Consider the following 230,241-nt stretch of genomic DNA (forward strand, 5'->3'; position numbering starts at 1 on the left):
CCACCTACATCACATGTCTGCCCGTCCTACTTCCACCACCCATTACCACCCTGACTACCCAAATACACCACCTGTCTGCCCGTCCTACTTCTACCATCCATCACCACCCTGACTACCCAAATACACCACCTGTCTGCCCGTCCTACTTCTACCATCCATCACCACCCTGACTACCCACCTACATCACCTGTCTGCCCGTCCCACTTCTACCACCCATCACCACCCTGACTACCCACCTACATCACCTGTCTGCCCGTCCTTCTGTCTTCCACCACCCATCACCACCCTGACTACCCACCTACATCACCTGTCTGCCCGTCCTACTTCTACCACCCATCACCACCCTGACTACCCACCTACATCACATGTCTGCCCGTCCTACTGTCTTCCACCACCCATCACCACCCTGACTACCCACCTACATCACCTGTCTGCCCGTCCTACTGTCTTCCACCACCCATCACCACCCTGACAACCCACCTACATCACCTGTCTGCCCGTCCTACTTCTACCACCCATCACCACCCTGACTACCCACCTACATCACATGTCTGCCAGTCCTACTTCTATCACCCATCACCACCCTGACTACCCACCTACATCACCTGTCTGCCCGTCCTTCTGTCTTCCACCACCCATCACCACCCTGACTACCCACCTACATCACCTGTCTGCCCGTCCTACTTCTACCATCCATCACCACCCTGACTACCCACCTACATCACCTGTCTGCCCGTCCTACTGTCTTCCACCACCCATCACCACCCTGACTACCCACCTACATCACATGTCTGCCCGTCCTACTTCTACCACCCATCACCACCCTGACTACCCACCTACATCACATGTCTGCCCGTCCTACTTCTACCACCCATCACCACCCTGACTACCCACCTACATCACCTGTCTGCCCGTCCTACTTCTATCACCCATCACCACCCTGACTACCCACCTACATCACCTGTCTGCCCGTCCTTCTGTCTTCCATCACCACCCTGACTACCCACCTACATCACCTGTCTGCCCGTCCTTCTGTCTTCCATCACCACCCTGACTACCCACCTACATCACCTGTCTGCCCGTCCTACTTCTACCACCCTGACTACCCACCTACATCACCTGTCTGCCCGTCCTACTTCTGCCAACCATCACCACCCTGACTACCCACCTACATCACCTGTCTGCCCGTCCTACTTCTACCACCCATCACCACCCTGACTACCCACCTACATCACCTGTCTGCCCGTCCTACTTCTACCACCCTGACTACCCACCTACATCACCTGTCTGCCCGTCCTACTTCTACCATCCATCACCACCCTGACTACCCACCTACATCACCTGTCTGCCCGTCCTACTTCTACCACCCATCACCACCCTGACTACCCACCTACATCACCTGTCTGCCCGTCCTACCTCTACCATCCATCACCACCCTGATTACCCACCTACATCACCTGTCTGCCCGTCCTACTGTCTTCCACCACCCATACCACCCTGACTACCCACCTACATCACATGTCTGCCCGTCCTACTTCTACCACCCATCACCACCCTGACTACCCACCTACATCACATGTCTGCCCGTCCTACTTCCACCACCCATTACCACCCTGACTACCCAAATACACCACCTGTCTGCCCGTCCTACTTCTACCATCCATCACCACCCTGACTACCCAAATACACCACCTGTCTGCCCGTCCTACTTCTACCATCCATCACCACCCTGACTACCCACCTACATCACCTGTCTGCCCGTCCTACTTCTACCACCCATCACCACCCTGACTACCCACCTACATCACCTGTCTGCCCGTCCTTCTGTCTTCCACCACCCATCACCACCCTGACTACCCACCTACATCACCTGTCTGCCCGTCCTACTTCTACCACCCATCACCACCCTGACTACCCACCTACATCACCTGTCTGCCCGTCCTACTGTCTTCCACCACCCATCACCACCCTGACTACCCACCTACATCACCTGTCTGCCCGTCCTACTGTCTTCCACCACCCATCACCACCCTGACAACCCACCTACATCACCTGTCTGCCCGTCCTACTTCTACCACCCATCACCACCCTGACTACCCACCTACATCACATGTCTGCCAGTCCTACTTCTATCACCCATCACCACCCTGACTACCCACCTACATCACCTGTCTGCCCGTCCTTCTGTCTTCCACCACCCATCACCACCCTGACTACCCACCTACATCACCTGTCTGCCCGTCCTACTTCTACCATCCATCACCACCCTGACTACCCACCTACATCACCTGTCTGCCCGTCCTACTGTCTTCCACCACCCATCACCACCCTGACTACCCACCTACATCACATGTCTGCCCGTCCTACTTCTACCACCCATCACCACCCTGACTACCCACCTACATCACCTGTCTGCCCGTCCTACTTCTACCACCCATCACCACCCTGACTACCCACCTACATCACCTGTCTGCCCGTCCTTCTGTCTTCCACCACCCATCACCACCCTGACTACCCACCTACATCACCTGTCTGCCCGTCCTACTTCTACCATCCATCACCACCCTGACTACCCACCTACATCACCTGTCTGCCCGTCCTACTTCTACCATCCATCACCACCCTGACTACCCACCTACATCACCTGTCTGCCCGTCCTACTTCTACCACCCATCACCACCCTGACTACCCACCTACATCACCTGTCTGCCCGTCCTACTTCTACCACCCATCACCACCCTGACTACCCACCTACATCACCTGTCTGCCCGTCCTACTTCTACCACCCATCACCACCCTGACTACCCACCTACATCACCTGTCTGCCCGTCCTACCTCTACCATCCATCACCACCCTGATTACCCACCTACATCACCTGTCTGCCCGTCCTACTTCTACCACCCATCACCACCCTGACTACCCACCTACATCACATGTCTGCCCGTCCTACTTCCACCACCCATTACCACCCTGACTACCCAAATACACCACCTGTCTGCCCGTCCTACTTCTACCATCCATCACCACCCTGACTACCCAAATACACCACCTGTCTGCCCGTCCTACTTCTACCATCCATCACCACCCTGACTACCCACCTACATCACCTGTCTGCCCGTCCTACTTCTACCACCCATCACCACCCTGACTACCCACCTACATCACCTGTCTGCCCGTCCTACTTCTACCACCCATCACCACCCTGACTACCCACCTACATCACATGTCTGCCCGTCCTACTGTCTTCCACCACCCATCACCACCCTGACTACCCACCTACATCACCTGTCTGCCCGTCCTACTGTCTTCCACCACCCATCACCACCCTGACTACCCACCTACATCACCTGTCTGCTCGTCCTACTGTCTTCCACCACCCATCACCACCCTGACAACCCACCTACATCACCTGTCTGCCCGTCCTACTTCTACCACCCATCACCACCCTGACTACCCACCTACATCACATGTCTGCCCGTCCTACTTCTATCACCCATCACCACCCTGACTACCCACCTACATCACCTGTCTGCCCGTCCTTCTGTCTTCCACCACCCATCACCACCCTGACTACCCACCTACATCACCTGTCTGCCCGTCCTACTTCTACCATCCATCACCACCCTGACTACCCACCTACATCACCTGTCTGCCCGTCCTACTGTCTTCCACCACCCATCACCACCCTGACTACCCACCTACATCACATGTCTGCCCGTCCTACTTCTACCACCCATCACCACCCTGACTACCCACCTACATCACCTGTCTGCCCGTCCTACTTCTACCACCCATCACCACCCTGACTACCCACCTACATCACCTGTCTGCCCGTCCTACTTCTACCACCCATCACTACCCTGACTACCCACCTACATCACATGTCTGCCCGTCCTACTTCTATCATCCATCACCACCCTGACTACCCACCTACATCACCTGTCTGCCCGTCCTACTTCTACCACCCATCACCACCCTGACTACCCACCTACATCGCCTGTCTGCCCGTCCTACTTCTACCATCCATCACCACCCTGACTACCCACCCACATCACCTGTCTGCCCGTCCTTCTGTCTTCCACCAGACCACCACCCATCACCACCCTGACTACCCACCTACATCACATGTCTGCCCGTCCTACTGTCTTCTACCACCCATCACCACCCTGACTACCCACCTACATCACCTGTCTGCCCGTCCTACTTCTACCACCCATCACCACCCTGACTACCCACCTACATCACCTGTCTGCCCGTCCTACTTCTACCACCCATCACCACCCTGACTACCCACCTACATCACATGTCTGCCCGTCCTACTTCTATCATCCATCACCACCCTGACTACCCACCTACATCACCTGTCTGCCCGTCCTACTTCTACCACCCATCACCACCCTGACTACCCACCTACATCGCCTGTCTGCCCGTCCTACTTCTACCATCCATCACCACCCTGACTACCCACCCACATCACCTGTCTGCCCGTCCTTCTGTCTTCCACCAGACCACCACCCATCACCACCCTGACTACCCACCTACATCACATGTCTGCCCGTCCTACTGTCTTCTACCACCCATCACCACCCTGACTACCCACCTACATCACCTGTCTGCCCGTCCTACTGTCTTCTACCACCCATCACCACCCTGACTACCCACATACATCACCTGTCTGCCCGTCCCACTTCTACCATCCATCACCACCCTGACTACCCACCTACATCTACCACCAATCCCTACCCACCTACATCACCTGTCTGCCTGTCCTACTTCTACCACCCATCACCACCCTGACTACCCACCTACATCACCTGTCTGCCCGTCCTACTTCTACCACCCATCACCACCCTGACTACCCACCTACATCACATGTCTGCCCGTCCTACTGTCTTCCACCACCCATCACCACCCTGACTACCCACATACATCACCTGTCTGCCCGTCCTACTGTCTTCCACCACCCATCACCACCCTGACTACCCACCTACATCACCTGTCTGCCCGTCCTACTGTCTTCCACCACCCATCACCACCCTGACAACCCACCTACATCACCTGTCTGCCCGTCCTACTTCTACCACCCATCACCACCCTGACTACCCACCTACATCACATGTCTGCCCGTCCTACTTCTATCACCCATCACCACCCTGACTACCCACCTACATCACCTGTCTGCCCGTTCCTTCTGTCTTCCACCACCCATCACCACCCTGACTACCCACCTACATCACCTGTCTGCCCGTCCTACTTCTACCATCCATCACCACCCTGACTACCCACCTACATCACCTGTCTGCCCGTCCTACTGTCTTCCACCACCCATCACCACCCTGACTACCCACCTACATCACATGTCTGCCCGTCCTACTTCTACCACCCATCACCACCCTGACTACCCACCTACATCACATGTCTGCCCGTCCTACTTCTACCACCCATCACCACCCTGACTACCCACCTACATCACATGTCTGCCCGTCCTACTTCTACCACCCATCACCACCCTGACTACCCACCTACATCACCTGTCTGCCCGTCCTACTTCTATCATCCATCACCACCCTGACTACCCACCTACATCACCTGTCTGCCCGTCCTACTTCTACCACCCATCACCACCCTGACTACCCACCTACATCGCCTGTCTGCCCGTCCTACTTCTACCATCCATCACCACCCTGACTACCCACCCACATCACCTGTCTGCCCGTCCTTCTGTCTTCCACCAGACCACCACCCATCACCACCCTGACTACCCACCTACATCACATGTCTGCCCGTCCTACTGTCTTCTACCACCCATCACCACCCTGACTACCCACCTACATCACCTGTCTGCCCGTCCTACTGTCTTCTACCACCCATCACCACCCTGACTACCCACATACATCACCTGTCTGCCCGTCCCACTTCTACCATCCATCACCACCCTGACTACCCACCTACATCTACCACCAATCCCTACCCACCTACATCACCTGTCTGCCCGTCCTACTTCTACCACCCATCACCACCCTGACTACCCACCTACATCACCTGTCTGCCCGTCCTACTTCTACCACCCATCACCACCCTGACTACCCACCTACATCACATGTCTGCCCGTCCTACTGTCTTCCACCACCCATCACCACCCTGACTACCCACCTACATCACCTGTCTGCCCGTCCTACTGTCTTCCACCACCCATCACCACCCTGACTACCCACCTACATCACCTGTCTGCCCGTCCTACTGTCTTCCACCACCCATCACCACCCTGACAACCCACCTACATCACCTGTCTGCCCGTCCTACTTCTACCACCCATCACCACCCTGACTACCCACCTACATCACATGTCTGCCCGTCCTACTTCTATCACCCATCACCACCCTGACTACCCACCTACATCACCTGTCTGCCCGTCCTTCTGTCTTCCACCACCCATCACCACCCTGACTACCCACCTACATCACCTGTCTGCCCGTCCTACTTCTACCATCCATCACCACCCTGACTACCCACCTACATCACCTGTCTGCCCGTCCTACTGTCTTCCACCACCCATCACCACCCTGACTACCCACCTACATCACATGTCTGCCCGTCCTACTTCTACCACCCATCACCACCCTGACTACCCACCTACATCACCTGTCTGCCCGTCCTACTTCTACCACCCATCACCACCCTGACTACCCACCTACATCACATGTCTGCCCGTCCTACTTCTACCACCCATCACCACCCTGACTACCCACCTACATCACCTGTCTGCCCGTCCTACTTCTACCACCCATCACCACCCTGACTACCCACCTACATCACCTGTCTGCCCGTCCTACTTCTACCACCCATCACCACCCTGACTACCCACCTACATCACATGTCTGCCCGTCCTACTTCTATCATCCATCACCACCCTGACTACCCACCTATATCACCTGTCTGCCCGTCCTACTTCTACCATCCATCATCACCACCCTGACTACCCACCTACATCGCCTGTCTGCCCGTCCTACTTCTACCATCCATCATCACCACCCTGACTACCCACCTACATCACCTGTCTGCCCGTCCTACTTCTACCACCCATCACCACCATGACTACCCACCTACATCATCACCTGCCTGTCCTTTCTACTACCCACCTACATCACCACCCTGACTACCCACCTACATCACCTGTCTGCCCGTCCTACTTCTACCACCCTGACTACCCACCTACATCACATGTCTGCCCGTCCTACTTCTACCATCCATCATCACCACCCTGACTACCCACCTACATCATCACCTGCCTACCATTTCTACTACCCACCTACATCACCACCCTGACTACCCACCTACATCACATGTCTGCCCGTCCTACTTCTACCACCCATCACCACCCTGACTACCCACCTACATCACCTGTCTGCCCGTCCTACTTCTATCACCCATCACCACCCTGACTACCCACCTACATCACCTGTCTGCCCGTCCTACTTCTATCACCCATCACCACCCTGACTACCCACCTACATCACCTGTCTGCCCGTCCTTCTGTCTTCCATCACCACCCTGACTACCCACCTACATCACCTGTCTGCCCGTCCTTCTGTCTTCCATCACCACCCTGACTACCCACCTACATCACCTGTCTGCCCGTCCTACTTCTACCACCCTGACTACCCACCTACATCACCTGTCTGCCCGTCCTACTTCTACCAACCATCACCACCCTGACTACCCACCTACATCACCTGTCTGCCCGTCCTACTTCTACCACCCATCACCACCCTGACTACCCACCTACATCACCTGTCTGCCCGTCCTACTTCTACCACCCTGACTACCCACCTACATCACCTGTCTGCCCGTCCTACTTCTACCATCCATCACCACCCTGACTACCCACCTACATCACCTGTCTGCCCGTCCTACTTCTACCACCCATCACCACCCTGACTACCCACCTACATCACCTGTCTGCCCGTCCTACCTCTACCATCCATCACCACCCTGATTACCCACCTACATCACCTGTCTGCCCGTCCTACTGTCTTCCACCACCCATACCACCCTGACTACCCACCTACATCACATGTCTGCCCGTCCTACTTCTACCACCCATCACCACCCTGACTACCCACCTACATCACATGTCTGCCCGTCCTACTTCCACCACCCATTACCACCCTGACTACCCAAATACACCACCTGTCTGCCCGTCCTACTTCTACCATCCATCACCACCCTGACTACCCAAATACACCACCTGTCTGCCCGTCCTACTTCTACCATCCATCACCACCCTGACTACCCACCTACATCACCTGTCTGCCCGTCCCACTTCTACCACCCATCACCACCCTGACTACCCACCTACATCACCTGTCTGCCCGTCCTTCTGTCTTCCACCACCCATCACCACCCTGACTACCCACCTACATCACCTGTCTGCCCGTCCTACTTCTACCACCCATCACCACCCTGACTACCCACCTACATCACATGTCTGCCCGTCCTACTGTCTTCCACCACCCATCACCACCCTGACTACCCACCTACATCACCTGTCTGCCCGTCCTACTGTCTTCCACCACCCATCACCACCCTGACAACCCACCTACATCACCTGTCTGCCCGTCCTACTTCTACCACCCATCACCACCCTGACTACCCACCTACATCACATGTCTGCCAGTCCTACTTCTATCACCCATCACCACCCTGACTACCCACCTACATCACCTGTCTGCCCGTCCTTCTGTCTTCCACCACCCATCACCACCCTGACTACCCACCTACATCACCTGTCTGCCCGTCCTACTTCTACCACCCATCACCACCCTGACTACCCACCTACATCACCTGTCTGCCCGTCCTACTGTCTTCCACCACCCATCACCACCCTGACTACCCACCTACATCACATGTCTGCCCGTCCTACTTCTACCACCCATCACCACCCTGACTACCCACCTACATCACCTGTCTGCCCGTCCTACTTCTACCACCCATCACCACCCTGACTACCCACCTACATCACCTGTCTGCCCGTCCTTCTGTCTTCCACCACCCATCACCACCCTGACTACCCACCTACATCACCTGTCTGCCCGTCCTACTTCTACCATCCATCACCACCCTGACTACCCACCTACATCACCTGTCTGCCCGTCCTACTTCTACCATCCATCACCACCCTGACTACCCACCTACATCACCTGTCTGCCCGTCCTACTTCTACCACCCATCACCACCCTGACTACCCACCTACATCACCTGTCTGCCCGTCCTACTTCTACCACCCATCACCACCCTGACTACCCACCTACATCACCTGTCTGCCCGTCCTACTTCTACCACCCATCACCACCCTGACTACCCACCTACATCACCTGTCTGCCCGTCCTACCTCTACCATCCATCACCACCCTGATTACCCACCTACATCACCTGTCTGCCCGTCCTACTTCTACCACCCATCACCACCCTGACTACCCACCTACATCACATGTCTGCCCGTCCTACTTCCACCACCCATTACCACCCTGACTACCCAAATACACCACCTGTCTGCCCGTCCTACTTCTACCATCCATCACCACCCTGACTACCCAAATACACCACCTGTCTGCCCGTCCTACTTCTACCATCCATCACCACCCTGACTACCCACCTACATCACCTGTCTGCCCGTCCTACTTCTACCACCCATCACCACCCTGACTACCCACCTACATCACCTGTCTGCCCGTCCTACTTCTACCACCCATCACCACCCTGACTACCCACCTACATCACATGTCTGCCCGTCCTACTGTCTTCCACCACCCATCACCACCCTGACTACCCACCTACATCACCTGTCTGCCCGTCCTACTGTCTTCCACCACCCATCACCACCCTGACTACCCACCTACATCACCTGTCTGCTCGTCCTACTGTCTTCCACCACCCATCACCACCCTGACAACCCACCTACATCACCTGTCTGCCCGTCCTACTTCTACCACCCATCACCACCCTGACTACCCACCTACATCACATGTCTGCCCGTCCTACTTCTATCACCCATCACCACCCTGACTACCCACCTACATCACCTGTCTGCCCGTCCTTCTGTCTTCCACCACCCATCACCACCCTGACTACCCACCTACATCACCTGTCTGCCCGTCCTACTTCTACCACCCATCACCACCCTGACTACCCACCTACATCACCTGTCTGCCCGTCCTACTGTCTTCCACCACCCATCACCACCCTGACTACCCACCTACATCACATGTCTGCCCGTCCTACTTCTACCACCCATCACCACCCTGACTACCCACCTACATCACCTGTCTGCCCGTCCTACTTCTACCACCCATCACCACCCTGACTACCCACCTACATCACCTGTCTGCCCGTCCTACTTCTACCACCCATCACTACCCTGACTACCCACCTACATCACATGTCTGCCCGTCCTACTTCTATCATCCATCACCACCCTGACTACCCACCTACATCACCTGTCTGCCCGTCCTACTTCTACCACCCATCACCACCCTGACTACCCACCTACATCGCCTGTCTGCCCGTCCTACTTCTACCATCCATCACCACCCTGACTACCCACCCACATCACCTGTCTGCCCGTCCTTCTGTCTTCCACCAGACCACCACCCATCACCACCCTGACTACCCACCTACATCACATGTCTGCCCGTCCTACTGTCTTCTACCACCCATCACCACCCTGACTACCCACCTACATCACCTGTCTGCCCGTCCTACTTCTACCACCCATCTCCACCCTGACTACCCACCTACATCACCTGTCTGCCCGTCCTACTTCTACCACCCATCACCACCCTGACTACCCACCTACATCACATGTCTGCCCGTCCTACTTCTATCATCCATCACCACCCTGACTACCCACCTACATCACCTGTCTGCCCGTCCTACTTCTACCACCCATCACCACCCTGACTACCCACCTACATCGCCTGTCTGCCCGTCCTACTTCTACCATCCATCACCACCCTGACTACCCACCCACATCACCTGTCTGCCCGTCCTTCTGTCTTCCACCAGACCACCACCCATCACCACCCTGACTACCCACCTACATCACATGTCTGCCCGTCCTACTGTCTTCTACCACCCATCACCACCCTGACTACCCACCTACATCACCTGTCTGCCCGTCCTACTGTCTTCTACCACCCATCACCACCCTGACTACCCACATACATCACCTGTCTGCCCGTCCCACTTCTACCATCCATCACCACCCTGACTACCCACCTACATCTACCACCAATCCCTACCCACCTACATCACCTGTCTGCCCGTCCTACTTCTACCACCCATCACCACCCTGACTACCCACCTACATCACCTGTCTGCCCGTCCTACTTCTACCACCCATCACCACCCTGACTACCCACCTACATCACATGTCTGCCCGTCCTACTGTCTTCCACCACCCATCACCACCCTGACTACCCACCTACATCACCTGTCTGCCCGTCCTACTGTCTTCCACCACCCATCACCACCCTGACTACCCACCTACATCACCTGTCTGCCCGTCCTACTGTCTTCCACCACCCATCACCACCCTGACAACCCACCTACATCACCTGTCTGCCCGTCCTACTTCTACCACCCATCACCACCCTGACTACCCACCTACATCACATGTCTGCCCGTCCTACTTCTATCACCCATCACCACCCTGACTACCCACCTACATCACCTGTCTGCCCGTTCCTTCTGTCTTCCACCACCCATCACCACCCTGACTACCCACCTACATCACCTGTCTGCCCGTCCTACTTCTACCACCCATCACCACCCTGACTACCCACCTACATCACCTGTCTGCCCGTCCTACTGTCTTCCACCACCCATCACCACCCTGACTACCCACCTACATCACATGTCTGCCCGTCCTACTTCTACCACCCATCACCACCCTGACTACCCACCTACATCACATGTCTGCCCGTCCTACTTCTACCACCCATCACCACCCTGACTACCCACCTACATCACATGTCTGCCCGTCCTACTTCTACCACCCATCACCACCCTGACTACCCACCTACATTACCTGTCTGCCCGTCCTACTTCTATCATCCATCACCACCCTGACTACCCACCTACATCACCTGTCTGCCCGTCCTACTTCTACCACCCATCACCACCCTGACTACCCACCTACATCGCCTGTCTGCCCGTCCTACTTCTACCATCCATCACCACCCTGACTACCCACCCACATCACCTGTCTGCCCGTCCTTCTGTCTTCCACCAGACCACCACCCATCACCACCCTGACTACCCACCTACATCACATGTCTGCCCGTCCTACTGTCTTCTACCACCCATCACCACCCTGACTACCCACCTACATCACCTGTCTGCCCGTCCTACTGTCTTCTACCACCCATCACCACCCTGACTACCCACATACATCACCTGTCTGCCCGTCCTACTTCTACCATCCATCACCACCCTGACTACCCACCTACATCTACCACCAATCCCTACCCACCTACATCACCTGTCTGCCCGTCCTACTTCTACCACCCATCACCACCCTGACTACCCACCTACATCACCTGTCTGCCCGTCCTACTTCTACCACCCATCACCACCCTGACTACCCACCTACATCACCTGTCTGCCCGTCCTACTGTCTTCCACCACCCATCACCACCCTGACTACCCACATACATCACCTGTCTGCCCGTCCTACTGTCTTCCACCACCCATCACCACCCTGACTACCCACCTACATCACCTGTCTGCCCGTCCTACTGTCTTCCACCACCCATCACCACCCTGACAACCCACCTACATCACCTGTCTGCCCGTCCTACTTCTACCACCCTGACTACCCACCTACATCACATGTCTGCCCGTCCTACTTCTATCACCCATCACCACCCTGACTACCCACCTACATCACCTGTCTGCCCGTCCTTCTGTCTTCCACCACCCATCACCACCCTGACTACCCACCTACATCACCTGTCTGCCCGTCCTACTTCTACCATCCATCACCACCCTGACTACCCACCTACATCACCTGTCTGCCCGTCCTACTGTCTTCCACCACCCATCACCACCCTGACTACCCACCTACATCACATGTCTGCCCGTCCTACTTCTACCACCCATCACCACCCTGACTACCCACCTACATCACCTGTCTGCCCGTCCTACTTCTACCACCCATCACCACCCTGACTACCCACCTACATCACATGTCTGCCCGTCCTACTTCTACCACCCATCACCACCCTGACTACCCACCTACATCACCTGTCTGCCCGTCCTACTTCTACCACCCATCACCACCCTGACTACCCACCTACATCACCTGTCTGCCCGTCCTACTTCTACCACCCATCACCACCCTGACTACCCACCTACATCACATGTCTGCCCGTCCTACTTCTATCATCCATCACCACCCTGACTACCCACCTATATCACCTGTCTGCCCGTCCTACTTCTACCATCCATCATCACCACCCTGACTACCCACCTACATCGCCTGTCTGCCCGTCCTACTTCTACCATCCATCATCACCACCCTGACTACCCACCTACATCACCTGTCTGCCCGTCCTACTTCTACCACCCATCACCACCATGACTACCCACCTACATCATCACCTGCCTGTCCTTTCTACTACCCACCTACATCACCACCCTGACTACCCACCTACATCACATGTCTGCCCGTCCTACTTCTACCACCCATCACCACCCTGACTACCCACCTACATCACCTGTCTGCCCGTCCTACTTCTACCACCCTGACTACCCACCTACATCACATGTCTGCCCGTCCTACTTCTACCATCCATCATCACCACCCTGACTACCCACCTACATCATCACCTGCCTACCATTTCTACTACCCACCTACATCACCACCCTGACTACCCACCTACATCACATGTCTGCCCGTCCTACTTCTACCACCCATCACCACCCTGACTACCCACCTACATCACCTGTCTGCCCGTCCTACTTCTATCACCCATCACCACCCTGACTACCCACCTACATCACCTGTCTGCCCGTCCTACTTCTATCACCCATCACCACCCTGACTACCCACCTACATCACCTGTCTGCCCGTCCTTCTGTCTTCCATCACCACCCTGACTACCCACCTACATCACCTGTCTGCCCGTCCTTCTGTCTTCCATCACCACCCTGACTACCCACCTACATCACCTGTCTGCCCGTCCTACTTCTACCATCCATCACCACCCTGACTACCCACCTACATCACCTGTCTGCCCGTCCTACTTCTACCACCCATCACCACCCTGACTACCCACCTACATCACCTGTCTGCCCGTCCTACTTCTACCACCCTGACTACCCACCTACATCACCTGTCTGCCCGTCCTACTTCTACCACCCTGACTACCCACCTACATCACCTGTCTGCCCGTCCTACTTCTACCAACCATCACCACCCTGACTACCCACCTACATCACCTGTCTGCCCGTCCTACTTCTACCACCCATCACCACCCTGACTACCCACCTACATCACCTGTCTGCCCGTCCTACTTCTACCACCCTGACTACCCACCTACATCACCTGTCTGCCCGTCCTACTTCTACCATCCATCACCACCCTGACTACCCACCTACATCACCTGTCTGCCCGTCCTACTTCTACCACCCATCACCACCCTGACTACCCACCTACATCACCTGTCTGCCCGTCCTACCTCTACCATCCATCACCACCCTGATTACCCACCTACATCACCTGTCTGCCCGTCCTACTGTCTTCCACCACCCATACCACCCTGACTACCCACCTACATCACATGTCTGCCCGTCCTACTTCCACCACCCATTACCACCCTGACTACCCAAATACACCACCTGTCTGCCCGTCCTACTTCTACCATCCATCACCACCCTGACTACCCAAATACACCACCTGTCTGCCCGTCCTACTTCTACCATCCATCACCACCCTGACTACCCACCTACATCACCTGTCTGCCCGTCCTACTTCTACCACCCATCACCACCCTGACTACCCACCTACATCACCTGTCTGCCCGTCCTACTTCTACCACCCATCACCACCCTGACTACCCACCTACATCACATGTCTGCCCGTCCTACTGTCTTCCACCACCCATCACCACCCTGACTACCCACATACATCACCTGTCTGCCCGTCCTACTGTCTTCCACCACCCATCACCACCCTGACTACCCACCTACATCACCTGTCTGCCCGTCCTACTGTCTTCCACCACCCATCACCACCCTGACAACCCACCTACATCACCTGTCTGCCCGTCCTACTTCTACCACCCATCACCACCCTGACTACCCACCTACATCACATGTCTGCCCGTCCTACTTCTATCACCCATCACCACCCTGACTACCCACCTACATCACCTGTCTGCCCGTCCTTCTGTCTTCCACCACCCATCACCACCCTGACTACCCACCTACATCACCTGTCTGCCCGTCCTACTTCTACCATCCATCACCACCCTGACTACCCACCTACATCACCTGTCTGCCCGTCCTACTGTCTTCCACCACCCATCACCACCCTGACTACCCACCTACATCACCTGTCTGCCCGTCCTACTTCTACCACCCATCACCACCCTGACTACCCACCTACATCACCTGTCTGCCCGTCCTACTTCTACCACCCATCACCACCCTGACTACCCACCTACATCACATGTCTGCCCGTCCTACTTCTACCACCCATCACCACCCTGACTACCCACCTACATCACCTGTCTGCCCGTCCTACTTCTACCACCCATCACCACCCTGACTACCCACCTACATCACCTGTCTGCCCGTCCTACTTCTACCACCCATCACCACCCTGACTACCCACCTACATCACATGTCTGCCCGTCCTACTTCTATCATCCATCACCACCCTGACTACCCACCTACATCACCTGTCTGCCCGTCCTACTTCTACCATCCATCATCACCACCCTGACTACCCACCTACATCGCCTGTCTGCCCGTCCTACTTCTACCATCCATCATCACCACCCTGACTACCCACCTACATCACCTGTCTGCCCGTCCTACTTCTACCACCCATCACCACCATGACTACCCACCTACATCATCACCTGCCTGTCCTTTCTACTACCCACCTACATCACCACCCTGACTACCCACCTACATCACATGTCTGCCCGTCCTACTTCTACCACCCATCACCACCCTGACTACCCACCTACATCACCTGTCTGCCCGTCCTACTTCTACCACCCTGACTACCCACCTACATCACATGTCTGCCCGTCCTACTTCTACCATCCATCATCACCACCCTGACTACCCACCTACATCATCACCTGCCTACCATTTCTACTACCCACCTACATCACCACCCTGACTACCCACCTACATCACATGTCTGCCCGTCCTACTTCTACCACCCATCACCACCCTGACTACCCACCTACATCACCTGTCTGCCCGTCCTACTTCTACCACCCATCACCACCCTGACTACCCACCTACATCACCTGTCTGCCCGTCCTACTTCTACCATCCATCATCACCACCCTGACTACCCACCTACATCACCTGTCTGCCCGTCCTACTCCTACCACCCATCACCACCCTGACTACCCACCTACATCACCTGTCTGCCCGTCCTACTTCTACCATCCATCATCACCACCCTGACTACCCACCTACATCACCTGTCTGCCCATCCTACTTCTACTACCCTGACTACCCACCTACATCACATGTCTGCCCGTCCTACTTTTACCATCCATCATCACCACCCTGACTACCCACCAAAATCACCTGCCTGCTCTTTCTACTTCTACCATCCATCATCACCACCCTGACTACCCACCTACATCACCTGTCTGCCCGTCCTACTTCTACCACCCATCACCAACCTGACTACCCACCTACATCATCACCTGCCTGCCCTTTCTACTACTCACCATCATCACCTGTCTGCCCATCCTACTTCTACCATTCATCATCACCTGCCTGCCCTTTCTACTACCCACCTACATCACCTGTCTGCCCATCCTACTACCCATGTACATCACCACCCTGACTACCCACCTACATTACTTGTCTGCCCGTCCTTATACCCACCGTCATCACCCATCTGCCTATTCTACTACCCACCTACATCACCTGTCTGCCCATCCTAATACCCACCATCATCACCCGTCTGCCTATTCTACTACCCACCTACATCACCTGTCTGCCCGTCCTAATACCCACCATCATCACCCGTCTGTCTATTCTACTACCCACCTACATCACCTGTCTGCCCGTCCTAATACCCACCTACATCACCTGTCTGCTCGTCCTAATACCCACAATCATCACCCGTCTGCCTATTCTACTACTGTATATCACCTGTCTGCCCATCTCCCAGGCATTTCTCAGAATATTCATAATTGTCAATAGGCTATTTGAGGGCTCCTGCATAGAGGACATGGATGATATGGATGGATCATCTTTTGAATAATTCCACTAGTTTTTGTTGGTTGAACAAAACAAAACTGACAGCTCCGATCGGAGCCGTTGTACTAACTATCCAACGTTAGTACAGAGATCTCCCCCGCTGAGCTGTTGTGTTCCCCTGCCAGGTCACTCTGATCAGCTCTCTCCATCCACTATTGGCTGAGAGCACTGATTGGTAGCAGGTTGGCTGCTGGTTTTCCAGCATGCACGTCCGACCGAAGCCAGCCAAACAGCTGACTTCTGTTGCAGAGGGTGTATGAGGCTTTAAAATTCCATGTTTTGATCTTTCATATTCAATCTAACATTTATTATCACCACCATTAGCAAAGCCATCTAATCTGTAGACTTCGAGTTGCCCTGGATTGTGAAAAACATTTTATTCTTTTTGGAGGTCCCTGACCCCAATGCTTTTGATCTTAACTTAACACCTTTGTCGTTGATCATCAGATACTTCATCTTCTGATTAAGGAATTTAGATGACCTTTTTGCTTGAAGGACCACTTCATAGCTTAAAGCGGAGGTCGACCTATTTTTCTTTTTTATAAAGTCAGCAGCTACAACTACTGCAGCTGCTGACTTTTAAAATAAGGACACTTACCTGTCCAGGGTGCCCGCGATGTCGGCACCCGAAGCCGATCTCTGTTTCGGCTCTCGGGTGCTGCCGCCACCATCTTCGGAAAGGGAATAAGGAAGTGAAGCCTTGCAGGACTTGGCGCCGGCGCCAGCGTCCTGTTTTTTCACCCTAATGCATCCTAGTGCCAGGCGCCTGCAGAGGTGGGGGCACTGAAGTGCCAGAGTTCTCCCCTCCCTCCTTCCCTCCTTGTTTGTGTCCGTCCAGAACTAGTGTTCTGAGCATAGGTGTGTGTCCGTCCAGAACTGATGTGTGAGCATAGGGCAGCCCGTCCAGCCTGACAGTGCTCGGAGTTGGGGCTGCTCCTCTTCCTGACACAAGAGTTCTAGTTTTCAGTGGCTGCTGATGTGTAGGAATGAATTCCTCACACTGGGAGTCATGGATCCTGCACTGTCTCCACCAACTCCAGTTGGAATGCCTCCCCCTCCCATCTCTATCTTGGGCTGCACAGAGAGAGAACCGAGGTGAGTCAGAGTGTATAGTGATGGAATCCCCAGCATCCCTTTACACGTGCTCTGTGCTGCCCCCTGCTCTAGATGTTTTATGGCATGATAGATTGCATAGGATGCACAGCCCCTGGCTGCCCATCTCCTGTACTACGTCTGCAGTCTCTGACCATCTCCTGTACTATGTCTGCGGTCTCTGACCATCTCCTTTATTATGTCTGCAGTCTCTGACCATCTCCTGTGCTATGTCTGCAGTCTCTGATCATCTCCTGTACTGTGTACGCAGTCTCTGACCATCTCCTGTACTGTGTATACAGTCTCTGACCATCTCTTGTATCAGTTCTGCAGTCTCTGCCCATCTCCATCTCCTGTATCATGTCTTTAGTATGTATGGGGGCTCTTTCTAACAGACTCTCTAACAGAAGCCCTCTCTGTGTCCATCAGAGAGGCCCCCCTCCAGGTCCCAATAAAGTACTCTGCTTCTCTTCCTGTATTTTGTTTATTGTTAAAGAGGAGTTCCACCCAAATTTGGAACTTCCTCTTAACCCACTCCTCTCCCCCTTACATGCCACATTTGGCATGTAATTTTTTTGGGGGGGGAGTGGGGGCTTCAGCACGAGTGGGACTTCCTGTCCCACTTCCTCCTTCCTGTAGGCGACTAAGCTTAGTCGCCTTCAGGAAGTGGCTGCTGTAGGCGATCGCCTAGGACACGTCACAGGTCCTAGGCGATCTCCTGGCCAATTACACGGCGCCGGGCCGCGCCGCTCGCGCATGCGCAGTGCCGCTCGCGCATGCGCAGTGGGTGCCCGGCCGTGAAGCCGAAAGCTGTCACGGCCGGGTGCCCACACTGAAGATGAAGACGCCGGCCGGGGAGGGGGGGAGAGGAGCGGAGACCCGGCCGGCGCGTCGCTGGAGCGCTGGAGCAGGTAAGTGCCTGTTTATTAAAAGCCAGCAGCTACACTTTTTGTTGCTGCTGACTTTTAATAAACACACAAATGGCTGGAACTCCCCTTTAAGAGATCATGTAAGGATCCTGGCTTAATGAAGACTTTGTTGGGAAGCATCTCTGGTTGAGTCATTGCCACAGAAACATTTGTAAAGGGGAGGAGTTAGTAACATGACCAAGACCATGTGGGGGCCCCAGAAATATTTCTACACCCAGGTGCCTGTGACCCTAGGATCGGCCCTGTGCAGTGGTTCTAAACTCTTGTTCTCAGGGCCCACTAACAGGCCAGATTTTAAGTATTACCTTGGGGAGATGCAGACAAGAATACTGCAATCACTGAGCAGCAAATGATATCACCTGTGATGTATTTCAGTTATCTTACAAACCTGGCCTGTTACTGGGTCCTGAGGGCAAGGAGTTGAGAACCACCCACCTAATGAGTTTTTTGGAGGTGGTTGAAGACTCAGATCTTTGATGACCTTCTCCATACATCAACAGCAAGAGTGTCTCAAAAATTACTATGAGAAACATCACTAAAGCTGATCATTGAAGAATTTCGAGTTTTTGCAGCATCTTGTATTTTTCCAACGTGCAAGGTTTTGTAGGCAAAATATATGATAAAAGTACAAAGTATAAGGGATATATGATATTCGATATCCTCCTCCCTTTAAGGGGTTGTAAACCCTCCTGTTTTTTCACCTTCATGCATCCTATGCATGAAGGTGAAAAAACTTCTGTCAGTCATCAGCCCCCCATTTTACTTACCTGAGCCCTGGAATGTCCCACGGTGAGTATGCGCCGTCTCTCTGCCTGGGGTTCCTGGCTCTTGATTGGATAGATTAATAGCACCCCAGCCATTGGCTCCCACTGCTGTCAATCAAATTCAATGACGCTGGCGCCGGGGCCAAGTCCTGCATTCGGCGGCTATTGACGCCAAATGCTGGACACGGGAGCACGCCCGCAAGGTAACCCCCCGGGAGAGCGCTTCTAGGGGGTTATCTGATGTGGGGAGGAGCTACCAGCGCCGCCAGGGGACCCCAAAAGATGGCGTTCGGGGCTACTCTGTGCAAAACTAACTGCACAGTGGAGGTAAGTATGACATGTTTGTTATTTATTTTTATTTTTATTCAAACCTTTAGTATCACTTTAATTATAATTTTTTTTAACTTCCTCTTTTATTTTAATTTAGTTATTGATATTTACTTAGTTATTATAAAACTGTCTAAGTAGAATGCTGGCCATACACTAGTAGATTTTTGTTTGAGAACATTCGGATGAAAAATTCTTTGTACATTCAATTTTAAAATTAATGTAATTTCTTAGCGTAAATCACATACAGTATCTGCAAATGTGTTCCATCGAGAAAAAATTTGCATCCTGCTCTTTTGAATTTTTCCATCACCGTAGTGGAAGATGAATGTCGATTTGACCCCATTAACGTTTAGAAAATCAAACGAATAGTCTTAAAGTGAAAAATTTCAAACAAAAATCTATACGTGTTTGGCCGGCATAACTGGTGACAGAGGAACATGTTTCTTCTTCCACCTTCACTACAGAGGCCCCTCTGCAACTCTCTTTCTTTTTTTTTCTTTTTTTTTGATATTTTTATTAGGTTTAAGACAAACCAACAAACAGAAAAACATACAAAGAAAAAACACCACCAGACAACCTGGTCATAAACGTCAGGCAATACACTCAAACACAGAAAAATAAACTGACATCAATGCAAAATATAAAGTAGGCACAGTGGTAAAAAGCTCAGGTATAATACCTGGATATAGCAAAAGTGGAGGTCCAGACATTAGAGATCCGTGAGGCACGGCCCATCAATGGTCAAGCAAGAGTAGTACAATCAGTGCTGGGAGACACACGGTTAGCGGACTAGCCAATCATCTACCCCAAATTTTGTGGAAGGTTTTGTTCCGTTTCCGTAGTTCAAGAGTAAGTTTATACAGTGGGATAGCGTCATTAATACGTTTTAACCAGAGGGATTTCAGAGGTCTGTGTGCCCTTCCAGGACAGTAAAATAGCTTTTTTAAAATAGAAGAAGAGTATACGGAGCAGTCTCTTGGCATGTGATCAGTGCCGATCCTGACCTCCCTGGGGCCCTAAGCAAAATGACATGGCACATTAAAAATGAGAATCGGGGGGGCGCTGACGACAGTGACATGTCACATTAAAGAAAGTTGAGAAGCGGGGTGAGGGGGTGTTCTGCTGTCGGAAATGACTCAGCCAGCGAGTTTAGAAGTGGGGTGAGGGGGCGAAAATTACTTCTCACCAGGCGGGGCCTCTAGTAATTTGGGGGGCCCTTTGCAGCTTTGCGGGGCCCTAAGCGGCTTGCATAGTGAGCCTATAGCGAGGATCGGCCCTGCATGTGATGATAGGTGTAATTCGCCAAAGATGCCTAATAGGCAGTTCTTGGGGTGAATTATGTTTGGGAGGCCTAGCGCCGATGAGATGAAAGCACCCACTTCTTCCCAGAAGTCCTGGACTACCAGGCATGACCAGAAGCAGTGTAAGAAATCGGCCTCCCGGCCACAGCCGCAGAAACAGGCAGCTGAGGGCAGGAGACCCATCCTGTGTAACCTAGCCGGACTGAGGTGGGTTTGATGGAAAATTTTGACCTGTATGATGCGGTCCCGGGAAGCAATAACAGAGGTTTTATACGTATCACTAAATTCTGACCAGTCCTCGTCTACCAGGGAGATGTCCAGAGAGGTCCATTTTACCTGAGATTTGTGAAACCTGGGGTTAAAGTCAGTCATTAGGGCTGCATAGTAGGTGGAGACAAGTTTAGTGGGATCTGGCTGTCTGAGCAGTTTTTCCAATGGGGGCAGGTCAGTGGGATCATCTAGGGAGCCAAACTGGGCACAGATAGCGTGCCTGAGCTGGTAGTAATAAAATAGGTACGATCTTGGTAAATCGAAATCTAAACGTAGCTGAGAAAAAGATTTAAAGCCTTGAGCATTGTACAGGTGGCATAAATATTTAACCCCCTTGGAGTACCAGTGATTGGGATCAGGAAGGGAGTATAGTTCCTGCAGATTGGGGTTAAACCACAGAGGGTTGTTGGGAGATTTCAGCCAGGTGTGCCTGGATATTTTAGTGACAATATAACGAAAAGAGGAAAGGGAAGTGGCAAGTAGGGAGGTTCCGGGGCGATCGGAGACCGGGTCTCTGTAGATAATATTATGTAGGGTTTCCAGAGAAGATGCGATGGCTCCCTTCATGGAGGTACAGGCATTGGCCGGAACCGGGCACAGCCAATCGTGGATGTGCACCAACTGGGATGCCAAATACTGTAATATAGAAAGAAGTTGGGAAACGCCAGGCCTGCCAAGTGCGCTAGCAACCGTAGTGTTTCAAGTGCTACCTTGGGGAGCCACCCTTCCACAGGAAAGTAGTACATATTGAATCTATGCGTTTAAAAATAGATTTAGGTATTTTGCAAGGGGAATTGGCAAGGATATAGAGTAATCTCGGTAGGTAGATCATTTTGAGGACGTTGGCCCTCCCCATAAGATCCAGAGGCAGATCTTGGTCTGCTCCCGAAGGTGGATCAATAGAGGATCTAAGTTATTGGCGACATATAAAGATAAAGGGGTCTGCACCAGAACCCCAAGGTACCTAAAGGAGGATACCACTTGAAGCTTGGAATCCGGGTGAATCAGGGGAGGCTCAGCCACATCTAGGAGGAAAAGACTATTATCCCAACTCACCCGGAAGCCAGAATAGTCTCCAAAGGTATTCATCTCCACCATGCAACCCTCTTTCTCTGACTTATTGGCCACACTGGGGGTGCTAATGCATGAGATGGGAAAGGCAGAACAACACTCCCCCACTTTACATAGAAATCAATTGACTGGCCTGGGCTCAGTGGAAGACCAACAGCCTAACAGATGTTTCCTCTTCATCCAGTGCTGAGAAAAGTGCTGTGTTTACATCAAAAGCCTCGTACACAGGAATATATTTTTTTCTTCCATTCAACCGAGAGGGCTGAACAAAAAAAACCTGACAGCTACAAGTCGGAGCCGTTGTACTAACAATCCAATGTTAGTACATCAATCTTTCCTGATGTTCTATTGTGTTCTGACAGGGGGATGCCCCCGCCAGAACATTCTGGCCAGCGCTCTCCGTCACTGACCGGGAGCTGATCGGCAGACCTTTCTCAGTCATGCACCTCCGACAGAAGCCAGCCAAATGGCTGGCTTCTGTCTGACCGGTTGCAGCACACACAGTCCGAATGTCACCAGACATTCGGCCTGTGTGTACTAGGCTTAAGTGTGTCAAGACAAGCTGAGCAGTAAATGGCTGAATTGGGACAAAAGCTTTTAGACAGTTCACCATTCCCTTGGCTGTTACCTCCTGCCTAATGCATCTTGAGAATGCTCCAACTTTGCCAGCTCACAAAGCCATACCACCTAACCGTCCCACACAGCCACTGGAAGGGGACTGCCATTGTGAGAGCACATTCCTCATGGCTAGGGATGAGCCGAACACCCCCCCCCCCCCCCCGTTCGGTTCGCACGTTAGAATTCAAAAGTGCTGATTTTAAAGCCTAATATGCAAGTTATTGTCAGAAAACGGCTTTGAGAACCCGGGTCTTGCCCCAGGGGACACGTATCAATGGAAAAAAAAGTTTTAAAAACGGTCGTTTTTTCTGGAGCAGTGATTTTAATGATGCTTAACCTCCTGGGCGGTGTTCCCGAGTCTGACTCGGGGTGAGATTTTTGGGCTAGGATCGGTAACCCCGAGTCAGACTCGGGCTCGCCTCGCTGGATGTACAGGGAGTTTTACTTACCTTGTCCCTGGATCCAGCGATGCCACCGCGCTGTGTGAGCGAGCAGGACCTCGCTCGATTCACACAGTGCCTCCGTGTGACGCCGATCTCCGTTCCCTGCGACGTTACGACGCACGGGGACGGAGAACGGCGCCAAATTCAAAAAAGTAAACAAACACTATACATACAGTATACTGTAATCTTATAGATTACAGTACTGTATGTAAAAAAAACACACACCCCTTGTCCCTAGTGGTCTGTCCTGTGTCATGCATGTCATTTTATATAATAAAAACGTTTCTTTCTCCCTGCAAACTGTAGATTGTCCATAGCAACCAAAAGTGTCCCTTTATGTCAAAAATGGTTTTAGATCAGCTAAAAAACAGCGATAAAAAATTATAATCACTTGCAGAATTGTGCGATAGCGATTTGTGGGGAAATTCGTCATAAAAAAAAAAAATAATGACAGCAACAATTCTGCAACTGAGCAAATTTCAGTGATTTTGATTTGATTACATTACTGAATAATTTTTATTATAATTATATTATTATTTGTTATAATTATTTATAATTATTTATTATATTATAATTTATAATTTTGTTTTTAAAAAAATGTCATACCCGGGATGCCTATTAGAAGCTTGTTTGGTCAGATTTAAGTGAGTTATTTCTAAAAATGACAGACCTACAATATAAAACGCCAAATTTCCTTGCAAATAATGGTACCGCTTTCAGCATGTTTTTTCTGAAAGAATCATACCGCCAGGGAGGTTAAAGTGAACAAAAAAAAATCTTTAAATATTGTACCTGCTGGGTGTCTATAGTATGCCTGTGAAGTGGCACGTGTTTAGACCTGTCCCTGCACAAAATGAGATTACTATAAGAAAAAAGTACACACACCCCGTAGCTTTAGGTGCACACTGCAGAGGACACAGGCAGTACACACACCCCGTAGCTTTAGGTGCACACTGCAGAGGACACTGGCAGTACACACACCACGTAGCTTTAGGTGCACACTGCAGAGGACACTGGCAGTACACACACCAGGTAGCTTTAGGTGCACACTGCAGAGGACAATGGCAGTACACACACCACGTAGCTTTAGGTGCACACTGCAGAGGACACAGGCAGACGATACGAGCCAGATTAATTGAATCTATATACAACTAATGATTCTCCCTACCTGTTTTCACTGAAGCTTATGCAAATTATCTTTCAGATACTCTGCAGTTGGAACCAGCAATAATTAGGTTTTCCTCCATGGCTGCAGCCAACTTTGGTTTCCCTTCTCTTATCTAATCTTATCTCCTTTTCTATAGTGGCTTGAGCCCCTAGGAGGTCAGGGAGGTGAGCCTATCTCTTTTATACAGCTAACTGTTTCTATTTGGGATTTCCCAGCAAGAGATAGACACCCTTCCTTAACCACTTGACGTCCGGACTGTCTTTAAATGTTTTTTTGTTATACAGTATGTATTGTCCTTTTTGTGTATGTGTCTGTGTTGACCTGTATAACGTCTAGACTGACACAGGTCCCACGGTAATTGTTTTTACCCCTTTATCATATACTAGCTGAATACCCGGCGTTGCCCGGTCTTCCTATCTTAATCTTTTGGGGAGGAAAATCATAGTAATATAAATATACCCATCTTTTATATAAGGGTGTAGGTAAGGGTTAATTTAACTGTCATATATTTTTATTTGGCATATAAATAATATGTGTACCAGGTATTATTGAAATATCTCCAGGCGTACAGAAGTTATGTGGGAACATACATTTCCCATTGATTTGCATGGGACTTTAAACAAAAACCCTGACCCTCACAAATGGGGGTAGTTAAGGGATAAATTAACTATCCTATAGTTTAAGTGGACATATAAGTAACATGTGACCAAGTGTTATCGAAATATGTACAGCCGTTTGGAAGTTATGAAGTAACATGTATTTCCCATAGAGTTGAATGGGACTTTAAAGAAAAACCCCGACCATGGCAAATGGGGGTGGGTAAGGGTTAAACCACCTATCCTATGTTTGTTGCTGACATATAAGTAACATGTGTGCCAAGTTTCATGTTAATATCTTTAGCCGTTTGGACGTGATGCTGGAACATACATACACACACATGTTGAGTTTTATATATATAGATTTATCTTTTCACCTATCATGTTTTGTATAATAAATATTACAAATTTTTGATTAACCCCCTTGGCGGTAAACCCGAGCGTGACTCGGGGTAGGTTTCCAATGTTAGGATCGGTATCCCCGAGTCACGCTCGGGGTAGCTGTGCAGAGTGTGCAGCGGCGTGGCTTACCTTCTCGCTGGATCCACAGGCAAGTTACTTACCTTGTCCCTGGATCCAGCGATGCCACCCCGCTGTGTGAGCGAGCGGGACCTCCTCGCTCGATTCACAGTGTCCCCGTGTGCCGCCGATCTCCGTTCCCTGCGACATTACGACGCACGGGGGCGGAGAATGGCGCCAAATTAAAAAAAGTAAACAAACACTTTACATACAGTATACTGTAATCTTATAGATTACAGTACTGTATGTAAAAAATACACACCCCCTTGTCCCTAGTGGTCTGCCCAGTGTCCTACATGTTCTTTTGTATAATAAAAACTGTTCTTTCTGCCTGCAAACTGTAGATTGTCCAAAAGTGTCCCTTTATGTCAAAAATGGTTTTAGAGCAGCTAGAAAACATCGATAATAATTTATAATCACTTGCAGAAATGTGCGATAGCGATTTGTGGGGAAATTCGTCATAAAAAAAAAATAATAATGACAGCGACAATTCTGCAACTGAGCAAATTTCAGTGATTTTGAGTTGATTACATTATTGAATAATTTTTATTATATTTATATTATTATTTGTTATAATTATTTATAATTATTTATTATATTATAATTTATAATTTTGTTTTAAAAAAAAAATCATACCCGGGATGCCTACAAGACTCTGGTTTGGTCAGATTTAAGTGAGTTATTTCTAAAAATTACAGGCCTACAGTATAAAACGCCAAATTTCCTTGCAAAATAATTGTACCGCTTTTGGTACGTAATTCCAGACAGAATCATACCGCCAGGGAGGTTAACTACGTAGTCAGTGTGTCCATAATAGTCCCTCTTGTTTCCAGTTCTCTATGATTGGAATATTTGTTTGTAGAGGACACAGGCAGTACACACACCACGTAGCTTTAGGTGCACACTGCAGAGCACACGGGCAGTACACACACACCACGTAGCTTTAGGTGCACACTGCAGAGGACACGGGCAATACACACACCACGTAGCTTTAGGTGCAAACTGCAGAGGACACGAGCAGTACACACACCACGTAGCTTTAGGTGCAAACTGCAGAGGACACGGGCAATACACACACCACGTAGCTTTAGGTGCACGCTGCAGAGGACACAGGCAGTACACACACCACGTAGCTTTAGGTGCACGCTGCAGAGGACACAGGCAGTACACACCACGTAGCTTTAGGTTCACACTGCAGAGAACAGAGGCTTACACACACCACATAGCTTTAGGTGCACACTGCAGAGGACACAGGCAGTACACACACCACGTAGCTTTAGGTGCACACTGCAGAGGACACAGGCAGTACACCACGTGAGAATACTGCAGCTAGCACAATCGCCTGCCTGCCTGTCAGTAAATTAGGAAGAGCGGATCTAGCTAAACTATACTGTGTATAAATATATATACAACACCTGGAATGCATATACAGTTGTATTCAAAATTATTCAACCCCCACTAAAATTGATTGTTTTGCCCAGTTTGACATTGATTTTGATCATTCAGTCATCCTGCTTACAATTAAATCAAAGAGGCACGTGTAGGTCAGATAAATATAACATAACATTTATAATGAAATAACCACAAATGTCTTTTCTGTGCTCACATCATTATCAGTTTTATTCAACCCCCAAGTGACATTCAATCTTAGTACTTAGTACAACATCCTTTTACAGTTATAACAGCTTTTAAACGTAAGGCATTGCTTGACACAAGTGTCTTGCAGCGATCTACGGGTATCTTCGCCCATTCGTCATGGGCAAAAGCCTCCAGTTCAGTCACATTCTTAGGCTTGCGCACTGCAACTGCTTTCTTTAAGTCCCACCAGAGGTTCTCAATCAAATTTAAGTCTGGTGACTGTGATGGCCACTCCAAAATATTCCAGCCTTTAATCTGCAACCATGCTCTAGTGGACTTGGAGGTATGCTTGGGATCATTGTCCTGTTGAAAGGTCCAACGTCTCCCAAGCCTCAGGTTTGTGACGGACTGCATCACATTGTTATCTACTATCTCCTGTTACTGAAGAGAATTCATGGTACCTTGCACACGCTGAAGCTTCCCTGTACCTGCAGAAGCAAAACAGCCCCAAAGCATGATTGACCCCCCGCCATGCTTCACAGTAGGTGAGGTGTTCTTTTCATCATAGGCCTTGTTCTTCCTCCTCCAAACATAGCGTTGATCCATGGGCCCAAACACTTCTAATTTTGTTTCATCAGAACACAATCCCAAAACTTCTGTGGTTTGTCCACATGATTTTTGCATACTGCAGTCGACTCTTCTTATTCTTTGGAGACAGCAAGGGGGTGCGCCTGGGAGTTCTGGCATGGAGGCCTTCATTACGCAGTGTGCGCCGTATTGTCTGAGCAGAAACTTCAGTACCCACATCTGACAACTCTTTTCTCAGTTCCTCAGCAGTTCCTCAGCTTCAGGTAGCGCACAGCAGTCGAAGTCAGCATCTTCTTTCTGCCACGACCAGGTAGCGTTTCAACAGTGCCCTTTGCCTTGAATTTGAGAATGATGCTTCCTATGGTGTCTCTTGGTATGTTTAACATCTTTGCAATCTTCTTATAGCCATTGCCCTTCCTGTGAAGAGTAATCACCTCTTCTCTTGTCTTCCTGGACCATTCTCTTGACTTCACCATGTTTGTAACCACACCAGTAAATGTCTAGAAGGAGCTGAGTATCACAGTCATTTTAAAGCTGCCTGATTGGTGCTTATTAGGCTTTATTGCTGCTCCCTGACATCCACAGGTGTTTTCAATACCTGATTGAAAACACTTTAATGAACCTCTGTTCTTCAGAGTGGTAGTCTTTAAGGGGTTGAATAATTGTGTAAATGAAGAATTCACAAAATAAACATTTACTACTGTATTACAAAACCAATTGATGTCATTTTAGTTGGTTCTTTAAGAAGTCCTTGTAGGATTTCATTCTGAATACAATTACAAATGTACACTAAATTCCCTAAAACCCTTTACAGCATTGGGGGGTTGAATAATTTTGAACACAACTGTATATCCTCTACACACTTTAACTGACTAGCCTGCCTGCTGTATCTACCTACAATAAATGACTCTCTCTCTCTGTCTTCTCTCTTTTAACCACCACAACACACTACACAAGGCCGACCTGCAGGCGGCCTTTTATAGTGTGGGGCGTGTACTAAACCCCCTGAGCCATAATTGGCCATAGCCACCCTGGCTTTGGCCAATTTTGACTCTCCGTTTTTTGCAAGCTGTGATTGGCCAAGCATGCGGGTCATAGTGCATGCTTGGCCAATTATCAGCCAGCAATGCACTGCGATGCCGCAGTGAATTATGGGCCGTGACACGCCACTCGAATTTGGCACGAACGGCCCAAAACTTTCGCAATTCGACAAACGATCGAACATACAATGTTCGAGTCGAACATGAGTTTGACTCGAATACGAAGCTCATCCCTTCTCATAGCCAGTACCGGGACAGGTTTGTCTAGTAGCCATGGCAAGGATGTGGAACTACACTACCTCTCCCACTGTTAATACATGCAGGAAAATGGGTTTACTGTCCAGGGTATGCATTTTTTTTCCCTTGCTTCATGCTCTGTGACCAGGGCAGCTTCCCCTCCTGCATACCCATTGTCCCAGTCCTGCTCATGGCTACCTCACTGCCAGCACACCCATCTCAGCTAGCAAGCCTGCACTGTTGGCAGGAGAAGGAGATGCAACGGTGCCTTCAGCCCCTACGTAGCACATCCCTCCCCAGCTGCCTTACCCCCACATTGCAATTCACCCCTTTGTTTCGCCCCACCATCACAGCACATCCCTTCCTGGCCATCTAACTTTGTTCCATCAAAGTGCATCCTCCCAGCAATTAGCATTCCCTCTTCACTCACAGTGCTTTCCTGGCAATGTGCACCTCACCAAATCAGTACATCCAGAGCTTTTTTTCAGGGGGAACTTGGTCTACCTCTGGCTTAGACCCTTTGGTTTTTGCTCACCACAATCACTTGTAAACACAGAAGTCTGGTTTCTGTGTTTACAAGCGACAGCTGTGCCCTCTGTATGTAATGCAATCCTGGCATTTAATGCCCCTTTAAGACCCTCCTACTGTTTTCGTGAAATTTGACTGACCACACCCACTATTTAATGTGATTGGGAGTGTCTGTGTAGGGGGAGGGGTTTTGTGGGGCAGTGGTTAAGTTCCAGCACCTATTGTTTGAGAAAAAAAGCCCTGAGTACATCCCTCCCTGTCCACCATCAAAAGACATCCGCTTCCACTCACAGCCCATCAATCCCGGCAATCTGAACCCCTTCTGATCACTTTAACCCTCTCTGGCCACTTCATCCTCATTCAGGGTACATTTCCTGGCACTTCTACTTTTACTTTTCATCATAATGCATCCTTACCAGCCACTTCTCCACCATCGCAGCCAGGCCCGGATTTACTCCCTTTGCCGCCCCAATGCCGGGTCCTTCAATGCCGCCCCCCCATTAAAGGGGGGGGTCGACGCGCAGGGGTAAGCGATTTTTCCCAGACAATGACTGGTGTTAGTGCTTCAATCATCCCGGCACCATGGTTGTTATGGTGTCAGGATGATTGAAATGCATTATTTCTATCATTACATCGTAATATAAAATGAAATAGTTAAACTCAACATAAAGCAGAATGAGTGGGAGCCCTGAGCGTGTCACTTGCCACCGTCGCTTGTCACCAGATGGCAATTTTACTTGCCACACTGCCTGCCACCAGATGGAGATGTCACTTGCCACGCTGCCTGCCACCAGATGGTGATGTCACTTGCCACGCTGCCTGCCACCAGATGGGGATGTCACTTGCCACACTGCCTGCCACCAGATGGGAATGTCACGTGCCACAACTGCCTGCCACGAGATGGGGATGTCACTTGCCACACTGCCTGCTAGCAATTGCCACAGTTACCTGGCTGCCACTCAAAAAGTATCAGTTTGTCACTAATTGCATGTAAATTCAAGCCCCCCTCCAGCATTGCAGAGTACTTGCAGCCAGGTACAATGCTGTCAGCCTCTCCTCTCCCACGCGGGGAAACTAGCTCCAGGTTAACCGTGAAACAGAGGCACATGAGACTCGAGTGAGAGATGAGAGTGAGGGCGGGCGGTGAGAGATGATGTAATTGTCTCTCTTCTGTGTCACGCAGCCTGTAAGTAAGGGTGGAAGTTGGAACAGCAGTGCGAACAATGAGAGAAGATGTAATCTCTCTCCGCCACCGCGCGGCCCGCACCGCTGAAAAAATTCCTTGTCTCCTCCGCCGCGCGGTGCCGCCCCTGCACACAGTGCCGCCCCGAGACCTGGCCTTGTGGGAAATCCGGCCCTGATCGCAGCACATCTCTCCTTGGTCAATTCAAATCCCACTGTAGTGCATCTCTTCCCAGCTATTTCCCCTACCCATTGTGGTACATCTCTCACTAGCAACCTGATTTGCCTCCCACTCACATTACATTCCTGCAACATGTTTTCACCACAGCTCACAGCTTATCCCAACTTGAAACATGCATTCATCTACCCACTCCCAACAATGCATCTCTCCCACCATTGCCACCAACATGCATTCACCCCCACTCATAGCTCTAGCCACCCAACAACCACAGTTGCCCCCTGCTAACAGTTTATCCCTCGCACAAACCTACATTAACTCCAAAACCTGCAAGCAAAAAAAAAAAGGTTTTGTTTCCTTTCTTATGTTTTACACTTTAGGAATAACCTAGTTATTACTAACTTTTTCTGTGCTGGTAGAGACACACATGTTGCTAGTATTATGTGTGCATCAGGGAACACAGGAATCAAACATGGATCTCAAGATTCACAAAGCCTAGGAATAAAAGGTACTCAAGACACCGAAAAGTAAAGTAGTAATTAGCAAGCACAAAGTGAGAGTCTTGTCTCAGGACTACCCCTCATTCTGCTTACAACCTCTCAGGGGTGGCACGAGGTGGGTGCTAGAGGGTGCTTGTGCTGATGCACAGCCAAAAATTATTTAAAGGGGTTGTAAAGGTTCGTCTTTTATTTTCTAAATTTGTTCCTTTAAGCTAGTGCATTGTTGGTTCACTTACCTTTTCCTTCGATTTCCCTTCTAAATGTTTTTTTTCTTTGTTTGAATTTCTCACTTCCTGTTTCTCCTCAGTAAGCTTTCCACCATCATCCGAGCGGTGGAAAGTCATTTAGAACAGCTTACTGAGGAGGAACAGGAAGTGATAAATTCAGACAAAGAAAATAAAGAAAAAAAACATTTAGAAGGGAAATAGAAAGAAAAGTTAAGTGAACCAACAATGCACTAGCTTAAAGGAACCTATTTAGAAAATAAAAAACGAACCTTTACAACCCCTTTAAGCACCCCCAAAATTTACACACTTGAATTTCCAATATAACGTCACACACTTTTTTTTTTGGCCATCAGTGCCCATCAATTCCACCTATCAGTACCCACCTATCAGTGCTGCATATCAGTGCCCTTCAGTGCCATCTCATAAATGCCCATCAGTGCAGCCTATTAACCTCCCTGGCGGTATGATTCTGTCTGGAATTATGTACCAAAAGCGGTACAATTATTTTGCAAGGAAATTTGGCGTTTTATACTGTAGGCTTGCAATTCTTAGGCCTCGTACACACGGACGGACTGTCCGCTGAAAACGGTCCGCCGGACCGTTTTCAGCGGACATGTCCGCCCGGAGATTTCTGTCTGATAGTTGTACACACCATCAGACAGAAATCCGCGCGTACACGATACGCGGTGACGCGGTGGGGCGTGTACTAAACCCCCTGAGCCATAATTGGCCATAGCCACCCTGGCTTTGGCCAATTTTGACTCTCCGTTTTTTGCAAGCTGTGATTGGCCAAGCATGCGGGTCATAGTGCATGCTTGGCCAATTATCAGCCAGCAATGCACTGCGATGCCGCAGTGAATTACGCGATGACGCGGTGACGTGGCCGCGCCGTCGGCGCGGCGACATGCGCGACCCTGGAAGTTCAATGCTTCCACGCATGCGTTGAATCACTTCGACGCATGCGAGGGATGGCGGCCGATCGGACATGTATGGTGAGTCTGTACAGACAACCGAACATGTCCGACGGACAGGCTTCCAGCGGACATGTTTCTTAGCATGCTAAGAAACATTTGTCCGCTGGAAAACGGTCGGCTGGACAAATGTCCGCTGGAAACCTGTCCGGTCGGCCGTACACACGACCGAACATGTCTGCTGAAACTGGTCCGCGGACTGGTCCGCGGTCGTGTGTACGGGGCCTATGGAATAACTAATTTAAATCTGACCAAACAAGAGTCTAGTAGGCATCCCGGGTATGAACTTTTTTTAAAAACAAAATGATAAATTATAATATAATAAATAATTATAACAAATAATAATATAATTATAATAAAAATTATTCAATAATGTAATCAACTCAAAATACGCTCAAAATAGCTGATGTCGCCCTTCCTTCTAAATTACAGCCCTGCTCTGCGCTTAAGATGCAAACTGAGGTAATATTGGGCACAGGTATTCAGATAGACAAATAAGATAAAAGCTGCTGCTTAAAACTGGAAAACAATGTAAAATGTACAGTAGATATAAAACTTCTAAAACCATAAAGGCCCAAAGTTCAAATAAAACACTGTAGCAGCGCTATTCCCAGACCAGCGTCTGAAACACTTCTATATGTCCATAATATATAGGAAATCAGATGATAGTGCTGATAGATAGGCAGAGAAAATCTTCAATTAATGCTTCCTTCACCAAAGGGGGCGTTCACCACGTGAGGGGATAAACCCCTTAAGGGGATGCACTCACCACAAGTAAGTAAAAATAAAGCCTTGAACATATGTCTCTCTGTATCTCCTGGATGTTGCACTCTCCACCAGCCAATGTGTTTATGTTCAATCAAATCGCCATCACATGGAAACAGAGGGAACTCAAATAGTGTGATATTGTTTTAAATAAATGTAAGTTTTATTGAGCCCCAAACACATCCCTTAATACATTCAGCGTACCATAAATATAAAAATGACAAGCATAGATAACAAATAGATGCCAGTACTGTGCCTGTGAGTCTTTCTGGCCGGACAGCGCAGTGTGCTAAGAGCAGACTTTTTTCTCCTGTTCCTGGTTCCAAAAAAAGGCTGTACACAGTGTTAGGTCATTGGATTAGCGTCACGCCCTGACGTTTCGTCCTTAATTGACTTCTTCTGAGGGCGTGACTAGGCTAATCCATGACCCAGTATTAGTATCCCCCCGTGGAGCGCATCTCTGCTCTCATTGGCTCTTTAACGGTCACGTGTGCGTGTCATGTTGCACATGCGCACACGCGATCCGTAACTGCAGCCTGGGAGGAGGAGTGGTTTGACCAGCAAGTGGAGCGTGTCTCCTCTCTTACTGGCCAACTCCAATCACGTGCGCGCGTCATGTCGCACATGCGCCCTACGCGACCGGAGCCAACCCAGGGCGGAAGAATAGCCTCAACAAGTGAAGAGCATCTCCTCGTCCATTGGTCGGAACGGGCCACGTGAGCGCATCACGCCGCGCATGCGCGCTCTCACTTAATTCTATAAGTCATACAGTTGAGGGGCTAAAACATTTATACACCCCACATTTTCAAGGATATACATTAATATTGATAAAGCATAGCGGTACTCTAAACCTAATGCCTTTACATCTAACACCATCTTGGTTATAATACCGTGGGTATATTTATACACAGCAACATTTCAAGATATGATGATAAAATCAGCTTATAAAATATGATGACATTATTTAAAATATATCATATTGTTAAAAAAGAGAAAGAATAACACCATTTAAGAAAGGATAAAATACACCATGAGAGTTACAATCAACGCACATGACTAAAAAGTATACTTAAAATGGTGTACTTAAAATGGTGTATAAATGAAGGACCATGCATAGCATGCATTATAAAATCAGAAAATAATAAATATTATATATATTGTATATAAAATATATAAAAATATATAAAATCAATGAGAAAAATATATAAAATCAATGAGAAAAATGAACCTGAGCCTGAGAAAACTTATTAAGCGTTACTAATAAAACAATTAATGTCCAATTCTATATTGAGGCCTTTGGGCGCTAAAACATCAGTAGAAAAAATCCAACGAGTTTCCCGTTTGGACAATTCACGTACCCTATGTGAGCCTCTCCAATTTTTTTCGAGGTGCTCCACACCCCAAAATTGAAGCCCAGAGGGATCTTGCTTGTGTTTAAGCTTAAAGTGCCATGACACATTATGGTCCTTATAGCCTGACCGAATATTGTTAATGTGTTCTAAAATACGTACTTTCAGCTTTCTTTTGGTGCGACCAATATAAAGGAGGTCGCATGGGCATTTTAAAGCATACACCACATAGTCTGTATTGCAGGTCATAAATTGTTCTATTTTAAATTCCTGGTTATTAGATGGAGACAGGAATCTATCTATTCCCCTTAATGGTCTTGATATGGACTGACATGCTTTACATCTTTTGCAGGCAAAGAAGCCATTCTGGTCCCAAAAGGACTTTGGTTTAGCAGGGGGATCCAGAACCTTTTTAACTATCCGGTCTCCATGGTTGGTTGATTTCCGGTAGATGAATTGAGGGTTTTGGGGAAGAGCATTCCCTATTTTCTTATCCAACTTTAAGACATGCCAATGTTTATTAAATATCGCCTCTACTTCTTTATATTGCATATGATACTGTGATATAAACCCCCATTCTTTACTATTTGTAATACTAGTTTCAGAAATAGGTTTTGGTTGTAAACACTTATCCCTTGGTATAGCCAATATATCTTCAACCAATTTTTCCATCACTATCGGTTTATATCCTCTGGCTTCAAACCTATCTGTCAAAGTCTTTGATTGTATCAGGAAATTGGAATCTTCAGAGCAATTCCTTCTTACTCGCATAATTTGTCCTTTGGGAATATTCCGAATCCATGAAGGATGATGACCGCTGGAAATGGGCAAATAACTATTCCTATCGGTTGGCTTGAAGTAGACTTTCGTTTGTAGTTTCGTATTCTGGCGATATATTGTGACGTCCAAAAAATTTATTTCTGTTTCACTAAATTCCGATGATAATTTAATATTATTTTCATTGTTATTTAAAACAATTAAAAATTCTTCCAGAGAACTTTGGGGGCCAGTCCAAATAAAAAATATGTCATCGATAAAACGTTTATAAAATAGAAGCTCTGATCTTTGATTGTTAAAAATCACCTTATCCTCCCACTCGGCCATAAAAAGGTTGGCGATGCTGGGAGCAAATCTAGCTCCCATCGCAACGCCTCTTTTCTGTGAATAAAATTTACTATCATACCAGAAGTAATTATGTGATAAGCAAAAGTTCAATGCATGTCCTAAGAATACCTTCTGATTATGTGGCAGATCTTCTCTACCACTTAATGCCCAATTTAGGGCTAAAATCGCATCGTCATGCTGTATTACTGAATAGAGAGACGCCACATCTGCTGTTACTAGTATGATAGGTTGGTCAGTAGTGAAGACTAGATCTTGGAGACAAATTAAAAGATCTTTAGTGTCTTTAAGGTATGACTTAGTGGTTTTAACGCTTTTCTGTAAGAAGGTATCTAAATATTGTCCTAATCGTGACGAAATTGAATCAATGCTATTCACTATTGGCCTAGCTGGGGGATTCATGGGGTCCTTATGGATTTTTGGCAAAGTGTATATCGTTGGGACTTTGCTACTCGCAGGTATCAGGTATTTACGTTCTTTTGGAGTTAGTACTCCTGATCTAGAGCCAATGTTGATCACTGTTTCTAGTTGTCCTGTATACGCCGTTGTTGGGTCCTGTTTTAATGTTGCATATGTGTCTTTTTCTGCTAGCATTTCTGTGATCTGGTTGTGGTAAAATTCTTTGGTGAGAATTACCACACCTCCCCCTTTGTCCGCCGGTCTGATAATAATATCATTCCTCTCTTCGAGTTTATCAATCCCTTCTTTTATATGTTTAAAATTCACATTTTTTGCAGGCTTCAGTTCATCTAAGTCGCGCAGTACTAGACTTTTAAAAACCTCTATTTGGTGATTCGGGTTGTTCAGCGGATTAAAGAGAGATTTGTTTTTCAAACCACTGTTCTGTATACCATTTGTTGGCGTTGGTTTATCATTTGTACACATGCTGTTCCCCGCAAAATATTTTTTTATATTCAACTTGCGAATATATTTATGCACGTCTATGAAAACGTCAAATTTATTTACAGGCCTTTTCATTCCACATTTTAAGCCTAGATTAAGAATATTGATTTCTTTATGTGTCAACTCTACCGGGCTTAAATTAAAGATCCCCCCTATTCCTGATTTCTTCTTCTTTTGTTGAGTCTTCCTTCCGGCTCTACATCCTCTAGTACTTCGTGCCTTGGCTGGGGCACCTGTTCTCTCTCCCATTGGTTCAATGGTGGTAGTTCTCGTGGGTTCTGATCTCTGAATTGGGGTGCAGGGTAATACTGGGGTTTCCCCCTGCGAGGTGGATAGCCTCTCCCTCTCCTCGGTGCTCCTCCTCCTCCTCTTCCTAAAAAAGGACGCTGTGGGGGAGCATTTTCATAATAATTTTGTTGGTATGTCTGTAATGGTTGGAATTTATTGTATGTTGGAACCTGGTAAGGTCCATTTTGTTGCACTTGGCCCTGATTCCCTCTAGGGTTTGGGCCTCTTGTTTTTCCACGGCCCCTCTTAACTGGTGTAGAGAATCGTGTTGGTGTGCCATAGCTCGCATCTCCGACTGCGTATGTATTAGCCGGTTCTCTAATCTGGGGTTGAGGTGGTGCAATTTGTATTAATTCATTCTGCTGTGGTCGTACCAATGGACGAGGAGATGCTCTTCACTTGTTGAGGCTATTCTTCCGCCCTGGGTTGGCTCCGGTCGCGTAGGGCGCATGTGCGACATGACGCGCGCACGTGATTGGAGTTGGCCAGTAAGAGAGGAGACACGCTCCACTTGCTGGTCAAACCACTCCTCCTCCCAGGCTGCAGTTACGGATCGCGTGTGCGCATGTGCAACATGACACGCACACGTGACCGTTAAAGAGCCAATGAGGGGGGGGGCGTGACCGGAAGCCGAGCTGGACGGACGTGCTGCCTAGGAGCTCCACACCAGCCCGCAGCATTTAGGCCGATTTCGGGGGAAATCTTTTAAATTTCATGAGCTCCTCCCGCACCACCAGATCCTCCACGTCCAGAGGACTCTCCCTGCCGTTGTCCGGAGCCTCCACGTCCTTCAGGGACTATTTTAAGATCCCCGACATGCCGCCGGGTAGCCATAGCAAGATGGCGCCGGACGCCGAGGCCTGTCAGCACCGCGGCCTCGCCCCGCAGCACGGGCAGAATACAGCTCCGCCACAGGCCCCCAGGGATCCACCGCCATCCCCGCAGAGGACATCGGACCCCGATGGGTCCCAGCAAGGGGTGAGTGACCGAGGCCATCAGCCTCAGATGCCGCCCGTGCGGCGCGGCGACCAGGCCGCAACGCATCCTCCGTCGCAGTTGCGGCAGAACGCGGAGACCACCCCCGGATCGAACCAAGCGGCGCAGGCCGTGGGGTCACAGGACACTGCCACCAGGCCAGCCTCCCCCCCGGATCCACTTCTGGACTTCCCGGCCCTGCCAAGCCCATCGCACCCCCCCGCGACGGTGCGGCCTAGCTCACCCCAGGCGCACAGCTTCACCTCTGTGTGGGCCCCGGATCCACCGCAAGCCCAGAGAACCTCACGCTCTGCAGACCCGCTCCGGACAGGGGCTCAGACAGCATATCACCCCCTCCTCTCCTATGCCCAGATGACACAGGCCAGCATGCCATCCCAGGGGGACGTACCCCCGGGGTCCACCCTACAGCCCCCCCTGACCATGCCATGGACTGACTCGGGGGCTCCCCCGTCCAAACACCCCCCGTCCCGAACCAAGAGCCCCACCGTTGGGCCCCATTGTCACACAACCTCTACATCCCCCCACCAGCCGTGGGGCCCGGATGGAGCCGAGCAGCCCTCCTGGCAGACCTATTTGCAAGCCTTCCCCACAAAGGAGGACTTTAAGCAACTGATTGCGGATGTAAAAGACACTTGCCGGACTGAAATTCAAACCATTCAAGCAGGCCTTAAACACCTGGCCGATAGAGTAGAGATGGCTGAAGAAGAGATACAGGAGACTAAAATGGCCGTACATAGGACCCAACTTCAGGGCTCTGAACACCGCCTTATGCTACGGGACATGCAGCGCCACTTGGAGGACCTGGACAACAGGGGGCGCCGCAATAACATTAGAGTGCGAGGCCTCCCTGAGGCGGATGAAGCTGAAGATTTGCAAAAAACGCTCCAGACGATGTTTAATGACCCCACAGGGGCTCCCCTGGACAAACACATTGAAATAGACAGAGCTCATAGGGCCCTGCGCCCGAAAGGCCCCGCCTCTAAACCACGGGACGTTATTTGCCGCATACAATCATATCCGCGGAAGGAGACCATCATGCGCAAAGCCCGCGCTGTCCGTGACCTAGTGTTCGACAACTCCCCGATACAACTTTATCCAGACCTCTCATGGATCACGCTCCAGAAGCGGAGACTCCTGCAACCACTACTACGCTCCCTGCAAGAACGGAACATTCTTTATAGATGGGGCTTCCCCTTTAGCTTAACGGCTAAACATCAAGGGAGATCGGCGATCCTGCGATACCCCGAAGACCTAGACTCTTTCTGTGACGCCCTGGACATCCCTGTCCCTCAACTACCTGATTGGGACCTGGTGGCCACTCCCCCTCCACCCCCGGTGGTCTGGCAGAAGGTTCCACCGAATAAACGCTCCAAGGGCCCGGAGCCCTCCCGCCGATCCCCCAGGCACAGATCCGAAGGCCCTGGTGTTGGAAGGCCCTTCCCCCTGATGACCAGCTGATCAAATGGCGAAACCCGACCTGTCCGGCCGGACACCACGAAGCACTGATCTGTACTCCCCCTTCCCTTTTTTTTTCTTTTTAGATTGGTTCTTTACTATCTGTTTCGTGCGATGCAAGTTCATGACTGTCCCCTTCTCTTTTTTTTGGAAGCTCAGGTGCTCCAAATCCCTGCCTCTCCCCCGAAGGCCCTCGCTACATTTTTGTTTTCTATTTAACGGGCTGCCCTGAGGCGCCCCTGTCTGGACTGACCGGATTTCTGGATGCTGATCCCCCCTAGTGGCTACCCGCTAGAGAGTTCCTCCCTGGACTTCGGTCCCTCCGAGTCTCCCCGGCCCGGACATCTTAAATCTCCCGGCCGGGGAGTCCATTTGGAACTTATATGGCCCGTGACCCCTTGGTCACCCAGGGCATGTATGAGAATGTTTATCGTGTTTACTCTGTGTGTTCTTACTCTTTTTTCTTTCCCCCTTTCTAGAGCTCCCTGCTCCTGCTCTCCGCAGCCTGTGCCTCGTCCCCATTGGCCCCCGGCCTTCCTCGCGCTGATGTCACGCTCCTTGACCTGGACTCGTCGCCTGCTCCACCAGATAAGTATACGAGTAGCGCACCCCCTCCTAGGCTATGGCTAGAATTTTTTCATTAAATGTACATGGGCTAAATTCCAACAAGAAACGACACCTGGCGCTCCGAGAGTTTAGGCAATCAGGGGCAGATATTATCATGGTGCAGGAAACCCACTTTGATAGGGCTGACTCTTTTACATTTGCAGCCCGACACTTTCCCCAGGTATACCAGGCTTTTGGACCAAACAAGAAGGCGGGCGTAGCCATCCTCTTTAAAAAGGGGTCCCCTTTTACATGCTCCTCCACATATTTAGACCCTCGGGGACACTTTCTTATCCTCAGGGGCCTGTGGCAGTCACAGGCCATTACCCTCTGCGTAGTCTACGCTCCCAACACACACCAGCACCATTTCTTAACCAGGGTTCATGCCCGACTTTTCCGAGAGTCCCATGACATACTGGTGATCGGAGGAGACTTTAACCTGGCACACTCGGCTACCTGGGACCGCCTAGTGGCAAACACCCAGACCTCACAAACCCGGGCCCTAAGGGATTCAAAGTTGTTTCGCCAACTGACTAGGAAACACGCACTCTTTGATGCCTGGCGAGCCCTCCACCCAGGAGATCGCCAGTATACATTTTATTCGGCCCCACATCGCACACACACGCGGATAGACTACTTTTTCGTGAATAACAACACACTTCGGATTGCAGAAGCGGCTAGTGTCCTGCCCATCTCCTGGTCGGACCATGCCCCCATCACACTGTCCCTGAATTTAACCGCGCCCCTCCGCCGGCCCTATAACTGGAGGCTTAATGACTTCCTTCTGCAACACGCCCCCTCGAAACAGGAGCTAGAAGAGACCCTTCAGCACTACTTCGCTGAAAATGACACACCAGATGTTTCCACTTCCACCCTGTGGGCCGCCCACAAGGCGGTCCTGAGGGGAAAGTGCATGGCCCTCTCTTCGGCCATGAAGAAAGATGCCGGTGCTGCTAAAGCATTGGCCGAACGACAGTTGAAGGCCCTGGAGGCTAAGCTCCTGCAAAACCCATCCACCGCACTCCTTAAACGGATTGTCCAAACGCGCACGACACTGCGAGACCTCGCTTTAGGCAAAGTAGAAAAGGCGCTAACCCGCCTGAAGCAACTTTACTATGACAAGGGCAACAAGGCGCAGGCTCTCCTGGCCAGGAAACTGGCAGACCAAGCCCTTACCTCTACCCCACACCAGATAAAGAACAGGGGGGGCGATCTCGTAACACATCCTAGGGACATAGCGGCAGCCTTCGCGGACTACTATACGGACCTATATAATAAACCGGAAGTACCACACGATCCCCCTTCTCCCGACCTGAAGGCCCGAATGACCCAATACTTGGAACAAGCAGGTCTACCCCGACTTCAAATAGCAGACTTACAGGGCCTGAACGCTCCTATATCAGCGGAAGAGTTAGCAGACACTGTGAAAGGCCTCCCAGCCCATAAATCCCCTGGCCCTGACGGTCTACCGTACGAGTACTACAAGGCCTTTCTCCCGTTACTCAGTCCCCACATGACCACACTATTTAACGCCTTCCTCCACCAGACCCCAATCCCGAGTGACATGCAAGGATCCTTCTTGACCCTCATACCTAAACCGGATAAAGACCCAGCCTCTTGCGCTAGTTACAGGCCCATAGCGTTACTTAATTCAGACCTCAAAATATTCACCAAACTTCTATCGATTAGGCTGAACATTATTCTTCCCTCCCTGATCCATAAGGACCAAGTAGGTTTTGTGCCGCTACGCCAGGCAGGGGACAACACCAGGAAGATCATCGACCTGATTGATGTAGTCAATAGGGACGGTGCGGAGGCTCTCATACTGAGCCTAGACGCCGAAAAGGCCTTCGACCGCCTAAGCTGGCCCTTTATGTTCGCTACCCTGCACCACATGGGGTTCAAAGGTCCCTTCTTGCGGGCGGTACAACACCTATACTCAAACCCCACCTCCCAAGTTAAAACCCCCTTTGCCACATCCTCCCCCTTCCAGATAGCCAACGGCACGCGCCAGGGATGCCCACTTTCACCTTTGCTCTTTGCCCTATGTGTCGAGCCCCTGGCAGCATCCATACGGGGAAATCCGGACATTAGGGGCATCTCGGTACGGGGAAGGGAATTTAAGACATCCTTGTTTGCGGACGACATTATTCTTACCTTGACCCAACCCAGAATCTCCCTGCCCAACCTCCATGTTGAACTAGATAAATACGGGTCACTGTCGGGGTACAAAACGAACGCGTCAAAGTCAGCGGCCATACCGATCAACATTGCGGAGGCTGAGGTCCACCACCTACAATCGAACTTCCCCTATACCTGGGAGAGTTCATCCCTTAAATACCTTGGGATCCATATTACACCATCCTTCAGCTCCCTGTATCAGGTCAACTTCCCTCCCCTATATCGAACAATCAGAGGCCTTCTCCAAAAGTGGAAGGCACATCATATCTCGCTCCTAGGCCGAGTGGCGGCCATAAAAATGGTTATCCTCCCCAAACTCCTTTATCTGTTTCAGACGCTACCCATCCCGATCCCGTACGCCCACCTCCGCAAGCTTCAGGGTGATATGCTGAAGTTTGTTTGGAACTATAAAAAACATAGGATTCCTAGGTCGGTCATGACAGCCTCACGAGGAGACGGGGGCCTGGCTTTCCCCAACCTTGTTAAATATTACCAAGCTACCCAGTTACGTGCAGTGGTCTCCTGGTTTCCCCAAAGGTCCTTTAATAAGTGGACGGAGATAGAAAAGATATGGTTAGCCCCGGTCCACCCAAATAGCCTGTTATGGGATGCCGATGTGGGAGTGGGGCCTGACCGTTTGTTAGGCTCGATGTCTTTGCTCAGAGGACTCTGGCGTAAGATATCCCGAGAAGTGGGGCTTAAGTCCGAATGCTCCTTACTAAACTCTTTTGTTTGCAACCCCAAAATACCAAATAGCTTGACCCACCAGATGTCTTGGCCCTGGGCTTCGCGAGACCTATTCCATTTTGGACACTTGGTGGACCCCAGGACCCGTAGGCTGCTGACATTCTCGGAGCTCCAGGTGAAACACGACCTGCCCAGACAGGTGTTCTATAGCTACTTACAAATAAGACATTATGCCCAGACAATAGCCCCAAAGCTCCAATTTTCGCAACCGTCCCCATTTGAACGTATTGTCCTGGAGGGGCGCCATAGACGGGGGCTGATCACGGATATCTACCAGCTATTGAACGCATATGATTGGCAAGGGCGGGGGAAGCATGCATATATGCTGAAATGGGAGAGAGAGCTGGAGGAGCCACTGCCGATGGAGGCCTGGCAGGCCGTCTGGAGGCAGGCTGCCAAATCGTCCCTATGCACCCTGTATAAGGAAAACTCATACAAAATTTTGTATTTCTGGTACCAAACCCCGGACATACTCCACAAAATATTTCCATCCACCTCTGACCGATGCTGGCGATGTCATCAGGCCAGAGGCTCTCTCTTCCACATCTATTGGACGTGCCCCCTTATCACCCCGTTCTGGCAGTCCACGCACCAGCTGCTTACCCATCTTTTTGAGGCGCCAATCCCCCTAACCCCTAAACTATTTTTACTAGGCATCTCCCAACCCCGCCTGGCCAAGCCATATAAAAAACTGCTTAGGCACGTGCTAACGGCGGCTAGATGCCTGATAGCCCTTAATTGGAAAAAGACCACACCCCCGTCCCAGGAGGCCCTTTACGCTAGGGTCAAGGACGTGGAGCTGATGGAGCGGATGACAGCCAGGATACGTAATCGCATGGATGCCCACGACGAGGTCTGGAGTGAGTGGCACCGGCGGGAGGACCCGCCGGGGGCGGACGAGGTGGCAGGCGCGGTAACCTAAATCTCCTTTCTCTCTCTTTTCCTCTTTCTTCTCTTGACTCTCCTTTTCTTCTTATACAACTTACTGTTTCGGTGTCACCGTTGACGCCAGAGTATAGAAAACGGTTTGAAATGCATAAGTTTGTTGACCTGACTGACGGTAGAGCCAGCTTTTGGAATAGGGCCCCTAGGGCCGGAATCTCAACTCCCCCTCTACCCATAAAGGGCGAGGGTAATATCAGTACTCTTGGATAAGTGTATGATTTGGCTACTGTTATTACCTGCATTTATCTGTATCTTGTGAACCGATTTATACCAATAAAAAAAAAATGTTAATTGGAAAAAAATAAAGAGCCAATGAGAGCAGAGATGCGCTCCACGGGGGGATACTAATACTGGGTCATGGATTAGCCTAGTCACGCCCTCAGAAGAAGTCAATTAAGGACGAAACGTCAGGGCGTGACGCTAATCCAATGACCTAACACTGTGTACAGCCTTTTTTTGGAACCAGGAACAGGAGAAAAAAGTCTGCTCTTAGCACACTGCGCTGTCCGGCCAGAAAGACTCACAGGCACAGTACTGGCATCTATTTGTTATCTATGCTTGTCATTTTTATATTTATGGTACGCTGAATGTATTAAGGGATGTGTTTGGGGCTCAATAAAACTTACATTTATTTAAAACAATATCACACTATTTGAGTTCCCTCTGTTTCCATGTGATGGCGATTTGATTGAACATAAACACATTGGCTGGTGGAGAGTGCAACATCCAGGAGATACAGAGAGACATATGTTCAAGGCTTTATTTTTACTTACTTGTGGTGAGTGCATCCCCTTAAGGGGTTTATCCCCTCACGTGGTGAACGCCCCCTTTGGTGAAGGAAGCATTAATTGAAGATTTTCTCTGCCTATCTATCAGCACTATCATCTGATTTCCTATATATTATGGACATATAGAAGTGTTTCAGACGCTGGTCTGGGAATAGCGCTGCTACAGTGTTTTATTTGAACTTTGGGCCTTTATGGTTTTAGAAGTTTTATATCTACTGTACATTTTACATTGTTTTCCAGTTTTAAGCAGCAGCTTTTATCTTATTTGTCTATCTGAATACCTGTGCCCAATATTACCTCAGTTTGCATCTTAAGCGCAGAGCAGGGCTGTAATTTAGAAGGAAGGGCGACATCAGCTATTTTGAGCGTATATTTGTTTTTATTCTCAGCAGCTATGGATGCTTTGAGGTTCTTGAGCAACAGGAATTTAGATATGAATACACTATTTATCGATGATGAACCTACCACCGCTCAAGTAAATTATAACAATATTTTATCAGGACTGGGCAATATCTTAGAGAAACAAGTAAGAACTTGGTGGGACATTTGTACCCTAGAACAATATATTAAAAATAAAATTATCATTAGAAGTTTGAGGTGGGATGTTACACCGCAAGACGGTTTGGACGATCAAGGATCTATTCAAGAGTGGTATGATTTTTTCATAGGGGTGGGGTTCAAACTACAAGAGCTCATTCTCCAGAGAAAAAAACGCAAAATGACACGTCTTGAATCTAAGATCAACGAATTACAACAGCAATTAGATCCAATAAAGGAAAGCCAACAGATCACTGAATTTAATAGTAGAATGAATAAACGGCTTGAAAAAGTCGATAAGGACACACAAAAAAAGAAAATAAAAAAGTATCATAGAGATATGGGGGATTTTAAAGCAAACACTATTTTTGCATGGCAACAAAATCTACCAGACACAGTAAATATGGTAGAAAAAGTACGACCACAGCAGAATGAATTAATACAAATTGCACCGCCTCAACCCCAGATTAGAGAACCGGCTAATACATACGCAGTCGGAGATGCGAGCTATGGCACACCAACACGATTCTCTACACCAGTTAAGAGGGGCCGTGGAAAAACAAGAGGCCCAAACCCTAGAGGGAATCAGGGCCAAGTGCAACAAAATGGACCTTACCAGGTTCCAACATACAATAAATTCCAACCATTACAGACATACCAACAAAATTATTATGAAAATGCTCCCCCACAGCGTCCTTTTTTAGGAAGAGGAGGAGGAGGAGCACCGAGGAGAGGGAGAGGCTATCCACCTCGCAGGGGGAAACCCCAGTATTACCCTGCACCCCAATTCAGAGATCAGAACCCACGAGAACTACCACCATTGAACCAATGGGAGAGAGAACAGGTGCCCCAGCCAAGGCACGAAGTACTAGAGGATGTAGAGCCGGAAGGAAGACTCAACAAAAGAAGAAGAAATCAGGAATAGGGGGGATCTTTAATTTAAGCCCGGTAGAGTTGACACATAAAGAAATCAATATTCTTAATCTAGGCTTAAAATGTGGAATGAAAAGGCCTGTAAATAAATTTGACGTTTTCATAGACGTGCATAAATATATTCGCAAGTTGAATATAAAAAAATATTTTGCGGGGAACAGCATGTGTACAAATGATAAACCAACGCCAACAAATGGTATACAGAACAGTGGTTTGAAAAACAAATCTCTCTTTAATCCGCTGAACAACCCGAATCACCAAATAGAGGTTTTTAAAAGTCTAGTACTGCGCGACTTAGATGAACTGAAGCCTGCAAAAAATGTGAATTTTAAACATATAAAAGAAGGGATTGATAAACTCGAAGAGAGGAATGATATTATTATCAGACCGGCGGACAAAGGGGGAGGTGTGGTAATTCTCACCAAAGAATTTTACCACAACCAGATCACAGAAATGCTAGCAGAAAAAGACACATATGCAACATTAAAACAGGACCCAACAACGGCGTATACAGGACAACTAGAAACAGTGATCAACATTGGCTCTAGATCAGGAGTACTAACTCCAAAAGAACGTAAATACCTGATACCTGCGAGTAGCAAAGTCCCAACGATATACACTTTGCCAAAAATCCATAAGGACCCCATGAATCCCCCAGCTAGGCCAATAGTGAATAGCATTGATTCAATTTCGTCACGATTAGGACAATATTTAGATACCTTCTTACAGAAAAGCGTTAAAACCACTAAGTCATACCTTAAAGACACTAAAGATCTTTTAATTTGTCTCCAAGATCTAGTCTTCACTACTGACCAACCTATCATACTAGTAACAGCAGATGTGGCGTCTCTCTATTCAGTAATACAGCATGACGATGCGATTTTAGCCCTAAATTGGGCATTAAGTGGTAGAGAAGATCTGCCACATAATCAGAAGGTATTCTTAGGACATGCATTGAACTTTTGCTTATCACATAATTACTTCTGGTATGATAGTAAATTTTATTCACAGAAAAGAGGCGTTGCGATGGGAGCTAGATTTGCTCCCAGCATCGCCAACCTTTTTATGGCCGAGTGGGAGGATAAGGTGATTTTTAACAATCAAAGATCAGAGCTTCTATTTTATAAACGTTTTATCGATGACATATTTTTTATTTGGACTGGCCCCCAAAGTTCTCTGGAAGAATTTTTAATTGTTTTAAATAACAATGAAAATAATATTAAATTATCATCGGAATTTAGTGAAACAGAAATAAATTTTTTGGACGTCACAATATATCGCCAGAATACGAAACTACAAACGAAAGTCTACTTCAAGCCAACCGATAGGAATAGTTATTTGCCCATTTCCAGCGGTCATCATCCTTCATGGATTCGGAATATTCCCAAAGGACAAATTATGCGAGTAAGAAGGAATTGCTCTGAAGATTCCAATTTCCTGATACAATCAAAGACTTTGACAGATAGGTTTGAAGCCAGAGGATATAAACCGATAGTGATGGAAAAATTGGTTGAAGATATATTGGCTATACCAAGGGATAAGTGTTTACAACCAAAACCTATTTCTGAAACTAGTATTACAAATAGTAAAGAATGGGGGTTTATATCACAGTATCATATGCAATATAAAGAAGTAGAGGCGATATTTAATAAACATTGGCATGTCTTAAAGTTGGATAAGAAAATAGGGAATGCTCTTCCCCAAAACCCTCAATTCATCTACCGGAAATCAACCAACCATGGAGACCGGATAGTTAAAAAGGTTCTGGATCCCCCTGCTAAACCAAAGTCCTTTTGGGACCAGAATGGCTTCTTTGCCTGCAAAAGATGTAAAGCATGTCAGTCCATATCAAGACCATTAAGGGGAATAGATAGATTCCTGTCTCCATCTAATAACCAGGAATTTAAAATAGAACAATTTATGACCTGCAATACAGACTATGTGGTGTATGCTTTAAAATGCCCATGCGACCTCCTTTATATTGGTCGCACCAAAAGAAAGCTGAAAGTACGTATTTTAGAACACATTAACAATATTCGGTCAGGCTATAAGGACCATAATGTGTCATGGCACTTTAAGCTTAAACACAAGCAAGATCCCTCTGGGCTTCAATTTTGGGGTGTGGAGCACCTCGAAAAAAATTGGAGAGGCTCACATAGGGTACGTGAATTGTCCAAACGGGAAACTCGTTGGATTTTTTCTACTGATGTTTTAGCGCCCAAAGGCCTCAATATAGAATTGGACATTAATTGTTTTATTAGTAACGCTTAATAAGTTTTCTCAGGCTCAGGTTCATTTTTCTCATTGATTTTATATATTTTTCTCATTGATTTTATATATTTTTATATATTTTATATACAATATATATAATATTTATTATTTTCTGATTTTATAATGCATGCTATGCATGGTCCTTCATTTATACACCATTTTAAGTACACCATTTTAAGTATACTTTTTAGTCATGTGCGTTGATTGTAACTCTCATGGTGTATTTTATCCTTTCTTAAATGGTGTTATTCTTTCTCTTTTTTAACAATATGATATATTTTAAATAATGTCATCATATTTTATAAGCTGATTTTATCATCATATCTTGAAATGTTGCTGTGTATAAATATACCCACGGTATTATAACCAAGATGGTGTTAGATGTAAAGGCATTAGGTTTAGAGTACCGCTATGCTTTATCAATATTAATGTATATCCTTGAAAATGTGGGGTGTATAAATGTTTTAGCCCCTCAACTGTATGACTTATAGAATTAAGTGAGAGCGCGCATGCGCGGCGTGATGCGCTCACGTGGCCCGTTCCGACCAATGGACGAGGAGATGCTCTTCACTTGTTGAGGCTATTCTTCCGCCCTGGGTTGGCTCCGGTCGCGTAGGGCGCATGTGCGACATGACGCGCGCACGTGATTGGAGTTGGCCAGTAAGAGAGGAGACACGCTCCACTTGCTGGTCAAACCACTCCTCCTCCCAGGCTGCAGTTACGGATCGCGTGTGCGCATGTGCAACATGACACGCACACGTGACCGTTAAAGAGCCAATGAGAGCAGAGATGCGCTCCACGGGGGGATACTAATACTGGGTCATGGATTAGCCTAGTCACGCCCTCAGAAGAAGTCAATTAAGGACGAAACGTCAGGGCGTGACGCTAATCCAATGACCTAACACTGTGTACAGCCTTTTTTTGGAACCAGGAACAGGAGAAAAAAGTCTGCTCTTAGCACACTGCGCTGTCCGGCCAGAAAGACTCACAGGCACAGTACTGGCATCTATTTGTTATCTATGCTTGTCATTTTTATATTTATGGTACGCTGAATGTATTAAGGGATGTGTTTGGGGCTCAATAAAACTTACATTTATTTAAAACAATATCACACTATTTGAGTTCCCTCTGTTTCCATGTGATGGCGATTTGATTGAACATAAACACATTGGCTGGTGGAGAGTGCAACATCCAGGAGATACAGAGAGACATATGTTCAAGGCTTTATTTTTACTTACTTGTGGTGAGTGCATCCCCTTAAGGGGTTTATCCCCTCACGTGGTGAACGCCCCCTTTGGTGAAGGAAGCATTAATTGAAGATTTTCTCTGCCTATCTATCAGCACTATCATCTGATTTCCTATATATTATTATGGACATATAGAAGTGTTTCAGACGCTGGTCTGGGAATAGCGCTGCTACAGTGTTTTATTTGAACTTTGGGCCTTTATGGTTTTAGAAGTTTTATATCTACTGTACATTTTAAATCAACTCAAAATCACTGAAATTTGCTCAGTTGCAGAATTGTCGCTGTCATTACTTTTATTTTTTTATGACGAATTTCCCCACAAATCGCTATCGCACAATTCTACAAGTGATTATAATTTATTATCGCTGTTTTCTAGCTGCTCTAAAACCATTTTTTACATAAAGGGACACTTTTGGTTGCTATGGACAATCTACAGTTTGCAGGCAGAAAGAACAGTTTTTATTATATAAAAGTACATGTAGGGCACTGGGCAGACCACTATGGACAAGGGGGGTGTGTACTTTTTACATTACTGTAATCTATAAGATTACAGTATACTGTATGTAATGTGTTTGTTTACTTTTTTGAATTTGGCGCCGTTCTCCACCCCCGTGCGTCGTAACGTCACAGGGAACGGAGATCGGCGCCACACGGGGACACTGTGAATCGAGCGAGGACCCGCTCGCTCACACAGCGGGGAGGCATCGCAGGATCCAGGGACAAGGTAAGTAACTTTGTCTGTGGATGCTGCGAGCAGGTAAGCCGCGCCGCTGCACGCTCTACACATCTACCCCGAGCGTGACTTGGGGATACCGATAGTAGCATAGAAAAACCACCCCGAGTCACGCTCGGGGATACCGCTAAGGGGGTTAATGCCACCTATCCATGCTGCCTATCATTGCCGCCTATCACTGCTCATAAGTGCTGCATAACAGTGTCACCTATCAGTGCCCATCAGTGCTGCATATTAGTGCCTACTCATCAGTGCCCATTAGTGTCACCTATCCGTGCCACCTATCATTACCCATATGTGCCACCTATTAAGTGACAATCAGTGCCACCTATCAGTGCCCATCAGTGCTGCATGTTATTACCTCTTCATCAGTGCCATCTCATCTGCACACATCAGTGCTGTCTCATCAGCACACATCAGTGCCACCTTATCAGTGGAAAGAAAAGTGCCCTATCTTAGGAGTAATGTGAAGGAATATTGCCTCATTGCTGATGTCAGTAGCAGGAATATTGTCCCATTATTGTCAATGGAAGGAAAAGTGCCCCAAGGGCCAGGTAAAGGCAAGCAAAACGCTGCAGTTTGTTCTCAACTGCATAAGGAGCTCAGGGAGGAGAAACAGCAGTGCACTGATCTTTCCAGTGAATGGCTTTGCAAGGGGGTGGTGGGGAGGGGGGTCATGTCTGCTGAACTTTTATCATTGGAGGAGAGCAGGCTGCCTTCCAGCACAGATAGAGATCTGACCATGCTGTGCTCTCCTGCTTAGTGTGATCAGTTTTTATTAGGATAGCAAAGGGACTGGAAGGAACACAAGTAATTTCACACAAAGCAAGTAATACCAAGAGAAGAGCATAAGATACAGCAGTCCCATATCAGGAATATAAAATGATGGGTTTACATATTCTTTAATGTGAAAATTATCACCTGGAATAACTAATGTTTGGTAAATGGGTTTCATGTTGTAGAATAAAAATGTTAATCTAAAGCACTATATATAAATGATGACACCAAAGTAAATGTTTGACTTCCATTCATAACATGATTTCCGTGAAACCCATTGAGTTTGTAACGGAAAATACAGCTATAAATATTCCCAGAAAGAGGCTATTATAGAGCGGTGGGAAAGCTGCGGGTGCGCAACAATAGAGCACGCTTCCCTATGCGGGGATCTCATGAATGGAAATACATGGAGATGCAGTGTAGATAATAGAAAAGGATGACGTCACTGAAGCAGTTGTCGTGACAACGCGGCCTACTCAGCATGAGTCACGCTCCGTATATTGCTCAGATCACTTGACAAGCCCTTTGTCATCTCGGTGTAATGAGAATTTGTTGTGGTTCTCCTTTCCTTGCTAGATATCGAATATGACAAATGTGATGCTAAGACAGCGAGATTAATATGTGTAGGAGGATCAGAAAAAAGGTTTGGAGGAAGGAATCCCTTCTAAAAATGTATCTTATAAGGACTCATCCTATAGTGTGCCACCCAACACCCACGTACAGTGAGTTTGCAAGAAAGGAGCTTCCTTCTGAAATTCCTCATAAAATGTTATTTTGTATTCTCCTTTTATCAAAGGAGAATTCACAACGAAATGAGTTTATTAACCACTTGCCGACCGCCGCACGCACTTTTACGTCGGCAGAATGGCACGGACAGGCAAATGGGCGTATATATACGTCCCTTTAAATTTGCCACTGTGTGGGTGCGCATGCTCTGCCGGTGGCGTGCACACGCCCCTGCCACAAGCTCCGTGATCGTGCCCGCTGATCGCCACCATTACTAATAAAAATAAAATAACAATAAAAATGCCATAAAACTATCCCTATTTTGTAGATGCTATGGGGCAGATCCACATACATCGGCGCATTTTTGCGTCGGGCGTAGCGTATCTAAGATACACTACGCCGCCGTAACTTACTTTTTTTTTGGAATCCTCAAAGAATTTGCGCCGTAAGTTACGGCGGCGTAGTGTATCTTTGGCGGCGTAAGGGCGCACAATTCAAATGGATGTGATGGGGGCGTGTTTTATGTAAATACATCGTGACCCGACGTAAACTACGTTTTTTTTTAACGGCATGCGCCGTCCGTGGGCGTATCCCAGTGCGCATGCTTTCGAAATTAAACCGGAACAAGCCAATGTTTACGACGGTGACGTCATTCTACACAAATCCCTATTCGCGAACGACTTACGCAAACGACGTAAAAAATTAAAAATTCGACGCGGGAATGACAGCCATACTTAACATTGAGTACGCCTCATAATAGCAGGGGTAACTATACGCCGGAAAAAGCCGAACGCAAACGACCTAAAAAAATGCGCCAGCCGGACGTACGTTCGTGGATCGCCGTAACTAGCTAATTTGCATACTCAACGCGAAATTTTACGGAAACGCCACCTAGCGGCCGGCGGAAAAATGCACCTAAGATCCGACGGAGTACTAAGACGTACGCCTGTCGGATCGATCCCAGATGCAGTCTTATCTTGTTTTGTAGATACAAAACAAAGATACGACGCGGGAACTTTAAAATTACGCGGCGTATCAAGAGATACGCCGGCGTAATTCTTTTGTGGATCTGCCCCTATAACTTTTGCGCAAACCAATCAAGATACACTTATTGCAAAAAGAATTTTACCAGAAATATGTAGAGGAATACACATCGGCCTAAACTAAGATTTTTTATTATATATATATATATTTTGGGATATTTATTATAGCAAAAAGTTAAAAATATAGCTTCTCTTTTCAAAATTTTCAAAAATTTTTTTGTTTATAGCGCAAAAAAATTAAAACCACAGAGGTGATCAAATACCACCAAAAGAAAGCTCTATTTGTGGGAAAAACAGGACCTCAATTTTGTTTGGGAGCCACGTCGCACGACCGCGCAATTGTCAAAAAAGCGAAACGCAGTGCCGAATTGCAAAAAGTGGCCCGGTCATTTGGCAGCCAAATCCTCTGGGGTTGAAGTGGTTAAAGAGATTGTAAACCCCCATGCAAAACAAAATAAACAACCTACAAGTCAAAGGCATAATGAGCTAGAAGTGTTAATCGTTTATTTTTATCAATTAATAAAATGGAAAGTAAGTGAACAGAAGAGAAATCCAAATCAAATCAATATTTGGTGTGATTATTACCCTTTGCCTTCAAAACACCATCAATTCGTCTAATATGACCAATAACTATACCTTGCCTCTTCTAAAAAGAACGCAAATTTGATTAAACTTTACTAGTGCACCTAACACTACTTCCTGTTCCTCTCCCGAAAATTGACAATAATCCTCCATTCAGAGTGGAGAACGTCCTAAAACAGGAAGTGTTAAAGGGGTTGTAAAAGTACAATTTTTTCCCTAAATAGCTTCCTTTACCTTAGTGCAGTCCTCCTTCACTTACCTCATCCTTCCATTTTGCTTTTAAATGTCCTTATTTCTTCTGAGAAATCCTCACTTCCTGTTCTTCTGTCTGTAACTACACACTGTAATGCAAGGCTTTCTCCCTGGTGTGGAGTGTCGTGCTTGCCCCCTTCCTTGGACTACAGGAGAGTCAGGACACCCACAAACACACAGCTCCTTTCTCTATCTGCATCCAAGAGAGCGTCCTGACTCTCCTGTAGTCCAAATTGTACCTTTATATACTACAAAATACTACAAAAGAAACAAATGCAGCCAAAACATTTTAAGAATTTATATGCTGCAATATATTCATTTTAATATATATTTTTTAAAAGAAGTGGAATTTGTACAAAAAAAAAATAAGGAAGGGAAAGAACAATACTTATTAACTGTGACCTAATTTACATGGGCCAACCAAATGATATATTTCTGTTTCAATGGTTTTTATTCGTTTTTCAAGTAAAGAATATATACGCCAACAAAGAGAGCAGCGAACAATCCTCGCATGCTCTGCACATATTAAGTGTAATAAAAAAGGGAAAAAAATAAAAATAAAAAATAAAACAAAAAAAAAGGGAAAACAAGCAGAGGAAAAAAATAAATAAATAAAATAAAAACAGGGGGGGGGGGGGGGATACATAAATTTTTAAAATAATCAAACATAACATAACATAACATAACAAAAATAAAAAGTGAAATGATACTGGTTAACATAGGAGCAGGCATCCAAGCATAGAGGCAATACAACAACGCAACAAATGATTGCTATGCTAAATATAAAACCCAAATTATATATTTCCACATTCCTTCTTGTGCTTCGGTCAGCTTAGGCCTCGTACACACGATAGGTTAACCAGAGGACAACAGTCTGATGGACCGTTGTCCTAGGTTAACCGATGAAGCTGACTGATGGTCCGTCGCGCCTACACACCATAGGTTAAATAACCGATCGTGTCAGAACACGGTGACGTAGAACACAACGACGTGCTGAAAAAAACGAAGTTCAATGCTTCCAAGCATGCGTCGACTTGATTCTGAGCATGCACGGGTTTTTAACCTTTGGTCTTGCCTACTAACGATCGGTTTTGACCTATCGGTTAGGAATCCATAGGTTAATTTTAAAGCAAGTTGTCTTTTTTTTAACCTATGGGGCCCACACACGATCGGTTTTGACCGATGAAAACGGTCCTTCAGACCATTGTCCTCTGGTTAACCTATCATGTGTACGAGGCCTAAGGCAGGGGTGTCCAAACTTTTTTCAAAGAGGGCCAGATTTGATGAACTGAACATGCATGAGGGCCGACCATTTTGCCTGACATTCTGTGAACCATTAAAATTTAGTCTAAGGCCCCATACACACGAGAGGATTTATCCGCAGATACGGTCCAGCGGACCGTTTCCACGGATAAATCCTCTCAAAGATTTCCGCTGATTTCGATGGGATGGAGTGTACACACCATCGCATTGAAATCCGCGCGGAAATCCTCTGCCGATGACGTGTCGCGCCGTCGCCGCGATTATGACGCGGCGACGGGCGCGACGCTGTCATATAAGGAATTCCACGCATGCGTCAAATCATTACGACGCGTGCGGGGAATCCCTTTGGACGAATGGATCCGGTAAGTCTGTACAGACGAGCGGATCCATCCGTTGGAATGGATTCCAGCAGATGGATTTGTTTGGCATGTCAGCAAATATCCGATCTGCTGGAATCCATCCCAGGGAGATATATCCGCGGAAACAGATCCGCTGGCGTGTACACACCATAGGATCTATCCGCTGAAACCCATTTGCTGGGATTTATCTGCGGATGGATTCTATCGTGTGTACGGGGCCTATGTGTGTTTGTTCGAGCTCTAATACACTGCCCAACAAGAATTTTCTTCCCTTTGTGGCTGTGTGTGGTGAAGAGATGATCTGCAGCATTGGAGGAGACAGATGGGGGGTGGGATGAGCGCCGACAGACATACAGGAGAATTTCCTGTTTTATCGAAAGTCCCGCCTCCTGTGAGGGACAGAATAATGGCAGCGCAGGAGACAGGACTATCTTTTACACAGGTCGACGTGTAAACAGGAAGTTATCCTGTATGCACGGCGCTCGTCCCGCCTCCTCCAAGGCAACCAGCATGTATTTATTTTGTGGCCCCCGGCGCTCAGAGATTCGTTGGGGGGCCACAAAAGACATACATGTCAAAATGACTAGGCGGGCCGTCCGAAACCGGAATGTGGGCCGCGATTGGCCCACGGGCTGGACATGCCTGGCCTAAGGCCTCATTCACACAGGCGGACTCCATCGCTACGGAGTCCGCCTGCTCCTGTCAGCTCAGTGGGAGATCAGTCCGCAGATCTCCGCTGAGCCGACGGATGACAAGCTCCTCTCTGCTCACTGAGCAGGGAGGGGCTTGTCGGGCACCGCTGTCTCCTATGGAGCGATCTGATGAAAACGGACAGCATGTCTGTTCTTATCAGATCTTACCCGATCCGATCCGCATGGACGGATAGGGACGTGGCCCCCATACGTCTGTTTTTAGCGGATCGGGTCGGATGTCAGCGAACATGACTCCGCTGACATCCGACGCTCCATAGCGATGCATGGAGCGGCCATTCAGATCCGTGACAGACGGACCCGCACGGCCCGTAGTGTGAATGAGGCCTAAGAGACAAGAAATTGTAAGAGAGAGAGATTTACTAAAGTATTAGCTATCAATGGCAATTTTTATATAATAATAATAATAAATAAATAAAAAACAAAAAGAGGAAGAAAAGAGATAAGCTGACCATAGTCCAACCTCTGACCTTAAAGGGGTTTTCCACCTTTTTTTTAAGTTTATTAAAAGTCAGCAGCTACAAAAAGTGTAGCTGCTGGCTTTTAATAAACTGACACTTACCTGCTCCACGGCTCCAGCGACGCGCCAGCCGGGGCTCCGCTCCTCGCCCCCCCTCGCCGGCCGGCGTCTTTATTCTTAGTGTGGGCACCTGGCAGTGACAGCTTTCGGCTTCACGGCCAGGCACCCACTGCGCATGTGCGAGCGTCAGTGCTCATGCGCAAGCGGCCCGGCGCCGTCCGATTGGACAGGCGCTCGCCTACAGGGAGGGGCTGTGAAAAGGCGATTAAGCTAATCGCCTTTCCAGCCCCTCGGCGGAAGGAGGAAGTGGGACAGGAAGTCCCCTTCTCCTGAAGCCCCCACTCCCCCCCCAAAAAAATTACATGCCAAATGTGGCATGTAAGGGGGCGAGGAGTGGGTTAAGCGGAAGTTCCACTTTTAGGTGGAACTCCTCTTTAACATGAAGGATAATTCTTGATTTCCAGCCTCACATAAGTATAACAATAATTTATCGGGTCATTGAACAGTTAACTATCAGTGGGAGTTTTGATGGAGTCAGTCTTCTGCAGGGGGAATACAATGTTTGCTGTTTTCAGTAAGTACAAGAATGACAGTTTGGATTCTAGAATGTTGAAAAAGAACAATGGCTTTCATTGTAAAGTTATAAAAGATCTTTGTCCTACGAGGAACATAATAATAATAATAAAAATAGTGATTAATTTCTCTTTAACCACTTCAGTTCTGGAAGGTTTTACCCACTTCCTGATCAGGCCATTTCTTGCGATACAGCACTGCATTGCTTTAACCACTTCAGCTCCGGAAGTATTTACCCCCTTAATTACCAGGCAATTTTTTGTGATACGGCACTGCGTTGCTTTAACCACTTCAGCTTCAGAAGTATTTACCCCCTTAACCACTTAAGACCCAGACCTTTAGGCAGCTAAAGGACCTGGCCAGTTTTTGCGATTCGGCACTGCGTTGCGACGTGGCTCCCAAACAAAATTGGTGCCTTTTTTTCTCCACAAATAGAGCTTTCTTTTGGTGGTATTTGATCACCTCTGCGGTTTTAATTTTTTTGCGCTATAAACAAAAATAGAGCAACAATTTTGAAAAAAAATCAATATTTTTTACTTTTTTCTATATTAAATATCCCCCAAAAATATATAAAACATTTTTTTTCCTCAGTTTAGGCCGATACGTATTCTTCTACCTATTCTTGGTAAAAAAAATCGCAATAAGCGTTTATCGATTGGTTTGCGCAAAATTTATAGCGTTTACAAAATAGGGGATAGTTTTATTGCATTTTTATATATATTTTTTTTTTTACTACTAATGGCAGCGATCAGCGATTATGGCGGACACTTCGGACAATTTTGACACATTTTTGGGACCATTGTAATTTTCACAGCAAAAAATGCATTAAAAAAGCATTGTTTACTGTGAAATTGACAATTGCAGTTTTGGAGTTAACCACAGGTCGGCGCCGAAGTGGTTAAGTGTGACCTCATCTGTGTTTCTAACTGTAGGGGGGTGTGGCTGTAGGTGTGACGTCATTGATTGTGTTTTCCTATATTAGGGAACACACGATCAATGACAGCGCCACAGTGAAGAACGGGGAAGCTGTGTTTACACACACCTCTCCCCATTCTTCAGGTCTGGGGACCGATCGCGTGACCCCACGGCTGCACTTAAAGGGCCACGTACAGGTACGTGGATGTGCCTAGCCGTGCCATTCTGCCAACGTATATCGGCGTGAAGGGGTCCTTAAGTGGTTAATTACTAGGCAATTTTTTGCGAAACGGCTCTGCGTTGCTTTAACTGACAAATAGAGCTTTCTTTTGGTGGTATTTGATCATCTTTGTTTGAAATTTTTGCGCTATAAACCAAAAAACGAGCGACAATTAAAAAAAAATATATAAATATTTTTTTCTTTCTGCTTTAATACATAAAAAATAAATGTATTCATCAGTTTAGGTCAATATGTATTTTTGTATTGTGAGTTGTGAAACTTGAATATGTGTAATTTTTTGCTTTTGACTTTGGTTACGCTTTAACAGTTTGCACTATGGGATCAATGTGTTTCCTGCACCGCATCAGTGTGAACCTTGCCTGATTTGTAAACTGCAATCATTGTTCATGGATTTTGAGGCCCAATGATAAGACATTGGTGAATGCTGGTTTACTCAACAAGATTTGTGAATAACATTTGACATCAGTAGTGAAGATGTTTGTTGTGACCTTATACTGCCACCTGCTGGGTAATATTAGATATGACTTTGAACGTAATTATTTAATGGATAAGTTTACCTTTTGTAACATTTTAGGGTCCTTTCACACGGTTGGTTCGCTCGGCGGACTCAGCTTTGCTTAGCTGGGGGATCAATTCGCTGTACCCCGCTGAGCAGGCGGATGACAGGTCCGTCTCCACTCACTGTGCTGGGACCGACAATGTCAGAGTTCTGCTCTCCTCTTTGGGGTGATGGGATGAAAATGGACTGTCCCTTTTCATGTGATCCCATCCGATCCACCAGACTGATGGAAAATATGGCCACCGTCCATCTGATTTTGGCGGACAGGATCGAGTCGGATAGCAGCGGGTGTCAGTGGACATGTCACCGCTGACATCCGCTGCCCCATAGGGGTGAAAAGAGTGTCTGATTGGAAAGCCTGTGTGGAAGTGGCCTTACATGTTACACCCATATTCAGGGGATCTTCTCCCCCCGCTCGTTGTCACAATCTAATAGAAAGGCCACCATGCGGTGTTACGCCTACCCAGCCACATCATTCAGTGACAGTGTTCTATGAATGGTAAAACTACAATCCCAACCGCCTTTGCGGCTGTCGGCTTGTAGTTCTCAAAAAATTACCAGGGTGCTGTTGATCGCTCTAGTAGTTCATTGAGTTTCCTGTCAGAGTGTAACTGCCTGCCTGTAACACAGGTATGGGCAGACAGCTACACACAGTCTGCAGGACCATGGGCATTACACCCATGCATTTAATTATTTATTTATTTTTTGTAAAAGTGAATCCTTTATAACACCAGCAAAGTGCAGTAACCTGTAAACATAAAACTTCCTCTCCAGCTGATAAGACTCCAATACAGTGAAATCTAGAAATCTAGGTTATGTAGCACCCGCTACCATAGGTAGGTGCTAGAGGTAAGGTGTTTTGGGTGAAAGCTGCCAGGCAGGTACGAGTGAAACTTGAAAAATTTGAATATTGTGCAAACATTCATTTATTTCACTAATGCAACTTAAAAGGCGAAACTAATATATGAAAAATACTCATTACATGCAAAGCAAGATAGTTCAAGCCGTGATTTGTCATAATTGTGAAGATTATGGCTTACAGCTCATGAAAACCCCAAATCCACAATCTCAGAAAATTTGAATATTGTGAAAAGGTGCAATATTCTAGGCTCAAAGTGTCCCACTCTAATCAGCTAATTAAGCCATAACACCTGCAAAGGGTTCCTGAGCCTCTAAATGGTCTCTCAGTCTGGTTCAGTAGGAATCACAATCATGGGAAAGACTGCTGACTGCAAAAAAACATCATTGACACCCTCTGTAAGGAGGGAAAGCCTCAAAGGGTAATTGCAAAAGAAATTGGATGTTCCCAAAGTGCTGTATCAAAGCATATTAATAGAAAGTTATGTGGAAGAGAAAAGTGTGGAAGAAAAAGGTGCACAAGCAGCAGGGATGACCGCAGCCTGGAGAGGATTGTCAGGAAAAGGCCATTCAAAAGTGTTGGGGACTTTCACAAGGAGTGGACTGAGGCTGGAGCCAGTGCATCAAGAGCACCACACAGACGGATCCTGGACATGGGTTTCAAATGTCGTATTCCTCTTGTCAAGCCTTCTGAACAACAAACATCAGAAGTGCCTTACCTGGGCTAAAGAAAAACAGTCCTGGTCTGTTGCTCAGGGGTCCAAAGTCCTCTTTTCTGATAAGAGCAAATTTTGCATCTCATTTGGAAACCAAGGACCCGGAGTATGGAGAGGAATGGAGAGGCTCACACTGCAAGATGCCTGAAGTCCAGTGTGAAGTTTCCGCAGTCTGTGTTGATTTGGGGAGCCGTGTCATCTACTGGTGTTGGTCCACTGTGCTTCATTAAGTCTGAGGTCAACGCAGCCGTCTACCAGGAGATTTTGGAGCACTCCAGGAAATACTCCAGGAAAGCTCTTTTCATGCCGAGCTAATCAAAATGACCACAGCTGATCGGTTGAAAGTCAAATGACTTTGTGTGCCATTGATAATGTGATTAGCGATACCTCCTTGCATTTGCAAGTCATTTTTAGGAGGGTGGGGTGATATTTTTTCCAACTTGGTGATTCTGTTTTTGAATTTTTTTTTTTATTGTTTTCCTGAGGTGTTGGTGTTCTATCTTTGACTTGGATGTTATGAGTTGCACTTAGTAAATATAGCTGGATAAAACAGAAAAATTGTCTGTCTTCATTTTAGGTTGCAAAGCAACAAAATTTTATTATTTTAAAGTGGGGTGAATTTTCTATAAAACTCTGTATACCATAGTTTGTAGACTCTGTAACTAATATACACCGCTTTGGTTTATTTTTTACCAAAGAAATGTAGCAAAATACATTTTGGCCTAAATCTACAGGGAAAGATTATTTATTTGCAACATTTTAGAACAAACATTTTCAGTATTTTATTTTGCTTTAGCAATAAGAAGAGGAAGATGGACAGCCGCACTCCAGAAAAACTTTAAAAAGAAAGTTGTCTTTTATTGTCAAGCTGGAACATGTACAGTCACCGCAACCACAAAACAGGATAGCCGACGGGTTTCGCACTTAACTAGTGCTTAGTCATGGCTAAGCACTAGTTAAGTGCGAAACGCGTCGGCTATCCTGTTTCGTGGTTGCGGTGACTGTACATGTAATCATTTGTTTCTGCCAGCAGAGAAGGCCTCTAACTGGCAGAACATGATAGCGCTGCAGGAGGGATTCCCCTATTAACATAACTGAATCTCCTGTACCACACAGTACCCCGGCCGGACTGACAGGAGGAAGGAAGAGGAGCTCGGCCACGCTACAGGGAAGTGGGACAAGTGACGAGAGAGGCAGCAGTGCTGAAGCCGCCTGAGGCTCTTTATAGAGCGCTCAGGCGGCTACAGCATTTATAGGAAGCGCGGTTTGATTGCCTTTTCGCAACGGGCCTGCTGCCATGGATTGATGGCAGAAAACGTAAATTCTAGAAGGTACTGTATTTGATACAAGTTTCCATTTTCAAGCTTATTAGACATGGTGTTCATAGAGCTGGCCCATAGAATTCCTGAGGGCCAAATACGACTGAATAGATTTAAACATGCATACTCTTCAAAGCCTGGCTATAGATGGAATGAATCTGGGCTGGTTCAGCAGGGACAGGCTGAGATTCAATCTCTCTATAAGCAGGCTGATTCATCGCGGAGTTCCGGCCACAATTTCACTTTTTAAATATAAATACCCCTGTAATACACAAGCTTAATGTATTCTAGTAAAGTTAGTCTGTAAACTAAGGTCAGTTTTGTTAGGTTGTGACAGCATTTAGACACTTTATAAAATAGAAATTGACTGGGGCCATCTTAAGTGTGGGCATCATGAAGCCAGACTGTATGACTTCCTGGATTTCAGCCTTGCAGATCTCGCACATGCCCAGTGCTGCACAAGCAGTGTCAGATCAGGTTTCAGCACCTGTGCTGTCCAAGTCACATGATTCTTTAAGACTGGGGAGTACACAGACTCCTGGAAAGTTACACCCACTACATTCCCAGGAGTCTGTGCGGTGTAGGTTAGGAAGCATTAAGCACCTAGGTGCAGGAAGTGGGAAGATTAACTATTCTGCCTAGCAACAACACTTTGAAGGCATATAAAAAAAAAAATAATTCGTAAAGGACTAATGACATTTTTTTAAAACTACTGATGTAATGTTATATTTATGGGTGGAACTCCACTTTAAGTACAACCAGCCTATCAGATTTGTTTCATGCGATCACTGGTGGTGGTTATAACTGCCAGCAGTGATCATTGGTTTCTGCCAGCAGGGAAGGCCTCCAACTGGCAGAACATGATAGCGCTGCAGGAGGGATTCCCCTATTAACATAACTGTGTTGATGGGAGAATCGAGCGATTTTATTTATTTATGTATGGGCTGTGTTACATAAACTATAAATTCTTTTTTTTGGTGTTTCCTTTGTATCATGCAAGCTGCTCAACATTTCACCACAATATTTCTTGATAATTTTCCAGTTTTACAAATGACGCACAAATTTCAAAAACATTTTTATTCAAAAATTAATAGTACTTATTTTTATTTTTTTTACAAATGAAACATAAAAAGGAAGCCGTCGTTTTATATTTCTATTGATACACAAAAGTTAATTTGACATCAATGTTTCCACATTACAAAGCAGGTAGCAATGGTTGATACAATACTCAGCCAGACAGTGTTCAGGGGAAGAGCTCAGTGAATAGGAATTATTGGTGCATTCCTGAGATGCAAAGACAAAATAACATACGTGATCTATTTTCCAGCATATGGCAGGCAACTTTCATAAAAACAATACTGAAAATGCCCAATGTCAGCAATATTTACCAAAAAAAAAAAAAATCATATGATGCCTAAGGACTCCATAGCAGACAGATTCTATTACATATTATTAACAATGTTTACATGATAACAGAATGATACATAATGTTTAGAATTTTACAGAACATTTTGTGTTACATAATCAGAAACATAGAAAAAAAAAGAATACAACATTGCAGTGTATAACAGGCACTTTCCAGTGTTCTTCACTTCCATCCACCCCATGGTCCCTACTGCAGCCATCTTTAAAATAACAGGCATGAGGGAGCATGCAACACCCCAGGCCTCCCACAGCCAAGCCCTAGCTCTGTCACATAGGGGGACGGGCCCACAGGGCATGGTCAGTACTTTTCTAGAATCTTGCCAGAGTCTGTAGTGGTGCACTGGTGGTCAGTACTTTTCTAGAATCTTGCCAGAGTCTGTAGTGGTGCACTGGTGGATGCCTGCAATTTTTTTTTGCTACACTTGCTGGCTTTAAATTTGAACTTCAGGATCTGTTACAAAAGCACAGCCTTTAGGTAACAAAAATATTGATGTGTATCAGGGAAATACTCCATTATAGCCACTAGATGGAGCTGATTATCATAGGAAATAAGTACCGATTTACTATGATTATCGGCCACTCCATCTAGTGGCTTTAAAGTGTAAGTTCACTTGTGTTGAGGGGAAAAACACCCCCCGCCCCCAGGTGATCTATGTACATTGCAAGGTTTTTAACAAACTTTGTTACAGATTCCTACCTTTTGTTATTCTGAAGAAATCCCTGTGTGTTTTTCTGTGCCCCTGTGCTAACTGAATCTAATGGGAGTGGTTTCATAATTATCAATCAGCTCTGCACCTGCAGGCCTCTAATGAGGAAAGCTGCTGGACCTGCATCCCTTTAGATGTGTTCCTATTGGGAGTATCGCAACAAAAATTAAATTTTAGCTGCAGGGGATGCCTGATATATGACTTGTATTTTAGTGTAGACTTCTGGGACAATCAGTGAGCCAATCACACAAGCAGGAAATTATGTTCCTGGGGGGAATTCTGTGTACAGAACACTTCCAGGTAGCCATATTGCATTGCATTTTCAGAAAATTACAGCAGCTGCAGATTAAAAGGGAAAGGTAATTTTTATTAACTTACAATTACAATATGACTTGTGTGGCAATTGTATATGCTATATTATTATTTCTTAGCTTTTTTTTTCCTCACGAAAGTGGAGTTACCCTTTTAATGCAGTATTTGAGGAAAAAAAGCCTAATAATGATCTTTTTGCCCCTATTCTCACAAAGTGAAAGTACATGCAGGTTCACAAGACAAATTTTTTATACCCCTTTATGTTAAGTGTAGTTTAGCAGTTTAATTTGCTTTTCAATGTGTGGGTCACATAATGCAGTCCAGCAGCTCCAAGATATACTGTATATATATATATATATATATATATATATATATATATATATATATATATGATTTGTATATTACATGCAGGAAAATAGCTCTTGCAGTTAACTGGACTGTTTGTCCCAGCATCTCTGGAAGCTAATAGTTACATGGATGTAAATGGACGTTCTCCTGTAGATGGAGCTTGGGTAGAAGCTTAAAGTGCTTCTAAAAGCCTCAAGGTTTCTTACCCTAATACATTCTATGCATTAAAGAGGTTGTAAACCTCCCTGTGTAATTTGTACCTATAGATAAGGCTTACCTATAGGTACCGTAAATATCTCCTAAACGTGCACCGTTTAGGACAGGGGTGCCCAACCTTTTGAATAGCGAGAGCCACTTAAGCAACTTGGTAACCAGTCGAGGGCCACAATGAGCGAGGGCGTGCGGATGACAGGTCACGGCTACTCTATGGGCCCTCCGATCTGCCCAGATGGAAGGGGACAAATTCCCTTCTGTTTTTTGTATTGGAGGTAGGCAAGCGTAAATGGACATCTGTCGCTCTGTAGAGGTGAATTGAGGGTCCCATTTGGTCGGGCTGATCATATGAAAAGGGCCTAATGCCGCGTACACACGGTCGTTTTATGTGATGAAAAAAAATGACGTTTTTAAAAACGTCACTTTAATTGACCGTGTGTGGGGGAAAACGTTGTTTTATGTCTTCTAAAAAACCACCAAAAAAAATTGAAGCATGCTTCAATTTTATGTGTCGTTTTTCAAAACGTCAACTTTTACTTCACAGAAATTGACCGTGTGTAGCAAAAACGTCGTTTAAAACGACGTTTTTTCATCCGCGCATGCCCAGAAGCTACTTATGAAGCGAGCTTCAATGGTAAAACGTGGTGGAACGTAACCTCGCTTTGCTAGAACATTGTGAGAAAACGATGGTGTGTAGGCAACTTCGTCTTTGAAAATTGAAGTTTCAAAAACGTTGTTTTTTACTTCACAGAAAATGTCGTTTTTTTTCATCACATAAAGTGATGGTGTGTACAGGGCATAAGACTGATTTCAACTGATGTGCTGCGGTTTGCCCACACTGCAGGTGCAGCATAGTGTATCCTACGGGTTAGCTGAACTTTGCCATAGACTCCTTCTGTGGAAAAGCCGGTGCTGTAGAGGAAACATCAGCTTATGGGGCTCTGGTCCGCAGCCGATTTCTTCCTCTACCACCAGCTTCATTCACAACACTGATGCTGTGGTATAGCAAATCGGCAACCTGCAATCTGGGCTTGCCAACCAGCCATCCCAGAGCAGGAGGTCGCGGGCCACATCAGAGGGCTCCGCGGGCCACTGGTTGGCCACCCCTGGTTTAGGAGCTATTTACTATATACTGCGCTGATGATGTAATCGGTGCTCAGAAGGAACCGCTGCCCATGCCGTTTCTTCAAGAGTGTGTGTCATGACCGTCTGCTCCTGCGCGTATGCAGGGGAGTGACTTCCCGCAGCTCCGGCCAGTCACATAACCAGAGTCCGCGGCCCCAGCAGGAAGATGAGTGAAGATGGATGTGGCCTTCAGCAGGGACGGCGCAGGCTTCATTTACAGGTAAGTGTCACATAATGTGCTAGTGTGCGATGCATACTAGCACATTATGCCTTTACTTTGCAGGGAAGAAGAAAGGAAGAAAAACCCATCAGTGTTTATTTACTCTTTAAGGTACAAAACCTTCTGCAATCAGTCCCCCTGTCAGTCACAGCCGGTTTGCCAATGAGGAGAGAGTGGGGGGCAGGGCCGAGCCACGCTTTGTGTTCGAATGGACACACAGACTGCGGCTCATGAGCGAGCCTGTATGAGGGTCCCCATATAAAATGGCTTGCTATGGGGGGACTCGGCAGGGAGGAGGGGCCAGGAGTGCTGGCAGGGAACCCTAAAAGAAAAGGATTGGGACTGCTTTGTGCAAAACCGTTGCACAGAGCAGGAGAGTATCACGTTTGTTTTGTTATTTTAATACTTTTATTTTTTATTTAGAATCCCTTTAATAGGAATAATGCCAATCAGTAGGCAAATGCATTTCTTCATATGGAGAAAGTACTTTCCCCAAAAATAAGACCTAGCGTTATTTTCCAGGATGGCTGCAATAATTTTCCTGAAAGTAAGCCCTAGTTTAAAATGCTTGTAAAATCCTATAATCCACTCTATTACAGTAGTATATAATGTACAATGTGTGTGTTTCTGTAATATAATTGTGGGGAAGAGAGCTCAGGTGGGTCACAGAAGCGCAGAGCGGCGCTATAACGAAGATATTTGGCACAATTATATTACAGAAACAAACACTGTACATTATATATTACTGTAATAAAGTGGATTATAGGATTTTACAAGCATTTTAACTCAGTTCACACTGGGGATTCCTGTAAGGCAGGGGGAGAAAAGACAGCACATTACATGGCAAGACCTACCCCAAAAATAAGCCCTACTGTGTCTTTTGTTGCCAAAATTAATATAAGACCTGGGCTTATTTTCGGGGAAACACGGGTAGTAATGCAAGTAGAGCATTCCCTCATAGTGGTCACATGTAAAACAAATTACATCCTCAGAAGTCCTTTTAGAAGAAATATTTGCCTATGTATGCAAGGAAGAATTGTTTTAAAATAAAGCTGGCTATACACATTAGAAACCACCTACAATTCGCTCTTTGGGTAGCCCCGATGCCACCCTCCTGTCCATGTCTAAACACTCTTCTTGGCAACAGTTTGATACAAGACAGTTTTCTATGTTTTCTCATAAATTACGATGCTCCAACTATGCATCATAACATCACATAAGCTACAAATTGATCTGAAATAGTATATAAAATGAAAGCACCTTCTCATACACTGATAAACTGGCTGTAGTGGAATGTCCATGATCCTGAACACTGATACTATATATTAGTGCATTATACATTGTCATTTACAATAATGTTTATAGATTTACCATTTTTTCCAAGCAAATAATTAGTAGTGTAAACATACCATAAATAAGTAGCATTTAGTGAGATGCAGACATATGGGCTCTACGGGTCCATGTACATTACAGTGATGTAGAACAGCTAAGCTTCATATTGTTGTCTGTACCTTATATATGTTATAACAGCTCCTTCCCGCCAGCATAAGACCTATAAGTTCATAAAAACCTAAAGCAGTGATCTCATTCAGCCATTTACAGTGAAAGCCAAAACAGACATACTGATACAATCAATCTATCCGATCAGTGAACACACTACCCAACTATATGCCCCATTAAAGTAAAAGCACTATGACATAACGCTGTACATTAAAGAACAACTCAAGCCCAAATGGAGTTCTCAATTCTGGGAGCAGTAAGGCCCCGTACACACGTCCGAGGAACTCGACGTAACAAACACATCGAGTTCCTTGTCGAGTTCTGTGTTGAAGCCGCCAAGGATCTCGGCGGGCCAACTTTCCTCATTGAACATCGAGGAAATAGAGAACATGTTCTCTATTTGACCCGACGAGTTCCTCGTCGGCTTCCTCGGTGAAAAGTGTACACACGACCGAGTTTCTCGGCAGAATCCAGCTCCGATCGAGTTTCTGGCTGAATTCTGCCGAGAAACTCGGTCGTGTGTATGGGGCCTATGACAATGTTAAGTTACTGAGTCTTTATCACTATTCAGAACCCCAAAGAGGAGATCTTGTACAACCCTTAGCAGACCGGAGACAGACACTGCTAAGCTGAAAAGTCAACATTTCACACTGGCCTTATGTGACTTCACATATTTCATTGGATAATCCAGGGCACCGTAGTATTTGTGTCCTGTACTTTTATAGATAACCCACAAGAATAAAAATATGGGAGCTATAAAGGCTGAACTTCAATGTGTGTGCTCCAGGACTGTCATCCTTATCCTTCTAAACCAGATTATTCTGTCAGGCCTCGTACACACGACCGAGGAACTCGTTGGAAAAGACACATTGTTTTCCTCGACGAGTTCCTTGTTAGGCTTGTCGAGGAACTCGAAAAGCTTGCTTTGTGAACACACGGTCAAGACAAAGACAAATCTCCTCGTTCTCAAACGCGGTGACGTACAACAAATACAACGGCAGGGAAATTTCGATTTCACTGGCACAACCCTTGGGGCTGCTTTTGCTAATTTCATGTGTTTGTGTGTTAAGTAAAAGTTTGTTAAGAGACGATTTGCACTTTTCAGTCTGTTACAGCTTGAAAAATGTGTTATTTCCATTACAAATGCTACTTTTACTCCCGTCTCATACTTTATTCTGAGCAAGCGCGGGTTTCTTAGCATACACACCATCTTGTTTCTCGTCGAAAACCAGCGCGACAAGGAACACGACGAGGAAGTTGAGACTCCCGTCGAGGAAAAATAGAACTTGCTCTCTTTTTTCCTCGTCGAGTTCCTCGACAGTTTCCTCGATGAAAAACGTACACACGACCGTTTTCCTCAGCAAAAAAGCTCTCCCACCAAGTTTCTTGATGGATTCTGTCGAGTTTCTCGGTCGTGTGTACGAGGCCTCACTGATCCAGAACAAGTATGTTTAGGTGAGTGGGTCATGAAACAGTATGCATAGGTTAGAGCCGTGTTTCACAACCAGAGTTCCTCCTGAGGATGCTAGGAGTTCCTTGAGCAGTAAACAATGGTGGATTAATCTCCCACCTACCCTAGCCACCAATGTAAGGGTGTAGAGTAGACGCTTCTACACTGACTACTAATGTTAGAGGACAACACAGTTTGCTACAGGGGCAATCTCCCTACCCAGATTCTCTAACATGGTAAAGACCCATCATAACAATTGTCTGTCCGCTCCACTCATCTGCTGTCTTGGACAGTGTTGCTCTATGAGATGCTAAAAATTAGAACATAAAATGTACAATTATTATATGTTTTAGAAAAACATAATGATGTCCTATAATGTCTACACTTACACCCTGGACAGTTGGCAAAATGGAACAACATTAACTGTGCAATAGAAAACTGCAAGCAGCATGACACACCTTCAAATGAAAGTAACAACATGAAAAACTCAATGAATGGTTTTGCTTAGTCTATCCAAAAGCCCAGAGCAAAGCTAGTCCCGTTATATACAAAAATAGTGACAACATCCTACAGTTTATTGCCATGGAGACATTTTGAACCAGTTCATATGTAAATACTAATAATTGGTGTTCAAAGCTAGAGGTAAAAATGGTATTGCTAAATTTCTTAAGTTAATACATGCAATGAAAATATTCAGTATATAAATTCATTTTTATTTATAGCACATGCCCTTCAGATTTTTCTCTACATCTACAATCATAAATAGATTTGACAATGACAGAGGTTGTGGCATGTTTTACCTCTCTGAATATAAAGATGACCACTGAAGACACTCATGGCAGTATTACACATAGGAGAAAGACTAAAGAAGTATTCCTAGTATGGATATTTTATACATAGCTACACTACATGGGCACCTCCAAATGGTGCCCCGCCAAGTGACCAGCTTCCTGTGTTCAGAATGCAGCAGGGCAGTCACTCAGTGTAGGACCCAGAAGCAAGTGGAGATCACTGGAGTCGTGGTGTTTACTACTCTACGTTCTAGCGGGATCCCACAGGTATGGTAAATTCATGTAACTAAGTATAGAATATCCATACCCCAAATTCTTCTTTAAGGGACTTTTAAAGGGGTTGTAAAGGTTCGTTTTTTATTTTCTAAATAGGTTCCTTTGAGCTAGTGCATTGTTGGTTCACTTACATTTTCCTTCAAGTTCCCTTATAAATGTTTTTTTTTCTTTGTCTGAAGTTCTCACTTCCTGTTTATCCTCAGTAAGCTTTCCACCATCATCCGAGCCGTTCTGGCTGGGGGTTAGTAATCGTGCTCGCCCCCTCCCTTGAGACTACATTCCTGCGGGGAGACGCTGTGAACGTTCACAGCATCTCCCCGCAGGGATGTAGCCCCAAGGGAGGGGGCGAGCACGCACAGCGTCTCCCCGCAGGGATGTAGCCCCAAGGGAGGGGGCGAGCACGCACAGCGTCTCCCCGCAGGGATGTAGCCCCAAGGGAGGGGGCGAGCACGCACAGCGTCTCCCCGCAGGGATGTAGCCCCAAGGGAGGGGGCGAGCACGCACAGCATCTCCCCGCAGGGATGTAGCCCCAAGGGAGGGGGCGAGCACGCACAGCGTCTCCCCGCAGGGATGTTGTCCCAAGGGAGGGGGCGAGCACGCACAGCGTCTCCCCGCAGGGATGTTGTCCCAAGGAAGGGGGCGAGCACGCACAGCGTCTCCCCGCAGGGATATTGTGCCAAGTGAGGGGGCGAGCACGCACAGCGTCTCCCCGCAGGGATATTGTGCCAAGTGAGGGGGCGAGCACGCACAGCGTCTCCCTGCGCACTGACTAACCGCCATCCAGAATGGCTCGGATGATGGGGGCAAGCTTACTGAGGAGGAACAGGAAGTGAGAAATTCAGAGAAAGAAAAAAAAACATTTAGAAGGGAATCCGAAGGAAAAGGTAAGTGAACCAACAATGCACCAGCTTTGAGGAACCTATTTACAAAATTAAAAACAAAAACCTTTACAGACCCTTTAAGGCGCCAAAGAAAAGTCAAAGTACATACAGCATAATAAAGATTAATTTTATTTGAACAGTCAGAAAATTGTACAAAATCAAGCACAATACCAACAAGATTCAAATATAGTAAATCATCTTAAAAACGTTACCACCATGCCCATATTGCCTGTATAATATGTTATTTCATGAGAACACCATATTTTGGGAGTACTTTGTCTAGAATATAATTGTAACATTATTCGAGAAAAAGATGAGCAACCAACTTATTAGTTATTTCCAGGGTTTTTCCATGAGATACTGATGGGTACACAATAAACATGATGTTAAACCTCCATATGCAATCATGTGGGTATCAATGTTTACAAGGCAGGACAAGGGATGACACTGTATGGACATTATTACTTTTCTTTGGTACCTTGTATGTCCCTTAATCTTTTTCTAATATGTATTTCTTATGACTGGGATGTTGGCACCATTTTAGATTGAACAACCCTAGATACAACGTGTGACAATTTAAATGCCGGAATGCCCACTGCGAAGCACTATGATGATGAGTCACACAGCCATTCGCACTCCAGCATGTTTTAACTCGCTCACCTGCGTTGCAGACTAGTTCACTCAGTCTTTACGCAGTAATAAAAGGATACAACGTGTATATGCGTTGCGCTGGGGAAAATAAGTGACAGGAATCTGGAGCGGTTTAACATGAAAATTTTGCAATAAAAATTGGCAAAAGTATGAATGAAACTTTAGCTGTTACAAAGGGCTTATGGTGAACATTCCATTAAGAAATCAAGTGTTGTTGAATGGCATAGGTGGTTTAAGGAGGGGCAGGAAGATGTCCACAATGACGCAAGAAGTGGGCAGCCAAAAACACGCAGGATGGATGCAAATGTGGGCAGAGTACAAGCCCTTTTACACTCATTCCGGTGTGTTTTTTTGATCACAGGAGGATAGTTCACTACGAGTTTATAGAACATGGTACAAGGGTCCACCAACATTGTCACTTGGAAATTCTAAAAAGATTACCGGAAGTCTGGCCTGACAAGTGGATGATGAACAATGCTCCTGCACAAACTTTCTTTTTTACAGTCCATTCAGAGAATTAGATTGTCACACCTTGTATATCTTTTATTGTAATCCTGGTAGTATTATAGTTTGTCTCAACCTCCATCTTTTACTATACACTTTATCTACATGTAAATATGGAGAAGTTAATGAATAAAGACACTGAAAATAAAACAAGAAAACAAACTGATATACTGAATATCACCCAAGTATTAAACACATAAAGTTGTTGGAATACGATACATTTTGGGCTTGTTGTGCTTTAATACAGAGCTAGCTAGGTTTAATTTGAATTACCTAATTATGTCCATATCTACAAAACTAAACATAATCAAGGCCGTAGTGATTTTCAATTTGAATGTTGCTTTTAATTTAAAGCACTTTCATCACAACAAAAGAACGTTTAATTAAAAACCAACATTTTACCAGTTCTATTACCGTTAATGCCTCCGATAATTCCAATCTCCACTGTATTGCAGAGGTAAAAACGTGCTGCTAGAATCTTCAGTATCTGATGATCTGATGATGCCAAGCCTATTAGATGTCTGCATCTCCCTGCTACCACTATGTCACTATTGTTTATGTGTGTCTCTAAAGATCTAAAGGAGCACTTTGGTAACCCAGTAATAGGGGGGAGTCCCAAGAGGTAGTGGATAGATGCAGGCATTTGACACCCCTGAAAGTAACAGATACTGAAGATTTTAAAAGCGGCTGTGACTTTGCTCTTTTCAGAAGCCATTGACAGGCGGTGAAGAGGAGCTATGTAGCCTTTTCACTGCCTGTTTTATAAATAAATGGTTGCAGCACAGCCCTATACACCTTAATGGGTCATGTTTGGCAGCGTTAAGTCTCGTACACACGACCGAGGAACTCGACGGGCGAAACACATCGTTTTCCTCGTCGAGTTCCTTGTTAGGCTGTCGAGGAACTCGACAAGCCAATTTTCTCCATTCCCGTCAAGGAAATAGAGAACTTGCTCGCTTTTTGGCTCGTCGAGTTTCTCGACAGTTTCCTTGACGAAAATGTACACACGACCGGTTTCCTCGGCAAAAAAATATTTCAACCGCCTGATTTTTGTTGCTAGTGTGAACAAGCCCTTTTAAATGACAAATCTAAGGCCCGGTACACACGAACAAACATGTATGGTGAAAGCGGTCCGTCGGACCGTTTTCACCATACATGTCTGCCAGAGGGCTTCTGTACGATGGTTGTACACACCATCGTACAGAAGTCCGCGCGTAAACAATACGCGGGGCGTGTCCGCGGTGTCGCCGTGTCGATGACGCGGTGTCGCCGCGACAATGACGCAGCAACGTGGGCGGCCCGCCTTTAAAATGCTTCCACGCATGCGTCGAAGTCATTCGACGCATGCGAGGGACGGCGGGCGCCTGGACATGTACGGTAGGTCTGTACTGACAACCGTACATGTCCGAGCGGGCAGGATTCCAGCGGACGGTTTTAAAACACGTCCAGGAATATTTGTCTGCTGGGAAAAGGCCCGGCGGGCAAATGTTTGCTGGAATTCGGCCCGCTCGCGCCCACACACGACCGAACATGTATGCTGAAACTGGCCCGCGGACCAGTTTCAGCAGACATGTTTGGTCGTGAGTATGGGGCCTAACAGTCAGCACTCAGAAATCACTTTTTAGGGGGAAGATATTTTTGGGCCTCACAAGTTGCAAAAGCACAAACATGTCTTCTATAAGAAAAGGCATTAATAGATTTGCTTTGAAAATAAAAAATCTTATGGAAGATCTTTTAGTATAAAATATTCATTTCAAAACGCAATCTAAACTACTATTGTGGTCGTAGCACTTTCTATTTTGTGGCCATTTTCTCTTCCAAATACCAGATGTTTTTAGTGTGTTGCTGACTCCACTAGCATGCTATAACACAGCTAAGCCTTCTTCTGGGGGTTCAATAGATATAAGTGATAAGTGTTTACCCACCAAACAATTGTTTTTCCAGTTTGTCCCTATTATCATTGACTTATACATCATCATCATACACTGTACTGAAGACAAATAGACAAATATTTTTTTAACAATGCAGAAAAGTAAGCAAAAGGTACGCAAGACCCTGTTCATTACAGCTTGCAATCTATTGCCCCGTACACACGATCAGAATTTCCAATGGAAAAAGTCTGACCGTGTGTATTCTCCATCAGAGTTTTTCCATTGGATATTCCGAGGAATTCCATCAGAGTTTAGATAGAGAACATAATTTCTTTTTCTTCCGATGGAATTCTGATGTGAATTTGGCCAGGCAAAAACCCGATCGTGTGTACAGGGCATAATATACTGTAACTGACTCTTAAGCCCTGTACACACGATCGGGTTGTCCGCTGACCGATGGGACTGTTTTCATCGGACAAACCAATCGTGTGTGGGCCCCATCGGTTTTATTTCCATTGGTGTAAAAAAATTGAACATGTTTTACATTTTTCCTATGGATACAAAAACGATAGAAAAATCCGATCGTCTGTATGGAACTCCTTCGGTCAAAAATCCATGCATGCTCAGAATCAAGTCGACGCATGCTTGGAAGCATTGAACTTCATTTTTTTGGCTCGTCGTCGTGTTGTACGTCACCGCGTTGGACACGATCGGCAAGACTGATGAAAGTCAGCTTCATCGGATATCCGACAAAAAAATCCATCGGATTAGATTCCATCAGATATCCGATCACGTGTACGAGGCTTAATACTCATGGCTATCTTGCTGATGTAGACATAAAGCCCTGTACACACGATCGGTTTGTCTGATGAAAACCGACCGATGGACCGTTTTCATCAGACAAACCGATCGTGTGTGGGCCACATCAGTGAAAAAAAATAGAACATGTTTTAAAATTTTCCTATGGATAAAAAAACGATCGTCTGTGTGGAAGTCCATCGGTCGAAAATCCACGCATGCTCAGAATCAAGTCGACGCATGCTCAGAATCAAGTCGACGCATGCTCAGAAGCATTGAACTTCATTTTTCTCAGCACTTCATAGTGTTTTACGTCACCGCGTTTGGACATGGTCGGATTTTTGACCAATGGTGTGTAGGCAAGACTGATGAAAGTCAGCTTCATCGGATATCCGAAGAAAAATTCCATCGGATTAGATTCCATCAGATATCCGATCGTGTGTACAGGACTTAAGAGTAAAACTGGGCATATACAGTGTGAATTTCGACTCATTCCTGCTGATTTAGCTGAAATTTGAGCCATGGGGGGCTTTGTCAGCACCACTCAGCTCAACAAATATCTATTGAAAAATGTTGGAAAATTGTTGGCTGAACAGTTGTTGCATCCTATTATAGAAATGTTTAGGTATTCAGACAGCCAAGGGTTCTGCACCTGTCTGAAAAGAGTAGCCAGCAGAAAAGATTCTCCCATTTATGCTGTTTAGTGTGAATGGAGGAATATGCCAGACTTAGTAAAAATTTTCACTTGATTACCATAATTTTCCATTCCTGGCTCCTAATTATAGCAGCATTGATGGGTATGGCTCTGCCTCCTCCACCCCTGGACAGTGTAACAATAAAGGGATTTCTCACCCTCACACATGCATTCCCATAATATAGTCCTAGAGAATAGTACAAGTGTGGGAAATAGTGTTGCCATGGTGAGGTGCCAGGAAAGTAACATTTTGGTAATTATGGTGAATACAATTTCCTGTATTCCTGGCTTATTCCCATGTCAGCACTGATGGAAACTATCTAGCAATAATAATCCAAATGAAAAGGTTGGGAACAAAAAATATCAAACCTTTGAATTAACAATTACTTGTGACTCTACAGAGGAGAACTGAAGAGCCAACACAAGAATGTGCACTGGCTGCCACATCCAACTTGTAATGAGGCATAAAGGTATTTTTGTGAAGACCAACTAGCTGTAGAATAAAGGTCCAAACACTACCTACTGGTCTTTGTTGGTATCTGCCCAGATTCTCACATAGTGACACTCCTCCAAAGGTGCAAAAAAAAAAAAAATGGCATTATCTACCGTCAGATTAATGGGCGGAAGAAAGGAGAGTTCGGGACTATGGGGAAAAAAGAACACAAAGAAATTGTAATTCCATATTGCCCACCCTCAAATATAGGGTAGCATGTTATTCCAGCCTTGTACCTTGCAAAAAGCATAGTCAGGAAAATATTCTAATTAGGAGTGACGCCTGCCCCTTCACCACATCGAGGCCAATGTGGATGGACGGGAGTTTTTAGTGGAAAAGCTGGAGGGCCCTGGATCTACTAAGAGGACAGAAAAAAAGGCACATTTGTGTGAGGATGAGGGATCCTTCTATTGCCATGCTGGAGGGCTACCCAAGGTTTAAGGGGGCACAGCCATATCCATCAATGCTGGCATGAAGAGGCAACAGGAAAGAGGGCTTTCACTAAGGAAACCTGAAAACCCAAGTCATAGACATAATTCCACTGTTGTCAGCAAAGATCCCATTATCTACCAAATCAAACAGTGAGGTTGATTTACTAAAACTGGAGCATGCAAAATCTGGTCCAGTTTTTCATAGAAATCAATCAGCTTCCAGGTTTTATTCAAAGTGGTTGTAAAGCCTCAAGGTTTTTCACCTTAATGCATTGTATGCAATAAGGTGAAAAACCTTCTGTGCTGTATCTCCCTCAGACCCCCCCTATTTCTTACCCGAGCCTGATCCGATCCAGCAAAGTGCATGAGCGCAGTGGCTACAGCCGGTGTCGCTCCTCATTGGATAGACTGTTAGCAGCCACTGGCTCCCGCTGCTGTCAATCAAAATCTGTGACGTGGGGGCAGGGCCGAGTCCCGCTGTCTGTGACAATGGACGCAGCAGTGTGACTCGGGAGTTAGCCCGCAGAGGAGCCACAATGGATAGTGGTTTTCCGTGAGGGCACCTGATGAAGAGGAGGGGCTTGGAGCGCCGGCAGGGGACCCCAGAAGAAGATCTGGGCTGGTCAGTGCAAAATCATTACACAGAGCGGGTAAGTATAGACATGTTTGCAGTGGCATCACTAGAGTTGGTGTCACCTGGTGCGGCAAAATATGGTGTAACCCCCTCCTGTCTAACCTGCCCAGCGCCCTGCAGGCAGCGCACGGTCACGAGGTGCACCCCCAAATGGTCCCTGTAAATTAAAGTATATGGTGGTATTGGGCCGGCTGGGGCAATATAGGACAGGTTGGGGTAATATAAGGTAGGTTGCTGTGGCATAGGTAATATGCATTCCAGTGACGTCACTACTGCCATTCTGCTGAAATAATTTTCAACCACCTGCCTGGCTTGTAAGTTTTCCCCACCGCCGCCGGCTTCAACACCTTACAGCGGTGAAGGACAGCTCTCCACAGTACAGCGCCCAGCAGAAGAGGGACCACAAGTGACAGACCTGATGACTACTCCTAAAGATTTTATGTACAAACGCCTATTTGAATTTCAGCAAATGTGAGTTGCCTGTACTTATTTACATATTAAATTGCTTAAAACATCTACACTTAGAGGCGCCTCTTCCCTTGCTGCTTTTTTTGCGGTGGCATAGGGCAGGCTGGGTTGATAAAGGACAGGCTGGGGTGGCATAGGGCAGGTTGGGGTGGCATAGGGTAGGTTGGGGTGGTATAGAGCAGGTTGCGGTGGCATAGGGTAGGCTGGGGTGGTATGGTGCCAGGTTAGGACTCTATGTAGTGACATGCAGCAGTGCAGTTACTTACAGCATGCCTGCAGATGCTGCTGTGTCCTCGTTTCTTTCTCCTTTAGCTGTGGGATCAGCCAGAGTAAACAAGTCTGTGGGAGGAGTGGAAGAGACAGCCACACCCCCAGCTCCGCCCACCAACTCCGACTGCCTCCGGAGACATTGGAGATCCCCGAGGGACAGCTAAATACAGGGGAGTGTTACACCACTCCGCTGCAGCTCTGCAAGCAGAAGTACAGTGTCTAGCGGTGGGTGTTATCCGGTGCGGCCCGCACCCCCATAGCAATGCCTCTGCATGTTTGTAATTTTTTTTTTTTTAATTGAGGATTTACAAACACTTTAATTGAACAAGCTGCCATGCACAGCTACAGCTGCACCTGATTCTGAGTACTCCAGTTTTTGTAAATCGCCACCAATAATTCTTATTTGGCTGCCTCTGTCAATTTACCCCCTGGAGGAACAAGAAATGCTGTATTTCCAAATGTGTTATATTTCTGCTTTCCTAAAAAATGAACAAATGTAAAAATATATAAAAAAAATGCAATAGCTTATAGATGACATATATGAAAATGCATGATAGTGATTCTATGTACATAACAAAAATGGTCACATGACAGCACCTTAAGGATTGGCAACATTAATATCAAGTAAGTGACCCAAACATCAAACTACCATGCATTTTACGTCACAGGGTGTCTGTACAGTCTACACTGGGTCAGCATTGGTGAAAAGTGCAGGTATTTGGATAATATTTTCCTTAATGTCCCCCTTAATAGTGCTGAGACCAGAATCTTGTAAAATCAGCAATGCAAAGTAGTCCAATAAGACTGGCTGTATAGTGCAGCTGTCACCGGCTTACAACTGTGTTTCCCTTTATTCTCAACAGAGATGTCTTCTGTATCTTCATCTTCTCTTCACTTATTGATGCTCCCTTTCAATTCGTTTCTGACGAACTGCAGAGATAAAAAAAGACCCGGGTCATTAGAAATGTCCATGAAAGAATCATGATCTGCCTGCTTAGAGCAATTCACAGGTAGCTATGCTGTATATCATTAATAAAGAAAAATATATACCGTATATACTCGAGTATAAGCCGAGATTTTCAGCACATTTTTTTGTGCTGAAAATGCCCCCCTCGGCTTATACTCGGGTCACCTTTTTGCGCCTGATCTCCCGGACTTTGGGGACCCGGTACCGGCCGACCATAGGTCCCCTGGACCCCAAACTGGCCCACATATAGACCCACTCTTCCTCTACAAGTGTGCAAAGTTTGTTGTCCGGGGGACCTACAGCCGGAGAGCACCGATTTTTCAAAGTCGGGCTCCCTTTCCATAGACTCCCATGTTAAACGGTAATTTCTCAGGTAACTTTGGGGACCCAGTACTGGCCGGCCGTAGGTCCCCTGGCACACATATAGCCCCACTTTGCCTCTATAAGTGTGCAAATCTTGCTCTCTAGTGATCCTACGGCCGGGGAGCACAGATTTTGCAAACCTATATACTGTTAAACGTAAGTCTAGTCATGGACACAGTGAGGCATGGGCACAGTGAGGCATGGGCACAGCAAGGCACAGTGAGGCATGGACACAGTGAGGCATGGCACAGTGAGGTATGCACATGGAAACAGTGAGGCATGGGCACAGTGAGGCATGGGCACAGTGAGGCATGGACACAGTGAGGCATGGCACAGTGAGGTATGCACATGAAAACAGTGAGGCATGGGCAAGGCACAGTGAGGCATGGGCACAGTGAGGCATGCACATGGACACAGTGAGGCAAAGTGAGGCACAGTGAGGCATGCAGATGGACACCCTAGACTTATACTTGAGTCAATACGTTTTCCCAGTTTTTTTGTGGTAAAATTAGGTGCCACAGCTTGTATTCGGGTCGGCTTATACTCGAGTATATACGGTAAATAAACCAAGCACCAAGCAAGCAATGGTTGTTTTTCTATACATAAACATAACAGTATTACACCACATAAACACTATTTAAAAAAAAAACAAAGAAACAAAGACATGCTTTACGTAAAAGAGCCACCATTGCTGATGCCATACACCCAGTGCTTTTTTTCTCAGACAATAGGTGCAGGAACTCCCCCTTTCCGAGTCACCCCTTTTCTCCGCCCCCTACCCACCTCCCAGTACCGCCCCTTTTAGACAATATAGAACCAAGTATAATTTGGTGGTGCTACGTAATTTATATGGAATTTGGTAATGATATCAAGAAAAGCAGTAAAATAGATCCCCTGCAGCCAGCAACAAAAGATCCCCCCAACAACAATGGCCCACCCACAACATAATTTACCCGCCAGCAACAATAGACTCACGGCAGCATCAACAGATCTCCGTACAGCCAGCATTAACAGACTCTCTGGCTGCCATCAACAATAGACCCCTCCCCCAACAGTAGATCTTATTCAGCAACAACTGACCCCCCCAGCAACATAAGACCCCCCTAGAAACAATAGGTTCCCCCCCAGCAACAATAGACCCCCCTGCAGAAATAGATCCACAGCAGTGAGCATCAATACCCTGCAGCACACCCCAGCACCCCTTGCTATTACATACAGTCAGTTCAGAGGGTGCCGGAACTGCGTTCCCCCACGTTGCCGCTGAAAAAAATCCCTGCATACACCTATAGGTGTGCGCACAGGATGTGCCGAGTGTGACTGGGCACACCCTAATCACCACATACAGTGCTGATTCCCCCTGGTTCCTTGTGCCCCCTGTCTCCTCTCTGCAGTGCTGCCAGCTTCCCTCCTCACCTGTCCCATCAACTGCAGCAGGGGATGTTTCAGGATGGAGAGCAGGGGAGGGGGCTGGTAAATATTTCATTTACCCCCTTTCTTTTTCTGGATGAACACAGTGAGTGATCTGTACCAATCGCTCCTGTGTTCATGCTCCAAAGACATGCTGGTAGGTTAATTGGATCCTGTCCAAATTGGCCCAGTATATATGTATATATGTGTGTCAGACTGTGTGTCCCAAGCATGTTGAGATCCTACGGGGGAAAATGACCGCACTAGCCAGGAAGACACTGGCTGCAAAAAGCGCCTAGAGGCGATTCAGTTCGCATGTGTAGAGCTATACAAGTCACTCATTCATTCATTATTAACTGAAGCATAGTAAACTATGTTTGCTTGTGAGACATCAGGGGTTGTGATATTTCACCAAAGCCCCCCAAATGGGGCTCTTAAAAAATTGTAAAAAAATAAATATATAATAATTATAAAAATAAAATTGTAAAAAATAATATAACAACAATAAATATTGTAAAAAATAATAAAATAAAATACAAAAACTTCTGACACCGTCCACTGCTCTACTCAAACCTTCCACTGCTCTGCTGATAAAAACGCATGTGCATTTGTGCTCTGGGGTGCACACTCTAATACAATAGGCTGCACACACCCATGCATACACCTATGCAAACACACATATATAGGGGTAGATTCAGGTAGATTTCGGCGGGCGTAGCGTATGTCAGATACACTACGCCGCCGTAAGTTAGAGCAGCAGGTCCTGTATTCACAAAGAACTTGCGCTGTAACATTACGGCGGCGCAGTGTAACTGGGCCGGCGTAAGCCCGCCTAATTCAAAATAGGCTGGTTGGGGGCGTGTTCTATGTAAAATACTAGTGACCCCACGTATTTGACGTTTCTAACGAATGGCGCATGCGCCGTCCGTGGACGGATCCCAGTGCGCATGCTCCAAATGACGTCTGCAAATCGTCATGCTTTCGACGTGAACGTAAATTATGGCCAGCCCCATTCACGGACGAGTTACGCAAACAACGTAAAATTTGAAAAATTTGACGCGGTTCCGACGTCCATACTTAACATTGGCTGTGCCATCTTTTTGGTGGTTTATCTTTACGCCTGAAAACCCCTTACGTAAACGGCGTATCTTTACTGCGACGGCCGGGCGTACGTTCGTGAATAGGCGTATTTAGCGGATTTAGATATTCTAGGCGTAAATCAGCGTACACGCCCCTAGCGGCCAGCGTAAATATGCAGTTAAGATACGACGGCGTAGGAGACTTACGCCGGTCGTATCTTAGCAACATTTAAGCGTATCTCAGTTTGAGCATAGGCTTAAAGTTGCGACGGCGCGGATTCGGACTTACGACGGCGTATCTACTGATACGCCCGTCGTAAGTCTTTATGAATCTGGCCCATAGTGGCTATTGTTATCTTTCCTTTGCAACCAATGAGCTACTGAGCAACAACAAGTATGTAGTCAGTGAAAGGAATATATCCGGAACCCACTGCACTTCCTTGAATCCTTTCTTTAAGCTTCATAAAATCCTTAAAACATCACAGACCGCATGAGAACAGCAAATTGCAAATGTATTTCACGCTACATACAGCACTTGTGAACAAGTGCAGCAGATTTTGGATACACCATATTATCGAAAATATTGGGACACTTGCCTTTACACGCACATGAACTGTAATGGCATCCCAGTCTAAAGCCTGGTACACACAATCGGATTTTCCACGGACAAAGCGCAGGACTTTTGTCCGAAGGGTGTTGGCCAGGAATTTGTCTTGCATACAAACGGCACACAATTATTGGCCAACAAACACAAAACTATGTGTTTTTTTCAGCTCTTTAGCGCCACCCTTTGGGCAACTTCTGCTAATGTTGTGTTATGGTTAGCATTGCTTCTGAGCATGCATGTTTGTACTTTTTTTTTTTTTTCGACGGACATGTGTACACACGATTGCATAATCCGATAACACACATTTGTTGGCGGAAATTTTTTAAAGCATGCTATCCAACATTTTCTGGCGAAAAATCCGACAACAATTGTCCAATGGAGAGTACAAACGGTCAGATTTTTCGCCAAAACCCTGCCATCACACAATTCCCGTCGGAATTATACACACAATCAGATTTTCCGACAGGAATTGCTAACCATAACACAACATTAGCAGAAGTTGCCCAAAGGGTGGCGCTAAAGAGCTGAAAAAACACGTAGTTTTGTGTTCGTTTGGGCCATTCTAACACATGAATATACTTTGATCTAAACCATTCCATTGTAGCTCTGGCTGTTTAGGGTCGTTGTCCTGCTGGAAGTTGAACCTCCGCCCCGTCTCAAGTTTTTTGCAGACTCTAACAGGTTTTCTTCTAAGATTGGCTCTATCCATTTTCCCATCATCTCTGACCAGCTTCACTGTCCTTGCTGAAGAAAATCATCCCCACAACATGATGCTGCCACCACCATGTTTCACGGTGGGGATGGTGTGTTCAGGGTAATGTGCAATGGTAGTTTTCCATCACACATAGCAGTTTGCTTTTAGGACAAAAAAATACATTTTGGTCTCATTTGACCAGAGCACCTTCTTCCACATGTTTGCTGCGTCCCCCACATGGCTTCTCACAAACTGCAAACATGACTTCTTATGGTTTTCTTTCACAATGGCTTTCTTCTTGCCACTCTTCCATAAAGGCCAGATTTATGGAGAGCACAACTAATAGTTGTCCTGTGGACAGATTCTCCCACCTGAGCTGTGGATCTCTAAAGCTCCTGCAGAGTTACCATGGGTCTCTTGGCTGCTTTCCTTGCCCGGCCTGTCAGTTTAGGTCAGTGTTTCTCAATTCCAGTCCTCAGGCCCCCCCAACAGGTCAGGTTTTCAGGATTTCCCTCAGATGAAAAGGCTGTGGTGATTACTAAGGCAGTGAAACTGATCAAATCACTTGTGCAAAATAATGGAAATCCTGAAAACCTGACCTGTTGGGGGGGCCTGAGGACTGGAATTGAGAAACACTGGTTTAGGTGGACGGCCATGTCTTGGTAGGTTTGCAGTTGTGCTATACTCGGATGATGGATTGAACAGTTCTCCATGAGATGTTCAAAGCTTGGGATATTTTTTTTATAACCTAACCCTGTTTTAAACCTCTCCACAACTTTATCCCTGACCTGTCTGGTGTGTTACTTGGTCTTCATGATGTTGTTTGTTCACTAAGGTTCTCTAACAAAACCTCTGAGGGCTTCACAGAACAGCTGTATTTATACTGAGATTAATCTACACATAGGTGGACTCTATTTACTAATTAGGTGACTTCTGAAGGCAATTGGTTCCACTAGATTTTAGTTAGGAGTATCAGAGTAAAGGGAGCTGAATACAAATGCAGGCCACACTTTTCAGATATTTATTTGTAAAAAAATTAAAAAACAATTCTCATTTTCCTTCCACTTCACAATTATGTGTTATTGTGTGTAGGTCTATCACATAAAATCTCAATAAAATACATTTACGTTTTTGATTGTAACATGACAACATGTCGAATATTTCAAGGAGTGTGAATACTTTTTCAAGGCACTGTAACAGTTTGTTGCATTCACATTGTAAGTCAAGAGGAATCAGAAGCACTCGGTCTCTAAATTTGAGTTATTATTCTGCTTTCCTGAGTCATCCGCTAATGTAAAATGACGTCAAAACATTAATTAGCTCTTATGCCACGTGCACACAACCATTTTTCGGGTTCTAAAAAATTTTTTTTTTATGTCATTAAAAACGATGGTGTGTGGGCTCCAGAGCATTTTTCACGATGTAAAAAATGGGCATTAAAAATTTCGAGCATGCTTTTTTCACAACGTTTTTAAGGTTGCAAACAATGGGCGCGTGTGGGCTTTAACGACGTGAAAAACCCGCGCATGCTCAGAAGCAAGTTATGATACGGGAGCGCTCGTTCTGGTAAAACTACCGTTCGTAATGGAGTAAGCACATTCATCACTCTGTAACAGACAGAAAAGCGCGAATCGTCTTTTACAAACACGAAATCAGCTAAAGCAGCCCAAAGGGTGGCGCCATCCGAATGGAACTTCCCCTTTATAGTGCCGTCGTACGTGTTGTACGTCACCGCGCTTTGCTAGAGCATTTTTTTTCACGATCGTGTGAAGGCAAGGCCGTTTTAATGATTGGGTTGAAAAAAAAAATTTTAGAACCCGAAAAACGGTCGTGTGTACGCGGCATTAGATGAAGTTTCAGATCATTAAAGTGGAACTTCAGTCCTGCTCTGTACCAGCTCCACCTACCCGGTGTGGTCGGGATAATGCGTGTGCAGATGTGCCGGACAGCTCTGTCTGGCCTTCATGTCCTGGAAGAGTCATTCAGCACATCTGGGCACATGCAGATGATTTCCCGCGCATGCACAAAGACTTCAAAGTCTGCTGCGGCACATCTGCACTCGCGCAGGGGGGGGGAGTTGGGGGTAACAAATAACTCTCACCTGTGTAAGAATTGAGTAAGTGCTGTAGATTAAAGATCTGTAGATTTCACAGTAATGTATTCATACATAATTCTAATAGATTCCACAAGAGGGAGCTCAAAGCCTGAAACAGCAATTGTATATGCCAGTACATACAACATATACAAAGCTATATACAACATATACGTCATTGGCAATGTTCTGTAAACAGACATGTGTGGTTGATCTTGCCTTAAGGCATTTTTTAAGCCATTAGTGTACAGATAGGTATGTATGTACGTACATGCATGTGCCTTATTCAGACCCCCCTACTGAGGGGAACGACATCTGTTGGCCAGAAAACTCCAATCCAGCTGAAAGACAGATGCAGCTACTGAATGGATAACATACAACGAATATGGCTGGGTTGCGGAGCTAAACACAATGCAGCTATGAACTCATTTAGGCTCCTCTGAGACATACGGAGCTAATTCAAGGTAACCTGCCATTAACCACTTGCCTACCGGGCACTTTCACCCCCTTCCTGCCCAGGAGAACTTTCAGCGCTGTCACACTTTGAAAGAAAATTGTGCGGTCATGCTACATTGTACCCAAACAAAATGTTTATCTTTTTGAGACACCACTGGGTTAAATTTTTTTGCTAAACAAACGAAAAAAGACCAAAAGTTTTCAATAATTTCTGTTATAAGTTTTGTAAATAAGTGATTTTTCTCCTTCACTGATGTGCGCTGATGAGGTGGCACGGATAGGCACCGATAAGCTGCACTAATGAGGCGGCACTGATGAGGTAGCACTAATATGCAGCACTGACGGCACTAATGAGGTCGCTCTAATGGCCACAGACTGGTATCACTGGTGGGCTGCACTGATAATCATTGCACTGATTATCTGTGTTCATCTCGGCACTGAGGAAAGCCGCTTATTAGCTCTCCTCTCACGCTCTGTCAGTGTGAGGAGAGGAATGCAAATAACAGGGACTCCCTATATAAACTGTGATCAGCTGTGATTGGACACAGCTAATTACATGGTAATGAGCCTACATCATAGTGATTGGTCCGAGCTATACACCGCACCACTGTTCGGCGATCAAGGGTGGCATTCACTCAGAATGGGAAAGCCACTGCCCGGCCGTCAATCTGCTATAGACCAGGCAGGAACTGGTTAATGTCTTGCCTAATTTTATAAATGTCCTGGTATTCAACAGGTCACAGCTGCTGCCACTGGTCTAATAAACCCCCGATGTCTCCATTAGGCGGTCCTGACACCTGCCCATGCCATTACATAAGGGGCTACTTAGGCCTCTTGTGATAGTATAATGAAAAAAAAAAAAGGGGGATACATTTATTTTGGTAAATAAAAATATTGAAAAAAAAAAAAAGGTTTAAAAAGCACCCCTGTACACACTCCAATGCCCAGCGTTCATAAACATAAATTGCGCCACATATCATTATGAACGCCAGAGTGAGAGCAATAATTCTAGGGCCATAAATCACTTATCTGTAGCACATTTTTTTTGGGGGGGGGTGGGATTTTGCAGGTGCGCTCGATTTCGATGGCTCATGCACATGCGCTGCTGCTAGGAAAAGGCAGCATTAAAAAACACACGTTAACTGCGTTTTTGAATAGCATTTATGGGCGTTAGCATTTTTTCCCGTAAAAACACTGCCTATAATGTAAAAACGACAAACACAGCCACGGTCTTATAGATCCCAGATGTTTACATAAAGGGGACCTGTCATGCCATATTTCTATCACAAGGGATGTTTAAATTTCTTATGATAGGAATAGAAGTTATAAAAAAAAACATAAGTGTAAAAATAATAAAAACATTTTTGAAAGCACCCCGTGCCCCCATGTGCAGAAGCGAATGCATACGTATGTAAATGGAGTTCACATCACACATGTGAGGTATCACCCTGAAGGTTCCAGTAAGAGCAATAATTCTAGTGTTAGACCTCCTCTGCACCTCCAAACTGGTAACCTGGACCCATTTTTTAAAGAGTCGCCTATGGAGATTTTTAAGTATTGTAGTTTGGCGCCATTCTACAAGCATGTGCAATTTTAAAATCAGAGTGTCATGTTAGGTATCTATTTACTTGGTGTAACATCATCTGTTATATTTTACAAAAAATTGGGTTATATATTGTATTTTTAAGGCATTAAAATACATACACCCCCACCCCAATAAAATGCATTTGAAAAATCACTGCATAAATAATATATATAAAATGTTTGAGGGTTCTGAGTAAATTTCTAGCAAAAAAAACTATGCGTTTTACATGTAGGAGAGAAATGTCAGAATTTGTCTGGACAGGAACAAGTTAACCACTTAATCACCGCCCCATAGCCGAATTGCGGCTACAAGGCGGTTCCTTAACTATGGGAGGACGTCTATGGATGTCCTCCCAGAGAATCGTTCCCGTACGCCCCCTCGGGCGCACACACGCGATTATCTGTCCACAGGACCCGCAGCAACAAGGATCGCGGTAAAGGGGCAATGAACGCGGCTCTTTACCACGTGATCGCGCCATCCAATGATGGCACGATCACAAATGTAAATAAACAGGACACATGGGGTCAGTTTGAGTTCATCGATCTCCTCACATCGATGCAGCGTGAGAGAAGACGAGAGAGATTAGAGACAAAATGTAAGTGCTTTTTAGTGCCCAATAGTGCCATCTGTGCCCCACCAGTGCCATCTGTGCCCCACCAGTGCACACCAGTGCCAAACCAGTGCCCACTAGTGCCGCCTGTGCCCATCAGTGCCAACTGTGCCCATCAGTGCCACCTGTGCCCATCAGTGCTCATCTGCGCCACGCCAGTGCCCATCAGTGCCGCCAGTGCTCATCAGTGCCGCCTGTGCCCATCAGTGCTCATCTGCGCCACTGCAGTGCCACGTCAGTGCCGCCAGTGCCTACCAGTGCCGCCTGTGCCCACCAAAGATATGTAACAGTATACATTCTTGGCCAAATTTATGAATAAAAATTACTTTTTTGCTAAATATTATAATAGAAATGAAGAAAAATTCTTTTTTTTTACTAAATTTTCGTTCTTTTTTCATTTATAGCGAAAAAAAGAAAAAAACCGCAGAGGTTATCATATACCACCAAAAGAAAGTTCTATTTGTGGGAAAAAAAGGACAAAAATGTAATTTGGTTACAATGTTGTATGACTGAGTAATTGTCATTCAAAATGTGAGAGCACCGAAAGCTGAAAATTGGTCTGGTTATTAACCACTTCATTACTGTGCCCAGACCAATTTTCAGTTTTCAGCGCTGACGCATTTGAATGACAATTGCGCGGTCATACATCACTGTACCTAAATTATATTTTTTTTATTTTTTTCCCACAAATAGAGCTTTCTTTTGGTGGTATTTGATCATCTCTGCGATTTTTGTTTTTTGCGCTATAAACATAAAAAGACAGAAAATTTGGGAAAAAAAACACAATATTTTTTACTTTTTGTTATAATAATATCCCATTTTATTATTTTTTTTAAATAAAAATTTCCCTCGGTTTAGGCCGATACGTATTCTTCTACATATTTTTGTTAAAAAAAATCGCAATAAGCGTATATTGATTGGTTTGCGCAAAAGTTATAGCGCCTACAAAATAGGGGATAGATTTATGATTTTTTTTTTTTACTAGTAATGGCGGCGATCTGCGATTTTTTTGTCAGGACTGCGATATTGCGGCGGACATATCGGACACTTTTGACACAATTTTGGGACCATTCACATTTATACAGCGATCAGTGCTATAAAAATGCACTAATTACTGTATAAATGTGACTGGCAGTGAAGGGGTTAACACTAGGGGGTGAGGAAGGGGTTAAATGTGTATCCTAGGTGTGTTCTAACTGTGTGGGGGGAGGGGACTGACTGGGGGAGGTGACCGATGCTGTGTCCCTATGTACAAGGGACACAGATCGGTCTACTCTCTCCCTGACAGGACGTGGAGCTCTGTGTTTACACACAGAGCTCCACGTCCCTGCTGTCATCGCCGTTCGCGGGTACCTGGCAGACATCGCGGCCGTCAGGCACACACATCGGCTCCCGAGTGATGAGCCGGGCACGTTGTTTCCCCGCTGCGCGCCCCCAGCGGCGCGCATGGGGAATGACAACAACAGGACGTCCAAAGACGTCCACTCGGCACTTGAGAGCCGCGTTGTGGACGTCTTTCGTCCATAGCGCGGATCCCAAGTGGTTAAGTGGGTTTAAGTGCCTAGTGGTTAATATGTGTGTGAAAAATAAAAAAATTGCCCTGGTAGAAAAACTAAGGCCGTGATTGGTCTCCTGAAAATGCCCGCTATGGTGCAGTTTCAGATTCAACATTTCCTGAGTCACTGACCCAGAACAAGTATTCAGATCAGGAGTTCATGCTTCACCCTGAATGTACATGCTGTGGTACGCAGCATAGGACCTATGTTATGTTTGTGATACAGAAACGCACTAAGGGCCAGTTCACACCATAGAAACACAGTCCGGATGCGTTCCAGATGCTTTTCTGCAAGCAAGTTTTTATGTGTTTTTGATGCAGTCCAGTGCATTCCCCCCCCCCCTCTTTTTTCTTAACCTTAAGGCTGCATTCACACCTAGGCGTAGGCGATTTGCTGCGTTTTTTACCGCGATTTGCCGCGACAAATTGCGGTGTTTTTCCCCTGCGATTTGCCGCGACAAAACGCAGCGTTTTTCCCCGCGGTTTTGTACAGGTCATTGGCATCAATGTAAAACGCCCGAGCCGCCCGATTCGCGCGTCAAAAAAGGGTCCGGGACTTGTTTGAAATTCAGGCGTTCGGCGTTCTTTCGGCGTTCGGGCGTTCGGCCTATTTGCGTTGGAGATGTGAACCATCTGCATAGAGAATAATGTTATTTTTCCCCTTTAGCGTCTTTGAGCGTCGCGCTTCAGGCGACAAAACGCTCAGGTGTGAATGCAGCCTTAATAAGGACATGTGTGTTCCAGAGCGTTCCAGTACAGTCCAATGCATGTTTTATTTTTTTTCTGGAACACACTGGAACTGCAAGCACTGGTGTGAACTATGCCATTTGAAACCATATAACCTACTTACCATGCGTTTTTGATGCAGAAAAAAAACGCACTAAATCCAGAAAGCCAACATGACCAGTTGCCAATTAAGATTTTGGGGAAGAGGTCAGCCAGGGCAGCTTCCCAATACCCATAGTTGCCAAGACTACTACCTTAGCGTTTAACTGCAATTGCCATTGAATTCTATATAAAGCTGCATGATTTCTCCCTCTTTCTGCACCAACATGTACCTTTTTCACACTTCCATACATTTAGAACATTTGGAAGTGTATTTATAAAACAAATCTCATAGCTGTTCATTCATCAAAACTGCATGTAATATCGTTTTTTAGAGCAAAATCAAATGTTCTCAGGCAATATCCTCTTTAAATTAAATGTTATGAATTGATTTAGGCAGAAAAATGTGAATGGGGAATATCACATTATGACCACTAGATGGGGCTGAGGGACATACTTATCTCCTATGATCCTCTTCACCATAATAGGACCATAATAGGGTTTTTTCCCCATTCTCGTTGTTTTTCTCAATGAACAACATTCGATCTGCAGAGAATATAGCCTGAGAACATTTGATTTTACCGTATTTGCACAGAATTAATTTACATACAGTTTCGATCGACAAAGAGCTATGTGAAGCTTTTGATAAAGTCACCCCTTGGCAAATACTGACTAAAAACCCTATCTGGTCTACACAGGCACAGTTTTGGATAGCTGCCATGTGCAGTACCAGCCTAATTCCCATCCCGAGTTATTAGTGTGCAATGTTCTGTGCTGCTTTATTCAATTCTCTGCCCATGGCTGGTTGTTAAGGAATAAGGATGCCAGCCCATCACTGACAACACAATTCAAATGCTCTTCTTTCTTTTCAAGTTGTTTCTTCTAAATTGTGTGCCCTCCTAATTCAGCATCCAGGCTAAGCTATCAGAGAGTGATATATTATTCTGTGCTGCTTCATTCCATCTTCTACATCCAGCTGCTAAGGTGTGATGTATAGGATTGCAGTCCATTGCTGGGAGCACAGGGCCAAATCCTCAAAAGGGATACGCAGGCGGAACTGCTGTTCAGCCTGCGTATCCCTGTGCCTATCTTTGGATCTGATCCTCAGAAGCAGTTTTCCAAACATAGGCAGAAGATCCGACATCTGTAATAGACTTACACTGTCAGATCTTAGGATGCAGTACCGCATCCGCCGCTGGGGGCATTTCGTGTCGAAATGCCGCTTTGCGTATGCAAATGAGGACTTACGGAGATCCACAAAGCTTTTCAGCTTTGTGTTTTCTGCGTAAGTTTACGTTTGCATACGTAAAATTAGTTCTGCTTTTACAAAGTGTAAACTAGTAACACCTTGTAAAAACAGACCTTTTTTTCGATCGCCGCGATTTTTTTAAAATTTTTTATTTTTTTTCCCGGCGCGTAACTTTTTTTTTACCCGACGCAACTTTATTGTCCCATCGCAATCCACAAAGCCCGGCGTAACGTAATTTCGCGCGCTGCCAGTCGGGAAAATGACGTCACGAGCATGCGCAGTACGGCCGGCGCGGGAGCGCGCCTCATTTAAATTGTCATCGCCCCCTGCAGAAGAGGACCGCCTTGCGCCGGAGACATTTAAGTTACACGGCCTGAAATTTCTAGGTAAGTGCTTTGTGGATCGGGCACTTAGGTAGAAATTTTAAGTCAGTGTAACTTAAATGGGAAAAGATAAGTTAGGCAGCTTTTTTGAGGATTTGGCCCACAACAGTTTATATGATTTCCCCAGCTAGTAGGTCTATGGAAGTGCCAGCTCGATTTAATACAAAAACGACTTAGAAGGAAAAGTAATGGTTCTGTTACTTCACTACATTTAGATCTGGAAGCTGCTTGAGAGGGAACGTTCCTCTTTCCCTTTGACATAATCTAGAAATACATTTTGGATGACTCAGAAAGCTGGACAGAACACTTGGCTTGGAATAGAAGAGTACAAGGATGCGGCAAGCTATCACAGCAATTGCCAATAACAGTTTTATGCCAACATCTTGAAGATTCCCCCACGCATCCGAAGGTAAATCTCAATCCCCTTCTTTATACAGTTGTGAATGTTGCCTGCTGATCCTTCTAACATGTGTCCAAGTCCTGCCTTACTGCTGAGGAGCAGGATTCCTTAAAATGAATTATTGATTTACTGCATTCCCATTCACATCAATAGAACAAATGAATGGGTTTCTAAGCTGGCATCTAGCCTGGTGGGCAGTCAGCCCTGGTTGTCTTACGCCTTTCATGCTCTAACAAAGTTATTTGACTGCCAATCATTCTCAAATCTGTTCCAGTCCACCTGGGAGTATTGGTTGCCCCTGCTAATCTATTAGGTCGATTCAGTAATGCCGCGTACAGACGGTTGTTTTTTGTGATGAAAGAAAACGACGTTTTAAATCATGAAATAAAACGACGTTTTTGAAACATCATTTTCAAAGATGAAGTTGCCTACACACCATCGTTTTTTCACAATGCTCTAGCAAAGCGAGGTTACGTTTCACCACTTTTTTCCATTGAAGCTCGCTTCATAACTAGCTTCTGGGCATGCGCGGGTTTAAAAACGTCGTTTTAAACGTCGTTTTTTGCTACACACGGTCAATTTCTGTGAAACAAAAATCGACGTTTTGAAAAACGACACAAAAAATTCAAGCATGTTCGAATTTTTTTTTGGTCGTTTTTTTGAAGACATAAAACAACGTTTTGCCCCCACATGATCATTTTAAATGACGTTTTTTAAAACGTCGTTTTTTTTCATCACAAAAAACGACCGTCTGTACGCGGCATAAGAGCCGACCTAACTCAGAATCTACGCCGACTTATGTTTAAGCGTATATGCTCAAACAGAGATACGCTTAAACATATCAGATTGCAATATTTTGGATGGCCACTAGGTGGCGCTTCCATTGCAGTCGGCGTAGAATATGTAAATGAGGAGATACGCCGATTCACGAACGTACGCCCGGCCGACGCAGTACTTTTACGCCGTTTACGTAAGAGATAGGCCGCGTAAAGTTAGAGCTAGGCCCTATTGGAATAGTAATGTCAAGTATGGCCGCCGTTCCCGCGTCGAAATTTTTTACGTCGTTTGCGTAAGTCGTCCGTGAATCGGGATTTACGTTGTTTACGTCCACGTCAAAATCAATAGGCCCGTGCGGCGTACTTAGCCGCAATGCACACTGGGAAATGTAGGCGCCTGGCGCATGTGCAGTAAAGAAAAACTTAAAAAACGTGAGGTCAAGCGCCATTAACATAAAACACGCCCCCCTCAAACACATTTGAATTAGGCGCCCTTACGCCCGCCGATTCAGGCTACGCCGACGTAACTTAGCAGGCAAGTACATTGTGAATCATGTACTTGCCTCGCTAACTTACGGCGGCGTAGCTTAAATTCCTTAAGCTACGCCGCCGCAAAGTTACGCCAACGTACCTGAATCTACCTATATGTGTGTTACAGCGCCCCCTGTTTTAGTCTCTTTAATATAAAATAATTAAGAAATTCCAACATGGAGAGTAGAACCCTCTCATAGGAATCACAGCAGGTCTGCAGATCAAGGAACCTAAATGCAAATATCTCATCAAGAGTCCTCAAGAGAGATAGTAAAAATAGTTTAATTCTTCAAATACCAAAAATATCAGTTTTGGTTGGACTGGTTAGTTTACACTCTGATGAATCATATCATATCATATATATTCTGTCGCTGTAACTTCCCAGGGGCAGCTGCTATAGACTCAGCTGCTGCATAAATGTATCCATAAGTGTCCAGGGTTCTGTGCTGAGGACTGTGACTGAGCTGTCACCAACTCAGCTGCTCTCAGACTCAGTTTGTGTTCGGAAGCCAATGGGAAGGGCTCCCGGTCATGTAAGAGCCAATCCGAGCGATAATGTTATTGGGATGCAGATTCTGCCTCTCGGCATTTAAGACAAGTTCATGAATACATGCCAGTTGCAGCTGTCCCCTGCCGGCTGTACTCCGAGAACTGAGCAATCAAACACCACTGATCCCTCAGTTCTCCCCTCCACTCTGAGCAGTGTCAGTGCCAACGCTCACTGAATTGTTGGGCTGTGAAAGGCAGCTGGGTAGGTCTCGACTGTAAAGTCAGTGGGCCGGATTCAGATACCTGCGCATATCTGTCCGGCTGGTGTAACGTATCTCCGATACGCTACGCCGCTCTAACTTTGGGCGCGAGTTCTTTATTCAGAAAGAACTTGCGCCCTTAGTCACGGTGGCGTAACGTATGTGTTGCGGCGTAAGGCCGCGTAATTCAAATGGGGATGTAGGGGGCGTGTTTTATTTAAATTATGCTTGACCCCGCGTATTTGATGTGTTTTTTTTAACGCCGCATGCGCCGTTCTTGAAAACATCCCAGTGCGCATGCTCGAAAATCCACCGCAAAACGCCATTGCTTTCGACGTGAACGTAAATTACGTCCAGCCGTATTCGCGAACGACTTACGCAAACGACGTAAAAAATTCAAAACTCGGCGCAGGAACGACGGCCATACTTAACATTAGCTACCCCTCATATAGCAGGGGTAACTATACGCCGGAAAAAGCCGAACGCAAACAACGTAAAAGAAAAAGCGCCGGGCGGTCGTTCGTTTCTGAATCGGTGTAAAACCTAATTTGCATATTCCTTGCGTAAAACATACGGAAGCGCAACCTAGCCACAAGCCTGAAATTGCAGCCTACGATCCTAAGCCACTTACACCTGGGGGATCTTAGGGATATCTATGCGTAACTGATTCTCTGAATCAGGCGCATAGATACGACCGGCCGAACTCAGAGATACGACGGCGTATCAGGAGATACGCCGTTCTATCTCTTTCTGAATCCGGCCCAGTATCTTTCCCGAACCTGGACCGACTGAGTGATGTCAGCCGGCAGCGGGCTTTAGCCCGATGTTGGGTGAAAACGGGTCACCTGTGACCCCTAGGAGAAGTATAGTCAAAATATCTTTGGCTTTACTTCTCCTTAAAGCGGAGGTTCACCCGTATATATGACTTTTTCCCCTTAGATGGATGCTCGTTTTGTCTAGGGGAATCGGCTAGATGTTTTAAAATATGAGCCGTACTTACCGTTTACGAGATGCATCTTCTCCGTCGCTTCCGGGTATGGGTTGCGGGACTGGGCGTTCCTATTTTGATTGACAGTCTTCCGAGAGGCTTACGACGGTCGCATCCATCGCGTCACGATTTTCCGAAAGAAGCCGAACGTCGGTGCGCAGGCGCAGTATAGAGCCGCACCGACGTTCGGCTTCTTTCGGCTAATAGTGACGCGATGGATGCGACCGTCGGAAGCCTCTCGGAAGACTGTCAATCAAGAAGGAACGCCCGCTCCCGAAGACCCATATCCCGGAAGCGACGGAGAAGATGCATCTCGAAAACGGTAAGTACGGCTCATATTTTAAAACAACTAGCCGATTCCCCTAGACAAAACGAGCATCCATCTAAGGGGAAAAGATAAAAAAATAAATAAATGGGTGAACTCCCGCTTTAAAGGGCCGCTGAGAGGCAGCAGGAAAGGGGTTAAACTGAATTTTTTTTTTTTTATATATCTATGAAAGCATTGGGGTTGATTTACTAAAGGAAAATAGGCAGTTCAGTTGGCAAGGGAAGTTGCACTTTGCTAGGGAGGTGTTCCCTGAGCTTCATAAATACGGTGAAGCTCTGGAGTCTTCCATCACCCAATCAAGTGCAAAAAGTCAGTTTTTTATTTTCTTTGCATGTGATTGGGTATTCTTTGCAAAGTAAAATTTCAGCAAATTCACTAAACTCTGGGGACAATTCTCCCCCTTGCAAAGTGAACAGCCTACTTGTCTTTAGTAAATCAACCCCATAAGGTACATATAAAAGGATAACTGAGTCAAAGTTACTGAAATGCAAGCATAATATGGTAGGTACATATATACACATGCACTGTATTTGTGAGACATTAGACATGAGCAATATGTGTCCGCAGCAAGATTAGAATTCCCAGACCTGGGGCCTGATTCCCAAAAGAGATACGCAGGCGGAACTGCTGTTCAGTCTGTGCCTAACTTTGGAAACGATCCTCAAAAGGCTTTTTCCAAAGTTAGGCAGAAAATCTGACATGTGTAAGACACTGAGGCCCCGTACACACGGCCGAGGAACTCGACGTGCCAAACACATCGAGTTCCTCGGCCAGTTCAGCCCTGAAGCCGCCGAGGAGCTCGGCGGGACGAGAGCTCCCATAGAACAACGAGGAAATAGAGAACATGTTCTCTATTTCCTCGTCGAGCTCCTCGTCGGCCGAAAGTGTACACACAACCAGTTTCCTCGGCAGAATTCAGCCAGAAACTCGGTCGGAAGCTGAATTCTGCCGAGGAAACTGGTCGTGTGTACGGGGCCTTACACGGTCAGATCTTAGGATGCAGTACCGCATCCGCCGCTGGGGGCATTTCTCATTGAAATGCAGCTTTGAGTATGCAAATGAGGACTTAAGCAGATCCACAACGCTTTTCAGCACTGTGATTTCTGCGTAAGTTCCGATTTGCTTGCGCAAAACTAGGGCTGGTTTTACAATGTGGAAAATTAGTCACACCTTGTAAAGGCCCATTCAAGCGACGGCATTTGGTATGCATTCCTGAGGGAGAACTCCACGGCAATTTTTAAATTCAAAACCGGCATGGGTTCCCCCCCAGGAGCATACCAGGCCCTTAGGTCTGGTATGGGTTGTAAGGAGACCCCCCCTACGCCGAAAAATCGACGTAGGGGTCCCCCTACAATCCATACCAGACCCGTATCCAAAGCACGCTACCCGGCCGGTCAGGAATGGGAGTGGGGACGAGCGAGCGCCCCCCCCCCCCTCCTGAGCCGTGCCAGGCCGCATGCCCTCAACATGGAGGGGACTCCCAGATTCCGATAAGCCCCCGCCCGCAGACCCCGACAACCAACGGCAAGGGTTGTCGGGAAGAGGTCCTGTCCTCATCAACATGGGGACAGGGTGCTCTGGGGTGGGGGGGCCCGCAGTGCGCCCCCCTGCCCCAGAGCACCCAACCCCCCCATGTTGAGGGCATGCGGCCTGGCACGGCTCAGGAGGGGGGGGGGGGCGCTCGCTCGTCCCCACTCCCTTTCCTGACCGGCCGGGTAGCGTGCTTTGGATACGGGTCTGGTATGGATTGTAGGGGGACCCCCTACGTCGAATTTTCGCCGTAGGGGGGGTCTCCTTACAACCCATACCAGACCTAAGGGCCTGGTATGCTCCTGGGGGGGGGAACCCATGCCGGTTTTTTCTTTGAAAATTGGCATGGAGTTCTCCCTCTCAGGAATGCATGCCGAGCGACGCTGACAATTTTTCTTTTTTGTTTTTGTTTTCCCGGCGCTTTTTTTTTTTTTCACCCGTCGCAACTTTAGTGTCCCGTCGCAATCCACAAAGCCCGCCGTAAATTACGTTCGCACGCTGCACGTCGGGAAAATTACGTCACACGCATGCGTAGTACGGCCGGCGCGGGAGCGCGCCTCATTTAAATTTTAAACGCCCCCCGGAGAGGAGGACCGCCTTGCGACGGAGGCACTTAAGTTACACGGCGTGTAATTTCTAGGTAAGTGCTTTGTGGATCAGGCACTTAGGTAGAAATTTTAAGTCAGTGTAACTTAACTGCTGAAAGTTAAGTTAGGCAGCTTTTTTGGGAATCAGGCCCCTGATGCCTGACTTGATCGTCGCAGAACAGAAATTGATATCTGGTGTAATGCACAGCTATACTGTTCAGTGGTCTGTAGCGGTAATTATATCACATTAGACACTCACCTAAGTCATTATTCTTTGTAATGGCGGCTGCGGCTCTGGTCCTTGGACCTTGCTGTGTAAATTGATATCCAAATTTCAGAATTGCTGAGTTCTCTTCGAGCATCTGAGCAATTTCCATCTCCACGGCAGTCCCCAGCTGCTGTCTCTGCACACAGAGAAATAGATGTGAGCCACGGCTGAGTCCGCTCCCATACTGTCATACTAAATAAATGATTACACATTTACCTGATTGGCAATTTTGATCTCTGTTAAGGTCTTATGCTCTTTCAGGGCTTCCACAAGAGCCAGGATTCCACTTCCCGTGATAAAGTTGGTTTCCACGTTCAGGCTTCTCAGTGTTTTATTCACTTTCAGCATATCTGCAAAAGCCTTTATAATGACAGTGCTGTTAAATCCTATTCAGGCAAAAATATATATACTCATTATACTGAATTACAGCCATGTGCACGCAGTTAGCACAGTATGGTATTTAAAAAAGTTGATATACGTAAACCATTACAACGGATAAGACTGAATGCTCATTACCTTAGCTGACCTAAGAGATGACATCCAGTTCTGCGGCAGTAGCGGCTGGTGAAGTTTTAGGATGGGGGGCGCCAGACCCCGCCTTTCCTTTGTGACCCCCCACTTCTCATAAGCCCCACCCCTTATATAGGTCAGCATTAAAGCGGGGGTTCTCCCAAAAATTTATTTTTATTTTTTCTAGCATGTCATTCAGCATAGTAGCGTGAGCTACAGTATGCCTTTATATATTTTTTTGGCGCCGTACTCACTGTTTAATCGCGTAGTAAAGTTTCAGGGGAATGGGCGTTCCTATGCAGAGGGCTCGTGATTGACGGCCGGCTATGGCGCGTCACGCTTGACGGAAATAGCCGAAATAGGAGTTTGCTCTTCACGGCGCCTGCGCAGTCAGCTCCGATGTCTGTGCGCAGGCGCCGTATAGCGCCGTGAAGAGCCAAGACCTACTCCGGCTATTTTCGTGAAGCGTGACGCGCCATAGCCGGCCGTCAATCACGAGCCCTCTGCATAGGAACGCCCATTCCCAGCGGGGAGTCTGAAACTTTACTACGTGATTAAACAGTGAGTACGGCGCCCAAAAAAAATATAAAAGGCATACTGTAGCTCGCGCTACTATGCTGAATGACATGCTAGAAAGTTGTTTTCAAACACCGCTTTAAAGATAGGGTATATAGATCAGCATTACAGGTAGGGTATATAGGTCAGCATTTGGTATATAGATCAGCATTACAGATCAGGGTGTATAGGTCAGCATTTGGTATACAGATCAGGGTATATAGGTTAGCATTGGGTATATACGGTAGATCACACAGCATTACAGATAGCGTATATAGGTCAGCATTGGGTATATAGATCACAGCTTTACAGATCAGGGTATATAGGTTAGCATTGGGTATATAGATCACAGCATTACAGATAGCGTATATAGGTCAGCATTGGGTATATAGATCAGGGTATATAGATCACAGCTTTACAGATCAGGGTGTATAGGTCAGCATTGGGTATATATATCACAGAACTACAGATCAAGGTATATAGCATTAACAGCACCCCCCCCCCCCTCATGGCTCAGGACTGACAGCACTCCCAAGCCACCGGGAAACCTGTTTTGCACAAAAGTTGTTTACAAAAAAAATCCTCACTATTTTGCACAATAGGGATGTGCAGTAGTGCGCCAAGAAAATCATGGTGCCAAATAAACTATATGCGCTGCAACATTTTTATTTATTTGACATGTGATGTGCCAGAATGTCACGTGCAACAATTTGCATTCCTCAGCAACAGCCAATCTTAGTTTATCTGGCCCACAGTATGAAGAGTGAGGCCCCGTACACACGGCCGAGGAACTCGACGTGCCAAACACATCGAGTTCCTCGGCGTGTTCAGTCCTGGAGCCGCCGTGGAGCTTGGCGGGCCGAGTTCTCCCATAGAACAACGAGGAAATAGAGAACATGTTCTCTATTTCCTCGCCGAGGTCCTCGTCGGCTTCCTCGGCCGAAAGTGTACACACGGCCGGGTTTCTCGGCAGAATTTAGCTCTGAACAGAGTTTCTGGCTGAATTCTGCCGAGAAACACGGTTGTGTGTACGGGGCCTGAGAGTTATCACATCATGACAGGCAGCATGTTGCAGGTAAAAACTAAAGAAAGAAAAAACACTGAAAAAGGGAAACTGATGCAGCCAACACATCAAAGGACTGTTAAGCTGCAATATATTATACTTGTTCTTGGGTTTAATGAAATAATTATTTTAATATACTGTATGTAATGACTTACTATATAATATACTGTATGTAATCACTTACTATATAATATACTGTATGTAATGACTTACTATATAATATACTGTATGTAATGACTTACTATATAATATACTGTATGTAATGACTTACTATATAATATACTGTATGTAATCACTTACTATATAATATACTGTATGTAATGACTTACTATATAATATACTGTATGTAATGACTTACTATAGCTACTGGATCGTTACTTCTTGTTGCTGCAAGGCTGAAAGACTTCACATGGGTATTCGACTCCAAAGATTTTGCAAATTCTTTAAGTGTTGGTATTGGGATGTTCTAAATTGCATAAAAAATATGATGAGCAGCATACAAAAGCATTTTATTATTTTTTAATATCCAGGTAATACAATAAGCAAGCATATGAACGAATCTGTGACAGAATTCATGGAAATCAGACTCATGGGTGCCCGATAGATAATTGAACTGTAGTTTTTGTAAAGAAACCCATATTAAATTTTGTTATATCCCAACTCCCGGGTCGTACATCCGGGCCGTACCTCTTGCATTTAAAGCTCAAGTTTAAGAATGGTGATTTTTTTTCATAATTACATTGGTCCACCCTGGACTAATGTACTGTAAGTATGTACAGTTGTGCTCATAAGTTTACATACCCTGGCAGAATTTATGATTTCTTGGACATTTTTCAGAGAATATGAACGATAACACAAAAACTTTTCTTTCACTCATGGTTAGTGTTTGGCTGAAGCCATTTATTATCAATCAACTGTGTTTACTCTTTTTAACCACTTCAGCCCAGGACTATTTGGCTGGCCAAAGACCAGAGCACTTTTTGCGATTCGGCACTGCGTCGCTTTAACGGACAATTGCGTGGTCGTGCGACATGGCTCTCAAACAAAATTGACGCCATTTTTTTTCCCAGATAGTGCTTTCTTTTGGTGGTATTTGATCACCTCTGTGGTTTTTACTTTTTGCCCTATAAACAAAAATATAGTGACAATTTTGAAAAAAAAATTCAATATTTTTTACTTTTTGCTATAATAAATATCCCCAAAAAATCTATAAAAAAACTTTTTTTTTCCCACAGTTTAGGCTGATACGTATTCTTCTACATATTTTTTGGTAAAGAAAAAGATCGCAATAAGCGTTTATTGTTTTTTTTTTTGCGCAAAAGTTATAGCGTCTAGATAATAGGGGATAGTTTTATGGCATTTTTATGTAGCGCCCCCTTACTTTCAGTATGGGCACTACGCTAAAATTAGTGGGGAATGGGAGAGTTAGTTTGCTCCCATTCACAATTTATTAAATTGGGACTTTCTGTCATTCCAGAAATGTCCACTGGGTCAGCCTGTACTCCAGGGATGCAGTGCCATCCCTGGCCAGCAGTTGGCACCACAGGGGTTCTGGCAGAGCAAGTTTCCCCCAGCAGCCAATTAAAGGAGTTTTTCCCTCGCGGGGCATGCTGGGGCAGAGTATATCTGTGACAGGTGTCATGTGCTCAAAAATCTTCGCAGGGTCCCGGTCCCGGCACCTTCAGGGTGCGCACATCCATGGACCCCGCCGGCGTGGCCCACCTGGCCAAAATTGCAGGCTACACAGAACCTCATTTGGAGGCAAAAGGGGACTCCAGTGGCTTACTGGGTCCCCAGTTCTATTGAGAGGATCCCAGGCTGGGTGCCGTTCGATTGGGGGGTCGGCTTGAGGAGAACCCGGAGGCAGGTTGTCCAACAGGGCTTGAACGAACCAATCGGGGATCTGGTGACTGGAATACTGACAGGTATGCTTGCTGTCATCCGGTGACCTATGCTAAAACCTACTGGGAGGATTCGCTCCATTCATCTATCTACAGTAGGTGTTTGTGATATTGTGTTTTTAGCACGACAGCATCGCGCTGATTCTCGGCGACATGGTGCCGAGATCTCGCCGACATCTCGCACTCACTGGAATAGTGACAGCACATCCCAGCAAGCGCGTCATAGAAGCGACGGGAGATCCGACTTGGATTCCCGCCAATTCTACACGTGTGCGGCGTTTGTTATGAATCCTGAGGGGGAAGTCCCCGCCGGATTTTAAATAAAAATCCGGCATGGGTTCCCCCCTCAGGAGCATACCGGCCTCTTAGGTCTGTTATGGGTTGTAAGGAGAGCCCCCCTACGTGAATGGATATGGGGTACATCGTACCCCTAACCATTCACCTGTAGGAAAAATGTCAAAGTTAATAAACACACCACACAAGGGTTTTTAAAATAATTTATTTTTCTGCTCCGGAGGCTCCCCGTCTTCTTTATTAGCTCTTTTACTAGGGGGGCTTCTTCTTTGACGTCTTCGGGTGGGTGGGGGCCGCCATCTGGTTCTCTTCCACCACCGGGGGGGGTCGCTTTTAAAAAAGCCCCCACCCCCCGGCGGGTTTCCTCCGGCGTCTTCGGCGGGGGGGCTTCTTCTTCCGCTATCCCGACGGGTCTTCTCCGCTATCCGGGGGGTCTTCTCAACTCTCCGGGGGTCTCCTTCTATGTTCGCCGCTCTCCGCTGTTGACTCGGCGCACCCCGGTTCTTCCTCCAGCTGTCCGGTGCCTTCTTCCGTGCTGTACGTCTTCTTCTCCTTCCGTGCTGTGAGTTCTTCTTCCGTGCTGTGACGTCATGTTCTTCACTTCTCTTCTTCTCCCGATTTTGACACGTCGCCTTTCCTCGCTGCAATGACGGGTGCGCGGCTTGCATCGGATTTATATAGACCTCACAATCCCATCATGCTCTGGTACCTACCCATGTGATACCTACCCACGTGGGTAGGTATCACATGGGTAGGTACAGAGCATGATGGGACTGTGAGGCCTATATAGGTCCGATGCAAGCCGCGCACACGTCATTTCAGAGAGAAGAGCCGGCGTGTCAACATCTGGAGAAGAGAAGAAGATGACGTCACAGCCCGGAAGAAGAAGAATACGTCACAGCACGGAAGAAGAAGATAGACGTTCAGCGCTGAAGAAGAAGGCACCGGACAGCTGGAGGAAGAACCGGGGTGCGCCGAGTCAACAGCGGAGAGCGGCGAACATAGCAGAAGACCCCCGGAGAGTGAAGAAGACCCCCGGATAGCAGAAGAAGACCCCCCCGGATAGCGGAAGAAGAAGCACACCACCCCCCGCCGAAGACGTCGGAGGAAACCCGCCGAGGAGTGGGCGCTTTTATAAAAGCGACCCCCCCCCGGCGGTGGAAGAGAACCGGACGGCGGCGAAGAGCGGCCCCCACCCGAAGACGTCAAAGAAGAAGCCCCCCCTGGTAAACAGAGCTAAAGAAGACAGGGGGCGGCCTCCGGAGCAGACTAATAAATTATTTTAAAAACTCTTGTGTTGTGTTTATTGACTTTAACATTTTTCCTCCAGGTGAATGGGTAGGGGTACGATGTACCCCATATCCATTCACTTAGGGTGGGGGGCCGGTATCTGGGGGCCCACTTATTAAAGGGGGCTCCCAGATTCCGATAAGCCTCCCGCCCGCATACCCCGACAACCAACGGCCAGGGTTGTCGGGAAGGGGCCCTGTCCTCATCAACATGGGGACAGGGTGCTCTGGGGTGGGGGGGGGCCCCACTCCTTTCCTGGCCGGCCGGGTAGCGTGCTTTGGATACGGGTCTGGTATGGATTGTAGGGGGACCCCCTACGCCGTTTTTTCGGCGTAGGGGGGGCTCTCCTTACAACCCATAACAGACCTAAGGGCCCGGTATGCTCCTGAGGGGGGAACCCATGCCGGATTTTTATTTAAAATCCGGCGGGGACTTCCCCCTCAGGATTCATAACAAACGCCGCACACATGTAGAATTGGCGGGAATCCAAGTCGGATCTCCCGTCGCTTCTATGATGGCTTTGTCTCTATCGCGGCAAGCCAGCTCGGCGCTGGCTCCCGCGATGGGGCTCGTAGGTGCTCAATCTCGCAGAGAAAGGGAGCGAGATTGACACAATATCGCGTGCACCTACTGTAGTTCGCTTAAAGTAATAGGCCTGTGGCAGAGGCCCTAGAGCCAGGCCTGTGAGAGCGACCTGTTCCTCCCAGAAATCTAAAGTGACATCTCGGCTGCCAGGCTTACTATAGGGGTCTGTCCGGGGGCACTTCACCCACTCTGGCTAGAGTGGCGACAAATTACAATTTGACATTACTGAGAGCAGGACTGCTCGGTTCATATCCAGGCCTGATACCGCAAAGTTCTCTCTTTCTCTTCATCAACCTTTTCTTCCTATTTGATGTTGATGTTGGCCGTGTTGGCCTGGAAATAAAGCATTGGAAAAACCTTTATTCACTGTCTGGACCTTCGCTCACTACTTTGTTCTCCAACTACACCCCTAGACCATATCAAGGTAACTTAATATGCCGATCCCAACAACAAATCAGCCGCTCCTTCAGGGGTAGTGCTACATTTATTAATATTTTTTTACTTGTTATGGCGGCAATCAGCGATCTTTATCGTGGCTGCGACAGTATGGCGGACACATCCGACACATTTTTGGGACCATTCACAATTATACAGCGATCAGTGCTATAAAAATGCACTGATTACTGTGTAAATGTGACTGGCAGTAAAAGGGTTAACCAGTAGGGGGCGGGGAAGGGGTTAAATGTGTCCTAGGGAGTGATTCTAACTGTTAGGGGCGTGGCTACGAGTGACAGGTCACTGATCGCTTCTCCTGATGAGAGGGAACAGACGATCAGTGACAGTGTCACTAGGCAGAATGGGGAGATGCTCGTTTACACTTGCCTCCCACCGTCCTGCAGCTCTGTGACCCGATTGCGGGACACCAGCGGACACCGAGTCCGCGGGCACGGTCACGGAGCTCGGGGCAGGGGTGCGCGAGCCCGCACAGCAGGAATTTCAAATTGACGTAAATATACGTTACTTTGCCCAGCCATGCCATTCTGCCGACTTATATGTACAGGAGACGGTCGGGAACCGGTTAAAAAATAATGACAACAGGAACTACACAAATGACCCTGATCAAAAGTTTACATACCCCAGTTCTTAATAGCGTGTATTGCCCCCTTTAACATTAATGACAGCTTGAAGTCTTTTGTGGTATTTGTGGATGAGGCATTTCATAAGCTGGTTCCACTTAGCATTTCAAAAGCCTTGCATTGAATGTCCCTCTCCTGTGTAACAGATGTCAAGTAGAAACACTTTAATATCTCAAGGTCCATGACAGGCTCTTTATCTTCTCAGATGGTTAAGCTGCCCATTTCTCTTGGCAAAAAGCCTCCAGTTCCTGTAAATTTTTGGACTGTGTTGCATGAACTGCACCTTTGAAAACTCTACAGAGTGGCTCAATGATATTGAGGTCAGGAGACTGAGATGGCCACTCCAGAACCTTCACTTTATTCTGCTGTAGCCAATGACAGGTCGACTTGGCCTTGTGTTTTGGATCATTGTCATGGAATGTCCAAGTAGGTCCCATGTGCAGCTTCCTGGCTGATGAATGCAAATGTTCCTCCAGTACAAAACAGATCACAGGTGAGGATGGTTACCTTTAATAGCCATTTAAACATGTTGTGTCAACTTGTGTGCATGTTATCAGGCCAAAATCACCAGGGTATGTAAACTTTTCATAATTTGAGTAGTTTCTGTTGCCATTATGATTTAAAAGGAGTAAACACAGTTGATTGATAATAAATGGCTTCAGCCAAATGCTAACCATGAGTGAAAGATGTTTTTGTGTTATCATTCATATTCTCTGAAAAATTACCAAGAAATCATAAATTCTGCCAGGGTATGTAAACTTATGAGCACAACTGTATGTGCCAAACCCGTTTAATCCCCATGGAAGATCAAAATCACTTTAGCATGCACTACTACTACTCCAGTGATTGCCACTGGAGTCTGGGGTCCCATGCTGAGTGGCTGCCCTGCCCCTTACTGAACACAGGATTGAATTGCATTTTCTTAAAGTGGTTGTAACCCTAAAACCGGCTTTCACTGGCAGCCCTGCTCATTTATCTGGCAATAACTCGCTCTCCAAGTGTTTGTTTAAATACCCCTTTCTAGTGATCTTCAGGCTGGTCACGTGACTCCCAGCCGCTCTGCTTCTACGATCCAGGGCTACAGTGGGAGGAGCCAAGATCTGCCTCTGACATCAGCCGGGAGTCACATGACCGCTGTGCTGGTCGTTCGGCACCTCCCACTGTAGCCTTAGACCGTAGTAGCAGAGCTGCCAGGAGTCACATGACTGGCCTGAAGATAACCGGAAAAAGGTATTTAGAGGCATCCTTGGAGAGTGATTTAGTGCCAAATAAAGTAGAGGGTCTGCCAGGATATTTTTTACGTTTTTTTTTATTATGAATAGCCTCAGGAGGGGGGAGAGACAGAGACACGGAAGCTGACAGGCAGGGAGGGAGGGAGGGAGGGAGGAGGGTGAGAACAGAGAAGAGCTGCTGATGACAGATGCACATAAACTGACCATGGTAGTTAGGGCTCAGCAGCACAGGGTGTGCCAGGTGTGCCTGGGCACACCCTAATCACCCTGTGCTGCGCAGATTTCTCCTGCTGTTTGGCTGCAGAGAAAAGGACTGGGGAATCTCTGTCCTCATTCCCTTTCTTTTTCTCTACAGTGAGACATCAGGGGTCCGTTTAGACTCCTGATATTTCACCAAAGCCTCCCAATGGGTTTTAGAAAAAATAGTAAAAAAAAAAATCATTGTAAAAAAATATTTTGTAAAAAAAAAAATTGTAAAATAAGTAATATAAAAATAAACTACTTACACCAGTCTCTGCCCTACTGACACCCTCCACTGCTCTACTGACACCAACCTCTGCCCTACTGACACTTCCCATTGCCCTACATATATATATAAATATATATATATATATATATATTTACACACATGCATGTATGTTTGAGCTTTGGTGTACACACCCTAATGCAATAGGCTGCGCACGCCTATGCTCAGCAGCCATGATTATTGTGGTCAGCTCACAGAGGGGGATACAGGAAGTGGCAGGATCAGCCAGGTTTTTTACAGTTTAGAGAGGGGCAGATTAGACAGCACAAGCACTGTGCTGTTTAATCTGCTATAAGGGAACAGGATAAAAAAAAAAAAAATTGTTTTAGGGTTACAAACAATTTAATGAATGTAAAGTGTTCTATGATTGGAAGGAGCTGAGATTGTGATGTCACAGTCCCCCTATCCATCCCATCCAATCACAGAATGCTTTGAATTCACTGAGAAAATGCAGATTGTTCCCTCAATGATGTCCGTACTAAGCAGGCAAACTGATTCAGGACATGACCAAAAAGCTGTGCCTATTAAGTAATCATGTATTCCTCTGTATTTAAAAAGGAAGTTAGAGCACGGATACATTTGTACCAACATATACATATAACTGTTAAAGACAACTGGAAGCTCACACTAACAGATGTCATTGGACAGCGATCATCGGACAGTTCATTATTTACTAAACACTACTTTGTCATGAAAATCACTCTCTGATAATGGCTGTGATAAATCAAAAAGGAACAGATTTTTCTCACAGTAATTTTAAACCTCCATCATTTTCTGAAATACAAGAACCTTTCTTGTGTCAAGAAGAGTTCACTGCCACCTGGTTATGGAGGGTTTAAAGCGGAACTCCAGCCAATTATTTTTAAAATGTTTTAGATATAGAATGGGCCCATCTGTCAAACCCTTTTGTTCTCAAAATTACTTTTGGTTAAGCAGCAGGTTAAAGGAATCATACACAATGGCTAAAATGGACTTCTATGCTTTTTTCTAGATCAGCCCTTAATTAAATGGCGGCCCGCGGCCCTGTCCAGACCGTCAGTGTAAAGTGCCACATCTCCGCCCAGCAGCCATTGGTTGCCATTGGTTGCTGGGACCACGGGCTTACCAGCAACCAATTACATTGCGTATGCGCTCCGCCCCCTGTTGCTGACTATCTCACGCCTCCAGGCCGAGAGGTAAGGCATGATGTCACATGCGCACCCCCCTGCTGCTTATCTCGTGGCTCCCAGCTCTCACTCCTCGCCAGCCTCTGCAGCTTGCTACCTCTGCTGGCTCCCGCTCCCTGTCTGCCTAAAGGTATGTGGGGTGTGATATTTACAGGGGCACGCTAATGCTCACACTTTCTCTTAAGAGGCGTATTTTCTCTTAAAAGGCATGCTGATGGGCACATTTTCTCTTAAGGGGCACGCTGATTAGACACATTTTATTTTAGGGTTTACTCTGATAAGCACATCAAAATGTTAAGGGGCACACTGATGGGCACATTTTATGTTAAGGGGCAAACTGTTAGGCACAACAAAATGTGCCCATCAGTGTGCCTCTTAGCATAAAAAGTACCCATCAAAGTGTCCCTTAACATAAAATAAGGGGCATTATGATGGGCACATTTTATGTTAAGGGCCACACTGATGGGCACATATTATGGTAAGGGTCCACTCTCATGGGGACACCTAATGTAAGGATGCACTGTGATGGGGACACCTGATGCAAGGTGGCACTCTGATGGGGACACCTGATATAAGGGGGTACCCTGACAGTGGCAACTGATTTATGGGGGCATCGAATGTAATGAAATACTCTGGTAGGGGCACCTGATGTAAGGGCAAACACTATTGGGGACTGAGTGTGTAGAGGAAACGGTAAGAAAAGTGCCAGAGAGCGTGGCTGCGCCAAAAACATGAAAAAAGACACATACAATCTTTCGTGGTACAGACTATGTGATTCGAACCTTGGCCAGAAGAAAATTTTAGTGGCCGGACCTTTGAGGACCAGATTCAGATACAAGATACGACGGCGTATCTCCTGATACGCCGTCGTATCTCTGAGTGCGGGAGGTCGTATCTATGCGTCTGATTCAGAGAACCAGTTACGCATAGATATCCCTAAGATCCGACAGGTGTAAGTGTCTTACACTGTTGTATCTTAGGCTGCATTTTCAGGCTGGCTGCTAGGTGGCGCTTCCGTATGTTTACGCAAGGAATATGCTAATTAGGTAGATACGGCGATTCAGAAACGTACATTCGGCCGGTGCAATTTTTTACGTCATTTACGTTAGGCTTTTTTCGGCGTATAGTTACCCCTGCTATATGAGGCGTAGCTAATGTTAAGTATGGCCGTCGTTCCCGCGCCGAGTTTTGAAATTTTTACGTTGTTTGCGTAAGTCGTTCGCGAATACGGCTGTACGTCATTTACGTTCACGTCGAATCCAATATGTCCTTGCGGCGTAATTTGGAGCAATACACACTGGGATATTTTACGGACAAAAAATACGTCAAAAACGTGGGGTCGAAGTTCTGAGTAATGCTTTCTCTGTGACTAACTGTGTTTATGCATCGCTTGTTTTGTAAAAATTTGAATAAACATTTTTCTTGTGAAAAAAAAAAAACGCGGGGTCAAGTCAAATTTAAATAAAACATGCCCCCAACATCCCCATTTGAATTGGGCGGGCTTACGCCGCCACACATACGTTACGCCGCCGTAACTAAGGGCGCAAGTTCTTTCTGATCTGGCCCCTTGAATTTTAATTCACTACCCATGGTCTAGATGATAGGAAAGAGTTACCAATTCTTTTAGTCATAACTGATACAACACATGGAGCTGATTTACTAAAATAGGAACGTGCAACATATGGTGCAGCTTTGCATAGAAACCAGTCGGCTTCCTTTTTTTTTGTCAAAGCCTAATTGAATAAGCTGAAATTAGAAGCTGATTGGCTACCATGCACAGCTTCACCATAGTTTATACACTCCAGTTTTAGAAAATCGACCCAATGATGTACTTCCAAAATTAAATGAGGTTCTATGCAGTTTGCAAACTGACCACACATAACAAAGGATTTGCCATCAGGTTAAAACACATATCATGGGTATACATGGTAATATCATAAGTAGAGTTCTCCACTTATTTTTAAATATAGATGAAATAATAATAAGTTATATCAGTTACCTTAATGTTATTTAGGTTCACATCAAGGAGGAACGGATCATTGGCTTTTATCCTCTGCAAACTCTCTTCTACATTTGTTGGGTTTGGGGGATCATCAAATGCTGGTTTTACCTTTTCAGCTTTGACAACATCTGAAATCGAAGACCGTTTTAGGAAGATCAGATGAATATGCCTACTACTACTACTAGTAATAATGAGTTTATACAATAAATACAGCTACTAAGAATTAGCAGAAAGTTGTGTGCATGAACACTAAAGCCGCGTACACACGATCAGTCCATCTGATGAGAACGGTCTGATGGACCGTTGTTGTCGGTTAACCGATGAAGCTGACTGATGGTCAGTTGCGCCTACACACCATCAGTTAAAAAAACGACCGTGTCAGAACGCGGTGACGTAAAACACAACGACGTGCTGAAAAAAACAAAGTTCAATGCTTCCAAGCATGCGTCAACTTGATTCTGAGCATGCGCGGGTTTGGAACCGATGGTTGTGCCTACTAACGATCGTTTTTTTCCCATCAGTTAGGAATCCATCGGTTAAATTTAAAGCATGTTGGCTTTTTTTTAACCAATGGTTATATAACCTATGGGGCCCACACACGATCGGTTTTGACCGATGAAAACGGTCCATCAGATCGTTGTCCTCTGGTTAACCTATCGTGTGTACGAGGCCTAAGGATAAGTAATAACCATACAGAGGTTACATTTACATAAACACAGAGAAAACGGCTGATACATATCTAAGCATGACTTGTATTTCGGGCCTGAACCCAAAGGGGTTGATTTACTAAAGGCAAATGGACGGTTTCCCTTGCAAGGGAATAGAGGTGAAGCTCTGCTGACTTCCATCATAAAATCATGTGCAAACAAAAATTCTTGCACGTGATTAGGTATTTTTTGCAAAAGTAAATTTCTACTGCATTCACTATGCTCTAGGGAAAATTCCTTTGCACAGTGCAACTTCTTTTGCAAAGTGAACAGCCTATTTGCCCATGGCAAAGCAGCCCCAAACGAGCCAATTATTAATGCTTTCATCCAAGATTCACAGATCTTTCATTAAAAAATCACCAATTTTTCTAAAAGAATCTTATGTTATTGATACATTTTTAGGAAAAAGTTGAAAATAGCAATTTACATATATGTTGAAGTAAAAGACGTGTTGTGCGCCTTCCTTTCTGTTCCTGTGGATTACATTTTCTTAGTTGTATATAATCAGAGGTGGATGAGTGAACAAAGCCCCCTAAACCTCTGTCATGACAACCATTGCTCGGTAAGAGTGCTGATCTTTGACAATACACTGTGCTATAAAGCTGACTATAGACCGATCGAAATTTGGTTTGAAATTCGATCAATGTATGGGCAGGCTGGCTGTACTGATGTTGAACTATCAATCAAATTCAGTACAACCAACCTGTCGTTTCTTTTTTTTCGATCAACCTCTGCTGGTAGCTATAGCTGTTGGCAGTGATCAATGTATTCTGACTGCTGGGAAACCTCCTGCTTTCAAAATACAATAGCTCCCAGGGAGGGTTTCCACCTTCAACACCAAGGCCTCGTACACACGACCGGTTTCCTCGGCAGAATCCATCAAGAAACTTGGTGGGAGATTTTTTTTGCCGAGGAAACCGGTCGTGTGTACATTTTTCAGCGAGGAAACTGTCGAGGAACTCGACGAGCCAAAAAGAGAACATGTTCTCTTTTTCCTCGACGGGAATGGAGAAAATTGTCCCGTCGAGTTCCTCGACAAGCCTAACAAGAACTCGGCGAGGAAAACGACGTGTTTCGCCCGCCAAGTTCCTCGGTCGTGTGTACGAGGCATGACTGTGTTGGTGAGGAGTCCAGCAATTTTCTTTCCTTCAACCCGTGGTTGAAGGAAAGAAAATAGCATGCTCTATAGCCTGCCTTACATTCAGACCATCATGTTGCAAAAGCAGCCCCTGTAAATCAACAGCAGACAATACATTCATTTATCTGTACAGTTAAAAAGAAATGATATAATAAACATATTTACTTCTAAGCTCTACTGCATCTTGTCCATCTTCATTACCCTCTGTTCTGCTTGCAAAATGCTGCACTCCGAGGACAGCTAAAGAAATGAAGACAAGGGTTAGGAATATAGTCTTTGTTATTACAGATGACTGTGGTCAGTATTAAAAAGCCACTATAACAACTCATCTCTACAGGGAAGCCTATCCTGCCTAACAACTGAACTTTTCTTTCTTTATCAACTCATCCCCACACAGTTACTACCTTTTGTACCACTTGCCCTTCCCTTTTAGATTGTAAGTTCTTATGGCCAGGCCAGGGCCCTCCTATCCCTCTTGATTTGAATTGTATTGTAAGTGTTCTGTGTCCCTTTATATTGTAAACTGCCGAACAAACTGTTGGCGCTACAGTATATAAATCCTGTATAATAATATTAATGCAAATTATGTCTACTTAGCTTGATAAATATTGCACAAATAATTAAAATGTATATATTTTTTTTTCTGCTTCCTTTTTGAGAAAAGAGTATATTTTGAGTAACTACCTGCCACTTACTGTATATCTAAATCCAACGTTTAAACCAAGCGTGTTGTTGCACATGGCCCTGTAATGTTATAAATATAGGTGTGCGTAGCTTATTGTATTAGGGTGTGCACCCCAAAGCTCAAACACACATGTGTGTTTGTATACTGTATATATAGATATGTATATATCTATATATACAGTATATAGCAGTAGTTCAATGGACAATGTCAGTAGGGCAGAGATTAGTGTCAGTAGTTTATTATTATTATTTTATTATTACTTTTTTACAATGTAATTATTGTTTAAAAAAAAAATCACGAATATTTTTAACATTTTACATTTACATTTTATTTAGGGGCTTCGTGGGGCTTTGGTCTAAACAGAAGGAAGGGACTGAGAAAAAATATTCCCCAGTCCCTTTCTCTGCAGCCAAGCAGCAGAGGGGTTCTGCCCAGCACAGGGTGATTAGGGTGTGCCTAGGCACACCTGGCATACCCTGTGCGCACGCCTATGGTTATAAAGTAAAATCCCTTTCATTCTATGCATGTATAGCTTTCAATGTAATTATATTGGTAAATTGTAAGGGCTGGGGTGGCATGTGCCTACCCAGATTTCAGTCTTGCTCCCCAGGACCAGAGATATCGGTATCAGGTACTGGGAGGGATGAGGGAGAAGTGTCCAGCTTTGGAGATGCTGAGTTGGCATGGCTGCACAGTGCCCTGTTCCTATCCGCCATACTGCATCCTTCAATCCTATGGTGCAAGAGGGCAGACTGGAAAGCACTGCGTCAATCATTTGACGCTGGCAGCCAGCGCATCCACAGCATGGAATCATATGATGTATATCTAGGGTCATGATTCAGAAGAAGATGGAAGTTCTGCTTCAGTATAGATCTATTGCATCTTCTGCTCCTTGCCATGATGCTCCAGCTAAGGAGAAGATTTGAAGGTAGGATGCTACTTGTGAAGGAAGGGCTGAGGACTATGTTACCAAATGTGAAGGGGGGGGGACTCCAGTGTGAAGGGGGACTCCAGTGTGAATAGGGACCTCTCATGTAATGGAAGGACTCTGATGTGTTGTAGGGATCTTGATGAAATGGGGGGGGGGGGGATCTAATGTGAAAGGGGGGCTCTGATATCATTGGGGGACTATAATGTAATAGAGGAACTAGAATGTCAAGGGGGGACTCTAGGAGGACACTAATGTGATGTAAGGATTTTAGTTTGAAGGTGGAGACACAGGTGTGATGGAGATTCTGATATGAGGGGGGCTCTGATGTAATGGGGGCTTACTATGATGTAATCAGGGTTTCTGATGAGATGGGGGGCTCTTATACCCCTGTATTTGTACTGGTGACCAATGTCACAAAGTGTGGGTTATCTAAAAAAATTTAGTTGTTCTCAGAACAAATGCTAGGGGGATATTTAATGGTGACACCTATTCTTGGAAAACTAGTCAATTCCAATCACTTTGGAATGCTTCCTCTAACTTTAAGGGCTGCTTCACACCACATGCGGTGTGACTGCATTGGGCAGCTATTCCAAGTGCAGTCCTACGGCATAGACAAGGCAAAATGTCTTGTATCCAATGTGCCCGCCGGCCCGTTTCACACCACTGCAATGGGCAAGGTGCGTTGAAAAAAACACCATGTAGCCGGCAATTGAACGTTATGAGATGTCTATGTGACATCAACAAAGTTTGTTTTAAAAAAAAGGAAACGGTGCAATCCACCAAGCTCAGCGCTTCATCACTGCAGTTTAGTTGGATCGCACCACACACCAGCCGCTGTGCTGCAGTACAGCGGGTGGTGTGAAGCAGCCCTCAGTTGTGTCTCTAGGACAGAAAGTGAAGGAAAATTCCCCCAATTGTGCACAGGCTACTCTGTCCAAAACTTTAAAGCTATTTAAGCCCACCAGATCCAGCCCTATGCCTGAGAGCTGCAGCACCACTCCTCTCTCTCCCTCCCCACAGGACTCAGATGCAGCAGTGGAAGCTGATTGGCTGAAAGGGGCGGGGGCTGAACTGCACTGTGTGTGTCCATCGACACACACAGTATAGCTTGGGGGTCGAGCCTGCACGAGTGCCCCCACAGGAAGCCACTTGCTATGGGGGCAGAATCAGGAGGAACCAGGAGCACTGGCAGGGGACCCGAGAAGAGGAGAATCAGGACTGTTCTGTGCAAAAACAATGCACAGAGCAAGTAAGTACTATATAACATGTTTGTTAAAAAAATGGAATGTTTACAATCACTTAAAATTGTGTGTGAAGTTCCTAATAAAATGATTCAACACTATTCGGACCCTTTCACACTGGGCACGGGAGGCGTGGTGGCGGTATAGTGGCGTGATTTTTAGCGCCGCTATACCGTCATATTTGCAGTGATATTCAGTCGCTAGTGGTGCGGATTTAACCCCCGCTAGCGGCCGAAAAAGGGTTAATACCGCCTGCAAACCATATAGCCGCGCTGTCCCATTGATTTCAATGGGAAGGAGCAGTAAAGGAGCTGTATACACACGCTCCAAAGATGCTGCTTGCAGGAGATTTTTTTTCCTCCTGCCAGCGCATCGCCTCAGTGTGCAAGCCCTTGGGCTTTCACATTGAGAATGCTGGGGCAGGATTATTTCAGCCCCCAATGTGAAAGCCCTTGGGCTTTCACATTGAGAATGCTGGGGCAGGATTATTTCAGGCGTTATTTATGCGCTATTTTTAGCACTAAAACGCCTGAAATACTCCTCAGTGTGAAAGGGGCCATACAGTACTTATTTGTGTGCTTTGTTCTGTTTTCTGAAACTATTAGTTTGGCAAATTGAAACAAAAATGTTTTTGTTTTTACGACAGGAAGTTTAAAATCTAGACATTTTATTTTTTAGCATCTAAAATGAAAACTACTTGTTTTGCTCCATGAGAAAACAATCAGACTCTCCCTTTTATTTTCTAGCCTGGCAAAATGAAAAGAGAGAATTTGATTGGTTGCTTAGAGGCAACACAAGCAGCTCCGCTCTGGACAGGTTGGTAAATGAGTCTTACTAGCGAGGTCGCTGAGCTCAGTGTCTGTGGCACTGGCAAGAGCTTCTTCCAGTTCTGGCTCCAAGGTCACCCTGTCCTCTGGCTGGCGTTCCATTGGCATATGCTTGGGAACAAACACTTTACCTGTGTGAATACATAACAAGAGAGAGAGAGAGCCAGGTTCACAGAAAGAATGTATTACCGTCATTAGACTTTAAAATATATTATAAACCAAATCCATTTTCAGATTTATTTTCCATGAACAACATACATATTCCGAATGTCCAGCTGCAGTTGTTATTGTACACTTTGTAAATGAAAAAATGCAGCTGGACAATATCAACGTCTTTATGGATATTCAACCAAATTAATTGCATTATTTAGTGAAAATAATGTGTTTTGCAATGATACAAAGAATATACCAAGAATTTCCCATTATTTACTTTTAGTATTTTTACAGCTGGAGCACATTTATTTACAGAATACATAGTAGTACAATATCCATCAAAATTATACAATCTGCAAACAATCGAAAAACCACAACTTCCCTTCCGATCCATTTAAATGGAACTCAGTCGATCAGCTAAGGTGGAAAAATATCAGTTGTTGTGCATCAATCACTGTAACTGGAATACTTTGTTCATGGATACTAAGGCCTCGTACACACGATAGGTTGAACAGAGGACAACGGTCTGATGGACCGTTTTCATCTGTCAAAACCCATTGGCCCAGATTCAGGTAGAATCGCGCAATATTTGCGTGGGCAAAGAGCAAAAATTTTTCTCTGCGCCCATGCAAATATTGCGCTTTGCCCGCGATTCACGGAGCAATTGCTCCGTAAATTGCGCGGGCGATATGTTAATCAGCCGTGCGTAAGGCTGCCTAATGTAAATGATCCCGCCGGGGGCGGGAATCATTTAAATTAGGCGCGCTCCCGCGCCGAGCGAACAGCGCATGCTCCGTCGGGAAACTTTCCCGACGTGCATTGCGGCAAATGACGTCGCAAGGACGTCATTTGCTTCTAAGTGAACGTGAATGGCGTCCAGCGCCATTCACGGTTCACTTACGTAAACAACGTAAAATTTGAACGTCGCGAGCGGGAAGCGCAGCTATACTTTAGCATTGGTTGCGCCTGCTATTAGCAGGAGCAGCCTTATGCTAAAGTGGCCGTACGGAAACTCCGTACCTTGCGTGCGCAGGGCCCGCGCAACTTTTGTGAATCGGTGGTAGTATGCAATTTGCATACTATACGCCGATCACAAAGGCCGCGCCCCCTAGCGGCCAACGCAAGAATGCAGCCTGGGATGTGAAGGCATAAGGAGGCTTATGTCTGTCACATCCTAGGCTGCAGTCGGTGTAACGAGGTTCCTGAATCAGGAGCACTCGTTACACCGGAGCAAGTAAGCCCTTGCGCCGCGCAACCTATGGTTGCGCGGGCGCAAGTGCTTCTTGAATCTGGGCCATTGTGTGTGGGCCCCATCGGTTATTTAACCATAGGTTAAAAAAAAGCCAACTTGCTTTAAATTTAACCGATGGATTCCTAACCAAGAGGTCAAAACCGATTGTTAGTAAGCACAACCATTGGTTAAAAATATACGCATGCTCAGAATCAAGTCGGCGCATGCTTGAAAGCATTGAACTTCGTTTTTTTCAGCACGTCGTTGTGTTTTACGTCACCGCGTTCTGACACAATCGTTTTTTTAATCGATGGTGTGTAGGCGCGATGGACCATCAGTCAGCTTCATCGGTTAACCAATTGAAAACGGTCCATCAGACCGTTCTCATCGGATGGACCGATCGCGTGTACGCGGCTTAATACTATTTTGATTGATCCGATTATGAGATTGCTTAGTGGAAACAGAGATGCAATTGAAGATTTATGATTGCAAGTTATGTTCTTAACTAATTTATCTCTTGTATCTTAACTACTGATTATTCCTATCAGGAGAGATCAATGGTTTAAAAAAAAATAATAAACATTTATTGAAGCGTGTATGGATACCATAACCTGGGCTTTCCTACTTATTAAATCCCGATCTGGAAGTGGCATGCAGTTCTCACTTCAGTAGCAGCATATTGGTTCCATGTACTGTAGTAAAGCCAGGATAAAGGTCCCAGAGCTTGCATCTCTAAAAACAATTCAGTGGTGACATACAGTATCCCATATTTCTATGTTTACAGGTTTCTCTTTATATGTAAACTAGGCCTAAAAACTATAAAGGCCAAACAATTAGCCCAAACATGTGGTTCCCAATAAAATGTAGAATGAATTGCAATACTACAGAATTAAAAGGAGAATTACAGACAAAGCTGGTTTGTGGATCATTTTGCACTTCTGCACTCCATTTTCAGCAGACTGAAGCCCGCTGTCGGCTGATGTCACAGAGACAGTCCAGGCTCAGGCAAGATCACAACAACGAAGTCGGAATCCACCCACATGCCTGGACCGTCACCCATTTTCCCCATACTTCTCTTTTAATTCTGAAGCCTCGTACACACGACCGAGAATCTCGACGTAAAAGAATCTTGTGAAGCTTGACAGGATTCTTGTCAAGCTTTCCTTGCATAAACACTGTCGAGACAAAAATCTCCTCGTTCTCAAACGCGGTGACGTACAACACGTACAACGGCACTATAAAGGGGAAGTTTGATTCCACTGGCGCCACCCTTGGGGCTGCTTTTGCTAATCTCATGTTAAGTAAAAGTTTGGTGAGAGACGATTCGCACTTTTCAGTCTGTTACAGCGTGACAAATGTGCTATCTTCCTTATAAACGCTACAAGTTTCGAGTTTCACTACAGTTTTCTTGACGAAAAACATACACACGACCGTTTTCCTTGGCAAAAAAGCTCTGCCACCAAGTTTCTTGATGGATTCTGTCGAGGAAAACGGTCGTGTGTACGAGGCCTCAGAGTTAAAAATCACTGTGTGGGTCTCAGCCATTGCTACAACTGTGTACAGTATGTGTCTGTTAGGTCACATTGTCTCCCTATGATCCATGTCAGTGGGGAACCCCTAGACCAGTGATGGTGAACCTTGGCAGATGTTTTGGAACTACATTTACCATGATGCTCATGCACTCTGCAGTGTAGGTGAGCATCATGGGAAATGTAGTTCTGAAACATCTGGGATGCCAAGGTTCGCCATCACTGCCCTAGACTGATCCCCTGCTGAGTTAGATCAGAGCAGAAATGGATGTCACATATGTGTAAACTGATGTGTGTCCATTTATGCTTATGTGAGTGAGTGAATAAATTGTATAGCGCTACAAATGCTAACTGAATCGCCTCAAGGCGCTTGACATGTACATGTCTTGGCATGTACATCTGTACAGGTCCACAAAAGCGGACCTGGGTTCTAAGGCCGGCCATAGACAGAGCAATCCCTCCTGTGGAGCCATTGTGTTCTGGAGGTAGGGAGAGCTGTCCCCACCGGGAGAACAGTGATTTTTGCTAGCTGCTATAACAGCTGTTAACGATAATCACAAGTAAAATTGGTCAGGCTGGTTGTACCCAAGTTGAACGATCGATCAACTAGGGTACATTCAGTCTGCCCATGCATGGTTTGAATCTCGGCCGATTCCTGATGAACTGACCAAGATTCCTACCGTCTACGGACGGTTTTACTAATTTCAACCTGAATAGACCTGAATATAATTTGTGTGTAAATGGACTCACGTGAATCTGTTTACTGTTTATCTGGCCACTGATAGGGATACACTGCAGTGCGTTTTTGATGTCTAATCGCGGGTCAAAAACAGACTGATGGAACAATCATGAAAGGCGCCGGAGGCCTCGTACACGACCGAAAAACTCTACAGAATCCATCAAGAAACTTGGTGGCAGAGCTTTTTTGCCGAGGAAAACGGTCGTGCGTACGTTTTTCATTGAGGACACTGTCGAGGAACTCGACGAGGAAAAAAAGGGAACAAGTTCTCTTTTTCCTCGACGGGAGTCTCAAATTCCTCGTCGTGTTCCTTGTTGCGCTGGTTTTCGACGAGAAACTCAAGCGTGTGTATGCTAAGAAACCCGCGCATGCTCAGAATAAAGTATGAGACGGGAGTAAAAGTAGCATTCCTAATGGAGATAGCACATTTGTCACGCTGTAACAGACTGAAAAGTGCGAATCGTCTCTTACCAAACTTTTGCTTAACACGCAGTAACATGAGATTAGCAAAAGCAGCCCCAAGGGTTGTGCCAATGGAATCGAACTTCCCCCCTTATAGTGCCGTTGTACGTCACCGCGTTCGAGAACGACGAGATTTTGTCTTGACAGTGTGTACGCAAAGAAAGCTTGTCAAGATTCTCGACAAGCCTGACAAGGAACTTGTCGAGGAAAACGATGTTTCATTTACGGCGAGTTCCTCGGTCGTGTGTATGAGGCCTTACAGATGGAACCAACAGAGACTTTTCAATTTAGCCAACAGCCTTTTCATCCATCCTCATCCTACCAAGGTCATTTCACACTTACCCCATCTTGTGAGAATGTGTGGAATTTGATTTTTATCAGCCAAGACATAAAATATACCGTAAGCTATATAAGCAACATACACCTTAATAAAAATAGGAGATGAATGGGACAGCACTGTATACAAGAACACTCCCAACCTATAAATAAAATCTAATATCCTTTTATTGGTTTCATAACATGGTAGTATATCAATACAATGAAAGAGAAAAGGCTTGCTATAATGTACTTCACAGTGAGAATTATATAACATGCACAAGTAAGACATAGTAAAATCTAAGAACCAAATGAATAAAATCAGATGTTTTTACTATGGGTGATGGCTGCATACACCCTTCATGTTAGTGCTGGGAGTGGACAGAAATAAAATAATACTGGTCAGAGCCAAAGCTAGAATGAACAGGGGAGAGGCAGTATGTAGAGTAAGGCCCCCGTACACACGGCCGAGGAACTCGACGTGCCAAACACATCGAGTTCCTCGGCCAGTTCAGCCCTGAAGCCGCCGAGGAGCTCGGCGGGCCGAGAGCTCCCATAGAACAACGAGGAAATAGAGAACATGTTCTCTATTTCCTCGTCGAGCTCCTCGTCGGCTTCCTCGGCCGAAAGTGTACACACGGCCGGGTTTCTCGGCAGAATTCAGCCAGAAACTCGGTCAGAAGCTGAATTCTGCAAAGGAAACTGGTCGTGTGTACGGGGCCTGAGCCTAGAGCAGCTGTTACTCCTGGGATGAAGTCAGTAACTATCTCTATTATAAAGCAACATGTCCACTATAATACTGCAACGGAAATGGCCACAGCACAAAGACAAGTCTAGAAAATAATATATTTTATGTGTGTATGTAAAGCCATGTTTGGATGGAGTAGAGAAGTCTCCTTTTAGGTTCTTTTGTCTGTGTCCCGAAATGTCCACCCACTTCTGAAGCTTTTCATTGGATATTCCGTCCGTGTGTATGCCCCATCTGATTTTTTTCTGTCAGAAATTCAGACGGAATTAGATAGAGAACATGGGCCAGATCCACAAAAGGATACGACGGCGTATCTACTGATACGCCGTCGTATCCCTGTTTCTATCTATGGAACTGATCCACAGAATCAGTTTCTTATAGATAGGCAGAAGATCCGACATGTGTAAGGGACTTACACTGTCGGATCTTAGGATGCAGTACCGCATCCGCCGCTGGGGGCATTTCTCATCGGAATGCCGCTTTGGGTATGCAAATTAGCACTTACGGAGGTCCACGAAGCTTTTACACTTCGTTTTTTCTCCGTAAGTATTAGTTTGCCGTCGCAATATTAGGGCTACTTTTACAAGGCCTAAACTGTTTAGGCCTTGTAAAAGTAGACCCTTCTATCCCGCGTCGCTGTTTTTTTTTTTTCAAATAATTTTTTTTCCCGCCGCAACTTTTTTTTTTTTTTTACGCCCGTCGCGATTCTCAAAACCCGGCGCAACGTAAAACCGTGCAAAGCACGTCGAGAAAATGACGTCGTGAGCATGCGCAGTACTCGCCCCATTAAATTAGGAACGCCTTGCGCCGGACGAATTTAAGTTACACAGCCGAAAATTTCAAGGTAAGTGCTTTGTGGATCGGGCACTTAGGTAGAAATTTTCCGGCGGGGTGAAACTTAAATTGAAAAAGTTACGTTGCGCCGGGTTTTTGTGGATCTGGCCCCATGTTCTCAATTTTTTCAATGAAAAAGAATCAGAATTTCCATTCGTCTGGATGCAATTCCGATGGACTAAAAACCACGCATGCTCAGAATCAAGTCGACGCATGCTCGAAAGCATCGAACTTAATTTTTCTCGGCTTGTCGTAGTGTTGTACGTCACCGCGTTCTTGACGGGCAGAATTTGGTGTGACTGTGTGTATGGAAGACAGCTTGAGTGAAAACCGGTCGTGTGTACAAGGCATTAGTGTCACCAGAACAGGTTTACCCATTGAAAGACTTATTTTTAGATAATTCGGAAATGTTGAATTTTCAATTGCTTTCTGCACAGAAGACAAGGGTTGTTGGGACCAATATTGAGGGTGAATCGCTCCTGCAGAGAAAGCAATAAAAACTTGACAGAGGTTGCTACTCTTGACTTTCACATTCTATCCAAAACATAAAAGTTTAATCTATACACAAAATGAAAGTAGTTGTATACCCCCAATGCGGAAGTTTTACCTATAGGTAAGGTAAGCCTATAATAAGGCTTACATATAGGTACTGTAAATATCTCCTAAACGTGCACCGCTTAGGGGATATTTACCTTGTAGTGCGCCGTGCCGTTTCTTCACTAGCAAGTGCTGTGACTGATGGCTCCTGCGCGCATGCACGGAAGTGACGTCATGCAACTCCTGTCAGTCACAGAGCCGGAGTCCATGGCCCCCGGAAGGAAAAAGGGGAAGATGGCTGTGGTCACCAACGGGGACAGCGTGGGCTTCGATTGCAGGTAAGTGGCACATAATGGACTAGTATGCAATGCATACTAGCCCATTATTTTTTTACTTTGCAGGAATAAAAAAAGGAAGTAAAACCCACCAGGGTTTACTTCCTCTTTAGGAGAGGTTGCTTTATTAGCAATGGCCTCTAAGGCATTCAGGCACTAGTATCATAAAAAGAGAGTGCAAGGGCCTTCTGCATTACCTTTAGCCCCATTTTATATATAAAATCCAATAAAATACTTAAAGTTCCAAATAGACAAGCAAATAGTCATCTATCACTCCCTATGGACAGAACCTCCTCCAATTCTCCATCATTGGTATGTTCAATAGAAATGCTCTTACAGCAATATACTGTGAATGTGTGTTACATGTATTTGATGCATTTAAAAAAAACAAGCCCTCTTCTTTAGAGCTCTTAAGGAAGAGGGTTTGTCCCTCAAAACATGTTATCCAACTTGTATCTGAAGTATATTGCTGTAGGACCATTTTCATTGACCATACTAATTGAGAGCTAGAGGAGGTCCTATCCATAGAGCTGCTGACTATACGCCTGTCATTTTAGCTTCTTTGAGTATCCTATTGGATTTTATAAGATTTTATACGCTAAAAGTGATGCACAAGGCCGGTGTGCTCTCTCTCATTTTAGTACTGTTGAGATGTGAAAGGTGCAGTTAGACCAGGGCTCGACAAATCCCGGGCGCCAGGTCGCCAATGGCGACTAGAAATAGGGTCCTGGCGACTTGGCTTGGAAGGGGGGGGGGGGAATTTTTTTTTTTGTGAGCTGGCACCATCTGGTGGTGAGCCGTTGGTATTACAAGTTATTACCACCAGATGTGTAAGCTTGCGGTTGGTATTACAAGTTAAGCATTACAAGTTAAACAGCAATTCTAATGTAATTTTTCACTATTTTCACTGCCATCTTCTTTCCTCTAATTAGAACCCCCAAACATTATATATATTTTTTATCCTAACACCCTAGAGAATAAAATGGCGATCGTGCAATACTTTCTGTCACGCCGTATTTGCGCAGCGGTCTTGCAAGCGCACTTTTTTTGGGAAAAAATTACACTTTTTTAAATTAAAAAATAACACAACAGTAAAGTTATCCCCATTTTTTTTTATATTATGAAAGATAATGTTATGCCGAGTAAATTGATACCCAACATGTCACGCTTCAAAATTACGTCCGCTCGTGGAATGGCGTCAAACTTTTACCCTTTAAAATCTCCATAGGCGACGCTTAAAAAACTCTACAGGTTGCATGTTTTGAGTTACAGAGGAGGTCTAGGGCTAGAATTATTGCTCTCGCTCTACCAATCGCGGCGATACCTCACATGTGTGATTTGAACACCGTTTACATATGCGGGTGCTGCTCACGTATGTGTTCGCTTCTACGCGCAAGCTCGTCGGGACGGGGCGCGTTTTCTGGCTCCTAACTTTTTTAGCTGGCTCCTAGATTCCAAGCAAATTTGTCAACCCCTGAGTTAGACCCAGAATGAGCTTATGACATCACTGGAATTGAACCAGTGTATGAGATGAATCCCCTATTCTGTGTTTGGTTGACATCGTTTAGCACTTGAGCACTGGCAGTGTATTCGTTTTTCAATTTGGGGCACTAAGACTAAGCCCCTGCCCCCTGGTGCTGCCTCCTTTTAAGACCTAAAAATCACGTAAAGACACTTGTTTAAAGTGCTGTAGAAATGCAATGATCACTGTAACACTGTTTAATGCTAAGGCTGGTGTTCAGGGCTGGTATACAATAGAACACAGTGCTGGAAGGGCTTGTTTTTCCAAACCGCATCCGAATGCACTCTCCTAGCAATCTGTTCCCAGGTACCAATGTACTCTTAACACCCCAAACCCAGATTGCAAATGCAGTGCATTTGCGGGCACCAAATCATGCTGTGCTGCAGTACCAATGCGATATCGTGCATTGCATTCTTAGTGCAAGCAATACTTCTTGCGCGGTCTGGTGTGGTTTCCAGACCATTCAAATGAATGGGCTGTCAAAATGCACTGCATGGGATCATGTGTGATCCCCGTGTGAACTTGTCCTCAATCCTAACCACTCTCTTATCATACCAATACACTGTAGCTTTCCAATGGCTCATTTAGAAGTGTAGTGGCATTTGACAGACAACTTATGCCGCGTACACACGATAATTTTTCGGCATGAAAAAAACAACGTTCTTCGGCATGTAGAAAAACTTTGTTTTTTCCAACTTCATCATTAAAACGACGATGCCTACACACGATCGTTTTAAAAAAATGCTCTAGCAAAGCGCGGTGATGTACAACACGTACGACGGCACTATAAAGGGGAAGTTCCATTTGGATGACGCCACCCTTGGGGCTGCTTTAGCTGATTCCGTGTTAGTAAAAGAAGATTTGCAATTTTCTGTCTGTTACAGCGTGATGAATGTGCTTACTCCAATACGAATGGTAGTTTTACCAGAACGAGCGCTCCCGTCTCATAACTTGCTTCTGAGCATGCGCGGATTTTTACTGTCGTTTTAGCCGACACACGATCATTTTTTACAACCCGAAAAACTATATAGTTTAAAAACGTCGTTAAGAAATGTTCAAAAAAAATAATTGACGTTTTTCAGAAGCTGAAAAATGATGTGAAGCCCACACACGATCATTTTAAATGACATTTTTTAAAAACTTCGTTTTTTTCATGCCGCATGTACGCGGCATTAGAGATAAAATGTTGCATCTTCACTGCCTGTGTTAACCATGAAAGGCTGCAGCACTGCGCCCCAACTGTGTGCATTACATGTTGTTGGTTTTGGCGTTGGCCCCCTAGGCACCTACTTAAATGGGTCAAGTATCCACCTGCCAAACATGACAGGTGGTATAATTTTTGCTGCACTGCAAGCATAGCAATGTGTAGTAACATGGCCACCGGCCATGTTAATTAGTGTCTTGGCAGTCGAGAGGGGGGTGGTGTGAAACGACAGCTTGGCCACCTATTACCATCTCTCAGCTGTCTGTATACACAAGACCTAAATTTACCAAAAATAACAAGTAAAAGTGAAAATCTCATAAAAATATAGAATAATCACAACCAGCTTTTATTATAACATTCATTTTGAATCCCAAGAGTCACCCCCACCCACCACAATCCTTCACCCACAGTTGATCAAGAGGAAGGCGAAAAACCCCAGCAGAGCATGATCCAATTTGCTCCAGCAGGGGAAAAAATCCTTCCTTATCCCCTGAGAGGCAATCGGATTTTCCCTGGATCAACTTTACCTATAAATACGGTTATATTATGTACATTAAGGAAATAATCCAGGCCTTTCTTTATTGAGCTGGCCACAACCACCTCTGGAGGGAGTCTGTTCCACATTTTCACAGCTCTGTAGCCCTGTATACACGATCGGGATTCCTGGCGGTATAAAGTCTGCCGGGAATCCCGACGTAAAAACCAAAAACCTGGTCGGTAACTTTCCCTGTGTACACACGAGAGGTTTTCCCGTCGGTAAAACTGCGAGGAGAGCTTTGGCCGGGAATCCCAGCCGTGTGTATGCTCCTCTCACAGTGTTTCCCCATAGAAAAATCTGCTGGGTTTAAAACCGCTGGGAATCCCGGCGGGAAAATAGAGAGCAGGTTCTCTATTTTCCGGCCTGGATTCCCGGCAGTTTTCCTGTCGGGAAAACTGCGAGGAAGCAACTGCGGTTTTCCCGGCCAAAAGCTCTCTTGGCAGTTTTCCTGGCAGGAAAACCGGTCGTGTGTACAAGGCTTTACTGTGAAGAAACCTTTCCGTATTTGGAGATAAAGGGCCAGATCCACGTAGCCTGGTGCATTGTTGCGGCCGGCGTAGCGTATCTCTGATACACTACGCCGCCGTAACTTACAGCGTATTTTCCTTATCCTGAAAGAATTTGCGCCGTAAGTTACAGCGGCGTAGTGTAACTTTGGCGGCGTAAGGGCGCGCAATTCAAATGGATGTGATGTGGGTGTGTTTTATGTAAATACGTCTTGACCCAATGTAAATGACGTTTTATTTGAACGGCGCATGCGCCGTCCGTGGGGGTATCCCAGTGCGCATGCTCGAAATTAACCCGCAACAAGTCAATGCTTACGACGTGAACGTCATTCTACGCAAAGCCCTATTTGCGAACGACTTACTATGCAAAAGACGTAAAAATTCAAACTTCGACGCGAGAACGACGGCCATACTTAACATAGGATACGCCTCATATAGCCGAAAAAAGCCTTACGGAAATTACGTAAAAAAATGCGCCGGCCGGACGTACGTTCGTGGATCGCCATATCTAGCAAATTTGCATACTCAACACGGAAAAGGACGGAAACGCCACCTAGCGGCCAGCGTAAATATGTACCTTAGATCCGACGGCGTACTAAGATGTACACCAGTCGGATCTAGCACAGCTTCAGGCGTATCTTGTTTTGTGGATACAAAACAAAGATACGCCGGAGCAAATTAGAAGTTACGCGGCGTATCAATAGATACGCCAGCGTAACTTCTTTGTGGATCTGCCCCAAAATCTTTTTACCTCTAAACCTATAGAGTGCCCCCTTGTCCTCTGTGATGACCTTAAAGTGAAAACCAAGTTCACTATATGGACCCCTTATAAATTTATACATGTTGATTAGGATCATATCACCCCTTAATCTCCTCTTCTCAAGAGTGAATAAATTCAGTTCCTCTAATCTTTCCTCATAGCTGAGTTCCTCCATGCCTCTTATCAGTTTGGTTGCCCTTCTCTGCATATTCCAGACGAGGTCTTGCTAATGATTTGTACAGGGGCAAAAGCTCTCTCTCTGGGGTTCATAAATCTCCTAATACAAAAAAGGACTTTGCTAGCTTTGGAAACCACAGCTTGGCATTGCATTCTTCCCAATGACACCAAAGATAGGGTATTGTTTTTTACCACTGTCGTCCGGACTTTTTCTACTTCCAATGGACACAGTCCAGCCCTCTAAATTCTGAAGGACAGTAAACTGGCCCTTTGTTTAGAAGATTTGGCAACCCCTGGTACAGTATACTCACAGCTTAGCTCATACAATAGAACACATGTTCATCACAGCTAATGACATATTTATTAGATGTTTGAAAGTGACCACTCTTTTTCAGTTCTCAGGATAAAAAGGTTCCACATCCTCATCATAGGTCACTGAGCTAATTAAAATCAAAATCTTCAGAAAATGCTGGGGGCAGGTGAGTACAACATAGAAAGTAATTAAAAAATACTGTTCTAATGCTTCACTTAATGAATGCAAACACTGACTTTCCCCAGAATGGGAAGGAAAGAATGTAGGGAAGACCCTGCACTTGGCATAAACTACTTCCAAGTTGTACTGCTAATGCATCTTCATTCAATAAAGCCATTAAGCAATAAAAGACAAATCACTGCGCTCTGTCTAATATAAATGATATACACAAATATAGAACAGTCCCAATTGTATAGTGATATAAAGTGCTCGTGCTCAAAGATGATATATTAATGTGCTCAGACTTTGATGCCCCACATAGTTGGTCAACTCCAGGGGGTGAGTTTACATCTATCGCTAGTGTGGTCCTTTAAACATGTGGGAAAACCCCTGTAGAGATCCGCTGCTGGTGCGTCATGCAGTGCAGTTCCTCATACAGATAAACAGACCAAAAGAATCCTCATTGCGCAAAATATCGTTCCAAAGCTTTTATTAAAATAATTTAACAGTAAATGTTAGGGTGTCTGAACATCCTGGCACCCGGCGTATGTAACAGGTGATTTTTAGAGGGAAATCGGCCCGCGACGGTGGTACCACTAGCACGACGCTGCTCGGTTCCCTGCGTTCGTTCGGGCAGATGTATGTCGCAGTGACGTAGTATTACTTTGATGCATTTCAGCCAATCAGCCGTCTATCATCAGGAACTGTGTTTTGGCACACGTCACAGGTCCCAGAAGATTGCCCGACCAATGGGGAGGCGCTGAGCAACTCACTCATGCACAGTGCACACCCGGCTGTGAAGCCGCAAGCTGTCACAGCCGGGTGCCCCCACTTGCAATCCTGGCGCCGTGGAGAGGAAGATAAGCTGGGATTTGAGCAGCCCCAACGCTGGACTGTGGGACAGGTGAGTGTGTGTTTATTAAAAGTCAGCAGCTACACTTTTTGCAGCTGCTGACTTTTAATAAACACAACAATTAGTGGAACTCTGTTTTAACACGATTACCCAAGACCTAAAACTTATTTAAAGGGTTCCTCTGGGTCAAAAAAAGTTGAGAAAGGTTGTCCTAGACTGACTGTGTAAGCTTTGCCTTGGCTTCCCAGACCCCTATATGCATCTAGGCTTGGATTTTGGACCTTGCTTGATTGCTAATTTGACCTACACTTTCCTTTAGCTCTTGAACCTGTCTGCATATCTGAACTCGATTCCTGTATCTTGGTGGCCTTGATCATTATTGCTCTCAGGTTTTCTGGAGAATCGTGGATCAGGCGAGTATGAACGTTGTGCTCACCCCTATCTTATCCAGCGGGCACACCTGGGCACAGCCCAGGGGCCCCAAGTGCACACAGCGCCCCATCAGGGCAGGCCCGTCTGCCGCCCACGAAAGGTGCCCGCCTGCTGCCCACGCAAGGGGCCCGCCTGACTTTGGTTCATTTCGCCACGGGGAGAGGGGCTTTCGCCCGATGAGGGGAAAGAAAGAGAGAAGGCAGAGGCAGCTAAGCGCTGAGAGACTGTGGACTGCCACACCCACGCCAATCCAGAGACAGAGAGAATGTAGGGAGGCAGGGCGGACACTGAAAAAATTAAGGCAGCAGACCTGCTGACACCAATTGAGTGAATGCAGGGGATGAGCTCTCCCCTCTGCAACTGTGTCAACTCGAGTACCTGTCCCATATACCCATGAGGCAAGGCATTCCTGGAGGCGACACAGTGATGGATTTCTGCGGGGGAATCGATTAATTGCTGATAAGTCAAGTGACATTTTGCACTGCAAACGCCGCAGGTCACCATATTCATTGTTGGGGCCCCAGTGCATTACTTTGCCCAGGGGCCCATGATGCTATTAAGATAGCACTGGTTGACCCATGCAGTGCAAGCACAGACCCACTGCATGGGGAAAGATCAACTTTGTCTGGAGTTGGGCTTTAAGTTTTTTATGGAACACTTTCAAGTGTTTGCCGGAAAAAAAAAAGTTGCTGTTCAGCAAAATCTTATCATTGAAAAAAAAAAAAAAAACACACCCTATGACAGCCCTCAAAATTTCCACTTGCCTGCTAGCATTTGGCGAGTGGATTTAAGCTGGGGGTGAGTGATGACAGGGCTGCATGACCAATGTCCCTTCAATCTGTACCTACACTTAGAGCCCCGATGCGATTGGCGGCCGAAGAGGAAAGGTGCATGCTCGGGAAAAGTAGTCTGGTGAGCCGCGCACAGGCAGAGCAGTACACAGGTGCTCTCCTTATAATTCTCATTAAGCCATGGGACCTAACAGTATGACCTCTCTGAGCCTACCCCCGACCAATGTAGCTGGAGAGCAGAGAGCAGGGAGTAATGAGTCAGGTGGAGGATTGCAAAAATTACCACTCCGGGTGTCCCAGGTAGGCAGTGCAGCGCTCACTGAAAGTTGCCCTGACATGAGAGTGGCAGCCTTCCAGTTTGTGCAGTTTTCTTCTCCTTGTGCTCTATGTAGGTGTCCAGCAGTTCAGCCTGAGCACTGTGAGAAGACTGGTCTCAATGTGTGCTGTGTGGTGTCAATGTGCGCTGTGCTAAGGTGTCAACGGCTGTGCAGTTGTGTGGATCTCGGCGCTGGATTGTACTCCCTCCCGCTGTGCTGCAGCTCCTCTCCTCACTGCCAGCCTGAATAAAAGGGGGAAGTGGGGACATGCAAGCGTGGAGCCGCACACACAGGCTCCTGATGATGAGATGAATAGGAGAGGGAGAGAGAGGATGGATGGGAGTTGCAGAGGAGACAGCAAGAGAATGGGGAAGAGATCCAGTTCTAGTGCCCTGTCCCTCTGGTCTGCCCCCAGTGCCCTGTCCCTCTGGTCTGCCCCCAGTGCCCTGTCCCTCTGGTCTGCCCCCAGTGCCCTGTCCCTCTGGTCTGCCCCCAGTGCCCTGTCCCTCTGGTCTGTCCCCAGTGCCCTGTCCCTTTTTGTTAAAGTTGTTTTTGGTAATATTTAATTGTGTAACTTGATTCTGCATAAAACATTTAACAGTGTCATTCCTTGAGATAATCTACAAGGCCGTGTTTAGGGGCGCAATTAGGCGTGGAGCAGTGTATGAATTAGGTGGGGCAACTGGTGGCGAGTAACTCTTGAGGCCTGGCTAGTAGCTCGGGGCTTGAAATTTTGAGCCCTGCCCTATGAGTTTCAGGATAAAAAAAAATTCAGAATTTGGAGAGGCACATTTACCCTGGGGGATAACTATTTCTCCAATGTAAATTAATTTTAAAGCCATAATCGCGATTCCTCGAGCTGCACATTAGCCAATGCATATCAGATGTTTCGAATTATGCAACTTGGTAAGAAGATTTTTATTTTTTTATTGAGAATCATGAGTTTAACACAATATAAGTAAACAGGATTAAAAAGAATGACACATTTCTGTGTTTCTGAAACTCTTCTGAACTCATCCAGTATCTGGAAGTAATTGAAGCTCAGCTCTTGTTATTGTTAATCTGAGTTACATTACTACAGTCCATATGATTTCTACAGAATTCAGCGCCAAGAGACATATTTATTTAGTTGTGCTAGCTGAAGCACGTTAGGACCACCAAAGGCTATAATCTTACTGTGCTCTTAAAAGTTTTAGCAATTCAAAGTTACATTTCAGAAATAGTTTTGGAACCAAATTTACCACTGAGTACGGCGCTCAACTGCTCAGTGGCTGAAAGTAATCATGTAAATTTTTGTAGAGGTGACCCTATGGGCTACGGAAATTAGTACCAGGAGTATTATACAACTAAGTGGTTGTTATCACACACTTCATTGCGAATTACAGCTTATAATAATAAAGGGTCCCACGACATCTGCATAGACAGAAACTGAATAATATATTTCCCAAATAATAAACCCATAATAGACTGACTAGTTTAGTCAGAAATGGTGTCCTTCCCTTTGAGGATGTAATTATTGATAATACTAGTCAGGGCAGAACTACGCGGACGTTGTCTCACGCTGGAAGTGTCCCCAGAGGTGGGATTTGGTCGAATTTGGTGTATACAACACTGTCTTATTTCCTGCTCATGTAAGTGCAATTTTTATTTTTTTAATTAAATTCCTGGATTTAACCACTTGCCGAATGCATAACTTAGTTATATGGCGGCAGGTGGCTCTCCTGTGTCGGATCGTGTACCTAGTACCTAATCCTGCACTTGCAGGTAGGGGGCGCTATATGATTTATAGCAGAAAGTAAAATATATATATATATATATATATATATATATATATATATATTTTTTTTTTAATTTACAGTATTTGTTAATTGCGTAGAAAATTAAAAGCCAAGAGGTGATCTAATACGACCAAAAGAAAGCTCTATTTGTGAGAACAAAAGGACATACATTTCATTTGGGTACAGCGTTGCACGACCACGCTGTTCTCAGTTAAGTATGCAGTGCCATATTTCAAAAAATGGCCTGGTCATGAAGGGGGTCAACCTTCCGGAGGTCAAATGGTTGTACTATGTGGAACATGTGTCTCCTTTTTTTTTCTCTGAGCGTGGTCATGTGGGGGATTTGGAGTCAGACTAGATTACTATCAGTGCCATATGTGTGGAAATTGGGAGTGCTGTTTAGGTCACGTTTGTATACAGCATGGGAGTGCCAAAAGTGAATCTGTGTACAACCTGCAACCAATGGGTGGTTCCTCGAGAGTGCCATTGAGGTGGATCTGCAGAACAACATCCACCATACATGACCTTTCTATAATCTTAAGGTCATGCAGTTCTGGTAAGCCTTACATGAAATATCTGTGGTAGAGGTTGACTCACTGGCATGGGATACAATTTGGAGTAGAATTACAATGACGATCAGTGACGTCACATGTCCAGCCACGCCCCCTACAGTAAGAAACACAAATCAGGGCACACTTTACCCCTTTAGTGCCCCCTAGTGGTTAACCCCTTCACTGCCATTGTCTTTTTCACAGTACCAGTGCATTTTTATAGCACTTTTCACTGTGAAAATGACAATGGTCCCAAAAATGTGTCAAAAGTGTCCAATGTGTCCGCCATAATGTCGCAGACATGAAAAAAATCGCTGATCGCCGCCATTACTAGTAAAAAAAAAAATATAAAAAAAAATGCCATAAAACCATCCCCTATTTTGTAATCGCTATAACTTTTGTGCAAACCAATAAAATGAAGGCTTATTGCAATTTTTCCTACCAAAAATATGTAGAAGAATACATGTCGGCCTAAACTGAGGAAAAAAAATGTTTTTTTATTTTTATATATTTTTTGGGGATATTTATTATAGCAAAAAGTAAAAAATCTTAATTTTTTTCAAAATTGTCTCTCTGTTTTTGTTTATAGCGCAAAAAATAAAAACCGCAGAGGTGATCAAATATCACCAAAAGAAAGCTCTATTTGTGGGGAAAAAAAGGACGCCAATTTTGTTTGGGAGCCATGTCGCACGACCACGCAATTGTCAGTTAAAGCAACGCAGTGCCGAATCGCAAAAAGGGGCCAGGTCCTTTACCTGCCTAAAGGTCCGGGTCTTAAGTGGTTAAGATCGCTTCGGGCGTAGAATCACAATTTTGACTCTTTAATGATTAATCGTGCAGCTCTAGTCTACAGCCTTTTGATTTACCAATTAAAACCTCGGTCTGACGATCTTTTTAAAAAAAACAACAAGACCCCCAACATGACCTACGGACTTGGCATTCATTGTCAACTAGGAGTCCAAACCCAAATTATCATTTTGATGAGGAATGTAACTAATGTGAAAAAACTCTGGACTTTTGATAAGTGAGATGCCTCATATTTCTTAGAGAAAGCAGACCACAATCAGAATGCTATAAATGACATATTTCAAAGAGTAACTGCAGAACTGGAACCATGACTGCAAAAGTCATTAGATCTAAATACCTTGACATAGAAATCTGTATTACAGCAATGATTATACTAAACAGATTGCAGGATGCTGTGGTTATATTGTTTTTAAAGTGAACATTTATCATCATGAAAATGTACAATGTGAGGACAGGCATTGTTAGATGAAAATCTGGTACTGTCAGGACTGGGATCTGAACCCACAACCTCTGCTGCATCCGGCAGTAGCACTTCTTGCTGTGCCCCAGGAATACTGGACAGCTCCCTGCCTGCCTCCTTAGACAACCTTGCCTTGTGTCTTGTTTCTCCTGAACCTTGAACCCTTTGCTCCTCCCATCAACTTCTAATTAAGGGTCCTTTCACACTAGCGGACCGTTCGTCCGCTCATTACAAGTCCGTTAACGGACTTGTAATGAATCCCTATGGGAACGCGTCCGTTAGCGGATGGAGCATCCGCTAGCGTCCGCGTCAGTCGGGATCCGCTTTTCCGAACGGAAGAAACCCTATTTTTCTTCCGTTCGGCGGAGCGGAACTGATGCAGACGGACAGACGGTCCGTCCGCATCCGGTTCCCCATAGGGGACAGCGGAGCAGAGACAGGGTGGTCCCTGCACTGTGTGCGGGGACCGCCCTATCCGCCGACAGCTGAGCGGGGATCCCCGCTGAGCCGACGGAGACACACGGAGCGGACCCGGAAAAGGTCCGCTCCGTGTGAAAGAACCCTTAAAGCGGAGACTTATGACATCATGCACAGCTCTCTCACTCAGTTTGCCAGGAAGGGAGGGGGGGTGAGTCATTAGAGGGCCAATGAGAGCTGCAGAGCTGGAGAAGGTGTGCTCACCTCCTGGTGGGGTGATCCTGAGGACTGTAACCTGGTGCTAACGCAGCAAAAACCCATTTCCACCACCAGGAGCACTGGTGAAAACCACGTCATTATCCAGGGTGACCTTGTGTCCTTCTTGTGGCCTTCTACGTTTCCAGCTGATTGCTGGGAGCCTCTCTACTGCTATGACCCTGACAGGTATATACCATACCTCCCAACTGTCCCTGATTTAGAGGGACTGTCCCTGATTTGGAGCAGTGTCCCTCTGTCCCTCATTCTCCTCATTTGTCCCTCATTTTGGTCTGATCTATATAGATGTATATAAAATGCACTTTTTATCTATCAAAAAGTGTTTCCCAGTGCTAAACCTTTCATCTGATTTCTAAATTGCTGCATTTGTAAATTCCGAAAGCCAATATAAAGAAATAGTAGTGGTAAAAAAAGCACTTGTGGGTTTAACCAATCTTAATTCTCCTTTAAGGGGGCGTGGTAAGGGGTGTGTCCTATGCCTACATACTTTTGCTGATAGGTGTCCCTCATTCCCATCTCAGAAAGTTGGGAGGTATGATATACCATTAACTTTTTTCCGTATGGCAGCATGATGTCCTTGTAGTCAGAGCTTCCGCGTCTATTCTCTATTGTGGAATACGGCAGAGAAGAGCCTAAGCTCTGACTTAAAAGAAGGATAATACTTGTATCCTGTGTATGCATTAAGAACACATAAAGGCCACATTTATAATTATAATCCATGACTTACTATGGGGTGTATTTATCTGCTTGCCGACCAACGAACGACCATATATGTCAACAGCATGGCACGGACAGGCAGAAAGACATGCCCGCCCGCCACAAGCTCCGTGACTCCGACCGCGGGTCCCACAGACTCAATGGCCACGGGCATACCCGCGATCGTGTCGCGGTGAGGAAGAAGGGGAAATGCTTATGTAAACAAGCATTTCTCCAGTCTTCCTAGTGACAGGACAATGTACACAGCTTCCTGTAATCGGGAGCAGTGATCACTGTCGTGTCACACACAGCCCATCCCCCCTACAGTTAGAACACACCTCTAGGGCACACTTAACCCCTTCACTGCCAGTGTCATTTTCACAGAAATCCGTGCATTTTTATAGCACTGATCGCTGTAAAAATTACAATGGTCCCAAAAATGTGTTAAAAGTGTCCGATGTGTCCGCCATAAAGTCGCAGTCACGATAAAAATCGCTGCCATTACTAGTAAAAAAAATAATAATAATAAAAATAATTTTTAATTCTATCCCCTATTATGTAGACGCTATGGGCCAGATTCACATAGAATCCGCGGCGGCGTAGTGTAAGCCATTTACACTACACCGCCACAACTTACTGGAGCAAGTGCCGTATTCTCCAAGCACTTGCTCCGTAATTTGCGGCGGCGTAGTGTAAATGGCTCGGCGTATGGCCGCGTAATTCAAAGGGGGCGGCTTGTATTGAAATTAAGCGCGCCCCCGCGCCGATCGAACTGCGCATGCGCCGGCTGTAAAAATAGCCCAGTGCGCATGCTCCAGCTCACAACGGAAAACGTCAATGAAGCCGGCGTGAACGTCGTTGACGTAAAGTCCTATTCGCGAACGACTTAGTAAAACTACGTAAACGACGGAAAAAGACGACGCTGACCCGACGCCATACTTAACATGGCATACGGCGGACTGACGTAAGGTTACCCCTCATATAGCAGGGGTAACCTTACACTTACGGAAACAACGTAAACGACGACGAGGCGGCGCAAAAACGTTCGGGAATCAGTGTATCAGGCTCATTTGCATAGACAAATGAGAAATCGTAGTAAACGCAATCTAGCGGCCAGCGTGGAATTACATCTAAGATCCGACGGTGTAAGTGACTTACACCTGTCGGATTTCTACCGTATCTATGCGTAAATGATTCTAGGAATCAGACGCATAGATACCCGGGGCCAAAAACAGAGATACGACGGTGTATCTTGAGATACATCGTCGTATCTCTTTTGAGAATCTGGCCCTATAACTTTTGTGCAAACTAATCAATATACGCTTATTGTGATTTTTTTACCAAAAATATGTAGAAGAATGTGTATTGGCCTAAATTAAGGAAAATATGTTTTTTTATATATTTTTGGGGGAAATTTATTATAGCAAAAAGTAAAAAATATTAAATTTTTTTCTAAATTGTCGCTCTATTTTTGTTTATAGCGCAAAAAATATAAACCGCAAAGGTGATCAAATACCACCAAAAGAAAGCTCTATTTGTGCGGAAAAAAGGACGTTAATTTTGTTTGGGTGCCACGTCGCATGTAATGCCGAATCGCAAAAAGGGGCCTGGTCTTTGACCAGCAAAATGGTCCGGGCTGAAGTGGTTAAAAAAAAAAATTCAAAAGCTATTTAATTCTGTGTAAAGCAAAATCAAATTGATCATTAGTACAGGAATCACAGTAAGGTACCATGGGATATATAGTCCTTAGAATATGAAAGTAAACCACAAAGGAGAAGCAGACAGGCAGCACTCACAACATTAAATAATTTGTAAGCAAGCCTATAATGGTATAAATATGGTTTGTATTGTTATTACAGAATTAAATTGTATGTTGCGACCATAGAAAGCCTTTAACGACACATCATGTTCATCCAACTCAGCCCACTGAGTGACTCTAGTTCTAGGAAAAAAATGAGGTTTGTGTGTTCTTGTTTATTTTTAGCTGTTCTTCCTTTACTAGATAAGAGCCAGGCTTAATATGTATTTATACATCTGGGAGGAATTTTATATTCTTTTAAATTCCAATTTCACAAACTAAGAGCTAAGAGATGAGGCCAAAAGGAACGTTTTCTAAATGGATGTTGCTTTACTAAATATTATTTTTAATTGCTCATGTTTGGATTTAGACAGGTTTATATGTAATTTCACGTCTTTGGCTTTAATAAATGAAAGCCAAAAAACATAAACTCATCCTGAGACCTCCATGTTTTGTGTCTTTGTAAATCTTGCACTAAAAATAAAACAGGAAATGCCATAATTAAGCAGAGAATTATTAACTAGCAGGCATTTTTCTACACCATTAAGGTTACAGGAGACACCCGGAGGCCATATTACATGGGAGGTATCCTGTATATAATGCCAACACTCTAAGGCCTCGTACACACGACCGAACATGTCTGCTGAAACTGGTCCGCGGACCAGTTTCCGCCGACATGTTCGGTCGTGTGTAGGGCCGACCGGACAATTTTCCGGCCGACCGAACAGGTTTCCAGCAGACAAATGTTTCTTAGCATGCTAAGAAACATGCCCGCTTGAACCATGTCCGTCGGACATGTCTGATGGGGAGAGAAGACTCAACGAGTGACGGCTCACTTGGACAGTCTTCCACCCATCACGTCCGGCGTCTCGCGGCTCTTCCCGCATCCGCGCCAGACCAGGCCTCATTCGCGGCCGCCGCAATTAGGAAAGACTGACGACAATGTGACTGGCGACAATGGCTAATCTGCGATACTCTGCGGACTCTATTCGGGGTCTGAGACAATTCGCAACAGCATTACCAGCCGTCACCAAAAAGGCCTTAAAAATAGAGCAACTTTTGAGATTCGATCGACGATCGACCATCAAAAATGTAAACTATTTAACCCAGCTCAAGCACATATCATGTGCTTTGATCAACACAAGATCGGCAGTAAAACACCGATTAGAAATCCATGATTTCTTACTACAAAACGATCTAGACTGCCTCTTTATTACAGAAAGCTGTCTCTCAGACGACTGCAACACCATTCTCGGAGAATTGGTGCCAGAAAACTATTGCATTATAACGGAAAACAGAATAGGGCAAAGAGGAGGAGGCCTGGCGGTGATCCACAAGAATCACATTACAATCACTAAGCCAGCCCTTCAAAATCCTCTTCCATTCATGGAAACCCTTACTCTTCAACTTCAAACTTCCCCCCAGGAGACTGTTCACATTCTCCTCTGCTATAGGCCACCTGGGCCAAAATCGCAGTTTTTGCCATCTTTAACGGAGTTTATATCCACTTATACCCTTAACAGCAAACACCTTTTGCTGCTCGGGGACTTTAATCTGTGGGCCAACTGCGCACAGGATCCCATTGCGGACGCCTGCATCGATCACCTGGAGGGATTAGGGCTACAGCAACTTATATGCGGGCCAACACATGCTTCAGGTCACACACTTGACCTAATTTTCAGACAAAATCTGAAAATAAGCATTTTAGAAAATGAACCATTGCCATGGACAGACCACCATGCAATCAATTTCATAATCTCCAAAATTCCCCCAGTGATAAAAGCACCCAAGCCGGTGACAATACACTGGGCTAGATCTCAGAAGAAGCTCCATTCGGAACTCTTTAAATCTACCTTGGGAAACAGAATCAAAACAATCCATCCACATCAAACAGCCGCAGATACACTGGATGCCATAAACGCAGCCCTGCTACAGTCAGCCGATTTAGTAGCACCGAAACGCAAAGCCTGCATCCGAAAAAGAAAGTCTGGCTGGTTCAACAACCAGCTGTCGCTTCTGAAGCAAGAGCGCAGAAGGGCGGAAGCCGCCTGGAAAAGAAGCCCTGCAGAGGATAACCTCATCATCTACAAGGCAATAACAACACGATATCATAAAGAAATCTTCAAAGCCAAGAAACATAATTTTTCTATGGCGATTAACAGCGCCCTAAACCGCCCCCGCGAACTCTTCAAGATGGTCACCCAGACCATGAATCCAGGATGTCTTGAAGTCCCCAACTCAGACACCCAAGAGTTCTGTAATGAACTATCGGATTTCTTCATCAACAAAATTGAAAGAATCCGGGAAAGCATCTTGCAAAACAATACCCCCCTCAACCCCACCGTCAATTAACCACAAAACACCCATAGAAACGCTCTACAATCAACAAAGTTCACTCTGGAACCGATCTCCATCGATACCACAAAAAATATCATTGGTGCTTTGCGGAACAGCACATCGCCCAATGATATCATCCCCACCAAACTGCTGAAGGAATGTGCCGACATCCTGGCACCACCCATCACACAGCTTATAAACCAGTCATTTAAGGAAGGCACAGTGCCATCCCTGTTGAAAGAGGGCACAATCCAGCCCATCTTGAAAAAACCTAACCTGGATCCCAAGGACCCAACTCACCGCCGTCCCATAACAGGCCTAAATGTTCTCTCCAAGATAATGGAGAAAGTAGTGGTACAACAGCTGCAACAGCATCTAGATACCCACAATCTACTGGATCCATTACAATCAGGCTTCCGTCCCGGACACGGGACAGAAACGGCCTTACTCAAAATATGGGACGATGCCCTCGAGGCCGCAGACGAAGGAGAATCTTGTCTCCTGGTTCTGCTGGACCTAAGCGCAGCCTTTGACACGGTAGACCACAAACTGTTACTGATGCGACTAGCCATGGTAGCAGAAGTCGCAGAAGGTGATTTACCATGGTTTTCTTCCTTTCTTGAAAACCGATCACAAACAGTTAAATTGGGTTCTTTCACGTCGGAAAAGCGCACGGTGTCATGTGGAGTCCCCCAAGGATCCCCCCTGTCACCGGTGCTTTTCAACATCTATCTTCGCCCTCTCTTTGATATTATCAGTAGCCAAGAACTACTCTATCACTCTTATGCAGACGATACGCAACTGTATTTTCGCATCTGCAACAAAAAGGATCATCATCCCAGTTTAGAGAAATGTCTCTCTTTGATAGAAAACTGGATGACTAAGAGTTATCTTAAACTCAACAGTTCAAAAACAGAACTCCTTATGTTTCACGCCAGCCGAAAGAGTCAACTGGCAACTACCTGGACACCCCCGCCCATTCTGGGCCAAATCATCACCCCTAGCTCCAAAGTCAAAAGTCTCGGGGTCATCTTCGACGCCTTCATGACAATGGACGCACAAATAGGGTCAGTAGTCAGCGGAGCGCACCATCTGTTGCGCCTACTACGCAGACTTATTCCATTTATCCCCAAAGAAGACGTAGCAGTCGTGGTGGGAACAATCGTGAATTCCAGACTGGACTATGCTAACGCCCTGTACCTCGGACTCCCAAAGTACCAAATCTCCCGTCTGCAAGTCGTTCAGAATACGGCCGCCAGACTGGTGACTGGGAAAAAAAAAATGGGACTCAATCTCACCTTCGCTGAGAACCCTTCACTGGCTGCCAGTAAAAGACAGAATTGCATTTAAAGCACTCTGCCTGACACATAAGTGCATCCATAGGAAGGCTCCGCAATATCTTTGCGACAAGATAGAACCTCACAATTCTAATCACGTTCTGCGATCCAGCGACCAAAATCTGGTCAGGGTACCAAAAACCAAATACAAGTCCAAAGGAGAAAGAAGGTTTGCTTTTCAGGGTCCTAGACTATGGAACGCTTTACCAACCAGCATTCGGTTGGAGGAAAACCACCTGACTTTCAGAAGACAGATCAAAACTCTGCTCTTTTGATGTCATGAGACACGAACAACTAGCGCCCAGAAGCGATTCAGTTCGCATGCGCCGCGCTTTATAAGTTTTTCATTCATTCATTCATTCAGTATGACTCATCGGACATGTCCGCTGGCCCGAGAACCCGCGCATGGCGTCGAAGTGATTCGACGCATGCATGGAAGCATTTAACTTTCGGGTTTGCGCACGTCGCCACGTCATCGTCGCCGTCACGTCGCCGCCACGTCACCGCTTATTCTGTCCGCGGGGAATTTGGTCTGATGGTGTGTACAACCATCAGACCAAAATCTCCGAGCGGACATGTCCGATGAAAACGGTCCGTGGACCGTTTTCATCGGACAGGTCCGCTCGTCTGTACGAGGCCTTATAGAAAGACGGAGGGGTGAGTAAGACAAACAATATAAATGACAGAGGTGGTCTATTCATTCTGCTTAGTGGTTTGAGGGAAATTCCCAATGTATACTTATGGCATGGAGTCTATAGGCTGATTTGTAGCATAAAGTTAATATACACTCACGTCCACTTTATTACACCTGTTCAATTGCTTGGTAACACAAGTTGCTAACCACCCAATCACAGGGCATCAACTCAATGCATTTAGACATTGAGATGTGGTGAAGACGACTTACTGAAGTTCAACCAAACATCAGAATGGGGAAGAAAGGTGATTTAAGTGACTTTAAACATGGCATGGTTGTTGGTGCCAGACGGGCTGGTTTGAGTATGTTAAAAACTGTTGATCTGCTGGGATTTTCACACACAACCATCTCTAGGGTTTAAAGAGAATGATCCGAAAAAGAGAAAATATCCAGTGAGCGGCAGTTGTGTGAAGGAAAATGCCTTGTTGAGGTCAGAGCAGAATGGGCAGACTGGTTTGAGATTATTGAAAGACAACAGTAACTCAAATAACCACTTGTTACAACCAAGATATGCAAAATACCATCTCTGAAAGCACAACACATCGAACCTTGAAGCAGATGGTCTACAGCAGCAGAAGACCACTCCTGTCAGCTAAGAACAGGAAACCGAGGCTACAAATCGCACAGGCTCACCAAAATTGGGCATTAGAATATTGGAAGAACGTTGCCTGGTCTGATGAGTCTCGATTTCAGCTGGGAGATTCAGATGGTAGGGTCAGAATTTGGCATAAACACATTTAAAGCATGGATCTGTCCTGCCTTGTATCAACAGTTCAGGCTGGTGGTGGTTTAATGGTGTGCAGGATAATTCTTTTCACACTTTGGCCCCCTAAGTACAAGTTGAGCATCGTTTAAACGCCATGGCCTACTCGGGTATTGTTGCTGACCATGTCCATCACTTTATGACTACAGTGTATGAGTTTAGGCCAATATGTATTATACATATTTTTGGTAAAAAAAATTGCAATAAGTGCATATTGATTGGTTTGTGCAAAAGCTATAGCATTTACAAAATAGGGGATAGATTCATGCCATTATTATTATGTATATTAAATTTTTTACTAGTAATAACGGTGATCAGCAATTTTTAGCGGGACTGCGACATTGCAGTGACACTTTTGACACTTTTTTGGGACCAGTGACATTTATACAGTGATCAGTACTATAAAAATGCACCGATTACTGTATAAATGACACTGACAGCGAAGGGGTTAACATTATAGGGCGATCAAGGGCTTAAATGTGTTTCCTGGGAGGTGTTTCTAACTGTGGGGGAGGGGATTGGCTGGTAGTACAGAGAGATCGCTGTTCCTGATCACTAGGAACAGACAATCACTCTGTACTTCCCTGACAGAAAGGGGATCTGTTTGTTTACATCAGGGGTGCCCAACCTTTTGAAGAGCAAGGGACACTTAAGCGACTTGGTAACCGGTTGTGGGCCACAATGAGCAGAGCAGGTGGATGGCAGCCCACTCGGCTCTATAGAGCCCACCTACTCTACTCTCAGCACACCAAACTCGCAGGTAATAAAAGTCTATGGCTCAGTGCAGGTAACCCACAGGTGCACTTCTCTGTGCCTGTGGATCAGTTTGAAAGCAGCCCAGTAACCCCTGCAGAACAGATATACCCATATATACACCGATTTTAGTAATAAACTTACCTTTAATAACAGAATTCTATCTTATTCCATCCCAGAGCAGGAGGTCGCGGGCCACATCAGAGGGCTCCGCAGGGCCACATGTGGCCCCCGGGCCACTGGTTGGGCACCCCTGGTTTACATTGACAGATCCCATTCTGGCTCTCTGTAGAGCCATCACGGGTCACCGGTAGCCGGCGGCGTCTGGTTGGCAAGTGGTTAAAGCGTGCTGAATTTGTCCATCTATACAAGCCGTAAAAAAAATCACAGAGGGCTTAGTGGTGGAGTGATCATGACAGCAAAAGGTTATCCCCATCATTATAATGATCTGTTTATCAATGCAAAGTGGTTCTAAAGGGAGAAGATTTTTTACCTTAATGCATTCTATGTCTTCATCTATTGATACAGCCAGTGCCAAGCCTTGCTGTTTGTATCAATAGACTGAGGCCTCGTACACACGATCGAGTTTCTCTGCAAAAACCAACAAGAAACTTGCTGGGAGATATTTTTTTGCCGAGGAAACCGGTCGTGTGTACATTTTCGTCGAGGAAACTGTCGAGAAACTCGACGAGCCAAAAAAAGAGCAAGTTCTCTATTTCCTCGACGTATCCCCAAATACGCCACGTAAGTGCAAATATGCGCCGTCGTATCTATGCGCCGTGCCCACAAACTAAGATACGCCTAAAAACAGGCTTCATCCGACCGACGTAACTTGCCTACGCCGGCGTAGAGTGGGCGCATATTTACGCTGGACGCATTTGGCGCTCCCTATGATTTTCTATTCACATATGCAAATGAGGGAGATACGCCGATTCACGAACGTACGTGCGCCCGACGCAGTGCGCGGAAAGTCATACGTCCGGCGTAAAATTATGCCCCATAAAGGAGGTGTAACTCAGCAGCATCCATGCAAAGGGCTGCACCAGGGAACACAAGCCGACATATTTTACGTAGTTTACGTAGGACGTGAATATGACTAGGCGTAGGTTACGTTCACGCCGTAGGCAGTGATACGGCGTATCTTAGGGAGTAGTTCCGACGTGATTCTGAGCATGCGCACTGGTGCTCGGCCCATCATTTGCATGGGGTCACGCCTCATTTGCATGGCTTATGCCCACTTTCACATACGCCGGCTTACGCCTAGGAAACCCAGCGCAGTTTTGGCAGCACTGGCTTTGTGAATTCAGTGCTTGCCTCTCTGCGCTGCGTCGGCATAGCGTAAAGGACATACGCTACGTCGGCATAAATGTGCGCCGCTGTTTGTGAATCCGGGCCATACTGTATGGCAGTGATGGTGAACCTTGGCACCGCAGATGTTTTGGAACTATGTTTCCCATGATGCTCATGCACTCTGCAGTGTAGCTGAGCATCATGGGAAATGTAGCTTCAAAACATCTGGGGTGCCAAGGTTCACCATCTCTGCTGTATAGGCTGTTCATTTTGCACGGAAATTTTGTTCCAGAGCTTAGTAAATTTGAAGTGAAATTTCACTTTGCAAAGTATGCCCAATCATGCAAGGAAAGAAAAAAAAAAGATAATTTTTTCTTGCACGTGATTGGATGATGGAAGGCATCAGAGCTTTACTTCACTCATTAAAGTGGATGTAAACCCACTCTCATCCTTTCTAAACTAGTGCTGATCTATAAGGATATATATGTCTCCTGCATGTATCCTTACCTGTCAAATGTCTCCCCTCTGTCTGTTATAAGAACTGAAAAACGGCAGATTCTGTGGGTGGGTCTGTTGTCTGGAGCTCAGTGGGTGGAGTCGTGATGTCAGTAGACTCCCTGCCCTCCTCTACACTCCCCTTGTCAACATGCATTTTTTCCTGTGTATTCCTTACACTAAATTCTGCTATGATCACTAACATCCCGTCAAAATCCAGAAAAGTAACCACATGACTTCAGAAAAGGAGTGGGGGTGGGAATTAAAAAATAATGCCTGTCTCCAGGCTAGTGCATGAGATATGTAAATAACCTGTCATTCACAGCAAGGGGGCGGAACGGACTAATGTTTTTCTCTGTAAATCCGTTTTATTTCACTGAACAATAAAAGAGGATTGCTCAGAGCTGGAATAACTCTGTGTGGCAAGACTGGGCACAGATGATAGGAAATCTTATACTGTACATTGTTTACATCCACTTTAAGCTCTTGGGGAATTAACCTTGTGAAGTGAGCAGCCTATTTGCCTTTACTCATTTAACCCTATTCTATCTATAACCTATTGCTCTGTGCGTCTCAATGCCAGTATGCCATTATGGACCCCAGAGCTATTGTGATAAAGTACAGACCATACCCGTTGGAGAATATCATTTTAGTAATTACTACAATTAAATACATTGTAAACATACGACATACAAATGCAAACTAAATACAGTAATTATTGGTGATATGAAAAAAGCTGGTTTTAATTACATGTTTCATATTGCAGACAAGTAGGAAAGAAAATAAAACACGACTGTGAAATTACATTTGTGATTCTGACAGCTGTGTTTAACACCTCTACTCTTTTCTATAAGGAAAAACATTCTCCTTCAAGAAAAGATGCAAACAGACAACTAAAAGAAGTCTATCCTACACTACAGTACAGTATATTGCAGGACACAGGAGGGTTAGCATGGTGGCACTTTAGATTGATTTCAGCAAAGCTTCTAATACAATCCCATATAATGATATAATACATTTTTTTTTTACAAACTAGGGGCCATATTCTCAAATAATTGATCCTATGTTTAAGTGTATTCTCAAACTGAGATACACTTAAACATGCCTAAGATACGACGGCCTGTGCCGTTGTATCTTAGGCTGCAATATTTACGCTAACCGCTAGGTGGCGGTCAGCGTAGAATATGCAAATGACTAGTCACGCCGATTCTCTAACGTACGCTTGCCCGCCGTAGTGTTTTAACGTCGTTTCCGTAAGCGATACGCGGCGTAAAGATAAACATGCCCCCCTAGGTGGCGTACTCAATGTTAAGTATGGCCGTCGATCCCGCGTCGAAATTTGAAAATTTAACGTTGTTTGCGTAAGTCGTCCGTGAATGGCGCTGGACGCCATTTACGTTACAGTCAAAACAAATGACGTCCGTGAGACGTCATTTAGCGCAATGCACGTCGGGTAATTTACCCGACGGAGCATGCGCATTACGATCGGCGCAGGAGCGCGCCTAATTTAAATGATCCACGCCCCCTACCAGGATCATTTGAATTAGGAGGGCTTGCGCGGGTGGACTTTATGCGATGCTGCCGGAAGTTTACAGGTAAGTGGTTTGGGAATCAGGCACTTGCCACTTAAACTTGCGGCGGCGTAACGTAAAGGACATACGTTCCGCCGCCTCAGATCTTTAAGAATATGCCCCTAGGTCTCAAAAGAGAAATATGCTTTTTTGGTAATACTTCTCATGTGGGCCACAATAGTGCACTTACTTTTGCACTAAAGTCTGCTGTCGGCTGAGATCACAGAGCTGCTCCAGTCTCTGGATGTATACTGACAATAATGTCGGGCCTCAGCCAGATGCCTGACCAGCAGATGGCTCAGCCTTTTGGCGGACTGTTGAGAGCCTTATGCCCTGTACACACGATAGGTTAGTCTGATGAAAACGGTCTGATGGATTTTTCCATCAGTTATCCGATGAAGCTGACTGATGATCAGTCGTGCCTACACACCATCTGTTAAAAAAAACGATTGTGTCAGAACGCGGTGACGTAAAACACAACGACGTACTGAAAAAAATGAAGTCCAATGCTTCCAAGCATGCGTCGACTTGATTCTGAGCATGCATGGATTTTTAACCGATGGACGTACCTACAGACGATCGTTTTTTTCTATAGGTTTTTTATCCATCAGATAATTTTAAAACAAGTTACTATTTTTTTAACCTATGGATAAATAAATGATGGAGCCCACACACGATCGGTTTGGTCTGATGAAAACAGTCCATCAGACCGTTTTCATCAGACTAACTTATCGTGTGTACGCAGCATAAGCCAGCCAATCCCGCCCCCTCCACAGTCCAGTGCTTTGGTGAGGACTGGAGCGGATAAGCAGAGAGTAGTGACTGACAATCATCACTCTCTGCTCATAGAGGACTAAAGAACTGAGTGATCAGCATTCATGTGATTGTTCAGTTCTCAGGCTTAGAGCCGATGTGGGACAACCTCAGCATGGGACCAGTGCTGCAGCCATATACAGTACAGACCAAAAGTTTGGACACACCTTCTCATTCAAAGAGTTTTCTTTATTTTCATGACTATGAAAATTGTAGATTCACACTGAAGGCATCAAAACTATGAATTAACACATGTGGAATTATACATAACAAAAAAGTGTAAAACAACTGAAAATATATTTCATATTCTAGGTTCTTCAAAGTAGTCACCTTTTGCAGCAGACACATCTCGAGAACTGGTAAGAGGAGACTGTGAGAATCAGGCCTTCATGGTAGAATATCTGCTAGGAAACCACTGCTAAAGAAAGGCAACAAGCAGAAGAGACTTGTTTGGGCTAAAGAACACAAGGAATGGACATTAGACCACTGGAAATCTGTGATTTGGTCTGATGAGTCCAAACTTGAGATCTTTGGTTCCAACCCCTGTGTCTTTGTGCGACGCAGAAAAGGTGAACGGATGGACTCTACATGCCTGGTTCCCACCGTGAAGCATGGAGGAGGAGGTGTGAGGGTGCTTTGCTGGTGACACTGTTGGGGATTTATTCAACATTGAAGGCATACTGAACCAGCATGGCTACCACAGCATCTTGCAGCGGCATGCTATTCCATCCATCAGGACAATGACCCCAAACACACCTCCGGGCTAAGGGCTATTGGACCAAGAAGGAGAGTGATGGGGTGCTGCGCCAGGTGACTACCTCTTGAAGCTCATCAAGAGAATGCCAAGAGTGTGCAAAGCAGTAATCAAAGCAAAAGGTGGCTACTTTGAAGAACCTACAATATGAAATATATTTTCAGTTGTTTTAACACTTTTTTGTTATGTATAATTCCACATGTGTTACTTCATAGTTTTGATGCCTTCAGTGTAAATCTACAATTTTCATAGTCATGAAAATAAAGAAAACTCTTTGAATGAGAAGGTGTGTCCAAACTTTTGGTCTGTACTGTAAGTGAGTATGTATGTATGTTTGTTTTGTTTTTTTAAACTTCACCAAATTCTCCGGTAAACCATGAATAGTGCAGTAAATACCCAGTTGGCTAGGATAGATAGTGTGGTTATAAATAAGGGTTCTTCTCCGTTGTACTTTTGCTTTGTTTTGCCAATAGTCATTGTACAATCACTGTTCAAACTACATGTAGACTACTTCATAAATAAAAACATTTATAGAAAAAAGAAAGGAGTAAAGGTTCTTTGTAAATGGAGACTAGTCAATAGTATACTAGGTCCTGTTCTTTTTAATCTGTTTGTAAGTGATATAACTAAGGGCTCATTCAACACTTGCTTCGGCATCAACACACATTAACGGCTAGTCTACACTTGCTTCAAAACAAGGCTTTGAACAGGCTTTGTTAAAGCTCTCTGAACGCCAGTCAAAGCTCCTGTCACTAAAAAAAGGATTAGATAACAGTCCTGTTTACACCTTGCTTTTGCTTTGCTTTAGTGGTGCTTCAAAGCATATTTAAAGCCTCCATAGAAGTCTATTGCAAAGCTTGCTTGAAGCCCAACCGAAGCCTCATCGAAGCCCCATCAAAGCTCCACCAAAGCCTCATTGAAGCCCCACCGAAGCCTCATCGAGGCCCCACTGAAGATTCATCGAGGCCCCACTGAAGATTCATCGAGGCCCCACTGAAGACTCATCGAGGCCCCACTGAAGACTCATCGAGGCCCCACTGAAGACTCATCGAGGCCCCACTGAAGACTCATCGAAGCCCCACTGAAGCCTCATCGAAAGCCCCACTGAAGCCTCATCGAAGCCCCACTGAAGACTCATCGAAGCCCCACTGAAGACTCATTGAAGACTCATCGAAGCCCCACTGAAGCCTCATCGAAGCCTCATCGAAGCACCAAGCAAAAGCAAGGTGTAAACAGGACTTTAAGCTTGGCATTTTATCTAGTGACAGGGGCTTTGCCTGGCATTCAGAGAGCTTGTCCTAAGCCATGTTTTGAAGTGTAAACTAGCACTAAAAGGTTTAATGGGTAAGGTATGCGTGTGCTTTTGCTGATGATACAAAGGTGTACAATGGAGTTGATATCCCTGGAGGTTTTTGTAGCAAAAACATGATTTGGCATTGCCGGAAAATTGGGCACAATAGTGGAAACTGACGTTCAATGACTCTAAACGTAAAATAATGCCCTAGCAAAAAAGAATCATTTGATAAAGTAAAATATTACCTTGAGCTGTGGTGTCCTCCTTTCAGCAAAATCTTCCTCTTCCGATTGTCCCTCCAGGGATTAAGAGAAATAAGGGGCTGTGATAAATACTCATCTAAAGTGCCTGATATTTGCCCACCTTTTACACCAAACTTCTCCAGTCAAAAACGTGGTCACTACAGCTTCTATGAATGAAGAAGGATCTATGAAGGAGCAGACCTTTCAATCACACTCCTGCTTTTCATTCATATATCCGGTTTCATTTGTAGAGGCTTAGAGGAGAATGATTTTGGTGAAAGCAGAACACAACAGCACAAGGGACACATCTCGCTGAATTAGAGTAATGCCCTTGTGCTGATTTTTTAATTTTTTGTTAAAACCTAGACTTTAAGGGTGTGAATAAGGTTCAGGAGGGCAGTTTTTCAAACATGAAAAACATGAAAAAAAACATGAAAAAAAGAAAATGACAACATGACATCAAACTATCAGGAAAAAGCTCAAAGCGAACCTCAGGCCTTGTACACACGACCGAACATGTCTGCTGAAACTGGTCCGCAGACCAGTTTCAGCGGACAGATCCGACCGTGTGTAGGGCCTAGCAGACAGGTTTCCAGCAGACAAAAGTTTTAAAGCATGCTTTAAAACTTGTCTGCTGGAAACTCGTCCGTCCGACATGTCCGCTGGTTAGTACACCTAACCAGCGGACAGAAATCTCCCGCATGCGTCGAATGGATTCGACGCATGCGTGGAAGTATTTTACTTCCTGGTTTGGTGACGTGGCGGCGTCAACGTCTGCGCCACATCACCGCGCTGTCTGTCTGCGGGGATTTCGGTTTGATAGTGTGTACAGCCATCAGACCAAAATCTCCCATCGGACATGTTCTATCGTGTGTACAGGGCCTTAGAAGTTACTATGTTCAGAACGAGTAGATGATGCTTAGAAAAGACTTCCAGGTAGAGAGTCAGTTAACAATAAGTGGATTCAAAGATGTATGGGACAAACATAGAGATATATATATATATATATATATATATATATATATATATATATATATATATATAGGATGCATCCATATGGGACAAACATATATCTATATTTTTGGGATCTATCCATATGGGACAAACATAGATCTATATGTATGGGATCTATCCATATGGGACACACATACATCTATATGTATGGGATCTATCCATATGGGACAAACATAGATCTATATGTATGGGATCTATCCATATGGGACACACATACATCTATATGTATGGGATCTATCCATATGGGACAAACATAGATCTATATGTATGGGATCTATCCATATGGGACACACATACATCTATATGTATGGGATCTATCCATATGGGACACACATACATCTATATGTATGGGATCTATCCATATGGGACAAACATAGATCTATATGTATGGGATCTATCCATATGGGACAAACATAGATCTATATGTATGGGATCTATCCATATGGGACAAACATAGATCTATATGTATGGGATTTATCCATATGGAACAAACATACATCTATATGTATGGGATCTATCCATATGGGACAAACATAGATCTATATGTATGGGATGTATCCAAATGGGACAAACATAGATCTTATATTTATATAAAACAGCCAACTCTTTTCTGCCCTCACTGTTCTATGTTCCTATGTTTGGACAGCCCTGCATAATCCCTCTCACCTCCATCACTCCTCAGTTCTGTAAGCAAGCAATAGTAGGAGTGAATATGCACATTCCTATATAAAAGATACTGGTATGAGTATCTTTTATATAGATGGCTGCCCCTGACCAGGTAAGTGCAAGCTGCTGGCTTTGTACAGAACCATTACTAAAACTTGAAAGACTCTTTTTGGCCTCAAACCTGTACAAAATGTACCGGGTTAATCATCAGCTTTAAAATGAACACATAAACTCAGAAATAAAAACTGATGTAACGCTTCCCAGTGGGAAGGCAATGCTGTGCCAGCGAAGGTAATATTACATTTTGAAAGAAAAGTTTATGTCCTGCACACTAGTGCAGTTGGCAAATATCAGAACCATGGAAAGATCCTTGGCTTACCTGACAAGAATGTACACTATTTTACCATGCCAGAGAGAGGACAGACTTCACACTGAAGAGCAATCATATGAAGCATTTCAAACAGATGATTGTTTGTTTGTTTCTCCATAAGCCTTCTGTTCTGGTCATTGCAGCACAACAACTACAAATGCTCCAGCATTCCTGATATCAAGTCATTATGTAATGAAATGATATTATCTCTTTAGCATTCTCCTGTTAAAAAAAAACATTCAAATGCTAAACCCAGGTGAGAAGACCAGACTGCCCAGTGAAAAACTGCCTGTCCAAATAGTAAACTATGTGACCCACCACATCTGCATAAGAGCATATCATCCATATACATGGCAAACATTTGGGGGGTTAATTAATAATCTTTGTTGCAGGAACGGGACGACATTTCCTGCTCTTTCATTTGGGTGAGAATAAAATAACCGCCCCCCCCCACCCAAAGCCTCTTGGGATAATGACGTCACACATACCGAGCTTTGAATCAGTCTTCTCTACACTGTGCATGCACTGGACTATGCATAGGTGTACGCAGCCTATTGCATTAGGGTGTGCACCTTAAAGCTCCAACACATGTGTGTGTGTGACATTTACCAGCCTCTTCCCCACTCTCCATCCTAAAACAATGGGGACCCGGGCAGCAGAAAGAGGGACAGGAGGGGTGGCATATATTGGTATCGATCTCCTGTATTTTCCTCCTCTGGCAGTTGAAATATCAGCAAGGGGGAGAGGAGGAGAAGCCTACTTTCAGCTGCTGCAGGAGGAAAATACAGATCGGTTCCACTAAATTTTGCCCCCCCCCCCCCGCCGCAACTCCTGCCCAGGTTCTGGGGGATGGCAATGAAGGATAGTGGTCACCTGCCCTCGATTGTCAGGGAGCTCACAATTGAGAGGCTGCCTTTCCCAGGATAAGGGTGTGCCCAGGCACACCTGGTACACCCCTTGCGCACGCCTATGGGACTATGTGAAGCAAACTGTGCATGCGACATGTCATCACTGGATCGGCTGCAACAATTAACCGCTTAAGGACCAGCGCACGACTATATATGTTGGCACAATGGTACGGCTGGACAGATGGACTGTACGTCCCCTTTAGGCTGCGACATTGTGGGTGCGCACGCACCGCCGCAAGCTCCGTGAGTCCTGGGTCCTGTGGACTCGATGTCCGCTGGGGTACCCACGATCGTCTCATGGAGAGGAAGAACGGGGAAATGCTGATGTAAACAAGCATTTCCTCATTCTTCCTATTGACAGGACACTGATCACAGCTCCCTGTAATTAGGAGCAGTGATCAGTATCGTTTCACACATAGCCCATCCCCCCCACAGTTAGAAGCACTCACTAGGACACACTTAACCCCTTCACTGCCAGTGTCATTTTTACAGTAATCAGTGCATTTTTATAGCACTGATCTCTGTAACAATGACAATGGTCCCAAAATGGCATCAAAAGTGTCCGCCATAATATCGCAGTCACGATAAAAATCGATGATCGCCGCCATTACTAGAAAAAATAAAAATATAAATAAAAATGCCATAAAACTATCCCCTATAACAGGGGTCCTCAAACTATGGCCCTCCAGTTGTTCTGTCACTACAATTCCCATCATGCCTAGTCATGTCTGTGAATGTCAGAGTTTTACAATGCCTCATGGGACTTGTAGTTCCGCAACAGCTGGAGGGCCGTAGTTTGAAGATCTCTGCCCTTTAACTTTTGTGCAAACCAATTAATGAATGCTTATTGCAATTTTTTTACCAAAAATATGTAGAATACGTATCGGCCTAAACTGAGGAAAAAATGTTTTTTAGATATTTTTGGGGATATAGCAAAAAGTAAAGAATATTGTTTTTTTTTATTGTCGCTCTATTTTTGTTTATAATGCAAAAAATTCAAACCGCAGAGTTGATTAAATACCACCAAAAGAAAGCTCTATTTGTGGGGAAAAAAGGACATCAATTTTGTTTGGGAGCCACGTCGCAAGACCGCGCAATTGTCAGTTAAAGCGACACAGTGCCGAATCACAAAAAATGTTCTGGTCTTTGACCAGCCAAATGGTCCGGGGCTTAAGTGGTTAAGAAGGGACAGCCAGCCTCCTGATGACTTCAGATGAGGGTATGGGACCCAGAATGCTGAAACAAAGCTGCAGTATACAATGGACAACATTGGATTTACTGGAAGGGTAAGAATGTTCTTTGTGGAAAGCCCAGTGGACAAGGTAAGAGGCTGAAAATGTTACTCTTTAAAACTCATTGTCCATGGGTAGGCTCTCCTAACCAAGGTAAGAGTTACCTTTCTTTTCACCAGTAAAAGGTACAACGTCCTCCCTGTCTTGGTGCTCCATGGCTTCTTTGCGCAAATAATCCAGTAGGTGCTCTCTGTCAAATCCTCCGGAAGCTTCCTTCGTTGTCTGGTCTTTCTGTCGGAATCCAGCAGGTAACAAGGCATTCTGAAAATAAAAAAAGCCATTAGAGCAATGAACACTTCAAAACTAGGCATTACATCACCCTAAATTACCCAATATCCTGAATCTGTCAAACAAAGATAATAACAGTATAGTTATTTCTAGAGGATAAAGTAATAAGTTCCTAATCGCTTACTAGCTTGTATTCATTTTAAAGCTGAGCTCCAATCACAAAACTTTTATTAAAATATATTGGCCAATAGCCACTGAGAATAACAGTCCAAACATCCTACAAAACTATGAACTATGGGAAGGAGCCAACGGGTCGACCCATTACAGGATGCCTACAAAAAAACTACAGGAGGAGACAAGACCAGTCACTCTGCACAAGGTGATGGATCAGCAGTGACCGGTCTTTTTCACACTGGATTACTGTACAGATCTGGAAGAAAAACACAAAGCGCCCCAAGATTCAAGGAAGAATACACATGACATGTATTTAGACCAGTGTTTCTCAACTTTTTTCAGTCAAGGCACCCTTTAAAAATGGTGGACAGTCTCGAGGCACCACGTTCTAAAATGTAAACATTATTCTAATTGTTTTACAAAATGCAGCAACATCCACAAGTCAAAGTAGGGCACCCAAAGTTAGAGGTGGTTTATTCTTCCAAAGCAAATACACTTTTGCAAACAGGTACGAACTAGTATTCCAATGTTTATCCATCACTCAGTGTCAGGGCTGGGCTCAGCCCTTCCTTCTCTGAGCTGGCCGCTCAGCTGTCGGCTAATTGCCAGCTCCCATCTCTCCACAGTGACTCACCTGTTGATGATTCGGCTCGTCAGTCCTGCCTACTTAAGCTGTCCAGCTCAGTTGATCTCTGCCTTCGCCTTGGTCAACATCATAGAGACGATCTCCTGCGTTCCTGTTGAAGACTTGCTTGGCTGACGTTCCTTCTTGCTCCAGATCCTTCTTTCTGTTCTACTACATATATCTCTGGCTCTCTGATATTTGGCTTGGCTGATTGTTTATTATTAAACAAGTGTGATTTGACTTTACTTCTGTCTCGGTCTGATTCATGGTTTCTGACACTCAGCTAATGTGACCCCACCGCTGATGGAGAGGGGCAGGGGAGGGTCAAACAAGGATGCTATGCAGGCGACCGACATCTTTTTTATCAACTGATGACGCCATTGGTCATTAGGACGCCGGCAGCTAGAAGGTTGTGATTGTGCACAATGAAAACCTGTGGCTTTGTGTAACTAATAGGCAGCTTTCATCCACACGCTGGCTTGTGTATACAATTTTTGGGTAATCTTTAGGCATTTTGCCAAGGCACCCATGAAGAAACCTAATTTAAACAATATTTGCTAATCCTGGAGTTCAGCTTTAACAGAGGGTCCACTTCCCATAGCCTACTATCAAAGAACAGGGAGACACCAGTTCTGAAGATTTTTTGTTTTCGTGGGGTACTATTACAATGTTCATACCATATCATGCAAAAATAGTCTACATAACACGTTTAACATTCCATAAAGCATGCCTGTGTAGCCAGGGCCGTTTGAAGAAATTAGGGGGCCCCAAGCAAACAAAAAAAAAATCACTTTTCAAGTTGAGAAGCGGGGGGGAGGGGGCTTGGGTTTGTCGGCTTACACACTGAAGGTGTTATTTAATGATAACACAGAGAATACATTAGCCCCCAGGACAGGGCAGGACAGGTAGGTAGGTGATGGATCTGGCGAGTCATTGATCTTTGGGATGTGGAGTAGAATATCTTCCTCCATACAACCCAATAAAATCATAAACATGAAATATTGCAACACAAGCTAAACAAATGCTGAGACCATAAACAAGCATATTAGGAAATGAGAACTGGGCAGATAGAAATATGACATGAAAGGAAAGCAGTGTTTATGAGAGGCACATGTCTAGGATAGAACCCCCACCCCTCCCCCTATCAGTCCTATAATAGATCTGCACACAGAATGTTACCTGCAGTCTGTGATCTGTGTCTTGGCACCTGTCAGTGCATGGATCTCTCTCCTAGTCCCGAGCTGGCCAGGGGCCCCAGCAGGGAGGGCCCTTGCCGCACCGCTGATTCCTCCTGCAGTCCGGTCGGCCGTGTACCATAACCGCGCGGTACAGGAGATTCAGTTTGCTGTTCCCAGGGCCGGACTGAAAAGGAAGTGAACACTCAGTGTGTTCACTTCCTGTCATTCCGGCCGGGAACAGGAACCTGATTCTCCTGTACCGCGCGGTTATGGTACACGGCCGACCGGACTGCAGGAGGAATCAGCGGTGCGGCAAGGACCCTCCCTGCTGGGGCCCCTGGCCAGCTCAGGGCCCCTGGCTAGCTTGGGGCCCCAGGCAATTGCTTGGTTTGCCTGTCGGGTTCCGACGGGCCTGTGTGTAGCAAGGTATTACTGTTGCAAGCATACTAATGGATCGCAATTTGTGCTTAATAGAATTTTGGCTCCCTCTGATGTTTGTTAAATGCTAAGAGTATTAAAGCTTGTTTGGTTCAGTTATTTATGGACAAAGCACTATGGGTATTGTGGTATCATAGACAGAGACTCTCTTGCTGTGAGTAGAACTAAAACTACATTACCCACAAGGCCGCTGTACTACCAAAGTGCAATGCGCCATGCATAGCTTGATGGGAGGACTTATTTAAGGCAAGGGCGGTCTCAGCCCGCTCTCTCTGGACGCCACCTTCCATCCAACAGGAGGCCTGCGTTGACCATTGTTCTATTTCTTTGCCAAGTAAACATCTTAACACTGGTTAAGCCATATCTTGTGTGGGACTCTGTCTGTAGCAGCTGTGTGGCAGGTGAACAACACCAAGGTAACAATATTTGACTGCATTTATTGTTGTGTGGTATCATTGTGGATTCCTATAACCATTCGGGGTCCACAATTACATTGTTGTCCATTTGTGCCAAGGGGGGGGGATCAAGCCAAATTAAAGGGGGGAGGGGGTTGACAGGCAGAGTGCAGGCCCAAATCTAAACCAGCAGCTCCTTTGGGGGTAGTGATACACCTGCAAACACACATGAAACAGCAAACTCACTCTGAGACAGTTCACTAGCAATGGCCTTCCCCAGTTAAAAGTCACTTCAGAAATGCTATGTTCCCTATTAAAGTCGAACTAAACCCCCCTATTCTTTTCAGCCAAAGAAGATGTCATCTTAGCTTTTGTTTGATCTGCAGCAGCAATGGTGCTACACATGTGATCAGTAATGACTCCAGCCATTTGACAGTTTGGTTGAGAACACAAGCAAATGTGACAGTTAGCTTCCCCAGCATGCTGGGAATGTAATTGCTTTTTGAATCCATGAAATCAATGGGTTTAAATTTTGCTTTAAACAAAAATAACTGCCATGGCTATATTTGTATAGAAAGTTTATTCTTTGTAAAATCAGTTATAAAGACAAAATGAGATCTCCATACACAAGGCTAGGAAGGATTCTGATACTTTAGAACAAGAAGATTCTTAAAAGCAGATGGACATTTGTTATCTATTACTCTTTCCTTTGATCAGAGATCAGATTTGGTTTTTCCATGTGTGGGTAGAGATATTTTGCAACACATAGCTGGCTTCCTGATTTGGAAGGGTTAGGTTGCGGTTAAAGTTATTTTATTCATTGTAATAAATTAGTTTTTGAATGTGATAAATTCGATTGCCGATTGATATAAAACAGGTTACATATCAGTCGCAGCAATGCCAGGCATCAGATTTTCTTTATAGTAAAAGGATAATATAGCGCCTGCGATGTCCTCACTCGACCCGTCCTTCGGATCTCGGGTGGAGTCGCCAGCATCTTCAGTAATGGAAACAGGAAGTGAAGCCTTGCAGCTTCACAGCCTGGTTCCCTACTGCGCATGCGTGAGTCGCACTGCGCATCCTGACTGGTCCCTGCTGTCTTCTGGGACCATCGCCAGATTCTGCGGCGATCCATCGCCAGAAGTGGGAGCAAATACCTGTATTATACAGGCATCTGCTCCTCCCTCCCCCTGAAAGGTGCCAAATGACACCGGAATGGGAAGGGCGAACCTGGATAAGCGAAAGTTCTATTTTTGGGTGGAACTCCACTTTAAGGTAACTTCTTTATTATTTTTTACTGTAGATATTTAAAATGAAATCCATGGGATAGAAATAAAAGTGTTCCGAACCATAAGAGTTCCCATATAATCCAGTTACAACATTTGGCGTCTTTGGCATTTAAGTTGCACCGCAGAAAAAGAATGCAGCTCATGTTTATGGAACACATATTTTATTAAAGCCCAGTGGAGTAATAAAGTTTATATATTGGCACCATAGCTGGGCAAGAAGTTACACCCACCAAATACAGGATACATACCGAGTGCAGAGAACTTGTCATTATATTAAAAGAGCTAAGTGAGTGTACTCATAGATATCACCAGACAATCGACTTCTGAATGTGCTAAAATCAGAGGTACACAGATCATTCCATTGGGTTTTGTATTGTTTTCCATTGTATTGTTTTTGTAATGTTGGGGGGGGGGGGGGGGTTCTGAGTCATTTCTAACAAAACATGATGATTTTTACATGTAAGAAAGGAGTGCCAGAATTGGCCTGGTATGGAAGTGGTTGAATTGTGTATGAAGTTCTTCCTTATAGCAAAGGTACGTGAAAGCCTTTAACCACTTGCCGCTCGCCAATGACATATTGACGTCGGCAAAGTGGTTGTAGAATCCTGACTGGACGTCATATGACGTCCTCAGGATTCTGAGCCGCTGCGCGCCCCCGGGGGCGCGCATCGCGGCGATCGTTGCTGCAGGGTGTCAGTCTGACACCCCGCAACGCCGATCTCGGTAAAGAGTCTCTCACGGAGGCTCTTTACCACGTGATCAGCCGTGTCCAACCATGGCTGATCACGATGTAAACAGGAAGAGCCGTTGATGGCTCTTCCTCACTCGCGTCTGACAGATGCGAGTAGAGGAGAGCCGATCGGCGGCTCTCCTGACAGGGGGGGTTCGCGCTGATTATTTATCAGCACAGCCCCCCCTCGGATCGCCACACTGGACCACCAGGGAAGCCCACCCTGGACCACCAGGGAAGGGCAAACAAAAACAAAAAGGGGGCAAAAAAAAAAAAAAAAAAGTCTGAAAAAAAAAAGCATTAAAAAATAAAAAAGATGCCAATCAGTGCCCACAAATGGGCACTGACTGGCAACATGGGTAAATCAGTGCCGCCCCACAGTGTCCATCAGTGCCACCCCACAGTGTCCATCAGTGCCACCCCACAGTGTCCATCAGTGCCACCCCACAGATCAGTGCCCATCTGTGCCACCCATAAGTATCCATCAGTGCCACCCAGTGGAGGCCCATCCATAGGGGGCGCATGGGCGCCGCCCCCCTCCCCCCAAAGGCCCTTTTTAAGAAAAAAAAAGGTCCTTTAAGACAGTGCATGTTCAGGGTGGGCGCCGGTCACAGACTCAGTGCACTGCTATAGCATCATTGAAGCGTCACGCCAATGCAGCAGGCAAGATGCTTCATTTGCATTTTTTTTTAAGCTCTGTGGCTATGTGCTGTGCGCCACGAGCCAATCACTCTCCACTATAATTGGGTCCTGCTGCTTCCTCACTGCAGAAGGAAATGGGTGGTGCTTTCCCCAGGGCAGTGTTACTTTCGCTTTTGGCTCCAGGAGGACTCTAAGGTAAGTAACTTATTAAAACACTTTATTTGTCTCAGTCTCATTGTCTGTCCTGTCCAGTGTCCCTGTCCATCCCATCATGTCCAGCACCTTATGCTGTATGCTCAGCCTGTACTACTGTGATCGGACTGAGAGTGGACAGGAGGGAGGGGGGAGGGTGCCATGCTTCACATCTCCTTTATGTGTGTGAGGGCTTAGAGTGCTGCGTCCTGCAGCTGTGCTGTACAGATCTCTTATATCTGTCTATCTATCTGACTGCCCCCCCTCTCTATCTATCTATCTATCTATCTATCTATCTATCTATATATCTATCTATCAGCTACCTCTGTCTAATTATCTATTTATATATCTAATTATCTCTCTCTCTCTCTATCTCTCTATCTATCTATCTATTAGCTACCTCTGTCTAATTATCCATCTATCTATCTATCCATCTATCTATAGCTATCTGCCTAATTATCTATTTATCTATCTAATTATCTATCTATAGCTCTATCTATCTATCTATCTATCTATCTATCTATCTATCTATCTATTAGCTACCTCTGTCTAATTATCCATCTATCTATCTATCTATCTAATTATCTATCTATATCTACCTGTCTGTCTAATTATCTATCTATCTCTCTATCTATAGCTCTATCTATCTATCTATAGCTCTATCTATCTATCTATCTATCTATCTATCTATCTATCTATCTATCTATCTATCTCTCTATCTAATTATCTATCTATATCTATCTGTCTGTTTATCTATCTATCTATCTATCTATATATCTAATTATCTATCTATATCCATCTATCTGTCTAGCTATTTATCTAGCTATTTATCTATCTGGCTGTTTAATTATCTATCTATCTCTCTATCTATCTACAGCTCTATCTCTCTATCTATAGCTCTATCTGTCTGTCTGTCTGTCTGTCTATCTATCTATCTATTAGCTACCTCTGTCTAATTATCCATCTATCTATCCATCTATCTATCTATCTATCTATCTATCTATCTATAGCTATCTGCCTAATTATCTATCTATATCTACCTGTCTGTCTAATTATCTATCTATCTATCGATCGATCTGTCTGTCTATCTATAGCTATCTGCCTATTTATCTATTCATCTATCTAATTATCTATATATATCTACCTGTCTGTCTAATTATCTATCTATCTCTCTATCTAATTATCTATCTATCTATCTATCTATCTATCTATCTATCTATCTATCTAATTATCTATCTATATCCATCTATCTGTCTAGCTATTTATCTAGCTATTTATCTATCTGGCTGTTTAATTATCTATCTATCTCTCTATCTATCTACAGCTCTATCTCTCTATCTATAGCTCTATCTGTCTGTCTGTCTATCTATCTATCTATTAGCTACCTCTGTCTAATTATCCATCTATCTATCCATCTATCTATCTATCTATCTATAGCTATCTGCCTAATTATCTATCTATATCTACCTGTCTGTCTAATTATCTATCTATCTATCGATCGATCTGTCTGTCTATCTATAGCTATCTGCCTATTTATCTATTCATCTATCTAATTATCTATATATATCTACCTGTCTGTCTAATTATCTATCTCTCTATCTAATTATTTATCTCTCTCTATCTGTCTATCTATCTATCTATCTATCTATCTATCTATCTATCTATCTATCTATCTATCTATCTATCTAATTACAGCTCTATCTCTCTATCTATAGCTCTGTCTATCTATCTATCTATCTATCTATCTATCTATCTATCTATCTATCGGGGGGGGGGTGTTGACTGGGGTTTTGTTTGCGCCCCCCCAAAAGAATGGAGCACCAGCCGCCACTGGTGCCACCCATAAGTGCCGCCCATGAGTGCCCATCTGTGCCGCCTATGAGTGCCCAGTGCCGCCCATGAGTGCCCATCAGTGCCGCCCATGAGTGCCCATCAGTGCCGCCTATGTGTGCCCATCAGTGCCGCCTATGTGTGCCCATCAGTGCCGCATACCAGCGCCGCCAAGCAGTGCCACCTCATCTGTGCCCGTCAGTACTACCTCATCGATGTCCATCAGTGCCATCTCATCGGTGCCCATCAGTGCCGCCATATCAGTGCCCGTAATTGAAAGAGAAAACCTACTTATTTACAAAAAAATTAACAGGAAAAAAATAAAAACGTAATTTTCTTTCAAAATGTTCTGTCTTTTTTTAGTTGTTGCGCAAAAAAAAAAAATCGCAGAGGTGATCAAATACCACCAAATGAAAGCTCTATTTGTGGGAAAAAAGGACGCCAATTTTGTTTGGGTACAGTGTAGCATGACCGTGCAATTGCCATTCAAAGTGCAACAGTGCTGAAAGCTGAAAATTGGCTTGGGCGGGAAATTGGCAAGTGCCTGGTATGGAAGTGGTTAAAGAAGTCTCACTTCAATTTGTAGGAAATAAAGTACATGCCACACAGGAATGACTGTGCTGTGTAACAAAGACGTGTAAAACTGAGGAATGTATAGACAGAAATATCAATCCTTTCACAGGTAAAACTGTTCTAATGTATGTATTTCCTCGGATTATAGAGCTTAGTTTTGCACAAAGGTTAGCTTTAAATCTAAATCTCGTAATAAAACAGCCATAGATTCTTGATTAGAATTTCGCAGCACAGCAATGGTTACACTTGTAGTACTCTCATAGTACTCTGGTAATTAAGGGAATAGTTCTTTAGAAAAACTCTTTTGTTGTAAGCAGCACTAACCATTAACAAAACGTAATTCTCCGCCAGGCAGTAAAATGTGGTGTCATTTTCTATTTCTGTTTCCAGCACATGGATGACAAAGCCAAAGTTACTCATTTACCTGACGGAATGGAAAATTTTGCACATTTTCTTCCCCCTAAAACCGACACATGTGTTTCATTTTAAGAAGCCTGGTCTGTTCCCAGTAAAGGTGACTTTGCAGTCAATAAAGACTTTTTCAGTGTTGTTATTGGCTTCTGTGGGAAGAACAGCTGCCAGCATGAGGGAGAGCTGGAGGAAACAGCCAAGAGCATTTAAAATGAAAGCCATGTAATTAAGATCTTGCAGAAAACATGACTGGTATTAATTAGTTCAAAGCAACCCGGCATCATTAATGCCGCGTGGTGTTTGTGCCAATCATCTTGTCAATCAGATGATGAGCTGTGTTTAAAGAGGGACTAAAATAAGAAGCATAAAGAAAGTGTAATTACAATTGTGTGTTTCCTTGCTGGTCCATGAGCATAGTTGGCTTTAGCCCAGGTTCACACTGGGTATGATTTGGTTCGATTTGAGATGCGATTTCACTTGTGAAATCGCATCTCAAATCGGCGGCATTTGCCGGCAATGACACCGTCCTAATCGGTGCGACGCCGCATCTGTGGCGCTGCACCGATTTCAAAAAGTAGTTCCTGTACTACTTTTTGCGATTTAGGGCCGCGATTTACATAGACATCTGTACAGAAACCTGCACAGATGTCTCTTAAATCGCGGCCGAAATCGGGACTGCCAGCGGGAGTGAAATTGTGCGAGTTCAGCTGAACTCGCACGGCTTCACTCCCGCAGCCCAGTGTGAACCAGGGCTTAATGATACCATTAAAAACACAACAAAAAACTAAAATTATATTAAATACTTACCATAAATGTCCTTTTCTGGCACGATCCATGTTAGCATACTACCACATGTATGCTGCCCATGTTGGCAACCGGAAATATGCATTTTGGGGACCATTTGTAAGGCCCCTTTCACACGGACTGCTGTTCTGCCGCAGTTAAAAGCATGTTTATGTTCTCCTGAAATTCAAGACTCCAGGCACAGCGGTCAGCACTTGGATCCCTGCCAATACCAAGCACTGTGTCTGGTATGAATCTTGAGGGGGAACTCCACAACAAATTTCAAATAAAAAACCGGCATGGGTCCCCCCTCCAAGAGCAAACCAGGCCCTTGGATCTGCTATGGATTTTAAGGGGAACCTCCATACGCCAAACTAACAGCGTGGGGTCCCCCCCAGAATCCATACCCTTATCAGAGCATGCAGCCTGGCCGGTCAGGAAAGGGGGTGGGGACGAGCGAGCGCCCTCCCCCCCCCTTAAACGCACCAGGCCGCATGCCCTCAACATGGGGGGGTAGGTGCTTTGGGGCAGGGGGCGCCCATGTTGATGAGGACATGGTCTCTTCCCGACAACCCTGGCCGTTGGTTGTCGGGGTCTGCGGGCGGGGAACTTTTCAGAATCCGGGAGCCCCCTTTAATAAGGGGGTCCCCAGATCCTGGCCCCCCTACCCTAGGTGAATGAGTATGGGGTATATCGTACCCCTACCCATTCATCTGGAGGAAAAAAAATGTAAAAAAAAAAACACACTACACAGGTTTTTAAAGTAATTTATTAGTCAGCTCCGGGGGTCTTCTTCCGACTTCTGTGTTCTTTCGGGGGGCATTCTGCCGGGCCCCCGCTTTCTTTAGCTCTTATACAAGTGGGGGCCCCGGGCTTCTACGACATCTTCTGCAGAGGGGGTCCTGGTCTTCACCGCCGGCTGGTTCTCTTCTGCCGGGGGCCCCGGGCTTCTGTCGCCTTCTGCCTTCTTCTTCTCTTCTTCGATGTTGACACGTCGCTTCCTCCCGCTGTAATGCTGTGTGCGTGGCTCGCACCGATTTATATAGGCCTCTTATGACGTCACAGTTCCATCATGCTCCGGGTAGTGATGACATAAGGGGGCGGATATCACCCGGTGACCCCACCCCCTTATGTCGTCACCACCCGGAGCATGATGGGACTGAAGACCCCCGGAGCTGACTAATAAATTACTTTAAAAACCTGTGTAGTGTGTTTTTTTTTTTCCTTCAGGTGAATGGGTAGGGGTACGATGTTCCCCATACTCATTCACCTAGGGTGGGGGGCCGGGATCTGGGGACCCCCTAATTAAAGGGGGCTCCTGGATTCCGATAAGCTCCCCGCCCGCAGACCCCGACAACCAACGGCCAGGGTTGTCGGGAAGAGGCCCTGTCCTCATCAACATGGGGACAGGGTGCTTTGGGGTGGGGGGGGCGTTTCTTCGGCGTACGGGGGTTCCCCTTAAAATCCATAGCAGACCCAAGGGCCTGGTACAGAGGCGTAACTAGAAACTTCTGGGCCCGGGTGCAAGAAATCACAAAGGACCCCCCCCCCCCCCGAAAAAGCATGATTTTGATACTTTTTTTTTGAGGGGGTGGCAACGGCGGTAGTTGAGGGGGGGTGGCAGCTGTGTTACTTGAGGGGGAGGTGGCAGTGGTGGTGTTGAGGGGGGTGGCAGCGGTGGTACTTGAGGCGAGTGGCTGTGGTGGTACTTGAGGGGGGGGTGGCAGTGCCATCCTCTCCCACCACCACCTGTGCCTCTTACTGATCCCATCCTCCCACGCACCATGGCCACCCCCCCTCAAGTACCACCGCTACCACCCCCCCCTCAAGTATTACCGCTACCACCCCCATCAAGTACCAGCGGTGGACTGGTAGTACTTGTGGGAGGTGGCAGCGGTGGTGCCATGCTCTCCCACCACCACCTGTGCCTCTTACTGACCCCATCCCCCACCACTGATCTCATCCCTATCCCCCCATCACCTCTGTTGTAGAAGTAATGGGGGGGATAGGGATGAGATCAGTGGTGGGGGGATGGGATCAGTAAGAGGCACAGCCAGGTGGTGGAGGAGGATGGTATCAATTGCTGAGCTGAGTGATCTCTGAGACTCTGACTGTCACTTTTGATTGACTTACCGTCAGTCTATCCCCCACTTTCTGTTCTGTGGCCTGGGTCACTCTGTCACCTTCACTGTGCGCGGCTGTGCTGTGCCTTCTCCCGCCAGGATGCCTTGCCTCATGCCTGGGACACCGGGTAGGTACACGCGCGCACGCTGCTGCAGAGTCCGCCCCGCCTCCCTACATCTGTCTGTCTGTGTCTCTGGATAGGCGGAGGCGGGGACGGTCCACAATCTCAGTGAGACGCTGCCTCAGGCTCAGCGGCAAAAGCACACCCCGCGGCTGAACGAACAGCACGCAGTGTGCATAGGGTTGCCACCTTTTCGTCAAGCCAAACCCGAACATTTTAGCGGCGTACAGCAAGTTTTTTTGTAGTACACGCTATAGGATGGTAGGAGATTTTGGACACCTTTGAGGTACCCTAGGAGAGTAGTAAGGAGGCACGCATAGCGCGCTGCAGTGAACAGTGGCTGTGGACATTGTCAGTCAGAAGTGCAGTCAGCAGTATCAGTAGGGCAGTGGACGGTGTCAGTAGGGCAGTGGACGGTGTCAGTAGGGCAGTGGACGGTGTCAGTAGGGCAGTGGGCGGTGTCAGTAGGGCAGTGAGCGGTGTCAGTAGGGCAGTGAGCGGTGTCAGTAGGGCAGTGAGCGGTGTCAGTAGGGCAGTGAGCGGTGTCAGCAGGGCAGTGAGCGGTGTCAGCAGGGCAGTGAGCGGTGTCAGCAGGGCAGTGAGCGGTGTCAGTAGGCAGTGAGCGGTGTCAGTAGGGCAGTGGGCGGTGTCAGTAGGGCAGTGAGCGGTGTCAGTAGGGCAGTGAGCGGTGTCAGTAGGGCAGTGAGCGGTGTCAGTAGGCAGTGAGCGGTGTCAGCAGGGCAGTGAGCGGTGTCAGCAGGGCAGTGAGCGGTGTCAGCAGGGCAGTGAGCGGTGTCAGCAGGGCAGTGAGCGGTGTCAGTAGGCAGTGAGCGGTGTCAGCAGGGCAGTGAGCGGTGTCAGCAGGGCAGTGAGCGGTGTCAGCAGGGCAGTGAGCGGTGTCAGCAGGGCAGTGAGCGGTGTCAGCAGGCAGTGAACTTTTAATTACCAAATAAAAACCTCAAAAAATCAAAGCAGATAGATAGATAGTCTACTGAGTGAGCACTGCACATACAGTAATTATGCCAGGATGGTACTGTAGGGAGAACACTAGACTGCAATCTTCAGCCATGTCCGGACTCCCTGGAAAGACCAGCATGACAAACCCCCACACTGGAGAGAGACTGATCTGTAGGAAAGTAAAGAGCCTCAGCTCTGCACTCACCCAGCAGTCGCAGTCGGTGTCCCCTTAGTTTGCACGGCAGGCTCTGTACACCGGCTGTGTTTGTTCCTCCCGCTTTCCAGACAGGTCACATGCCGAGGCTGTGTCTGCATGAGTAGGCACACTAGCGCGTCTCTCCCCCTCACAGCACACAGTCACCCTGCTGTAATGTGTTGTCAGTGTCACCGCAAATTTTACACAGCGCCGGAGATTCGGCCAGAGCGCCGGGCAGTGCAGGGAGGGAGCCACCTGCATGGGGAACTTTGGAGACTCTACAGCACTGTGTGTGTCCGGGGCTCAGGCAGACTGATTCCCGTACACAGGATTCAAAACTCGTACTGTCGGGTGAATCCCGTACGAGTGGCAACCCTGCGCACCGCATCAGCCAACAAACACTGTGTGACAGTCAGGTGGGCCCCCCGGACTTACAGGGCCCGGTCGCAGCTGCGATTGCTGCGACTATGAAAATTCCGCCACTGGCCTGGTATTCTCTTGGGGAGGGGAACCTGTGCCGTTTTTTTATTTGAAATTTGGCATGGAGTTCCCCCTCAAGATTCATACCACATGTGCAAAGAGCACTTGCATAAAAAGTCACCAATACAGCCAGGTAAAATGGTGGCCAGGACCTCAAGCACTATAGATTATGTGTAAGTAGTAGGCTGGTGAGTGCGTTTTTCTGGCACTGGTAGAAGTCGCACTGGGTGTTTGTCACACTGAAGAAGAGAAATCACTTGAAATACATCACTTTATATTTCTTCATGAGTTTGTTTCAACTTTTTCTTACGTCAATCATTTGAATATATTCTCACTTCATAACACTTTATGCATTCTTTGATATTGTTATTTGGTGCTGCAATGTGTCTTTAGCACCAATTAGAACGGTTCCATTGCACAGAATGGGGTCCAGTTGGGGTCCGACTTCTGATGTGACAAGTGCTCCAAAGTCGGAGCGATCATCGCATCAATGTGAACCGGGCCTAAGTGCATAGTCCTTCCAGTTCCTCAGTTCCACACAGCCCAATCCTGTTACCAATTATCCCTGAACATCTTTCCCAATCCCACACCATCACCCTCTGCTATATGTCAAGCCATTTCACTAATCTTAGGCCCCTTTCACATTGAGGAGTTTTTCAGGCGGTACAGCGCTAAAAATAGCGCTGCTTTCGCGCCTGAAAAACTCCTTCACTGCAGACTCAATGTGAAAGCCCGAGGGCTTTCACACTGAGGCGATGCGCTGGCGGGAGACAAAAAAATTTCCTGTCAGCAGCATCTTTGGAGCGGTGAGAGGAGCGGCGTGTATACCGCTCCTTCACCGCTCCTTCCCATTGAAAACAATGGGAAACCGCGGCAATACCGCCCGCAATGCGCCTCTATAGAGGCGCATTGCGGGCGGTATTAACTCTTTATCGGCCGCTAGCGGGGGTTAATACCGCACCGCTAGCGGCTGATACCCGCGGCAATTCCGGCGGTATAGCCCGGCTATTTTTAGCGGCGTTATACCGCCACCGCAGCTCCCGCCCCAGTCTGAAAGGGGCCTTACTGTCACGGTCACTCCCATTTTATTCATTCATCCCCTCTGTTACCATTTATATCTGTCCCACTGGGATCTCAGTGATGTTTTGCTATAGCTCTGCACAATGTTATACTGTATCTTTCTCCCCATTCTCTCCGCACATTCCTCTCTGCATGCAATTTTTAATGAGTTTGACACTTTTTCCCTCTTTAGTGCCTCTAATTCCACACTGCCTCGTATATTCTTTGCCTCTCCTCATCACTAATCTGTTTATTTTGTCTTTACCTGTGCAGCAACCCGCTGCAGCCCTGCCATTTACAATTCATTAACATAACACTCTCATACAGCCCCATCAATCCTTAGGGCTCCAAATCCTGGTGTCTCTGCATCTTCACTTCTAGTACCATACCGCACAACTTTTTGAGATGAGAATGAGGGACACCTAACAGCAAAAGTATGCAGGCACAGGACACACCCCTTAGGCTGGATTCACACTTGTGCGTTGCGTTTTTGAGCTCCGGTTTCTTTGCCAAGTTCTCAAACAGTTGTTCAGCAGTTCGTTTGCGTTTTAGCTGCCGATTTGCTGACCTGGGAGAGGGGAGGGAAGTCTCGCCGCTCTTATCATGAGGGGGAACTCCACGCCAAATTTTTAATAAAAAACCAACATGGGTTCCCCTCCGGGAGCATACCAGGCCCTTAGGTCAGGTATGAATTTTAAGTGGAACCCCTACGCGGAAAAAAAGGCGTGGGGGTTCCCCCCAAAATCCATACCAGACCCTTATCCGAGCACACAGCCCGACCGGTCAGGAAAGGGGGTGGGGACAAGCAAGTGCCCCCCCCCCCGGGAATGATGGGACTGTGACGTCATACGGGGACGTGGTCACCGGGTGGCATCACCCGGTGACCACGCCCCATGCCTATATAATTCATTGTGCACCGTGCAACCGGCATTACAAGATGCAGGCATCATTCAGATATACCCCCACAAAGACAAAGGGCCAGATTCACATACATTTGCGGCCGTGTAACGTAACCCGTTTACGTTACACCGCCGCAAGTTTCCAGTTTTAGTGCCCGATCCACAAAGCACTTACCTGGAAACTTGCGGCGGTGTATCGTAAATACGTCCGGCGCAAGGCGGGCCAATTCAAATGGGCGTGTGCCATTTAAATTAGGCGCGCTCCTGCGCCGGACCTACTGCGCATGCTCCGTTTCGCAATTCCCGTTGTGCTTTGCGCGCAGTGACGTCATTTTTTCGAACGGCGACGCGCGTAGCGTAATTCCGTATTCCCGGACGGCTTACGCAAACGACGTTCATTTTTAAATTTCGACGTGGGAACGACGGCCATACTTTATACAGCAATACGATTGCTGTGTAAAGTTAAGGCACCAAAAACGACGACTAACTTTGCGACGGGAAACTAGACTAGCGGCGACGTAGCGAACGCGAAAATCCGTTGTGGATCGCCGTAACTTCTAATTTGCATACCCGACGCTGGTTTACGACGCAATCTCCCCCCAGCGGCGGCCGCGGTACTGCATCCTAAGATCCGACAGTGTAAAACAATTACACCTGTCGGATCTTGGGGATATCTATGCGTAACTGATTCTATGAATCAGTTCCATAGATAGAAACAGAGATACGATGGCGTATCAGCAGATACGCCGTCGTATCTCTTTTGTGAATCTGGCCCAAAGACGTCCTATTACGTACCTTGGGCGGATTGTGGTTAAAGATGATTGTTTATCTAATTGATTGTAGTACTTGTAGAGTAGAGTACAGTGTGTGGGATGCACGATTCATAATCTACGTATTAGAATATCAGAACACTACAATGACACTCGCAATAGCAATGCAAAAAATATTTCAATTGTGTCTAAACACTTTAGAACAGTTCATGGTGGTAATCTGGAGTCTTTTTGTTTTTGCGGTCTGCAACAGGTGAGATCTGTTAGGGGAGGGGGATACACACCATACACCATACCATCCTGCAATCGGGTCACAGAGCTGAAGTGTAAACACAACATCTCCCCGTTCTTTCTAGTGACATTTCACTGATCGTCTGTTCCCTCTCATCGGGAACAGCGATCAATGACATGTCACTCGTAGTCACACCCCCTAACAGTTAGAAGCACTCCCTAGAACACACTTAACCCCTTCAGCAGCGCCTCCTACAGGTTAACCCCTTCACTGCTAGTGCCATTTTTACAGTAATCATTACATTTTTATAGCACTGATCGCTTTAAAAATGACAAAGGTCCCAAAATGGTGTCAAAAGTGTCCGCCATAATGTCATGATAAAAATCGCTGATCGCCGCCATAAGTTTTTTATTTTTTTTATAAAAATGCCATAAAACTATTCCCTATTTTGTAGACGCTATAACTTTTGCGCAAACCAATCAATAAACGTTTATTGCAATTTTTTTTCCCAAAAATATGTAGAAGAATACGTATCGGCCTAAACTGAGGAAAAAATTTGTTTTTTTATATATTTTTGGGGATATGTTTTGTGGCAAAAAGTAAGAAATATTGAATTTTTTTCAAAATTTACACTCTATTTTTGTTTATAGCGCAAAAAATAAAAAACGCAGAGGTGATCAAATACCACCAAAGGAAAGCTCTATTTGTGGGAAAAAAAGGACGTCAATTTTGTTTGGGAACCACGTCACACGACCGCGTAATTGTCAGTTAAAGCGACGCAGTGCCGAATTGCAAAAAGTGGCCTGGTCTTTGGTCAGCCAAATGGTCCAGGGCTTAAGTGGTTAAAGTAATACAATTTGATTCCACAATGGATCCAGGGGGGGCAACAGGGCAATTGCCCCCCCCCCCCCCCGAGACAATCATGTCACATTGGCTTTAAAACATTTTTTTTTTTATAATTTTTTTTTTAAAACTGCTTTGCAGTGCCTGCATCTGCCGCTGCCGAGCCTCTCACTCTCTCTCTGTCATCACCAGGGCCGATCTGGCGCAGCCCGGTAGGCTGCCTGTCCTGAGGCTGCTTTGAGCTGTAGCTGACTGCAGCGCTCCCCCTCTCTCCTGCGTGTATGACACCGGGCATCTCTCGCTGTGTGTGAGAGCTGGGTCTGTGTTCGGCTGTGCTGCCTGTGCTAGACCTGCTCATGTGATAGTAGATGGAACACTGATTGAATCAGTGTTTTGTCTATCACACAAGCCCGTCTAGGGGGGGACCTTGCTAGAGCGCACTTCCCTGCCGAACACAGACCTACAGCTCTTGTTTGTTCCATGACACACGTCGGGAGAGGAGATACCTTCTGTGTGTGATCGAGGCAATGCCATGGACAGTGAGGCTTCATTCATATACAAAAGTGGGGCTGCATTAATATACAAAGTGGGGCTGCATTAATATACAAAGTGGGGCTGCATTCATATACAAAGTGGGACTGCATTCATATACAAAGTGGGGCTGCATTCATAGACAAAAGTGGTATTGCATTCATAGACAAAAGTGGGACTGCATTCATAGACAAAGTGGGACTGCATTCATAGACAAAGTGGGACTGCATTCATAGACAAAGTGGGGCTGCATTAATATACAAAAGTGGGGCTGCATTAATATACAAAAGTGGGGCTGCATTAATATACAAAAGTGGGGCTGCGTTAATATACAAAGTGGGGCTGCATTCATATACAAAGTGGGGCTGCATTCATATACAAAAGTGGGGCTGCATTCATATACAAAGTGGGGCTGCATTCATATACAAAGTGGGGCTGCATTCATATACAAAGTGGGGCTGCATTTATATACAAAGTGGGACTGCATTCATATACAAAGTGGGGCTGCATTCATATACAAAGTGGGGCTGCATTCATAGACAAAAGTGGGACTGCATTCATAGACAAAAGTGGGACTGCATTCATAGACAAAGTGGGACTGCATTCATAGACAACGTGGGGATGCATTAATATACAAAAGTGGGGCTGCGTTAATATACAAAAGTGGGGCTGCGTTAATATACAAAGTGGGGCTGCATTTATATACAAAAGTGGGGCTGCATTTATATACAAAAGTGGGGCTGCATTCATATACAAAAGTGGGGCTGCATTCATATACAAAAGTGGGGCTGCATTCATATACAAAAGTGGGGCTGCATTTATATACAAAAGTGGGGCTGCATTTATATACAAAAGTGGGGGCTGCATTCATATACAAAAGTGGGACTGCATTTATATACAAAAGTGGGACTGCATTTATATACAAAAGTGGGGCTGCATTTATATACAAAAGTGGGACTGCATTAATATACAAAAGTGGGGCTGCGTTCATATGTACAGTGAGGCTGCAATGATGGGCACTGATGAGGCTGCATTGATCTCTTGTACCATGTCTCCAGTCTCTGACCATCCCTTGTACCATGACCATTCCTTGTACCACGTCTGCAGTCTCTGACCATCCCTTGTACCATGTCTGCAGTCTCTGACCATCTCTTGTACCATGTCTGCAGTCTCTGACCATCCCTTGTACCATGTCTGCAGTCTCTGACCATCTCTTGTACCATGTCTGCAGTCTCTGACCATCCCTGCAGTCACTGACCATCTCTTGTACCATGTCTGCAGTCTCTGACCATCTCTTGTACCATGTCTACAGTCTCTGACCATCTCTTGTACCACGTCTGCAGTCTCTGACGATCCCTTGTACCACGTCTGCAGTCTCTGACCATCTCCTGTATCATGTCTGCATTCTCTGACCATCTCTTGTACCACGTCTGCAGTCTCTGACCATCTCTTGTACCACGTCTGCAGTCTCTGACCATCTCTTGTACCATGTCTGCAGTCCCTGACAATCGTCTACAAACTATGGGATAGATTTATGGCATTTATATTTAAATATTTTTTACTAGTAATGGCGGCGATCATTGATTTTTTAGCGGTACTGCAACATTGCAGCGGACACACCGGACACCTAATTGATTTCTGTAAGCAACACCTAATTTTCTGGCAGTGCCCCTCCCGAGACTAGACTCTGGATCCGCCCTTGATTGTACCGCCCCTTTTTTGGAGGAATGGATGTCTTTTCTATATAAACTTGATTTTATTGTTAAACCTGTATGCTATAAGGAAGGCTCTGGCCGAAACATGTTAGTACTTTAGATGTCGCACTGCTGTTAGTGCTCAATAAAGATTTAAGAAGTAGCGATCGAGTTTCTGGAATTTCTTGGCATTTTGATGTTTATGGGACACGACAAGCCTGAGCACCGTTTTCAGCTCATCATTCTGCAATCATGCGATAGAGCTTGGGTGAGTTTTTTGTCTACATTACAAGAGATAATGAGGACATCTGGTAAACATTTGTGATGCTGTGACTCATCAAATACAAGATCATATACTAGCAAAGTGTGCTTGTTTCTTGAAAATGTAAATCAGAAAGGTTTATTTTATGAGTGTAAAGTAGCAAATGTTAAAGCGTTTGTTACCCCAACACTTCATATTCCTGATATGTGCCTGCTGTACCATCTACTTTGTATGAGAAATTCTCCTGTTCTGTTTATTTAGCTTCCTTTGCGTTAAAAGTCTGGTGTTTCTGCCAGTCCCTCTGCTTTCCTATTAAAAACTGGCCACACTAAGCAGGAGAGCCCACCCTGGTCAGTTCTCTAGCTATGCTGGGGACTCAGCCTGCTCTCCTCCAATGATCAGACTTGTCCTGACATGCCTCCGCTACACAGCCATTCACTGGGAAGCTCAGTGCATGCTGCTTCTCTTCCCCTCAGCTCTTATGCATCTGAGAACAGAGAGAATATGATCACTTATAAAAGAGGCAAAAAAAAGTATTTATCATTTTTTTTTTTTTTATATCTATACAAAATAAATTTGCCTTTAATTTCTATTTTTAACCTGAATGTGTTGTATTACAAGGTAATCATTTACAATCATTGCTTTAAGTGCAGTGTCTGTATGGTCTCTGACTGCATGTGTCTGGGTTTTCCCTCTGTGTATAGTGAGTGTCTCTTTACTGCATATTCACGAGCAGTGCCTGTATGTTCCCTGTCCACACGTGCAGTGCCTGTATGTTCCCTGTCCACACGTGCAGTGCCTGTATGTTCCCTGTCCACACGTGCAGTGCCTGTATGTTCCCTGTCCACACGTGCAGTGCCTGTATGTTCCCTGTCCACACGTGCAGTGCCTGTATGTTCCCTGTCCACACGTGCAGTGCCTGTATGTTCTCTGTCCACACGAGCAGTGCCTGTATGTTCCCTGTCCACAGGAGCAGTGCCTGTATGTTCCCTGTCCACACGAGCAGTGCCTGTATGTTCTCTGTCCACACGAGCAGTGCCTGTATGTTCTCTGTCCACACGTGCAGTGCCTGTATGTTCCCTTTCCACACGAGCAGTGCCTGTATCATGTTCTCTGTCCACACGAGCAGTGCCTGTATGTTCTCTGCCCACACGAGCAGTGCCTGTACGTTCTCTGTCCACACGAGCAGTGCCTTTATGTTCTCTGTCCACACAAGCAGTGCCTGTATGTTCTCTGTCCACACGAGCAGTGCCTGTATGTTTTCTGTCCACACGAGCAGTGCCTGTATGTTCCCTGTCCACACGTGCAGTGCCTGTATGTTCCCTGTCCACACGAGCAGTGCCTGTATGTTCCCTGTCCACACGTGCAGTGCCTGTATGTTCTCTGTCCACACGAGCAGTGCCTGTATGTTCCCTGTCCACACGTGCAGTGCCTGTATGTTCCCTGTCCACACGTGCAGTGCCTGTATGTTCCCTGTCCACACGTGCAGTGCCTGTATGTTCTCTGTCCACACGTGCAGTGCCTGTATGTTCTCTGTCCACAAGTGCAGTGGCTGTAGGTTCTCTGTCCACACGTGCAGTGCCTGTAGGTTCTCTGTCCACACGTACAGTGCCTGTAGGTTCTCTGTCCACACGCACAGTGCCTGTAGGTTCTCTGTCCACACGTACGGTGCCTGTAAGTTCTATGTCCACACGTACAGTGCCTGTATGTTCTCTGTCCATACGTGCAGTGCCTGTAGACACTGTACAAGTACATGAAGTGTACATTTTCTTACTGCATGTGCAGTTTCTGTACTGTCTCTGACTGTATATGCATTGTATGAGTCCTCTGACTCTATGTGCAAGGTCTGAGCCTTCTCTGACTGCATGCACACTGTCTAACTCTGCAGGTAGTATCAGTGAATTTTCTGCGTGCTTTTGCAGTGTCTGCACTTTTTCTGACTGTGTGTGCAGGGTCTGTGCCTTTTCTGACTGTGTGCAGGGTCTGTGCCCTTTCTGACTGTGTGCAGGGTCTGTGCCCTTTCTGACTGTGTGCAGGGTCTGTGCCTTTTCTGACTGTGTGCAGGGTCTGTGCCCTTTCTGACTGTGTATGCAGGATCTGTGCCTTTTCTGACTGTGTATGCAGGATCTGTGCCTTTTCTGACTGTGTGCAGGGTCTGTGCCTTTTCTGACTGTGTGCAGGGTCTGTGCCCTTTCTGACTGTGTGTGCAGGGTCTGTGCCCTTTCTGACTGTGTGTGCAGGGTCTGTGCCTTTTCTGACTGTGTGTGCAGGGTCTGTGCCTTTTCTGACTGTGTGTGCAGGGTCTGTGCCTTTTCTGACAGTGTGTGCAGGGTCTGTGCCTTTTCTGACAGTGTGTGCAGGGTCTGTGCCTTTTCTGACTCTGTGTGCAGGGTATGTGCCTTTTCTGACTGTGTGTGCAGGGTCTGTGCCCTTTCTGACTGTGTGTGCAGGATCTGTGCCTTTTCTGACTGTGTGCAGGGTCTGTGCCCTTTCTGACTGTGTGTGCAGGGTCTGTGCCTTTTCTGACTGTGTGTGCAGGGTATGTGCCTTTTTTGACTGTGTGTGCAGGGTATGTGCCTTTTTTGACTGTGTGTGCAGGGTCTGTGCCTTTTCTGACTGTGTGTGCAGGGTCTGTGCCTTTTCTGACTGTGTGTGCAGGGTCTGTGCCTTTTCTGACTGTGTGTGCAGGGTCTGTGCCTTTTCTGACTGTGTGTGCAGGATCTGTGCCTTTTCTGACTGTGTGTGCAGGGTCTGTGCCTTTTCTGACTGTGTGTGCAGGGTCTGTGCTTTTTCTGCATGTGCAAAGTCTGTATGCACATTGACTGTGTGTGCGCTTCCTTTGCATTCTCTTACACATGGGCAGGAACTGACAGACTTTCAGTGCACTGGCTGCACATTCTCTGTGTGTGCAATATCTGTGCGTTCTCTGAATGCACCGATTTTGTGTGCGCAAGTGATCATTATGGAGTCTGTGTACTCCAGTTGGGGCAAAGCCTAACAGCAAATAAGGTTAAAAGCAGACACAGACAAAAATAATGTAACACTCCATAAGAAAAAAAGGGGGTTAAGGGAGATGCTAAGGAGGACAGGACAGAGGTATGTGGTGCATTAGTCCTACGGGTGTAAATCTGAATGTGTGCAAGAATCTTCCAGTACCGCTGACAGGAAACATCGACGAGCTCTGCTACTTCCCATTACCAACAAATGTTCATCATATAAAAGATGACCTGTATTCGGTATTTCATATTAGAACTGCAAGATGAAGAGGAATGTCTGGACAGCCACACTCCGAAAATGTTGCTTTTTATTAATAAAACAGGATCAAAGTACATACCACAGCAAACAGGACACCAGCTGACGCATTTCACACTATTACTTAGTCATAATTTGACTAAGCACTAAGTAATAGTGTGAAACGCATCAGCTGGTGTCCTGTTTGCTGTGGCATGTACTTTGTGATCCTGTTTTATTAATAAAAAGCAACATTTTTGGAGTGTGGCTGTCCAGACATTCCTCTTTATCTTGCACTGCTACAGTGCCTTGCGAAAGTATTCGGCCCCCTTGAACTTTGCGACCTTTTGCCACATTTCAGGCTTTAAACATAAAGATATAAAACTGTAATTTTTTTTTAAGAAATCGACAACAAGTGGGACACAATCATGAAGTGGAACGAAATTTATTGGATATTTCAAACTTTTTTAACAAATAAAAAAATGAAAAATTGGGCGTGCAAAATTATTCAGCCCCCTTAAGTTAATACTTTGTAGCGCCACCTTTTGCTGCGATTACAGCTGTAAGTCGCTTGGGGTATGTCTCTATCAGTTTTGCACATCGAGAGACTGAAATTTTTGCCCATTCCTCCTTGCAAAACAGCTCGAGCTCAGTGAGGTTGGATGGAGAGCGTTTGTGAACAGCAGTTTTCAGTTCTTTCCACAGATTCTCGATTGGATTCAGGTCTGGACTTTGACTTGGCCATTCTAACACCTGGATATGTTCATTTGTGAACCATTCCATTGTAGGTTTTGCTTTATGTTTTGAATCATTGTCTTGTTGGAAGACAAATCTCTGTCCCAGTCTCAGGTCTTTTGCAGACTCCATCAGGTTTTCTTCCAGAATGGTCCTGTATTTGGCTCCATCCATCTTTCCATCAATTTTAACCATCTTCCCTGTCCCTGCTGAAGAAAAGCAGGCCCAAACCATGATGCTGCCACCACCATGTTTGACAATGGGGATGGTGTGTTCAGGGTGATGAGCTGTGTTGCTTTTACGCCAAACATAACGTTTTGCATTGTTGCCAAAAAGTTTGATTTTGGTTTCATCTGACCAGAGCCCCTTCTTCCACATGTTTGGTGTGTCTCCCAGGTGGCTTGTGGCAAACTTTAAACGACACTTTTTATGGATATCTTTAAGAAATGGCTTTCTTCTTGCCACTCTTCCATAAAGGCCAGATTTGTGCAGTATACGACTGATTGTTGTCCTATGGACAGAGTCTCCCACCTCAGCTGTAGATCTCTGCAGTTCATCCAGAGTGATCATGGGCCTCTTGGCTGCATCTCTGATCAGTCTTCTCCTTGTATGAGCTGAAAGTTTAGAGGGACGGCCAGGTCTTCGTAGATTTGCAGTGGTCTGATACTCCCATTTCAATATTATCGCTTGCACAGTGCTCCTTGGGATGTTTAAAGCTTGGGAAATCTTTTTGTATCCAAATCCAGCTTTAAACTTTCCTTGTTCTTCATGATGCTCTCTGCGCTTTAAACGGACCTCTGAGACTATCACAGTGCAGGTGCATTTATACGGAGACTTGATTACACACAGGTGGAATCTATTTATCATCATTAGTCATTTAGGTCAACATTGGATCATTCAGAGATCGTCACTGAACTTCTGGAGAGAGTTTGCTGCACTGAAAGTAAAGGGGCTGAATAATTTTGCACGCCCAATTTTTCAGTTTTTTATTTGTTAAAAAAGTTTGAAATATCCAATAAATTTCGTTCCACTTCATGATTGTGAATGAATGAATGAACGAAAAACTTATAAAGCGCGGCGCATGCGAACTGAATCGCTTCTGGGCGCTAGTTGTTCGTGTCTCATGACATCAAAAGAGCAGAGTTTTGATCTGTCTTCTGAAAGTCAGGTGGTTTTCCTCCAACCGAATGCTGGTTGGTAAAGCGTTCCATAGTCTAGGACCCTGAAAAGCAAACCTTCTTTCTCCTTTGGACTTGTATTTGGTTTTTGGTACCCTGACCAGATTTTGGTCGGTGGATCGCTTGTTGATTCCTCAAAAAAAATTACAGTTTTATATTTTTATGTTTGAAGCCTGAAATGTGGCAAAAGGTCGCAAAGTTCAAGGGGGGCGAATACTTTCGCAAGGCACTGTATATGCATTGCCAGCACCTGGGGCTTCAGATCCAGTGAAAAGGTTCATCATTTTCTACCTTGAGGGGTGACTACCTGTCTCTATTTCATATTAGAACATCTGAAAAGATTAAGCCAATTTTATTTTATTTTTATGGATTTGGATAGAGTAGGATAAGAAAAAAATCCCAGTGACCCCCTGTAGTCAGTTTGCAGTGGGGAAGCCACTCAGCACAGACCCCAGGAGATAATGACTATCACTGTAGTAGCTCTAACTATGACAGTGATTGCCAGCATCCACAGCGGTCCCTCAGGTATGCAAGGTACCAATTGTAACTATACAACAATGGTCATACCTGGAGTTCAGCTTTAAACTTGCAGAATGCTTTCACTTGTTACCTGAAATTGCTCTTTAAAACAAGACACAGCCTTTTTCCTCCCATATTCTATTCACGTTCTGTCTTCCAGATATCCCATCGTACAGCTTGATGTCTGCTATCCACCAGAAGTTACCCCGCTCATTGCGCTTACCTCGGGATCAAGTTCCTCCAGGACATTCTCCAGCTGTTTCAATTCCTCCTCTGATAGTTTGCTAAGAATTTCATCCTCATTTATATTCTTGTACTTTTCAAAGTCTTTTCGGAATGGCAGAGACATGGCTTACAGCTCCAAGATGGTCTGGCACCTTCTCCTTCTAGAATACAATATAGAAAATAAAAAGAGATGTCAGTGAACTAGGATAACATTTATCATATATTTACACATAGAACAAAATTCTTTCGTAGAAAGGCTAAAGAAACAAACCTCCAGAATTCGCTCTGCATGCAGACTTTGCCTACCTCCCGATTTACTGGACCAAAAAAAACAGAAAGGCCGTCTGAAATGGTGATCATTATTACTGGGAATGTTTTTGATGCTCTAATAAGAATCGCAGGAGGTGAAAGATAATCATCTATCTTGCACATCACTGACGACTCAATCTAGTGAAGAATTTACTCTGTGATGACATTCAACAGCAGAGCGAAACTATTTGTGAGATTTTAATCTCGTGCAGCTGAGTGATTTAATCATTTGGCAATGAGACCATCTGCAGCACATTTCATTCAATGCAATTTAAATTAGAAATTGAGAATAGGAATGGAGATTACATACATACATTACAGTTCCAGTTTTCCCTGTGGTGAGGAGTTCAGCATGCATAGAACTTACCGGCCTGACCCAAGTCTGCCAAGACTAGCTGCATTCACATCTGAGCGTCGGTCGTTTTTTCGGGCGTTTTTTTCCGGAGTTTTGTCGCGCGTATTCATGCTTATTTGCGCGTTTGCATACAGCGTCGTCCGACGTTTTTGTACTTCGACGTTTTTTATTTTAGCCAATAGGAAAAATTATCATCTTTAAATCACTTGTTGCTATGTTGGTAGATTTTTTAATCTTCTGCCTGGGTGAAAAGTTCTATTGAATAAAGCGACAAAACGCCCATAGCAAACGCTCGTTGTCGCGCAAGTCGCTTGAATCGAGCTTTTCCATTACTTTCTATGGGTAATGGAAACGCTCAAATACGCCGAAACCGCCCGATACGCGCGACAAAAAAGGGTCCGGGACGTGTTTGAGCTTCAGGCGTTCAGAGTTCCGCGTGGAGATGTGAACCATCTCCATAGAGAATAATGTTATAATAGGTGCTTTACAGGCGCTATTTTTTTAGCCCTTACAATACAAAAACGTTGTCTGACGAACGATCTGCTGATTTTCCGATCATAAGTATGGTGCTTTCGACAGCCGATTCCGTTTTTTCGCCTGACAAAAGGTGGATGTGCATTGTGCAGACTATTAAAAAAAATTGTACATGAAGTCTACGTCCGTAGCACGCCTGCTATGCAGCACTGGAGATCCTGGTTTAAACTCAACCAGGACATTACCTGCCTGGAGTTTGCATGTTCCCCCTGTGCTTGCATAGGTTTCCTCCCACACTTCAAAGACATACTGATAGGATAACATATTCCTGCCTAAATCTCTCAGCACAAGTCTGGTCTGAGTATTTCAAAAACTGCTGATCTACTGGGATTTTTACGCACAACCATCTCTAGGGTTTACAGAGAATGGTTCGAAAAAGAGAAAATATCCAGTGAGTGGCAGTTGTGTGGAAGAAAATGCCATGTTGATGCCAGAGGTCAGAGGAGAAGGGCCAGACTGGTTCGAGATGATAGAAAGACAATAGTAACTCAAATAACCACTCTCTACAACCAAGGTATGCAGAATACCATCTCTGAACGCAATAATGCACCATGTCACAACGCTCAAATCATCTCACCACTGGTTTCTTGAACATGACAATAAGCTCCCTGTACTCCAATGGCCTCCACAGTCACCAGATCTTAATCCAATAGAGCACCTTTGGGATGTGGTGCAACGAGAGGTTTGCATCATGGACAAATCTGCAGCAACTGCGTGATGCTATCATGTCAATATGGATTAAAATCTCTAAGGAATGTTTCCAACACCTTGTTGAATCTATGCCGTGAATAATTAAAGCGGGAGTTCACCCATTTGTAAAAAAAAATTTTTTATCCCCTTAGCTTTCTGCTCGTTCGGTCTAGGGGAATCGGCTATTTGTATTAAAATATGAGCAGTACTTACCCGTTTTCGAGCTGCATCTTCTTCCGTCGCTTCCGGGTATGGGTCTTCGGGAGCGGGCGTTCCTTCTTGAGTGACAGCCTTCCGAGAGGCTTCCGACGGTCGCATCCGTCGCGTCACTCGTAGCCGAAAGAAGCCGAACGTCGGTGCGGCTCTATACTGCGCCTGCGCACCGACGTTCGGCTTCTTTCGGAAAATCGTGACGCGATGGATGCGACCGTCGGAAGCCTCTCGGAAGACTGTCAATCAAGAAGGAACGCCCATTCCCGAAGCCCATACCCGGAAGCGAGGGAGAGGATGCATCTCGTAAACGGGTAAGTACTGCACATATTTTAAAATAAATAGCCGATTCCCCTAGTAAAAACGAGCAGGAATCTAAGGGGGAAAAGTGCCCTCTAAGGGTGAACCCCCGCTTTAAGGCAGTTCTGAAGACAAAAGGGAGTCCAACCCAGTACTAGCAACATGCCTAATAAAGTGGCCAGTGAGTGTATATGTAATGCACTTCATAAACTCATGGTGCTATATGACCACCTGTAATAAATAAATAAATTGGTCCTTAGGCCCCTTTCACACTGAGGAGTTTTTCAGGCCGTACAGCGCTAAAAATAGCGCTGCTATACCGCCTGAAAAACTCCTGCACTGCCTACTCAATGTGAAAGCCCGAGGGCTTTCACACTGAGGCGATGCGCTGGCGGGAGACAAAAAAAATCTCCTGTCAGCAGCATCTTTGGAGCGGTGAGAGGAGCGGCGTGTATACCGCTCCTTCCTATTTAAAACAATGGGAACTGCGGCAATACCGCCCGCAATGCGCCTCTGCAGAGGCGCATTGCGGGCGGTATTAACCCTTTATCGACCGCTAGCGGGGGTTAATACCGCACCGCTAGCGGTCGAATCCCGCGGCAATTACGACGGTATAGCACCGCTATACCGCCACCGCGCCTCCCGCCCCAATGTGAAAGGGGCCTTAGTCAGTGTATGTATGCATGTGAAATGGGACATTACATTGTAAGCTCCTGGGGGGCAGAGACTAATTTATTAGTCGCTGCATAAATTGTCAGTACTATAAATACCTTTAATAAATAACAAAGCAAAATGGGGACAAATAAGAACAGTCTATTATTAAAGGGGTTGTAAAGGTTTGTTTTTTATTTTCTAAAAAGGTTTCTTTAAGCTAGTGCATTGTTGGTTCACTTACCTTTTCCTTCGCTTTCCCTTCTAATTGTTTTTTCCTTGTCTGAATTTCTCACTTCCTGTTTCTCCTCAGTAAGCTTGCCCCCATCATCCAAGCTGTTCTGGCTGGGGGTTAGTCAGTGTGCTCGCCCCCTCCCTTGGGACTACGGAAGGGAGGGGGCGAGCACGCTGACTAACCCCCAGCCAGAACGGCTCGGATGATGGGGGCAAGCTTACCGAGGAGGAACAGGAAGTGAGAAATTCAGACAAAGAAAAAAACAATTAAAAGGGAAAGCGAAGGAAAAGGTAAGTGAACCAACAATGCACTAGCTTAAAGGAACCTATTTAGAAAATAAAAAAATGAACCTTTACAACCCCTTTAAGGTTTATATGCAATTTGAAGTGAATATGTGCTTTGCCCATGTAAACAAGGTCTCCAGTTACTTCTATTTATTGTTCTTGCTCTCCCTCTGCTCCATTCAATACTCCCAGGTATGGAAAGCAAGAGTCTCACTCCTCCTTCTCTCACCATGCAGTGCTGAGTGCATGAGCGCTACTAATGGCCAGCTATCAGTGATGTTATGTGGGAAAGGGGAGAGTGTCATTAATTCTGTGAAAAACGTCAAAGTGCCTTGGAGCTTACAAAGGTCTTTTTCTCTTCTCTTCCAATGGCCAAGTGAAGCAGAAGAAAGAAAGAAAGGAAGGATTGCTGCTGGGAGGTGGGGACAGAATTATATGGCAACCCTGCTTAGTAGAATTGGTTTGAATGACGTGAAATCTTACGGCGGAAAGGAATTGCCGCAGGGAGTCGCTACGGAATTAAAGGTGAGTATTGCAGCAAAAACAACTTTTTTTTATTTTTTATTCTTCTGGGCTTTTGATTTCGAATTTTTATCTGGAGTTCCACTTTAGGAGTTTGGACAGGAATTGAGCTTTAATAAAATGTTGGGGATGGGAAAGTGAAGTTTATATTTAGATGAAACGACAGAAAGTGATGTATTCTAGGACAAAGCTAACTATATTTAGCTCAGTGTGCTTAAAACAACTGGAGATTAACTAAGGGATACTACCATGATTAAGAGCTGTAAGCCTATTACAGGCCTTGAAAATGAAGAATTCATAAACAATTGTGACTATCATTGTACTATCAATCCGCTAATTCAAAGACTAAGACCTATTTATAGAAGCCGTATATACTACACAACACTTTTCACTAAATCTTCCCCAGCGAGACAAAAATCCACAATGTTATAAAATAGATATTTATAATAAATAGACATTTACTGAGCTTCAACTTTTCTGATAAAGTGGTCCCTTCGTTCCACTGCTGACCAGACCGGACTGTGAGTACACAGGAGTATAGTATAGTGAGTATAGTATAGTGAGTACAAAGGAGTATAGTATATTATAGTATAGCGAGTATAGTATAGTGAGTACACGTCAATTGGCCTCATGGGTGGCATGGCCCTGTGGCTATGGAGGAGCATGGTTCCTCCTCCCATGGAATAGTGCACGGGTCCATCAATCACTGTTCCATCAAATGATCGAAGGGGTGATGTCAATGTACTTTGTAAACCCCAAACTTGGCACACATGTAGCCCCATTTCTTCTCTACAAGTGTGCCACGTTTGTTGTCTGGGGGACCGACGGTTGGGGAGCACCGATTTTTCAAACCCGGACACTCCTTCCATAGACTCCAATGTTAAACTTCAGTCTAGTCATGGACACAGTGAGGCATGGGCATAGTGAGAAATGGCCACAGTGAGGCATGGACACAGTGAGGCATGGGCACAGTGAGGCTTGGGCACAGTGAGGCATGGACACAGTGAGGCATGCACATGGACACAGTGAGGCATGCACATGGACACCCTAGGCTTATACTCGAGTCAATACGTTTTCCCAGTTTTTTGTGGAACAAAAATTAGGTCCTCAGCTTATATTCGGGTCGGCTTATACTCGAGTATATACAGTATTTCTTATTCTGCAGCCCCTAGACATAACGAGTATTTAACTCTTGCAGCGCCGTGGGGAACTTACTGCAAGGGTATTTATTCCAGCCTGGAGCTCAGTTTGAAATTGGGCTATTTAAGAACAATTAAAAACTCCTCAAAACTGCACAAGTTTCTGATTAGAATTGTACAATCTTCAGGTAAAAACATTTCCTAATTGTGTAAACACATTCTGTAAATTATAGAAAGAGCTAAAGATCAAGAAATAATTAAAATAGATTTGACATTCAAGTCATGAAATCAGCATCCAAGTACAGGCCGGATTTAGGAAAAGGGGACCAATTGTCCATCCCCACCGATGGTTTCCATGGTGAACTTTCCTTTTCAAAGAGGCAGCTCAGCTCTCCTGGACTGTCTGGCAGAATTACAATGGCTTGTCCTTGAAGCACCCAAAGAATCACAGTACGAGATTGTCCAATGTCTCCAAACTGACCAAGAAATACACCGCAAACCACACAAAAGGTTGAGAACGTTAAAAGACTGTTCTGTTTCGCTGATAGAATTTAGTTACAACATGCTGTTTCATAATACTTCAGAAGTATTACATGTAGTAAAGCCATCAGATTTGCACAATTGTCTACAAAATTCTACACACACACACACACACACAATTTTAAGGGTAGAGTGGTTGATGCCCCGTACACACGGGCTGAACGTCGGGCGATTTCAATAGAAACTGTCTGACATTCGGCCGTATGTACACCAGCCCTTTCCGACAGAAGCCGGACTTTCTGCCGAAGGGCCATGACCAAAAAACGACTGATGACCGGTTCTCGATTGTGCTCTCAGCCAATGACTGAGAGTGTTGACCGGAGTGTTCTGGCGGGGGGTCATCCCCTGTCAGAACACAATAGTAGTGTGTACCAGTCTGTTTTTTCATATGAACGATATGACATTTGAGTTGTGACTGAAGATAAAATCTGCTTATAAAGTGTTTTTTTTTATAAGAATTCCAAGGGCCCAGTAACACTGCTCGTGTCCATTCAGATCAGCAAGGAATCCATTAGGAGAGCTGTCACTTTTGTGATATCCCTTCACTTTTCTCCTCCAAGAACTTAAAGTGGAAGTAAACCCTCCTATCGTTTTCAGCCAAGGAAGCGGCCATCTTGACATCTGTTTAATCTGCAACTGCCATGATGCTGTACATGTGACCTGTTATGAAACCAGCCATTGGATGGTTTGGCAGTTTGGTTGAGAGCACAAACAAATGTGACAGCTAGCATTTCCGGCATGCCAGGAATGTTAACTGTTTTTGTAACTATGAAATTGAAGGGTTTACTTCCACTTTAAAGCGGGGTTCCACTCATTTTTTAATTTATTAAAAGTTAGCAGCTACAAAAAGTGTAGCCGCTGACTTTTAATAAACAGACACTCATCTGTCCCACGGTCCAGTGATGCAGCCACACAAAGTCTCGGTCCTCTCCCACTCCTCTACCTTTGCAAGTGTGGGCACCCAGCTGTGACAGCTTGCCGCGTCACAGCTGGGTGCGCACTGCGCATGCGCGAGTCGCACTGCGCAATGCGCGAGTCACACTGCGCCTTCACAGTGACTGGGCAATCTTTTGGGACCTGTGACGTGTCCTGGAAGATTGCAGGGAGAGAAGGGGTCGCCCAGGCGGCGAGAGCGGATGTGGGAGCTGGGTACCTATCTAAAAAAAAATTACATCTGAAAAAGGACAAGGATGCAGACCTTTTGCGTTTTTTTTTCTGACCTAGTCAGACTTGGAAGTAATCTGCTTGCACATAGACTGATGCCCCATACACACGGTCAGATTTTCCGTCGGAAAAACCTTGGATGTTTTTTTCGACGAAATTCCGCTCAAGCTTGGCTTGCATACACACGGTCACACAAAAGTTCTCTGAACTTTCGTCCATCAAGAAAGCAGTAACGTACAACACTACGACGAGCCGAGAAAATGAAGTTCAATGCTTCCGAGCATGCATCGAATTGTTTCCGAGCATGCGTTGAATTGCTTCCGAGCATGCCTCAGAATTTTGCGCGTCGGAATTGCTACAGACAATTGGATTTCCCGATAGGAATTTTTTCTGTCTGAAGATTTGAGAACCTGCTCTCCATCTTTTGTTGGCAGAAATTCCGACAGCAAAATTCCGATGGAGCATACACACGGTCGGAATTTCCATTCAAAAGCTCACATCGGACTTTTGCTGTCGGAATTTCCGATCGTGTGTACGGGGCATAAATGCAGCTTCCACTCACCTCAAAAACTGATCTGATTGGACCGCCCGTGTAAAAGCGGTCTAAAGCCTTGTACACATGATGAGATTATCAGACGAATGGCCGTCCGTTTCTTTTTTTAGCAAGCTAGTCTCCATATCGAAAATCAAGAGGTTACTAAAGTTGCGAAAATTCTCGCACTACAGAAAAAAATTCGGAAGTGATGTCACATCGTGTATTGTATTTTCGGACAAAGACTGTACTGATTGAATGAAAATTTTACGTTCTGGTATCATATGAGAGAAATTGTTGTGTTTGTCCCATTTCATAATATCCCATGAACTTTCGTGATCGACTCTCAAAAGCTGTGTACTAGCGATCAGATTATCGCATGATCGATTCGAAAGCGGTACTTTTCATTTGTGTTTAAAGGACTTAAAGTGGAGTTCCACCCATAAATATAACATTACATCAGTAGTTTTAAAAAAATGTCATTAGTCCTTTAAGAAAAAAAATGTTTTTTTAGATGCCTTCAAAGTGTTGTTGCTAGGCAGAATAGTTAATCTTCCCTCTTCCTGCACCTAGGTGCTTAAGTTTCACCGCACAGACTCCTGGGAATGTAGTGGGTGTAACTTTCCAGGAGTCTGTGCACTCCCCAGTCTCGAAGAATCATGTGACTTGGACAGTACAAGTGCTGAAACCTGATCTGAAAACTATTACATTGCTTGTGCAGCACTGAGCATGTGTGAGATCTGCAAGGCTGAAATCCAGGAAGTCATACAGTCTGGCTTCATGATGCCCACACTTAAGATGGCCCCAGTCAATTTCTATTTTATAAAGTGTCTAAATGCTGTAACAACCTAACAAAACGGACCTTAGTTTACAGACTAACTTTACTAGAATACATTAAGCTTGTGTATTACAGGGGTATTTATATTTAAAAAGTGAAATTGTGGCCGGAACTCCGCTTTAAGGTTAGTTAAAAATATTACTATTTCTCTTGTTGAGCTCATGAGGATGAATGACAGACATCTCCAGATTCTCCCATCCATGCTAAGAGCCCTTTCACACAGAGGCGCTTGAAAACTGCCTATAAAACGTTGGGCGCTTTTCAATTGCTTTTTAAAGCGTTAGCGATGTGCCTTTTTTGAAGGTCACGTGACTCAAAAACCCCTTCAAGTACCATTTTAAGACGCTTTTGGAATGCTTTCCATTCATTTCAATGGAGAGGGGTGCTTTTGAGGTGCTTTTTTTGGCGCTCCAAACATGCTGCTTGAAGGAGTTTTTTCACCTCCCCGCCAGCGCACAGCCCCGTGTGAAAGTATTCATTGATTTTAATGGAAATAGGTTTTCAGGCGCTTTTTTTTTTAGCACCAAAGCGCTTGAAAAGCAAATCAGTGTGAAAGGGCTCTAAACAGTATGGATGAAGAAATGTTCCCTTGCTGGCTATTGTATGTAGACAGCCGCAGCACCTAGGATGCAGTCACTGTTCAGCTGATAGATTCACCCAATCAAAGAACAGCTTTGATTCATTGAAAAAACAAGGCATTCTGTTAAACGTGGCAGTGCTGAGTGAGCGACACCCAGTGGTCAGTGTGCAGAGGAGAAGCTGTTTGCATAAAAACCTCAACAGCATCCAGAAGATTGTCCGGCTACTATAGTGATTGTAAGCCTCTCCGTCGGCTCCTCAGGTATGAGATATATTTACTTATAGAGTGCCCAACTAAACAAAGATCATGCCTGGAGTTCAGCTTTAACCACTTAAGGACCGCTGCATGACGATATACATCGGCAGAATGGCACGGCTGGGCACATCAACGTATATGTACGTTGCTCTTTAAGCCCAGCCGTGGGGTCGCGGGCGCGCGCCTGTGGCGTGCGCCCGCGACCCGATCGCCGCTGGAGTCCCGCGATCGGTCCCCGGAGCTGAAGAACGGGGAGAGCTGTATGTAAACGCAGCTTCCCCGTTCTTCACTGTGGCGGCAGCATCGATCGTGTGATCCCTTTTACAGGGGGACACAATCGATGACATCACACCTACAGCGACACCCCCCTACAGTTGTAAACACACTTCAGATCACACATAACTCCTACAGCGCCCCCTGTGGTTAACTCCCAAACTGCAACTGTCATTTCCACAGTAAACAATGCATTTTAAATGCATTTTTTGCTGTGAAAATGACAATGGTCACAAAAATGTGTCAAAATTGTCCGAAGTGTCCGCCATAATGTCGCAGTCACGAAAAAAATCGCTGATCGCCGCCATTAGTAGGAAAAAAAAAAAAAAATAATAAAAATGCAATAAAACTATCCCCTATTTTGTAAACACTATAAATTTTGCGCAAACCAACCGATAAATGCTTATTGCGATTTTTTTTACCAAAAATAGGTAGAAGAATACGTATCGGCCTAAACTAAGGAAAAAAAATGTTTTATATATTTTTGGGGGATATTTATTATAGCAAAAAGTAAAAAAATATTGTTTTTTTTTCAAAATTGTAACTCTATTTTTGTTTATAGCGCAAAAAATAAAAACCGCAGAGGTGATCAAATACCACCAAAAGAAAGCTCTATTTGTTTGGGAGCCAAGTCGCACGACCGCGCAATTGTCAGTTAAAGCGACGCAGTGCCGATTTGCAAAAAGGGGCCTGGTCCTTTAGCTGCATTTTGGTCCGGGGCTTAAAGGGTCACTAAAGGAAACATTTTTTTTGCCTAAAATGAATGTCAGCAAGGTAGACAGACAGAATAGTGTAATGATTCTGTTAAAAACGAGTAAATACCTATTCAATTCCTTCATCTATATCACCTCCGGCATTCTAGTTTCTGTTCTCTCATTCACTTCCTGGTTTGCATCGTTTGTTCATGTAAGAACTACATTTCCCAGTATGCATTGCGGCACACCCAGTAATTCACACCTCCTTGAAGTCTCTAACACGTAGAGCACGTCCTGCCGCACAGATGTAGTTCCCAGGAGGGGGTGAGCACGTTACTGACCACCGCAGTAAACCCTCCCGTCACGGTGGTCAGTAAAATCAGACAAGCAGGAAGTGAACAGAACAGAGAAGAAATAGAGCAACTTCTGAGCAAAAACGAACAATGAGGAAGTGAAAAGCGGAATGTCTGCAGGTAAAGGATGCTTATTATGAAAAAAAAAATGTTCCTTTACAACCCCTTTAAGTGGTTAAGGCCTCGTTTACACATACATTGCCCTGCGATCTGTGTTTGGACCGCTATTCAGATGGCATTTAACAGGCCGGGAATATGCGTTAAATCTCCTCCTCAACACCTGTTTTAACCCCTTAAAGCACATATGCATGTGCGGGACATTTCTACGGCCCCCTCATTCAGGTACTGCCCACCGAACACAACAGCAGGGATCATTGTTGATCTGCTTGATTGACCCCCCTCTGCTTCATTTACAGCTTAAAGTGGAAGAAAACCCTTTTTTTTAGTCTTGTGCCTACAGGTGAGCCGTCCATTCAGAGCTCCGTGCTGCAGTCAGTGACTCCCACGAGTCACGAACCCGAGGCGGAAGACTGGGTGAAGATGGAAGTGCCCTCAGCGGTCACAGCACGCTGCTGGAGGGCTTCATTCTAAGGCAAGTACTGCATTTCCTAATGTGTTAGTATACAATGTGTACTAGCATGTTATGCTATTGTCTTACAGGGTTAAAAAAAAAAAAAAACATGTGGTTTACTACCGCTTGATGGGGGAGAAGTTTTGTGGCAGAAAAACACAGCTCAACCATGCTTTTTTACTGCTCTCCAACCACAAGTGTAAATAAGACCTGAAGGATCAGTCACGTTGCTTTATTAAGATAATAAATTATCATATTTAGGAATTTTTTCCATTATTCAAATGAGTGGAAATTTTTTTGATGGATTGAAAACACCATAAAGCCTGGTACACACGATCGGATTTTCTGACAACAAATGTGTGATGGCAGGGTCTGTATGCTCCATTGGACAATTGTTGTCGGATTTTCCGACAACAAACAGATGGCATGCTTTCAAAATTTCCGACAACAAATGTGTGATAGCAGGGTTTTGTCGGAAAATCCAACCGTCTGTATGCTCCATTGGACAACTGTTGTCGGATTTTCCGACAACAAACGGATAGCATGCTTTCAAATATTACGACAACAAATGTGTGCCGCCGGATTATCCGATCGTGTGTACACATGCTCAGAAACAATGCTAACCATAGCACAACATTAGCAGAAGTTGCCCAAAGGGTGGTGCTAAAGAGCTGAAAAAACACGTAGTTTCGTGCTTGTTGGACGACAATTCTTTGCCGTTTGTATGCAAGACAAGTTCACGGCCAACGCCCCTTAGGACAAGAGTCCTACGCTTTGTCTACGGAAAATCCGATTGTGTGTACGTGGCTTAAGAATAATAAGTGAAGGTCTGATCACTGATAAATGAATTTATATGGAGAATATGCTAATAGTGGTTTAATGCTGTAATTACATCAGACTATCTTATACTGAATAGAACGTAGAACTGAAAGTGATTTATGAACTGTCACATTTCAGCAGTTTTACATATGAGGGATGTTATCTGCTTTTCTAACTTGCTTTTGATGTAAAAACCTGCCGTCTCTGCTGTTTATCCACATGGGAGATGACATTATGTACTTTACTGACTCATGGTATGATGGGGATAACACACTCCACATTTCCCGACAATGGGGCTGACGTTAGAACTTTAGAACCCATTCACACAACATGGCTGCATGCTAAAATGATCCATGTGGCGTGCAGGCTGGTGTCCGTTCTTTGCCGTCGGTGGGCAGTGGTGCCTCACATAGGCACTGCTTACCTTTTTTGTTTCAAAGTTTATTGAGATGTCAGTGATGTTTCATTCATGTCTCTCTGTTACATCTGACCTGTGGTGTGGTGACCGGTGCTGCCATCAGGTGAGCTTTTTTTTTTTTTTTAAAGGGGGTTGCCATCCGGGCCCCTGGGGACCTCCGGGCCCCTTACAGGTGTACTGCCTGTACCCCCCTGATGGCGGCCCTGGGTGTGGTGACCGGTGTTGCCATCAGGTGAGCTCCGGTGTGTTGGGGAAAAATTACACATCTGCATTTTTTATTTTTTTGCACTACACCGCACTATTATGGTTTGAATGAGAACCAATCATTTTCACTGTGGCCCGTAGTGAATGGTGTGGATTCTGTGCAGAAAAACATGTCACTGTGTTATAGAAATGGACCCTTCTTAAAGGCCCGTACACACGATCGGATTTTATGACAACAATTGTGTGATGGAAGGGTTTTTGTCTGATAATCCGACCGTTTGTACGCTCCACCGGACAATTGTTGTCGTAATTTTCGACAACAAATGTGGGATACCATACTCTCAAATTTTTTCCGACAACAAATGTGTTCCATCGGATTATCCGATCGTGTGTACACAAGTCTAAAGACATAGGGCCAGATCCACATACATTTAGATTGGCGCAGTGTATCAGAGATACACTACGCCGCCGTACCTTACCTGGCGTATATTCGAATCCTCAGCGAGTTCGCGCCGTAAGTTACGGCGGCGTAGTGTATTTCTGGCGGCGGATTTGAAATTGGGCGGGTTGGAGGCGGGTTTCATTTAAATGAAGCGCGTCCCCGCGCCGAATGAACTGCGCATGCGTCGTCCCGAAATTTCCCGCCGTGCATTGCGCTAAATGACGTCGCTAGGACGTAATTTTTTTTAACTTAGACGTGAGTTACGTCCATCCCTATTCACGGACGACTTGCGCAAAAAATAAAAATAATTCAAATTTAGACGCGGGAACGATGGCCATACTTAACATGGCAAGACTATGTATACGCCGAAAAATACCAGCTTTAACTATACGCCGGAAAAAGCCGACGTTAGAAAATGCGACAGCCGCGCGTACGTTCGTGGATCGTCGTAAATCGCTAATTTGCATACCGACGCGGAAAACGCCACCCAGCGGACGCCGAAGTATTGCATCTTAGATCCGAAGGCGTATCAGTATATACGCCGGCGTACTTGCTCTGTGGATCTGGCCCTAAAATCCAAAGTAAAACCACAATTGCACCGAACCAATGCTAACCATAAGACAACATTAGCAGAAGTTGCCCAAAGGGTGGCGCTAAAGAGCAGGAAAACACGTAGTTTCATGAATGTTGGCTGAAAATTTTCTGCCGTCTGTATGCAGAACAAGTTCATGGGCAACGCCCTTTGCACAAAATTCCATGGATTTGTTCGATGGAAATCCGATCGTGTGTACGAGCTTTACACTAGGAACTAGGGTTGCCACCTGTGCGGGATTCACCCGACAGTCCGGGTTTTGAATAATGTGTCTGGGTTTCAGTCCACCTAAAACCTTTCACACAGGAAAGTGGCTTTGAACAGGGCCTGTCAGGAGGGTGAGGGGGCTATATGTGCGCCACATTACTATTCTCTTTGGAGTGCCCAAAAGTGTGCCAGGTCTGTTACAATCCTATAGTATATAAAAAAAAAAAAATTAGTGTACACCTCTAAAATGTTCAGGTTTGGCTTGACGAAAAAGTGGCAAACCTACTAGGAACACTATTTCACTCCGATTGGAGTCTGGATTTAAATGATACCAATGGCGGGCATTTGTCACCCGTGTAGGTCTCTGGGCACTTTATCTGTTATCATTTATCATTATCAACACTTCCTGTCTGCCCTGGTGTTCCCAGGGGGTTGGAGGGATCGGCAAATATGTGACTATTGTGATTGGCTGTCTCAATTCTCACATGACCAGCTACCAGTGTTTTCTCTGGGCCAAGAGCCATTTTCGTTGGCGAAATCTTTGGGCTGGCAGAGAGTACGCTCCCAGTACCTAAACATTGCCCACCCAGCGATGCATATGTGCACTTTGTGGGTGTTAAAGCCCAGCTTTTTTGAGGCCATACATAAGGGATACTGGGGCTGAAAGGGGTTACGTTTTCCTAGCACTAAAACTGGCCATACATGGATGGAAATTTGTCCAGCTCAGCAGGGACTGGCTGAATTTTGATCCATGTATGGGCAGGCTGGTTGTACGCAAGTTGATCTGTCAATTAAACTAGCCTATCAGCTTCTTCCCAAATGCTCATTGCCACTGGTTATCACCGGCTACACTGATCATTTTTTTCTGCCGGCAGGAAAGTCTCCCCGCTGGAGAAATACAATAGCTCAGCAGAAGTGATTACACCATCTATGTCATATGTGTAGATGGGGGAATGGGTTCATTTTTATTTTTTTTATTCAACCCACTGATTGAGCAAAAAAAAAAAGCATCATGTATGGCAGATGTGCTCTATATGGAAAATTGAATCCAAAAGACCGACTGCAATTGAACAGCACATTGTGAGAATCCTGCCAGCTCACTGAACTCCATGTAGTTACATGAAGATTCATCTTCAGCTTGTAGCATACATGTAACATGTGACCAGGATCATGTACTAGCCGGGAGCAAGAACCGTGTAATCTCCTAAGAAGTTCCCAATGAGATCATTAATGGTAATTGACATTGTGAATAAGTATGACTTTTGTCAGCTGTCATTACAATAAATGAACCAAGGGGTAAAAGAAATTAACCACTTGCTTACTGGGCACATATACCCCCCTCCTGCCCAGGTGAAATTTCATCTTTCGGCACTGCGTCGCTTTAACTAACAATTGCGCGGTCGTGCGACGTGGCTCCCAAATAAAATTGACGTCCTTTTTTCCCCACAAGTAGAGCTTTCTTTTGGTGGTATTTGATCGCCTATGCGGTTTTTATTTTTTGCGCTATAAACAAAAAAGAGCGACAATTTTGAAAAAAATACAATATTTTTTACTTGTTGCTATAATAAATATCCCAATTTAAAAAAAAAAAACACATTTTTTTTCTCAGTTTAGGCCGATACGTATTCTTCTACATATTTTTGGTAAAAAAAAAATCGCAATAAGCGACTGGTTTGTGCAAAAGTTATAGCGCCTACAAAATAGTGGACAGAATTATTATTATTTATTATTTTTTTTTTTACTAGAAATGGCGGCGATCTGCGATTTTTATTGGGACTGCGACTTTATGGCGGACATATCGGACACTTTTGACCCATTTTTGGCGCCATTCACATTTATACCCCGATCAGTGCTATAAAAATGCACTAATTACAGTATAAATGTGACTGGCATTGAAGGGGTTAACACTAGGGGGTGAGGAAGGGGTTAAATGTATCCCTGCATTGTGTTCTAACTGTAGGTGGAGGGGGGGTGACTGGGGGAGGTGACCGATCTGTGTCTCTATGTACAAGGGACACAGATCGGTCTCCTCTCCAGAGACAGGACGCTGTCTCTGTGTAAAACGGCAATGAGAGATGATCTCATATGTTTACATATGAGATCATCTCTCATTGGCCGCACAGATCGCATCGCAAACGGCCACTCTGATTGGCCGTTCGTGGCGAACTGTAATTGGCTGTGTCCAAGGGACACGGCCAACACAGAGTTTCGACGCTGCACGCTCTGGAGCGCGCGCGGGGAACGCCCTAAGGGGCGGACGTCAATTGACGTCTAGTTGGATTTTCAGGTCCGTGTTTTTGAACCCTTTTGGAATGATATGGATTTTTGCACAAATTGGTCATAAAATGTGATCTGATCTTCATCTAAGTCACAACAATAGACAATCACCGTCTGCTTAAACTAATAGCACACAAAGAATTACATTTACCATGTTTTTATTGAACACACCATGTAAACATTCACAGTGCAGGTGGAAAAAGTATGTGAACCCTTGGATTTAATAACTGGTTGAATCTCCTTTGGCAGTAATAACTTCAACCAAACGTTTCCTGTAGTTGCAGATCAGACGTGCACAACGGTCAGGAGTAATTCTTGACCATTCCTCTTTATAGAACTGTTTCAGTTCAGCAATATTGAAAGAATGAATGAATGAATGAATGAAAACTTATATAGCGCAACACATGCAAACTTAATCGCCTCTTGGGATGTCTGGTGTGAACCGCTTTCTTGAGGTCATGCCACAGCATCTCAATCAGGTTGAGGTCAGGACTCTGACTGGGCACTCCAGAAGGTGTATTTTCTTCTGTTTAAGCCATTCTGTTGTTGATTTACTTCTATGCTTTGGGTCTAGTCCTGTTGCAACACTCATCTTCTGTTGAGCTTCAGCTGGTGGACAGATGGCCTTAAAGGGGTTGTAAAGGTAAATGTTTTTCCACCTTAATGCATCCTATACATTAAGGTGAAAAAACATCCGACGGTACCGCCCCCCCCCCGGACCCCCGTTTTACTTACCTTACCCCTCGAAAGTCCCGCGTGCGTCCTCGTGATCCTCTTCGGATCCCAACCTGGCCGTTGATTGGCTAGGCTGGACGGATTGATAGCAGCGCAGCCATTGGCTGGCGCTGCTGTCAATCACATCCGATGACGTGGCGAGCCGGGGGCGGGGCCGAGTGATGCAGTCGGCGGCTATGCCCGCCGCTGTATCACGGGAGCGCGCCCGCAAAAGATTTTCACCATGCGAGATTGCCTGCATGAAGGTGGAAAGCTTTTGCGAGGAGAAGCCGAGACAGCTGCCGAGGGACCCCAGAAGACAGGATTCTGGGACACTCTGTGCAAAACGAGCTGCACAGTGGAGGTAAGTATAACATGTTTGTTATTTTAAAAAAAATATGTTTTGCCTTTAGTGTTCCTTTAAGTTCTCCTGCATAATGTCTTGATAAACTTGGGAATTCATTTTTCCTTTGATGATAGCAATCCGTCCAGGCCCTGATGCAGCAAAGCAGCCCCAAACCATGATGCCCCCACCACCATACTTCACAGTAGGGATGAGGTTTTGGTGTTGGTGTGCTGTGCCTCTTTTTCTCCACACATAGTGTTGTGTGTTTCTTCCAAACAACTCAACTTTGGTTGCATCTGTCCACAGAATATTTTGCCAGTACTGCTGTGGAACATCCAGGTGCTCTTGTGCAAACTGTAAATGTGCAGCAATGTTTTTTTGGACAGCAGTGGCTTCCTCTGTGGTATCCTCCCGTGAAATAGATTCTTGCTTAGTGTTTTACGTATCGAAGATTCGCTAACAGGGATGTTAGCATATGCCAGAGACTTTTGTAAGTCTTTAGCTGACACTCTAGGATTCTTCTTCACCTCATTGAGCAGTCTGCGCTGTGCTCTTGCAGTCATCTTTACAGGACGGCCACTCCTAGGGAGAGTAGCAGCAGTGCTGAACTTTCTCTATTTATAGACAATTTGTCTTACCATGGACTGATGAACAGCAAGGCTTTTGGAAATACTTTTATAACCCTTTCCAGCTTTATGAAAGTCAACAATTCTTAATAGTAGGTCTTCTGAGAGCTCTTTTGTGCGAGACATCATTCACATCAGGCAATGCTTCATGTGAAAAGCAAACCCAGAACTGGTGTGTGTTTTTTATAGGGCAGAGCAGCTGTAACCAACACCTCCAATCTCATCTCATTGATTGGAGTGAGGTGTCAGCCAACAGGAGTCAAATTAGCTCTTGGAGATGTCATTAGTCTAGGGGTTCATATACTTTTTCCACCTGCACTGTGAATGTTTACATGGTGTGTTCAATAAAAACATGGTAACATTTAATTCTTTGTGTGTTATTAGTTTAAGATTGTCTATTGTTGTGACTTAGATGAAGATCAGATCACATTTTATGACCAATTTGTGCAGACATCCATATCCTTCCAAAAGTGTTGCATTAGGACAGCTCATTCATGTCTACATGCTTATAATGTCCAAAAAACGGACACTGTCTTGTTTGTTGTAAAGTAATGTCTACCATGCATTCAGGAACAGTACAACGCAGGTGCATTCCAGGGCTCAAAATGTGAAGTCCTGAGCTACTAGCCAGGCCTTAAAGGGGTTGTAAAGGTAAAAAAAATTCACCTTAATGCATAGGATGCAAAAAACTTCAGGCAATACCGGCCCCCCGTTATACTTACCTGGCCCCTCGAAAGTCCCGCACTCGGCCCCGACATCCTCTTCACCGCTCAGCCTGGCCGCTGATTGGCTAGAGCGGACGGATCGAAAAGCAGCGTAGTCATTGGCTGGCGCTGCTGTCAATCACATCCAATGAAGCGGCGCGCTAGGGGGTGGGGCCGAGTGATACAGCGAGCAGCTGGAGCGCGCCCGCAAGGACTCCACACCATGCTCGCTCGCATGAATGTGTGGAGTTTGTGCGGGGAGGATCAGAGACAGCCGCCGAGGGACCCCAGAAGACGTGTATTGGGGCCACTCTGTGCAAAACGAGCTGCACAGTGGAGGTAAGTATAACATGTTTGTTATTTAAAAAAAGAAAATTCTTTACAACCACTTTAAGGGTTACTCGCCACCAGTTGCCCCACCCAACCCCAACCTTGCTCCGCCCCTAAACATGGCCTCATAAATTATTTCATGAAATGACACTTAAATGTTTTATGCAGGATTAAGTTCCAAAAATAAATATTAACAACTTTACCAGTGCCCCTCATCACAGCCTCACCAGTGCACCTCAGCACAGCCTCACCAGTGCCCATCAATACAGTGTGACCAGTGCTAGTCAATACAGCCTCACCTGTGCCCATCAATACAGCCTCACCTGTGCCCATCAATACAGCCTCACCTGTGTCCATCAGTACAGTCCCACATGTGCCTTTCAGTAAAGTCTCACCTGTGCCCGTCAGTACAGTCTCACCTGTGCCTGTCAGTACAGTCTCACCTGTGCCCGTCAGCATAGTCTCACCTGTACCTGTCAGTACATTCTCACCTGTGCCCATCAATAGAGTCTCATCTGTGCCCATCAATACAGTCCCACTGCTGCCCGTCATTACAGCCTGACCTGTAAAGAGGAAGAGTCAAGCTGGTCCATCATCAGAGAGCGAGGATTGCCCGCTGTAACAGCTTTCATTTGAATTGCTGGGTTCCTGGCGTTGCTCACTGTCACATACAGCCCCGCCGCCGGTCATGTCACACACTCCCGCCTCCCAGCATTGAACCAGTGTTCTGTCTATCAAACGCTTTGGACGAGGAGGTGGGACTGTGTGACGTGAGTGGCGCTGGGCGAGGAGGCGGAGTTGTATGTGGCGGTGAGGGGCGCAACAAACCTAGCAATTCAAATGAAAGATGTTACAGTGGGCAATCCCCGCTCTCTGATGATTGACCAGCTACATGTAATGCACATGGTTGTGCTTGATAAATGTCTCTAAAAAGTAATCAAATGCAGATGGCCTTTCAGAGGAGCAGTGAACACCACCAAACGTGTAAACAAGTACTACCTACTAGTTTCTCTGGATAGCTTTGCCCTTTACAGGAAGTGGAGACGTAATGGATCTATTGACAGGATCAACAGGTAAAAGGGGTGACAAAATACCAAAAATTGCTGTGCTCCATTGCATCATATAATTTTATTTTTTTCTTTGTTCCAACCACTCTTTAACCACTTGCTTACTGGGCACATAAACCCCCTTTGTGCCCAGGCGAAATTTCAGCTTCCGGCACTGCGTCGCTTTAACTGACAATTCCGCGGTCGTGCGACGTGGCTCACAAACAAAATTGATGTCCCTTTTTCCCCACAAATAGAGCTTTATTTTGGTGGTATTTGATCACCTCTGCATTTTTTATTTTTTGTGCTATAAACAAAAAAAGAGCGACAATTTAAAAAAAATATATATATATTTTTTACTTGTTGCTATAATATCCCAATTTTTTTTTAAAAAAAATATTTTTTTTCTCAGTTAAGGCCGATGCGTATTTTTTTCGACGTATTTAAAAAAAAAAAAAAAAATCGCAATAAGCGACTGGTTTGCGCAAAAGTTATAGCGCCTACAAAATGGGGAACAGAATTATGATTTTTTTTTATGATTTTTTTTTTTACTAGTAATGGCGGCGATCTGCGATTTTTATTCGGACTGCGATATTGCGGCGGACGTATCGGACACTTTTGACAGAAATTTGGGACCATTCACATTTATACAGCAATCAGTGCTATAAAAATGCACTAATTACTGTATAAATGTGACTGGCAGGGAAGGGGTTAACACTAGGGGGTGAGGAAGGGGTTAAATGTGTATCCTGGGTGTGTTCTAACTGTGTGGGGGAGGGGGGGTGACTGGGGGAGGTGACCGATGCTGTGTCCCTATGTACAAGGGACACAGATCGGTCTCCTCCCCTCTGACAGCACGTGGAGCTCTGTGTTTACACACAGAGCTCCACGTCCCTGCTGTGTTACTGACGATCGCGTGTACCCGGCGGACATCGCGGCCGCCAGGTACACGCATCGGCTCTTCAGCGATGAGCCAGGACAGTGTTTACCCGCTGTGCGCCACCCAGTGGCGCGCGCGGGTAATGCACTTTAAATGACGTCCAAAGACATCCACTTGGCACTTGAGAGCCGTGCTGTTGACGTCTTTTGTCTATAGCGCGGGTCTCAAGTGGTTAAAGAGGAAGTAAACTTCCCTCTAATGTTTGCACCTATAGGTAAGTCTATAATAAGGCTTACTTAAAGGTACTGTAAATATCTCCAAAACCTGCACCGTTTAGGAGATATTTACTATATACTGCACTGATGACATCATCGGCGCATGCGCTCTGAAGGAAGGCCGTCTGTGCGCCATGGCCGGCCGTTTCCACGTGCATGCGCAAGAGTGACGTTACATGGCTCCAGCCAATCACAGTGCCGGAGCCTGCGAACCCAGAAAAAAGACTGGTGAAGATGGATGAGGCCTTGAGCGGGGATGACGATGGCTTCGATGGCAGGTAAGTTTCACATAATGTGCTAATATGCGTTGCATACTAGCACATTATGCCTTTACTTTGCAGGTAAGGAAAAAGCTAAAAATAAAAGAAGACTTCACTTCCTCTTTAAATACAGGTATCTTTGTAATCATCATATGAAACACACAGAAAAGCTCAACGAATGTTGTTTGTTCAGTCGTTGTATGATGTAATGGCTCCAGTGCAGTGGATGCCATGTGAATAAGTGACCGCTGGTTGCCTCTGATCTGCGGCGGAGATTAGAAGTGAGCAGTACACATGTTGCACATGAAAGTGTTTGTTTGGGGTCTGTGTCATGTCCGTATCTTGCTCAACAAGTCCTTTGTATTTACTGGCCCAAGTGAAACAATCGTGACATTGTTCATAGGGATGAAAACAAGCTTTGTATGTCACATGCTAGGATATGAATCGGGTATACCATCATATGTCATGAGTTATTTCATATACGGCCGAATAATGCAACTATACAACATATACAAATAAACCAAATAAGGAAAATACTAGTATGGAGCTTTCTTGATCATTTTGTATATAAAGAGGGTTTAAGAAAGGCTTTAACGTCAACCCCAGCTAAAAAAGTTCTGTTCACCTTAACTAGACATTCTGTTATGGGAAAGGGCTGATAACCTATAGCAGGGGTGCGCAACCATTGAGGCCTGGGTTCACACCGCAGCAAGGAGCGGTTCACATCAGGAGTGCGTCCCCATTCACCCTTTCAGGTCCGATTTCAGCCTGAATTTTTGGCCAAATTCAGACCTGAAGCAGACCAGAAGACGCACAGGACTCCTCTGCAATTTCTCCTGATATGTGAATGGGATGCAGGCAAACCCCCACCCCATTCGCAATAGTGTGAATGCAGCCTTAACCACTTGCCTACTGTGCACATATACCCCCTTCCTGCCCAGACTAAATTTTAGCTTCCGGCACTGCGTCACAATAACTGACAATTGCACGGTCGTGCGACGTGGCTCCCAAACAAAATTGACGTCCTTTTTTTCCCACAAATAGAGCTTTCTTTTGGTGGTATTTGATCGCCTGTGCGTTTTTTAGTTTTTGCGCTATAAACAAAAAAAGAGCGTCAATTTTGAAAAAAAAACACAATATTTTTAACTTTTTGCTATAATAAATATCCAATAAAAAAAAAAAAAATGTATCTCCGTTTAGGCCGATACGTATTCTTCTACATATTTTTGGTAAAAAAAATTAAAAAATCGCATTAACCGTATAGTGACTGGTTTGTTATATTGCCTACAAAATAGGGGGACATAATTATGATTTTTTTTTTTTTTTTACTAGGAATGGCGACGATCTGCGATTTTTTTTTTTCGGGACTGCGACATTATAGCGGACACATCGGACATTTTTTGACACATTTTTGGGACCATTCACATTTATACAGTGAACAGTGCTATAAATATGCACTGATAACTGTATAAATGTGACTGGCAGGAAAGGGGTTAACCACTAGGGGGCGGGAAAGGGGTTAAGTGTAGCCTAATCAGTGTTCTAACTGTGGGGGGAGGGGGTGACCGATCTGTGTCCCTATGTACAAGAGACACAGATCGGTCTCCTCTCTCCCTGACAATACGTGGAGCTCTGTGTTTACACACAGAGCTCCACGTCCTCGCTCAGTTAGCAGGCAATCACGGGTGCCCGGTGGCCATCGCGGCCGCCGGCACGCGCACAGTGTTCCCAGTGACGCGACGATTGCGCGCGCGCGCCCTCTAGCAGCTTCTAATGACAGGACGTCATATGACGTCCTGTCAGAACAACAGGGGATTCCGCCTGCCGTCATTTGACGGCGTGCGGTATTAAGGAGGTTAAAGAACGATCCAGCGTTGTCCTGCTGCAATCTGCTTCTTTTCTACACCCCTCTCATTCCTGTGCCGCCATCTTCTTCTGTGACATCATCAGTAAGCATCTTCTTCTGTGATGTCATCAGTAAGCATCTTCTTCTGTGACATCATCAGTAAGCATCTTCTTCTGTGATGTCATCAGTAAGCATCTTCTTCTGTGACATCATCAGTAAGCATCTTCTTCTGTGACATCATCAGTAAGCATCTTCTTCTGTGATGTCATCGGTAAACTGCCATCTCTTCTGGGTTAAAGCTTCACTGATGACACGTCACATGGCCCTGCCCCCTCTTCCTTCCCAACAAAGAAGTATGCCTCCTGGGATATGAGACATACATATCCCCGGAAGCGATGCAAGCAAAGTGCACATCATTTGCCTAGATCAATGACTTGCAAAAAAAAAAACACCCAATTTCTGCAGCAGACTAGAGGAAGGGTGGATGGGAGGCAACACGCCCTGGAGGGTGAAGTTACACATGTATGCAATCCTTCTGCATTCAGCTACCCCCCTAGCCCCCCATGAATATTTACCTAAGCCTGATCTTGATCCAGGGAGGTGTACAAGAGCAGAGGCTCTTCTGGCTCTCTCCCTTCTCATTGGCTCAGACAAAGCAGGGAGGACAGAGCGAGGGCGGGGACATGCAGAAAAGGGCTCGGGAGCAAACAAATTGCTATTGGGGCATATGGCAGGGGGAGGAACCAGGGGCGCTGCCAGGGGACCCAAGAAGAGCAGGATCAAGGCTGCTCTGTGCAAACTCATTACACAGAGCAGGTAAGTATTTCCTTTTTTTTATTTTTATGAAAAAATTTGCATTTGCAATCATTTTAAGGGTTAATAACAGCTAAAGGATCTGCAATAAAAGTTGTACTATCTCCCTTGGGGCCCTTTCACATGGGCGGATCAGTAATGATCCGCCTCCGTGTGTCTTTTCTGCTGAGTGGGGATCCTCCGTAAAATCCCCGCTGAGCCATCGGCTGACAGGGCGGTCCCCGCACACTGTGCAGGAACCGCCCTGTCTTTCCTCCGCTCTCCCCTATGGGGGGATCGGATGAACACGGACCGTATGTCCATGTTCACCCGATCCGATCCGTTAGACAGAAGAAAAATAGGATTTTCTTCCGTCCGAAAAAGCGGAGCTTTGCGGAGGCGGGTGATTACGGGTGTCATTGGATGGTCATCCGCTGACACCCGCAATCACATAGGGACCAATGTATGTCCCGTTTTCATCCGCAACGGAAGGTTGAAAATGCGGACATACGGTCCACACATGTGAAAGGGGCCCAAGTCTCACTTTGAGCTAAATTTGTCATTATAGTAATACTAAAAATATGTATCAGTAAAATGTACTTGATACTCAATTGCACATTTGTTTCAAAACTGTCTGCAGTCTCTGTCCTCAGCAGTGGCGGCCCGTCCATAGAGGGCGCCCGGGCGCCGCCCCCCTCCCCCAATCAGTAAAAAAAAAAAAAAAAAAAAAAATGTTTATTTAAACATGTCCCTTTAAGGAATTTTTTTTTCCAAAAAAGGTACTTAGGTGCACTGTGTCCGAGCGCCGGGCGCTGGACACAGTGTTGTGTGGGTAGCGCCACGTCTGTGCAATCACGGGATTGCAGACGAGGCGCTACATTGGCAAAAAAAAAATGCCTTTGTGGCGTTCTCCATCGCGCCACTTGCTTCAGGCGCGATGGACTGTCTTTCTATGGCTTGGGTGCACACTTTCTGTGTGCACCCGCACGTCTCTGTGCTAGTCCCGACGTCTCAGGAAGAACCGGAAGTGACGTCGGGACTCAGGAGCTGAGTGCGCCTCGAAGCTATCTGCCAGCATGCCTGCAGTAACAGGTATGAACCCCCTCCCTGCCTAATTAAAGTGTGTTTGATGTATGCAAGAGCCAGCAAACGAACCCCTTCCCGCACCCGACCTATAAAAAAAAAAACAACTTTGGGCAAAAATACCGACCGTAGCGGCCGAACTTCCCCCCCCCCCCCCCCCGCTTATTCAGATGATTCAGATGTTTTTTTGTCAATGTCAAAAGAGCAGCATTAACGGCACCACCCAAACCAGGCTTGTTAAAAAAAAAAAAAGTATTTAACATTGTTTTTTTTTATTTAATTGGTGGAAATAGCCAAACCATCCCCCCCCCCGCTTATTCATTCATTCATTCATTCATTTCTTTTTGGACCTTATCCAATCCCCCCTCCCCTCCGGGCTTGTTAAAATGTTATTTTTTTTATTTATTTAATTGGTGGAAATAGCGGCAGGAAGGGAACCCATACTCCCCCCCCCCCCCCGCGTATTCAATTGGTTTTTATATTTAATTGGTGGAAATAGCGACTTGGGACTGGAAAGTTGCAGGATAAGTTGGACCTGATCAGAACCGTTCATATCTGTGCAACTTCAAGTCACAGCGACTTCGAAGTAGTCCCTGCATTACTTTTGTCCCACTTTGATGTGACTTGAGGTCCGTAGACCTCCAGAACACACAGGCATTGCTTCAAGTCGCTGCAAAATCGCAGCAAAAAATTGTGGCAGAATCTTGCGACTTTCAGGCTAAAACAGTCTGAAAGTTTGATGCGACTTAAAGCAATGCCTGTGTATTCTGGAGGTCTATGGACCTCAAGTTGCATCAAAGTGCGACCAAAGTAATGCAGGGACTACTTTGAAGTCGCTGTGACTTGAAGTCGCACATATACGGGGTACGACTTGTCATGCAACGTTGAATTCCCAAGTCGCAGGACAAGTAATGCAGTATGTCCGCAGTCTCTGATAATCTTGTGCAGTATGTCCGCAGTCTCTGGTAATCTCTTGCAGTATGTCCGCAGTCTCTGGTAATCTCGTGCAGTATGTCCGCAGTCTCTGGTAATCTCGTGCAGTATGTCCGCAGTCTCTGGTAATCTCGTGCAGTATGTCCGCAGTCTCTGATAATCTCATGCCCATTTAGAGTCCTTCATAACTAACAGTGTAATTTTTTAGTTTGTTTGCGCCAATCTGTAAGCCTGCGCTATATACCATGATTTGTGATGCTGGGGCTATATACTCTGTGCTGTGATGCTGAGCTGTATACTCCTGACACTATGAGTGGAAGCAAGTGGAATACAGGGGACGGAGTGGGTGTATTCTATAGGGGGTGTGGCTTATGAGAAGTGGGAGGGACCAAATGTGGAGGGGCGGGGTCTTGCGCCCCCCCATCCTAAAATGTCACCAGCCGCCACTGGTCCTCAGACATGGATTATGAGATTTATTGCAACCTCTGATCCTCTCATGTAATCCATGGTCATTCTTGTCAAATATGGATTTATGTGCTGCCATGTAGAAACCATCTGCATAAAATAATAATAATAAATGTTTATACATTAACACTAAGCAAAATGTCTCTGCATTAACATTTTTGGGAAAAGGTGACACACACACAGTGCTTTGTCGAGTACAAGACTTTAGAATGGAACTGCAGGCAAAAACACAGTTAAAAAGAAATACATGTGAACTTCTCTAATTGACAAATGATTTGCAATACGTTTTAGCTAGTCTTGTGATAATGATACTCCTGCCAAACAGCAGAGTCAGGTCCTAGATTTCCCGGCAGGCTGCAGTTAAGCAATACAGTATGGTCACCCCTGCCTTTGATTGGATTATGAACGAGCATGTATCGGAGGCCAAGCACAATAACAATGTATGGTATACGCTAGAGCTGCACAATTAATCGTTAAAAAATCGCGATCTTGATTCCAACCCCCTTACAATCTCTCTGGCAGAGTTTCCCGATTCTTTCATGTAACAAGTGTAGAGACTTCTCTGCTCACTCTGCCAAGTTTTTAAAGTGGTTGTAAACCCTCTTTTACTTCTACCTATAGATAAGCCTAGAATAAGGCTTTCCTATAGGTAGTGGAAATATCTCCTAAACGTGCGCCGTTTAGGAGATATTTCACTTGTAGTCCGCCGGTAAAACAAACGGCGCATGCGCTGGGAAGAAACGAAATTCTGCGCCGTTTCTTCCACAGCGTGTGCCGTTACCATGCGCATGCGCGGAGTGACGTCATCGCGACTCCGGCCAACCACAGCGTCGGAGCTGCAATACCCGGAAGTAACCTACGAGAGAGATGTCTGCGGCCCGAGGGGGAGACGAGGACGACTTTGGGTACTTCGATCTAAGGTAAGTAATTCATAATGAGATAGTATGCTAGTCTTAGGCCCCTTTCACATGTACGGATCCCGTAAGGATCCGTACATGTCTCATCCGCATGCTCAGCGGGGATCGCTCCGTTGATCCCCGCTGAGCCGCCAGATGACAGGGCGGTCCCTGCACACTGTGCAGGGACCGCCCTGTCAGATCTCCGCTCTCCTCTATGGGGGGATCGGATGAACACGGACCGTCTGTCAGTGTTCACTCGATCCCCTCTGCAGATAGATGGAAAAATAGGATTTTCCTCCGTCTGCAGAATCTGAGCATAGCGGACGCTGATGAGATTGGGTGTCAGCGGATGTTTATCTGCTGACACCCGATATCTCATAGGGATCAATGTATGTCCCTTTTTCATCCGTAAACGGATGGATGAAAAAGCGGACATACAGTCCGCATGTGTGAAAGGGGCCTTATTCCTTTTCCTTGAAGGTTTTTTTTGGGGGGAGGTTTTTTTTTTAAGAGGGTTTATTTCCTCTTTAACAACATTGCCTGTGCTAGTAGATAAGTAGAAACATTGTAACTCTTCCTTCTTAGATCAAAGGGATAAAACTTCTGTGTGAAAATGCTGTAAGTTTAACCACTTAAAGTCTAAGGGCTGGATTCACGTTAACACTTACGCCGACGTATCTCGAGATACGCCGCGTAAGTGTAAATGTGCGCCGTCATATCTACACGCCGTGCCCATAGAACTAGATACGCCTGAAAATAGGCTTCCTCCGACCGACGTAAGTTTCCTACGCCGTCGTATCTTGGGCGCATATTTACGCTGGCCGCAAGGGGCGCTCCCATTGATTTACACGTTGAATATGCAAATGACTGAGATACGCCGATTCACAAACTTACTTGCGCCCGTCGCAGTAATATATGCCATTTACGTAAGGCGTACGTCCGGCGCAAATTTATTCCACATATAGGAGGCGCAACCCATGCAAAGGTATGGACCACGGAACAGCCGTTGTATTTTACGTTGTTTACGTAGTACTACTTGAATAGGGCTGGGCGTAGGTTACGTTCAGTGATTCAACGTATCTTAGGAGTTCTTTCCGGCATGATTCTGAGCATGCGCACTGGGAGCGTCCACGGGACGGCGCATGCGCCGTTCGTTCGGCCCATCATTTGCATGGTTCATTTAAATGGATCACGCCCACTCCCACCTACTTTGAATTAGGCCACCTTACGCCTACGAATTTACGTTACGCCGGCGCAACGTTGGGAGCATTTCCTTTGAGAATACTGTACTCGCCGCTCTGCGCAGCGTCGGCGTAGCGTATATTCGATATGCTACGCCGGCATAAAGATGCGCCCAGGTATGTGAATCTGGGCCACAACCTTTTTCTAACACTTGTTTCTTATAAAGTTAAAGTCTGAATTTATCGCTAGAAAATTACTTGGAACCCCTGAAACATTATATCATTTTTTTTTAGCAGAGACCCTAAGGAATAAAATGACGATTGTTGCAATATTTTATGTCACACTGTATTTGCACAGTGATCTTTCAAATGCAATTGTTTGGGAAAAAATACACTTCAATGAATAAAAAAATAAGAATAAAAAAAACAGCAAAGTTAGGCCAATTTTTTCGTTTATTGTGAAAGATGATGTTACAGCGTGAGAATCGTGATCTATCTTCTAAGCAAAAAAATCGTGATTTTCATTTTAGCCAGAATCGTGCAGCTTTAGTATATGCTAAAAAAGGCATATATGCTGGAGTCATGGCAAACACCCTCTAGCAGAATATAAATAACCTCTACAAATATAAAAACGAGTACTCTACAAAATAAATGTGATAAAGAATTAAATATGTATTTAAAAAAAAGCAAACTACTGTTCTACTTGCTGCAAATACCCAGAACGTCAGATACAAAAGAGTACCTACATTCCGGGCCATCTCTCCTCCCTACACCCCAATCCTCCCCCTGTTCAATGTTTTGTTCTTTTTTGAATACTTATTGTTTCCAGTTACATCATAACAGCAACATTACTAGCAACATTACAGCAACTGAAAACCTAGGGACCAGATCTATGATTGGCTTTGCAACCAAGTTCTGGGGTGTGGAGGTTATGGGAGAGACAGACGTACTTTCTGACCCCTTACAAAATGGAGTAATTACCCTGGAGAATTACAAGGCATGTTCTTGGCCTGGGTGCCCCTAGGCGTAGTACTAATTTTACTTGACACTTCTCCTCCTTGGCTCGCCCCATCAGGACTTTAACTCTATATTGTGACACCATGTGAACTTATAACACTCTGGGCCAGATTCACAGAAACAGTACGCCGGAGTATCTGCTAATACTCCGGCGTACTTTCAAATTTGCAGCGTCGTATTTTTTTTTGGAATTCTCAAACCAAGATACGATGGCATTTGGCTAAGATCCGACAGGCGTACAGGTTCGTACGCCTTTGGATCTTAGGATGCAATACTTCGGCGCCCGCTGGGTGGAGTTCGCGTCGTTTTCTGCGTCGGGTATGCTAATTAGCTGTTTACGGCGATCCACGAAGGTACGCGCGTTCGTCGCATTTTCTTACGTCGTCGCTAGTCGGCTTTCCCCGTCGCAAAGTTACGGCTGCTATTTAGGTGGTGTAAAAATAGACAGCCCATGTTAAAGTATGGCCGTCGTTCCCGCGTTGAATTTCAAATTTATTTTTTTGCGTAAGTCGTCGGGGAATACGAAAAGGACGTAACGCACGTCACCGTTCAAAACATTACGTCGGGGCGACGTCATTTCGCGCAAAGCACGGCGGGAAATTACAAAACGGAGCATGCGCAGTACGTTTGGCACAGGAGCGCGCCTAATTTAAATGATACACGCCCCATTTGAATTAGGCGGGATTGCGCCGGACGGCTTTACGTTACACCGCCGCAAGTTTACATGCAAGTGCTTTGTAAATCAGGCACTTGCGCTGAAAACTTGCGGCGGTGTAACGTAAATGCGATACGTTACGCCGCCGCAAATGTCTACGAATCTGGCCCTCTGTAACTAAAGTTCTTGGTTCTTCACACTGCACCTTCTGCTCATGTGTTTTTTGTACGGCGAAAACTAGTAATAAAAACGAAAGAAAAGAGTAACTATCTACATGAGTGATATAAAAAAGCGGCTTCAGCTAGCCAGAGCCAAAGACAACTGGGGGCCAGATTCAGAAAGATCAGCGGATCTTTCTGCTGGCGTAACGTATCTCATTTACGTTACGCCGCCGCAAGTTTTTCAGGCAAGTGCTGTATTCACAAAGCACTTGCCTGTAAAGTTGCGGCGGCGTATCGTAAATTACCCGGCGGAATTCAAATTCGGCGGGTAGGGGGCGTGTATCATTTAAATGATGCGCGTCCCCGGCCGCGACTGAATCCCAGTGAGCATGCTCCAAATGACGTCGGCAAATCGTCATGCTTTCGACGTGAACGTAAATTAGGTCCATCCGAATTCGTGAACGACTTACGCAAACAACCTAAAAGTTTCAAAACTCGGCGCGGGAACGACGGCCATACTTAACATTAGCTACCCCTCATATAGCAGGGGTAACTATACGCCGGAAAATGCAGAACGCAAACGACGTAAAAAAAAATGCCGGGCGGTCGTTCGTTTCTGAATCGGCGTAAATCCTCATTTGCATATTCCTCGCGTAATAATACGGAAGCGCCACCTAGCGGCCGGCCTGGAATTGCAGCCTAAGATCCGACGGTGTAAGACGCTTACACCTGTCGGATCTTAGGGATATCTATGCGTAACCTGATTCTATGAATCAGGCGCATAGATACGACGGCCAGACTCAGAGATACGATGGCGTATCAGGAGATACGCCGTCGTATCTCTTTTCTGAATCCGGCCCAGGGACTTGTTTCCCACCTGCCAACTTTTACAGAAGAGACACTTGAGGCCAATGTAACTTCTCTTCTGCTCTCAGCATCTCCAGCTATAAATTCACCCACAACAGCAAGAACGTTTCTAGGCAATGAGCCTTATAATGGCCACTCACGCTTCAGTTTTTATTATTCGATCAATGTGCGAGTTGACCAAAATGATCGAAATGGCAAATATTTAAATGTCCATAACTTTACTAATTGGTTTAGACCAGTGGTCTCCAAACTATGGCCCGTGGGCCAGATCCGGTGGAATACAAGATTTTATTGGCTATAGCTAGGGTCAGTGGCATATTCCCAGACTCCACTGAACAATTAGAACAGTTGGTCATTACTTCTGATGAAGGACTCTGAAGGAGACCTCAATGTATGGGGGAACTCTTTTTTATAGAGGGGGCTGTGAAGTGATGGTGTGAAAGGTGGACTCTCATGTCAGGGAAGGCTTCTGATGTGAAGGAGGGGGGACTTCTGATGTTATGGACGCTTCCAAAGTGAAATTACTTCTTGGAGCATGCTTATCCATTCATTTAAAGGGGAGTTTCACCCCAAAAATTGAACTTTCGCTTTTCGGAACCCCCCCCCCCTCCGGTGTCACATTTGGCACCTTTCAGGGGGGGGGGGGTAGTAGAAACCTGTTTAATACAGGTATTTTCTCCCACTTCTGGGCATAGATAGCCACATTATCTGCAGGTATCTGGGCCACCGCCCCCCCCTCCGCTGTCTTCTGGAAGACACACAGGTCCCAGAAGACAGCAGGGACTGCGCGAGTCGCGCATGCGCAGTAGGAAACCAGGAAGTTAAGCCGTGGACTGTTCCTGGTCTATGGAGACTGCTCTAGGCTTTATGACATCAGGAGGTGCAGACTGGTCTTGTGTTGAGAGGACCATGGGATTAGGTAAGTATATCTCCTATCCCCTAGACAGAATTAAGCAGTTAACCTGTATAGTGTGGGCACAGCCCCACTGGGAAAAGCTTTTTTTGCCCAGAGATGGGCTTTAAGTTGAATTGTAATCTACTTTTAGGCTAGATTTGCACATGACCGCACCTAAGCAGGTGATTGAAGGCGTGGGAATTGCAACTGTTCCTGACGCTGCAGCCAGATTGCACTGCTCTGTATAGAACTGCAAGGCTGTCATTCATTCTTAATGGCTCCCCCTACGCATCTCAACCCGCAGTGCATTTGCGCAGGGAAATCGCATTATGCAAAAGCACCATGCAAATTTCCTTGCGGCCACATTTTCAAAAAGCTGCCAGCACCGTTTCTTGTGAGAAATGCAGGCACGGCAACCCATGGACCGCAAACCCGCACTGGTGTGGACCAGTAGTTATTTAAAGTACTATGCAGCCAATTCAGCCAGAACTCATTGTAAAGGCCATTGGAGGGATAAGTTGGCTACCATTGCTAATATCTAATGAAAATGGCAGCTGTCTCAGAATTCAAGATATGAAAGATTTATGTGTCAAGTAAAATCAGAACATCTGATGTACAAACCTATTCCAGGTTAGTGAGTCAGAAAGTACTGAAGACAGGGTCAGCAGGACAGCCAATCAACAAGCATTTTCAGCAGAAGGTCAGCAATGAAAGCCTCTATATTTTTCCCGTGGCAGATAACCTTTAAATAGGAGAATTTTTTCTAGCGGGGGTTCACCCTAAAAAAGTTTTTTTTTTCTTTCTACCATGTCATCCAGCATACTAGCGCGAGCTACAGTATGCCTTTATTTTATTTTTTTGCGCCGTACTCACAGTTTAATCCCATAGTTAAGTTTCAGACTCCCCGCGTGGAGTACCGTGTTTCCCCGAAAATAAGACCTACCCCGAAAATAAGACCTAGCATTATTTTCCAGGGGAGCTGCAATATAAACCCTACCCCGAAAATAAGCCCTAGTTCAAAATGCTTGTAAAATCCAATAATCGACTCTATTTCTGGAGTATATAATGTACAATGTGTGTGTTTCTGTAATATAATTTTGCCAAATACCTTCGGTACGGCTCCCCCTCTGCAGTGCTCGGAATGGGGAAAAGAGCTTTGGCACGTCACGGAAGTACAGAGTGGCGCTATAATGAAGGTATTTGGCACGTTTATATTACAGAAACACACACATTGTACATTATATAATACTGTAAAAGAATAGATCATATGATTTTACAAGCATTTTAACTTGACTCACACTGGGGATTCCTGACAGGCAGGGAGGGAGAGGGGGAGAGAAGACATCACATTATATAATAAGACCTACCCTGAAAATAAGCCCTACTGTGTCTTTTGTTGCCAAAATTAATATAAGACCCGGGCTTATTTTCGGGGAAACACGGTAGGCGTTCCTATGCAGAGGGGAACATGATTGACGGCCGGCTATGGCGCGTCACGCTTCCCAAAAATAGCCAAAATAGGACTTGGCTCTTCACTGCGCCTGCGCAGTCAGCTCCTAGTCTGTGCGCAGGCGCCGTATAGCGCAGTGAAGAGCCGAGTCCTACTCCGGCTATTTTCGGGAAGCGTGACGCGCCATAGCCGGCCGTCATCATGTTCCCCTCTGCATAGAAACGTAACTACGGGATTAAACTGTGAGTACGGCGCAAAAAAATAAATAAAGGCATACTGTAGCTCACGCTAGTATGCTGGATTTCATGGTAGAAACTTGTTATTTAGGGTGAACCACCGCTTTAATGCTCTCTGTAGGATCCTTCCTTGTGTTGTATGTAGAACGTAGGACCAGGCTAGGTGACATATTAGCCAAATGGGACTCTCGTAGCCAGGGGCTATGAGAAGAAACCATTCCAGGTGTATAATCTACTATTGCAGTAAAAGTGTTCCTTGTCCTTACTGTGTCCTGAAAGTAAGTTTGTTCTAATAAGGAGGATTGCCGGGTTGAGGAGCGGGTTAATATATTTTAGGAATGCATATTCTGGTGTTCAGATGAATAAACTTGTCTTTTTCAGTAATCAGACCCAATCAAAGTTCCAGTTAGCGTTTTCTTATTAAACCTCGGTCAGGTATGCATCCCCTTCTCCCGCTGTTCTCATGCACACTCCGACCTCAATCACATAATTGTTCCCAGCGGCTTACAGCTGACTACTTGACCCTCTTCTGAACCATTGTTCCTAGCAACCCTCTGTTTAGAGATGCCGATCAGGCGATCCCTTCTCTTATAAGAGGGCTGTATGTCTTTGAAGTCACTCATAAAATTACACTAACAATGATCTAAACTTCAATTATGCTTTCAATTTTGAAAATGATGGATTATTATTCTAATTGAATGCTAAGAATCTGTTCTGCATCCAATTTCAAACAGAACATGGTTTTAACGGGTCAATGCACTTAAAGCTGGTATCAACTCTGGATAGATACTGAAGAGCTCACTTATCTAATGTTTACTTATAACGTATGATATAAATTATATATAAATTACCGGTCACAAGTCAGCATTGGAACATGATTCAATTCAAGCCCATGGGGCAGATTGTGCAGCAGTGGCTGAACAATATAAAAAACAGAATTTTTGCACTTGATTGGGTGAAGAAGACACCAGAGCTTCACCGTATTCACAAACCCCTGGGAACACTCCCTAGCAAAGTGCAACTTCCTTGCCAAGTGAACTGCCTATTCGCCTTCAGTAAATCAAACCCAATGCCTTCATAGATATATAAAAACAGTGGGCCAGATTCTCAGTGAAGATACGACAGCGTATCTCCAGATACGCCGTTGTATCTCTGAGTTGCGCCGTCGTATCTATGCGCCTGATTCATAGAATCAGTTACGCATAGATTTCCCTTAGATCCGACAGGCGTAAGTCTCTTACGCCGTCGGATCGTAACTGCATATTTACGCTGGCCACTAGGGGCGTGTACGCTGATTTACGCGTCAAAATATGTAAATCAGCTAGATACGCAAATTCACGAACGTACGCCTGGCCGACGCAGTACAGTTACGCTGTTTACGTTAGGCTTTTCCCGGCGTATAGTTACCCCTGCTATATGGTGGCATAAGTGCAGCGCATCAATGTTAAGTATGGCCGTCGTTCCCGCGTCGAAATTTGAAAAAGTTACGTTGTTTGCGTAAGTCGTCCGTGAATGGGGCTGGACGTCAATTACGTTCACGTCCAATGACGTCCTTGCGGCGTGTTAGAAGCAATGCACACTGGGAAATTCCACGGACGGTGCATGCGCCATTCGGGAAAAACGTCAATCACGTTGGGTCACAGAACATTAACATAAAACACGCCCCCCTGTCCCACATTTGAATTAGGCGGGCTTACACCGGCCGATTTACGCTACGCCGCCGCAACTTACGGAGAAAGTGCTTTGAGAATACAGCACTTGCCCGTCTAAGTTGCGGAGGCGTAACGTAAATCGGATACGTTACGCCGCCGCAAAGATACGCGGATCTACGTGAATCTACCCCAGTCAGTTTAACCTCTTTTCTGGTGCCTCCCAACAGCCCTTTATGTGAGAGTTAAAGGAGACATATGGCCAAAGCTCTTTTGGCCATACTTCTCCTGTGGGTCACAAGAGTGCCCCATACTTCTCCTGTGGGTCACAGGAGTGCCCCATACATCTCCTGTGGGTGACAAGAGTGCCCCATACTTCTCCTGTGGGTCACGAGAGTGCCCCATACTTCTCCTGTGGGTGACAGGAGTGTCCCATGCTTCCCCTGTGGGTCACAGGAGTGCACTTAGGTCTGGGACCGAGATTCAGCCGACAGCAGGCTAAAGTCCACTGTCATCTGACGTCACTAAGCCAGTCTGGGCTCTGCAATAATGTCGGGATCTGCCCAGATGCCTGACCAGCTGCTGACTCAGACTCTCGGCACATCGCTAAGAGCCTGAGCCAACCGCTTCTGCCCCCTCTACAATCTGATGCTCCAGTGTGCATTGGAGGGGCAGAGCACAGAGCGGACCCAAGAACCGATCAGCGGTCTTCGATAGCGCAGTTCTCGGTGTAGAGCCGGTGGGGGCAGGCTGCAACCTGGGATCTATGTCACAGCCATTAGTATGCAAGTTTGTTTTATTTGGTTCCTGCATTTCTGTTTTAAGCTGACCATACACCAGTAGAGTATTGTTTTTTGGAATATTAGTTCAATTTTCTAATGGATAGTGGGATAAAACCCCTTTCCAGTGAACCTCCCCACCCCCATAATTCTTCCGGTGCAGCAGGGGTTAACAGGATTCAGGAGCTGCCACGAGCTCTCATCATGGGTGCCCGACTATTACTAGTACTACAGCTTCTATGAATAAAACAGCATCTATGGATAGAAGATGGGTGGATGATTGAAAGATCCACCCCCTCCATTCATAGATTGTATTACATTCATAGAAGCTGTAGCATGGCTTTTATGAATGGGTGGAAAGGGCTGGGCATAGCCGGGCACTCCTGATGAGCGCCTGTCACAGCTCCTCAATTCAATAAAACCCAGACACAGTTGAAAATTATGGTGGTGGGGGCATCAGGGGAAGAAAATTACTACTGATCTAAAAGACAGAAGAACAAGGGACACATTACATTTTTTTGATCGATCAAAATTCTTTTGATTGGTACTCACCTCTCCGCCAGCTTCCGGACCTTCAGGGAGTTCCATCGGAGATCCGGTAAGGTCACGGACATCGGCGGGGCTTGCCATGTCCATCTGAAGGGCTCCTTTGTGGTGCCTTCATATCTGCATGCCGGCCCTCTATCACTTCCCTCTATCAACCTGGGATTCTACAGCCATCCACTGGGAGTTGTGATAGTTCCCTTCACGGGACATCTACATGCCGACGGACTGATGTTAACCCCTCCTCATCTGGATTCAGCAGTGGTAACGTTGTACACATTTTTATACCAGTATCATACTTAGCTACATGTATTTATTACTGCTTTTGCTACCGTTTGGTATTACTCGCACCATTTTTACAGTTTATGTAGCTACATCAATTTTATCTCCAGTGCAATATTTATTTTGTTACCTAGACTATTAAAGTTTTAATGTTATTCCCATCGGGCGCTGCCTTTGTGTGTTTTTTCTATCCTGCTATACATTTTTCCAGTGGTTGGTAGCTGCACTGGGAATCAGCCTGCAAGGAGATCAGCTAAAAGTAGTTGGTTCTGTATGTGCGTTATAATTAATCGAAATTGGTCGATTAATCGATTAAAAAAAAATCGATTAATCAAACACAAATTTTTTAATCAGTAACCGCCCTAATATATATATATACAGTAAAACCTTGGATTGTGAGCATAATTTGTTCCGGAAGCATGCTTGTATTCCAAAGCACTTGTACATCAAAGTGAATTTCCCCATAAGAAATAATGGAAACTCAAATGATGCGCTCCACAACCATTTATTCGTAGGTTCTTCAGTTTAAAGTCCAAAAAAAGATTATAGAAATGTGAGAAGTTCTGTAACCATAAAATGCCCACAAATGGAAGCCTCCACAAGGGGATTAGAAGCAAAATCCAACAGGAGCTACAGAGTATAAAAGAGAAGAGAGGCGGCTATAAGACCCCTTTCACACTGGGGCGTTTTGCAGGCGCTATTGCGCTAAAAATAGCACCTGCAAACTAGAGCTGCACTACTCTAGCTAAAATGAGAATCACAATTTTTTTGCTTAGACGATAGATTACGATTCTCTCACGATTCTCACGACGTAACATCATCTTTCACATTAAAACAAAAAAAAATGGGCTAATGTTACCGTTTCATTTTTTTTTTATTAATTGAAGTGTATTTTTTGAAAGACCGCTGGGCAAATACAGTGTGACATAATATTGCAGCAATTGCCATTTTATTCCATAGGGTCTCTGCTAAATATATATAATCTTTGGGGGTTCCAAGTAATTTTCTGGTACAATGTTTTCATTGAAATATAAAAAAAGGGGAAACAGATAACAAATTCCCACGCAGGGGATATGGACCAAGTAATTTTCTAGCAAAAAAATATTGATTTTAACTTAAAGTGGATGTAAACCCACTCTCATCCTTTCTAAACTACTGCCATAGTGCCGATCTATAAGGATATACATGCCTCCTGCATGTATCCTCACCTGTCAAATGTCTCCCCTCTGTCTGTTATGAGACCTGAAAAACTGCAGATTCTGTGGGTGGGTTTGTTGTCTGGAGCTCGGTGGGTGGAGTCGTGATGTCAGTAGACTCCCCGCCCTCCTCTACACTCCCCTTATGCCCTGTACACACGAATGGAATCTAAACCGATGTATTTTTTCATCAGATATCCGATGAAGCTGACTTTCATCAGTCTTGCCTACACACCATCGGTCAAAAATTCGTTCGTGTCCAACGCGGTGACGTAAAACACAACGACATGCTGAGAAAAATGAAGTTCAATGCTTCGGGGCATGCGTCGACTTGATTCTGAGCATGCGTGGATTTTTGACCGATGGATTTCCCCACAGACGATTGTTTTTTAACCATAAGAAAAATTTAAAACATGTTCTATTTTTTTTCACCGATGGGGAAAAAAAAACGATGGGGCCCACACACGATCGGTTCGTCCGATGAAAACGGTCCGTTTTCATCAGACGAACCGATCGTGTGTACAGGGCATAACACTGAATTCTGCTATGATCACTAACATCCAGTCAAAATCCAGAAAAGTAACCAGATGACTTCAGAAATGGAGTGGGGTTGGGAATTAAAAAATAATGCCTGTCTCCAGGCTAGTGCATGAGATATGTAAATAACCTGTCACTCACAGCAAGGGGGCGGAACGGACTAAGGTTTTTCTCTGAATGTCCGTTTTATTTCACTGAACAATAAAAGAGGATTGCTCAGAGCTGGATTAACTCTGTGTGGCAAGACTGGGCACAGATGATAGGAAATCTTATACTGTACATTGTGACATCAAAAAAATAAATAAGACATTTTGGGTTTATATCCACTTTAAGAAACAAGTGTCAGAAAAAGATTTAGACTTTAAGTGGTTAAACTTCCTGCATTTACACACAGAAGTTTTATCCAAGAAGGAAGTTAGTTACAACGTTTCGTGTTTTTCTTTACACACACACACACACACACACACACAGAAGTTTATCCCTTTGATGTAAGAAGGAAGTGTTAGTTACAATGTTTCCTGTTAAAAACTTGTCAGACTGCCGGATATTTTCTTTTGACAGCTGAGTGAGCAGAGAAGTTTCTCCACTTATTATATGAAGAATCAGCAAACTCTGCATTGGAGATGGTCAGGGGGGTTGAATCGAGATCACGATTTTTTAGTGATTAATTGTACAGCTCTACTGCAAACTGACCTGAAACAGCCGCTGCTGTCTCTCCAATGTAAAAGCCCCGAGGGCTTTCACACTGGAGCTGTACGCTAGCAGGACGGTAAAAAAAGTCCTGCTAGCCGCATCTTTGGAGTGGTGAAGGAGCGATTTGTAAACCGCTCCTCCACCGCTCCTGCCCATTGAAATCAATGGAACACCGCGGCTACACCGACGGCAATAAGCCTCTGCAGAGGCGCTTCGCGGTGGTTTTTAACTCTTTCTTGGCCACTAGGGGGGTACAAAACCACCCCGCTAGTGGCCGCATAGCGCTGCAAAATTGGCGCTAAAGCGCTGATAAAAATAGCGGCGATTTACCGCCGACACGTGAAAGGGGGTTAAGTGTAGAAATATGTTTCTAAATGTTGTACCTTCATTAAATGTAACCATATTGCTACACTTAAAGGCGCCTCTCTTCTCTTTTATACTCAGTTGTGACATGACGCTACTTGTATATCAAGACCTCGCTTGTATATCAAGGCAAAACGCTCTCAAACCAAGTTACTCTCAAACCAAGGTTTTACTGTATATATATTTCATAGTAGTCTATTACTCCTGCTTGGTCCTGCCCACCCCCTTCAATCCTTATTGTAAACTGACCATGCAAAGGCAAAAGAAGATCCAGGCTTGCGCAGTCAATTTGCCCCCCCAGAGCTGATGCACAGTGTGTCTTTCTTTGTCCGCTGCCATGCCAACCGCCAATCATAGCCTGCCTTTTGTAACAGAATCACCCTTGGAATGCAAAAAATACAGACACAGAACTTACCCTGTCTGTGAATGATGTGATGCTAACCTGCCCACCACTAGCCGGAAGAGGACAAGAAATGCTGTGTGGTCATGTGACCCCCCTGATGATAAAAAGCTTGATTTTCTTTTTAAAAGTAAATGTGATTGCTAGTATGGTCAGGAGATAATATGAAATGTATTAATATGTGTCTATGCAGTTGTGCACAGGGGCGGACTGACCATTGAGTCGAGTCACTTGGGCACTGCCCGAGGGCCCTATGCCACTAGGGGGCCCCATCAGGGTTGCCAGGCTCAGTAAAACCAGGGACAGTATGTACAAATCTGTGTTTTTTTACATCTGTCCCTGATATGTCCGAAACCGAGATTTTAGCTGCCCCGCCTCTGCACTGCCTCCAGGCATGGTGGCCATCTGTAAGCCCGGGGGCCCCATAATCTTCTATTGCCCGGGGGCCCCATGAGTTGTCAGTCCGCCCCTGGTTGTGCGTTTACATTTACATTCAAGGGGATGTAAAGGTACAATTTTTTTTTCCTAAAAAAATTACTTTACTTTAGTGCAGTCCTCCTTCACTTACCTCATCCTTCCATTTTGCTTTTAAATGTCCTTATTTCTTCTGAGAAATCCTCACTTCCTGTTCTTCTGTCTGTAACTCACCACCGTAATGCAAGGCTTTCTCCCTGGTGTGGAGAAAGCCTCTTGAGGGGGGAGGAGGCGAGCAGGAGTGTCAGGACATCCACTAACACACAGCTCCTTTCTCTATCTGCAAAGTAGAGAGTGTCCTGACTTGCCTGCTCGCCCCCTCCCTTGGACTACAGGAGAGGACACTCTCTACGTTGAAGAGAAGAAGCTGGGACAGCCACACTCCAAAAACATTCCTTTTTATTAAAACTGGTCACAGAACATCACACGCCACAGCAAACAATCAGGAAAAGGCTAACGCGCTTCGCACTGTGCTTCAGTGCTTATTCATAGCACTACGTTGCAGATAGAGAAAGGAGCTGTGTGTTAGTGAGCATCCTGACTCTCCTGTAGTCCAAGGGAGGGGGCAAGCACGACACTCCACACCAGGGAGGAAGCCTAGCATTACTGTGTGGAGTTACAGACAGAAGAACAGGAAGTGAGGATTTCTCAGAAGAAATAAGGACATTTAAAAGCAAAATGGAAGGATGAGGTAAGTGAAGGACTGCACTACGGTAAAGGAATCTATTTAGGGGGGAAAAAAAATGTACTTTTACAACCCCTTTAAATTTGGACCTCTTGATCCTAAACACATTGCACACCTCCATTGGATAAAATATGTGTATGGCCAATGTAAAAACCTCACTGACAAGACACAACAATGATGGTCACATGGATGGGAGTGTATCTTGTAGAACGGATGTCTTTTACTGTATTGTATGGCTAATCTACTTCTATTGATTTCCCCTCAATACACAGCAGCTCCTGTCATTGAGTGAACATCAGTTGTGCATACGATATGACCCTCACAGCGCCATTAGTGCCCAGAACACACGTCTTCCCGGAACGCATCCATCTGCAATGGGCCGTTTAGTAAAAGTGACCCTACTGAAAAATAAGATTAGAAATCTACAACTATCTATTGGCATTACAAAGAAATAAATAGAATGGATCCAGTACTAAATAAAAAACATAAACAACAGATAAAGCCCACATGGTGCGCTGTGTATTCCATATCCCATCTACCGTATTTGCCGGCGTATAAGACGACCCCCTAATTTTACAGCTAAAATGTTGGTTTTGGGATATACTCACCGTATAAGACGACCCCCTTCCTACTAGTCATGCCTCACCTCACTGTGCCATTACATGCCAGACTGTGCCACCATTACATGCCAGACTGTGCCACCATTACATGCCAGACTGTGCCACCATTACATGCCTCACTGTGCCACCATTTCATGCCTCACTGTGCCACCATTACATGCCTCACTGTGTCACTGCATACCTCACTGTGCCACCATTACATGCCTCACTGTGCACCATTACATGCCTCACTGTGCACCATTACATGCCTCACTGTGCACCATTACATGCCTCACTGTGCACCATTACATGCCTCACTGTGCCACCATTACATGCCTCATTGTGTCACTGCATACCTCACTGTGCCACCATTACATGCCTCACTGTGCACCATTACATGCCTCACTGTGCCACCATTACATGCCTCACTGTGCACCATTACATGCCTCACTGTGTCACTGCATACCTCACTGTGCCACCATTACATGCCTCACTGTGCACCATTACATGCCTCACTGTGCACCATTACATGCCTCACTGTGTCACTGCATACCTCACTGTGCCACCATTACATGCCTCACTGTGCACCATTACATGCCTCACTGTACCATTACATGCCTCACTGTGCACCATTACATGCCTCGCTGTACCATTACATGCCTCACTGTGCACCATTACATGCCTCACTGTACCATTACATGCCTCACTGTGCACCATTACATGCCTCACTGTGCACCATTACATGCCTCACTGTACCATTACATGCCTCACTGTGCCACCATTACATGCCTCACTGTGCACCATTACATGCCTCACTGTACCATTACATGCCTCACTGTGCCATTGCATGTCTCGACGATCCCTTACCTTATCCCTGACATGCAGAATCTGTCAGACCGCGGCCGTTCATTTTTCAAAAGCCGCGCCTCCTCCTCGTGCTGTTCCGTGATAGGCGGAACACTCAGCTTCCCAGGAGACTCTGTGTTCAGTGTTCCGCCTATCACGGATGCCCTCGCGTTCGAGACCGAGGACGAGAGGGCATCTGTGATAGGCGGAACACTAAACAGAGGCTCTGCTGGGAAGCTGAGTGTTTCGACTATCACGGAATAGCAGAAGGAGGAGGCGCCGCTTTTGAAAAATGGATGGCCGCGGTCTGCATGTTAGATTACCGGCGTATAAGACGACCCCCGACTTTTAAGAAGAATTTCAGGGGTTAAAAAGTCGTCTTATACGCTGGAAAATACGGTATATTATTGCTCTGTGTACATAATGGTTTTCTGAGCTATGCTGCACTTCTATGACATGATAGGGTGATGTTCTGTGTAATAATAGCAGCCAGGCTATTCAGTAATATCATTTACAGGATCATAACAATGTCTATGCATTAAACTGGCCAAACACGATACAATCTGATTGTACAATCTCTCTTCAAATCCCTGTGAACTAAAGCCTCATACACACCATCGGATTATCTGATGACAGGCTCTTGTCAGAAAATCTGACCGTTTGTACTCTCCATCGGACAATTGTTGTCGGAATTTCAGCGGACAAATGTGGGATAGCAGGCTTTAAAATTGTGTGTTGTCGGATCATCCGATCGTGTGTACAAAAGTCCGTCAGACAAAACTCCAAAGTAAAAACACGCATGCTCGGAAGTAGAGGTAGACCAATATATCGGCCGATATTTGGCCATTTTTGATAAATCGTCATCAGCTGATTATTATCAAAATTATGAGTGTGAGACTGACAAATAACTGAGAGGAGAGAGAGAAGAGCTGTCAGCTCGATTTCGGGGGTGGGCTGGACCCAGCAGCTATATTACACCAGCCAATGGGATGGTATCTGGGCGGGCCGCTACGTGTATGTGGCCTCACCCCCTTTTCTAAAGCAGCACAATCATTGGCTGGTGTAATTTAGCTGCTGGGTCCCGCCCACCCCCGACATCGAGCTGACAGCTCCTCTCTCTCTCTGTTAGTTTCACACAGCTACAGTTACACTCGGCTTAGTGTGAAACCTGCCAGTGCCACCGCAAATCAGTGCCACCAGCAGTGCCAATCAGTGCCATCTGTCAGTGCCACCGCCAATCAGTGCCACCCGCCAGTGCCAACCAGTTCCAATTGCCAGTGCCACTGCCGATCAGTGCCACCTGCCAGCGCCATCTGTCCCAAACTAATGCCATCTGTCAGTTCCAAACCAGTGCCACCTGTTAGTGCCAATCAGTGCCACCTGCCAGTGCCAATAGTGTCATCTGTTAGTTCTAAACCAGTGCCACCTGCCAGTGCCAATAGTTCCATCTGTCAGTTTTAAAACAGTGCCACCTGCCAATGCCAACCAGTGCCAGCTAGTGCCACCTGCCAGTGAAAATCAGTGCCACCTGCCAGTGCCATCTGTTAGTTCCAAACCAGTGCCACCGGCTAGTGCCAATCAGTGCCACCTGCCAGTGCCATCTGTCAGTTCCAAACCAGTGCCACCTGCCAGTGCAATCTGTCAGTTCCAAACCAGTGCCACCTGGCAGTGCCATCTGTCAGTTCCAAACCAGTGCCACCTGCCAGTGCAATCTGTCAGTTCCAAACCAGTGCCACCTGCCAGTTCCAAACCAGTGCCACCTGCCAGTTCCAAACCAGTGCCACCAACCAGTGCCACCTGCCAGTGCCAACCAGTGCAATCTGTACTGAGGACATCAAGTGTGTGCTAGAGTGACAGGAGTAAGTAGAAAGGAGTAAAGTGGGTGAGGCTGTTTTTTTTTTGTTTGTTTTTTTTGTTTTTTAAATCGGCCTTAAATATCAACCACCAAAATTGGCATCATATATCGGCCATCTGCCACCCCAATTTCTAAATATCGGCATTGGCCAGAGGAAAACCCATATCGGTCTACCTCTACTCAGAAGTAATGCTCACCATAACACAACATTAGCAGAAGTTGCCTAAAGGGTGGTGCTAAAGAGCTGAAAAAACATGTAGTTTTGTGTTTGTTGGCCGACAATTCTTTGCCATTTGTATGCAATACAAGTTCCTGCTGGGCAACACTATGCAGACAAAAGTCCTACGCTTTGTCTGATGAAAATCTGATGGTGTGTACCAGGCTTAACTATAGAAGAGCCCTATACAACTTGTGGAAACAGTACATTTCTATCCAATCAGGTAGGTCCGAGCACTAGACTGCTGATAGGAGATCTAAGACCTCATGCACAAAGATGCATGAGACTGTACAATGTAAATTGTGGGTGAGGCTGGGAGACACAGCCGCTCATAGTAATGTTTTTCGCGTTCACTACGTCGCTGCTAGTCTAGTTTCCCGTCGCAAAGTTAGTCGCTGTTTTGGGTGCCCTAACTTTATACAGCACACGTATGTGCTGTATAAAGTATGGCCGTCGTTCCCGCGTCGAAATTTAAAAATTCACGTCGTTTGCGTAAGACGTCCGGGAATACGGAAGTACGCTACGCACGTCGCCGTTCGAAAAAAATGAGGTCACTTGGCGCTAAGCACGGCGGGAATTTCGAAACGGAGCATGCGCAGTAGGTCCGGCGTGGGAGCGCGTCTAATTTAAATGGCACACGCCCCTTTAAATTATGCGGGCTTACGCCGGAGGCCGCCAGCGTAGGCTTTCATTGCAAGTGCTTTGTGAATCAGGCACTTGCGATGAAAACTTGCGGCGGTGTAACGTATCTACGATACGTTACGCTGCCGCTAGTCTACGTGAATCTGGCCCTCTGTTCTCATAGGCAGGGGCATCTCCCCCCACCAGGAGAACACAATAGTGCGACAGGAGGGATTTCCCCATCAATACCTTGAACCTTAATGCCTCGTACACACGACCGGACTTTCCGAGAAGAAAAGTCAGACCGGCTTATTTTCTCGGAAAGTCCGGCCGTGTGTAGCCTCCATCTGAACCTGTTCTCTTTCTTTCCGTCGGACTTCCAACAGACTCACGGCGAACTTTTGCACGGTCAAAAGTCCGGCCGTGTCTACGAGGCATCAGTGTCCCTTTAAAATATGGATGCCAGTAAAGTTCATGTGTGTGTAAAGACAGGCGTCCCAATACTTTTGGCAATATAGTATACCTCCAGCACCATAAGTAAAGTCCCATCTGTCAGATCCTGTGTCCCAAGGTTTCACTTCCCGGCAATCACCAAGAAATCCATACATCAATCCAAAGAAGAGTCCGAAGTATCTCTGCAGCCTGTTCTTCCTGTACCATCAATGTGTCACTAACATGTACACTGATCAGCCATAACATTATGACCATCCACCATAAAGCACAGATGCCACTTGACCCAGCCGTCTACCCAGTGGCGGCTGGTGTTTAAAAATGTTTGGGGGGCGAAAACAAACAAAAAAAAAAAAACATCAATTGCAGCCTCACTGTGCCCATCAATTGTTGCCACTGTGCCATCAAATGCAGCCACTGTGACATCAAACACAACCACTGTGCCATCAAACTCAGCCACTGTGACATCAAACACAACCACTGTGCCATCAAACTCAGCCACTGTGCCATCAAACTCAGCCGCTGTGCCATCAAACTCAGCCACTGTGCCATCAAACGCTGCCACTGTGACATCAAACACAACCACTGTGCCATCAAACTCAGCCACTGTGACCATCAAACTCAGCCACTGTTACCATCAAACTCAGCCACTGTGCCATTAAACTCAGCCACTGTGCCATCAAACTCAGTCACTGTGCCATCAAACTCAGCCACTGTGCCATCAAACTCAGTCACTGTGCCATCAAACTTAGGCCACTGTGCCATCAAACGCTGCCACTGTGACATCAAACACAACCACTGTGCCATCAAACGCTGCCACTGTGACATCAAACACAACCACTGTGCCATCAAACGCTGCCACTGTGACATCAAACACAACCACTGTGCCATCAAACGCTGACACTGTGACATCAAACACAACCACTGTGCCATCAAACGCTGCCACTGTGACATCAAACACAACCACTGTGCCATCAAACGCAGCCACTGTGCCATCAATTGTCGCCACTGTGCCATCAATTGTCGCCACTGTGCCATTAATTGTAGCCACTGTGCCATTAATTGTCGTCACTGTGCCATCAAACACAGCCACTGTGCCATCAATTGTCGCCACTGTGCAATCAATTGCCGCCACTGTGCCATCACTTGTCACCACTGTGCCATCAATTGCCGCCACTGTGCCATCACTTGTCACCACTGTGCCATCAATTGTCGCCACTGTGCAATCAATTGTCGTCACTGTGCCATCAAACACAGCCACTGTGCCATTAATTATCACCACTATGCCATCAATTGTCGCCACTGTGCCATCAAACGCAGCCACTGTGCCATTAATTGTTGCCACTATGCCATCAATTGTTGCCACTGTGCCCATCAATTGCCGCCAGTTTGCCCTGTAAAATGCCGCCAGTATGCCACTTAAAATGCTGCCACTGTGCCATCAAACGCAGCCACTGTGCCATCAAACACAGCCACTGTGCCATCAATTGTCGCCACTGTGCAATCAATTGTTGCCACTGTGCCATCAATTGTCGCCACTGTGCCATCAATTGTCGCCACTGTGTCATCAAACACAGCCACTGTGCCATTAATTGTCGCCACTATGCCATCAATTGTCGCCACTGTGCCCATCAATTGTCGCCACTGTGCCATCAATTTTCGCCACTGTGCCATCAAACGCAGCCACTGTGCCATTAATTGCCGCCAGTGTGCCCTGTAAAATGCCGCCAGTATGCCCCTTAAAATGCAGCCAGATCGCCCCTTAAAACGCTACCAGTTTGCCCCTTAAAATGCCGCCAGATTACTTCCCCGCCCGGCACTTGCCACCCTTGATCTCGCTTCAGCCAATCAGGTGACCGGTAACCAGACCCGGTGAACCTGATTGGCTGAGACGCGTGTCAATGTTAACCAGGGAACGCACACCCTGTGCGCCCTCTGGTTAACCATTTGGAAGCGGAGTAGAGCCCACAGGCTGTAATCCAAAAAGCCGCTGGCTCTGATAGGCACTTCCAAAACACACCCACCGCTGTTATTCAGATGGCCGGCGCTCAACAGGGGGGCGGTTACCTGAATAGTGGGCGGCAGCGGCGAGAATGCATGAATCTATGTATTGTTGAGTGAGCGGGTGCAGGAGAAAGGGGGGCGGCGCTCCTGCTCCCACTATGGACTGCGTCTACCCATTACAATCCGGCTCTTGTCAAAGTCGCCCCAAATTGTTACGCTTGCCCATTTTTTATGCTTTCAACACATTAGCTTCAGGGACAACATGTTCACTTTCTGCTTAATATATGCCACCCACCTTAGATGCCATTGTGACAAGAGAATCAATGTTATGTACTTTACTTGTCAGGGGTCATAATAGTATGTCTGATCGGTGTAGTTCCAACAACATCAGCTGTCTACACCTGTCAGACCCCCCAGGCGTCACTTCCCAGCAATCAGCTAGTGGTCCATACATCAATCCATAGAGGAGTCCTAAGCATCTCTGCAGCCTGATCATCCTGTGCCATCAATGTGCCCTGGACACCCCCCCTGGCATCTTTCACCTGCTTTGGTGGAGGGGATGATGGCTGTGCAGCATCTCAGGCTGAGCTCCATAGGAGATCACTAGAACACACCCAGCTGTCTCCATAGACAAGAACTGATTTCCAGCTCATCCTTCTCTGTGCCTTCAGCTGTCACACGCCTAGGCTCCTGTGCAGGGAGAACACCCTGACATGTGCTGATCACAGGCTGGTCATCATCCTCATCATCCTCCCCATCATCATCATCCTCCTCCTGCAGCACCATGGTCAGCTAGGGATAAAACAAGGCGCCCCATCCATGCAAACACCCATTCATCTCCCGATCACACTGCAGCATGATGCCGGCTAACATTTGCATCTCTCTCCATACCGTACGATAATACAGACATTGCACATAAGCATCGCTCTTCTTACCCTCCCAGCCGCCTTCTGTTATCCCCTTCTAGTGTGTGATGCTGAAGGATGGTACCGCTCCTGGATGCCGGACCACTAGGGGGCGACATCTTCTACAGCCATACAAAGTGCGGGACTGAGCGTGTGCGAGCACGTAGGCGCCATCTTTGTCTCGGGCTACACATCGCCCACAAGTAATAGAAATAGTGTTTCCTTGAAAATACGTTTGATAATATTATATATAATTATTGGTAAATTTTAAAAATAAAGCATTTTTAATAAAAAACGTTTAAAGTCCGTGTTGGGTTTTTATACAGGAGCTTATCGTATGCCAGTATTAAATATGGCTGACGAGGGAATGAATGAGGAATGCTGTTCTGTGAGGTAAAACTTAAACGGGACATACTAAAAGAAATGACAGAATGGAATGCCCATAGACTTTAACAGGGAGATGGAATGCCCATAGAGAATAATGGAACTAAGTGGAATGCCCATAGAGAATAATAGTCAGCCTGTGCCCAGATTAAGGATATTAACCACTTACCTACCGGGCGAATTCCAGCATGTAAATATCATCATTGTTTTTGCTAGAAAATTACTCAGAATCCCCAAACATTATATATGTATTTTTTGCAGAGACTCTAGGGCACAGGTGTCAAACACAAGGTCCACTGTGTGCGGGGACCGCCCTGTCTCTGCTCCGCTGTCCCCTATGGGGGACCGGATGCAGACGGACCGTCTGTCTGTCTGCATCCGGTCCGTCTGCATCCGGTCCGTTCCGCCGAACGGAAGAAAAATAGGGTTTCTTCCGTTCGGAAAACCGGATCCCGACTGATGCGGACGCTAGCGGATGCTCCATCCGCTAACGGACGCGTTCCCATAGGGATTCATTACAAGTCCATTAACGGACTTGTAATGAACGGACGAACGGTCCGCTCGTGTGAAAGGACCCTTACTTTCTGCTTTTCTTCACAGCAGCAGCATAAGGAAAGGGGGGTACACTGTGATGTAAGGGAGAGTGGGGGACACAACTTCTAATTTTACACACTTTAGATCAACCATAGTAACAGCATTTAAATTCGGCGTATTTTTTTTTTTTTTGCTCTGTACATACCTTTATAATCTGTTTTTCTCCAGGGCTTCCGGGTTCCGATGACCGCAGGACCGGGCGTTCCTATCCTTTCGTTGGATGATTGACGGCTTGTGAAACAGGTGACCTGTCGCACAACGCGCGTCACCAGATGTCGGGAAATAGCCAAGCTGCAAGTCGTGACTATACGTCGCCTGCGCAGTCAGCTCTACACGGCGGGGCGCAGGCGCCGTATAGTGCCGACTCTTAGCTCGGGTATTTCCGGA

At 45.7% G+C, this 230,241-nt stretch overlaps 1 protein-coding gene across 1 annotated transcript; it reads right to left on the reverse strand.

The window, feature by feature from the left end:
* Positions 1-78,865: 78,865 nt before the first annotated feature.
* Positions 78,866-228,995, reverse strand: TMOD2 (tropomodulin 2). Its single transcript, XM_040342684.1, has 10 exons — positions 228,907-228,995; positions 180,127-180,289; positions 154,689-154,845; positions 116,762-116,884; positions 113,235-113,309; positions 111,222-111,352; positions 101,511-101,618; positions 99,241-99,384; positions 99,016-99,160; positions 78,866-79,925 (listed from the first exon to the last, which is right to left on the reverse strand). The coding sequence occupies exons 2-10, from the start codon at positions 180,250-180,252 to the stop codon at positions 79,891-79,893; spliced, it is 1,044 nt and encodes a 347-aa protein (XP_040198618.1). The 5' UTR covers positions 180,253-180,289; positions 228,907-228,995; the 3' UTR covers positions 78,866-79,890.
* Positions 228,996-230,241: the final 1,246 nt, after the last annotated feature.

The sequence above is a fragment of the Rana temporaria genome, chromosome 3 (assembly GCF_905171775.1).
Source record: "Rana temporaria chromosome 3, aRanTem1.1, whole genome shotgun sequence".
Taxonomy (NCBI): domain Eukaryota; kingdom Metazoa; phylum Chordata; class Amphibia; order Anura; family Ranidae; genus Rana; species Rana temporaria.

Bases quoted from the DNA above. Each gene is read 5' to 3' on its own strand.
- TMOD2 (XM_040342684.1), bottom strand. From the start codon at position 180,252: ATGTCTCTGCCATTCCGAAAAGACTTTGAAAAGTACAAGAATATAAAT. The intron at 111,353-113,234 runs GTAAATATGTTT...CTTCGATTTCAG, and splicing joins AGATGCAGTAGAGCTTAGAA to ATGTTGTCAAAGCTGAAAAG. The intron at 101,619-111,221 runs GTAACTGATATA...TATGCAATTTAG, and splicing joins TGAACCTAAATAACATTAAG to AACATCCCAATACCAACACT.